Below are 288,358 nucleotides of genomic sequence, written 5' to 3'. Positions count from 1 at the left end.
TCAAAATGGGAAAAACCAATTTTTATCCCATAGAACCCCCCATAACCCCTGATCCAATAGGTAGTCCGATCATGCTGGTTTGCGGACTCATTCAAGTTTTAGTTTATCCTTTACCTACACCTTCAACCCCAATTTCATGAAAATCGGACCAAAATTACTAAAGTTATCATGTTTACGGACACATATACTCATGACAATTTGAACAAACAGTGTTTTTCACAGTGTGTGCCTCTGGGGGCATAAAAATGAAAAAGTAAATCGGTCCCGGTCCTAGGTCCTCCCCTGCCACCTAATTAATAGCTACTTCCTTATAAGGAAGTTCGCTAAAATTATTATAAACAGGAACCACAGTAAATAATAAACTTAGATCACTTGACAGAAGAGTCCACACAAAACTCCCCTTAGAGGCCCGAGCTTTCTGTCCGAACTACAGTAAAAAAACAAAAAGAGCGACCAATCTTATAAAACAAATAAGGTTTCAGCTACAATGAACAAGAGACAAATGTACAGTTTTTGAATAAATTGAATTGAATTGATCAGAGTTCCTAATCATGGAAACAAGAGCAAGTTTATTTTACCAAAGCGATATATTCTTGGATAATAAGCACATCTCCGAGTTAAACAACATTATATTTCTAAAATAAAGTCTTTTCCTCCGACTCCTGACTCAAGGTTCTCCGGTCTTGATCACTTTTATCAATGCGCTGATGTTGTTGTTGGACATTGCTGATCTGCAGTGGGTGATTACATCGTTCTTGTGCTTTCCAACTGTAAAGATTCACTAGTTAAAAAACACCAAAATAGCTTAAAACTAATCTAAAAAAAGTTAAAAACACTTTATGAGAGAAAGCTTGGTTCTGAGATCTTAATTACATTTACGTGTAGACATTTACGTAAACATACTATTATTTTTGTCAAATGTCACCTCTAAGCCTGGCAGCCTGTTGAATGATGACGTTGATGCTACGCAGCGTCTCCAGTAGCAGTTCATGGTTGGCAACCCTGACAGCGTAAGTGTGGACCAGCTCTTCATTGATTTGTTGTAAGTCATTGTAGCAGTCTCTCATGTCTTTCCTGAACACAATTATGATTGGTACTTTCACTTTGTAACATTGTAAAGTAGCCTACAGAAAGAGCTGTTTGAGCCATGGATTTTGTTTTGTTTTATCTTATTTAATGAATAAAATAATCCAATATTCAGGCCCGCAGAGAGAAATCTCGGGCCCCTGGGCAATCGTTGCCGCGGGCCCACTCCACTCCCCCATCCCCCAAACGCAACGGCGCCGGCGCGGCGGTTGATGGTCTTAAACTTATTAATAGCACTTATCACACAATCTCAGAGTTTAAATACATTTTTAAGGCCATAAAGGACTTTTCTTTTATTTCGAAAGAGATCTGTTATTTAAAGATCTCTAGCTTTTTAAATAAGAAGCTAGTTAGAGATATCTATATTTTCATACTTAAATACTGTTTATTGCTGTTAACACGTTCACTGTGGGTTACCGGACGCCCGGTAGTTCAAGCCCAAGCCAATGCCAAGCTTAGTCGAAGAAACCCACTAAGAGTTACTAGGTTATAATTTGATGGTAAAAAAAATAAATATCTGAATACAAAGGTTCAAGGCATGATTAAGGCACAATTTAAAAATTAAAACTAGTTACTAGTTTATTAATAGTTGGTCTCGAGTAAACAATTACATATATTCCCTTTAATGCATACATTAAGCAATTTTAGGTGAAAAAGGTTACACGTTCAATAATCTGTATATGGATAAACAATTATTACTCATTCTCTACATAAAGTACAGTAAGGAGAATTGCATAACTTTATGAGTTACCTACTAAATTGCCTACTAAAATGAGTTAGCAGTTTGCGTAACTTTCATTTTCCTAAAAGTTTATTTTTCTCGCTTTCTTGTTTGCAAACTCTACAATAATTTCACTAAAGTCAATTTGCCGTGCTAGATCACTTTCCATAGCAAGTGTTGTAAGGCCACACAGTCTTTCTTGTCCCATTGTAGAACGATTAAAGTTTTTGATCCGTTTCAAACTACTGAAAACTCTTTCAGCCCCAGCAACTGTCACAGGTAATGTCAAAAAAATTCTTAACGCCACACAAACATTGGGGAAAAGACAATCAAGCTTCATTTCCTTTAATTTGTTTAGAAGGTCAAATGGTTTCAGTGCCGTGCTTCCTAAATTTGTTCGATGGATTGTTTTCAGATGGATTATTTCTTCTTTAATATCCTTTGATATATCTTCTGGAAAAGTAACTGAAAGTCGGTTGGAATCCTCAACTATTGTCTCTTCTGTAGATGAGAGGTATTGCCACAATATTTTAAAAATATCATTTAGCTCTCTTGCGGTTTTAAATCTATGGGTCAATCCAGCTATCACTGCGTCAATAATTGTATAAAAAACATTAATTCTAAAATCTCTTTCTTGCTTGGTTTCGTCCTCGTTTCCATCATCAGTTTTTTCTTCTTCACATTCTTCATCAAAGAAAATTTTCCTTTTTTTACGTCTTTGTTCATTCAGTGTCGTTTCTGTGTTTTTGTCTATAGCAGACATAGCTTGAGTAACAAGTTTAGTCTCCGTCAAAATTTTGTCAAATTTTTCTCTTAAATCCTTCAACTCTTGTAATAGGCTTTCAATGTTAGAAATCTCTACATCAAGGGTTGCATCTCTTTTCTGCAGTATTTTGTTAAAGTGATCGATTGGCAATAATATTTTGTACCGAACGGAACACATTAAAGTACAATTGAAAGATTGGAGGTATTTCTCAATTCCGTTAAGTTCTGATTTTGCGTCAGCGCTCAGATTTAGCTCTGTGCATCTGGAAACAGCTCGTTTGACTCCAGGAAGATTTTGGGCTAGTGGTTTCACTGCGTCAACCCTAGCTGACCACCGTGTTTCAGACAGGTTATGGAGAGAACAATTAATTTCTTCTTCCAGAATTTTCCACCTGGTAGGAGATTTCGAAAAAAAATTGTACAAACGCTGCAGTATTCCAAAAAATGTCACTGCTTCTGTGCAGCATTCAGCAGCATTGGCACCACACAAATTAAGGCTGTGAGCGGCACAGTTTGAAAACAGAGCATATGGATTCTTTTGAAGTATCAGTGCCTGTACTCCTTTGTAAATGCCAGCCATGTTTGCGCCATTGTCAAAACCTTGACCTCGACAATCGTTTAAGGGAATCCCATGGTTGGCTAGTTCCTTTAATATCGCATCTGCAATGTCTTGGCCTGTTTTTTCACACAAACTGACATAACTAAGAAATCTTTCTGAAATTTTGAAACCGTCTTCATTTTCAAAAATGTATCTTAACACAAATGTAATCTGCTCTTCGTGAGAAACATCAGGGGTTGCATCAACTAAAATTGAGTAGTATTTGGCTTTTTCCCTTTCAGCCAAAATAACATTTACTACTTTATTGGCACATGTTTCTATAAACTCATTTTGGATTTGCCATGATAGATAATGTGCTTGAATTCTTTTTCCATCTTTTTGACACTCCCTCACTTTTGTTACGTGTTCATGCAGAACCGGGTCATACACGGAAAGTAGTTCAATGATCCCTAAAAAGTTTCCATTTTGCGGGTCACTGATTTTTGACGATGATCCTCTCAAGGGCAAACCTCGTTCAGCCAAAAACAAAATAACTGCTAAAATACGTTCTAACAGTTTATTCCAATATTTTGTTCTTTCTTTCAATTCTTTGTCTAATTGAGAACCAATGTCTGAACCTTCTTTTAGTCGCCTCTCTAGTTTTCTCCACTCTAAATAGCAAGTTTTATGGTGTTCACTCACTTCATGGTTAGGTAGCTTGTCATATAACTTTCTCCAAGTATTTAATATTAGTTCATACAAGTTTTTATGTGGGTGGATGCCGGACGGACACACACAGTAAGGATAGATAAGATGCAAAATTCATATTCTTTTTTTTTTTTGCTTGTATTTTGGTTAAAATATGGACACATGTTGAAATAAACAATGATAAAACACACAATTTTCGTGCATTAATGAGTTGATGAATAAGAATTTTTAACCCATCCACTACAAAAAAACTAAACATGCAATCAAAATATGAGACATTAACTTACAAATCAGTGGGAGGAAATCTGACTATTAAACAAATATCACTAATATAGTTTTAATATAGCTTGTACACATTGTAACATAATTTTTAGTGTTATTTTTCAACCTTGTCTACTTCACACCATTTGCAAACAACAAAAGAAACACTGTCTAAAGCAAATTATTCAAGACTGACATTTGCTGCAACAGTCTGAGGTCCTCCGCCTGAACGATGAGGCTGCGGATTATACTCGAAGAGTCAGCCACGCCGGCAGCCATCTTGGTAGCATTTTGCTGTATGTCCGCAACTCGATTGAGGCATTCGGCAATTTGAGAGAATACTGCAGGAAACTCTGCAATTGTCTGAAAAAGATTTTTGAGTAATTATAAATGTGAATTGATTGGTGGATTCTATACTCACAACACAGTGTGATACAGATCTTATGGGTGTCAAGCTATCAACAATTACTGAAAACATAATACTAATATTCTGTAATTTCAATTTGTGTTGCATAAACCATCCTTGTGAAGCCATTTGACTTATTTCTATGATAAAAAGTGTTTTACTGTTCCTGATATTTTTAGGATGGCAAGCTGAGTCTGTCGCTGACCAAGTCATTTGAAATACGTAGCTAATAGACACTGAGTACCACTCTGTGAGCGTGGAGTGTAATATTCTAGTCTATTTTGGTAAGGATTTTGTTTTATGCACACAGGAATATTATTATTTTTTAATGTTAAGAATGAAATGTTAAAGATGCAAGATGAAGTATACAGAAGAAAAATGTCCATAATTAAGCTACAAATGGACAGGTACTGAAATTCAATAAAATTTTTGAGTAAATAAACTACTTATCTTTGGGCTGGATTACATTTGATTAGGGATTTTCTTGGGGTGGGACTTTTTTCAACTATTTTGTCTCGAAAGCGAGTAAAAATGATTAAGTCCCCACAATCTTGGATGTTCACAAATTCTTCACAAATGTGGGAGATGATCACGACATCGCCACTAAGATACCATGCGATAAAGGGATGCAGTAAGGATGGTTAAGCAATGACGCATTACAGCTATGACGACAGAAAATACAAATTGATGTTAATAGTTGTTTGCAAGCGATTATATTCAAGATTTTAAATAAAAATGTTTTTCCTAATTGCACAGAAAAAAAATTCCCGATCCAATCCTGTCCGAAAATTAGGAAGAACAATGAAATCTTAAAATCACAACTAAAATTACATTCCTCGCCATCCCTAATTAATGTCAAAATTGTTTCAACTTTACAATTTATCTATAGATCCAACCGTCATGAAGAATATCAACATTAAAATTATTTCCTCTCCCAATTCTGGCAAGCTGTGTAAAATAGCTTGCTACTCAGTGATTCTCATCTTTACCTTGAGACTGTCCAGATTAAGGTAGGTGGCCAGTGATTGTACAATGTCTACAGCTACACCCATATGTTCAGTAGCAACAACTACAGTGCCTTTCTTGATGCTCAGCTGTAACACAGAGTTGTCTCGGAGACATCGCATCGTCACAATCCATTCGCTCTCACCTCCGTTACTACTGATCTCCTCGGGTAGGAGAAAGTTCTGGTTTAACCACATCTCCACCTATAATAGTGATCGTATTTAAATCTTGTTTGAGCTTTAGAAAAGTCAAAAATAATTAATAAATGGTGCTGGGTAAAGTACCAGCTGTTCTTATTCAGTAGCAAAGTTGTCAATCAAGGACAGCTGCGTCCAGTTTTGAACAATCAAAAAGCTACTGACTTTTCTCAGAATCAACCCAGCAACGATGTGATTATTAGGTGATTATCATAGTGATTGTGTAACTGCATCAAAATAATACTACTTATGTAGTACCTCTGTACATATCAACCCAATAATAAACATACACACACACAGGTATCAAAGAAATCTCATTACGGTTTTTTAAGCCTTAAAACAAATTCCAATCACATGAAATTTGAGGTTGTGGCGTGAAAATAAAAACAAAATGTTTCAAATTCAATCCACAACAGCAACATTGTATAGTACGTACCCGCTGTATTCTCTCATTGAGTTTGAAAGTGACGTAGCTAGAGGGGGGTGCGGGCGTAGGGGACGCTTTCACAATCGTGTACATAGAGAAACACGGCAACTGCCGTGTCAGCTCAAACACATGGAACTGTTCACTGGAATGTGACTGTCCTACAAATACCTGTAAACACCACCGATGAGTATTAATTTTTGTAGTTTGTGGTTTTAAAGCTGTGAATTATAACCTTTTGAAAAAACCTACAGAGTTCCCGTTCATCCAAATCTTGATAATCTGAAAGTTTAGCTAATGCGAACCACCTGTTGAGGAAAGGGTTATTTAATAAAAAACAAATCTATGTGTTCTGAAATATTAACCAGGGTGTCCAGCCAACTGGTAAATTGTACATGAATTTTTATGACTGGGAATATGTCTGTGATGAATAATTAACTGTACTTGAATATTGAATGTAACCAGTAAATTAGGAATAATCACCAATATAACCTATTGTCGAGTATTCATTAATTAATGGTGTTTTGTTGGTTCTCTTTGAAGTTCTTGTTTAGTAAGAAGAAAGTATTTGCTGGATATGACTACAGTTGTTACAATTGGGAAATAAACATATTTGTCCTGCTTGTAGGAAATTATCACAATGTCGCCCTGATTGCATGAAATTATCACAATGTTGCCCTGATTCTGCAAAACTATCACAAAGTTAAGTGATCATGGTGTTGTGATTGCAGGAGCCATTGACAGTCATTCAAACACATTGTTTTTTTTTATTGTGCAATTTTATTGCATTTATGGCTAATCCCAACAGGATCTGGTCCCACTTGGTACAGATAAGCGGGTATATGTGTAATTGAACTGGTGGAGGGACATTATCACACTCAATATGTAGCTTAACAATTGAGTGATTAATTAGTTATTATTTGTTTATCATAAATAATTCTAAATAAGAGTTTGATTCAAACAAAGATGTGTTTAACATTTTAACGACTTACCCGTATATGTATGTCAAGGGCAGTATCTTTAGGCGGAACCAGAGGCACACAGACCGTTGACTTGACCTGATCACTGCGAGGGTGTATTACCAACGTTTCCCCCTCGAATATCCCTTCCGCAAACACCGTCACAGCTCGTATCACAGTCTCGTTGTTGGTAGATAGCAGCACTTGTATGTGACCCATCTGGAAGTACAAACTACAAAGTTGACAAAACTCTGGTGTACAATGAGATAATTACATGTTGTTTAAGTATTTAGATCAGCTGCAATGTACCGGTAACTCTTTCTGGAAGTCTATAGCCAATTAATCTAACTCTTTCTAATCGTGGGAAAAAGGGGAAGAAATGCCATACGTATCAAAAATTACGAAGCACAGAAATGCCCCTGCCATGGATGACCAACCGAAGTGGTGTGATTTGGGAAAAAGGGGAAGAAATGCCCTGCGTATCGAAAATGTCGAAGCACAGAAATACCCCTGTCAAGGGATGAGAAATGAGGGATTAGGGGTTTAAGGATGGTATACTTTGAATAAACAATCAGTAGATTTATTACATGAGATAAGTACCAAGTGTTATGTAAAGTATAAAATTTTGTACAGAGTAAAAAATAACTTAGGAGGATTGAAAGTTTAAAAAGGAAAAGTATAAATAATCAGTACATATAGTCTTACAACCTACCAATACTTTAGAGGAAACATTAAGAATATAGATTAAAGGTCAATTCACACACATCAGTCCAGTCACAGACGTCACAGTTCAGTCTTAGTTACAGTTGAGTCAGTCTTCCGTTACTTTATTACAGTGACGTCAAGGTCAAGATTTATTTTATCAAACCACAATATTCGGTTTTATTCAGCATTGCCTCCATAATTGATTTATGAAAAATTAAATTTTTTTATGTACCATATGTGTCAATCCTATTATTGTCTCGGGAGACTAGTTTTAAAACATCAGTTACATTTTCAAGCCAAAGATCAATATAAAAAATTAATTGTTCCTAATTTATTTGTCCTAAGGTCACCTGACAAAGTGCGCTTTCTTGCACTGATTGTAGGATGCAAATTAGCCAATTCTTGCATATACTTACATTGCCACACCCATTTTACTTTGCCACACTCCAGTATTCCAAACCAAACAACACAAAATAGTGTGCTTGTATTAGGCACAAAATGTGGGTACGCTTGAAAATAAGTTGGTAACACTTAAAGATACTACGACTGCGATCAGCTGATGAAGTGTTTCCCAGCCTTTGACAATTGGTACTAAGATGTAACCTGTTGTTTCGTGTTGTCATTCAATGCTTGGATTTATTTTAATAATCATTTAGTATAGGCTACAAATTAATGCTGAAATTCATCTACAACACTACCTAAAATAAACATAAAACCTCATGCTTGTAGGAATATGAATATGTTACTTATTTGTAACCACCCTACCTACTTATTTTTAATAAAAATTAACTTACTGGAGTCTCTTTTGTTCCAGTGCTAACTGCGATCTCTGTCAGAAGCTGTGTGTTAGCCTGTAGAACAATAGAGGATTTATTTATTAAAAATATCAAGTTCAAAAGTAACATTAAAATATCCCTGCCACAGCAAAACTGCAGACCAAGCGAATTTCCATTTACCTAGCTGGATTTTTACTAAAATGTTCCCTACTATTCTAATATTTGTACACATTATTGATACCAAAGTACCCTTTTCTAATCAATTTGATTTCACGTCTAGTTTCAACATTTATTCCATAGTCATGTTGTTTCTATCATAACAAATGCAATAAACAATTTTACTAAATAAATAAATACAAAAAATCTGACTTCATTATAAGTATGAATCTAAATTTCTTCTCTTTTAAATGGTTTGTACGATAATTTTCTTTTTCAATATAACTGTAGGATTCTTTTATAATGTTCATTGTGTTTAGTAAATTAAATTTTCTGGGTGTCGTAATATATACAGAGAGAGGCAAATGATCTGACGGTTTTCTTTGCCGCCTTGTTGAGTGAGTGAGTGGTGGGAATAGGGGCGTTCTAGAGCCTACGTATGGACATTTTTAGTAGCCATGGATCTGTGGACGGCTGAGCACCATGCGTTTGTTGTAGAAGTGGGTTGTTGTAGAGGTGGTTTTCTTATAGTGGCAATTATACTGTGTAGCTGTTCATCAGCGGCAGTTCCGTAGACTTTTCAATGTTGGTCCAAAGAGGAAAAGTCCCAACTCGAAACAAAATTTTTCTGTGTTCAGAGCTACTAGTTCAGCATTGAAACAAAAAAATAACACAGGTCGTCCAAGGTCAGCCTGAACGCCAGAGAACTTTATGCAAAGCGCAACTCAACTTCAGAACTAGTGATCGATTTGCTTACGGATGATATAATTGTCATTATGAGCGACGAAACAAACTTTCAATCACACAACACAGTCTTCCCTACTCTCTTGACGTTCTCTGCCGTTCGAGCTGACACTGGACGGCCTCTTGATTTTTGTTTCAATGCTAAGCTAGTTGCTCTAAAGTTACCCACCCACAGCAAAATGATGTTTTGATTTGGGACTTTTCCTCTTTGACACACATTGAAATGTCTACGGAACTGCTGCTGATGAACAGCTACACACTAATTGCCACTATAAAAACAACTTCCACAACAAACACATGGTGCTCAGCCGTTCACAGCTCCATGGCTACTAACATGTCCATATGTAGGCTCTGAAATGTCCCTACTCCTGCCACCCTCCACCACTCACTAGCATGACAGTGTGGTTAAGAAAACCGTCAGATCAATTTGCCGCTCCCTGTATGTACAGTATATGAATTTGAAAGGATGGTGTTTTTGGTCTCTGGGGAAATCAAAAGGAAAAAGTATTGGTCCTGGGTCCAGGTCTTACCATGAGACCTACGGTAATAGCTTATTCCCTATATGGGAAATTTGCTAAAAGCAAATGAGTTTAGTATCCCAGCCAGCATATTGTCAATTATCAAACAAGAGAGTTTAGTTTGTCAACAGATTTCCGTTTTCAAATACAGTCCATAACTCCCAATGTTTCAACTATCAACAGTAAAATAAACAAAAATAGGATTTGAATCTGGTCCTAGTCAGGTTAGTTGAGCAGCTCATGAGGAGGAGTTCGCCAGTCATTGGCAGAGCTTGTTGGAAACACATCTAAACAGCGGACGACTGAAGTAGAAATTGAAAAAAGGTTGATTCTTTGAAGATATTTTTGGTCCCTAACATGAGGTTTTTTTGTTAAAAAGATAGTAATTTTCAGTGTTGTTTTTAGTCAGAGAATTAAAGTTTTTTACGTCAAAGGTGAGATACACTCACGGGAATGCCATTTTGTCCACCCTCTCCAGAGTAATTCTTCAGCTCCAACAACAACGTCTGCTTCCTGGAGAATAACTCTCTAACAGCATCAGACTGCACTGAGCCTTCCTTGTTGATGCTTGTATGATCGTATCCTCGCACTGCGAAAATGATTGAAAACATCAGAAATTTACTTAATTATATCCACTCGTTTAAAGGTCATGGATAATAGAGAATATTCTTCATTGGGATATACATTGGCTGGTTACACAGTGGTGACACAATGTCTACTTCTTCATTGATACGTGATCCTGGATAAAGAACCTACTGCAGTCCATATAAAAGGCATCATCTCATTAATTCAACACTTATTCTTCACTTGTCTTCACCTATAGATAAATACACTTGTGAGTTGGCTTCGTACAAATCTAATATGATCTATAGCTAGTGTTAAATATGGTATTAAGAGGTAAAATTGTGAGAAATACCTTTAGATCCTAAAACTGAAGATCCATTAGGGTTTTGGTAGAACAGGAACAAGATGAGCAGAGAAGCGATGGCTCTGGCCAGAGTGACGAGAATCGAAGGACCACAGATGAAAGATGATGTTGAGAAATGACTATTGTTGTGTAGTATGTAATTCTTCACTGATTTAAATTAAAACTCTTCTTCATTAATAAAAAGAAAGCAATTCACTTCTCATGAATATTCTGGACTGTACACGAAAATTTACAACACATTTACTTTAAATAAAAATATCTTCTTGGATCCTAGCTTGACACTTGGTACTATAAATTTGGAATCCATATTTAAATGAGAAATGATGAAATAATGCACTTGGAGCGGTAAGAGAGAAAGAGAGATTAAAATATTTAATATGAACTAAACCAAAAGGTAAGCACTGTGTACTGTGAGAGAGGTGAGTCTAAACTGAACTGACTAGTACGAAGTGCTGTAGTGAACTTTGGACAGTGATGTCATCATATCAGCTGTTGTATCCTTTCAATAACTGAACTAAAAACTTGACTTGAATGTTAATACTACTTGATTAATTGTTTATATTTGACTGTATATAGTTCATATGTTATTAAATAAATATTTTATTAAATGTCCTTAGTTGAATTACTAAATATTTAACATACCGGCCCCCCCTGAACCCCTGGGTTCTGAAAACAACACAAAAAATGAGAAAATCAATAAAAAAGGGGGGTGGTAACTCCTCTTCACTATTCCATAGGAAGGACAGACACCTTTGTCACAGGACGAGAGAGGTGTCCACTTGCGGTCTTCAGGTGCACGACCCGTACTATTCCATCAGTACCAGGTGAAACGGAGAGAACTCGTCCAAGCTTCCAGGAGAGTGGAGGCAAGTTGTCTTCATGAATGACAACCAAGTCATTGACTTCAATATTCTTCTTGGGGTTGACCCATTTATTTCTCTCTTGAAGAGTGTACAGATACTCTTTCTGCCAGCGAGCCCAGATATGTTGACTGAACTGTTGGACTAACTGCCAGCGTTTTAATCGGTTGATAGGAATGCTACGCAAGTCAGGTTCAAGAGGTGTCATAAGAGGACCACCTACTAAAAAATGACCTGGCGTCAAAGCTTCTAGGTCCGAGGGATCAGAAGAAAGAGGAGTTATAGGCCTAGAGTTCATCATTCCTTCAATACGGGTGATTAAAGTCGAAAACTCTTCCAGTGACAGGGTCTGTTGTCCAATGACTCTTATTAGGTGAAATTTCACACTTTTGACGGCCCTCTCCCAAAGGCCTCCCTGATGAGGTGCATGTGGAGGTAAGAAGTGAAATTTAATATTGAAATTCTCAGCGTAGCATTGTACTGTGGAATCCTTGATTAAATTTTCAAAGTTGCGTCTGAGTTTTTCGGATGCACCTGTGAAATTTGTAGCATTGTCACAGTGAATATCTGAAACGATTCCTCGTCTGGAGACAAATCTGGTAAGAGCGGCTAAATAGGCATCCGCTGTTAGGTCGGTTACTACTTCTATGTGTACCGCCTTAGTAGAGAAGCAAATAAATATACAAATATAAACCTTGATAGGTTGAACTCGTCTTAGTAGATGTTGCTTCACAAAGAAGTGTCCTGCATAATCTACACCAGATATGGAAAATGGCCTTGAAGGTGTAACTCGATTCATAGGTAATTCCCCCATGAGTGGAGAAGAATGAGGAGGTTTACATCTGAAACATTTTATGCATTTAAAGATCCTAGATCTTATTAAGCTTCTAGCACTGAGAATCCAGTACTTGTTTGCCAGCATAGCCTGAGTTAGAGTTGGACCAGAGTGCAAATATAAGACATGATGGTGGTCAATCAAAATATCAACTAACCTATGACCTTTAGGTAGCAAGACGGGGTGTTTGTGATCTTCAGAGATATCAGCCTTGTTTATTCTTCCCCCTACTCGAATGAGGCCATCTTTATCCAGATAAGGAGCTAGGCGTCTAATGCGTACAGAGCAAGGTTTATTGGATTTCAAACATGAGATTTCTTCAGAAAAATATTCTCGTTGAACCAATTTACAAATCAGGTTATGAGCCTCTTTTATCTCCTGAGAAGTTAAATTCCCAATTTGTTTAACTTTATTTCTGGTGTTATGAATGAAGCGCAGCAGGTATGCGGAAACATGAAGTAGTGTTGTCCAAGATGAGAAGCGAGTGAGGAGAGAAAATGGTTCATCCGGAACAGCAGAGAGAGTGTTAACTGTGAGAATCTTAGTTTCAGGGATAGACTCTTCAGGTAAAGATTTACAGACAGACTTTGGCCAATTTTCTTCAGAGTTACACAACCAGACAGGTCCATTCCACCAAAGTGTGTGGTTAATCAAATCTTGTGGGGCGGTACCCCTTGACCCAACATCCGCTGGATTTTCTAGTGATGAAATATGTTGCCAAAATGAAGGTGGGATGTTTTCCTGTATTTCTGCAACTCGATTTGACACATAAACCTTGAGTCGATAAGAGGGCATGCCAATCCATGAAAGCACGATTGTGGAATCGCACCAAGCTGTGTATGAACTAATCTTGCAGTGAGGTGAGAGAAGTTGTATACAGTAATTTAGGAGCTTAGACATCAGGTGTGCTCCGCAGAGCTCCAAGCGAGGTATGGAAATACGCTTCAGAGGTGCGACTCTTGACTTCGCTATCAGAAGATAAGTGGATATAATTCCTTGTGAATTTACAACTCTCAGGTAAACACAACTACAATATCCTGCTTCACTTGCATCAGAAAAAGCATGTAGCTGAATATCTTTAGCTGAAGAAAGTCCCACGTAGCGAGGTATCTTGAGCATTTCAATATATGGAAGTTCATTGGCGAACTTGTTCCAAACTGATATAACGCTGTCGTCTAGGGGTTCATCCCAATCGAGACCAAGTGTCCATAAGTATTGCATGAAGGATTTGGACCAGAAGGTTACAGGAGTTAACCATCCTGACGGGTCATAGATCTGTGATATCACACTTAAAACAATTCTTTTTGTAGGAGTTTCCTTAATATTTTGAGTTCCTACAGAATAAGAAAAAACATCTTCATTAGGAATCCATTTAAGTCCTAAAACACTATGAACTGGTTGTTCGGGAGCTCGAAAACCAATAGGTTTTTCTTTGTGATCTTCAGGGATCGACTGTAAGAGTAATGGATTATTCGAAGACCATTTTCTTAACTCGAAACCTCCTTTTTTGAGTAACTGAACCACATCATTTTTCAACAAAAGAGCGTTTTCTACGCAATTACTACCCAATAGGGCGTCATCGACATAAATCTGATCCTTTAGAGCAGTTGCGGCTAGAGGATGATTTTTTCCTTCATCAATAATGAGTTGTTGAATGACACGATTTGCCAAGTAGGGCGATGATGTGAGCCCATAAGTGACAGTCGCTAGCTGATAGATTTGAAGAGGCATTTTATCATTCTCTCTCCAGAAAATAAGTTGAAATATCTGATCAGATTCCTTTACAAGGACTTGTCGAAACATCTGCTTGATGTCGCATGAAAAAACAACCGCATGTCGGCGAAAGTTGAGAATGATGTCACATATGTTGTTGTGGAGTTTTGGTCCTTGATGAAGAATACTGTTGAGAGACAGAGATGTTGATGTAGGTGCTGATGCGTTGAATACTACCCTTAATTTTCCATCTTTAAAAATTCCATGATGTGGAAGGTAGTAATGAGGATTATTTTTAAGACGTGGTGACTGACAGAGTGTCATATGTCCCGAAGACAAGTAATCTCTCATAAAATCAACATAAGTTTCCTTGAAATCAGGATTAGAACGAAATTTATTCTCCAGAGACCAGAATAGGGATTTTGCCATTTTGCTCGAGTTGCCTAATGTTGACGGATCGTCTGAGAAAGGCAAAGAGACAATATATCTTCCTTCAGGAGTGCGAGAGTGCGTAGATACAAAATGTTTTTCACATTTTTCTTCGGCTAAGGATTGCTTGCTTGTAAGAGGGGGTTCCTCTACAGCCCAAAACTGTTGGATAGAGGTGTGAAGATCCAAACTATTGGTGGTTAAGAGTGTGACTAATCCATGAAATGAATTTTTGCAAGTTGAGGCAACAGGGGTCGATCCTAAGAGCGCATATCCAAAAATGGTGTCAATTGCTACAGGCATATTCTCACCAAGTGACAAAAACTGGCCTTTCACAGAGGAGGCAAAAAGGTCAGCTCCAATTAGAACATCAATAGGAGCGGGTTTATCAAAAGTAGGATCGGCTAACATTAAATGTTGCATCTGTGAGCGAACTTCAGGAGTGATCTTAGCTCGAGGTAAATCTGGAGTGATATTATCCAAAATGAAGACAGGGTGAGAGCTTGCCAATACATATCCACTAAGGGACTGGAGAGTGACATGAGTTAACCCTTTTGTTTTCACCTGAGCAGACGAGATGCCATTAATAAGCGTTTTATTAGCATGAGAGCGCTTAATCCCTAAAGACTGAGCACATCTTTGAGTAATGAAGGTAGACTGAGCAGCAGAATCTAAAACTCCCCTACAAACTAGGGTCTTACCTTCGCTTGATTTTACCACAATTAAAGCAGTGGCAAGAAGAACTGTGTTCTCTGTATTTGTCAAACCAACAAAACCAGATTCATTTTTATTTGAGTCAGAACTTGGAGCTCGTTTGTCTGTGTTACCTTTAGACACATTAGGAGAGGGATTATTTTCAGAATCCATAAAATGCAAAAGAGAGTGATGTTTTCTTTTACACGTAGAACATGTACGCCATGAATTGCATTCCTTTACCTTATGCTTATCGCCAAGACAGTTGGTGCACAAATTTTTGCCTTTAACAAAATTATACATTTCTTGTGAAGTCAATTTAAGAAAACCTTTGCATTGATAGATTTTGTGATCTGCACCTGCGCAAAATGTACAAACAGTGCGAGGAGTTGCAATAAGCGCCGATTTATTTGAGCGCTGAGGGGGTTTTACTTGAGTGTGGTGGCCTAAGGTACCCTTAAGAGATGATCCCACATTAGTAAGATTAGCTGCTTCAAGATTTACACAGTGAGACTCAATGTACTTGGTTAACTCATCTAACTTAGGAGTTACAGAGTTATCACTTCGACTCTGTTCAAAATGATGGCGAAAATCAGAATCAAATTTTCTTAACAAGTGAGAGGTCAAAATTAAATTTTCCTGAGAAATTTCTTCATCTAGAGCTTTAAGTGCTTCAATGTTTTCATTTAAAACAGACAAAAACCTTCTAAGTTGCTTCACTGAGGGATTGTGAAGAACTGGTAAGTCTAACACATTGTTGACATGAAGAGAGATTAGTAATCTTGTATTCTGATACCTTTTAAGTAGAGATTCCCATGCAATAAAATAATTAGCATTAGTCATAGGGATGTTTTTAACAACTGAAAGTGCCTCTCCCTCAAGACAGCTTAACAAATAACTCATTTTTTCAACACCAGAAATACAATCATTTTTATGAATAGTATTTTCAAACAAATTTTTGAACGCCATCCACTTTTCATGTTGACCTGAGAAGGTACCAAGTTGAAGTTTAGGAAGCTGTACACTAACCTTAGTTGTAGCTACTTGGCTGATAGCTGCATTGGAATCATCCAGGTTTGGCTGGCTCGACTGGTTAGAGCTTGGGGAAGGTATCAAGTTCACACACAAAGAGTGAATAGACACATAGAGATCACTTATTTCATCTTGTAATGTTGAAATTGTAGTGATATTTTCACTTTCATCTAATTCCTCAGGTAAAGGCACAGTGCCGAACAACTTATTCACTAATTTGTCAAAATCATTATTTTTGGCTGTAGCGGTGGAATCCAAAAGAGTAAGCTTTGTTATAAGTTGAGGAGTGATAGGTTCCTTTTCGATAGCAAGCACTTTTGCTTCAATTGACTTAAGCCTGGCTAGCACAAGCTCAGATTGCTTCACAAAAGTTGAGAACCTCATTTTGAATAAGTCTTAAATTCAATAAAATTCCAAAATAAAAATAAATGCAGATTAAAATAAGTTTATAATGAGCAAAACTTATTTAAAGACAGCCAGGATTCATTGTATTAAATATTAATATTAGTCAACTTGAAATCAGAGAGAAATATTCAGCCATAGTATAGGCCTATAAAAAGTTTAAGTCCCAGAAAATATCTACCTGCAATTATTTCCAGATAATAAATTTGAAATTCAATAAAACATGTTATTTCAAACACAAACTGTAATTAAATGTTCAATCCGTATTAATAAACATTCTTCTGTCACTTTAATTTAAAAGTGTAAGCAAACAATTGAGGTTATGAAAACATAAACAAAGTCTTGCATAATGACATTTAAGTTTTCATTTCTATCCATCAGCAGCGCTAGTGTTGATCAGCTGTGAAGTTGGTATGACTTCCATGATTTTCTGAATATTCAGCAACAAGAGAGAAACTTGTTTCACATTACAGGGGGGAGAGAGGGGGGCAGACAGGATGCAGCCCGATAATGCACAATAGAGAATAGACAAACTATGCATGAAAATACAGGAGTTGTAGACAGTACAGTCTGAGAACAAAATTTTCTGTCTGGGACAACAAAACTTTATGTGTTATTTCACAAATTACTGCAACAATTTAATAAATTGATAATAATGTGATCAAAAATATTTAATCCTCTTGTTAATGATACTTAATGTTGATGACAGATTTATTCAATTAATTTATTCAGTTCAAATAAATACAAAACTTAATAGTCACAGTAGATTATTTTCCATAGGCTGGGAAACTTCCGGCTCGAAGGACCATGTTAAATATGGTATTAAGAGGTAAAATTGTGAGAAATACCTTTAGATCCTAAAACTGAAGATCCATTAGGGTTTTGGTAGAACAGGAACAAGATGAGCAGAGAAGCGATGGCTCTGGCCAGAGTGACGAGAATCGAAGGACCACAGATGAAAGATGATGTTGAGAAATGACTATTGTTGTGTAGTATGTAATTCTTCACTGATTTAAATTAAAACTCTTCTTCATTAATAAAAAGAAAGCAATTCACTACTCATGAATATTCTGGACTGTACACGAAAATTTACAACACATTTACTTTAAATAAAAATATCTTCTTGGATCCTAGCTTGACACTTGGTACTATAAATTTGGAATCCATATTTAAATGAGAAATGATGAAATAATGCACTTGGAGCGGTAAGAGAGAAAGAGAGATTAAAATATTTAATATGAACTAAACCAAAAGGTAAGCACTGTGTACTGTGAGAGAGGTGAGTCTAAACTGAACTGACTAGTACGAAGTGCTGTAGTGAACTTTGGACAGTGATGTCATCATATCAGCTGTTGTATCCTTTCAATAACTGAACTAAAAACTTGACTTGAATGTTAATACTACTTGATTAATTGTTTATATTTGACTGTATATAGTTCATATGTTATTAAATAAATATTTTATTAAATGTCCTTAGTTGAATTACTAAATATTTAACAGCTAGATAGTAAGATCTAACCTTCTCCGCCTGTGGAGCAGGCTAGTATCTGAGGATGCCCACTCTGCGTGTAGTCGCCTCGTAGTAGTCCTGCGATCGGTTGGTTGAGTACGTCACGAAACACGACCTCTCCAGTCCGACTGTTGCGAGCGTCCACCTTCCCATTGGACCATCCCGTAATCAGCTCCTCCACTCCGTCACCATCAATGTCGTAAGACGCGAGACTCTCCGCATTGCTCTTGGACTGCACAGATAAATAACAAATTCTTTATTTTACCGGCTGTTAGACCAAAGGTTCTCTTTTACCCCAGGAGAGGACTGCAAATTTAAATATACAAACAATAGTTACATAGATAGAAAAAGGTTAGCAAAAATTATTTTACTGAAGAGTAAAAGACTTTAAAATAAAACCACATGTTCACACCTTTATCCCTAAAGTATTTAAATACTGTGAAAATGTTTGTAAATTATTCTTTAACTTAGTTTGGAGCTCAGAGCAATAGGATGAAGATTAAATTACGGAGTAAGGAGTGGATGTACACAGAGAAATAAGTTCCAGCAGGAAGTTGATATCGCACCATCTAATTGTCTACTAATTGTGAACTTTTTAATTGCCACATACTGCCTGAAAATGTTTGTTGGGTATGCTATTTGTGTACCAATTTATTCTCCTTTGCTGAATAGTATACTGCATTGCATAGCATGGTTTTTTTGTATAGACAGTAATTCCTTTCTAAAGATTAATTAATTGTTGTAGTGTTTAATTGAGAGGATTAGTTATGTTAGTTAGTTAGTTTCCATTCTCTCACATTGTAACAAAGGATTTGGTTTTTTTTTTACAATGTTCAATCCTCACCATCAATAACTAGACTTAAATACAGGTACAGTACATACCCATTAAGACTATCCAAAAGTTAAGACAGATTTAATTAATTTTCACTCATTAACCTTGTGCAAACAAACATATTGTCAAAATTTTTTATTAAAAGTTCATGATTTCATTTTTTTCACATGATGGTTAAAAACAATAGCTACTCACAATACAAGTTAGCACATTACTATCAAATTGGTGGTCTCCACAAAAAAAAAAAAAATAAAAATGAAATGAAATGAAGAACAACACAAACTTTACCTAGTGTAAAAGTTAGGATATTATTAGGATTACAGGAACAAAGCACAGATGGTGTGTTAGTAAACCTAACATGCTTGCATCAATATGAACAATACAAGCAATGTGTATAGCAATAAATAATGTAACATACTATTTCGTTCTTACCAAAAAGGTGAAGAAGTAAAAGCTAATGAGTTCAACTATGTCCAATACACAGCATTTGACTCACTTTTACTCTCCAAGCTCTTTGAAGTTTCTCGTAAACCCCAACTGTACCGTTAGCCAAAGCATAGCCGAACTTGTGGTTTTGAAAACCAACGAGCGCAGTGATAGCTTCAGTCTCTGTCAGCTCTGAAACGATGGCGTCTTCTTTGAAAATGCGAAGCTCAAAGTCATCTGACCCAACAACCAGCTGTAAAGATAAATTAAAACTCAATTTTAAACTTTAAAAAAATTGAATTAGATACACAGTAAAACGTACATGTCAGCTACAGAGATGCAAATGACGCGATTATTTTTGTTCACAAATTATGATAGTAAACTGTGAGATGCCTCGTTTTGCCATACACACAAACTACCTATGAACCTATACGCACAACCGGCCCTTCTTAAAAAACTCCCTTTTATAAACATGCCAAATAAAATTATCTAAGTATCAAACGCTAAGAGGGAAAATATAATTTAGACAGTAGACCTTTCTGTGAGGACTTATTAAAAAACAACATCTGTCTATAATATTGATTAGTTACAGCTTTGACTGTTAATACAACAACTTCTGTATCCAATAGTCAATGGTTACAGCTATGGTCTGTGTAAATGTTCCTGGTGTCCAAAGTGAATGTTTAAGAACAAGTGTTAAGTAAAAAAAAATTACAAAAACAACAAAACAGACATCTGGTCTCCTTATCAGGACACTACTAGACACCATTTTGGTGTAGTTAACACTAGAAATATCCTCCGTTTACCTTCAGCAAATTTCTTCATTTTTCTTTCATCTGGCTTACACAAAATCTTAAGGCACCACTAACAATTTGTATTTAATTCATTTGACAGTAGCCTCGGATTGTTAAATTAAGCTCATCATTAATGAATGCTACCCCACATTAACCCAATTTCGAGAGGCATACCTCATTTTGGCCGTCATGATCAAAGTCGACCAACGCAAGGGATCGCACATTGTCTCCAGTGACTGTCCAAAATGGATCGTTCCCTTGCCAATCGAATCCCTGGATGGAGCAGTTGCCTCCCACTAGGGCCAATGGGATTCCAAGGGAGCCCAAGTGACCTATTGTGATTGTGTTGACTCCGTCAGCAACCTGTACACATTGCAATTCAGAAGACATCAATCTTCCCTAACAGAATTTCACAGTTTGTTGTAGGAATAAATAAACTCCCTAAACATATTTAGGGAACATATTTACCTTATTATAAGGTAGCCTCTACTTAAAAATGTGCATGAAAACCAAATACACTTGTAACAAAGAAAGACTTGTAGTTTTGGGTAAAGAAACCATGGTGTATTTATGTTAAACTAAAAAGAAATTCCTGCAATTAGGATTCCCTTGATTTTTTTTGTAAATGATTTAAATAGAAATTGAAGTGCTGCAACCTACTACTCCAAAGAAGAACAACCATATGTACTGTTTTTGTTTTTTATTTGAATTTTACCATATTACTGTACAAATATAAATGTTCATACACAATATAAACAATGCAATTTAAAACAAAACACCAAAAAAGCTTCAGAGTTCCTGTTTTGGAAGTAAAGATAAAGAATCAGGTGGAAAGAATGTTTTTTCAATATTTATGCAAGTCAAATTATTTAATGGTGAGTTTGTGGCTCAGTCGGTAGCGCGATGGACTGTGGATCCAGTGATGTGGTGAATGTTTAGAGTCCTTGTGTTGGTCACTAAATATTATCAGTACAGTTCACCTTTACTGTTTTGGCACACCCCTAGCTTTGTTGGATCTCTACTACACACAGGCCTGAAACCTATGTGGACACAAAAATTAAATGTTAAAAGAGGCTAAATACCTTATTTAAATTAAACTAATAAAATTTATAATCAGAGTAAAAGAGCCAGTAAAACCATACTAGATGGTTTAAGTAGAAATCCAAAACACTGACTCCAAAAAAACATTCATAAACTTAAATGACAAGCTAAAATTCAAAGCTGTTGGCCTCTTCAGTGTTAAGAGGTCCGTGAAGTTGGCGTACCCATATTAGCGTATCCACTTTTGTTCATACCAATCGTTAGTTCATTGTTAGTTCTCGATAGTTCCCAATTTTTTTCGTTAGTTCTCAAAAAATAAAAAAGTTATAGCCGATAATAAGTGGGTACGCTAACTTCACACTTCCGGTTTCTAGCTGACGCCGTTTTCTAAAGAGAAATGTTTACATCTATATATCAATCGTTAGTTCTTCGTTAGTCCTCGATAGTTCTCCGATATTTTCGTTAGTTCTCAAAATATAAAAAAGTTACGAGGCATACAAAGTGGGTACCCTAACTTCACAATTATAGAATTTCCAGCAGGCACCGTTTTCTGATGAAAAATGCGTATATCTATATACCAATCGTTAGTTCTTCGTTAGTTCTCAATAGTTCTCTAATATTTACGTTAGTTCTCGAAAAATAAAAAAGTTACGAGGCATACAAAGTGGGTATGCTAACTTCACAATTATAGAATTTCCAGCGGGCACAGTTTTTTTTAAATAAAAATGTGATATACCAATCGTAAGTTCTTTGTTAGTTCTCGATAGTTCTCCAATATTTACGTTAGTTCTCGAAAAAAAAGTTACGAGGCATACAAAGTGGGTACGCTAACTTCACAGTTACAGAATTTCCAGCGGGCACAGTTTTTTTTAAAATAAAAATGCTTATATCTATATACCAATCTACCAAAAACTTTTTTATTACCCACTTTGTGGTACACTATTTCTTTAAATACTTTTCTAATAAGGTGTACCCTTATACCCTTATACTTAACACATTTGTATCCTAAACCCTAAAATATGATGAATTGTAGACTTACATCTTTATAAAATATGTCACAGTTGTTTTCAACATGGTATGCTAATATATTACTTGCAGTTCCGATCAACAAAATGTCTTTGTCGTCCTCTTCATTCAGTCGGCCAGCACAAATTGCATTGACAGCTTGGTTCACATTTAATAACGAGATTTGATTGCCTTTCTTACGAGGGTTATGAATGATTACCTAAAACATTGTTATTCAATTAACTCAATACCAAAATTTAGATTAAACTAGTTGTTTCCAGTTAATAATATTAACTACAGTTCAATGTAATTTTAATAGTTATTTAAATACCATTTTACCTTGTTACTATATCAAAAGTCAATACTAATACTGTTTTAATAAAGTTTTTAACAGAGTTCATAAAAATCCCCGAGAAAACACAGTTAACATTTACATCTTACTTTTGAAATGTTAAAGGGAAAATCTTTCCATACGATCTCTTTGCGCAAACACTCTAATAAGGTCTTTAACCAGATGACCTTGGTTTCATTGTTCTTTAACCATTATTTTAAGTTAATCAAAAGCACAGTACGTACAATGTCCCATGCTGAAAGCATGGCAGATAGGACTAGCTTTTTTAGGTGTGTGTCCCTGAATTTTTGTGATGGTCTAGGCAAAAGCAATTCGGCATTGGAACTGCCGACATTTGAATTTCAGAAGAAAATTTCTTTCTGACAATTCTGAACTTAATTGGAATAATAAAACTTGTTTTCCAGCCAAACTTCCAGTAATCATTTCCAGATTTAAGACTTTGTCATTAATCTCTTTCGCCATTCATCTGGTTCCATTAACCAGTCCTATTTATGGGTTTAAATATCTTATTAAAATTGCAAATTACACCTTTTTAAAAGCATAACTTGTGAGACATAAGCACTTGGTGCTAAAGTGTGGATGTAACTGTTCTCCTTCTTGAATCAAAGTATCCACTGAGTAGTAAACTCATCTGTCATTATTTAGTCGTTTTAACTATTTTATTATTTGTTGCTCACATTTTCATTCTTTAGTGAAATTATTGCATGATTTTGTCTTTTTTTAAGCATCTTCAGAGAATCCTTCACTGAAGATTTTGTCAATGATATTTTTATATTCACAATACATTGTGGAGGAAGACTTATCAATGTCTCACAAAGACCATTATGGCTCTCTTGGCCATTCCCTTTTCGTAAAAGATACTCAGCAAATTGATTCACTTGGAATTGCTCTCATGTCTTTAGGAAGTGAAATATTTTTAAACATTTGGCTCATTGCCGGAAATTACCTCCAAAAACCTTTCCACCAAAAGGCTTGTCTTGGCCTTCTCTTCTGGCAATATCTTGCAGTAATAATTCTACAGAAGATAAAGCATACTTATTGGACATAAAAGCTTCATCCCATTATATTATTTTAGAAATATTTAGCTTCCTTACTATTTAGATTTTATTCCGGAGACTGAGACATTCCATTGTATTGGCAATTTAAATCTGTTTTGTACTGCACGCAAAGATCTCTTAAGTCAAAATAATCTGTCCGTGCAATATTTAAAAATATCACGTGGTCACATAACATTTCTTTGAATTTCAAAAACTAGCATTGGTAACTTTTCAAGCTTTATTATCATATACGATCTCTGTTATTAATACTTCGCCGAATCGCAAACATGGGATTGCTTCTTCTATGCGGCATTTTATGATAATCAAAATTAAAAATTGGAAAACACAACACATAAAAATATCTATGAAAACGTTAAACACACCATATCTGAAAATAAAATATAATCACATAATGAAATAGATTGATTTTTACTCCCTATGAATGAAACTGCATAGATAAACTATCCCATCTTGTAAGTTATGATTGTAGGCCTATTTGAAAGTAAACTACCTATAGGTTGGCCGGTTAGAAAACGACCTCCTTGTAGCATTGGTGCGAGAGAGAGATACCGAGCTGTGGGAGTGAGACGTTTAGACTATGTCCCCACCCCACCACCACCCTTCCCAAACACCTTAAATATTAACAGCAATTAAATTATACAGCTGATCAAAATGTAAACAATTACGTTCTTCATAACTTGAGAAAAATAGGTCCTGCAAAAAATATTGTATGGCCAAATCGCATCAATTGAGCATCATGAAATGTTATTATCATTGTGTAAGCATTTCCATTTCGTAACACAGGATTCCAACTCCCACGACACCAGGGCGGCGCCGTGTTGGTGTCGTGCTGGTGTTGAGTCGTGCAGTGTGAAAACGGCCATTGGCGGAGAGGGGGACATACCCTCCCTCACCGTTACCTCCCCTACATGCGCTAAAAATTTCCCGCAGGTCGTTTTCTAACCGGCCGACCTAGGAAGTAAACAGAAAAAGTAAATATTAAAATGACAGAAGGGAAGCAGGCTATTTTTATGAAGACAGGTGTTTTCTTTTAAGAAATGAATCACATGTTAGGTAATCTTGACAAAATTTTGACTTAATATAGGTATTTAAAATACAAGAAAACTTTAAAGTCCAATGGAGCAAAGTAGGTACATTGATAAATAAATAAAAGGTTAAAATACCTGCTTGTCGCCTTGTGGTCCTAGTATTGTCCTAGTGGATTATGTACATTTCGGCGCGAGTGCCATCGTTGGATCCGTATAAGAACTGTTTACACTAAACTTCCCTGAAGAGGTGCGTAAGATGTCCACAACACAAAACACACATAAAAACCGGTCGACCGTTAATTAACATTTTTAACTTTTGCTACGCGTGCACGGGCAGGATATGGAGGCGCACCAGACAATTTTAACCTTTTATTTATTTGTCAATCAATTGGTCCGGAAACACCACAACAAATATGAAAAAAAAGAGAAAAAAAGTACATTGAACTGAGGGTGACAAAAGTTATTCCATGACTTCTACCTACAGAGAATTCCTTTTAATTTAACACCTAAATCATCAAAATTGGTTCATAATAAAAGAGTTTTGCTGTACACAATATGGAAGAAAATCATAAACGAATTTCTTTATAACAGTTTTTGTGATGTTAAGTTAATTTAAAACCACAGTTAGTTTGTAAACAATAGCCGATACAGTTTGTCAAAATAAATTACAGGCTATTTTGATGTCACATGATTGTACACATTATGTAGGCCTACATGATTCTTACCTGATAGGGGTAAGTAAATCACTTTACTCTGTAGCCCGCTAATCAAAATCAATTATTTTATTTCTAAGCCAACCAACCTTATCACTAGTAGTTGCTGCTGTTAGGCAAAAGTCTGACCCATTATAATTTCCAATGCTGACTCTACCAGGTAATATGTGGTGATTCAGATGCAATGTGAATATGGGGATGGCCATCAAGTCTTCAGTAATATTTATCCTTGCTCTAACCCAATATTTTTATGATCACACTAAACCTAAATAAACTAAACTATTCTCTAGTCTACCCAGTAGTGGAGATGCATAGTCATGTCTTCAATCTTTATGCCTTCAGTTAACTGTGTTGAGTTTACAGTTAACTATAAACTGGGCCTATTCTTATAAACCTAAACTAAAAATAAAAACTTGAACAACATAAACTGTAAACTCAAACAAAACATTGTTACCATGGCAATGGCAATAGAATATACTTTTTCAGGCATAGAGTACCGAACATCAAAATACATGGAGTATGGAGGTGCGAAAGACAGAATAAATCAACTCATGTAGTGCCTCCGCTTCCATTATCATTATCGCATTGATTAATTATATTCTTTACCACCATTTGCGCGTTCTTTTATGTTCTGTTATTTTAGTTTGAGCTACCGATACTTAAGTATTTTTTTTTTAATAGTTGTTTAATTAAACTCTGCCTCACGCTGTTCTCATGTTCTGTTGAAAATGACCTTTTGTTCGCTCTTTTTGATTTTCTATGGGTGATGGGGTTATCAAGATCGTTATGGTAACGCACTTAAAATCTATTCTTCCAAAGTGCCAAAATAATAAAGTTATTTCATAAACAGTCATTTAGGTAAAAATATTCATAAGTTAACATAATTTGTATTGTTTATTTGGTCTGGAACTGATGTTCTAATAGTTCCAAAACATCTTACCAGCTCCAAGCTCTGAAAGAAGACATCAAAAATGGATTCGGTCATCCTAGGTTTAATACGATAAAAAATAAGATAAATCTGAATTTTATACTTAATTTACCTTTATGTAAATTTATTGTTCAAAAGTGCTACTGTACAGTAAAAAAAACACACAAGAAATGTTAAATAAGGTAAAAAATTTATGCGTTTAAATACCTTGATTAAATCAACTTTAAAGTTTGTTCTTAAAGTGATGGTTTTTATTAATAACATTACTTCAAAACCAATTTTAAAAACCTGTTTTGACTTTAGGAGAAAATTTAACCTAGATTTCACACCCCACATGGGTTTAGGCTTCCTTATGCAGTCACGATGGAGGAGAGTGGTTTCAAATGGCGAAAATTGCGTTACGTAATATGTGCACTTATAGTACATTTCAATGGAATGTCAACTGTATAACAGCCTATATTCAATCATTCATTATATAAGGTACATCTCCCCATTACACATCTTCCCATTAGAGGGATGTTAATGTATAATCAACATTATTTAATCCAAACAATTATATATTTCATTTCAACAATAAAATAGTTGGAGTAGGTAATATAGCCTATGTATTTTCAAGTATTATGCAGGCAAATCGTATACTATATAGCACCTATGACACCTATAGGTGTTTGAGCGGAGCAAGCATATCCAATACTTTTAATATGTAACCACGAATTGATCGTTCAAAATGGGGTCCGGTTCACAAAAATGGAATGTCTATACTTTCATCATACAAAGTCAGTGCTATATCCTTTTCACGTAAATGGGATGTATACTTATAGTATACAAAGTAAACATGGAACAACTTGTTCACGTAAATGGGATGTCTAGCCCACAGTAATTGATGCAGATTTCAAAGTCAATGGTACATCTGGTTCACGTAAATGGGGTGTCTATTTGCAGGAAAGTCACTTGTGCATAGTCATAGTCTCTCATTGGCTATTCATTGTGTTGTATATTATAACGGCCAAATAACTCCAGGCCGCACCACGGCCTGGTAGAATTAATTGACAAAGTCGCAAGTGTAGTGATGTTTAGAGCCCGACGTCTCATAAGCTAATTGAAATGGCAAAGAGGTGACCACTCATTTTATTGCAACATTTCAATTTCAATTTAAAAAATTTCATTCTAAAAAACAGGAGCGTAGTCACGGCCGCCTGTGTAGTAGTACAGAAAACATACTAACCTTATTACCACTATAAACTAGGTTATAGTATAGTAGTATGTTTTCTATGGTAGTAGTAAGAGCAAGAGCTTCGCTCGCTCCACTCAATAATAATGTATCATAACGAATAGTTGAGCTATTTTTGATTTTTTTCTGATACCGTGGTCCTAGATACCAGAAAAGCTTGTTGCTGCTTGTGGACATTACCATTGTCTTGCGCGATGGAGGTCGATCACCCCTCGCCGTGTAGAAATCATTATGTTAGGTACCTATTTCAGGTTTGACCATAAGAATTAAAAATAACTCCAAAAGACACAGTTGGTGTCTAAATCCAAATCAAAAGAATAAACTTGGTAATACAAATTTATTGTAGATTTGCACTCACGAGTGTACAAAATACTTGTATAGTATATAATCAGTGGTCATACATAATGATATCTTTTATGTTTAATTTTACTCTATGCAAGGAGCGACGGAAAGGCGGGAAATGTAATGTTTCTCACAACACAACAGCTGATAAACACAGATAAAGACAAGAGAGGTTAGGACTTACACTTTTAGGAGTCAGTCAGGTATAGGTTTAGAATTATACAGGAAATAACTTACTTAGACCAATTATTCACTTCACACGCTCTGCTCTGCTTGCTTTCTGCTATCTGCTGTGCTGTTCTGCTCGGGATTCGCGAAGAAAGCGGACCTTTTCTATATTCATAAATAATTAAATTTATTTCTATTAACTGTATACCCGGGAAAACGGTGAGTGAAGAGTGATTGTTTATAAATTTTGACATCACGGGCCCGGGCCTATTATTACTAAAATCAGGCGTCACAGCCTGTGTGGTGTGAGATAAGTTAACTTAAAAGAAGTTGTAACTTCTAGTGTTTTTTAGATTTGTTCTACACGTAGCCTATGAAGTGATTATAAGTTCATTAATTGAATCACATCTTAGATATTCCTCACTACTCTGAAGAGAGAAGGGAAAGGCATTTATGATTAACCTTAAACTTGTACAATTCACAGCATTGTTTATATATTTTTAGTTAATCAGTCTATCATTAGTGTTATAAAACATTGGCAAGACTTTTAGTGTTGTTAAGTTTTGGTCTTAGATTTATCTAGGCCCAAGGCCTAGCCAAAATATTTTATAGGCCTGAGTACCCGACCCTCATCCTATTATCGATCGCTACGATTGATTGGTTACCTTTTTTGTTGCCGCCATTGATACTGTAGGTGTATGGCTCTGGGTAGTGGGAATTTTTAGCAGGGATTTTTCCCTATACCGGAGCAATAGCCATCCCGCTATCTGCCCCCCCCTTTTTGAGTTATAAGGGGGTAAGTTAGTGTAACTTATATATGTATTAGGCAAGGCTCTGGGGAGTTGGTATGTTCTTATGCTACAGGAGGGCTCAAAATATCTTCTATAGGCCTAATTACCTAAGGGGGGCTCCTCCTTAACTAGAGGATACAGGTTGCGTAGTTCAACAACAGTCTGTTCTGAATTTCCATCTCAAGTAAAAAAGTTGTACTGAAGTAAACAATTTGGCATTTTTGAGGTATTACTTCAGAGGTCATAAGTTACCGGTAAACTTTAACTTAGGGTGGTTGGGGAGGGGAGTAAGGTATGCTGTCATGTAGAGGTGAGAGTGGTGACTCACGGCCGCAGGCAGAGACTAGGAGTGATCGTCACAAAATTTGAGCTAAAGATTGATTTTCAGTGTAGGCCTAGTGGATTTTGACAGTTAGTTAGGCCAGGACTAGGCCTACATATTAAAAAACTACAATGTCTACCATTATGCATGGAATTGAAAAGTTATATGTTGTCTTTCATTCATACTTCCTGTCAAAACTAATTGTATTTTTGGATTCAATGTGAAAAATACTGTAAGTAGACACATTCATAGGCCTAACAATATAATTTATAATTGACAAAGTTATGTTCAACCTTTGCCCAGTAACAAAATGCTATTATATAGTGAAAAACTTCCTTTTTCATGACATCAATGCTTGATGTATGAATTGCCCCTTTTGATGTAGGCTATGACTCTATGGATAAAGGCTAGCGTGACCCTTTGATCTATGCAGTTTTAAGGCCTTCCTGGTAAAATTGGGATCATACAATACTATGGGCCTACTATGGTTAGTAACAATAGGTTATTGTCAGCCAAAGAGTTAATTAATTTTACTGTGATGTTTTAGAGACCTCAAGATTCAACTGTACCATTGAACATTTGGTGCTGTCAAGAGTTATCGAGTAAAAAAATGAGCTGTGGTGGGATTAAAGATAATGAAATCAGTAAATGTTTGGACGATGAAGAAGGTTCAGAAGATGAGGATGCCTCAGACTGGGAACCTGAAAGCAGTAAACCTTCAACTAAAATGAGCTCGAAAAAGAAAAAGAAAGTTGGTCGGCCTTTAAAAAGTACATTCAAAAACCACAAAAATGAGCACCGGTAAGTTTTTGTATGTTGTTTTTACACTATTTAACGTTAAGTTTGTGACTTTATGTTAAATAGGCCTAACTTATTGCTGGTACGTATCATCAAAGACATAATAGAATTAAATATAGACCGACAACAGTACTGCGGTTAGCATAATTTCTGGCGTCCACCGTAGTTACAAAGCACACGTTACGTAACAAGTTAACTACACCACAGTACTAGCGTGGACGTCAGAACTTATGCTAACAGCAGCACTACTGTTGGTCTATATTTAATTCTATTTGTCTACGGTATCATACTATGGTCTACAATATATGATACAGCAATATCAATGGATATTTTAAAATTAACTTGGATAGCCTACATACAAAATTGAGAACACCAACTTAAGTTAGCCTAGTTAATTCTTCTCAAAGCTATTTTCCTTTTGGCATTTCTACTAAAAACTTTTTTATAGGCCTAAAAGTCTTTTTTGTTAAAAGTTTGAAAACAATTACATCCTTTCACTAATTCTCCTGTGCTGTGGATTCTTAACAAGCTCTGTTTCATTCTTGTACCACGCAAAATCTTTTTTCCTCTAACATTATCATCATAAGATGGGGACTCCACCTAGGTGCGTTTATAATAGTAAAATAACTTGTTCTCTTTGTAGGTAAATTTATCGGTTGACGTGCTAGGATCCCGAGTCCGACCCTCCTCCATACAATATAAGTAAATTCTTTTGATTAACATCCCTTTTACACCATGTGGGTTTTTCTGTCCAGCTATAAATCGTAAAGTTTTACACTTTAGACGTTTCTTTCACAATGGTTCCTGACTGTACAGAGAGAGGAATGTATTTGGCAAACAGCTGTTTTCTGGACTAAATCTTTGTAAGGGAAGTTTGTTAAAACAGTGTAGTGTGGGGAAAAGATATTTATTATTTCCGGCTTTGGATATCAGTCTGCTTTATTTTATCATAAGTTATAGTTATAGATATAGTTACCATAATATGATACCTTTTATATATTATATAAAAATCCCCTTTGCTGACTGTAATGTGACTGTGATATCAGCATGGGAGATGGAGGAGAGGAACAAGTTGGCAGTGCAAATTGGGGAAATAATGGAGGGTGATGCGGTTTCCGTGATTCAACCACCTCGTTGGTGGTTAGAACTCAGTATTGCCAATTGAAAACACTTGTGCTGTAGAGCGCTAGAAACATAACGTGTTTATTTACAAGGGGTCTCATCGTCTATGATCCCATAATGTCTATGATTTTTTTGCACGGTAGGTAAATATAGTTTTTGTGTCTTAGTGCCTAATAGTTACGCACTAAGAGACGATTTTAAATTAGGCATCATTAAACAACTATAGTTTTCTAAGGCTGAGTGTAGTAGTGCATGTTCATTTCTGCATGGAAATTGTTGCACGAGATGACTTAAGTTTGTTAAAGCAGCAGTCTAGTTAAAGAAGAAAACGGTTTGAGTTAATGTAACATTCTTTCTCCATTCAACTACAGTACACTCTCGATTATCCAAGCCCTGGGCAATTATCCGAGCCCTCGGATTGTCAGAAATCGTTTCAGGCTTGAATTTATATTTTATGTTTTTGGCGAAAAAACAATAATTAGGCCCTACCGATAGGCCTAGTTTATTAACGTAGTAAATTAATGTGTTAATTAGGACTTGATAGTATTTCTAGAAAGTGTTCAACCTTGTTAAGTGTTTTTTATACTGCAGTGTGTTGGTTTTGCACAATTTTAAGAATAAGTAGGCCTACATCATTTAAAGGTTATATAGACAATTTGAGAAGTGTTGGCTGTTGAGTATGTTTGTGCTATTGTTTTCAACACCTCCATATTAAAAAAAGGTTTGTATTAAAAATTCCATTTGATTGTTTTAAATTCTTTACGTAATCTTAAAACATATACAGGATTTTTAAAAATATTTCACTTCCTAATGTGTTACCGTAACCCCTAACCACAAAATCTAAGCGACCTCAGTGCTATCTAAAATTCTCGGTTATCGAGGTATCTCAGTCTTAACTACCTCGTTTGATCGGGAGTGTACTGTATTACCATCATGTTAGGGGGTAGAGTCGATGAATTAGGTACATACTTTTAACACTTGCTCATTCTGTAAATGTTTGTAGCATTTTGTATCATTTTTTGAAGAATCCCTATTGAAATAACCTATTACCATCACTTCGTTAGCCATAGTAAAATGCCAAAGTGAGTTAAAAAAATTTAATCCTTTACTTGTAGTACTGTAGCTGAGTAAAACTTTACTTTCATTACAGAACGTAGACACAGAGTTCTTATTTTTTACCTTTCTTCTTTGATGACAAATACTCTCAGAAAGCAGAATTCCCTCAGAAGTCGTTCAGAAAGCATTATGTAATTTATATTTAATTTACATCCAAGAATGTAGAACATTAGTGGAGCATTGAGCGATAAACAAGCAATAAGCCTATGTGTTATAATAAAAATTGCACTCCTCACGAGTCCACTGCATTACAACAACTAAGACTTAGAGGAATAAAAACCGCTCTTGGTCAATTGCACTTCAATACTTCATCATAATCTAACCTTTCTACAAAGACAGTTGGTACAACTGCAGAGGCCTCCCAATAGCTGCACATTCTGCTGCTACGCTCCACCCATCTCTACTTCCATTTTCCCATGTGGACAAGGTCGTATTACAGTCGACTCTTTTCGGCAAAGGAGATTCTCGTATTAATTAATTTAATATTACAAAATGACAAACATAACTGAAGTAGCCTAATTTGTTGACAAAGTAGAAGATTTTTGTATTCATATATTTCATTTACAAAGGCAGCTCATGTGGCCCGACCGCCAAGTTATTTGACGACCAACTGGTGCCACCCCCCCCCCCCCCCTAACCTTGTTACGTTTTAGATATTGTCTCTTATAAAAACGGACTCTGGTTAGTAAAATATTCCAAAATCACAAAACTGAATATTATTTTTCTCTTTTAGGGAAATAGAAGGCAAGAAAATGAAAGGTTCTTCCACAGAACAATATGAAAATATGAAAAGAAGAATATCTCGTGGACTTGGAAGTCAAAATTTAAGTACAAATTCTGATGAGACAAAATATGACCTCGGGATGAAAGCTGCCTCTAAAAAGAAAAAAGTTAGAGGAAAGACATCATCAGAAGAAAGTCGGTCATCCACAATGTGGAAAACAGTTAAAGTACCTATGAAGTTTGGAGAGAGAAATCATAAAATCCTACTCAGAAGAAATAACCAATTAGATGTTAATCATCGTTCCACTTCATCTGATTCAGATAGTGATTGTGAGTCAAAAGCTTCAGAGAGGAAAAACGGGTATGTCAATAGCTTAAGTAGGAAAATTCTTAAGGGCAGTAATAGAAATTCTAATTATCGTTCAAGAAGGGTTTTCAACTCACTACCACTTTTAAATTCTTCACGAGAGAAAAGTGACAATAAGCAAAACCTTTCCAGTTTGTCACACGAGAAAAGTGCATCAAAACCAAAATTCGTAAGAAGAACTGATATTAAACACAAAAAATTTAAAAACCGTAGCATTTCTGAAAATATGCCTGGAAATTGCTTTCTGTCCAGTTCATCAGATGAGAAGAGTGCCAAAAAACTAAAATATGTTAGAAGAATTGATTTGGCCAAAAACAAAAAAATAAAACATCATAGCAATATTAAAAACTACTCTGGAAAATATGCCCACTCAAGTTGTTTATCAGACACAGAAAGTGAAGAGACAAAATATTCAAGAAATACAAACTGCTACAGCAGTATTACAATTCAAGAAAGAAAAAATGACAACAATTCTGACTATCCATCATCGATTAGTTCCTTCATCAGCTCGTCATCAGATGAAGAAATTGAATGCACATCAAACTCTTCAGATAGTGAAAATTGTGCACAAACTAAGACTAAAAATAAACCTGGTTGTTATAGTACTTTATCACAATTGGAAGTTTTTACATGTAGCTCTACCAATGAATGTGAAATGTTCACTCCGTCTTATTTCTTGCAAAACCAAACAAATAACAAACATGATCAAACATTGTCAACAAATTGTTACAACTCTTTTGAAAATATAGCAGAAAATAAAGTTCTGGAGATAGATTCCTATGATGAGAGCTACAGTTATGGTTTAAAAAGTTTGAACTCTAAATCTGATGATCAGTGTTCATGTTTTAGTGATGTTTCAAACACTCATACAAAATGTGATAGATACTACGGTTCTTCCCCTGATGTAACAGAAGATAGCATGGATTTACCCAGCGGGAATTTCAAATTAAATTTAGAATCTTTGAACTCATTCTCTTCAAACTGTTCATATTTCAATGTCCTTGAAATAACAAAAGCCAACGATCTATCTTTAAAGATACTTAATTTAACTAATCGTTCTGAAAAGGATTGTACATATTCTTTAACCGAGGGAAACCCAAAAGAAACGTCAGATTTATTAGAAGCTAATGAGGCACCTACAAATAACTGCAACGTAAGAAATAAACATAATTTTATTTCCACTGCAATGCAGGAAGATAATTGCCTTTTACACTCTCCCAATGACCGTAAAATATTCTGTGTCTCTGGCTCATTAGGTAATGTAACAAAATATAACTCAAACATTTTACTAAAGTGGCCAACATCTTTGGGAAACGTAACAGAGAATATAAGTCAGAAAGTAGTTTTTCATATTAAAAACGGTGACATCAATAGTTCTAAAAATATAAATCAGGTTTTTGATGATTGTAATACTGATGGTATTGATGTTTCAATCACTGACACAGAAAGAGATAAGTATTATTGTTCTTCACCAGAATTTTCAGATGACAATATAAATTTTGCTAGCGAAAACTTCAAAATACAACTTGAACCTTTAAATACGCAACCCTCAAAGAATTCATCAAGTTCTAAAGAAAATGCTGTGGAAAATGGAAGTCAGATGATGGAAAAAGGTGGTGCATTTAGAGGTACCCATGATTCCAAATACATGAAATTTACACTTGACAATGGCAGTTTGTTTGGTAAAGATATTCCAGATACAAATATTACAAACATTGAATATTTTTCTTCAACAGATTATTCACAAAATAGTAAATGTTTCAGTGATAATGATGTTTCAATCACTGACAGTAAAACAGATAAAATTTATCGTTCTTCACCCGGTTTATCAGATGACAATTTCATTAGCAAAAACTCCAAAATACAACTTGAATCTCAATGTACAATCAGTAAGAGTAAGAGAATCTCAACTAAAACATTGCAATCTTCAGTTTTTAATGAAACTCCTGCAATTATCCTCAATGATAAAAATAAATGTGTCATCACTACCAAAACAAGAGAAGATAGAACTGGTGTGTTTATTTCTGACGAGTGTGAAAATTTATTTTCTTCTGTATCTTTAGACAGTGGCATTGTAACACCATTGATGTCAGAAAACACAGATTCAAATAAACCTGTTGTAATAATAACAGAAAATCAAACTTCTACAACCATCCACAATGAAGAAAATAAACGTGTGATCACTACCAAAACAAGAGAAGATAGAAATGGTGTGTTTATTTCTGACGAGTGTGAAACTTTATTTTATTCTGGATCTTTAGACAGTGGCATTGTAACACCATTGATGTCAGAAAACACAGATTCAAATAAACCTGGTGAAATAATGACAGAAAATAAAACTTCTTCAACCATCCGCAATGAAGAAATTGGATGTAAAATCACTACCACAACAAGAAAAGATAAAAATTGTGTGTTTCTTTCTGATGGGTGTGAAACTTTATTTTTTCCGGAATCATTAGAGAACGATATTGTAACACCATTGATGTCAGAAAACTCGGATTCAAATAAACATAGTGAAATAATAACAGAAAATAAAACTTCTACAATCATCCAAAATGAAGAAGATAAATGTAACTTACTTACCACAACAAAAGAAGATAGAAATGAATGTGACTTAACTACCACACCAAGAGAAGATAAAACTGAATGTGACTTAACTGCCACAACAAGAGAAGATAGAACTGAATGTGACTTAACTACCACAACAAGAGAAGATGGAACAGAATGTGACTTAACTGCCACAACAAGAGAAGATAGAACTGAATGTGACTTAACTGCCACAACAAGAGAAGATAAAACTAAATATGACTTAACTGCCACAACAAGAGAAGATAAAACTAAATATGACTTAACTGTCACAACAAGAGAAGATAGAACTGAATGTGACTTAACCGCCACAACAAGAGAAGATAAAACTAAATATGACTTAACTGCCACAACAAGAGAAGATAAAACTAAATATGACTTAACTGCCACAACAAGAGAAGATAAAACTAAATATGACTTAACTGCTACAACAAGAGAAGATAGAACTGAATGTGACTTAACTACCACAACAAGAGAAGATAAAACTGAATGTGACTTAACTGCCACAACAAGAGAAGATAGAACTGAATGTGACTTAACTACCACGGCAAGAGAAGATAGAACTGAGTGTAACTTAACTCCCACAACAAGAGAAGATAGAAATGAATGTGACTTAACTAACACAACAAGAGAAGATAGAACTGAGTGTAACTTAACTCCCACAACAAGAGAAGATAGAATTAAATATGACTTAACTGCCACAACAAGAGAAGATAGAACTGAATGTGACTTAACTACCACATCAAGAGAAGATAACACTGTTTTGTTCATTTCTAATGATAGTGAAACTTTATTTTCTCCTGAACCTTTAGACAAAAACACTGTAACACCATTGGTGTCAGAAACCTCAGATTCAACCGAACCGTATAAATTAATAACAGAAAATAAAAGCGAGAAAATGGATTTCATTGCAGATTTTAGTAATTTTCATGGTTCCTCCTGGCCAAATAGTAATCGTTTTTGCTGTACTCATCGTGTATATGGTTGCGATATTTCAAACACCAACACAAAAAGAGCTTGTTGTACTTTGCCAGATGACAATTTGAACTTCAAAACAAAATTTAAACCTTTAAGTACACAACTCTCAAAGAATTTGTCAAATTTAAATGAAAATTTTGCAGGAAATAAAGATCAGATTATGTCAGTTCATAGTACTATTAGTAATATCCATGATTCAGATGATACAAAATCAGCATTGGTTCGTAATATTTTATCTCTTAAAGATTATACCAATAATACTGGAATCAAAAATATAAAAGATTGCTTTTCAACTGATGGTTTACAGAATCAAATGGATTCAAGTAAGGAATTATTTAGTTCAAAAGAAGTATGTGAAATGAGTAAAAATATGGGCAAAACTAGAGAAATACCACAGTTTATGGCCGATAACAATGACTCTTTTACAAATATCAGTAAAAAGAGAAATCAAGATTATTCCATCACCTCTGAAGGAAGAGAATCTTCCATATTTAATGACAGCTCACTTAATGACAGTCTAACTTTCTTTTCTTCTGACGATGAATTATTTAAAATTGACATAGATAATATTATAGAAAAACTGTCAACAAGTTCAAACTCTAGTACTAATTCCTTTGAAAATATAGAAGAAAATAAAAATCTGAAATCGGAAGTTCATGACGAATTGAGAAATACCACTGACGCTGCCTGCGACCGTGACAGTTTGGATGATATTGAAGTTATAAATTCTGAAGTTGAAATTGTAGGGTTTTGTTCAAGTGAATGTTTAGCAAATGGCTTAGCCTTTAGTGGTGATAAAGTTGAAATCAATTGCCTCCTTTCAAGTACTCAATCTACAAATAGTGGTTTATTTGGGTAAGCTGTAATTTATTATTGTTAGTGTTGATTTATTTTATAATAATTAATGATTAGCCTATTGTCTTATTCTTGAGAATTATTTATCCTTGGATGACAAGGGTAAAGCATTCTCTTGGTCTTAACAGACATAGAACTTAGTATTTATGTAGTATTGTTTAGATTATACTTTAAAGTAAAGCCAAATGGCTGATAAGGATTGTTTTTGAAAAAGGAAAGCGTGTTGTTGTGTTTTTACTTGATAAAATTGGGGTCCAGGTAATAGATTCACAAACATTCACAAAACACTAATATTTTTTCTTCAAAAAGTATATTAAATAAAAATACTAGCCTATATCTTCAAATTTAATTCTATCGAACAAGAGCTTTCAATAATAAGATACACCAGTTTAATAGGTATAGGTGTTCTTTTGTGTGTCACAATAAAACCAACTATAATTTTTTCAGTTAAATGGTGCAAGTTCTTCTCATCACTAAGTACCTAGCTAACATGTTATAGCCTATAATTTATTAACTGACAACTTATAAATTGTCATAGAAATTTTAAAACTTTATGTTTATGTGTGTTTTAGGAGATCGGAAAGAAAGCGTAAAGCACTTACAGAAGACTCTGAAGCTACAACTTCAAAAGTCCGCCATGTTTCCACCCATGAAAACGTTGATGTATGTTAATCCTATTTTTTCCTTGGCCCTTTTGATTCCAGCAATACCTTTTGAGTCATATTCTATTGTACCTAATAGTTCTTTCAACTAAAGTACATTAAAGTTGGTCTATGATTATAAATGTTTTGAACTCCTGTTATACTATACACTGTTAGATAAGCTCATCTTTTTAAAACCATATTTTATGATTGAATCATTTTGTTTGCTGGAAAAACGTTTTAGTTATTGTGCTAACGAAATAGACTTGGTGGGTGGTGTAACTAAAAAAGGATAAATTAATATTGTATTGTGCAAAATATAATTTGCTAAATTATTTTCAGTAAAACTGATTGTTCTGTATTCTAATATTAACTCCTTGAAAAGTGTTGAAAAAAAAGATTACAATGCAATGTAATGAAAAGAAAATAATGTAGGTAAACATATGCTTAATTTTGTCTCCTGAAGGTGAATTTAATGAATCCTTTTTAATTAATTTCTTTATAATCTTAGTTCAGAATTCATTTTAACAGCTTAATATTTTTACAGGAAGAGAGGAAGTTTCATGTTTCAAAAAATTTGGCAGAAACCAAAAGTACCAGTTCAAATGATGCATACTTTCAGAGAAATTTACGTTCCCCGCCAAAAAGTCCTGCTGTGAAGAATTTGTTCCCAGAAAAAAATTCGAACAAACTAAACAACTGTAGAACTCCGACCAAGCTGACCGAGGAAGATCTGAGCAATAAAGAAAATAAGAGTTTATGTTCAGAGCAGTCCAAAGGAGATTCGACTCCACGGAAAATCGGGACTAGACAATCTCTTTTTGAAGAAGGTTACAACTCTGAGAGTCAAGTTAGAGAGAAATCAACCCCTCTAAAGCAGGCTCAAACTCCAACAAAAGAAAATAAAAATTCAAGCAGGAAACAGGAACAAAATACAACTCCTAGAAAAAATGAAGGAGACTTAAGAGATTTAAAAGAAAGTCAGATATTAAATGAGTTATCACCAACAAAATCTAGATGTGAGAATCTTTCGCCTTACAAAAGACCTACAAAAAGTGTGTCTAAGACTTTAAATGAGGAATCAAATGAAACTGTCACAGACACAGGAACTCCGACAAAAACACAAACTGCAGAATTGAAGCGCTTGAATATAGATTGTAACCCTTCTATGATCAATGCTGCTTCACCAGTACGTCAAAGTAGATCCAGTTACAATACAAGAACACCTTTGAAAAATAGCATTGGTGGTGAAAATGAAGTGAAGAGTCCTAAAAAAATTTCATTAAAGCTAAAAAGATTTGTTAGTGACAATGATTCAGAAGATAATTCTATTACTAAAATAAAAGAAAGGACCGAAACTCCTTCATCCAGCAAGAAATTAAACAGAGCTTCCAAGTTGAGCTCAAATGAGATTGAAGATATAAACTCAACCTCTAGAACTCCAGAAAAATCCAAAATTGTTCGAGAGATGAAGCGTTTAGCTATAGACTGTGAACCGGCAATGTTTGCTGCTTCACCAGTTCGCCAAAGAAGGGCTAGTGGGTCAAGAACAGCAACGCCACAAAAATCTAAAATTTCTGACAGTTTAAAAACTCCTAAAAAATGTTCAGAAGACTTAAGTGACGATGCTGAATGTGTCACGCCACGGGGAAAAGATAAAGTTGCCACCATGACACCTCGATCGAAAGCCTTGAAATTTGAATATCGTAACCAAAGTACTATGTCACCATTTCCTAGGCAAAGTGTCACTGTTACTACACCAGTTTCCAAGAAGGTAAGTCAATTTTTTTGCTTGGATTTATATAGTAGCCTATAGTACTTTGAACATTTGAATTTATTGTATGTCAGTATGTCTTCAAATGTAATTTTATAATTACACTCTTTGGTTTATCACCACTAGTTTAGTTTCAAAGTCAAAGTCAAAACATTCTTTATTCATTGTTTTGTAGCGTAAGTACATTGAACATGCGTCACTTCTTAAAACTAATCCTTCTTATATTACAATTTCTGTCAATACATACAATGATGTTAAAAACACCATCATTTCTGTTGGCAAATATTAAATTTAAGGCCGTTAGTTATTTAAAAACTCATCTAGTGAGTATAATGCTCTCTCAACTAGGTGTTCTTTTAATTTTCTCTTAAATTTTGAAAACTCTTGATTTTTGTCTATTATGGTAGAAATTTTGTTTAAAAATTTAGATCCTATATAATTTGGCTTTTTCTCAAACATTTTTAATCGGTGACTTTGCAACCTTATTTTTTTATTGTTTCTTGTATTATATTTCCAGTTTCCACTAACTTCAGCATCATCATCCTGTATCACTTTTACATTTAAATTTTATCTTAACATAACATGTTTTCAGTTGAAATATTTTGAATTGATTCCCTTTTTTTCAACTTGTTTTGATGATATTAGCATGTGTCTTTTATTCACAGAAAAACCTTTTTTTCAGAAATCAGGAAGAGGATTTTTAACTCCCTCAATGGCAAAGAAGGAACATGTTAGAAAAGAAATAAAAGATGATGATTTGGACACTACAAGAAAACAACTTCACATATCAACGGTGCCAAAGTCTTTACCCTGCAGGGATGCTGAATTTGATCAGATCAAGTCATTTCTAATCAGAAAAATTGAACATTCTTCTGGAGGGTAAATAATATCTGTATAAAAAATAAAAGTGTCAATTCACTCCTAAAAATACGGCATTAACATCACCAAATATGTACTAGCCATTAGGGTGATCCAAATACAGTGAAACCATTATACAGTCTAGCCTTGATATAACGAACCTCGATACAACGAATTCCTTGATATAACGATTTTTTTTAAATCCCCTAGAACTCTCCATAAGACACAACGTATATTTTACCTCTACATAACGAACAAACCATAACAACGACCTTGATTTAACGAATTTTTCGTGATTTCGGCTAAAATAAGACACCTCCATATATCGAATTTATCATTGTCAGAACCTCTACATTGCGAATTTAACCTCTGCATAACGAATTGTCTACGTCTTTCCCTCGATATAACAAATCCCCAACCCCATTATTGTTTTTGAAAAATCTGTTTCTTTATCAAATGAAATGGAAAGTTGACGTCATCGCTTGCGCTAACATTCGTCTGCTCCGTTTTACACATCTCTATCTGCTGTCGCTGCGCGCGCTATGTTGCAACTGAGGACTGATTTCATTCACTGAAGACTGATGACGACGTAATGTTTAGTAAGCTGTGATTGGGCTATAAGTAACTATGGTGAATTGTACAATTTTTGGATAAAGAGAAACCTGAGAAAGAATATAAAAACAAAACCAAAGAGAAAGAATAGCAACATCGTTATTTTAACATTCCTTTTTCGAGTGTTTTTATTATCTTTAAGTTGGCTATGATTATAAACTTTTATAATGACTTATCTAATAATTTATTGTTTTCAATACGATTTGTTTCAACTAGCAAGACCAATGCTATAGTTAATGATTATTATTGACATTCCTCTGTTGTGATAAATCAGTACTGTACTGTAAGTAGCCTACCGGCCTATCACGAGCAGTAGCTTACAAAACTTTCTACTACTGTTTTGTTTTGTTCTTTACGTGGTTTATGACTACGCAGGGTACGCAGTACAGTGTTTGGCTAGGTTTTAGGAGGGTTAGAACAAGCTGTGATTTTAAACTTACAGCTTTTAACCTGTACCAAGGTCAATGCCATTTTCATGATTGCGCAATATTCAAGATCCCTCCCCTTTTTATGCCGGATAATTTAGGTTCTATTGTACAATGTAAACACTGTAATGTAAAGTATTGTAGCCTATGCTACTTAAATTGTGCTTTAATGATGTCTAATCCCTACCTATATTGACCGACGCTGGTTCTGAACCTCAACTTAGCGAAATTCCTGCAAACATAACCTCTATATAACGAACCTCGTTTTAACGTAATCCTTGATATAACGAATATTCAGTTCGGTCCCTTCAGATTCGTTATTCTGAGGTTGGACTGTATTTCAAGTCACATAAGTAAGACAGTAGTAATTGCAGGGATACGATCAAACAATGTTTGGTAGCTAAGTTGTTCATCTTTCATCCTACAATAGTCCGGCAGAATTGACCCGAACCTGGTTTTGTCCTATTAAGTTTTTTTTATTGTTGATATGTGATATCTAGGGTAAGTAGACCCTAAAACCACCGGGTACTTTTTTGGTACCCTTGGGCAACAGCCGCCATCTTGGAAAATGGCGGGAAAAGTAAATTACAGTGTAAGCTTTTACTTAAAGCAATGTAATAAAAAAACTATTTAAAATGGAACAATGCATGTTGTTTTAAAATGTTTATGGTTAAATTCCCTACTCAGAAATACCATATATTAAATATATATAATTTGTTTTATGGTCAGTATTACTTTTCAAAGTTTATAATTTATAAAAAAATAATGTCATATTTATTTTTATTTCAATTTTGCGCCTTAATTACTCAAAATATGACTATAATATATATTATAAAGTTTGTAGAGCTTTAAATTTAGCATCGAATACATCTATGGGATGTTTTTTTGGATCTGTGAATTTTTAGTCTGTGCTGGGCTTTTTAATAAAACAATACATTTTCCAAATATCTTATTTATTGAAAACACTTTTTTAATGTTACAATTTACACAGCAAAACAACTACTCAACCTCTCATTACCACCATTTTACTTCTCTTTTTCTATAGGCCTACAACTCAAAGACCTTCTTGATATAAAAAAAACTTTCTTTTTTTTCTAAACTCAAAGGCAACAAAAGAGTTGATAATACAAACAAAATATATATATATAATAATTTTAAATGAATAATGTTAAAATTATTTATCTCAACACCCCCTCTTAATTTTAACATTTATGTAACCAAACATTATAGGGCCTATCCAAAATGTTCTTCACAAACTAGTTCAATATTAATGACCTATAAACAACAATATTGGGGATTTCATTGTGAAATCAAAAATATATATACATATCAGCCTATTAGGGCATATTTGTCCAGAATCAAAACAAATAGACATGATAACAGAGAAAAAAAAGTTAGGCCTCTTTATAGTTCTAGGCTACATTTCATTTTCCAATTTGTACAATTCTTTCTTTGAACAAATTAAACTTTACTTTGCATAAAGGTTTAGTTAAGAGATCTGCAATTTGCTTATCTGTAGGACAATACATAACATTAATCTCACCCGTTACAATTTTCTCATGAATGAAGTGGTACCGTACATCAATATGCTTGCTTCTTTTGTTCATTACACCGGTCTTCATCAACGAGATTGCACTCTGATTGTCCACATATAATTTCACTTGCAAAGGGCTGTTTGTTATTTCTTGAATTAACGATTTTAAATAAAGTAGTTCCTTACAGCAATCCGCAGCTGCTATATACTCCGCCTCGGTCGATGAGAGCGCTACGATGGGTTGTCGCCTTGAACACCAGGCAATAGGTCCTCCAGCATATAGAATCACATATCCACTTGTACTTCTTCTGGTATCTTCATCTCCGGCGTAGTCTGCGTCACAGTAGGATTCTAATAAGTTCATGTCCGAGTCTTTGAGATAACTTATTCCTTGATTTGTAGTACCAACTAGATACTTCATTATCCTCTTCACACTTATGATGTCTTCTTCTACAGGGTTTTCCAAGTGTCTGCTACAAAAGTTTACTGGATAAGCAATATCTGGTCTTGATCTTGTAGAAAGATATAATAGGCTCCCAACCGCTTCTCTAAATGGAAAACTATTGACTAACTTCCCAGATCTTGATGTGTTTATCTCACTTGGGGTTGCAACAAACTTGGAATTTTCCATGTTGAACTTCTGTAATAGATTTGTTGTGTACTTTTGTTGAGTCAATTGTATCTTATCTTCTGTTCTCTGAATTTCGATTCCCAAAAAACTGACTGGCTTCAGATCTTCTTTAACTTCAAATTCTCTTTTCAGTTCCTTCAATACTTTTTCCAGTTCCTCTTTATTTCTTCCAATTAAAATCCCATCATCCACATATAAAGCAAGGATAACAGATCCATCTTCATTTTTAAATATACACTTTTCATTCATTATTGGTTCAAGTCCTTTCTGTTTCAATACCTGTGTAAACTTCCTGTTCCAAGTAACTGGTGCTTGTTTCAAACCATACAATGCTTTGTTCAATTTACAAACTTTATTAGGCTCTTCAAATCCTTCTGGTACTTCCATAAAAATTTCTTCTTGTATTTCACCATACAAAAATGCTGTTTTGATGTCAAATTTTAAAATATGATATTCCTTCAACACAGCAATTGCAAACATAATTCTAAGTGAATTACTACTTACTACTGGACTGAAAATTTCTTCATAGTTAAAATCACTTTTCTGCTCACATCCTCTTACAACCAAGCGAGCTTTAAAACGACCATCTTCTTTTTTAGAAAAAACCCATTTGTTTGTTAAAACTCTTTTTCCTTTAGCTTCTTCTTCATTTTTATAAGTCCAAGTGTTATTTTTCTCAAGTGATTTCTTCTCTTCTTCGATTGCTTTTAACCACTCCTTCTTCTCTGGACTACTTATAGCTTCTTTAAACGTCAACATTGCAAAATCTTGAAACTTACTGGGTATTCGCCTTTCTCTTCTAGGTCTTATTTCTTCTTCTGTTTCTTCGGTTTGATTTACTGGATTCATTTCATTTTCCTCTTCATGATTTTCTTCATAAAATTCTGCATTTGAACTATTACCATCGACTAAGTCATTTTCTAGACTAAAATCAATTTTTCCTCCAACATCTGATTTAGGCCTATTTCCTTTTTCGTCAAAAATGACATCTCTAGCTGTAATGATCCTCTGTTTGTCATAACTCCACATTCGATAACCATTTTCTGCATAGCCTATAAATTTCATGACTTCACTTCTCGGATCAAGTTTCTTGATTGGTCTCACAATTTTTACATGTCCCTCACATCCAAATTTCCGTAGTCGAGACACATTAGGTTTTTTCCCAAACCATTTTTCTGCTGGTGTTACGTCCACCGCTTCTGTAGGACTTCTATTCAACAAATAAATTGCCCACATTACAACCAAAGCTAGCTCCCTGCTTGGTTTCATATTCAGATCAACAAGGAATTTCAACTCACCCTTCACCTTGATCACGCTCTACAAGTCCCTGGTACGCCCGCTGCTGGAGTATGGGTCAATCATCTGGTCTCCCTTCCAGAAGAACCACGTCAGCCAACTGGAGAGCATACAAACCCGCTTCATACGGATGCTTGGACCGAGACTTGGTTTTACCTACCGCACTACCCCGGTTGACGATGTGGAGAAGTCCTTCGGTCTTCTGCCTTTGTCACTCCGACGTCATCATGCCGACATATTCATGCTCTACAAGCTGGTTAACGGGTTTGTCGATTGCCCCAACATCCTGAGTGGTATCGACATTACCACGCCCAGAGGCACCCGCTCCAGGACTATATTCAGCAGACGCTTTCTCCCAGCCTACTACTCTTACAACAGCGGAATTAGCCGTCTACTCAAGGCTGGTAGCACGGCGGCTGCTCAACTGGATTTCTTCGGTGAGAAGCCCCTCCGGTTCAAAAAGAAGGTCTCCCTGATCACTTGAGCAACCACACTCCAGCACATCTGCACATTTGTCTTCTCATCGTTAAAACTTGCTGTTCATATTCTTTGTTGATACTCTTTTTAGTTTATTCTTCTGTTATTAATATTTGTTATTACTTTGTTATTACTATTGTTATCACTATTTGTTATTACTATTGTTATCACTATTTGTTATTACTTGCTATTACTATTTATTATCACTTTGTTATTACCATTGTTATTACTTTTCTAGTCAGTAATATTGCAAATGCCATCTAAATTGTATACACATATTTTGTAAAAAGGTGCAATCCGTTGGGAAATAAATAAATAAATAAGCTGATGTTCTCACTGCTTCTCCCCAAAACTTCTTGTCAGTCTCTGTGTCATACAACAATGCTCTGGCCTTTTCAATCAGTGTTCGATTTAATCTCTCCGCCTTCCCATTGTGTTCTGGCGTATACGCTTCTGTATAGCTTAACTGAATCCCTCGATTTTTACACCAATCTTGCATTTCTTTGCTTCTATATTCTCCACCGTTGTCACATCTTAATTTTGAAACCCGAAGATTTTGCTGAGCTTCGGCTTCTAATACATATTCTTTTATAAACTTAAATACTTCATGTTTGTTCGACAACAACTTGACCACTACAAAATGAGTATAGTCATCCATCAAGGTCAAAGCATATTTTTTTCCATCCCATGTACTCGGATCAATGGGACCACATAAATCTGTGTGTATGATTTGGAGCGGTCTTTCTGCACGTTTTCTTTCTTCACTGAATGGGAAACGGGTTTGTTTCGATTTTAAACATACATCGCAATTTTTTTCAATTTCTTCACAATCTTTTTCTGTTAGTTCCATACCGTCAACTAAATTTTCCTTTACCATTTTCTTCATGTAGTTTACATTTAGGTGTCCCAAACGAGAATGCCAATCCAACGCATTAGGCCTATCCTTATACCCCGTTAACATAGTTTTACTTGATTGTTCAATTAGGCTACTCTCAGGTTCTAAATTAATTGTATACAGACCACTAGCCTGCTTCACACCTTCACTAACTGTCTTTCCATTTTTCGATATTACTACCCTGTCCTTGGTAAATGTCACTTCTCCTTCATTATCAGTGACCGCCTTTACAGAAAATAAGTTGGTGCTTAAATCAGGAACAAACAAAACTTTATTCAAATCAAACTCTCTCCCTTCAACTTTACCTTCTCCTATTGCTGTCATTGTTTCATTATTTTTAGCAACATGTACATCTGACTGCTTAAATTCTAGTGAAGAAAACAATGTTTTGTCATTTGTCATATGAGTTGTACATCCTGAGTCATCTACAAACTGAGTTACATGTTTCGACTTATTAAAATCTGAGTAGGTTAAGAACGACAATTTACTTTTGTCATTTGAAAATTTATTAGTTGATCTAAAATAACAGTCTTTGTCCTCATGGTTTGTTTTCTTGCATATTTTACAAAATAATCTTCTACCAGTACTCTGATTCTTACTTTTGTTAGGACATGAGTTTGCAAAGTGTCCTACTTTCTCACAAATAAAGCATTTGCGATTACCTATATTAAGACTATTTACATTTCCAGTGTTTGATCGCTGATTGAAATTTAAGTTTGCTCCAGGTCGGTAACTTGACTTAGGTTGCTGGTAGCTACTAGGCCTACTGGTACTAGGCCTATCATTATTACCACCTCTATTTAACCTTGGAAATTTTTCTGTTCCAGTTTTAAAAGCCAATGACATATCATGACCACTATCAGTTTTAAACCATGATTCTTCAGCTAATAACCTAGTTGTTAGGTTAGTTAGGGATTTTTCATCTTTTGAAGTGGAGTCCCAAGCAGTTAAGAAATGCTTAAACTGCTCTGGTAATGATGAAAAGGATCTTTGATATTAGCATATCATCATCAATATTTTGATTCAAGGATTTTAATTTAAAAGCCATGTTCTGTAGGTTAGACAAAAAATGGGTCATACTTTGGCCAACATCATATTTGTAATTAAAAAATTCTTGCAATAGAGAACATTTTTGTTGTTCGGTCTCTCTGTCAAACAAGCTACATAATTTACTGTACATTCCATGAGATGTTGTTTCATTTAAAATATGAACTAAATAGTGTTTGTCTACTGAGGTGACTATTATTTTCTGAGCTAGGGCATCTTTTCTTAACCATTCTTTTCTTTCCTTTTCGTCTGTAATTGTGTCATATTCATATTTACCTTCAACAATATCATAATTACCTTGGGCTTTGAATAGTACTGTTGTCTGAAATTTCCAATATTTGTACGACTCAGAGTCACTCAACTTTTCCACATTGTCGTAATTTCCACTTGCCATGTTTCTGATTTTACCGGTATGTTTTTACTTTTCTGCTTCTGCAGGCGTACCTGGGCCCATGACCTGTGAATTTTTAGTCTGTGCTGGGCTTTTTAATAACACAATACATTTTCCAAATATCTTATTTATTGAAAACACTTTTTTAATGTTACAATTTACACAGCAAAACAACTACTCAACCTCTCATTACCACGGCCATTTTACTTCTCTTTTTCTATAGGCCTACAACTCAAAGACCTTCTTGATATAAAAAAAACTTTCTTTTTTTTCTAAACTCAAAGGCAACAAAAGAGTTGATAATACAAACAAAATATATATATATAATAATTTTAAATGAATAATGTTAAAATTATTTATCTCAACAGGATCAAGAGTAACGCCAGAACAAAGCGTTAGAAAATAATTTTTTTATTGATTTTCAATTAAAAATAAGGATACTTTATATGTTCAATAAAATTGTAACATCTTTCCTGAGACCATCCGCCACTTCTCTCTGGCTGTTTTTGGTATTAAAATGTTTGTAAAATTACCAAATTTAATTTGAACTATTAACTGTTTATATTTAAGGACTTTAAGGCCGATCTATTCATCTACACTCCAAAGAAACAATATTTTTTCAAAAAGAAAAGTTTAAATTTTGACCAACCCATTGAGTTATTATTATTAGATGTTGTATGTATTGCAATAAAACACTCAGTAAACAATTGGCATCCATTTGACATGTAGATCACTAAAATCGACCGAGTCGGAGGTGAATTACAAGACTTCAACCAACAAAAAATTTTAAATATATAAAGATTTTAATGATTGTATAATTTTCTTTGAAAAAAAGATTGGTACCTCGAGTACTGATTATGCGATGTTATGTTTTTTTTATATAATAAAATACTCAGCAAACTACTGGCTTTCATTTGAGGCATTGGTCATTCAAATCTATCGGGTTTGAGGGGATTTATAGAACTTTAACCAAATAACATTTTAGTTTTTCCAAGATTTGTCTTTAATTAAAGACATTATCTCAGGTTATAATTACGTTATATGAAATGTTATATACTATTAATACTCAGTGAGTTAAGTTACTGGCTTTAATCCAAGCCATTGACTATTAAAATCGGCTGAGTTGAACATGAGTTGTGAACCCCAAACAATAAAAATTTGATTTTTTTTTACAATTTATCTTTAGTTAATGATTGTGTCTCAAGTTATATTTACGTGATATTGTATGTTGTGGTATGGGAATACTCACTGATTTAATGCGGTTCTTTTCAGCTATTATTTATTGCAATCTGGCGTGTTTGGAGCGAGTTATAAGCTTAAACGTAGAATAAAAGTTGTTTTTTCTTAACTTTCTTCTGTATTTAAAGACATATTTCTCAGCTGCTATGTGTACTATGTTATTCGTTCTGGTATAAAACACTAGGCCAACTTAGAACTTTCATTTGAGACAATTTTCATTTAAATATTTAGAGCTTAAGGTGAGTTGTAGACCTCTAACTAACATTAAGTTTTCAATTTTTAAGGACTGTCTTTTATTAAAGATCTATATCTCAAGATCTAAATGAGCTGTGTTATTCATTTTGGTGAAGAAAACCTCAGTAAGCTATGTGTAAACTCAGATATGAACCTAACCTGGTTTATTCCTATCAAGTTTTTTTTGTTGCGTTTGATAGACACCAGTGAACAGAATTGAAAAATGTGTAGTTGCGTGAGCTCAGGCTTACCTTGCACAGTATTTTGTCATTATTTATATAATACCTGTTCAAATAGAAAAATACAAACTCAAGACGTCAGTGAAGACTACGACAATGTAGAATAATGAGTTAATACCCCCGCTGCAGCAAACCTGACGAATAAGCAAATTTCCATTTGCCTGGATTGATTTTCAATTAATCTATTAAATCCACATTTATGTTTACAGAGTACCTAGGTTTGCTGCTAAAGGGAAACTAATAAAGTGTATTTTTTATTAAAATATTAATAGCTTAGTATAGAATAAATAAATCTGCCAAGTTTGATAAATATATATCAAAAAACAAACCAACTAAAACGTTTTACAATATTCTCCATAAGAATAACATGGGAGTTTAAATGAACTATTTTTTAAATTATATATATAGATATATATAAATTTGAGCGAAAGAGTGTTTTTGGCCTCTGGGGACATCAAAATGATGTAAATGGGTCCCGGGCCTAGGTCTTACCACGAAACCTACAGTAATAGCTACTTCCCTATAGAGAAATCGCTAATAGTCACTAAGGTTACTGAAACGTTATTTACAAGTTATTTCTACATGTAGGCCTATTATGTAAGTTAAAATTTTACATGAATAAAATATTTATGTTACAATACAAAATAATAAAACTCAACTATGTTGAAATTGCTTTTATTAATTTTGTTAACTTATTGTATTTTTTCAATGTAATGCAAATACTAACAAGCATAGCCACAAGTGCTACGGGAATTCAGTTAACTTCAAAATCGAGTGTTATTATTACATGTCATAATAATGATGTAAAGAATGTGTCATGCTAGTAACTTATAGAAGCTCAGGTTTAAATTGGCAAAACTTATATTTTGTTCGCTTATAGGTAACACTAAAACAAGTTCGTATAACAAGTTTTTTTAATTGGGCAAAAAAATCAATTCTTAAGATAAAAACCACGTTTTCTACTGCCAGTTTAAAACAGCTTTGATATGGCTAATATCTGGTAAATTTATGAGTAACATTATAACGAGGTTTCATACTAAATTTCATGATATTCGAACTAAAAACGGATAGTTTATAGCTTAATTACCATGTTTTAATTTAATCAATTTATTTATTAATATTGACAATTATTATCTCAAATTCTAGAAGTTGCCCAAAGGAACTTTGTAAGTACCCGCTATTTTCTGCATCTAAATACTAATATAAAATGTCATCAGTAAAAAAACATAGTAGAACAAAAGAGGGTTCAAGGAAAATTCCCTGTTTGGTTGCTGGACTATTCCCAATTTACAAATCAACAAATTACAAGAAAAAAATTGATTTATAGATTGATGATCTATACCTAAAATTTTTTGAAACCCAATAATTAATATTTTCCCTGAAAGCCAGTATGTTACCGACTGTTTGCTTATAAATACATAAAACATCACATAATCACTAAAGATATAGGTAGGGCTTTGATGTGACTTTTTTTATAATTAAAATTACTCTTTTTTGGGGGGTCCATAACAAGCTACATCCTATGATTTGAATTATAATTAGCGTGAATGAAAACCATTGGTTTATTGAGCATTTTGATACCAAAAACAGTAGAAAAGAACTACAGAATATTCTTAGGAAGAATTATATAAATTATTTTAATTTATTAGATACCCCTCTTTGTCATAGAAAAAATAAATAAAAGTTATTTTGTACACATTGTTGTGACGTTATCATTGATCCAACAAAGATCCCTATAGGTGCATTGGACGCACAATTTTAAGATCTACAACTTTTGTAACATGTATCATGGCCTTTTTTCAGAGATTTTAGCACAAAGTTGAAACAAGTAGGGATAGAACAAATTTTGTATCTAAATGATTAACTTTAAAAAGAAATACTGGCTTTAAACACACAATATATAGTTAAAATATGATATTTTCCTGCATAGAATTTCACTGTGAGTATTTTAAAAGTGTTTGCAATGCTGTAGGTAGCATGGTATTTTTATAACATAGTTTTAAGTAAAAGCTTACACTGTAAATTACGTTTTCCGCCATTTTCCAAGATGGCGGCCATTGCCCAAGGGTACCAAAAAAGTACCCGGTGGTTTTATGGTCTACATACCCTATATAACTCAAAACAACAATAAAAAAAACTTAATAGAACAAAACCAGGTTAGGGACAAAATCCTCATTTGGCTGCCGGACTAACAAGAATCTTAAATCAGAATAAGTCTTCAAATAACAAGACCTTTATATGTTCAGGAAGAAACATATAAATACATATCAATTTATTTCAGTTATTTATATCAGTTCGTTAGTTAAATAATAGATTGGTCTTAAATAAGATAGTCTTTAAATTATAAAAAGTGTTGCTGGGATAGCGGAATTACCAGAATGTGGATATTTATACGCATGTGCTGTGGATGCGATACTCCCTGGTGTGGATTAACGTCCGCACGGGTGAGTACTATCCTGATAATTAGACCAATTCGTAATTACCAAGGCAAAAATGTGGTTCGGATTCCACTATAAACTGTAGGTCCCTTAGTTGCCATTAGCTGTATGGGCTATTAATTAACAGCTGTGTCTAAGGAATGTCGGCCTTAGTCACTAACAAGACCACAAGACTCATCCTATACTCATCTCCATTCATACTTGGCTTAAAATACCTACTTTGTATGGTCGCCATTTCATAGAACAGTAGAACAGTATTAATGAGGAAGAGTCCATCATGGCACGAGAAACAAAAATACACTATACTGTACACAATAGTTAGTCATTGACACCAAGGATGGTTTGAGGTAGGGAAGAGTTAGCGTGTGTTATTAGTGTAGTTCTTAGTGTCTCAGACTTAAATGCAAGATGGGATGAATATCTAAACATATTTGAGAGGTTTTTGGACCACTTTTCCTCAAAAACGTTATTATCTTAGTTGCTTTTCTTTAGACTCCAGTGGCAGGACCCCTTTTCGAACCAGATAAGCCAGATATCCATTAAAATCTCCTTTAAACCTACGGCTTCTCACATTTTTTACACCAAATTGTTTTGTGGACTGAACCTTGAAATTGATAAGCTATTTGGCTAAACATTATTGAAAATAACACACTGATAGTATTACTTGTAAAGAAAAAATAGTGTAATTTAAAATTCATGCTTTTTGTTTTCTTATTAATATGTAACAGAGATTTTTATTAAGGATTTCTACATTACAAATTTTTGTTCTAGAACTCTTACCTTACTATTTACTACCTTTAGCACACAAGTAAACCACATTACTGTTGCAGGTGCATGTATATCAGTGGGGTCCCTGGTACAGGTAAGACTGCCACTGTCCACGCTGTCGTTCGTAATCTACAACAAGAGGCAGATTGTGGAAATCTTCCTGACTTTGATGTGAGTTTGATTGATTTTGTAACACTATTTTATGATTGTCGCTTTTACCCCTTCGCGAATAGAAATACTGGCTACCATTATGTATCAAGGGTTAAGTTTATGTGGCAAAATCTCTTGAATTTATTACCTATGAATTGGTTGATTTACATACCTAACCTATGTAAACAATTGTGCATGTGTCTTGTTAAGATTTTGCCATTTATTTTGAAAAATACAAATATCTCATCCTTTAGTAATACCACCTCTACTATTGAGCAAATTTCAATTCCTCCTGAACTTCTTTGGATGTTGAATAATTAATTGCTTGGTTACATTTTTCTTTGTAAAAAGTGTATCCGTCTGTTATTATTACCGCTTATACAAAGAACTAAAAATGGAAGTAGATTTAGTTTTAGAACTAGACTACCACCAGCTAGCTCTTCTTTTTATTTAATTTCCTATTGCCCTTCAGATTTTCCTTTGCCTTTCTCTACTCTGATGTTCCTGAGAGATTCGGCCCAGATTCTCTTTTCATGTCATCCTGTACTTTCCATGTCATACTTTCCATGGAGAGTATGACCTACCCATCTTTTTACATGAGAATCAAAGTTTTCTTCTGTTACTTATCTCTGCTGTTTGTTGGCACAGTTTGTGGAAGTGAACGGCCTGAGGTTGACCGAGCCTAAACAGGCGTATGTCCGTATCCTGCAGGCGCTCACGGACAGGAAGCTGAGTCCTGACCAGGCGCAGCAGGTGCTCAATAGGAGATTCTCCAATAACTGCAAGAAGTCCACTATAATACTCGTAGACGAGGTGAGAAATAGTTGCTTTATAACATAAATAAGATTGTAAATAAATCATTGCTGCGTGATAGCATGATACATAGAACAATACAATATACGATACAATACAAGAATTACTGTGTTGCAACCTAATCTAATTTACAATATTTTATGCAAGATGGTGAAAATACTCTGATTAAATGGGTAGCTGAGTAGAGATTATTGATAAGAACGAGAATTCTTCATTGCAAGATCACAATAATGATAGTGTCACAACTCACAATATATTTTATCTGGTTGACAAGAATTTACGGAAAGTAAATAAGATACGTCTTATAACACTTTTGCGAATTTCGCGAACATTCCCCTATTGGGTCTGATGATGATTGGAGTGTCCAATCGAAATCGATAACCACTTAACATCTTTTGTATATTTACCGTCTTGTGAGTAACAGTATAAGCGTAAATATATGTTTTAAGTGTTATAAGACGTATCTTATTTACTTTCCGTAAATTTAATAACACGTACAATGCTGATCAAGAAGTTATTTTGACAAGAATCTTTAAAACCTTGACTAGCGATGCGTGTTATTTTACGGTATAGAATAAATAATACTATTGTCTGAAGTTCCACTTATTTTCTTGGTACCGTAATAGATTATCGAGAATACCCTATTTTTTGTAATAACTTCAGAACTGTTTGAAGGAGCCACGAAAAAAAAGTCACGCCTATCATGTCTTCCTATACTGTTGATAAAGCAAGTTAAATAACCCTGATCATTTTCCTTTAACAGTGATCGGCTGAAATGTACCGGACAGGGAAGTAATAGGGTTAAAAAATAATATTATTATTTTTACTTATTACCGAAAAGATAAGGAACTTGAATTATTGCAAAGTATTGATAATCCCATCTCTAAGTTCGACAGTTTGAAAACATATGCTAATTAGCTCTGGGTATCCAAGTCAAAAGGATCATAAAAAAATGCAGTTGCCTAGTTTTTTGTTGTACCAAAACATAATCTGGCTAATTGTCTGTTTTTCTAAGTCTGTAAGCGTTGCTTATTTGTTTATCACATTTTTATCCGTTCCTAGCTGGATTACCTGTGTAACCGCAGACAAGACGTGGTGTACAACATATTGGACTGGCCGACCAAGCGGGGCTCTGCGCTTGTCGTACTCACCATCTCCAACACCATGGATCTGCCCGAGCGGACACTCAAGGGGCGCGTGACGTCACGCATGGGACTCACCAGAGTCACGTTCCAACCGTACAGTCACCACCAGCTGCGAACGATCGTGCAGGACAGGCTCAGCGGAACGGACACTTTCCACCCGGACGCTGTCCAACTAGTGGCCAGGTAACTAGAGCCCAAGTGAGCAGGCGTATCTGAATGGGAAAGAGTTCAAACTGGCACAAGAAACACAAAACATTAGAATATGTAACTGTCATTGAAATGAATTAAATAAAATGAAATCAAAGAAAATGTTTATGCACCTATAATGTCTACAAAAACTGTAATTTCTGACTGTCACAATCACTGACAGGACTTACAACTGTGGAAGGTATGAGTTCAATATTCAATCACTATTCAAGAGAGGGTGAAGTTTTCTTTTTGCTAGTGCCTAAACCAGTATCATTGTTAAAGAAAGTATGACAAACACTTTATGTAGTCCAAACCCTTTGTAATCACACAGGGATCTAGCCCGACTCTCTCACCAAGCACTCTAACCAGAAGCACTGAAATATGCCTATATTAAAGCTACAAAACTAGAAAAGTGTCAAAATCTTTGTCTTTTCATTGCTGTTAAGGTTGTGTCAATGTTATCTCTATCAAGAGCAGTTTCTGAAACGTTTTAACTAAAAGTAAATTTTAGTTAGAGTCAAGTTCTTTTTTGTTTGAAACTCCAAGGCGCTGACTACTAATCTAGCAACACACCTTTAACATGTTTCTATCATAGGATTAGGTTTGTACTTGCTTAACCTTTGATCAGGTACTGATTTCAAAACAACTCAAATCATGAATGTTGCTGCTCGTTTCTCATACTTACTTTATTATTGTGTGTTACCAACAGACTTGTTCAAAATGAAATAAATATTAATGTTCAAGATGAGAAGAAAAGGTGATAAAATATGCGTTGTTAAAATCACTAAATAATCAATTTTCAACAGTTCAAATAGCATTATCTCACTATCATTTACATTAGACCTTAAACAAATAACATTTGAATCATTTGATAGAGTTAATGGTTTCACTATTGTCTGCAGGAAAGTTGCCGCTGTGTCGGGAGATGCTCGGCGTGCTCTCGACATCTGTCGGAGAACTACAGAGCTGGTGGATAGTGGAGAACAGGTAAATCAATATGTTTTAGACAAATAAATGTATGCTATCTACCATATTTTGAGACAACATAATGGTACAGTAAACTCTCACAATCTTAGCACCCAATAACCTTGTAGCCCAGATTTATTGACAAGTCTGGTTTGTACACTACTTCCTTGAAATTCTACACTGGTAATGATTAGCATCGTGCAAGCTACTCTGGTGAGTTTTACTGAACTCAGTAGCTTAATAATTACACAATATGTTGTCTTTGCAATTTTGATTATGTGGAACTTACGAAAATTGAAACTGGAACATTTGAATCATGCATACTTGAAGACCAGAGTTCATCAGTCTATCAGATGGCTCCATTATCTTTTACTATTGTCTTTTATCTCCTGAACTCCTTCTGAGCTCATGACATGACTGACTGAAAGACCTAGAGCTCAAGAAATTCCACAGAAAAACCATAATGGCCTTTTCTAAAGCTGAGGCTGCATTTTCCGACTTGTCAACCATATCCCTTCTATCCTCACCAGATCTGTTCACTGGATTATCCAAGACTTACTAAGCATCTCGTTTCCCAGGTGACTGTGTCGCATGTAGAACGCGCCCTCACCCAGATCTTCTCAGGCCCGAGAGTCGCAGTTATTCAGAGTCTCTGTCGCGAGGGACAGCTGGTGTTGCGAGCGATACGCGACGTCAATCAACGGACGGGCGTTGATGAAGCCAGTGCTTCGCAGGTTTACCAACATCTGCTTGAGATCTGTATTGTGGATGGTAAGTGTATAGTACTATATCGTCTACCACTTCAAGATAATACTTTTTCAACCCAAGTATATTATGAAACCAAAAGTGTACTATTACTCCAGAACGATAATCACTATTAATGTTTCAGGGTGTCCTCGTCCTACAGTAGGATCAATGCTGCAAATGTGTGTAGCCCTAGTCGCTCTCGGACTCATCGTAGCGGAGAAGGGAAGGATGGACATCATGCGGAAAATGTCACTCAATGTGAGCTCGGACGATATCCACTACGCTCTTGACAAAGTCACTGTTTGAGTCTGATCGGTAATTTATTTTTTAAAGAATTTTTAATTGTAGGCCTAGAAGGTATATTGTGGAGAGTTCAATCGCCGCTTGAATTATGGTCAGGTAAAATCAAAGGTTTAATAATGGGTTTTCCATCACTAAATTAGTTGTTGTGAAAATTAAATTGACGCGATAATCCATAGATGGGATACAATCGAGTATTAGGTAATAGTTATGTGCCTTTGCTTTTCTCAGTTGTGATATTGTTGGCTATTAACAGATCAAGTTTGAAATTTGTCACCATTTGCAAACCCTTTTGTGCCATTTATAAAAAAAAGTCAAATGGAAAATATCTGTTTTGCTGTTCATTTGATTGTTTGTTAGAATCTTTCAAACGGGTTTTCTGAGAGAAAATATTTTTCTATTTCCTAAGCATTTGTGCTGCAAACGATTTTCAGATTATCATTTTTACGAATAACATAGTAATTTTGTGAACACTAAAAAACGGATAATAATCTTAAAAGAGTTCTCATACGAATACTTTTAGTTTATTCTAAGATTAAAATCGGCTGGCCTTTAAGACCATTTGGAGAAAATGCTAAATATATCTGTATGATTCCTGTGTAAAGTTGCAACTAAGTTTCTGATTCTGTGTTGCTTTCCAGTTTCCCACTGTAATTTTAAAAACAAAGCCAATTTCACAGATAAAGTGAGCTTTTAACTATGAAACTGTTTCGTGGTAGTTTTTAACAAAGGGCTAAAAGTAAATGTCCCTATAGTCTGCAACAATTTGTTAGGATGAAGGTTATACAGTAGAGTCCCGCAAACTTGGCGTAATGTGGACTGGAAGGGTGCCGAGTTTGTGAAATGCCGGGTTATCAGGAACTAGGGTTCATAATAAGAACAATAAAATCTTTAAGCTTTTTAACAGCCTTTTTTATTTATATTTATACTAGCTGTTGTACCCGTGCTTCGCAACGGAGAGTACACTGAAGCGAAAAAATTGATCTTGAATTCTGTTCTATAAAATAGTTACACATTCCCCTTTGGTTTCAGGAACATAACTCAATTGAAACTCTTAGTTTGAAAAATATCTTTCTTTAAGGCTAGTCTAACTTATATTACAAGTAAGTATTAAGTCATCAGATATAGCACAACAAATCCTTGGTATGAGTTGCTAATGATTTGACTTGAGCTGGCTTGAGTCCATTTTTAACTCGGACTCAAAAAATCACAAATTTTCTGAGCCAGGTGATGGCCGAGTTATCCAGACTGCCGGATTATCGAGTACCGAGTTTGCGGGACTCTACTGTAATGGAGTTTGAATTTACTATTTTGTAACTTTATTTCCAAAACTAGAAGCACATACATGCAAATTTCTGGCTGTATTTACACTTGACAATTCTCCTCAATATGATTTGTTTGTGGGAGGCTAAAGATTTCAACGCCACATTTTAAAAACTTAGTTGCAACTTATTCCTGATATCGATGAGCTTCAAGCTTGTTCACCTCACAACTTAATGTTTACTGTTATTCTATTTTTATAGTGAATTTTTTGTCAATTTTTCATGTATTTTTATATTTAATATATTTTCTCAAACTATACTTAGATGTTTGAAAAGATTTGAGTATTATTTGTTACCTTTCCTGTATCCCTTTATTTTAACAAAAACCCCCTAGTTGGTTGAAACTTTCAGGCATGATTGAGCATTATTATGTGATGATTTGTGTGAAGTTTGGTGCAGATCCGTCAAAAGGGCTCCGCCCCAGAGGGTTTGAGGGGTCCAATGTCAGACATTTGAAACTACAATGTTTACAAATAAATATAACTAGCAAGTTACCCAGCTCGCGTTACTGTGCTAACAATTTTTATTTTAAATGGTAATTTGTTCGTAATGATAAATAATAAAAATGTATACCAAAAACTTATATAACTTTATATTTTAACTACAGTTACTATTAATTTTTGGTATTTCAAACACGTTTTTAGGTTAGGTTAAATCCAAACATTGAACAAAATTGGAAAAATTAAGTAAAAGCAGCAATTCTTTCTGTACTACAATCAGTGCAAGGAAGCCCACTTTGTCGGGTGACTGTAAAAAAAAATACTTTGTTACACAGTATCGTTGTAAATATCTCTTGGATCATAAAACTGAAGCAATCGACGATACTACAAGTTTATCTTCAAGTTGCATCAGTTCTCATACCCATCATTTCCATATTAATTCTAAAATATGAAATTTCAATAAAAAACTTTATATCAGGATAGCCGAATTCCAACTGCAATCTACCGGTATACAGCTAAGAACTTAATCATATTTTCTTATAATTTGTTGACAATAAAACACTCAATAACATTTCTAGACACATCTTTAATTGTTTCACAATTTACATTTTGCATAGTATAATGGTAATGCATCACAAAATAAATATGGTAATATAACACAAAAGTAAAAAAATATTTTCTGTAACACAAGATCACAATAACTAAACAAAACAATTCAACTGAGAGATAGATTTCAAAAACGTGATAGAAAACTGACACATAATAACATTGAGACAACTGCATGCAATCATTGTATTGTCTTTTGTCTTAAGACACATTTTACATATTTATTACACATTAAAGGGAAAATATTGTCAGCTAAATGATATTCGACTGTTTGATAGTATTTTTTATCAATGAATTTCATAGTTTGTTGTAATCTAATGATACTTATTTCATATCTAAAATTACTTGGTTTAAACTACGTATCAAAAGTAATTTAACTGTATGAGTAGGAAAATTACGTATTACAGTTGCTTAAGATTTAAGCGTTGTTGTTTAAATATTCTAACAGTTTTATTTGTCGTTTAGAGAGCACTGATACCTATTTAACTATTACTGATTATTTCACAATTACTTGAACCAATCGATGTAAAATTACAAATCACCGCCCACTCCCTGCATCAATTATGTAAATTTTTTTACACATACTAAACTCTAAATTCAAGTTAACATTTTTAACCACAGCAATAGTTAAATCAATTTACTTTCGTGGGAAAGTAGAAATTGATTAGTTTAGCCCCCCTATACATAGTAAAGGGAGCTATACATAGTAAGTATGTATATGGAGTTTTTTTTTCTGTCAAAATGTTTGAGTTTTGGGCGGAAATAATTATCAACATTATCCAATTTGGATCCCCCTGAACCGAAAAAATGGTTTTCGAAGTAATGTCTGTGTGTGTATAGCTGCAGACCATATCTGTGATCAGATTTTGATAAAATTTGGTATGTAACATGGGTACTATTCCATTGTATCTCCAGGTGAAATTAAAACCTTTAATGGTGATTTTCTAATAAAAACCCATGTAATAAATGAAAAATCTGATAAAAAAACCCAAACAAAATTGGTCCAGCCCCTTTTGCTGTAAAAACAACGGTTCAAAAGTTATTGCAGCTTGTGTGGCTTTCCATAAAATCCCAACAAAAAAATGGGTTTTCAACAATGTAACTTTTTTTTTAAAGAGGTTGGGGGCCTTTTTTAACCTTGCATTTGCCCGTCCACATAGACTACAGATCTGTGCGTGGAATGTACCAAATTTGATTAAAATTATCTATGTTATAATACTTTTACTCATAAAAAAACAACCACTGTAAAAATTACAGTTCCAAAGATATTGCAACTCTTGTGATTTCCCCCAAAATATTATAGTCACTCCCATCCATGATGTTGACAAGCTAATGGGAAAAAGTATGTGTCAGATTGCTCATACCGCTTATTTATGACTTAAGAGATGTTTATGAGCAAATTTTAAGCTGAATTTAAGCTCCATTTTTACTCTTTGAACCCCTTCCCATGGTCTGATCACAGTGGTTTTCGAACTCGTTGCAATAAATGTTTGTACCAAATTTTATCAAAACAACATAATTTTTACTTGAGTTATTGTGCGAATAAATGAATTTGATATGAATATGAACAGAAGGCCTCTGGGGACCTCAAAACAAAAAACAATAATCCGTCACAGGTCTTATCATGAGACCTACGGTAATAGCTTCTTCCCTACATAGGAAATTTGCTAAAACTACTGACTTTTATCAGGATCAAACCGTCGGCCTCTTGATTTTTAGATGAGTACTGTACTCTAATAATTCAGCTAAGCAGTAGCTAAGGGAGAGTAGAATAGCCTTAGCCTTTTGACTTTCTAGCTATATCATATTGCATACTTAATTTATTCATGGAAATAGTTGTTAAAGGTTAGCAAAATATAAAGAAACATTTTGAATTTTAAAAGACCAAAGGGAGTGGTAAAGTTTATAACAAATTTAGTCTAAAACTTGTTTGATAAAACCCTACATTTTCCAACAAACATAATACACAATTAATTAACCTTTGATATGTGGAATAATTGAACATTTTCATGGTGATACATCGAAATGAAAACAATGTTTTATTATGGCGGTCTAATAAAAAAAAAAAAAAATAAAAAAAAAAAAAACTATGTTGTCCACTAATTTTCCAACATTAAAAATATCTTTAGTTTATACTTCAGCTTCTTAAATATCTTTAAACTGTCTTTTAAATGTGTTTAGGTTTAGGCCAGTTATTGTTAGGTTAAGGCAATTGGCACGCTTAAAAGCACCTACGTTAGCACACTAGTTGAAAAAGGACATTCAAACAAAATTACTAATAACTACTGGAATTGTAATAGAGTAAACTACCTAAGCGTCTAAGCAAATCAAACACACTTGTTGAGACTCAAACAAAATGGTATCCTATAAAACAAAATATGTTCTATGATTGAAACATAAATTCCCAACTTCCAATTTCTTTAAACTACCAAACAGAATAATAGTTTAACTTACATTGTAAGAACAAGTAATCAAAACCGATCCGATTTAATTGATTGGGCATAAATTAACCAGATTATTAACTCAGAAAAGCTTTTGAATGCAGGTAAAAATAGCTTGCTTATAGATATAAAATGAAGTCTCATTTGCTTTATTGATAGAGTTAGTTTGATGGTTGGAAAAATTAAAAATTCAAGATAGAAAATAGGTAAATTGTAATTTCTAAAGAGACATTTAAGACAATTGTATTCACTAACTTACAGGACGACATAAAAAAAAAAAAAATATGCCAATAATCAATAGTGCTTTAAATAGAATATGAACTATTATACTTTTTCGTATGAGTAGGTTTAACAACTTAATTTTCTCCTATAGTGTATAGGTTTATATTTATTTTTTAATATTTAATGTAATATCTTTTACTAAATTGACGAATATTGCTTATTATTACTGAAGGACGTCATAATTTTGAGTATGCTAATTCAAGCGCACTTGTAACTTAAATATTTTATTACATTTACATTTACCCTCAAAAGATGAACTTATTTACAAGACACAAAAAAATAAAATGGGGAAAATATCGTCATTTGAAGATAAAGTTATAGTGACTAACACACAGAAAACTAGTTAAAAATAGTTACAGATAAGAAAAGAAAAAAAAATGCTTAACAGTAAAATAAAATAAGTGAAAACAGAAACAAGAAAGGAATGATAGAAAGTAGTAAGCATTACAACACAGCTAATCTAAAGGTAAAACACAATAAATTAAAATACATTACCCGAATCTAAACCCAATTCCCGTTGGGAAGCGTGCAACACATTTAAGCATGGAAGTGTACTTATAAAGTACAAAGTTGCTTCTCGCTGTCTTAAATACAACCATAGACTAACCCACACAAGTAGACTTCTCATCCCATTGTAAATTTTGAAGCTCGTTTTTCTTGTCTATTTCATGTACGCCACACTGGGCGCTAGTGTCGACGAAATTTTGTTTTTATTATTTTAGGGTTAATTTCTTGATTTGTGCTTTACTGTTTGGTTAAATAACTAGGGGACAATTTATTGTTTATGATTAGATCGTATTATTTGGTTAGACGAAGTTTTAAATGACTGTAATAACAGGAAACAAATTATAAACAAAACACGACCTCTACATAAACCGTACATGAACTAACAATAATATTGTCTTCAGCTGTTCCATTAGGATGAGAAATCTACTAAGGGAGTATGTTTTATCTATGATACAACTATGTAAGCCAACTAGAAATACTCAACAACGCAACCTGTCTCACTTCGAATCTAGTCCGACTCGGAAGTTCCTACTAAAACATAACAACAGAAAAATAATTTATATATACATACTACTTAAACTAGTTGTGCAATCGCATTAATTGCAACTAATGACAATCTAATATCATTGACTCTATATCGAGGGCATGTTAGAAGACTGCAAAATCAGATGAAAAATTGATGGATTTCTCCTAACTCTTTGATTTGTAAGCAAAAGATGCCACATATAATAACAACAGGTAAACGGATAACGTTTCAATATCTTTGTCCCATATTGCTAAACATTCCAACAATAAATAAGAAATACTGACATTTTCACAGACAGTGAAGTACACGTAAAATGTACACATAACATAAACGTTTAAAAAAAGTTAAAAAACCATAGTGAGTTCATACTCCAAAACCAGTGAAAACTTATAAGTAAATTTTTCAACTTAAATAAGTTTTCCCTCATAAGAATGGAAGAATGAATACTAGGTTGAAAAACACTGTGTGGCGATCTATTCTATGTGCATCTTGTTTTGAAAATAGCTTCTTCCAAAACCAACATTCTAGGAAGTAGCTGAATAATATAAAATATACATTGGAGATTATTTTCAGCATTCCAAGATCCATTGGAGACACATAAACTCACATGGCCTACTAAAAAGTGTGCAAAACAAACAAAAATAATAAAAATGCCTTCAAAAATAAGCTTCTAAAAATGCTAAATGGAATATTATGAGTACATCTACGGAACGGTAACCTGATACAGTTTCACGCCAAAATATCTAACCATAGTTTAGCAGACGACATTTAACAACCTGATTCAGGGCAGTTGGGAAGAGCCAGCCGTTTACAAAAGGCCGTCAAAGGCGTAGGAAGGGAGTACATAGAGTTATTGTCATTTATGTTGATACATTTACTAAGTTTCGATGGGTGTTTATTTCTGGTAGCCCAGCAGCTTCTCGGCCACCCCCAAGTAGTATACTGTCTGGGCAATACCGAACAGAGGGGCAATCACAATCATTCGGCAAGCTCCGCCCTTAAAGAACGCCAGCGGTCCTTCGTTCTTTAAGGTTTTCCTGTAAGAATATTACTGAAGATTAGTACAGGTAATAAATAATATTTGTCAATAATTGCACTTTCACAACATTCTTCTACTTAGTTAAGATTGAGTAGACTAAAATCAAAAATTTTCATGAAAGAGCATTAAAATCGGGAGTCAAAAAGATGCATTAAATTCAAATAAGACAGAATGTAAGTTATAGTAGGCGCGCCGCGGGTCAGGGATAGAATTTGGTTAATATGCTTCAACTTCACTACTACCCAGCTGATGATGACACTAATGTGTTGAAACATGTCCTGATTACACCATTCAGAATTTTGAGCTGAATTGACGTAAGTAATATATTCTTACAATATTTATGTTCAGTCCACTATTAATATCTTTCTTGCAAAATGAAAACAAATTACAACAAATCAGAATGATCTATTTCTATACTATTTGTATATATTTCTATGGCATTTTAATGTAAGTATGAAGCTCACTCTGAAATTGACTTTAAAATATATTAGCATCTTTGTTCACAGACGTTAACAAACTACTAACGACCTAATTGTCTATGCTGCTTAGTATGTAGACCTGCAGATGGTATTGTTGTATTCATTTTTAATTTACATAATAGCCTATAGCTATCCTACTTCCTACTAATATTATAAATGAGAAAGTTTGGATGTATGGATGTATGGATGTATGTTTGTGACAAGTGAACGCGAAAAATACTGGTCGGATTGGGCTGAAATTTGGCATGATGATAGCTCACATTCCCGATTAACATATAGGCATATTCTTATTTCAAAAATCCTTTCGTGCTCCGCCCCAGTGGCTCTGGAGTTTCCGATGTTAACCTTATGAGAAATGGAATTATTGAAGCTTAACAGCTGTTTCAATTAAACAAGTTGGTTCTGTTCTATGATGTTCAATAGCATTAAAGTTACAAGGATTACCAACAGGGTGCAGCACTATTATTTCTTTTAAATTTATGACAACAGCTCATTTGCAACCAAAAGGTGAGTGAGCGTAGCGAACGAACTTCAACCTGGAGGCGAGTTAGCGTAGCGAACGAGCTAACCTGAAGGCAAGTGAGCGCAGCAAATGAGCTCCAACCTAAAGGTGAGTGAGCGTAGCGAACGAGCTCCAATCTAAAGGTGAGTGAGCGTAGCGAAAAAACTTCAACCAGGACGTGATTGAGCCATGCGAACGAGATAATCTTGAAAATTAAGAAGTTAAACGGGGCAAAGCCCGCGGGTTACAGCTAGTAGCCTATAATTTTGCACATAGAACATGTTACATGACTAATTCATTCTTTTACACTAAGGTTGGACTTTTATTGGTAAATTTTGTTTTATTCAGTTTTGTTTTTGTACTGATATATCTGAATGATGGAAAATACAGTAGGTCTACTCATAACTATATTTCGTTCACAAAGTTTAAGCGCCTCTTATAGGAGAAAAAATCTATCCCCTCCATTTAAACCTACCTTTAAAATAATAATAATATAGCTCAAATAGCTGAGGTTTTCCAAAACAAACCAGCTACCCGCCATATAAATTAAGCAAAAAAGTAGTTGTGGACTTCCTCTCATACTACCTAAATTTTGTGAACGGAGTATAGTTTAGATGAATAAGTGAAAACAAAGGTATAACTTTAGAGTCGGCACTCACACAAAAGCATCCATGATTCCGTTGTATCGGGGTCCAACTTCCACCTTGCTGATGGCTTGAAGTCGCGTCTTCACCACGTCAAAGGGGTTGACACACAGAGCTGCGAGAGAGCCAGCCGTACAACCAGAGAGAAAACTGCACCAGAACACTGCTTCTCCTGCATTGAGGAAAAACTTGTATAAACAAAAACTGATGGCATAGCAGGCTTACCTAAACTGGGATAGACTCCATGATGAACCAGAAAAACCTTTCACTACAGTGAATAATTGGAATTCCTTTGCTACTGATGGTGTATCCAATCAACTTGGGTTTGAGTTAGCACAGAGAAGTAGGATACAGAGTTCACATTCAATCGTACACTTAAGTGGTAGCACTAGTCGCTGGTGTCTAGAAGACCAAAGCCCAACCCCAACACCATCTCCCTCGCCATGATTACTACAACTCTCACAGTGGAGGAAGATCATGTGCCCTGTGCAATAAGAATTTCCGCCCAGTGCTCGCCGCTCAGGCTCTTCCTTGCTCACTGGCTCGTCACAAGTATATTCCTGACACAACGTTCGTTTCTTCTGTACCTTACTTCTCTGTGGAGCCAGGTAGAAAGATGTATTCAGATCCAAAGGTGGCCAGGAAATTGTTCAGTGTTGCTAATAAGTATCCAACATCATTGTGTTTAAAAGGCAAACCCATATTATCTGCTTTTCAATCGAAGTATTTAGTAATCATAAAATAGAATAAATTTTGGAGATTGTTGGACAGATATTTTTTAAATGTAGAAATCTAACATCCAACAAACCAAAACTACTAACCATTTGCACAAAGAGTATAAATACATTGTCTTGATCAGTATAAACTATTCCGGCCTCCAGAAAAAAGCACACTCTTACCCAGCTGCATCCATCATCTTCATTACGACAAAAAACAAATATAACAATCTTTTTAACCAAATAAAAATATTAAAACTCAAGAAAATATGGTTACCTGAGCCATCGTTCTTGCGAGGTCCGAGGGAGTTGAGCCTGGCAAACAGTGGGAAGTAGACGATGGAGAAAGAAACGTCTCTCAGCATCGTAGCTCCGATACCTCGGTACAGTCCAAAGATACCTTTAGTCCTCAGCAGTTCCAGGGCTAGCGAGGTGGCGGATACCTTCGGAACTGTCTTACCCTCTGCAAACAAATAAAAATTGGAATACAATATTGGTAATTTGAAAAATGTTCGAATGTTTATAGAAGTTTAATTGAGAGATAAACAAACACAATAATAAAATTAAAGGTTATAAATTGATTCTTTAAATGATTTAACAAATCAACTCACCCAGCTTAGCCGCAGCTGCAACTCTGCCGGCGTCCTGCATCTGAATCTTCAGCAGCTCCATAGGAGTTGTGATGATGATCTGACACAGTCCTGCACTACCTCCAGCTAACATCTCTCGTCCAAGGGGCAACTTCCTGTCAGCCAAATAAATATTACTTTCATCCTCTACACATAGGATGAAGAAGGTATTGTTTTCGTCAGTTTCAATTTTAGGTGATAATAATATTGTTTTTGGTCCCGTATGGTTTTTGATGTCTGTGTGGATGAGTACAGAGCTATTTACTACGACTGTGGTCCGATTTTGATTTGGCATGTAGGTCTACTACTATTATTTTAATATTTGAAATTTTAAGATTTAATGCCAATTTCCCCATAAAACTAATAAAATAACGGATAAATGCCTCCCTTCAGAGACCTATATTTTTTTAAGTAGGTGGCTTTGAACCATGGGTAAGCGGATTGGCCTTAGTAGCATAAACCTATTAGTAATTTACTTGAACCTATAGTTTCAAAACAGAAGTTCCGTGCTCTAACTTTTGACCAGCCACATAAATGAAGAGCTGAAAAATTACTTCTTACTTCTTACTAAAATAAATAAAACTACAATTTTTCGCTCTTTTATTCCTACATTATTTTATGCAAAAGGTATTATTTAGAAAAATTATAGAAATTGGATGTCTGAGTTAGTTTTGTTGTAGTTTTGGTAATCAAAATGTTTTATGTAGTTTTCACATATTTTACTATTTAGCCTTAATTTAATAATACCCCCGCCGCAGCAAACCTGCCGTCTAAGCGAATTTCCATTTGGCTGAATTGATTTTCAATTGATCTATTTAAATAACATTAGGTTTAACGAGTACCTAGGTTTGCTGCTACAAGGAAACTAATAAAGTGTGTGTTTTAAGTAAAATAATTATTGCTTAGTATAAAATGAATATATTTGCCAAGTTTGATCAAAAGATATCCATCAACAAGCAAACTACAACATTTTACAATATTCTCCATAAGAATAACATGGGAATTTTAAATTTAATTTTTTTTAGTTTTCTCCGTAACCAATAACCGTACAAAAACACTTTGATATACTGAATTGTTTGTTTTTTTAAGCTCTTTAAGAAGGTTTAGAGAAAAATTGGAAAATTTTGTGTTTTGAGGGTCTAAAGTGAGAAAAACCTATTTTTACCCCATAAAACCCCCCATAAAATCCTGTTCCCATGGTCCGATCATGCTGGATCGCGAACTCATTCAAGTTTACCCCGCCTTACACCTTCAAACCAAATTTCATCAAAATCGGATAAAAATTACTCAAGTTATCGTGTTCACGGACACATATATATATAAATCTATATATATATATATATATATAAAAATTTGAACAAATGGTATTTTTGGCCTCTGGGGACATCAAAATGAAAAAGTAAATCGGTCCCGGGCCTAAGTCTTACCATGAGACCTACGGTAATAGCTACTTCCCTATAGGGAAATTCGCTAAAAATAGGCCTACCAGTTTTTATTGATTTTGAAAAACTAATATTTCAACTATCAGCTATTTCAACAGTAGAGATGCATTCTTAAAACCACCAATGCATTTTGATTGAAAAAAAAACTACCCCTAACATTGAAAATTTAAAACGGAAGACAATGGTATGCTGAGCAAAACATTGCTTAGTTACTTCAAACACCTTTGCCAACGGCAGCAACGGGATAACCTGTTGAAAAACTAAATTTATGGCGAGAAGAAAATGAACATGCACCGGTGTCACGCAGTCATTCAGAACCAGGCTATTCTGAGAGTAAGTCTATTTCTGAAGTTTTACGGGACCAGAGGTTTAAGTTCCGTGTCACCGTACTTTCACCAATCACTAATCTGAACTGTCATTGTCAGTTGAGAAAATAGTTTATAGCCTACTGGTTTCTTAGCACCTAACTTGCTAACTCTACGTTTCATTTAACTACAACTCTGATTTTCTCATAAAAATAAGATAATCATTACTAAAAATTTGTTGTACTTTTTGGAATAGTTAAGCCTAGTTTTATTCATGTTTGGAAATATTCGTATTCTTAAAAGCCTAGTTGGCATAAATTCAGTTTCAACATAAGAGATAAACTTTTAGCTTGATTGTTAAAAAGTTTATTAAACCAATTGTTCTGTACACATAAAAACTGTTTATTATAGTTTATTGGTTCTATCCTCATTAGGACACATAGTATTGTCGCCTTGAACAATTCCAACGTTCCATGATATAATAGGATTTTCATTTGGCTACAATTAACGACGCTATCTCACAACTGGCAAAAGATTGACGTTAGAAGAACAAAATTATGGCGTGGAAGATTCCTTTAAAAAAAATATAGTATAGATTAACATAAACACAAATTTACTGTCAACATTTTTACGATTATGAGAGATGAAATACATACCCATGGCCCGTTGAGAGGTGGTGTCGGAAAAAGTCGTTAGCCGCAAGCTTGATGGCTTTCTCTGGTGTGATGAGCAGAATGTTGACGGCAGATCCCCGGTACATACCAAAGTAGCCTTCCGCTCGGTAGGTCTTCTTGAAACAGTCCAACCTGAAGAGAATTTTTATCATAGTAAATTTGTTTGTCCAATTACAAGCTGGTGAAAAAATGGTGTAGAAACATAAAAATGAATAAGAATTAGACTGGGGTTCCAATTTGTCCCTGTTGAATGGAATAACATTCATGTGTAGTAGGGCAGAGCCATTCCACAACTGTTAGGGTACCGTATACAGGGTGTGTAGTAAGTAGGCTAAAGAGCCAAATTCCGGGAGATGGTTTTTGGGTAAAAGTAAAGAGAATGTGAAGTAAGACAATTTTCCAAAACAGCTTCGTTATCCACACATCTGCTATTTTGTATTTTTTACCCCCTAAGGGGGTAAAATATTGTTCTATTACCACACATATTGTTGAGATAAAAGCGGGCTGCGCGACCTAAATACCTAATGCCTAATGTTTTTTTTATATTTTCTCCGTAGCCAATAACCGTACAAAAACACTTTGATATCCTAAATTATATTTGTTTTTTAATCTCTTTAAAAATGTCTGGAGAAAAATTTATAAATTTTGTGTTTTAAGGGTAAAAAGTTAGAAAAACCCATTTTTACCCCATAAAACCCCGTTTAACCCTGTTCTCATGGTTTGCGATCTCATTCAAGTTTATCCCGCCTTACACCTTCAAACAAAATTTCATCAAAATTGGACAAAAATTACTCAAGTTACTAAAAGCTTCAATAATTATTATTATTTATGAATAAAAAAAAACAACATTCTAATTGTGTGCTCAAATATATTTAAAAAGTTTTGTATGGGGTTTAAAACACTTAAACTCTAAACATCCAGAAAATTTTTGCATGGTAGGTACAGTGTGACATAGCATGGAAGGAGTGGAATATTGTAAATAGAAGCACATAACACATGCAAATGTATTCACTCCAGCTCAATTTATGCGGCCAAGTCTGGTTTAAAAGTCTCATAACTGTAGTAGATGTGAACTTAGTTTGTGTGTTTTAAAAAGAAAAGAAATTGATGAGCCCCTGGCATATTGTGTTATTATTTCTTAGTTTTTGATCGTTTGAAAAAAATTAATGGTGCAGTTAGCAAAAACTTTATGTTTAGTTTTTCTTTGCTAAACAGCTGTCACATTTTGCAGAAATCAATAATACAGCAGCACATTCGTAGTTGGCTCAATTCAACTACATTTATTTTTGTTGAATTTTCGTCTTAAGAAGATGTTAGATGTTGAGCCAACGAAAAATACTTGCTGACATTTCATATGTGATGCAGTCATTCATATTCAGGTCTAGCAACAGATTAGTTGGTCAGCCAGTATTTTCTCCAGTTCAACAATACAGTCCAAGGAGAAAGATTCGACCACCTACTTTGTTGATGAAAACAAAATCTTTCTCTTTGCGTTTAAGTTTTACAAAGATTTGCTGAAGCTTTTAAAACATGGGATTTGGATTAACTACTTGTATAAGGATTGTAGTCAAGTCAAAATACTGAATTAGGAAACTTACATTGACGTGTACATCCGTTCTCCATTTGGGCCGACAGTCTGGTTTTGCAGACGAGTTTTGACTAGATCCAGTGGAAAGACACATGACACTCCGATTATTCCTGCAATCCCACCGTTGACAATTTTTGGAACAAGTCTAGAAAGAGAATTATAGAAATTATTGTAACAAGTTAAAAATGAAAAAAAAAAACAACAGGTTAGCAAATGTGGGATGTATACAACGTTCTTAAATTAATCTCTAAAGTTAAATAACATTCAAATAGCCAATATAATATTTATTATGTTGCAAAAGTATACACATTATTAATATCCACTTACTGTTCATCGTCGGTTATTCCTACTGATAATTTGCGGAAGAAAATTGTATATGCCTACCTTTATGACGTATAATTTACAAGTTATAGATTATGAAAACAAAGAAGGTAATCAAACGTGGCATAGGTACAAGGAAAGTTCTTAATTCTTATCTGTTTTCTAAACAAAATGTTTCAACCAAGTATAATGTTTGAAAAATGTGCTACTAAATGAAAGAGGTAATCATTATGCTACTTATTTTCGGCATCATGGTGGAAATTTTAAACAGTTTTTTTTTTCATACCTACAACAATTAAAATAGTTAGTCTGTGAAGTTTAAAAACATAAAAGCCAAACCATCAAAATACCTACATCCTACAAAAGTGTGAAGTTGTTATCTTAAGTTGACTATTTGTTGACAATCATGACATCTAAAACTGCTGTCTAGAATGATAATACTATAGCAGACACAAACAACATATACTGGAGACGACTAACCATTTTCTTCATCAACTAATCTTGAGCCATAGATTAAAAACACTCCCATAGATGCATCTTATGGATTTGCTGAGACAAATTAAAAGTATGCTATTCTGTCAAGTATTTGTACAGTGTGTTGTAATACTTTCTATTAAATTTTTGATTATTGCAATGAAATAGAACAAGGTCACAACTTTTTTTCTCTGGTATTACTAACAAAGATTATAAAATGCACTTTTAAGTTTGCCTACACTATAGAATATTTATTTGACATCAATACATTCTTAACTGGATTGACATATCGAATGAGGCTCCAGATTTTACATTGTGATGAGATATCTACCTGGAGTTATCAAAGTTAGTTATTAAGCTAATGGATCCTGTCAGTAACTTAACTTTATTCAAGCAAGTTAAATGCATAATGCATATAAAACCAGACGGGAATGGAACAGTGTGAGACTTAAAACTATTAAAACTCTTAGATCAGACTCGAAGCCTTATCAGATGACCCAAACCCTGGGCAGTGTTATTTGTCTTCTAACAGAGCACAGAACTTACTTGGAGTAAAGTTAAAAATGAATATACAGAGTGAAAAAAGTCCCAGGGCGGTTAAATTTTTCTAATAATACATAATAAAGATGGAGCTACAAAATTTGGTACACAGTTACTGAGTATTAAAATCATTCAACACATTATTCGGTGATACCCCTTCAAAGGAACGGCCTTTTAGGAGGCGAATGAAATCTTAAAGTAAGCATAGGTTGATATACACATCAAATTCAAGGTTTTTACTATATAGTAGAATACAATACTGCAAATTTGTACTCGAACGGAAAACCGAGTAAAAAATGGCAGCCCAACAAAGATTTCTTAAATCTTCTGAATTTTAATAAATAAACCTGTATCTTTGCATACAATCAGATAAATTAATTCTTTGAGACAGCGATGCACACTTGTATGAATATTATAAGCTGAATATGAACGCAATGTGTAGGTAGATTGTAGAATGGAGTGAGAAGATCTGTGTAGCTAAATTGTTACTAACAAGATCAGCTGTTTCATTGGTCAAGAGCTATAGGCCTCGCCACCCTAAACTTGAGGCAGCCCAAACTGACCTGCAGGACAATTACCGGCTGGTCCCGCATGATCCTTTTACAATCCTATTAGCGACGCTTCCATGAACGCCGTAGTTCAATATTAACTTTAATAAAATTATAATCTGATATATTAATTTACTCGTTTACATTAAGTACCTGGGGACCGAGCCATGGCTCGGCGTAGTTTATTTTGATTGTAAAAACAATATAAAGGAAACTCAAGTTTTATTTACAACTAATTTTGGCTTTTATTATTTAAGTTTTAGTGGATTTAAATTTATTATGATGGAAATTTTTACCTGGCTTGAGGATTTCCAGGTAAAAATTTAATTTATTTTACAGTCGATAAAAGGTTGCTCGTTTATAATAGCATAAACATTGTTTTGCCATTTTGTTTAAATTAAAACAGCTGATTACTTTGGGGATTAAGTTTTGGTAAGAGAGAGTCAAGTTAAATAATCAGTATTTGATCGGAACTTGGAACAATTTTCACCTATATCGAGTTATCTTCAGTGTAATCTTTGCTCAATAGTAACAACTGATATTTTCCTTTTGTACTGTATTTTCTAATTTGCTAGTATACTGTGGGTAGATGGCTTGAACACATGTTACAGCTTACAAGGCTTTTGTTTACATTTTCCTTGTTATTTTGTTCAACCAACATGGTTACTTAGCAACCCATAAGGCCAATGTTAAAAAGTTTTGACTTTAAATTTCATTTTTTACGTAATTAGATTTTTGTTGAAATTTTTAATTGCATTAAACACGTTTTTAGGCCAGAAATGAATTATTTACAACATTTAAAGGAAATCGTCAAAGCCGTTTCTAGATCTTTGTGCATATGTGCAAGCAAGCATACAAGCATATATACTGTACAAGCAAACATTGCTCATATAAGAGTATAAGATAGGATAACATAAATTTAACAAACATTTCTGTTTTTGTCCCATCTAAAACGGCAATATTTACGGTTCATACCGAAGTTACTGGGTATTTTGTTTAAAAACCAAAAAACCAAATCAAAAACCATAAAAATTGTCCGTTTTAGATGGGACAAAAACAGAAATAATTGTTAAATTTATGTTATTCATGTAAACAAGTAAATTAATAAATCAGATTATAATTTTATTAATGTTAATATTGAACGATGGCATTCAGGGAAGCGTGGCTAATAGGATTCTAAAAGGGCCGTGCGGGACAAGTCGGTAATTGCCCTAAACAAACAATTAAGTCAGCTGAAAGCTATTAACATTAATACACCTGTTTTAAGACAGTACAGTTGGGCTACCTCAAGTTAGGGTGGCGAGGCCTATAGGATGGAGACAATTTTGTTTAAAGATGAAGCACTTTCCACAATTTCTTTTGACTAAGAGGAATTAAGTAAAAAGTTATATAACACATGTGCCATTTGCTAAGTGAAATTAAACTTGTCTTTTAATTAAAATATTTATTCATTGCCTATTATTTTTCCCACATCAAACAGAATCACTGGATGAAAACTTAAAAAAAAACTCATGAACCACTTGGGTGAAATCATTCTTTTTGCAATCATTGAAGTAAGTTTTTTAGGTTGAACAGCCTTCAACATTACATAACTTCAAAGACAGGCAGGCATGTGAGCAATTTGCAAGAGATAAAGTGTAATCTAGTGAAATAATGATTCTTGGTGCTCATTGAGCGACCTATCTGCTACTTAGAGTAATCTCCATACAGATAATCAATGAAAAGAACTATTCATTTAAGAAGCCCTTTAAGTTCTTTTAATAGTAGGAAATTTTCTTACAAGTACCGGTACGTTCTTAAAAAAAGTTATCATTAATATGCACAAAGAGGTTAAATTTACTCAAACTAAAATTCCTAAGGACTATGAATTTATTTGTGAGATATGCTTACAAAAAGAAAAACATAATAACAACTATGTTGTCGATGCGACGTTTCTGTGTAAATTGTTGTACAGTTCATTAACTAAAATCTTCACAATTATACAAAAAATATATAACGTAAAAACCCTTTCATTTATGTTACTAATTTAGTAAAATCATTATTTAACCATCCCAAGTAGCCTAAATTGACAAGAATAATTTACTTGTGAAGTGGGCAAATGTATTTGGAGTTTAATAGTACTTAAATTTAAGAGCAAGAGAAAAACAGTTGATTGTTTTCCCTCAATCTAATAGCTTGAGGAATATCAGTTTTGATTGAAAAAATCTATTTTTTAAAGGAAAGATGAATATTAGATTGTTAGTTCTGAAATGGTAACTCAACAAAACATTGTTTTGGTACAGAACAGTGTTAAAAAGATTGCTGTAGCCTTGAAGCAATTTCAAGACAATTGTATGCATCCAATTTGACACTGCTTCAGGATCAATAAGTAACAAATTATGATTGTTGCGAATCAACTGGTTACTGTTGAAGCTAAACTTCAACCGTTATGAGTTCTCAGTTAGCCCAATAAAAAAATTGTATGACAAGAGTTGAATATGGAATAATTAGCTGTGACGTAACGAGTCTAATTGAACATGGTGATGAATATTCATCGTATGTTTCAATTATACTACACAATCTAATGTACAGTACTATCTAAAATAATTTACCACCTTTTCCTTAAACCCAATTGAACAATAAAATATTGTATTGGTGTAGCTTTCCTACTAAATTAGTTTACATGGGTACCTTGAAAACCTTTGAGAATCTTAAGTTTTACTAAGATATCTGGCTGAATTTTGTATATGCTTTTTGGCGTAGCTTATTTTAACAATCTCTTAGGAGGATCTGTTCTCCCAATAAAACTGTTTATGTTCTTATAGTCCTTCCACAAGCAATTCACCGTGTTAGTGATTTTTCATATTTATTATACCTATAGACATTTGGTTTGCTATGTGATGGAGAAATCAAGTCAGTTAAATGCTGAAAGCAAAATTTGAAATCAAATCTTTTAATATTTTGCAATTATTTTTTAATGGTGAACCAATACAAGAAAATCTAAGGATTAATATTACTAATCTCTTATATTAATACGTGAGGGCTGTTTTTTGTGAACAAAACTCCTCCGTTATTTCAAGACCGATTTTAACGTTTGAGGTGTCAAATGATTCGTCTCAATTCGTAGTTTTGCATTAAGGTTTTAGAATTTTAAAACTCTTTCCCTTAATGGCGTGAGACGCCCTCAAAGGTCGCATTTTCCCCATAAGAATTACATTGAACAAATTTAAAAACAAAAACAGCTGTACATAAAAAGAAACTCACCAGCTTTTTGGGAGTAAATATATTGATGTTTTTTTATGAGGTTATAGACAAATCTAAACAGTTAATCAGTTTTGTTGGAAAAACAGAAAATTTCTTGAGTTTAAAGGGGAAATATTGAAAACAGGAGGAGGAGACAATTAATAGAAAATCTTATACAAATGAGAAGAGTAGAGGAGAGGCCTGGTATCACATTAAGGAATCCAGATACACAATCACTTGGAGAGATGAATCATTTATGCTAAGCAACTTATTTTGGAAGTAAAAAAAGTCATGAAGAATATACACATCATGTTGTCACAGTGGTAAAGTAAACCCTACCTAAAGTCAGATAAAATAAATACATGCAAGAAATGTTTACTGGCAACAGGTTTAAGTCGGGAAACATTTGTAGAAAACAATAAAAAATACCCCCGCCGCAGCAAACCTGCCCTCTAAGCGAATTTCCATTTGGCCGAATTGATTTTCAAATTGATCTATTTAAATAACATTAGGTTTAACGAGTACCTAGGTTTGCTGCTACAAGGAAACTAATAAAGTAGTGTGTTTTTAGTAAAATATTGATAGCTTACTATAAAATAAATAAATTTGCCAAGTTTGATCAAAATATATCCATAAACAAGCAAACTACAACATTTTACAATATTCTCCATAAGAATAACATGGGAATTTTAAATTTATCATTTTTTTAGTTTTCTCCGTAACCAATAACCGTACAAAAACACTTTGATATACTGAATTGTTTGTTTTTTTAAGCTCTTTAAGAAGGTTTAGAGAAAAATTGGGAAATTTTGTGTTTTGAGGGTAAGAAGTGAGAAAAACCAATTTTTACCCCATAAAACCCCCCATTAAACCCTGTTCCCATGGTCCGATCATGCTGGATCGCGAACTCATTCAAGTTTATCCCGCCTTACACCTTCAAACCAAATTTCATCAAAATCGGATAAAAATTACTCAAGTTATCGTGTTCACGGACACATATATATATATATAAATCTATATATATATATACCTATATATATATATATATATATCTAATATATAAAATTCTCGTGTCACAGTGTTTGTCTGCAAACTCCTCCGGAACGACTTCACCGATCGTTATGAAATTTGGTGTGTAAATTCTGTAGGTATGCGAATCGGACGTAAACTATTTCCCGTTTCGAAATTCTTAAAATGTCTCCGCCCCAGTGGCTCTGGAGTTTCCCATGTTAACCTTATGAGAAATGGAATTAATGAATCTTAACAGCTGTTTCAATTAAACAAGTTGGTTCTGTTCTATGATGTTCAATAGCATTAAAGTTACAAGGATTACCAACAGGGTGCAGCACTATTATTTCGTTTACATTTATGACAACAGCTAATTTGCAACCAAAAGGTGAGTGAGCGTAGCGAACGAACTTCAACCTGGAGGCGAGTGAGCGTAGCGAACGAGCTAACCTGGAGGCGAGTTAGCGTAGCGAACAAGCTCCAACCTAAAGGCAAGTGAGCGCAGCGAACGAGCTCCAACCCAAAGGTGAGTGAGCGTAGCGAACGAACTTCAACCAGGACGTGATTGAGCGATGCGAACGAGATCATCTTGAAAATTAAACGTAACGGTACTTTCTTTCCATCGGTCTGTCTTAGGGGAAACCTATAACTTAGGCGATACGAAGTTCGCCGGGTCAGCTAGTATACATATATAAAAATTTGAACGAATGGTGTTTTTGGCCTCTGGGGACATTAAAATGAAAAAGTAAATCGGTCCCGGGCCTAAGTCTTATCATGAGACCTACGGTAATAGCTACTTCCCTATAGGGAAATTCGCTAATAAGGCCGGGTCCAAAAAAATGATAAAATATTTTTACAAGAAGCGTTTATTAGTTCAAAGTGCTATTAAATAGCGTGAGTATTTCAATGAATTACATAAGCATTTAGTCGGGTCTTTTAATGTGAGAATATTCGGAATATCGACATCAATAAAAAATGCAATAGGCCTATTGAAGAATCTATTACATTCCAAAAAGGGTATTGTTCCGCAAAGCCGTTTCTCATTTTGGGAAAATATCCCAGTGATCTCATATAAATCTGATAATTAATACAGACAATATTTGCTTTTGAGGTTTTTTTAGTGCAATGAAAAACCATGACGATTACCGGTATTAATTACATTTGTTTCATTTTTAAGCCGGTCATCAATTTGTTAATAAGTTGATTTGATTTATGACTGTTTATTACTTCTAAGCTTTATAATAAGTGTTTTTAAGAGGGAACTTTCCTTGTTAAAAAGATTCCTTGTATTTGACACTCTTTGCCATGTGTACTTATTTCTTCTAGGTCTATGTTGAAATTTTCATGTAAATTTTAATTTAACATATGTTCAATTCATTGTTTTTATGTTGATATGGTTGTGGTTTCACAGTCCAAGTTATCTAACACCTTGATTATAATAATTTCTTGCAAAAATACATAGTTTCAAACTAACTAAATTGGGAATTTCTCTCCAATAAGGTAAATAGTTTAAAAATTAAGTAGAATAAAATAATTAAAACTAAAGTAAATTACCAACAACATGAAAGAAGTAAAAATTTACACGAGATAATTTTTGCTATTTATTTTTAATTTTTTGCTATACTACACAGCTTTTTAAAAAAGCTTAATATAAACTAACTTATGGTCAAAAATTAGGTCACTGATAACGCTATCAATACTATAACAACAAAATGCGGTCAAGAATGTAAACAAACACTAGGTGCTGTTCATAACCACTAAAATGGATATCTAAAGATAGCGTTGGCTGCCTTGGACAATATCCATAAAGTCGGACATTCAGGGGACACAATGTTGTATTGATGCATTCACAGTTAACATTTCATAAATACTTACGAAAACTTTTGCGGAGGGATTGCAGAGATGGTAACGGTTTCATTCTTTGGTGCTTGTGACCTGAAACCAGGAATTGAATTACTTCTAGATAAAATCCTTGTGTTAATAAACAACATTTAATGACATATTTGAAATGTTTGAAATAGGTATTTCTAATGGTTGTAGAATACCGAACGTGCTACGGAGTAGCTACAATAGATTGAATTCTAGAGACTCAAACCCAAAAGAATTTTCTGTAGAGAATTGTTGGGTCGCCGATTAAACTCCTGGTGCATGCCAACTATCATCAATTCAGCTTTTTGTCTTGATAAGTTGCCAGTAAACAAAAAGATTTGTTCAGAACGTAGAAGAGAAGCTCCTCTCAAAATTATCAGGGAACACTTTGATTGTTTGGCATTTTTAAGTGTGTTGTGACCACAATAAAGAAATTAAATAATATTTTTCTGCAATACATAAAAATAAAGATGTTTATTATATTTATTAACCATCAAATGAATCTCATTTCTCCCACTTGGATGATATCTGCACTGCCAGAAATCTATTCAGATAAATTTCAGTTACTAAATAGAAGAAAATAATTAAGGCAAATAGCAGAAATAGGTATTAATTCCTATGACAAAAAGAAGTTGAGTGCAACATCAAGGTTACTGCAATGCTTGTAATATTTAGTTACATATTTAGGAGTTAAAATAGCCAAATTAGTAATTACCTATAAGGGAAGTATAACCCATGAAAAAATTGTTTTAGCATTGAATTTGCAAAAAAATTTACAGTTAGTATAAATATAGACTTTGCATAAATTGTTTCTCAGCAATGAGTTTGCTAACACGATTTGGATTTTAAGCTACATTGGTCGTTTAAAGCTGGTAGTATGAATAAATTTTAACACAAAAATCAGGTTATCTTCACAGAAGAAAATCAGGTGATCTTCACAGAAGAAAAGTAATTTGGCATGTCAACTAGCAAAATGTCTAACTTGCATAAATCTTTTCATCTCAACTTGGACAATAGCTCTAGGCTGAGAGCGTGCTTTACAAAGCAGTCACAATCAACCTCGTTATAAAGTGTTATTGTGCCAGGGTGTGTTGGTAGAATACAGTGTCTTTCTAATTTTGTTACACCATGCTTGAATAAAAAAAATAGCCTAATAGCTCTATGTATTTTTTTAGTTTTCATATTTGATTATATCGGAAGGTAGGAAGGGTGGGTCCAAAAAATTCTGGAAAACACTATTGTTGTGTTAAACAGGAATCTTGATACGTCGTCAGGCTTGATTAAGGAATGACTGTAGGTAAAGGAATAACTTTTGAAAAACATGTGGAGAAATACACAAAAAAAAAATAGGAGTCTCCATGCAATTATGTTATTGGCGGATGGTATCAGGACATGCCAGACAAAAATAGAGGCATGACTTAAGCATTTGATGACACTGTATAGAGGGTGTTGAGTTAGCAATGCTTTACGGATGCGAGTTCTAGGGTAAGGATGCTAGAAAGAAAAGATTTAAAAGGAAACTTTTGAGTACGGGTACCTATGCAAAGAAGAGTTTTGTTGAAAGTAGGGAAACAACACAGTATCGCATGAGTGGCAAATGCGTGGGGAGCAGATGAAAAAGAAAGCAGAACGTTCGGATATATGGCAAACAGCTTCAGAAGAACCAAGGATACATACAGGCTTTTTAATTGAAAAAAAAGAAACAAACAAAATAAAGAAAAAAAGGAATGAAAAATTTTCTTATGAAGGGAGAGGAAAGACTAGTTTTTTATTTATAACTATGAAAAATCTACCAGAATTTTGGGTAGGCCCGGGCCTACCTGCCTTCTGGAGCGGCCCCTGGGAATCAGCCTGGCAAATAAGTCCCAGACTTCAAAGGTGGTGGTGGGAACAAAGGGGTTTGGTTGATCATTTAGGTTATCATCAATTAATCAAAAGAAAATCTTTTACTGACTTAAGTAAAAAAAGGAAAAATAAAAAACTGCATAAACTGCACTGGGTAAACTGCAAACTCAATTACGGTAGGTCTTTTACCACCACCAACTTTAACAACAAAACCAAGAAACCAGAAAACGCCAAATAAAAAAATCGATAGGCTACTAATCCTTCTTCTCTTATGTCTAAATTGCACACAATTACGTGTGTCAGGTTCGATAGTTCCCAATTAAATTATGTTATAATATTAACTGTCTATAATTATATAATCAGGGAAATTAACCACTACAGCTCAACTCTGCTATTTCACCAACATCAGTATCAGGTGATAGAATTTTTACAAAAAAATTATTCTAGGATCTCACATGCCATAAGGAGAAAAATAATGACAATTAATAGATGGTACTTAAGTTATGTAACTTATGAAGGATAACAAATTGGTTGAAAATAACAACATTTACGGTACCGTTACCTACGGTAGGCTATTTCACCTGTTGACAGGTAAAAAACTACTAGTCTTTAATGAACACTGTACTATTACTTACAGTATGTAACTATAAGCTACTTGCAACAAAGTTTGAATGGCATCCAAGTTTCATTGAGTGTTTTACCGGTACCGAAATTGTTTTGCCAAGGTGATTACTGTATTTTAATTGCATTAGACTACAAAAGAAATACTTGTGTCTCACATTAGTGGACCTCCTTACCTACCTAATGGTTATTACTAGTCGGGTGCCAAACAATGAGCAAGGTTCAATTGATATTGCCGTTTGTTTGTAAACAAAAACTTAACAATATTCAGTTTCTAGTGAAAATTATGAGTTATGCCTAGTTTAATCTTAAAAAAAACTTTAGGCTATACACTATTGGAATCTGAATTTATTTTTTAAATACCGTACTTACAGAAATAAAGTAGGCCTACCTAGCTTGAATTTTTTTGCATGATTTAGCTAGGCCAATTATTTCTTTTGGCAAATATTATGCCTAGCTTTTAAGAAATATTAGTTTTTAACTGCCCCATATCAATGACTGGCACTTAATTGAAAGTATTGAAGTAAGTACATAAATACTGTTGTAAATTTTTGAATTTTTTGTCTAATAAATCAAATGATAAATAACTTTAGTTACGCGAACAAACTATATAATGGGGTTTTAATCAAAGAATTTAAATGAACAAAATTATAACTTGATTTTGAATTTAGTAAAAATTTAAAAAACCCTATGCAGTTTTGTGACATCATTAGACCATGCAACTGTCGTATGTAGACCTTGACAAACAAATTCTAACGTGCCTAACTCTAAGGATGTTGCCTCTAAAGAAAAAAATAGACCTGGAGAGAGTGGTCTGTAGATGAAAATTATTGAGATAAATCGTAGCTAGAGATATTCTTCCAGACGATAACTTTTTAACTTGATTAGAGCCAGAGCAGTCTAGTAGAGTACAACCAAAGTAATATTTTATCGTTCAAGCATTTATAGTGAACCATAAGGCAATGGCTAAAAAAATGGTGGTATTACAGTAGACTCCCTCTTATCCGGGCACCATTTAACTGGACTTCGGTTATCCGGACTACACTCGGCGGAAATGACATCTCTTTAACCGGACAATTTTTATTATCAGCTCATTGGTTTAACCGTACTAGATTGGCAGGAAGTGGGCAGTACTGAAACGACTGTTCTCGTAGGAAATATTTAAGACCAGTGATCACGTGTCTAAATACAATGCTCTCCTAAATTTAAGTCGAGTATCACAGTAAACAGTCAGTTTTAACGAGTTTTTGGGGACGTCGGTTTAACCGGAAAACCCGTTATCCGGACTGGCCTCGGTCCCGAGGAGTCCGGATAAGAGGGAGTCTACTGTAATCGATTTAGACCTATAGTGCCAACCTTCATAACAGAGAAAGTACACTGTATTACCCAGAACAGAATTTAATTCCAAATAACTTTGCACAACTTAATTACAACCTATCAACAGTTATGAAACTAAAAAGATCCCAAACTAAAGAAAATTAGAATTAAAAATATACTTATTTTCTAAAAAAAAGATTCCCAAGCCTAAATAGTTTATAAACGTTGCCTGTTAAACCATGTAAGTTATCTTATTGTAAATTTTGCAATTTTAACTAACATAACAGTTTGGGTGCATAACTTAAAACACAATCAGTCTAGAAGTGTAAACTAAGGCTTTAACTAACACAAAAGTGTAGTAAAAGGGACAACACTCAAATTTATAAAGTAAGCCCACAGCAAATTAACTTAACCTACAGATTTTAACAGATATCAGAGGACCTGAAAATTCTGTTCTTAAAATTAAATATATACCTACATTTAAACTCCAAAAATGTTTACAGGCGTTTGAATCAATAGGAAACTGTCTTGACAGATTGAATATCTAAAAATACACGATCGACTGCACTATCTAGATAGATTTCTATGCAAACCAGCAAGCAGCAGCGCTCTAGCAGACCGCTGACACAGGGAAAAAACAACGAACAAATCAACAAAAGTGACGAGCGAGGAGCGAACAGAACAGACAATCCATTAGCCAGCTGTTAGGCAAGAGTGCCAACATAGAAACCAAAATTCAGAACAATGTTCTTTATTTGTAAGCATTGACATGTATTATGTATTTTACTGTTATTAAGTAAGCCGGTTACAAATTAATTGTCACTCTAAAAGTTAAGGGGGAAATACATTCAGTGACGACTGACGACGGTTTGTTTCGTGGAGCGTGCTACCATAGACAAAATAAATAAATATTTCATTATTTTGTCTATGGTACAAATTTAACATGGATACTAAATTAAAATTAATTCATTGTACTCTTTTACCTGATGATATTTATTGAGCGGAGCGAGCGAAGCGAGCGTAGCTCTTTGGGATCAACTCCAAACAACAAATAGAGAAACATCACTCAATAACGGCTGAACGAATTTCAGCCAAACTTAACAAAATTAAGGTAAATGCACCAGTAGCTGACAGTGCTCCAGAAGCTGACAGTTTGAGTTTCTTAACATTATAATGTGGTCTCTTAAAAATATTTACACATGATTGCATTGTTAGAAGAACATATGTTTATTCTTGATTTGTTTACAAAAAAATCAGTTAAATTTAGCCCATACTTGCGGAATGGCGGTGGTTTGAAAGCGACCCTGTCCGTACACATCACATTTAGTCGATTCCCTTAATGAAATTGTTAAGAAAGTAAGTTTGGTTTTTTGTCATTTTGCTAAATTTCTTAAATAGTATTAATGATTAGGCTCATTATTTTGATCAATTATACCTTTGTTGACAATTTCATGAAAAAATTGGGGCGTTAGGGGTTTTGGATTTAAAATTATATCAATGTCAGGCATTGGTACACAAAATCCATACAAGTTCCAATAGCTGACAGGGGATATTTGCTACTTGCACAATATTAAATTGGTTTTACCCATCGAAATTTGCATGCTATTTATAATTTATGTGATCTCACATTTTTATAAAATGATTTTAATTTTTTAATTTATAAGCCAAATTATCTTAAAAAATGTATATTTTTTTAAAATATATATAAAATATATACAGGGTGACAAACAAGTCTGGAAACGGTTTAATATCTTTTTAAATAAATCCGTTAGAAAATTCAAACCTTTCACATCAACTTACATGTATGAAAACTACTTTTTCCAAGCATTATCATTTTTTTACCTCTACCAGGGGACGGCCCACGAGGAGTAGGTACATAATCTTTAATGTAAGCATATGTTGATATGCACATCATTTTAAAGGTCTGGTCAAGTGGAGTTCATTGCCAGAAACTGCGTCAAAAAAGGTTCATCCGTTACAAAATGGCGGCTGTCCAAAGTTCTTGTGGAATATACCCGCACAGGCCTTAGTATTGGTAAATACTCGTATTAAACATTAGCTTGAGAGCTGAAACTGTATTTTTAAGTCAACTAGCTCATAGATTAATATTATAAAATCTTCAAAACAAATTTTACCGAGTTTCAGATTTCCCGGCTAATGTTGAATAATATGAGTATTTACCAATACTAAGGCCTCTGTAGGTATATTCCGCAAGAACTTTGGACAGCCGCCATTTTGTAACGGATGAACCTTTTTTGACACGGTTTCCGGCAATGAACTCCACTGGACCAGACCTTTAAAATGATGTGCATATCAACCTATGCTTACATCAAAGATTATGTACCTACTCCTCATGGGTCGTCCCCTGGTAGAGGTCAAAAAATGGTAATGCTTGCAAAAAGTAGTTATCATACATATAAGTTGATGTGAAAAGTTTGAATTTTCAAACGAATTTAGTTAAAAAGATATCAAGCCGTTTCCAGACTTTTTTGTCACCCTGTATATATATTTTAATGTAAATATTATTTATTTTAAAATATGTAAAATAAATTTTCTTAATAACGTTTTATGTGATTTTATAATTTAATTATTAAGTTAGATTTTATTCGTCTTATAAATTATAAAACCTTTAGGTTTAGCAGCTAATACATTTAAGTTCCAGTGTCAGCTACTGGGACAACTGACTGTCAGCTACTGCTACAAGCACTTTTTCCACTGTCAGCCACTGGAACACGTACAAAGGTTGAATTAAGTTTAAAAATGTTATAAAATATATTTAAAAAACCCTTTTTGTATGACAAATTTGAAAATTACACTAAATTTAGAATCACATAAAATCCGTAATATCTCTTTAGTTCCTATTTATTCAAAACCACGGATTATTAAGTGCGTATAGTTTCTTATACTGTCAGCTACTGGTGCGTTTACCTTACTTAGACTAATAGTGAGATGGTTTTTAAACAAGCAAATTTCAATTGAGCGGAGCGAGCGAAGCTCTTATACGTCGACTCTTATGCATTTCGTAATACGCAAACTCCTCCTAGACGGCTGAATCAATCGTTTTCAAATTTTGCATGGTGATAAAGACCATATCGGTGAGTGCCAACATCTATATGGCGTTAAAAAAGCCTCTCAGGAATCCGCCCCACTGGGTCTCAAAGTTTCAATGTAATCCTTATGGAAGCAGTATTTGACACATAAACAAAGACATATTATCAGCTGTTGACTTTTGAAAGCAGTGGATAAAGAAATAGCTGATAGCATTATTACACAGATATTAGAACAGAAACGGTATGGATCATAAATATAATCGAATGACGACACTAGCTTGAGGTCCGTGACGTATGAAGTGGTGAAGGAAGTAGTAAAGGTGATCAGCAGTCTGGGGTGTGGAAACTGTTTATGACGATTAGATTAAGGTATCTGCATTCATAAAATTCTATGGAAAGGGAGGAAAACAGGTCCAAGACGTAGGAAGTGGTGAAGGAAGTAGTATAGGCGAGCAGTCTGGAGTGTGGAGAATGTTTATGACGATTAGATTAAGGTATCTGCATTCCTAAAATTCTATGGGAAGGGAGGAAAACAGGTCCGCGACGTAGGAAGTGGTGAAGGAAGTAGTAAAGGCAAGCAGTATGGAGTGTGGAAACTGTTTATGACAATTAGATTAAGGTATCTGCATTCCTAAAATTCTATGGGAAGGGAGGAAAAAAGGTCCGCCACGTAGGAGGTGGTGAAGGAAGTAGTCAAGGAGAGAAGTCTGGAGTGTGGGAACTGTTTATGACGATTAGATTAAGGTATCTGCATTCCTAAAATTCTATGGGAAGGGAGGAAACAGGTCCGCGACGTAGGAAGTGGTGGAGGAAGTAGTCAAGGCTAGCAGTCTGGAGTGTGGAAACTGTTTATGACAATTAGATTAAGGTATCTGCATTCCTAAAATTCTATGGGAAAGGAGGAAAACAGGTCCGCGACGTAGGAAGTGGTGAAGGAAGTAGTCAAGGAGAGAAGTCTGGAGTGTGGGAACTGTTTATGACGATTAGATTAAGGTATCTGCATTCCTGAAATTCTATGGGAAGGGAGGAAAACAGGTCTGCGACGTAGGAAGTGGTGAAGAAAGTAGTCAAGGCGAGCAGCCTGGAGTGTGGAAACTGTTTATGAAGATTATATTAAGGTATCTGCATTCCTAAAATTCTATGGGAAGGGAGGAAAACAGGTCCGCGACATAGGAAGTGGTGAAGGAAGGAGTCAAGGCGAGCAGTCTGGAGTGTGGAAACTGTTTATGATGATTAGATTAAGGTATCTGCATTTCTAAAATTCTATGGGAAGGGAGGTAAACAGGTCCGCGACGTAGGAAGTGGTGAAGGAAGGAGTCAAGGCGAGCTGTATGGAGTGTGGAAACTGTTTATGACGATTAGATTTAAGGTATCTGCATTCCTACAATTCTATGGGAAGGGAGGAGAACCGGTCCGCGACGTAGGAAGTGCTGAAGGAAGGAGTCAAGGCTAGCAGTCTGGAGTGTGGAAACTGTTTATGACAATTAGATTAAGGTATATGCATTCCTAAAATTCTATGGGAAGGGAGGAAAACAGGTCCGCGACGTAGGAAGTGGTGAAGGAAGTAGTCAAGGAGAGAAGTCTGGAGTGTGGGAACTGTTTATGACGATTAGATTAAGGTATGTGCATTCCTGAAATTCTATGGGAAGGGAGGAAAACAGGTCTGCGACGTAGGAAGTGGTGAAGAAAGTAGTCAAGGCGAGCAGTCTGGAGTGTGGAAACTGTTTATGAAGATTAGATTAAGGTATCTGCATTTCTAAAATTCTATGGGAAGGGAGTAAAACAGGTCCGCGACGTAGGAAGTGGTGAAGGAAGGAGTCAAGGCGAGCTGTATGGAGTGTGGAAACTGTTTATGACGATTAGATTTAAGGTATCTGCATTCCTAAAATTCTATGGGAAGGGAGGAGAACAGGTCCGCGACGTAGGAAGTGCTGAAGGGAGGAGTCAAGGCGAGCAGTATGGATTGTGGAAACTGTTTATGACGATTAGATTTAAGGTATCTGCATTCCTAAAATTCTATGGGAAGGGAGGAAAACAGGTCCGCGACGTAGGAAGTGGTGAAGGAAGTAGTCAAGGCGAGCTGTCCGGAGCATGGGAACTGTTTATGACGATTAGATTAAGGTATCTGCAATCCGAAAATGCAATGGGAAGGGAGGAAAACAGGTCCGCGACGTAGGAAGTGGTGAAGGAAGTAGTAAAGGCAAGCAGTCCGGACTGTGGGAACTGTTTGTAACGATTAGATTAAGGTATCTGCAATCCTAAAATGCTACGGAAAGGGAGGGAAACAGGTCTGAGATGTAGGAAGTGGTGAAGGAAGTAGTAAAGACGATTTGTTCGGAGGGTGGGATCTGTTTATGACGATTAGATTTAGATATCTACAATCTTAAAATACTATGGGAAGAGAGGAAAACAGATCTGTGACATAGGAAGAGGTGAAAGAAGTAGTAAGGTGAGCAGTGTGGAGTGTGGGAACTGGAAACCGTTTGTAGCAGTTTTAATGTATCTGCAATGCTGAAATGAACGGATGGAAGCATGCCCACGACATAGGAAATGGTGAAAGAAGTAGTAAAGGCTAGCAGTACGGAGTGTGGGAATGTTTGTGGCAATTAGATTAACGTATCTAAAATACTAAAATGCTATGGAAAGTGATGAATACAGGTACACGACGTAGGTAGTGGCTTAGGAAGTAGTAAAGTATGAACATCAGCATAGTGTGAGATCCGTCTGTGGCAGTTAGATTAATATATCTACAATACTGAAATGCTATGAGAAGGGAAGGAAACAGGCCCCACGACGTAGGAAGTGGTGAAGGAAGTAGTAAAGGCTGGCAGTGCAGAGTGGGGAACCGTTTGGGCAGTTAGATAAATGAATCTGTAATACTTAAATGCTATGAGAAAGGAAGGAAACAGGTCCATGACGTAGTAAATGGTGAAGGAAGTAGTAAGGCTAGCAGTGCAGAGTGTGGGAACTGTCTTTGGCAATTACATTAATGTATCTGCAATCCTTAAATACTATGGAAAGAGAGGGGAACAGATCTACGACGTAGGGTGTGGTGAAGGAAGTAGTAAAGGTGAGCAGTGTTGAGTTAGGGAATGGATTAATGTATCTGCAACGCTAAAATGCTACGGGAAGAGACTGTAGACTGTATGTTAAAATGATTACGAAGCACGAATCGATACATATTTTCAATACATGCAATCGTTTACAATCGAAATTTACAACTGAGTTGACAACAGCTGATTTTTACTCCATAGAGGCAAAACGAATTTTACTACCTAAATATTAAAAATGCTACTTTAGACCCGAAACGCATGCATTAAAAACTACTGTTTTTACTGCAGTATGACAAAAAAATATAATATGAACCCTTGATGACTCCGCTCAATTGTGTGGATGCCTCTGCGAACGCCACCTAGTTAATAAAACGCAGATTGAACACTGATCTAATTTCGGCATGTGGGGAAGGTAGGTCGGGGTTTATGAGTATTCGTGGTTTATGAGTATTAATGTTTTGAAGTAAGGTTAGATTAGGAAGGTAAAGTGTAGGTTATAGGTAGGTGATCGGGTTGTTTATTTGTGTTGCACCATATAATTTTTATATTTTGGAATAGTTGGTTAAACGGGGAAACGATTACAAAAATGCTTGCATTATGGTATTAACAAGCAACTACGGTATTCTAGCATTGTCTTTATATAAGGTCAATGATTCTAGAAAATTACTACAGTACATAAAAACCAAATGAAAAGAACATTTGGATTTGGACCTTTGACCATAGCAAAACTAACATGTAATTTATTAAATATGAAAAGTTGTATATCATTAAATACTATTCTGTAATATTAATAATTGTTCGGCAAATCCTCATTTTAATGGCTCGGCTGAAAATGGAATCTGCATTTTGTGAAACAGTAATTTGGTAACAATTCAGTAATTTCAAGTGTTGATAACAGTAGCATATCCTGTATAAATACTGGTATTTGATTGCCAAGCCACGGGCTATACATACGTCCAGTTACAACCATAATAATAAGTAAATAAATTAATTAGCTAAGCTTATAGAAGTCCACTTTTAACCACGGTATTGATAATTGTCAAGGCTTGTCCAGAAGTAGGCTACTAATTTCTAATTATATTATCTACATTGTATATTTAAGGCATGTCTTCCCTTATTATTATTATTCTGTTTTCACTTAAATCAGCTGAATGCGATGTTTACTTATTACTTATGTTTAGGCCTACATTTCAGCCATTTTATGTTGCACGGTTGAATTTAAATGTCAAATTTCCCCTCCTGTTGTTATACTTTAATACTCGTTTTTTTATAGTTACTGTTTTTTTTATACTTAAATACTTTAACCGATTGTAAGGGTGAAAATGTAGCCCAATGTTTTTTTGTTGTAGGCTACAGTTGCATTTGAATGTTAAATTACCTTTCTCTTTTTTATACTTTACTTTTTGGATGTTATCAGATTCCAACTACTGTAATATTTTCATGGTCAAAACTATTATAATGCACTTCTGGAAGTGGTATCTGAATAACAAGATGTAGTAAAAACAAATTTGAATTATTATAATTTTAATCAATAAAACCAGCATTAGTACATCTATTGACCTTTTTACATTTAATTACTTATACAAATATCAAATCACGTTTGTTCCGCTCAACTGGCTTTCACCTCTCTGAAAGCAACCCTAGTATAAAACCAATAGTGGCATGTAGCTTTCAAAGAGGCGTGGCAGTATTTGGCGATATATTCCATGCGTTTCACCTTGGCTTTTGCGTTTAGGTTTTTCGTCTGACACGTTGCAATGATGGTACAAAAAATTATGTTGGCAAGGAAGTTTAAAAATTATACAACTCCCCTTGGCGTTTTTCAAAGAAATGAATTATCTTAGGGGCATATTTCACAAGTCAAAATAAAGGAGAAATCATACAATTAATTTTCTAAGTGTATTTCTTTTGGCAAATTTCCCATATGAGGAATAAACGAATTAGCTATTACGGTATCATGGTGGTCTCATGGTGAAACCTGGACCTAGGACAGATTTATTTTTTTTCGTTTTGAGGTCCCCAAAGGTAAAAAATGTCATTCGTTAAAATTCATATATAACCCTTAGTCTGAAAACAGGTTTGAAGCATTTGCATATATTAGTCTGTTAGCGCAATACTGTTTAGCAAATACTCATATGCTACTTTAGCAAAAATGATCAAATTTTGATGAAATTTGGTATAAACGTGTAAACCCACAGTACATTTATTCGAACGAGTTCGCAAACCAGCTTGATGGGAGTGTGGTAATGGTGTTTAATGGGGAGGGGCGAAATTGGGCGTATAAATACAATTTAGGAATTTCTTTTCAAAGTATTTTTTAGAGTTTAAAAGTAAACTGATTTAGTTTGCTTGTTTATGAAAATGTATATCAAATTTTGGAAAGTATATTTGTTTCATATGTATACCAGGGTGAGGCAGTAAGAGCACCCCAATTTTCTTTCATTGTCACACAATAAGTAAAACAGCAACCAGCAATGAATGAACAGCTGTGCTTATAACATCAATTTCACTATGCCATTTTAGTAAATATTATGCCTGAGGCTATTAACACTGAGATTTTGATGTGAAAACCTATTTTAAAACGTTTTTTTTAATACTGATTATTGTGCAAAAACCCAGAGATTGTTTGGACCACATTCCATCCTTGGTCAACATGGCGCTGTTCCAGATTGGAAAACAATGGTGAACTGGGTAAAATTATTAATGATAAACGCTTGACCCTTAAAATAATCGGTGGGTGTCCCAAAACTCTTTGTACACCAGGAAATGTTGAAAGAGTGCGAGTTTTCAGTAAGTCAAAGTCCAAAGAGATTTGCCAGGAAGCTTTTGTTATTGAAATCTTTACGTTGGCTCCTTTTTTTAGGGGGGGGGGGGGTTATTCTGATGATACTTGAAGTTCGAGGTTTTTCAAAGTCACCCCACAGATTTGCCTGAACTAAAGCTAAGAATTGTCCTAAAACTAAAGTGATTCCTGAAGAAATGCTGGAGGAGTGTTTGATGGAGTTTTCAAGTGACTAAAAAGGAATGTCAAGTAGAGCAAGGACGTCAGTTGCAGGATTTTGTTTTCAAGAAATGGAAAAATGACTTTGTTAAGTTGAAATGGCAAAAGATAAGCTGTGTTTTGATGTGCTATTTATATCCATAAGGTGAATATTATTAAGTTTGTACTACTTATAAATTGGGATGTTTTCATTTTCCCACCCTGTATTAAAATTTCACAAAAAAAAACTACAAAACTGGCTAACAATAATTTTTACATGTAATTTTGATTACTTAGTCCATTTGTATCTTGGTTTTCAATAATTAAACATATATAATTAGTTTTTAACTTATTTAAAAAGTTTATAATCTGATACAAGTACGAAGATTTTCTATTGTAAACACTCTTTTTACAATATTATATATGTATATATGTGATTTTAGGTGACGCAGTGTGAGCCTAATAAGGGTCAATGGTCAATATCAAACGACGAATGAATATCGTGACTCCACACGAGATTTCGAGTTTATACATATGAAAAGTTAATTCTAAGTGTTTGGGAATCGTAAGTACTTTAATACATATATAGTCTTTAATAAATACCGATGGTCGCATAAAATAATTCCAATTGTACATATTTGGGAGAGTTAGATATTTTTTTCTTATCAGACATTGACAATGTGAATGTGACACCTAATTTCGATTCAGGGTCGTTGAATTTATATTTGGCAATACCCTGAGAACATTTTTGAACGTCCAACGTCGATGATGCTCTCTACCATAGGTGGCTGTGTCTCTACTCATGTCTGAGCAATGTCTATATCTACTCGACGTCAACTACGTCTATAGCAGGCAACGAACTACGTCGTGTTCTAAAGCTACAACTTTAAATCTCCAAAACCTTATCTCAACCCTAGTGAAAAAATCCAGTTACTGGCCAGGTTCTGGTTCTGGCCCAGGTTCCTGCCAATTCTGTTGGTCTGGTACTGCCAACCTGGCCAGTACTGGTCCAGAACCACCTGGCCAGTACTGTTCCAGAACCACCTGGCCAGTACTATTCCAGAACCTGACCAGTACTGTTCCAGAACCTGACCAGTACTGGTCCAGAACCTGGCCAGTACTGGTCCAGAACCTGGCCAGTACTGGTCCAGAACCTGACCAGTACTGGTCCAGAACCTGGCCAGTACTGGTCCAGAACCTGGCCAGTACTGGTCCAGAACCTGGCCAGTACTGGTTCAGAACCTGGCCAGTACTGTCCCAGAACCTGGCCAGTACTGGTCCAGAACCTGGCCAGTACTGTCCCAGAACCTGGCCAGTACTGGTCCAGAACCTGACCAGTACTGGTTTAGAATCTGGCCAGTACTGTTCCAGAACCTGACCAGTACTGGTCCAGAACCTGGCCAGTACTGGTCTAGAACCTGGCCAGTACTGGTTCAGAACCTGGCCAGTACTGTTCCAGAACCTGGCCAGTACTGGTTCAGAACCTGGCCAGTACTGTTCCAGAACCTGACCAGTATTGGTCCAGAACCTGGCCAGTACTGGTTCAGAACCTGGCCAGTACTGTTCCAGAATGTATTGGTTGTTTGAGCTTGCGAAGACGACCCACTTTTACATGAGAATGCTGTGAAAAATTATAATTGTGTTAGTATTTTATCACGTCTTTCACATTTTCTCAAATTAAAATACAGTAACGTTTTTGTATCCATAGTTTTTTGTATTTTATGTGAATAACTCGTTTTAAACAGATTTAACTTTTTACATGAGGGAAAGGAATTTATCGATGGGTTTTCCAAAAAATAAAATTTGTATGCTGATATTTTTACATTATTGGTACATGACGATTGTTTGTTATTTCCATTTATATAACTCTTTTGTAGAAAATGATTGTAAAGGGCCACTCTTGACTTACACTTTCCAATCAGACAAATACTGCCATTATCTTATCACAATTTCCACTCTTTTCTACTTACTGAAATCAATGGTAAGACTCATTAATTTTATATAGGCCTAAACCGTGGTTATTGATGAGCATGATTACTTCTACTGAAATGGTTGAGGACCCTATAAGTCTGCAGTTTATGTAAGATTAGGTACTCAATTACAATAGACACTGTTATAATAAAAAAAAACTTATTTGTTATTTCCGTGCTATTCAAACCGTCAAACAAAATGAAAATAACCAAATACATATTAGTCTAATATAAACACGAATCTCAATCATACCTATTATCAGACAATTTTACGGATTGTTACACAATTTGTAATTGAGGTTAATTAACTTTTTAAAATATAACAATATTGATTGTTAAATTAACTAATTTCTATTGAAACTGTTTGTAAAGATGGTTTTAGGCCAGCATTTTAAGGATTTTTATGTAGGCCTATAAATCTTAGGCCTACCTTAGTGACAAAATCAAAAGACAATGCACGATTTAACACAGGATTATTAGGTCTACTAGATCCTTTGTTGGTAAAAGAATCATTATTTGTGAATTTTCTTCTATTTTAGTCAGCAAGGTAATACTGCTGTAAAATTGATCATCCATTACAAAATATTTAATTTTGTTAATGTTTATCTATAGGTATAGGTATAACACTTGTGGTCTGTAGCTCCTGTACAGATCCGCACATTATGTACAAATTAATCGTTATCAGTAATCTCCAATTTACCAGAGTGAATAACTTGTAAAAATCAACAAACACGTATAATTGTGTCTGAATTCTGGACCAGAGGCCATTATCAGCCAAGAACACTGCCAGTATCATCCAGTACCAGCCAAAACCTGGCCAGTATCAGAATCAGAGTATAGTTTTATCGCCATAATAATACAAAAATGTACTGGGCAAAAGTCACTAAAACTTTTAAGTAAAACCAGACCCATTAAAATAAAGACACAAACTTCAATATCAGCCCAGTACTCGCCAGAACCTGGCCAGTATCAGCTCAGTACTCGCCAGAACCTGGCCAGTATCAGCTCAGTACTCGCCAGAACCTGGCCAGTATCAGCCCAGTATCCTCCAGAACCTGGCCAGTATCGCCCAGAACCTGGCCAGTATCATTCCAGAACCTGGCCAGTATCAGCCCAGTACCCTCCAGAACCTGGCCAGTATCGCCCAGAACCTGGCCAGTATCATTCCATAACCTGGCCAGTATCAGCCCAGTACCCTCCAGAACCTGGCCAGTATCAGCCCAGTACCCTCCAGAACCTGGCCAGTATCAGCCCAGTACCCTCCAGAACCTGGCCAGTATCGCCCAGAACCTGGCCAATACTTGTCAGTACTGTGGCAGAACTGGTCAGTTCTGTGACAGTACTGGCCAGAACCTGGACCAGAAAACTTTTTTCACTAGGGAAATCTCGAATCTAATATCAAATGTTATAAAACGTAGGCCTACTGTGAAACCGGTTCTCACTTTATTCCGTTGATTTCAAATAAGTTTTACATTTATAGCCATCTGTCAAAACCGTTCAAAACACTGTTAACAGTTAACACCAAAATAGAGGAAACTTCATGAAAATCTTAAATGATCGCTGCAACATCCATGACGATCTCTCGCGATCAGTGCAACATCCATGATGATTTCTCGCGACCACTGTAACATCCATGATGATTTCTCTTGACCGCTGAAACATCCATGATAGGTTTGGCTTCTCATCGCGATCGCGGCAACATTTCTGATGATTTCTCACGATCGCTGCATCCGTGATGATCCCTTGCGATCGCTGCAACATCCAAGATGATTTTACGCAATCGCGGCAACATCCATGATGATAGGGCCTATCTCGCGATCGCTGCAACATCCATGCACGATGACTTCTTGCTTTGAAAGAAACATAAATTTAAACATAAATTGTTATTATATTCATTACCGATTACCTTATCCGAAAAGCTAATATTTCCCTAATGTAATTAATATACAGACAAGTGTTCACGTGAAATCTGTCCATAACTGTTGTGTACCAAAGTAAGGCTTTTGGCACTTTGTTCGTTCTCATTTCTTCCTAATTTGGCAATGCCAAATCCAATAAAATCATTTTAAATTTTGAAAGATGTCCCAAAATTGACCAATTTAAAGGGGGGGGGGGGGGGTAGAGGTGCTTTTTGAGAAATATTCAAATGTAAACATAGGTTGTGTGATATCTCAATTTAAAGGTCTAATCACCCCGATCAGTTTTGTGCTAAAACAGTTTATTATCTTTAACTGTTTTTAAACAATGGGAGAAAACGTTTTAAAGAAGGGCTTTGAAGTTAAGTGCCGTCTTACCATAACTAGTAAACGGAACAACACTAACTATTTTTCCAAGCTTATAGTTGAGCTACTCTTTAAGATAACTTGTAGTAAGGAAACCTTTCGTGTTATTTTCCAATAAAAAAAATCTGAAACTTTAAGTTTTTTTTCTATCTCTTACCGTTTAAAAATGGTAGTAGAAAAGCGTAATTTTGTATGGTTTTCGTAAACTAATTTTCTAAGAAAACACGTTGCACTTTGCGAAATGATGCGACATGACTGTCTAATCCTAGCATGACCTTACCCAACCTACATTTAATTTTATCCCTCCCTCAAAATATTTGTTTTTCAACTAGATGCTGAATTGAATTAAATTTGGATGAACAATACTGATTCACAACTTTACCTATTCTTTAGAAAATCTCATTGCCAAACAAACGTAAGAAAAATTCCCTTAGGTAAAAATACCCGTTCTTAAAACTGATCTAGCTAAAGAACTCAATGGAAACATACCATATTTGAGGCACGTTATAGGTACTTTCGAGTGCACTCATGATTAGAGAGTGTTTCCGAATCGAAGGTCGGAAGTTTCAAGAAGACACTCCACACTCGGGGATCACGAACCGACTGCGAGCGCAGGTCTCGTCGTCTCGTGTATTTGCTCTTAGATAAGTCTAACAATTCCACTTAACACGTTTAAACCTATGGTGATAACAAGAGAACTTGGACCTTCTTATCACGCCTGCATTGTAATTTTCAAACTGCCTTTAATTACGCAGCTTTTGATGTCCACGTGCAGTCGTCCTGTAAAGTTGCAGGGATTGACTCTCGTTAATACGACTTTAAGGTGTCGGATTACTAAATACCCCCACCACAGCAAACCTGCAGACTAAGCAAATGTTCATCCACCTGAGTGAAATTCCACAAAATTATTCACTTAAAATTGTCAGATTTATTTCCTCTTTAAATATAATTTATATTAATGAGTACTTAGGTTTGCTGCTACAGGGGAAAATAGGGGGTTTTTATTGAAATATCTTAGTATGAAGTAAACAAAATTTCTAAATTTCATTAAAATATGTCCATAGACAAGCAAGCTACAACAGGTTTTCAGGGTGAAAAATGAGAGTATCTCATTTTTACCCCATCACCCTTGTTCCCATAGTCTGATCATGCTGGTTCTCGAACTCGTTCGAATAAATGTAGGTTTACACGTTTATACAAAATTTAATCAAAATCGGATCATTTTTGCTCAAGTTATCGTGCTAATAGACACACATATATGAATTTGAACGGATGATGTTTTTCGCCTCTGGGGACCTCAAAACGAACAAAGGAATTCGGTCCCGGGTCCAGGTTTTATCATGAGACCTACGGTAGTAGTAGCTTATTCCCTAGGCAATTTGCTAAAATGATAATTAAGTCAAAGTTTATTCAATTGAAGAAGAAAAAAAATACTTAATTGAAAACAGTTATTCGAACTACCGACATTGGCAGTTGCAATGTAAACAAGGTTGATTAGGCATAGTTATTTGTTTGTAAAGGTTCACCGAATACAGACGTGAATCGGTCTAGTTTTCGTCATTCATCATGTTTTTGCAAATGTTTGTGTGTCTTTTTGTTTATAGAATTAAACACAAATATTTTTGACTTTTATAAGACTGCAAACGCATGTGAATCCCATAGGGAAATAAAGGTGAAATAATTAACATCGATTCTCTTGAAATAGATTTCTCATGTTATTGTAGCTGAACCATGTTTTGGTGTGAGTTTCGTGTTGGTTTGTCTGCGTATCGTTTGTTGTGGAGTGCTCTGTTTTCGACTATAAATGTTTCTATTATTTATAGGGTATATTTTACGACTTGTGTTTTACTCTTTGGCAATACTGGTGAACAAGCAATCGATTACAAATAGATTTATCTCTTAAGTTAAAGTTATTATCAAATAGTAAACAACGCCCTTCATAGACCTGTCAGAACTTACCGTATCTTGTCAAGAATCAAGAATCAAGAATCAAGAATTTATTCACCATTAAATATGCAGTATACAATAGGTGTCGTCAAAATATATAAAATCAATAGATAATGTCTTGAGGGTCACAGCTCAGGTACTCTTCAGTGGTATAAAATGCCTTAACTTTAAGCCACTTGCTAATAACATTGATAAATTTCTTAGGTGGTAACATTTTAACATTGGTTGGCAGTTTATTATAAATTAAAATTTGATGGTAACTATGGCTCTTATAATACTTATCAAGTCTAATACTAGGTCTAACAATGTCCTCTTTTTGTCTGGTGTTGTGAGAATGAATAGTAGAGGTTTTTTGAAAGATATGGGTGTTGTTTTTAACAAATATAAGATTATAGTAAATAAACAGACTAGGTTGAGTAAATATGCTAAGTTCTTTAGTTGATCCATAAATCTAAAAGGTAGTGTATCTTTGGTAACATTTTCTTCTGATTCTATAGTTTCTTTGTCTATCAGTTAATTGACGAACAGTTGTAAGACTTCTTAAATAATTATGCAGATTGAAAAATTTACCGCGTTAAAACTAAACAACAATGTTTTAATGATGTGAGATTTTCAATAAATACAAATTTCTTCTTTCCCGATGGGCATGTTTTTGTTGTTTTTAACAACAGGTGTTCGTACCTACAGCCTGATTAGTTTTGCTGTATCGAGAAACGCACGTAATCTTTTGTCAATTTCAAAGTCTGCTGTGTTTACAAGTTAGCCAAAAGTGTTGATGGTGTATCCATAAACAGGCAATCTACAGCAGTTTTATTAACCCTCCAAAAGAACGACGAGAGCACTGAGTTTATCATTTTGAATATATTGAAAAATTAAGATATCATCTGATAATGTGTTAAACCCAACACATGCAAATAGTAATATTGCAAATAAAAGTGCTCAATTTAGTTTTTATGGCGAATTCGTCCAAATAACAAAATTTTCTTTTGTTAATCTGTGATACAATTCAAACTTATATCAACTTAGCTATCTACTTACATCATTGTAGATGGAAAATTGCACACCCCAAAATCTTAAAAAAAAACACCATGCGAAGTCGTCAATGAGTCCAGATAGTATCACAGATGAAGGAGTGTCTACTCCTTTAATATATAACAATATGGGATAATATGGGAAAATAACACTTTATGAAGTTAAATTTGCAAATAATGATCCTCAAAACTAAATGACCCAGCACACATGCACACGACAACTTTCTAAGTTTGAATAGATACCTCCGATCACAATGAGAATTGCCAGCTTTTTTGTGAGATTTGCACAAGGTTATCAGCTGATTTCTCTTATCATTATCACCAGTATAAGTTTATGGTGGTAAACTTGACAACAGCTGTTTTATCATTGAAGTAGTTAAGCTATTTATAAAACTAGCGTCTAGACTGCCAGTGCAAGTCCGAGGATCGGAGGATCGTGGATCAGATCAGTAGATCACCCCCCACCACCGCACCATGTCGTACGCTTCCGAATCATACCGGCGCATCAGCATAGCTTATCTAACTGTTCGCGGAAAATTGTTATCTGTATCACTGTCGCTGTCAAAACGTATAATTTGTAGATTAAATTTGAATTAAATATAATTAAACTATCATAACCTAACCAAACTAACCAAACTTGCTGATAATGATAAACTCGAATGAAGGTTTACTAATCGAAAAATAGCTCTGTTTTAAAAATAAAATTATAAATGTCTCAAATTCAATTTTACAATCTTTTAATTGAGCGGAGCGAGCGGAGCGAGCGAAGCTCTTTGGGATCAACTTCAATGCAAACAATATAACACCATCACTCAATAACGGCTGAACACATTTCAGCCAAACTTAACAAGACTACTTAGACTAATAATGAGATGGTTTGTAAACAAACAAATTTCAATTAGATAATGCTAATGCAATTTAAAACGAACTTAAAATTTCAAATTTTTAACATTAGGCTTATGGGACTAAAGTAGCTATGACAGTTTTTTTGTTTACATGAAAAATGTAAACAAGAGAATCATAAGGTATTTCTGAACTTTCTATACTTTTCTTTTAAACGTTTTTAAACCATTTCTATAATTTTAATAAACAAGAAAATGCCGTTAAAACATTTTTTAAGGCGCGGAATTCACTGAAAATCGAGAAATTATACGGAACTACTTTCTCAATGCGCAGAGCATAAACAAGGAGCGGAGGGATACGGACCAGTGACTACTTTCTTGGGAACCTATTTGTGTTGCCAGCTGATTAGAAACAGCCAATGTTAGAAATCAGGATTTAATAAGCGATATATCGAACCGCATCGAAATCGGTATTTAATCCGATAATACCTCATAGGTTATATTAAGTTGAATTACATCGACGGTACAGTAAGTTATTACACTTATTGATAAAACGCAGATTGAACACTGATCTAATTTAGGCAGGTGGGGAGGTAGGTCGGGGTTTATGAGTATTCGTGACTACATTAAGTGTTTTGAAGTAAGGTTAGATTAGGAAGGTAAAGTGTAGGTTATAGGTAGGTGATCGGGTTGTTTATTTGTGTTGCACCATATAATTTTTATCTTTTGGAATGGAATAGCTGGTTAAGGTTAAACGGGGAAACGATTTCAAAAATGCTTGCATATGGTCTTAACTTAACAAACCATCTACAGTATTCTAGCTTTGACTTTATATAAAGTCAATGATTCTAGCAAATTATTACATACTGACCAAAAGAAAAGAGAACATTTGGTTTTGGATCTTTGACCATAGCAAAACTAACATATAATTTATGGAATGTGAAAAGTTGTATATCATTATATACTATTCTGTAATATTAATAATTGTTCGGCAAATCCTCATTTTAATGGCTCGGCTGAAAATGGAATCTGCATTTTGTGAAACAGTTATTTGGTAACAATTCAGTCATTTCATATGTTGATAAAATTTCCTTTCTCTTTTTTATACTTTAATGCCCTTTTTGGATGTTAATATCAGATTCCAACTACTGTAATATTTTCCTGGTCAAAACTACCTTACACTTCTCGAAGAGGTAAATTTGAATTATTATAATTTTAATCTTTAAAACCAGCATTAGTAAATAAATCTATTGACCTTTTTGCATTTAGTTACTTATACAAATATCAAATCACGTTTGTTCCGCTCAACTGGCTTTCACCTCTCTGAAAGCAACCCTAGTTATAAAATTAAACTGTCATAACCTAACCAAACCAACCAAACTTGCTGATATGAAAAAAAATTGTTGACATTAAATTAGTGCTCCCGGTGGGATTCGAACCCGGCACCTTCAGGTTATCAGCCCGACACGCTATCTACTACACCACAAAGGCTCATGATTCAGTTCCGTATCGTTGCAGTAATGGTTGACGTCACGCCACCGGCACTGAGCGGTGGTGGGGGGTTTTTCGATCTGATCCACGATCCTACCGATCCTAGGAGTTGCACTGGCAGTCTAGATGCTTATATTTATAAACCAAGCCAATGACATTTTAAATACTGAAGTAGACTACTTTAGTAGATATTCTATGAATATACAGCTGTAGCCTATTGTTTACTACAAAAGAACACAAATCACCCACAGAATGTGCTTTAGTCTAAAATTATGTATTGTCAATTTTCGTTACAGTACTGAGATGGTTGAATAAAATATGCATAAAATATGCTTAAGTCGTCTTACCAGTGTGACTTTGTTGACATAATTGTGATGGACAGAATTTACATTAGTGCATTATGTCGGTAGCTCAACTCGATTACGAACACTTTTACAGTATTTGAAACTAATTGTCTATTTTAACTTGGGGATGGAATGTCTTGCTCCATCAAAACTTTGTTCCTTTGAGGAAAACACTAATGTAAACTCTTCTAACTTTTACGTGTTGTTTTTTGAAAGTGCCATCTATTGGCGCAAACATTCTATATTAAAATTCGTAGTGTTTACCACGAATATCAAAACAGAAACGGCAAAGATCATAAACATAAACAATTTACGTCACTGGCCAGAAAGTAAATAAATAAATATTTAAATGAAACCAGGTGTTGCGGCTATCAGTATAGGCATTCGGACCATTGACGTAATTTGTTTATTTTGATGATCCATGCCATTCCTGTTCTAAATCTTCGTGGTCTTTACATAAGTTTGAACACGTACATCTGTTAATATTAATCAACTTTCGTAAATAAATTGTCGATGGGATTTCGTCACAGTGCTCACCTAGGAAAAAGAAGGTTGGAAAACATCAATAGCTTTTCAATCGCTTGAAACTGAACCCTGGCGGACATAAGTCAAGAAAGCTATCTCATTCATTCATTCTCATTCACATTGGTTTATGCGTTTTACTAGTCTCAGGATTTTTTACTCTTATCATAAAGTGATTCGCTTACATATGAGTATACTGTTTCTTCTAGGATCTCGAAATCTCCAAGTATAAGTCTAAATACTCTAATCCCGCATATGTAACTCACTGGGGGATACAAATTCTAGACCACTTCTAGATGAGCTAGAGACTTGAAATTTTCGGTGTTTTGTAGGTCTAGTGCCCAAACCCCCGGGAAAATTCCAAAAAGTGACATTTTTAAATTTTAACCCCCCCGAAATTAAGGGTTTCCCCCCCATGTTATTCTTATGGGGAATAACATTAAAAATGGCCGACTTTCGTGTGCCCATCTGAACCACTTAGAAACGTGCCAGAGACTTCAAATTTGCGTAGTATTGTAGTATGAGGTCTTACATTACCGGTGAAATTTGCAAAAGTCCCATTTTCAAATTTTAACCCCGCCGAAAATCCAAAATGGCGGACTTCTGAAAACGACAAAACACGTTATTTTCAAAGGGCTATAGCTCGAAAACGGTAAGAGATAGAAAAGATTTGAAAGTATATCCAGGAACAGGAATTAAATGTTCTACAAAACCCTCTTAGGCGTTTTCCGAAAATTGCACTCCTTAATCTTCAAAAAACGCCCTACTTTCAAAATTTGGTAAATTTTTTTCAAACTTTTATCGGTTTTCGCTACGTTTTCGTACCTAAATAATTATTTTTTTGCAAATATTATTAATGTTTCCTATTTTCCTTAGTTTACTTTACATTTCACCCTTTACATTTTTTTCCGTAACTCTACTCCTTGACCCCAAAAACTTAATTTTAATGTCGAAATTTGAAAGTTTTTTCGAGCCCCATGTTATTCTTACGGAGGATAACATTGAAATTTAATGACTTTCTTATGGTCATCTGAATCGAAACTTGGTAGTATTGTAGTATGAAATCTTACATTACTGGTAGTATTTGCAAAAGTCCCATTTTCAAATTTTAACCCCCCCAAAAATCCAAAATGGCGGACCTCTGAAAACGACAAAACACGTTTTTTTTCTAAGGGCTATAGCTCGAAAACGGTGAGAGCTAGATAAGATTTTAAAGAATTTTCATGAACGGGAATTAAATTTTCTACAAAACCCTTATTGGCGTTTTCCTAAAATCACACTCCTTCAGCTTCAAAATTTGGTAAATGTTTTCAAAATTTTTAATGGTTTTCGCCATTTTTTCTTGTCTAAATAATTTTTTTTACAAATATTGTTAATGTTTTGTATTCTCCTTACTTTGCTTTAAATTTTACACACTACATGTTTTTTCGTAACTTCACTTTTTGACCCCCAAAACTTATTTTTAATGCCTAAATTTGAAAGTTTTTACGAGCCCCATGTTATTCTTATAGAGGATAACATTAAAATTTAATGACTTTGTTATGGTCATCTGGATCGTTTAGAAACGTGCTAGAGACTTGTACTTTGGTAGTATTGTAGTATGGGATCTTAAGTTAAGGGTGAAATTTACTAAGTCCCATTTTCAAATTTTAACCTCCCCAAAAACCTAAAATGGCGGACATCTAAATACCCCCGCCGCAGCAAACCTGCAGACTAAGCGAATTTCCATTTGACTGATTGGATTTACACTGAAATGTCTACTTAAAAATATAACATTTATTCCCTATTTAAATAGAATTAGTTTAACAAGTACTTAGGTTTGCTGCATCAGGGAGGGTAAAACTGTTCTTTTTTTGTAAAATGTTAATAGTTAGTAAGAAATAAAAATATTTTTCAAATTTGATCAAAATATGTTCATAAACAAGCAAACTACAACAGTTTACTTATTCTCCATAAGAATAACATTGGAATTTTAAATTTACAATTTTTTGGAATTTTCTCCGTAACCATTAGGTGCATAATAACGCTTCAATATACTAAATTATTTGTTTTTTTAAGCTCTACAAAATGGTTTGAAAATAAATTGCTAAATTTTATGTTTTTTGGGTAAAAAATAGGAAAAACCTATTTTTACCCCATAAAACCCCCCGTAAACCCCCGTTCCCATGGTCCGATCATGCTGGATTGCGAACTCGTTCGAATAAACGTAGGTTTACACGTTTGTACCAAATTTCATCAAAATCAGATCATTTTTGCTCGAGTTATCGTGCTAACGGACACACATATATATATATATAAATATATAAATATATAAATATATAAATATATAAATATATAAATATATAAATATATAAATATATAAATATATAAATATATAAATATATATATATATATATATGAATTTGAACGGATGGTGTTTTTGGCCTCTAGGGACCTCAAAACGAAAAAAAAAATCGGTCCCGCGTCCAGGTCTTACCATGAGTACTACGGTAATAGCTTATTCCCTATATGGGAAATTCGCTAAAACGACAAAACACGTTTTTTTCAAAGGGCTATAGCTCGGAAACGGTAAGAGCTAGACGATTTGAAAGAATTTTCATGGTCAGAAATTAAATTTTCTTCAAAACCTATTAGAGCGTTTTCCGAAAATCGCACTCCTTCAGCTTCGAAAAACGCTCTACTTTCAAAATTTGGTAAATTTCCTTAAAATTTATACCGGTTCTCACTATTTTTCATACTTAATTAATTCCTTTTTGAAAATATTATTATTGCTTTGTATTCTCCTTACTTTACTTTAAATGTTACTCTCCACATGTTTTTTCATAACTTTACTCCTTGACCCCCAAAACTTAATTTTAATGTCAAAATTTGAAAGTTTTTACGAGCCCCATGTTATTCTTAACGGTAAGAGCTAGAAACGATTTGAAAGAATCTTAGCGAAAGGAAATTAAATTTTCTACAAAACCCTCTAGGCGTTTTCCAAAAATCGCACTCCTTCAGCTTCAAAAAACGCCCTACTTTCACAATTTAGTAAATTTCGTTCAAATATTTTACGGTTTTCGCTATTTTTTTATATTTAGATAATTCCTTTTCGCAAATATTATTATTGCTTTGTATTCTCCTTACTTTACTTTAAATTTTACTCACTTCATGTTTTTTTCGTAACTTTACTCCTTGACCTCCAAAACTTAATTTTAATCTGAAAATTTGAAGATTTTTTGCCACTTTTACGAGCCCCATGTTATTCTTATGGAGAATGAGATTGAAATATAATGACTTTAGTATGGTCATATGAATCGTTTAGAAACGTGCTAGAGACTTGGAATTTGGTACTATTGTAGTAAGGGATCATAAGTTTATGGTGAATTTTGCAAAAGTCCCATTTTCAAATTTTAACCACCCTAAAAATCCAAATTGGCGGACCTTTAAAAACTACAAAACACATTTTTTTCAATCGCCTATAGCTCGCAAACGGTAAGATATAGAAAAGATTTGAACGGATTTTCATGAACGGGAATCAAATTTTCTACAAACCTTTATAACGCGTTTTTCGAAAATCGCACTCCTTAACCTTCAAAAAACGCCCTACTTTCAAAATTTGGTAAATTTCTTTAAATTTTTACTGGTTTTTGCCATTTTTTTATACTTAAATAATTTGTTTTTGAAAAAATTAATATTGCTTTGTATTCCACTTACTTTACTTTAAATTTTACACATCACGTGTTTTTCGTAACTTTACTCCTTGACCCCCAAAACTTAGGTTTAATGTCAAATTTGAAAGTTTTTACGAGCCCCATGTTATTCTTATGGAGAATAACATTTACCCCATAAAAACCACCATAAATCCCCGTTCCCATGGTCCGTTCATGCTATAGATTTACTCTGGTTTACTTAAGGTTTCATCCCCCTATCGTATTTACAACCCCCCCCCTAATGTTATTCTTCCAGGTGCATAAGTCTAAATCACGTTTACCCATTTCTAGATTAACTGGATATCTGAAATTCAGCATGATTGTAGATCTTGCGCCCTTTCCGAAAAGTGAAATTTTACAAATATAACTCCCCCCCCCACGAAAATTAGAATCCCCCCCAATGTTATTCCTACAGGTGCATCGGTCTAAATCAATTTTACCCACTTATAGATTAGCTAAAGATCTGAAATTTGGCTCAATTGCAGGTCTTGCGCCATGGCCCATTTCTATTTACCCCCAACCAAAAAAGGGGGCCTGGGGCGAGCCAAAGGCGAGTTCTGCTATACAATAGACTTGAAGTTTTAACTTACTCACGTCACTCTAGGCTTCACTTTCTCAAATATATTATAACAGTCGTCATCAAGGTCAATAAGAGAGAGAAGTCAATCCTCTTAATAGAAAATGCAAACACAAACCTTGCCAACGTCCTTGAAAGGTAAGCTGGCTTATTAGATGGTAAGACATGCAGAAAGTAACGATGTACTCTATAGTCTCGTCGTTGAGTAACCTTTAATTGACTTGTAAATATTTCAATCAAGGATAGTTGCGTAGAACCAATTATAGTATCATTAGTATTAAGTCAATTGAATATCACGATTTTAGTACTATCTAGAAGATGTTCGTAGATATATCTACAGGAAAGTTTAGATATTGAATACAATTTAGATGTGAATGTGCTTAGTTTTGTGTTTTACATTTTTTTGAATCAAGTAAAATTGAGCTAACTCGAAGTAGCCAGCATAAAGTAATAATGTTTTTTGATTTGTAAGAATAGCTTTTTATCATCTTAATTTTTTATCACGAATTCCTCCTCGAGTCCAGGGGTCTTTTCGATAGGAGATACGCCACTATTTCTACCTCTATAGTGTATATAATATATATCCAAAGAAAATGCTTACAATATATCGCCGTCTTAATCCTCTTACCGAAAACACGTTCTTTCCACATTCCACTTTCTCCTCTATATCCGTTTTAGTGATTTGCCGTTGATCAAAATATCTGGTATAATATGTTAAACATATGCAACTAATACACTGTTGGTGCTTTCTTGGAAACAGATTAATTTAAGGATTACAATTTACAAGCACGAGTCATTCAACCAGGAATCATACCCAAAAAATATCGTTAGAGTGCTGTGTTCACATTGTAGAGAATACCTTAACTTTTTGATTGTGTAAAAAAAATTTTACAATATTTATATGAAGTGCAAATAATAATCGTATCTTTAGGTCATGGTCTACGGGTCTTTTAATAATCTAAAATTCCGTATCATTTATCTTTTTGTAAAGAACATGCAAAACAAGACAACTGAACTACCAAAAATATTTAAATGGCTTATAAATATAAAAATAAACTAGTCGATTGAAATAGAACTTAAAATCATTTACGATTACAATCCGGCAGAAAAATAAATAATCATCACAATAGAAATAAACGGTATCAGCAGAATTACTCTTACTTTCTGCCATTAGCTTGGCAACAACCTTTATCATGGAGCAGTGAGAGTAACTACGATATTTAAAGCGAAAAATCACAAATGTTGCAATAACTCTTGAACCGTAATTCGTACAACAATGGGGGTTGTACCATTTTGTTTAGGATTAAAAGAACTAGAAGATACTAAATAAAAAATGTTTAAGCATTTTTTCAAATCCGATTTTTTTATTGTAAAATCAACATTAACATAAATACCCCCGCCGCAGCAAACCTGCCGATTAAGCGAATTTTCATTTGTCTGAATTGATTTTCAGTTAAATATATTTTAATAACATTAGGTTTAACGAGTACCTAGGTTTGCTGCTACAAGGAAACTAATAAAGTGTGTTTTTGAGTAAAATATTGATAGCTTAGTACAAAATAAATAAATTTGCCAAGTTTGATCAAAATATATCCATAACCAAGCAAACTACAACATTTGACAATATTCTCCATAAGAATAACATGGGAATTTTAAATTTACAATTTGTTTAATTTTCTCCGTTACTAATAATCGAACAAAAATACTTTTATATACTAAATTATTTGTTTTTTTAAGCTCTTTAAAAAGGTCTAAAGAGAAATCGGGACATTTTGTGTTTTGAGGGCCAAAAGTGAGAAAAACAATTTTTACCCCATAAAACCCCCCGTAAAGCCCCGTTCCCATGGTCCGATCGTGCTGGTTCGCGAACTCATTCAAGTTTATCCCGCTTTACACCTTTAAACCAAATTTCATCAAAATCGGACAAAAATTACTCAAGTTATCGCGTTCACGGACGTATATATATATATATATATATATATATATATATATATATACATATATAAAAATTTGAACGAATGGTGTTTTTGGCCTCTGGGGACATCAAAATGAAAAAGTAAATCGGTCCCGGGTCTAGGTCTTACCGTGCCACCTACGGTAATATCTACTTCCCTAAAGGGAAATTCGCTAAAAACCAAATAATAGAAAAACCACGATATACCATATATACCCACATACCCACATGCCGATTAACATAAAAATCGGACCACAGGTGTGTTTTGTAGCTCAGTCTCTGTACACGTCCAGACACAGACATCACTTCGAACACCACTTTTGGGGATCAGGGGGGCCCAAAATGGATACACCCAAAACTTAAACTTGAAAATATTAACAAAATTTTAAAAAATTGTGGGAGGAAATTAAAAAAAGTCAAAAAATAAATTAATATAATGAAACAAAACGTTTTACAGAAGAATCACTACGTAGTGTATGTGATGAATGAGTGACGCAGGACGCAGACCAGGTGAGAAGCAGGTGACGGCGGACCCGTTATCTTCGGCCCGTGGTCGTGGTCGTGGTCGGCGACCATCAGTAGACCTACAGCAGTGGTCGCGGTCGTGTCTTGTGTAGTGCTCGCGAGTGTAGTGACCAACATGCGTTGGCAACTCGTCCTGCCTCTCCTACTGGGTAAGCAATGCTAGTGATATGTTGGGGTCCCCCAAGGGAAGGTACTGGGTCCGATTTTTTTTACCATGGCGTGTCTCCAAAAACAATTAATGACAGTCATAAAACCAAGTAAATCCACTGGCAAACTCAGTCATGGACACTAGCAACTCTTTAGAGTAAGTTTTTATGATACAAACAAATAGGTAGTTGAAAAAATGTCACATTGTAAAATCTTGCGTCTTTTCTATTGAACTCCGTGTTCCATATGATCGTAGTAAATTCTCTGGGTACTCCTAGATCTGTTTACACTAGGGACACGTTTTACCGTTTGTAGATTATTAATTCTTTATTGTCAATCTGTACTTGCGTGAAATTTTAAAGTGCAGTTTATGTTTTCAAGTGTTTGTTTTTAAACGTTTATTTTAAATGATAATATGTTTTGTGATATTTAAAACCAACTGTGGGAAAAACGAGAAATTATCGTAGAAAATGTATTTGATCAAAAGATGTTAGCCCGTTATAGTTTATCAATTAGGCACGGCCCAATTTTATAAATGTTTGCGTGTCTACAAAATATAATATAATTTATTTTATAAACTTAGCAAAAACTAATAACACATAATACAGCATTCTACTTATACTGTGAAGCATTGCCATTAGCTAAATCAAACAATTCTATATTATGGTTATACTACTATAGCTAATGATAAAGCTTCTTAATCGTCGTACTTTACCATTCGTTAGTATCCAAAAGTTTGAACCATGAGCCTTAATGTGTTGCTAAAAAGTAAAGTTGATTGTTTAAAGTTTTAGTAAATTTCCATTTACAGATCTATATCACATACTATTTATTTTTACGTTAACAATGTTCATCCGAGGCCCTTAAATGAAAAATTGTATTTCAAGATGCAAATGTAGTTTTACGTACGGTAGTAAATATTTTTGTAGAAAAAGTTATAACCAAAACACTTTTTGTGTTCGAAATAGTTTTCAGCGTAACACATATTTTGGATTTATTTATTTGTTAAACAACATATCGAGAATACTTGCAAGGATAATTTTATTTTTCATGTTAAATGTTGAGTTTTGACATTTACTTCAAAATGTTACCATCGATTTATGAATTGCAATATAAAAATGACTCAAATGTAAGTAAACAATTGGAAAAGCACTTAATTTAAATTGCGTAAACAAGACTTTCTTGCTGGGTTTTAAACGGTTGTTAAAGTTTCCAAGAAGTATTGTAGCCACATCCTTGGTGAGTTAAGTAAGTACCTTGGAATGAAATAGAAAAAATAAAATATGTTTAATCAAAATTTATTGCAATAAAATCATATTGTGACACTCTTTGAATGATTCACACGTGCCACAAAGTTTACTGTAGATTAGGAAATGAATAACATACTGTATAAGGACTCTAATTGATAAATGAGACAAAACATGACAAAAACTCCGTAATTACATTATGAACACAAAATACAACATCGCCCCCAACTGCGTGAAATATGGGATTGTTGGTGTGGAATCAGCTTGAATCTTCAGACTTAGTACATGGTTGATAGTTGAATGAAACTAACTTATTGCAAATCCTGTATTTAGTTAGTTAAACGTTTGAGTTGAATTTATGATTTTTGCTTTGAAGTAAAAGAACTTGTAGATTTCCAATGTAGTTCAATTAAATTACAACAATGTTAAATTAAATGCAAATGCAAATTCACCCTAGAGTTAGGGCCACGTGATATTTTGTACACTTAACCATTACGACACAAATATTAAATATAAACTTTAATTTTGGCAGTAAGAAAAAAATTGAATTAACATTAAATTATATTGATTAGTCCTGAAGGTTAAGTCAACAAGTTGATATATAATAACTCTAAAAGCTATTGCATATTAAAAGGATTTTAAATTACCACACAGCATTGTTATTTATAGGGTTTCAATTTTATTGTATTATTTATTCACTACCATAGTTATACGTACTGTATTTGTAAAAGTATCAATAATGAAGTGAAATTAATTAATAAAATAAAATAAACATTTACTTTAAATTAAATAAACAGAAAACCATACTATTATCATGTGTAAAATAAAAACAAACAAAATCCCTTCAACTATGGATAGTAAAAAGTTCAAATTTGAAATATAGGCGAAACATTGTTTATATTAAACGTTTTAGTCACGAACTATCTTTATTTTTCTAAATCTTGCATCCGTCACCTGTCCAAAGGTTAATGTTAAATTTGAAGTGCGGCCAGTGCGGGTTGATCATAACGCGTCTGTGTGTAATACTGTAATACTGTAATACTGTAATGTAATGATGTTTCGTGTAATGGTAATGTCATTACAAGACAAGATGTCCCTCGATTGTCACGCCTCTCACGCAACGTGCAATATTGCTCAACCTGTCACAACATGTCACACCTTGGCCGCCATCTTGGGTCGTGCTGTAGCTACTGTGTTTACATGTAATAAATAGAAACATATTGAAAGCAGTTGATTAATTTGATCTGAGATATTAAAACATGCTTTGCAATTAGAGCGTAGGTTTTTTTTATAATTTTAAAAGGTTTTTTTAGATCCAAATATAAATTATTTTCTTACAAAATTTCAGTACTTGATTTTTGTATACAGCATTAAATTTTAGTTTGGCACGAGCGAAATATTAGCATAACTTCTATTTGAATGAGTTTCCATTTATTGAATAGCTGAGATTCTTGCTGTTAAGTTCTAGCAGTAGTAAACGTCGTAAACCCACTCAAAACTTTGTCCAAGTTATGTTCAAAATATTTCAATTGAATTGTTTAAGTGTGTAGTATAACACTTAATTTCGACACGTATTTCAAGATATTGTTAACAACGAAATACAGAATAAGTGAACATATACAGATTATTTGAATATACCCTATGAAAAATAGTGACTGCATAACACGTTTTAAAACGCAACAAAAAATTAAATAATATAAAACTACAGTTAAAGTTTATTGTGATAGAAAATCGAAGTATCCTAGTCAATTGACTGTCAGTTTACATAATTTAATTGTTAGTACATATGTTTTCTAACCAAATGTAAAAGACGCTTTTTCGTTACATTGTTGTCAAACGTAGAATGTTATTTCGTACTGCAAGTCCAATACTCCTAGAGCCTAAATTCCCAGGACGTTTCTGAAAGGTTAACCAATCTTCTGACTACTTTCCAACTGCATTCTCTGAAAACAAGTGTCGTTGCAGAGGCAACCGTGACGTATATGTGTGGCCAATTAACAAAATTGCAATAGTAAAAAATTTTAATATTTTATATTGATAGAAAATTTACTTTACATACAAGACATTTTGGATAGTCACGTGAAATACTGAAATGCTGATATAAACCTTGTCTTAAAAACGTATAGCTGTTTGTGCCACATACATAATTAATTTAAAAAAAGATTCATACCTTGAAACGCATCCAACTCCCAACGCAAAGGTCACTCATTAATCATATTGATTAGAGATAGGCAGTTTCAGTCAAGTCCACGTAGAGGAATCTAGGCCGAGATCTTGTGGTTACGGACAAAAAGTTAACAAACGTTTTTACGTCGGAAATTTCACACGTTTACATTGATTACGTAATTGAGTGACCATGAAGGACGAATAAAAGCACTGCTAGTGGTGATGTTTTAATTACCAACCAGTAATTATTAGTAATTAGCTGTAAATCAGAGTGCAGTTAGTTGGGTTATGTCTGGATGTAATATCGATTGAGTAAGTTACGAAGATAATAACAGGTGTAGATACAGAAGGCTTACACGTAGCAAGTGTACGGTTTTTATATTTAAAAAATTACTAATTACTACATGGTCGTTATAAGTTACGAAATAACCCAGTTTTTAATGTTCATTATTTTCATATATTAAACGGTTTATGCATACCGTAGTTTCCATAACTTTGTAGTCATGAGTAATCTCCAGAAAAAATGTTGATGAAAAAATTATCATTTAAGATAGGTAAAAGAACCAAACACAATACAAATTGTTAAGAGCCCGGATTCAAAATGAAAATTGATTTGTTCGTAACAAATAGTATGTTAAATAACAACAATTGTTTATCATAACATTTCATGATATTCTTTTGGGACACGGGACATGTATTTATAATTGGCAATTACTGTAGCTGTTTCAACTGTAATACTATAGTAGAATGGCAATATACAAAAAGTGTGTTCATAAAAACTGGAGTGTAAAGAAGAAAACAGTATTTTACAGAAGCACATTAAATCGGTACTAAATACAAGTTTTTAATTCTAAAGATGAATACAAGTTAAACAATGAAATTTCCTCTGTAGTGTACTGTCAAGGGTATTACTGAATTAAATCGCCAGTCATTTAGAAACAAATGAACTGTCGTCGTCCTATATGACCAAATTATTTCTGATAAGAACTCTTTCAGAAAACGGGTGCGAAAGAAAGACAATTTGATTTATAACAATCTCTCTTAACACCTGAGAGCACACAGTCCAAAATAGTGTCGTTTCTTCGTTATATCATATTTTGTAACAAATGTATTATTTTGACAAAAATGATTTTCTTCTGAACCAAAGCAGGAGTGGAGTAGCTAGACTCATGCAGTCGAGGACGACAGGGTCAGAAGATTAAATCTTGAAACTTAAGTAACCTGTAGTTCCCCTTGAATTCTACCTAGGATATCTTCAGTTAAATAGAGTGAAATCTAGTCCCACCTAATTGATTAGTCTAGTCAGTAACTAGGCTTTGAATGGCTGAGTATATGAAATAATTAATTTATTCGCTTTAGACCACTTAAAACTTTTCAATATCTATCTAATATCTATCTTCAATATAGATCTATTAAGATATTTCTTAGACGTGACGTATAGCAAAATAGTAAAGCCTCGATATAAAGCCTATCATGAAGATTATCAAATATAACTGTTCCAATGATCCAACGCCTTGACAACAATATCAAGGTAGACACCTCTTATCAAGGTTTGCAATAACTTTTGATTAAGGGTACAAATTTAGGTCATTTAAAACCGACACTTGTTATAGAGGGTGACTTGTTATTAAGGCCCCTTTGTTGTTGGTAGCAATACGATTAAGACGGCCATCAACGGACTCACTCCCAACACACTTCTATCCTTAACTTCTTCATCGTCAAAAGTAATGATTTTAACGAATCCAATTCAATTAACAACAACAAAATATCACAACCATCCCTCCATGAAATTAAACCACATTCTCCAACAAATAATTTAATTAACTTCCAAAATATAACGATCCCTAATTAGACACGAATCAAACCCGACTTTTTCAATAGCTACGTGATAATCAAGCGGCGAACCAGAGCAGAAAGACAAGATATCTTCACTCTCTCTGTAATTGAACAAGTCGTTGTGGAAATTTATATCATGATATGACTCGGTGGTCTTTGCTTTCAAATCTCGTTGTAAAATAATAGTTTTTACGGAAAAGCGAACACGGTAACAGTTTGTGTAAAATATAAGGTTCGTGACCACAGGAATTGCACGCCATGAGTTCAATTTTGTATTTTCATCGTGCGGATTATAAGTAAGGATGTAGCTAATAATGTCTTCCAACCCGTTTCAATATATTTACACTTTTACTATAGACTTTTGCAAGCCGATTTTGCAAAATTGTATTGAGATGACGCTAATGACGACCGGTGCTAAGAATGGGCCAGACGATGACTGGTGGGACTGGTCTATGATCTATTGCCATTGTAATTCCATCCAAACTGATCCAAAAAGTACAAGGGGAAAATAAATGAATGAACAACAGGGGACAAGGGAAGGAGGGTAATAAATAAGTAAATAAAAATAAATAACGGATAAAATGAATCTCTCTATAGTCTATCAGTAAAGATTACTGAGTTAGTTAATAGTTCTAAAAAACAAGACTATTTGAGTCAATATTTGATTAATTTTATACATCAATCATAGCTCCTGAGTAGGTATCAAACCGTTACACCCTCGATATTCATTCAGAAATATCAGAAACGTCATGTGTTATGAATTGTCAATCGGATACATGTCACAAAACGATTTGAGGATCCCTTAGAGTCCAAAGTTTTATATACATATTAAAAAAATGTTAATGCTTATTGCGGTCTCAAGATGTAATCGAGCGTTAAATTAAGTAATACAATTTGCAATAAAACGTGCTCGACGCTTGAGCAGAATGTTTGTGGCAATAATGACGAAATTCTCTTATTGGTCGTGTCATAATATTTATTTTTACGTGTGGAAGAAACTCTTTCTACAGGAATTCCTAGAAAGTTTAGTTGAAATTTAAACTCCAGGGATTTTATTGGTAAAAGGTTTTTTGAGAATGTACACTTTGAAAGATGAAAATTAGGCAGTACAATTTGTTAGGAGATACAAGTATATGGATTGAAAAACGAACTCAATGTTATGTTGTAGTCAACATTTAGAAATGCCTTTTTATGGTCGACTTATAAAAAACAATATGCAAGTTTATTTCACTGCCTATTTTTTAAAGATAAACTAAAACATTGTTCAAACTATGAATAGTTGTAGATTTTACAAACAAAAAACGTCTCCCCTAGGCAGAAACGAATGTAGAGGAGTTTGTAGTTTATTTAATGTAATAAATATTGAGATCCTAGAGCTAAAGTCGAACATATACCAAAACATGTAAATATAAATAAGTAATTATTGTTAACAAACCCTGAATATAGATCTTGGAATAATTACTGATGACCACTATACTCAAAGGAGTGTATCGCTTCTTTCCCGCAGTTCCGGGTTCAAATCCCATAGATTACCAACGTTTTTCAGGCGAAATTAAATATGACTGTATTTGAAATACCCCTTCATGATCTATAGTAATTTATAATTACTCAAAATCAAATTTCATCGTCTCCACCTGTCCTGGAACACATATGATGAATTCCATCATCATTAACTGTTCGACCTTAACTATAAATCCACCATTAACCCCAACTATCAGTTCGTGTCAGCGACAAAAGTAGGTTGTTCGGTTTGTTTTTGCCACATTCTGAGGAAGGTGAACCACTTCGCGAGGTTGCCGCTTTGCCGTTCTCTTTTCGGCGGTTTGTCCGACTGACTAATCTACATATTCTACAATTACAGTTCCGTCACGGTTTTTATTACCGTATCATCGTTTCAAATTAATTTTGTCCGCTGAGGCAATTAGTGAAGACGTTTGTTCGTGCATGTAGAACAGTAGGAAGTGTGTCGGTGGATGAATTGTTAGCATTTTCTAGAGAAAAGATCTTTTGTAAATATGTGTTTCAACATGTATTCTCGTACTAAAGGTTTCTTAGATGATAAACAGTTTATTTTGGTGTAGGATATATAGGTTTGCAATTTTCACACAGAATTTATAAGCTTTGAATCCAAAATACGTTTAGTATTCCCCCAAAAAATTAACCTCAAAAAATATTTTGCAGGACCTAAATGTTATGAATCATCTAAATATATAAAAGGCAAAGCCCTCACTGACTCACTGACTGACTCACTCACTCACTCATCACTAATTCTCCCACTTCCCATTTACCTAGGAGGCTGAAATTCGGTACACTGATTCTTTGGACATTAAATAGGAAAACTAAGTAGTTTTTATTCTGATCGGACTCTCGGGCTCCGCCCCAGTGGCTCTGGAGTTTCCCATGTTAACCTTATGATTTTTCATATTTAAAAGGAATTAATGAATCTTAACAGCTGTTTCAATTAAACAAGTTGGTTCTGTCCTATGATGTTCAATAGCATTAAAGTTACAAGGATTACCAACAGGGTGCAGCACTAAATTTTTTTTTAATTTATGACAACAGCTAATTTGAAACCAAAACTGACCTGAGGCAAGTGAGCGCAGCGAACGAGCTCCGACCTAAAGGTGAGTGAGCGTAGCGAACGAACTTCAACAAGGACGTGATTGAGGCATGCGAACACTTATGAAGTTAAACGGGGCGAAGCCCGCGGGTACAGCTAGTTGTAAATAAAAGACTATGGGTAAATGTGTGAGGTCACTTTTAAGCTGTGACAATTATTTCTAATTTTCCAGAACTCTCGAAATTTTGGGTTTCCTCAAGATCGAACAAGAATAGTTACATTTTTTTTTTAGTTACATTTATTCTTCAAATAGTTACATTTGGAGAAATTTGGATTAGTTAACCAACCGTTACGTTTGGCGATACAGTGTTTACAAACCTTTGTTAAATGATATAAAACAACACAATCAGAATAAATTCTGAACTATCAGAATATCTCCAGTAACGAAAGATCTCGTTGGGGAGAGTTCTCCTTGCCCTATACTTTATGAGATTCTCGATACCTCACCCTACATTTTAAGATATGTTCAGCGCGACACCGGATCAAAGTATTGTGTAGTCAAATCCATTGGTCATCCCTACACCCAACCTAGACTCAACCTGGACCTCCAGTAGCCTACATAAGTCCTACTATCTGATCACCATACCAACTCCGCTCCCAGTTTAACATTGTTAAAAACATTCCCTAATCTCCAAAACTCTAATTTTGAAGTACAATTAAAGACCCCAACACAAAAACGAGCCATACAATAGTCACGTCGCTTGAACACAGATGAGAAAGTTAAATAATTTAAAATTGCCACACAGTTTATGACTGGCGAGAATGGTCAGATAAAACTAAAGGATACTTCTGGCACCATGACAAGAAGCCATTTGTCATGTCAATTAGTGGGCTTCGTTGCCCAGCCACTTTCCCCAACCGTCTGTTGTATTTTGCATCTTTTTGCCTCTTAGTTCATGTTTGTATTCTGTTTCTTAGCCAATTTTTGCCCTTTGACAGTATAAGCATTGACTATACACAGAATAGACTTCTCATGTAATTTAAAAATTTACGCCAAAAAAGCGTGGTGCAATCTGTTGAGATGGTCACAAACTAATGACAATATACTGTGTTAAGTGATAAATCAATCAGCTGTTTGCTATGATACTGCATTGGTTTAAAATTAGTCAATGGTATAAGTCACCTGTTGTAATTCAGAGTTGCCCAATGATTTTATAGTTTGTATTTGACCGTTTTTGTTTAGTGTGGTTTGACGCTATGTAGTAAATTGAGTTAAATCTCAATTGGTTGTCAGGTTATAATTGTTGACCAAAGCTTGTTTTCTATATTGCTTTTATTCACTTGGGTAGTTTCTGTGGTTTCTTTGAAGTTGTTATTTTATTTTCCATCCTTTTTGTTGTGACAGTACATAATATTATGATAGTATCAAAACTGTATATTAGTTTTATTTCTGTCTTGGTTAGTTAATGTTATTACTTAACAAGTTCATTTTCTAGTGAAAAAGGTCATTATTTTTTTCCAGCCTTTGTTTGTTTCAATGTTATTTGTCTGAGTAGTTGTTCTTAGGTTTTGTTCTTAAAACCAATTGGTCTGTTGTTCTTTTGAAGTTTGTTATATGCATTTTTGTTGTATGCTATGTGAACATTGTTCTCTGGATAGTTTTAATAATGTCGATTGTTCAATGTGTTCTCAAAAAGCAAAAGTTTATCATCCGACGATATATTTTTTTCTTTCACAGCTGCATGTAATTATTTTAGATTGTAGGAGTTTTTTATGAAATATTTTCGGTTAGATTTAACGATTTATATTTTAGTTAAAATTATATTTACATTTGTTTGGAAACAAATACTAAATAACCAAATGCCTTTTGAATAAACCGAATAAATATCAAAAGAAAATGTTAAATTTTACTCTTCAGTTGTATGTCCAAAAACACAAAAGGCATTCTTACTAATTTTTTGTTATCATCAGACCCAATGTTAAAGGAAAAGAGATTGGGTCTGATGATGATTGGAGTGTCCAGTCGAAATCGATCACCACTTACCATCTTTTGTATATTTACCGTCTTGTGAGTAACAGTATAAGCGTAATGTTTTAAGTGTTATAAGACGTATCTTTATTTACTTTCCCTATATTTCTTATTATGTTTAGCTTTTAATCAATTAATTCTCTAATCAACGTTATCTATTGGCTATTCGGTGTATCCGTTACTTAAGTATGCTGCTTGTGATTGGTTAGCCAACAAATTTCTCCCAACATCAAAATCAACAAACAAATTGAGATGTCAACGAGACATCAACATCAACACGACAACCAGGTCAATGGCCAGGAAGTCATTAGCGGTATGAGTAAACACAGTGAGTGAGCTTATCTTGGGATTGATGACATTACAAACGTGTTTTAAACATTGTCAAACAAATGACATGAAAAGAAAACTACCATGCAGACGACTTTCCAAGTATATATATTATACGTAAGCCGATTCTTTGCGTCAAAATTGTGGGGACTGGGATGACCCAGAACGACGGGAGAAGGCTCAAATTAAAGGTTCTCTATCCCGGGGAAAATAGTGGAATTCCCAAAATGTTAACCGAAATTTAGATATAACGTAAAATGTTCTCCATTAGAATAGCATTATAAGTCATTTACTGCTGATTTTTGTTTATAGTTGATCGCACTATATTTCCAAGCCAGTACTCAATACATGTTTGGTTTATTCTTAGCAGGTTAACTCTGCGATGCACTGTATACTATATTAAAACAACGGATAACGTTATCTATAATTGATACTTTTTGAAAACCAAACCAAAGATTTTCATGTTAACTTTCAATATTGGCTTTGACAAATGGGAAGTGGAACCCTAAAACCATAAAATGTTACTCAATGTGGCTAATAAAACTGTTCATTTTGTATAGTACTTATTTACTTCCCTAAAGTTTAATCATGATAGCACTCTATTTTACATTCTCTACTGGAATCATGTTTTTTAATTAATTTTTTTTAAATATAAGTGTTACGTTAAAAAGGGGGTAATTGATTAAGGGTAATTTATATGGTCCATGTAGGTGAGTAATTTTTGGCAGCAAAGTAGACAATCCAATAGCTTTTAGTTCGATAACGAGAAAAGTCAGATTTTTATTGTTATCAGCTATGACCAGCTTTCCTTGATTAAACTTATGGTCCTAGAAAGATTTTTTATTCTAAATGAACAGCTGATCTTGGTCAGTAACAAAGCTACAGACCACCTCTGTCACACTACACCCTTACATTTCAGTAGTGGCATTAGCAGAAGTTATGGACTTGTTATTTCTATGGGTTACTAACTTGTAAAAAATTATGGGCACCACCAAACCGATGGTAATATATTACGGTTAAAGCAAATGTAAACACGTTTTGTGGGCCATAACCTCTCTTAGCCTCCAAACCTAAACAGCTTATCTAGGTCAATAGTCAAGACGCATCTAGGCGAATTTGCATACAATACATATAGGTGAATCAATTCAAGGTTCATGGGACTTTTACGATCATCCATTATAGTTCAAGAGCCATAAACATTTACAAGCACTTAGAATATTGTGTAAACAAACCTCTCAGTATCATGTCACTTCGTAACATTTTAAATTTACACTATATAAATCTAGTTCTTCATCAGAGCCATCATTGGCTAACTGGTTTTTCCAGACGTAAAACCGACTTGAGAAATGGGAAACTTTTACAGCTACAGTTGGATTTGAGTGCATTACAAGGAAAAACTATATGTATTACAACTCCCCCACTTAAAGTCATAAACAAAGTGTTATTATTAGCACATACAAATATGAAACGGACTCTAAATACGATTCAGAATTACGAAAGGCTGAGATAAGTATTTGTAGTATTCAAATTAAATGTTTCACATAACTTCTGAGAATGTTTTTGTGTTTGTGTTTTCTACAACAATGGATTTTTAACGGATTTTTTGTGAAGTTTCAGTCCAAACCTGAACCTTCTTTCTCAATGTTTACGTTTTAATAGAACCAATAACTGGTAGAATAAGTGAAATGGCATATTGGTCCAGAAGATCTCTATTGGTTCAAAGGTTGCTTCTGGTTAGAAAGTGATCTACATAATTACTCTGCTACCTAGACAGCAGAGTTATTATGGGCTTTGCCGCTTTGCTTTGAGAGAAGAGTAAGAACATTATATACCTGATTCATAAATCTACGAATGTCCTTCTAAATCATAGGAACTTTTTTCTAATTGGGCGGAGCTCTGAAATGTTTTTATTGAAAGTAGGCCAACTCGATTTCGACACAACTAACAAGTTACTTAAGCTACACTACATTAACAAACACGCACATTCCTTCTTACTCTTACTAACCTTAAAAATCAATTTCCGCAGTCAATTGCACATCTCGCATATCCATGGTGCGTTTCGAAGCTTAATTGGGTCAACCTATTAGCATTAACACGAACAATCAAGTGAGTGTCTTGTCCACAGAGGAAGTCACTACATATCCTACTACAAAGATAATCAATTTGACCGCTTCGTTTGTCACCGAATTCAATTATAAATTTGTTAAATTTGTTATCGTGAGAACTTTGGGGGTTTAGAAGCTATAAATTAAGTTAGGCTAACAAATGACACAATAATAGTATAATATATGGATTGAATACATCAAAATACAGAGGGAACCTTTTACTGGCTATTTATAGCATCTTCGTAGTGAATTTAAGGAAAAATCAAAAAAGAATTCCAAATGAATTTTTCCTTACAATATTTAGTTTTTCGTGAAACATGTAGTTTAGTTTAGAGGTTCATTCTACCATGTCCATTTTTAGCAAAAACTGGTACCTGGTTCAAATTGATTGACTATTTCAGTATAAAAAGCCAAAGAGGTAAATTAAAAAATGTCATTAAATATAGAAACTAAGTTATATTCTAGAATTGTGACTCAATGACTTTTTTACAAAGTAGTTTCCTATATTTAGATCCACATCGTTGCAAATCACAGGCTAAGCTACTAGTAAACTAATAAATCCCAATCTGTTTTAACCTCTCTCAAATGATGTAGAACAGGTCGCAGCTTTCACGAAGACTCCGTTACATTTATAACCAGCCTTCTCTTTCACAATCGGCAAACCAGCTGTATGATTCCCACTGGTCTGTCCAGTCAATGATTGCTAACTTTTACTTGTGTACATTAGTAATCATTGGAAATTGCATACGAGTTAATTATGTTGGATTTATCGTGTGCGTTGCTCTAAGCAATTTTTTGAGTATTGAGTAGTGGTGGTTTTGAAGTGAACTGTCCCTACGGATATTAAAGGTTTGTAGAAGTGTTTGGATTTTATTTTTAAATCGTCACAACAGTATGAGGGTTTCGTCGTATGACCTTTAGGAGATTGACTAGAGGGGCAGGCATAAATTGCGCCAACTAACCTGGGTCAGATAGTCCCTGAATTGTGTCACATTGCGCCAACTATTCCAGAGAGCCACCCGATACGTCCATTAACTGCGCCAAGTGGCGGCCCTCTTTGACTGCATATTGTAAATTGAATAGGTTAGGTTAGGATCACACGTAAACCAGGACATTCCTTCTGCTAGCAATTCACACCTACCTGGTTTGGGCTTTGCGCAACTAAGGAATATTTTTTGGGACCTTTTGAGGGCTTGGTGCAATTAAATAACTCTTTGGTGCAGTTAATGCACGACCTCCTAGAGCTATCGAAACATTATCATCACTAAAACACTCAGAAGAATCTCTTCCGTAAATACCACTTACTCTAACTCGTCAACATTATTGTGTCAGTGTTACACAAAGGCAAGTTATTTGTATCGATGACAATACAAGTGTAACATGTTGTTATGCATGTAAGCTTGCGGTCAGTTTTACACAGATTGGCCAACAGACCTTCAGGTCTTCGGGCGGCCGTGAAGACAACGGAAGTTATAATAACTGAGGGGCGATCCGGCGGAAAACATGTTGGTAATACCCCAAACTTGGCCATGATAGGCCCAAAGTTTGCGCAATGGTGTTACTACAACATGGACTCTGGCAATGACCAAAATAAAGTCTGTTGAACAAAATAATTCCAATAAGGTGGGAGTTATGCATCAGTAGCTTTTTATGGTTCGAAACTGGACCCAGCTGTTCATGGATTGGGCTAGATGTATCAATATTTTATTTATCAAAATTCCAGTTTGAATAAACCGACATAACTGTGATTCGTTACATTTTTTTTTAATACATCTTTTTACTAAGAAAACTCAGAGGACATCTTATTTCAAATCGAAAAAAAATAGGGTAAAATAACATCCGCTGGGCCTTTATGGGTAGGTGGTCATTTCATGCTATTATTCAAAGTTAATGGTAGGTAGATTCGAGTGCGATGCCTTATGTAGTTTACTGACTAAAATCTGTCTCCTTAGGACCTTCTATTAACAGCCCAATTATCAATGGTGGCTGGTTCTCGGTCCAAAATGTATAAAGCTTTGACTTTCCCAGGATCCATTCGGCAACCTTCTGATAACCAGGTGACCACCTAGGAGGATTACCGATTAATGTTTAATCCTCCTAGGTGACCACCTACCCCCCAACCACTTCACCACTTAGCTACCTACATTGAATATATAACCTACCCATCAGCTATTGAAAACTGTAATTCCAGAAACTATAGATATATCGATTATAATAGACCTCCGCAGCCTTGCTTTAGGTAATCGTCGTTGCCTCATTGAGGTGTGTTGTGGTAGGGTTACTAGGGTTAAGGGTTTTGTTGCGAGGAAGGGTCCAATGCCCAGCATATGTGCAACAAATCGAGGGGTTTTGACGGCTTTTTCTTAAAACTGTTCACAATTATTCTTTCATTCAAACACCCACTGGCGAAGAAAAAAAGGTAACAAAAAATTCAATTTTCGAGTTCTTGTCACTAATAAAATAACTAAAAAATATAGAATTACATTTTACGGAATACTCGGACTACGGTGGAATACGAAACCTATGTGTTATTTTCACCACGGACTCCTTATTGCGCAGTGCGCTGCACAAAGTAGAACTAGGAAACCCATCAAGGCACAAAAACTAGCGAGTTATTGCAAGAATTTCCCGAACCCTCTCGCTTTCCACTCAAGCTATCCGTGATTTGGGCCAAGGTTAGAAGAGAATAAGCTTTCACTGAGGGTGATGGCTGAAGAGGTGTTCGAAGGGCAGGAACTGTCAATTAGACGGTAATGGCTGAATTAGACCTCGATCAAGTGGTAATGTATGAACACTTGACAGTCGACCAGCCTCACTACCTGCTTATTGGATCTCCTTATTGGTTAAAGCGTTAGTAAAAGACTTAATAGATGTGTTATTTATGACCGTTTCACTTGACAGATGTCAGACATATGATTGATGTGTGTTGGAACTATATTGACAATTGCGAGTTGAATTGCTAGGGAAGATTGATAAAGTCGTTAAACATTGAGTTTGCAATTTAATTTTATTATGAGAATATTTTTAAATAATCTATTAGTTTCTGGTGACGGAATAGTTTTCTGTAAGCTGGGGTTCCCGATGTATTTTTGTACTATTTTCATTTGATCCCTCCACAGGCCATTTTACCCGCACGACTTTTTGAATATAGTCATAGACTAAGAATTCAGACCATTGTAATTTACAGATCAATCTTTAGTATAGGAAACCTGAAGAAGTTTGCAAGACGAAAATGTTATTACGACGGACTACAGATTTGGTTTATTAATGTACTCTTCGTGTATATATTGTTGGGTGTATGGATAATTTTAAAATACAGGTCTGTAAATACTAAATCAGTGACGTTAAGCTTATTTGCCCGATTTTTGTAATAGTAACTTTTGTATTAAAACTTTGAAAGAGGATTGTAACAAAAGATTCATAAGAATATCAAAACTGCCCTCCGTTTTGTATGACGAAGTTAATATGATTAAAAAATATAAAGAAAAACATTACGTGTCTCTTTTTTTCAAAGGAAGAACTCTTCGAATAAGCGAATAACGATTTCCCTGTAAATGGTTTTTATTTTATTTAAGCCGATTGAATAAAATTAATTGTGTAAAAAAAAACTACCCTATCCATCTACATAACCGTGCCACAGCATTATAAATTTAAACTATTAGTGAAATTTAACTTTTGCAGACATTAGTTAAGTCACACCTTCTTCTTCTTGACAGATGTGCCGCGATCTAACTACTACGTAGACGAGCCGCGCCTCTGTCAAGCTAACGGTGCAACATATGAAGTCCGGTGACTCACTTGTCCCATGTAGCCGCGAAGTGACTAATACTTTCACTGATTTATCTCAAGCGTTGGTCACGATTCTGCCATTACCTATAGTCTAGGGTCATGCGAACCATACCTTAACCTTTGGGGACGTCCTGCTTCTTGTTTTGGAACTGTCCGCTAGCCGCTGCGTGTTTTCCACAGTAGCATGCGATTTAATAACGGTTCTCTTAGCTGTTAATATCTCAATGTCTTAATAAGACGCTGACATCTCGTTATTCTAGGTAATTATGGTATTTCTTACTATAATTTCCCATATGAAAGGCGAAAGGTTGTGTTTTAAATGCTCTATATCTTACTCTTCCCACATAAGTAATATGTTGGAAAATGAACCGTAACAACATAATTGTCAGGTGTTTTACCTAGTAAAATAAACTGGCGTTAAAGAGATTATCATGTTGTTGAACTGGCTAAAATACTGATCGACATTTCTGACCGATTGCTAAAATATCTTAAACGTTTCCCAGTATTTCACCAATAATTAAAAGACGCGGCATCCCCCGAAGACTTTTTTTAAATGTCCCATTTTCATATCATAGGACTCTAGGTTCTAGCCCGGAACAGTTTTTCACATTACTTTAAGTTAGTCCTAGAGGGTTGCGGTATCATCACATGGATAAAATCCATTTATTATTGGTGGAATTTGAACCCGGGACCTCAGGCACCAAAGCCCCGCGCTCTACCACTAGACCAGCTCCCCCCGAATTAAGTTGCGCGAATTCACTTATCTATAAAAACTAGAATTGAGTTTTTAGGTCAAGGAGCGCACGACCATAGCCTACGATAACATCCATACGATAATAGTGACAACTTAACAAAATGACCACTTTTTACAAGACAACTGTCCAATGAACGTCCAGCAGTCTGTAACTACGATCACGTTTGGGAAAGCTATCAGACGTGTCCTTACCCACGAATCACTCGTTTAATTCCTCCACAGCGGTCACGGACATTGTGTTGCCTTCGACCACTTGTCCTAGTGATCTCTGTTATAGGAGACCAGCTTCCAGTAAACCGCAAGGATAACTGCTATAATCGATGTAACGATTTATCTGAAGTGTTGAGTTTCGTTTTGACAGACATTTAAACGATTTTTATAACCGGATTCGTTGATCACTGAAATTATTTGGTGCTTTTTTATAAGTGTTTTTGTGTGGGAAAATAGTTTTTGTATTTTTAAAGCAACACAAAATAACATTAAGAACTTAGAAACAGAACTACACTAAGAATTTGTAACGAAACAAGAATTGCACAATCTACATTTGCTATTATATGAAAATTACCAGTTGTTGTCAGCGTCTTTTTGATTGTTGACTTTTCAGTCAATACTCTAATAAACTAGGCATATCCTTAAATAATTACTCTTTACAAACTTCATTGTATGAACACCTAGAAGAGAAACGACTGTAGAACTTGGCCCACTTAGGCCTATTAGAGACCCGCTGAACTATGTTCTCCTTGAATGAATATTTTACAACAGCAAGTCCATATAGATATATAGATGTATATCTACTTCAACAACCATAATATTAATCTCACTGTTTAAGTATGATTGCCAAAATCTTGTACCATAAAATACTGTATTTCTTTAGTCGCTTGGTAAGCGTTCCAAAACTGAATATTTACTCAATATATTGCCAAATCTCCATACCATGTTAGCTCCCGGGAATACTCATATAAATGTTTAAAAGTGTCCAGTATTTAAAAATACATTTAGTGAGGCTCTTAGTAAGGAAAAGCACTTTCTTAAATACAGAGAAAGTTCTTCTTACCCGTAAGAGGTATTATTTTCTGCTTTCTTGATAAAATAACATGAAACGTTGGCTCTGAACCTTTGAGTCATAGAGTTATCTTATCGCTATAAGTCAATAGTCATTGACGGGATTTGAGCCCTGAACTCCAGGGAAGAAGTCCCGTCCTATCCGTCAGCCGCGGTATCCAGTGTTGTACCTTGGTGAAAGTGGTCCGCGGGGGCGGGGCAAGAGCGTATCACAATCTGTACAATATTGTACAACGTATGTAACCAGTTACCTTATCACAGTTTCATCAGCGAAACAGCTCCGGCAATAACTGTTATTTATCGTTACTTTGTAACGGAACATGTATGATGGGTATTTTGTTTCGAAATGACCAATACAGTACATTTATTACTTGTCCTGAATGTTTAAGATAAAGTTGTAAATTAAAGTTTTCTAAACAGTATTTTGACACAGCCGTGTATAGTAGGATGAAACTCTACATTCAATATAATATCTTACAATAAATGTTAATTTTACGTCAATACAACAAAATAAAGGGAAAGGGACTGGTTCAATTTATTTTCCCTAATACTAAATACACAAATTACGCCCATTACGTACTCCAAAATAAAGTAACTAAAAATGTTAACTGTCATAAAATGTAGCTGTTTCGGTAGTCAATTTCAACTAAGAATATGAGAACTAAAACGAATATTTCTTATTAGCGGCCTGCTGACGAATCATAGAGTAATATGAATTGTGTATCTTGTAAAACTAAACCAATTAAAGTTTATTGATTAACTATATAATGATTTTGATTTCCTGATATTATTTTGTACACCTACAGCATTTAAGATCCACAAAATTGTGTCTAGCTCTAAATAATCATGATCGACTTAGATATTAACGTAATCTTCACATATTTATAAAACAATTTTTGTGTAACAGTTTTTTAACGTTAGTTTTTTTAAATTTTACTTAAATCTAGTACTGAACAATGAAAGGACCATACCAAAAATAGACTTAATACTTTATAAGCACATGTTAGAGATTATTCACATTTATCCCTTAGTAAAACCCCTGACTAATATCTGGTCGATTTTTAATACGTAATGTACACTTCAATATGAAAAGGCAATGGTAGTACCTTCCTCCTAGAAAATTATAAACAATAATTTCAGGAACTTATAAAATACCTGCAAATCAGATGGCAATGTAGTTCTTGTTCTCCGATAGAAAGTAAATCTGAGTTGTTTTTCACAAGATGAAAGAAAGGGGTTGCGAAATTCTCTGACAAACAACAGGTTCGAATAAACAAGACGTATTTTAGTTACGAACTTATTCCAGCTAATAGGATTTACTTTGGGAATGACGACTTGTCAGCAAATTTAATTATCGCTTAGTGAATAAATTTAAAGCTATTTCAAGCTCAAAAACTGATTAGGTTGCCAAATGGCAATGTAAATTAATTGTTTTGCCTCAAGTGAGTTCAGATGATGAATCATGATTAGAAGGATATTTACTTTTATTTAGCAAAGAATATTAATTATGTATTTTAAATAATATTTCCGTTTCAAATCTAATTAAAATTATCTAGCTTTGATAGTTGTCAGTGAGTATTGGTGGACTAAATAATTTTATTGTCTTTATAGCAACCTTACAAAAAATGTAAATGGAGATTTAATTTTGTTTTATCTAACTTTAATAAGTTTGCAGATTTGATTCCAAATCAATCTTTTACGGGTCAAATCACTTTCAACAGAACGTTCTTCATCAATATCAATTTCATTTTTATCAAATTGAATGTACTTTCTTAAAAACAATTTTAAAATAACAAAAATAAAATGTGGCCACTTAAATAATTCCGGTTCATAAGCGTAAATCATTCTAAATTCACGTGCACCTTTGATACAAGCCGCCGAATTAGAAACGGTCGTAAACAATTCCAAAATGAAAGTCACAAAAAGTAGTTTATCATTTACAGACACACACATTGCCTTAAACAAACAAACTAGTAACAGTAACATAGCAGCCAAGGCACAAGTGCCATGCTATACAGGGCAAGGCGATCTGCTATGACAGGCAACGGTAAATGACATGTAGCTGTGAAATGTGAACCAGACAACGCATCATCTTATTTAATACGCTGTGTTTTCGTGAGAGCAATATTATCACTGTGTATTAAAAAAGTGCAGAGTTTAAATGGAAAGCCTAGTTTCGTAATTTACAGATGATGAGGACAATTTAGAGACTTTTAGCTTTACCAACTTTGCAATGCAATATAAACTTAAAAAATCCTTAAAGCGGCTATAAAGTAGCTAGTATGATGCTCTATAATGCTCTATGATGGTTGTCTATCTCTATACCATCGAGATATCTCGATCAAATAGCTCGTATTTTCGGGAAAACTTTATTGTATTCGAATCCAATACCAGATGAGGTACTGATACGAAATTGATCACCTGAGACTATTGTAAAACTAAAAACGTTAGGTCTCGTACCGGTAACTTAATTGTTATTAAAAAAATAAATCCTAGAGGAAATTGTGTAAACTATATTATGATCTATGAGACGGTCATCCATATTTTTTTTTTCACCTTGCATTTGCCCGTCCACATAGACTACAGATCTGTGCGTGGAACGTATCCAGCAAAGCAAGGGGGTGAGCCGGTACAGTACGAAGGTGAACTGTATTGGTAAATTTTAGTGGTTTTATGTCCCTCCTTCAAATTCTAGCCCTAGACCACTTTGCAGATTACTTCAGGCTAGGCATAAAGGGTTTCGGCATTATCTTTGATAAAATCCATTGGTTATTGACGAGATTTTAACCCAGACCTTAGGGACTGAACCCTGTGTTTTACCAATAGACCAGCTAACTCTCCACGTCCAGTCAAAGTAGGAACGAATGCAGAGAAATTACAACCCAAAAATGTCAACCACAGAAATATTTCTCCGAACTCTTTTCTATGACCTTTCTAAGTCCCAAAACCTCACTTTATAACCCGTCTGACCCCAGACTGGTCTGACTCCCTCGTCCAGGACCCGTTTGACTCCTCGGACGCCCCAGACCGGTAGTCCAGGAGTGGCTGTCCCATGACCGGACATAGAGGAATGCGAGAGGAAGTCGCGCCATAGAGAAAGCTGTTATGTTTGAGCGGTAAAAGCTGCCGGGCGCGACCAAGGTCGTCCAAGGAGGTCAGTAGGGCTCAAGAAGGAAGTGGTCGAATTGTAATAATTAAGATCCGGACCATCCGAGGATTGGACTTTTGAAGATGAGACTTGGATGTTCCCGGTGACGTGGAAGGTTATAGAATTTGTTATTTGACAGAGATTTATTTAAGTCTAATACATAATGCAGTCATGGTTTTGGCTTTAAAAACTTAACTTACAACGTTGAAATCAATAGTACATATCGGATATCAACCAAAAAGGGACCTTTCTTTGTATTATAAATTACAATGTTTAACATTTCATCAAACATACTATATTTTCCAATAATTCCATCTTTACTACACTTATATAGTATTCTCATGTAAAAAATGTATGTAGAGCCTCAATAACAATACTCTCCTGGGGATTATAAAAAATCTTGATATCGAGGTTGACTTTGATATTAGGGTTTGTGATAAGAATCCCCTAATCAATAACATGTGATTAGTTATAAAATGTTGAAAATTACACTTGATATAAAGGATTAATAGCTACCTAGGGTACCTATTGTTAACGAGGTTCCACAGTATACACACATTTTATATTGTCTTTGAATGAAATAAAAGGTAATGCTAGAGAAGACCTTTTAAGAGGCGTGTGAGTAAAAATAATGATTAAATTGGTGGAACTATAGAGTATTGGTGTTTAGGAAAAACAATAATGTTCAACTTCAATTAAGTTTTTCGTACGTTCAACTAATAATTACACCATTCACACAGCTACTTAATGTAACGTAAACCCAGCCAAGTAAATATTAGCATTTAACAATCCGATTATGCCAATACAACAAAAATAGGTATCTCAGGTATAAGAACTTTCTCGACGCTTGAGAACTCTCTCCACCAAATACGACAGTTATATTTAAATATGTCAGTACAAAGGTCAGCGAAGACAATGGTCTGTTTAGCGGCGTTTTAAATAGCACTTAAACGAGAAATCGTATACGCGTACAACAATGAGTGATTTGGATCATGACCAAGTTGTAGGTCAAAGCGTTTATCTCCATGTTGGATATGCCTTTGTTGATTTGTAATTCACATTTACTCCCATTGACTTTGGATACTGAATTATACATCCGAGCATAACCTATTCGTTCAATTTAGTAACCATTGGTATATTTCACTAAATTTTAATTAGAATATTTTATTGATTATTTATTAGTCAACTAATCTATTTTTATTTATTAGTCTTTCTATTTTATCTCATTGAATGTCATAGAGTATCTATAGTTGAAGTTACTTCTACTACAAATTTTATTTTATTTTAGTTGTTCAACAACAAACACATGCAACAAAAGTGATAATAATCTGGGTTAAAGGAGAACTGTTAATATCAGTAAAACTTCTATTTTTCTTATACATGTTGTTTTACATTTGACTTTATCGAAATAAGATAATAGATCTTTTTAATTTTAATAACTTTCATAAATAATTAAACATAAATTTATAAAATATTCTGAGGGGTTTGCACTGTAACACTTTGTATATAAAAACTTACAGGAAATCAGTTTCTGGCTGGTTGGAATTATTTCATACCTTGTATATTAAAACTGTGTATATTAATGTGCTAAAACGTTGTAAATGTGTGTAAATATAAACATTACATATTATCTCATTTCCGTTTTATACATACTACAGTGCATCTAATAATCGCACTATTGAGTAAACATAAAAATTTATAATTTTGGTTTTACATAAAATTTGATGAATCATTAAAAGATTGTTAAGTTTTTTTTTTTTTAACTTTTTAGCACATTAATTTTTGATGTTATGTTATTTCAGGGTTACTGTGTTTTTCTTCTATACTCTGTATTTCCTATTTTCACTGACTTTACTTTAAGATTACTTTTTTATCTTACTTTCTTCACTGTCTCTTTACCTTTCTATACCTAACTTTTCGGGGTATTAACATATTGACTAACCAACAACGCACTTTCAGATTGGTTAGTAAATTGCCTTACTGACTTTATCGGTATTTTTTACAGACATCGAATAAATATGTGACGACATCTTATGCATACAGTTTAGGGAAGGGATGGATTTTTCTTAAGATTTTTCATTTTGAAAAAAAAAAAAACTATATTATACTTTTGATTTTACGTTTATAAAACTCTCGATTAGCATACGTGTTAAATATATTTACATCAGTTTGAATATCATTCTCTTTAAAATTATTTATTCAATAACAGTTAAATCATTTTTATCAAAGTCGTGAAATTTAATCAAACTCAAATCAAACAAAGTCGTAAAATTACAAATTATTTTGTTTACCTGTACCATAATCAAGACCATTATCGCAAGGATTGGTAAAGTTTAATCAGCTGCAAATTCTTTTTAAAATGTTTGATATTTCCAAATTCAGCCTTTAAATATTATAAAAACAACATAAATTTTATGTAACAGTGGTTTCCATCAAAAAAGTTATATTTTAAACTAACGAAACAGTTGTGTATACAAAAATAAAAGGTTAGCAAACGTGTTTTCAGTTTAAATATATACCGTAATTATTCAACAAAAGTCCAAAGAAATGTTTTATTTTACACTTTTTTAATTAATAGTAATTTTACTCGTTTTGACGTTTACCAAAACTATCCAACTTGACTACACCTCTGCACATTTACTCTTTTACTAAAAACAAAAAAATATAATTACCTTAAGTACTAAACCTAAACTGACACAAATACCAAAAACATCACACACTGACTTTACCAAGACAAACTTGACCGGGCCCTCACTCTCGAAAACTTGTAAAACTTGCAGCTAACTGAAATGTTCTTTTTCAGGGCTGACGTGTCGAGTTTGTCAAAGCACCTGTGTTTTCGAATCAGACTTTGGTTTCACGTTAAACTGTGCTTTTAAAAAATCTGGGCTTTTCCGAGTGAGGAACCTTGGTGGGGTCAAAGGATACGTCGGACTCGGTAAGGTTCTGCGTCTTTACGCCTCAAACTTGAGGTAATTAGACATTACTCTGTGTCTGGTTGGCTAACTTACTCTATGGTGATAGCTTGTAGCAAAGTGTAACCTTTAACTTGAGGTGATTTGATATTAATCTGTGTCTGGTTAGCTTACTCTATGGAGGTGGCTTGTAGCAAAGGTTAACCTTAAACTTGAGGTGATTAGACATTACTCTGTGTCTGGTTAACTTACTCTATGGTGGTGGCTTGTAGCAAAGGCTAACCTCAACCTTGAGGTGATTAGACATTACTCTGTGTATGGTTAACTTACTCTATGGTGGTTGCTTGTAATTGGGTTTAACCTCAAAATTGTAGGTAATACATATTACTTTGTGACTGGTTAGCTTACTCTATGGTTGTGGCTTTTAGCAAAGTTTAGCCTTAAACTTGAGGTGATTAGAGATTACTCTGTGTCTGGTTAACATACTCTATGGTGGTTGCTTGTGATTAGGTTTAACCTCAAACTAGAGGTGATTAATCATTACTTTGTGTTTGGTTAACTTACTCTATGGTGGTTGCACGTGGTTAGGTTTAACCTAAAAATCTAATGTAGGTAATAGATATTACTTTGTGTCTGCTTAGCTTACTCCATGGTGGTGGCTTGTAACAAAGTTTAACCCCAAAGTTGATGTGTAACAAACGCCAGCGTCTTAAGCCTCAAACTTGAGATACTGTTGTACCTGTTACCAAAGGCCTATATTTTTAAATTTCCAGAATAAACAATAATCCACTGTATTTGGAGCAGATACAAAAACATGTAAATATTATATTATTATTAATTTTGCGATCAATATATCTAAATTTAAATATTATGTTAAATAACAATAACATTTTATTAATTTCTGACTAGTAAAGAAATTTACAAAATGTAACACTAAACCTCAAAATAATTGGAGGAGCTACACTTTTATAATTTGTTCGTCCTACAAAGGAATTGACATCTTTCAATGAACCAATCTCAATATAATGCTTTGGAAATATGTGTAAATTCATCTTATTAAAGCTATGTTTTAAATACATAGCATTAACATAGCAAAATTCATTGTTGTTGTGTAAATTTAAGGACATTTCATGAGGTATCCTGTCATATAGCAATCACCTTTACCCTTTAACCTATTAAATAATCAGATTATACCCACATTGGTCATTAAAAATAGACGGCCACTCTCATTAGAAGTGTATTTACATTTCCTTAAAGATTTCCTCATCATTTAGAAAGTTAGCCTCGTGCAATCATCACAACCGCCAAATAAGAAGAGCTAATAGCTCCCCCTGCAATAAGGATAAGGCGGTAAAAATTCTCTGGGTTAATAAATGTTGGGAAAGAATGTGGAAGAAGTGTGCTTCTGGCCATCTTAATGTTTCCTTTTTTGTTTAGAACATGAGATGCAAGTCCCTATTTATTCGGACCCCATTAAAACAGTCTACTTCATCTGAACATCCATTTGACAATAATTTCTTAAAATTTAATTCAGCTACAAAGAATGCAGCACTCTAAATTATGAAGTTTAGTCCCACGATTATTTTTAGTATGCAGTACCGTGCCCAACTATAGTGATCAGAATGTTACTAGATCCTGAGAAAAATTTTAGCTTTTAAAGTTTAAATTTCCCAGTTATATTTGATAATTGGGCAAAATATAGTCATAAAAAGTGGTCCTGGCTTAGAAAAAAAATTAGAAATAGATGGTCTAAGTGAGTAGGAAAATTAAGGTAACTCACCATGGTCAACATCCATTCATGATTGAGTTATTTTGCATTTGGGTTTAAATATGCCCCATATCAATTGTATGATCATGGTTTTCAAAGCTTCTGTAACTAACTTCTTAACAGTTAATATTTTCCTTTAAAATGTAGAATACACTATTTGATTTTTTCTGTTAAAGGCGTTTACAGAAGGGGTACCGAAAGGGCACCCGAATTTTGCCGCATTTAGAGAAAAGTCAGTAGCCTTTTTAATGGTTAGAAACTTTTTATGGACATGAATAACCAATCCCCGATACCAGTGCGATTCACTGACTGGAGCTTAACCGTCCGATTAGTACGGATTAACGAGGGATTGCTACAATAAGATGAATAATACTACAGATGGTTGGAAAACCACACTTGCAAAAGTGTGTCATATACCGTATCTGTCTGGTGTAAGGGCAAACAGCTGATTCACAGCTGATACTAGTAGATTTTCTCATCAGCTGGGATTTCCAAGGTGTCTGGATTACCAGATTTCGCAACTAAACACCAAGCCTAGTGGAGACCAGTAGAACAACCTCACGTTTATAATGTCAAGCTATCTTAGAGAGAATTCAGTCTTCCCACTCATTCAAGTCTCCAAAGTTTGCGATGATATTTTAAACATTACAATATTTTACCTATGTCTATACATCGATTGACATTTATTTACATTGGCTATATACATGCTGGATGTCTACAGTCAAATGGCGTTTTTAATCCAGTAAAATTAAATTAGACTTACAATTTTAAATAATTTATATATTTTCAGAGCCGACAAAACAAGTAAATAAATAGGCTACTATTGGTTTTTAAATTTCAGTATCTTGGCTGTCAGTGAACGGGTTGTTTTTTTCAATCCAAATTATTGAATGTGTAGGTCTATATATTTAAGCAGAGAGTTCATTGTATAGTAAAGTAATAATTCGATATGTAACTGAAATACAACATGGATGGTGTCATAAAAACATACACCCTAAAATATTTTTGTGAATTCCGTAATAACCTTATCTACAGTTAAATTGTATAATCCTTTAACAGGTTCAACAAACATAGAAAGCTATGCTACATAGTACAACTATAGTACATAAATAGCAATTTCTATATATAATTCTAAATACAACGTTACTTTTTAATATACAAGAACGTGTTCACAAATTATATTCTTCATAATCATTCATATCATACTGGGACCATCTTTTGAACCAATAGGAAGACTTAATTTAACAAATCCGTCGGTCTGCACACCTGGCAAGAAACAAAATTTTGATATTGCAATTATAGAACTAATAAAGTTTTCAAGATCTGAAAAGACCTTAAACCGTGTTATCTTGACCTAGGTCAAGGAGACAGTTGAGTGTATGACGTAGTTGTGACCTAGAGGACGTGCTAGGTGTACCGTGCAGTGCGTCACGTCCGGACGTGTTGGAACATGCACGTAATAAATTCTCACGTGGCTCCTACCGTCCTAGCTGATGGCCACGAATTTGTAAGGTCCACCGAGGCATCCTGTTAGCCATTAGTGGGGTATTGAGAGGAATTCATCTGGTGTCCTGATAGCCACGATGGCGGGCCAGGTAGACGTTGTCAGGATGGCAGCTTACAGGGAAAACGGGAAATTTAAGCTCCCATTTCTCCCTGTTGCGACTTAAAGTAGTGTCAAATTGTTACAAAAACCTTGTACATATACAAACATACAAAAGGGGTAATTTCTAGACCCTCTAAAAATACATTCCGTTTGGTCTAACATACAAATTAAAAATTAACCATATGTTTGTCGAATGAAATTGAAGGTCAAGTTTATGTGATGTATAAGGTATAGTGTTGTCCATCAGAGAAGCCGTTGTACTGTGGCTTAAATCAACATTTTTCCTACAAACTAAAAATACCCATACCTATGTCAGCTATGTTCATATGTGAGGGAAAATCGAATTCCCGTTTCTCCCAGATTCATCCCAGCTACCGTGCCCCGGCGTCGTGGGATCATGAAACAGAAATGACCCCCTGACCTAAAGCCCATTACTGTGACTATCAAGATACATTGTAGGGCCATAGAAATCGTGGCTATCGGTAAGCGCCCCCCTCACACAACTATCCCACCCCCTTGATTCACAATTTTAATTGAGGACATGACAAATGTTTACAAGTAACTCCTTCGTAGCTTATATTACTTTATTCTCAAATTCACTTATGATCCAGTAATATAAGTACATTCACACAACCATTGCATAATGTCTTGACTTATTCTCCATTATTATTGAATTTTGGATAAATTACTGGGAATATCAATGCTTCTGAATTCAAATAAATTTATGCAACGCCGAACTCAAAACTTCACAAGTTTGATGACATCACTGAGTTTTCTAATCTCGGATAGTTAAATACAAGGTTAACATCCAGTTTAGTAAAACCACGTCTTTGCCATAACATTTTGCATGTAGTTGGGTAGTTTGATAATGTAATTACCTTTTTATATAACAGGTTTATGTGCCGTAAGACTTAAACAGGTTGCTCAAAATTACAAGGGTGCAGAAGTCTACTAATTACGATCAATCAATAAATATCCATTTTGTACACATTTTAATTGAATAAATTCTTAATCAGCATCGTACGTGTTATTAAATTACCTAAAAACACAACAATACGTCAAATTACACTTATAATAATAGATGTACTCACAAGACGGTAAATACATATAAAAGGTGGTAAGTGGTGATCGGTTTTGATTGGAAGTCATCATCAGGCCCAATAGGCGAATAATAGGCTACCCATTCGTCTATTTTGATAATGATTGGAGTGTACAATCGAAATCGATCCCCACTAATCGTACACTCACAAGACGGTAAATACATATAAAAGGTGGTAAGTGGTGATCGATTTCGATTCTACACTCCAATCATTATCAAAATAGGCGAATGGGTAGCCTATTATTCGACTATTGGGTCTGATGATGATTGGAGTGTCCAATCGAAATCGATCACCACTTACCAACTTTTATATGTATTTACCGTCTTGTGAGTAAACAGTATAAGTGTAAATATATAATCATAAGTGTTATTTGACGTATTCTTGTGCTTTTAGGACCCTTTAATTAGCTTCATAACAACTCAAATGAGGCAATCTAGTAAATTGGTTAAAACAGATAAATCTTCTACTATCACACGTCAGAGAAAATCCCTTTTAACTTTATAGACAGTTGTAGCATACAACTGAAGGTTATGTAAAAAATTACAAGTTGGAATTTTTACTATGACTTGTATTTCCTAAAAGTAAAAAGAAACTAAAAAATATATTATGTGTGTTTTAGAAAATGTTTTAACACATTAACTAAACTTGTATAATAACCGTAGTATAGTGAACAAATGCTTTATAATCTGTACAAAACAGAATAACTAATTTTAAAAATTGCCTACCACAAAAACTGTCTCCACAATTAAGAAACAACCAGATTAACTGCAGTAGTTTACAAAGTAATGACTCCCACGGCTATTACTTAATTACTGTAGTTTGTTGCTAATTATTAGCCTTGGTAATGGGCAAACATTGAGATAAGCATGCAACTGGTTTGCGGGAGTAATAAACAAACAATCCATAATAGGAGCAGGTTCATTGAGCTTACAGATTGTTACTTGCACTAATTTTATACTAGGTAAAATGTTGACGCTTTGTAATGGTTTTGCAGAGACATCTTGGATTAGTACAAATTAACTATAGGAATTAAAATATGCTGTGTTATCGAATAAGCTTTGGATTTAGTTTTTACTTAAATTGTATACATTAGAATAAATTTATTCTTAAGTAGACTGCATCTATCTTTGTGTATTTTTTTTAAGTTTCCATTTTTTCTTAATTAAACTCGTTTACAGTTTATTGTTGTTACTGCTTGGCTTTCTATAAAAAATTTAATTCAATTGAACATTTTGTTCACGAATACAGTATTAGACTTACTTGTAATATTTTTTCAACGACAACTGGTGTGTATTTTGCCTAAGCCGAGAACAAAACTTTAAGGGGGATTTTAGCGGCCCATAATGGCCCCCATAGCATAATGTTATGATCTCAATAGTGATATTATACACCAAAGTAATCTGAAATATCACAAGAATATTTGCGTACATTTTTTGAAGTAATGCCAATTCATGCAAACTATAGACAGTGACAAATCCTGATTTTAATTAGACTCACTAAGTCTATTTTTCATACAATTATAGAGGACCGTGCTTTTAGTAGTCACTATTTCCGCTGCAACGCTTGTCAAGTGTAATTACTAACTAAGAACAAATTGTACTTAAAGTAAGTCAGTCTACAAAAGGAAATCCTGAATTTGAGTTGAAAAAAACTCTCCATTTATCTATGAATTTTTGTAGAATATTCTTCATTTGCTTTTTGTACAAGTTTTTCCAGTTTTTAACCAGAATACATTTTCAGGGCTCAGTATTGGAGATGAACTCGGGTTCAAACAATCGCTTTCTACCTTGGAGAGCAGTAGAAGAAGGTCTACAGATGGGCAAACTGCTCCCAACAGTGTGGACAACCAGGAGGTCAGTGGCTCTACTTAAGTTCTTAACTACTTAAGTAGTACTTAAGTTTAGGGGGGGGGTCGATGAATGGTAGTTTAAGTATTCTAAGATCGATGTTGAAGTGGGAAGAGAACGAAACTGGATCCAAAGTAGTAGACATTTTGGTACATATTTAAATTAGTACATAGGTCAGTAGCTGTATCTAAAGTAACGTTAGAATATTATTTCTCTGGAACGCATATGCCTATGGGGTCTGTGGTAATGCTTATGTAAAATACCATGGCTCGTTAGGGAATATAAAGTAACAGTTTATGGTACGGTTGCGGAATCGAAAGTAGAAGTCGTTGATTGAAAGAAGTTGTTGAAATTGACGATTCCGTAGATTTGCATGGATAAACATACTCGCTTAGTAGATTTGACATCCTTATGGAAAAGCTGATGACAATGTAATTGTTAGTTGTGTCCGGTGCCACTAGGATCGTTTACAATTTTGTTTCTTGTTATTTAAGCTATTTAAAGCCTCGTTTACCCAAATAAAACGATCTAATTGTAAACAATAATTCGTCCCCTAGTTTTATAACCAGTAAAGCACAAATCATGAAACTACCCCCAAAAATATAGTATATTATTTTCGACACTAGCACCCAGTGTCACCAACATGAACTATACGAAAAAACAGGCTTCAAATTTTACAATGGGATGAGAAGTCTACTAGTGTTTCTTAGTCGATGATATTGTGAAGTAATTACAATAAAACTGTTGCCCAGTTGTTGGATTTTAAGGAAAAGTTGTCAAGTTTATAGATAAACATAATTAAAATAGCTCAAGTCGTTACCGTAAGGCAGAAGTCGAGAAGTCGGTGGATGAATCTAAATTAATAGTAAATCTAAATAGTAGTTGAGTCTCCATAATCAAATTGAGCTTGTCACTTAACAATTAAACATGTCTAAAAATGTCTTTCGTTTTTAACATTTTTTACAATTCTCTATATTGTAAAAAAATGCTTAAAAACTTCACGGAAAACTTTGTCTAACAATGAAACAGATTGTTTTCAAATGTATATAATTATTTTATTTATTTACTAACCTATTTTAAAATGCATAATACTAAATGATTCATTATTCAAATGAAGCAAAAAATATGTTCCCTAATGTATCTACATAAACAAAATACATTCCTGCCAAACAATAAGATTCCATACAAATAATCACTGGACTTACGATTACATAATCATTTAAAAAATGTAGTTTATGTAATTCAATGTCATTAAATGAAACTTGCTAACCTTCATCACATTATAGCTATCTAGGTCACTACATGGTGTGGTCAGTCATTAACTATGTCGCCACTGGCGGGCGATTGACAAGTTATGTACCGCATATTGTACTAATAAAATGTTAAACTTACTCAATTATTAAGCGTTCTAAATTAATTTACTCTTTAATAAGACTCTATATTGATGCTATCTTGAATTTTAGTTCGAATAGAATTTAATGATTACATACAGTAATTAGATTCTATTTAAACTAAAATTCAAGATAGCATCAATATAGAGTCAACTTTATTGACGTATTTCGTGAATGTTGGTACCATTATTTGAACGTTTTTTCCACTCCAAAATTGTCGTATGAAATGAATGCAATAGGGGTTTGTAGTCACCTCAACCAACAATCAGTATATTTGTATGAATAAAATGTTTAATTGTGTACTGCACGAACCAAAATTAAATCAAATTGTCAATGGACTTAATCATAAGAATGGCCGAAAGAATGACTTAAATATTGTATAATCATTCTATTTTTGTATAACACTAAAAAATCACAGTATATTCGAACACAATTTCGATAAACTAAATGCAAAACGAATATTAATCATTAAAAATGTTTAGCATCTTTGGTTTTTGTTACTCTTGTTGTAAGAGAGTGATACACAGTACTAGAAAATAGCAACATTAAAAAATAACAACAGGAGTGTTTTAGGAGGTAAACTGGCTTTTTTAATTGATAATAATTACAGTAATAATAAGTTTTTTCCTTACTGGTTACTGAACTATTAAAGTTTATACACCACTAGTAGTTAGTCTCCCTAATGCGTCCTAATAGGGTTACAATATTTATTTTAAATAAATAAAAAATAGAGCTACATTTTAATCAAATCCAAACTTAAGGCTCTTTTCATATTAAATGACCCAACTACATTAAAAATAGTTTCTTGAACGTAATTTTCAACTACTGTAATTATTTCAAAGTACTGTATGCTACGAGTGCTTCTTACGTTGCATTGGAATGTTTACAATTTGTAATTGCTTTAAACATGTGATCGATTATATCCTTACAAGGTTTCCTGCCTGGTTTTACAGTCCGGCCAGCCTGGCCTGTAGCCTACTACAGACATGTGACATCACATTAGTATGTGGGAGGTTGTTTACCCAACCAAGGCCTTAGAATGGGAACACAATGTCCAAGTTTATAGGTTAAAGTCTAGAACATCAAGAGAAAAAGATTACTTTGAAAATGTTATAACATTGTTGTCGTCGATATGTACATAAGGTATAATTACATACGGTTGTCGTACAATTTGAAGATATTTCTTAACTCTCCACTCATTAATACGTTGATCTACTAAACTCTCTGTTTATTTCTGTTAATAATTTGAATAATTGTTTTTTGTTTAACCAGTAGGAAAATATTTTCTTTATTACGCAGGAAACCCGTAGTTATTGATACATGCGTAGCAGGGCTGAAGTAATCATTTTGTTACCAGCGCAAAAAAGCTGTTGAAGTTGAAAACAATAGCCGTTTTCGTGGCTGTACATTTTCCCTTCACAATCTTCATAGCTGATTTTTAATAATTGTGTTTATTATGTATTACAGTACACGGCATTTGTACATCATACACTCATTAGTTGAAATTTAAAAATATTTTAGTATTTTTAAATTAAACGCGTCAGTGGACAAATATGTGATTTATTTACTTCAAATTATGAAACCAGCGCTAATTATGTCCAATCCTTATTCATAAAGAGTTAATTTTGTATACTGAATATCGTGTTTTAGTTTTTTTTTTTCTCAAATAAGAGGTAAAATAATTTTCCTATCGTGTAGGATTACCAACAATGTAGACCTAACTTAATGGCAAAAAGATGTTCGAATACTCAATTTTTGCCCCAATATTCAAATGTGAATATTTCCACCTGAAAAGAAAGCCGAAAAACACACAACGCAAATTGTACGGTATTAGACCCTACTTAGTTTATGCGCCGAATCTGAGGTCGTGAACTTTGAATGGAAAATTACACGTTTTGAATCGAAGATCACGAGCATTTCCGTCGTGAGTCACTGGTTCTACAACACATAGCTCACGAGCACGAGACGAGCATGGCACGAGCAGTCAGCATTGAGCATGAGCATGAGTGATGTGTGGGAAGCTATTACGACCTCCCAAGGTACATGAGTGATCATACTCATCATAAATAATCATAGACAGGAGCCTGAGAATCATATGGCGGTGTCATTGTCGGGGGAAATAGAAGATACAATGTTGCACGAGAGAAATCATAGTACAGTGTAACTATGATGGGTGTTATTTATTTGGAAACAATGTACTCAAATTGCTTTGATTAGCGTGTGCGTGGATCGGCTTTGATTGGTTCATAACTATGTAAAGTCAGTAGGATCAAGTATAAGGTCACTATGTGAGGTCAGTAGTTGTTGTAGGGTAAGTATGATTATTGGGGATTTTTTTACCTCATCAACTATAATCACTTAAGCAATATACAATATGGGTTACTATTTTAAGGTGAATATTGATGCAGAGTAAGTGTAATTACTTAATTTACCTTAAGCTCGTGATTTTATCCGGCTCGAAGGACCAAAATGAACAATTCCAGTGTGTCCAACATTGTTTTTGTATAAAAATGCATTAAATCACATAAAAAATGAAACTTTATATAACTTGAAAATAAAGCATGACTTGCTTGTAAGAACTGTACACATTTAATGACTTAATGTTTTTGTTTTTGTTTGACAAATAAACATTCAATCATATGTTAATTTAAAAACAGTCTGTTAGGAGATTGAACAGGAAGTATAAATGTAAAGGAATTCTTTTGGTTTGCTGATTGGTTATAGTGCTTATTTAACCAGTATATTGCCTATTTAACCCTTATAAAAGTCAGTAGCTTTTAGATGGTTTTAAACTGAAGTCAAATTTTCTTTGTTTAATATTTATCACACGGATTTAATATAATGGTTTTGGATATTGGAACAGTTTCTTTAAGTCAATAACAAAGATACATAAACATCTCACACTATTATACATTCATCCTCCGGTAAAAAAAATACGAAGCATGTCTCAATGTGATTATTTTATGGTAAGCAAATTAACTTTATTCCTATTATCGTGGTGATTCTGCATTTTTTTATTATTCACAACTACAGTACCATTAAAATCATGTTCAAGTATTGGAAGGACGCATTCCCATATAAGTGGTTAAAACAGATTTTTTTGTCTACTAACTGGCTAACCACACTAGCGACATTTCTTAGTTTTCATTGTTATTACACAAAGAGGCCGTTTTTCAAAACCTGCAGTAAAATGCCAACTTTAATAAGACAATTTCTCTACTGGTTTAACACCAATATTGCACTGGGAGATATGGACTTGTGGTTTCTCCATCGTGGAAAATGACATCAATTTGGAGCAAGAGAATCAACCTTTCCTAGAATTGGACTCAACCACCAAGACTTGGCTGGTTCGTGTTAGTTTCTTCATTTTACTCGGTTGTCTATTTCATTTCTACGCAAAAGAGAAAATTTCTTCAACCTATCATAGGATATTCCTGAAAGATTACCTGAATATATACGGAAACGTATGTTCTATATGTGTTAATTCCGACTAAACCAATAACACTTTTAACATTTAAAAAAATAGAATATATGATTACGAACAGTTCATTGGAGCAAAACTAATAAAAGTACATCTGAAATTCATAACAGTGAATAGTTCATTTCAGTAGTCAAATTCATTGCAACAAGCTCTTTAATTCAGCAGTCAAACTCATGCTCGAAAACTAGAGGCGTAGATAATTGATTAGACTACTATTAACAGCAAAGATAAGTTTGGAAAATCCTTAAGAAACTCAATGAAGATGTTAAATAAACACAGGACTAATTATAATCTCTAAGTGATAAATAGCAAAACGCCTTTTGGCGTTGATTTCTGATATTAATCGACAAGTACGGAATACGCCGATAGGCAAAATAAACTATACGAATTAAGGTTTTAAGTTTGAGCAATTGTGTTGTGGGACATACTGTACACCGTCATTAAATACAGGTAGGCCCTATATACATTTTAAGTTTTGTTTTTGCATTGACTTTTGTAATAGCTCGCTTCTTGTTTACTGAATAAATGAATTCCTATTAGACTTATTCATTTTATATGAAACACAAATAAACACAAAACTATTCTTTCGATAAAATTAAATTAAATACAACAATGTGATTTCGTGTGTATAGAAAATTCCTCGTGAATTCAGGGTAGCCAACATAAAAATCTACAACATAAAAAGTGAAATGTTTTTGATGAAATTACTTGAAACGACCATGTCGTCAAGGTTGGCGACAATGCTAATTCTTGGTCGCAGCTTGTGGTATAGCCTACCTACGGCAATGACCTGGCTATCACTGTATATGTTACATGAACAATCGGAATGCCATACAGCCTTTCGCACGAGCTACTATCATCAATGACCTGTTTGCTCTTGACATAATCACTCTTATCACTTTGAACGACCTGACCTTTGAAGGTGCTGTGTATCGTCGGTGAATTCATCGAGGGTTTATAACCTCGATTCGTCTGTTTGGTGAGTCCTTTGATCAAATTGTGTATTTAAACTGTGAAATGAAGAAATTCACCTCTCTTTTGAGATATACGAAGGAGAAAAATACAATTGAGAACAATTGAAAGTGAACTTACTACTGTACTCTGAATCGATGTTTAAGAACTTCAGCTTCAAGGCATGAAGTTGAACTATATTCTCCCACCTGAAAGTTCTGTAAATAAGTATAAAATTTCATAATGCTACGCGAAAAACATGTTAAGGTTATTAAATATATTAAAACACACTTTAAAGAGGTTACACTAAACTAAAAAAGTCTAAAAATCATGGAAATATACTTCGTCAGGTCGATGACTAATTTTGTCTGTTATGAGTGATCCGAGAGTTTCGCCAACATTCCTTCAGTAAAAGGGGGCACTTACCACTTGTTTATAAATTCACTAATCCCAAAATATATGGAGAAGCCCATTCGACCCTACTTGGGTGGGCATTAATTGTGCCAACTGAGTCAGGTAGTCGGGTATTCCTGAATTGCGCCAACTACTCCAAAGAGCTACCCAATAAGCTCATTAGCGGGGTTGCAAGTGGCGGCCCTCTTTGACTGTTTGACTGAGTTGGTTAGGTTAGGTTAACTTACGTTAGGTTAGGTTGGGTTAAGTTAGGTTAAGTTAGGTAGGTTAGGTTAGGATGACATGAAAACAAGGTTATTCCTTTTATCGGCACTCACACCTACCTGGATTGGGTTTGGCGCAACTAAGAAACATTTTTGGGACTCCAAAGCTTGCGCAGTTAAGGAACTCTTTGGCACAATTAATTAATACACGACCATCAACTATGTTTAATGAGTTATTACTGACATCAGCTGGTCTGTAGATATGTTATCTCCACAAGTATCCAAAGATAATATTACACAAAGCAGAAAAGAATCGGATTATTCATTGTATGAAAACTCAAAGCAGAAAAAAGACTCCAACAGTAGCACAATAAATGAGAGGCAGTCAACCTGTCAACTGAGCTCTATTTGAGTAAAAGTAGCTTATTAAAGTAAGTCAAAGTAAGTAATGTGTGTAGCTCATTAACTATATCTACTTCAGTATCCAAAGTTGAACGCTGAAGTTGAAGTTGAAATTGAGTTGAAGTTCAGTATCCAAAGTCAACGAAACGCAGGAAATTTATTTGATCGTTCACAGCAGGATATTGAAGTTAAGTCGCTCGTGTTTAATGAACACGATTACCTCAATTATCAACAATTACCTAGCAAGACCATGTTTAAACCTCATGATTAAGTTTGCTATAATAGGGCGGTCGTTGTAGTAATATAGTTGATAATGAGTGTAATCAAGATCCGACTACAGTGAATGGAAGCTCGGATTTGTTTATGCTTAAAAGTTCAATTTCTGTTTTCAAATTCAAATATGCAAATCACAAATGATATTCATCAAAGCATAGATGCATTAACATAAAGTAAACCGTTGGGTCGGATACTCTCTTATGCCTTTTTATATGTCAAGTATTAAAATATACCTAAACATACAAGACGAGTTCTCAAAAGCGAAATAGTAGAACCAAAGCATTAAGACGAAAAAGTCAACTAGTTTAGCGTCAATTTATTTCGGCATCCTTCCAACAAAAGAAAATTTACAGCTACAGTATTTGCTTACCCATTTGAGTACAGTTCTAACAGTTTTTAAACTAAAAGAAATTTACTAGTAAAAAGGATTTACTCAAGGATAGAAAGTATAGACAGACTTTGCTACTCCTAATTTTGAACACAAATTATTACTAGTACTTTTACTTCTCTGTGAAACTGGCGTATTACCTATTAGACAGATGTGTAAACTGCAATTCTAACATCTTGAATAACTTTCTGTTCGATTTGGGATTGTCATTTTGATCTAATGCAACGTACGATACGTAAGCATTTTTAAAAAATTTCCTAAAAACGTCGTTTTAAAGATTGGCGGAATTAGGGCAATCTGAGTATGTGCAACATGTACAACCAAAAGTCGTGATTTTTCAGTTATTTATTATTTTTAAATTGCCTCCATTTAAACGAAATAGTTTTGTCGTATAGTTTTAATTGGTGTTTTGCTACTTTTACTCTTATACCAAGTTTCTTATTTTTCATCTTATTTTCACTTTGACTCATAAAACATATTTTTTTCTAAAGTTCTTGTATTTACTTCAGGGGCACCCTGTATAGTGTATATAAACGTCAACCTATCCGTAAGAATTAAATATATATATATATATATATATATATATATATATATATATATATATATATAAGTACTATGTTCAACAGTAACTTACCCCTTCCACCTACCAAAAGTTGACGTTGACCTCTACACACCCTTTTGGAGGCGCAGGCGGCCCAACGTAGGACTCGGTCAAGGCACGGGCTTCACGTAGAACACCGAAGGACTTCAAGGCCCTATGTTCCGTCGTGTGACGCAATAGAAGTTCTAACTGGGTCGAAACCATTCTAATAGAACCCTTTAATTACCGACGACCATGACGTTGCAATCAAAGGTAACGCTGAATGTGAAATGCTGTGTGTTGGAGCAAATACGTCTGGTGTTATTTGTGTTTTGTGTAATGCTACTTGGGAATTGTGTTCGCGCGTTGAGTGGTTGAGAAATTATGTGTCAGAGAAGATTGGTTGAGTTAAACAAACGTGAGAAGGCTTAGAGGAATGTTCAACCTAAATTCATCTTGGTGAAGAACACAATGTTTACACTTTCTAAATGCACATGTGCTTTGTTTTTTAACTTTATTTTTCCACACAGTTGATGGAAGTAAACCTTTGTTAGTTTTATCAAACTTAAGTATGAAATTATTTATGGATTTTGAATATCCACATAATCTTCTGCGTTCTCTCCTCGTTGTGAGGCTTGTACAGCAACTAATTTGCCACTAAAAAGTAGGAAACATATCCTTCTTTAAATCACTTATGAAGTTCATACAAGAAACACAACACAACAAAAGAGGCTTAAGATTTTACATCAGGATGAATAGTGTAATTCCAGAATCACAAGTCAAAGCTAGAAGGAAGACTGTAAACTTTTTTCTACAGCTTTTGTCGTTTTATAGACCATAAACAGTAAAGAAAGAATAAAATGAACACAATCATTTTATCTGATCAATAAATTGTTGTGTAAAACTTAAAATGTATAAAAAAAAATTATTTAAATTATTTCCTTTTATAATTATAAAAAGTTAACTTCGTGAGGGAAAAGGAAACAGTAAAAACGGTATCGTCTATATCAATTACGTTTAAATTAACACGCCCCTACGACATTTTAACACAACCGTTCAATAAAACTAAACAAAATCAATTCTTGCAAAATCTCTTTCATATATAAAAAAAAGAGTTTTAGTGGAACGAAGTTGGCAGCAATGAGTGGCAATTGCAACAATGGTACAGAACAGCTGTTGATGTTTAGTTCCAGCCGCTAATGGCTCACGTGCAACGATCCAACGCTCTACTTGTTTTTGTTGCACTCACACTTTCATTGGCGCACGCCAACGACACGCGCCATACTTTCTAATCAGCTAACAATTTAGTTGAGAGTGTTAAATGGAAATTTCACACGGATAAATATTTTTCAAATGACATTTCTGTGTTTTTCTATGCCGTTGGAAATTTTAGCTAGTAACTAACATTTTAGTAACTTATCAATTTTAATAGCAATTTTCTCTAGATTGTGTTAGTGGAATACCCACATAAGAGACCATACCCTTATAAAATAGATATACGCTTATTACACATTTCAATTTATTTCTTTACGTCGTATGTATTTTAATTATATTACCTGAATTATAACACATGTACCTAGTGAATTTGTACAACATAATTCTTACATTATAATACAGTGAATTCGTGACAATTCAAATTCGACAGGAGAAGCAAAAACTATTAGTCACAAAAGTTTGTTTATTTATGTGTCGGTTGGTTTATTAGAAAGAAAATAATAATAATTTAAATTAATGAAGATTTATTTCTTATGGTTTTATTCATGTTGTGAGATTTGAATTTCATAACGATTTTATGTCCAGTTTTTCCACCCCTCTTCCTGAGAGTGTCTCTATGTCTTCTCGATTTCATCATTTTTGTACCCACCAAGCACTAATTTTCTTAGGCAAACAGTTGGTTTGCCTATTACCAGCTAAATTATTACGCAAACTGCTCGGATTTCGTACGAACATTATTCAAAATAAGATATTTTACATCTTAGTTGTGGATGTAGATTGTTTGGATTAAGTGGTGCCGGATTTCGTTTCCCACATGGCTGAATTTCAATACAATTTGACTTTCTCTTATCTAAAATCCATAATTAGGCGATAAATTATGATAACAATAGGTCAAACCTTATTGTTAAGAAGTTGGTCAGAAGAATGATGCGATGATAACCTTTTAAATTATGTGACCTTTTCACTGACCCTTCACAACTCCCAAAGATAGTGCTGAGAACTATATTTCCTTCTTCTTGAGCACACGGCAAAAATACCTGAAATACTAGTTTTAGTATATGTTTTAGTAACTACTGCTACTGACCTACTATCATGTTAGAATGTAATTTTAGAACTATTATGTAAATTTAGTTGATCGTAAATTCCTGCGTAGGTAAAGTTGCGTTTTTGGCGTATATCGGCAATTAAATTTTCGTATCCATTTATAAATCCCAAAGTACCCATTAACTTTGAGAAAACTGCATGTCGCACCTCCAATAACCAAATACTTAAAATGTTCGTCATGACGAGAAACCTTGCGCAAAAGTTCATGGGTACTTTGGAATAAATGGATGATCCTGACTAATGAAACAGCTTATCTAAGTCAGTAAAGCTACACAGATCCTCACACTTAATTCTACACTCATCCTTCACTCATATTTGGGTTAAAATACGCACTTATGTGACGTCCCTAATTTAATGATTGATAATATTAAACTAAATATTACCATTGACTATTGAATAAGATATTACATTATTTATTATTTTTCAAGCAATCATTTGAGACCCTATTTAACTTAATTGGCCATATCAGTTGGAGACCATTTTATCATATGTGTGTGTGTGTGTGTGGTGTAGAACGTGTTTAGGGGTGCTTAGGGGTGTTTAGGGGTGCACACAAGTGTGTTTTGGTATTTAACCATCGTATAACAAGATTAATTAACTGCTAAGATTGATTCCCAAACGCCCGTTCCTCGGTATACTAAGGAGTAAAGAGGGTAGATGTACATTTTTTAACCTTGAATGAGGGGAGCAACAATTTAGTCGCAATCTTTGCATGTTCGGACACGGCACAGGCTTTAGATGTTTCATTGGGATAAGAAGTATAGTTGCAATATTGTGCTTAAACTTGTCTTTTGAAATTGTTTGCTATCACGTCAAGCTGGTTAAATGTCCTAAGGACGTGAATAAAATAAAATACCCCCGCCGCAGCAAACCTGCCGTCTAAGCGAATTTCCATTTGGCTGAATTGATTTTCGATTGATCTATTTAAATAACATTAGGTTTAACGAGTACCTCGGTTTGCTGCCACAAGGAAACTAATAAAGTGTCTGTTTTAAGTAAAATAATTATTGCTTAGTATAAAATGAATATATTTGCCAAGTTTGATCAAAAGATATCCATAAACAAGCAAACTACAACATTTTACAATATTCTCTATAAGAATAACATGGGAATTTTAAATTTACCATTTTTTTAGTTTTCTCCGTAACCAATAACCGTACAAAAACACTTTGATATACTGAATTGTTTGTTTTTTAAGAAGGTTTAGAGAAAAATTGGGAAATTTTGTGTTTTGAGGGTCAAAAGTGAGACAAACTAATTTTTACCCCATAAAACCCTGTTCCCATGGTCCGATCATGCTGGATCGCGAACTCATGCAAGTTTATCCCGCCTTACACCTTTAAACCAAATTTCATCAAAATCGGATGAAAATTACTCAAGTTATCGTGTTCACGGACACATATATTCTAATATATAAAATTCTCGTGTCACAGTGTTTGTCTGCAAACTCCTCCGGAACGACTTCACCGATCGTTATGAAATTTGGTGTGTAAATTCTGTAGGTATGCGAATCGGACGTAAACTATTTCCCGTTTCGAAATTCTTAAAAGGGCTCCGCCCCAGTGGCTCTGGAGTTTCCCATGTTAACCTTATGAGAAATGGAATAAATGAATCTTAACAGCTGTTTCAATTAAACAAGTTGGTTCTGTTCTATGATGTTCAATAGCATTAAAGTTACAAGGATTACCAACAGGGTGCAGCACTATTATTTCTTTTACATTTATGACAACAGCTAATTTGCAACCAAAAGGTGAGTGAGCGTAGCGAACGAACTTCAACCTGGAGGCGAGTGAGCGTAGCGAACGAGCTAACCTGAAGGCAAGTGAGCGCAGCGAACGAGCTCCAACCTAAAGGTGAGTGAGCGTAGCGAACGAGCTCCAACCCAAAGGTGAGTGAGCGTAGCGAACGAACTTCAACCAGGACGTGATTGAGCGATGCGAACTAGATCATCTTGAAAATTAAACGTAACGGTACTTTCTTTCCATCGGTCTGTCTTAGGGGAAACCTATAACTTAGGCGATACGAAGTTCGCCGGGTCAGCTAGTACATATATAAAAATTTGAACGAATGGTGTTTTTGGCCTCTGGGGACACCAAAATGAAAAAGTAAATCGGTCCCGGGCCTAAGTCTTACCATGAGACCTACACGGTAATAGCTACTTCTCTATAGGGAAATTCGCTAAAACTACGTAGGATAGGATGGAGAAAATAAATTTTACACTTTCTTTTCAAATTATAGTATGACTTGTAGTAAAAGTAGTTCTCTAATAAAGTAAAGATTCCTCACATTTGAGAGACTTAACTTTATTAAAATCTTTACATTTGTAAAACTAAAATCTGTATTTACAGGTGAGTTCTGAATACCAACACTTAGCCTAATCTTATAGCTAAAACCATTGAGGTTTATCTGGGATTGAACCCGGACCTTCAAATCATATGGCTTGCGCTTTGACCGCCACACCAGTCGCAGTCTTAAAGTGTCTACAAACAGGATCGAAATTATATATAGTCAGTACAACCATAACATAATCCAAGACACAATTTCCAACTTCAACAATCATTAAACCATAAACCACTCCACAAGACTAGATTATTAGACGTGTAGGTTGGTAAATAGACCTACATTAGCAGCTCATTTTGCAAGTTTGCTTGTTGTAAAAGACCTACCACGGCGCTTGCGTAAATTGTACTTGAACTGGAGGAACTGTCAATCCTTACTTGGCAACTTCTTCTTCTTCACAAACGGTAAAATTGAATAATAGTTTTATCTTGACAACCCAGGGGAGCTATTAGAGGGCGATAGCTGTCTTGCCATGAAATATTGAAATGTATTTATTAGGGATTGCCGTGATGTCTTACTGAAAGGCTTGTTGCATTTTACGTTCAATTTACAGTTGATTTTACTTTTTTTATTGATAATAGTTGGTAAGTAACTGAAATAATAAAGTTTATAATTGTATCCATTCAATTTATGAACAACGGAAGTGTATTTGACAATATTAGGATTAAAGTGTAAATTGATCTTTCTCTATAATTTAGCTTCAACAGGCTAGATCCAAGATCCAGTGTACAGTATACGAATAGTTCATGTGAAACATTTGCACTAACAGAACTACTATTGAATTCATTTGATGGTTTGTTTACACAGTATCAGGTCGCTGGTTCAATCCTGAGAAGAGTCAACAGCTTTTTGGTGGTTAAAACCAGACCCAGCTGTTCCTGATTTTTAGGCTTTAAATAAATGATCCTGATTGATGAACCAGCTGATCTTAGTCAGTAACAAAGCTACACATGTCATCTCACACCATTCTACACTAATATTAGGGTAAAAATGCGCACCTAGGTTGCGTTCTCAAGATAAAATTTCACAGATTCATACCAAATTGAACGTTGACTTTCCGATTAAGTATTTCTATAATTTTTTTAAGAAAACTACCTAATGGATAAGTAAAGTTTATTGCTGTATGGATACGTTCGCCCAAACAGTTAAATGAGTTCTTAATTTAACTACCGGTAATTAGTTCATTATTTGCAAATCAATACACAAAAAATATTTATAAATAACAACTGGGCTTATCGGTATATTATGATAATACTAACGAAACAGTAAATGAAAGAGGATAACAGTGATTTTCGATTTGACGCTCCGACATCTTCCCCCAGTAGGCAAATTAGTACTTTACTGGTGAATCTGCATGCCCAACAATCATGAAGTTGCAATTGTAACTGTTACTTTTGCAACAAGTGATTAACAAATCAGTGCAACCGCTGCAACGTTGTAACGGTACGACCTTCGCTGCAACCGTTCCTTGCTATTTCTCGTGTCGCGCTAATAAGGCAATGCTGGCTTTAGTTTTTCTGTGATGTATAAAACTATAGACGAATACGTGGATGTAACTTGTAAAGGACGATAGCTTTTTACTCGCTCAATAGGACAAGAACACTTCTTACCCCATTGCAAAGTCATTAGACCTGTTTCGGTTTTGTTTCACATTGGTAACGTCTGGGTGCGCTGATGTCACCTTATAGTTTCCCACTTACTTTAGGGAAGATTTTAAGATTTATGTTTTTATTCCAGTCTACAGATAGATGTTTATAAAACCTGTTAAGTTTGTAGATTTAAGGGGATCAACAAACGCCACTTGTCCGTAGATATTTTAAACTAAAAGTTTTTCACAATTTGTACCACCTGCTCAGTAATTTGTAGCCTAATGATGATTGGTATCAGCATGACGTACGAACGGTGCACCAGAGGTGTAGAAACTCAGCAACGCAATAATGACAGCCATCCGCACAATTATTCTGTCCTGAATACCAGACTGCTTCCTCCGGAGTGTTCGCTCTGATTTTTTGCAGCTTTAAGTTTCCGACAGTAAGCATTTCGTTGTGAAAAAATGATAACTTAATGATAGTAATATAGTCTTGGAGCTACTGATTAATTTTTAAAATGCTCCTTGGTTAAGGTTATAAAGGTTCTTGTGGTAGCACTCTCGTAAACCAGACAAGGTTTATTTTTATGACCTGAATTTAGTGGATATCGTGGGGTAGCGGATTTCTACCCCCGGATATTTACCCCCATGAAAAAACGCCTACAGCCCGCGACTGGAAATCTACCCCCGGACATCTACCCCCAGACATCTACCCCCGGGCATCTACCCCTGGAAATCTACCCACGTGGTCAGCTACGCTACGTATCGGCCAAGTTGTAATTGATTTTATTAATTGGTTTATGTAAATCAACGGCTCTTCGGTTATTCATTAGCTTCTAATATCCAGTATAAAGCATGCGATATGTCGTTGTCATGTTTAACATTATCTATCTTCCTAATTCAAAAAGCTGTAACAGTCCTTTTTCATCCGACCTACTTCGTCGATATTTACGATTGAGTTGTCGCCGGAATTCTACCCCCGGATATTTACCCCCATGAAAAAACGCCTACGTAATTTTGACGTCACGAGGGGTCTCTTGCTTAAAGCCGTTAAGTAGAGGGAGTCGGTCAAATAAGTCAAGTATTTATAGACCCAAGAAACAAGATCTAAGTAACAAGATTACTAGTCTAAGTAATTGCCCCTTCACGCCTTCAAACCACAAACCTGGATCCTAATTTCACAAAGGTCATCACAATCATGTGGTATTCTACAATTCTCCTCAAACATGACCAATATTGTATAGCTTGTTAACTATGATCATTGCCCTCACCTTAGTTCTTATAACACCTATATCAACTAATTTTCAGCTGGGTAACTCCAATTACGATTCAATTAAAGGAGATCAACCAAGGTCAACTTCCTTTCGCTTACCACGTTCAGAATTTCAGATCTAATAGCGTGAATTGGTCCCACAAAAAATTTCCATTCCAAGTTGGTGTACGTATTATTTTCCACGTGGAGATTACAAAATAAAGCTGTTATTACGAGTAATTTTCGAAAGTAATATATCGTCTTGGCTACAAACATAATTTTTGGACTTTGATCCATATTGAAGCAATATACTAATTTTGGAATTAGGTTCAAAGCGAAGTTTGAATTAAAGCTTTTGTGAACCTAATGTCAATTGATTTTAGAAATCCTTAAGGAATAATGCTGTTTCCATACCATCATTATCTCCCAAATATCAAGGTAGCAGTTATATGACTTATATCTGAGCACATTTACCACATCCATCCCATTTTATATAAAATCAAAATTATACTGTATATACATTCGATTATGCCATAAGGTCTACTAAATGCAATCCTGATTGAAATATCGACGTTCCTTTAAGATTAAACTGAAACAAGCAGTTCAATTATCGAACAAAAACTATCTTTGTGTACAATCTATAATAAATGTAGTTTCAAACAGTATTTAATATAGTATACCTTTGCATCGGTGATCAACGCGTGAATTATAAAGCGGTAAATTTTCCTCCGATGTTGGCAACGCCGGTTCCGTTACGGCGGGCCAATCGCCGTTTAATGACAGTTATTTGGCCAGCATGATTGCAACTTGGCGATGTTCACTTGATAATACACCATAAACGTTGTTGGGACAGGAAACACGGCTTGTGCCACTTCTAACCGCATTCACGCTTCATTTCCCGAAGAATTTATGTCTTAGTTTTGGTCCGCAGATCGTGGCACGCATGGAATAGAAACTTGTGTCGTGATTCGTCAAGTAATTGCATGTGACGAAAGTTCACCGCAAAAGTGACAGTGAGGTTTTTATAAGAGAATATGAAGAATGTGAAATATAAGGTTTTGATTGAGTGCATTGTCTTTGTTTGACCTTTATTTTTCAATTTAAAAATTAAAAGAATTGAAGCTAATTCAATTACGCCGGTAATCAGGCATGATAAATATTTAGGGATTTAGACACTCTACACTTCAAGACACTTCTCATATTTTAAACCCTGAAGCCTATTTCGATATGTGTTCAATTACGCATGTGTGTACAGACATCGGTTATAGGTTAATCCCATATTTGAGGGTGGATTTTACACTCTTCCTTTTTACTCTGGCCAAGCAATACCGTAGCTTACAAAAAGTTTTAAAGTTGTTGAAATACCAGTACATAACTAGTGAATATAAACACACACTCTACAAACTCGACAGAAAAAAATACCGTAAAAATATCTTAAGCTGGTTCATAAAGATGAAAAATCTCCATGGGAATATGTTGATACTGTGGTTTTACTGGCTGCGTCAAATTTGTAGGCATAATCTTAGTTTTTATTAGAAGTGACCAACCACTCATTTATAACATGTGGTCTTATGAACAAATAAATTTCCATAAAACCAATCTTATTGGATATTATCGTGTGTACTTTAGGGTCACATGGCGTAATTTTTCACAGAGAAAAGCTAATAGATTTGAACAATTAATTTGAACTTTTTATGATCCTTATCTTATCTTAGAAACTGTTCAGTCATGAGGTTATGTTTTCTTCGTAGCTTAAATAAATTTTCAGTGTTGTCTAGTAATTACTAAATTCTTAAACGTTGGTAGAATCGACAATAGCACCTAACCCAGACAATGAAGGACTCTTCCTTTCACAACAAAAGGAAGGCCGAATGCCGAATAAATTTTGTGTGGTGATTTTGTAACAAAACAATAATCGTCGTCTTTAACATTTGTCATGGATGACTCGCTGTTGACTTAACGACTATATCTTCATTTCCCGCAAATGCCAAGTCAATCACAAATCCACAGTGGCTTTCTCCTAGGTCGTTCCTTATGTACTAAAGTACAAGTTTATATCCACGTCACGACTCTTTATAGAAACTTTTGGAAACTTATTCTGTTATGTAAATATGTTTACGTGATTGGAAAACAAACCTGAAATTCTGATTCAATTATCATACACTATAGCACGCATATAATTATCAGTTGCAAAATTATATAGGTGAAACAGAGAACTGAGCAGTTCTGAATATTAATCTGTGTCTACATAAATTACTGTATAATTATCAACTCAGCATTCAAATATATAATAACCGTGGCTCATCCATAAAGAAAAATATAAGAATAGCTGTAGGTTACTTTGTTGTTGGGTTTAAACCATAGGGCTGCCAATGACATACTGCAGGATGACCAAAGGTCCTGAGGTCACCAGGTGGGAGGGCACAGGTCAAGAGAGAGGAGGTACAGAGTGTGACAAAGTTACATGGCTAAGCATCGCAGGTACATTATGAATGTCCTGATTGCCTGGAGGATCCTGAGGTGTAAACACATTTGTAAGATCCTTTACATTTTGTAACTATGTACTACTATCTACTATGTACTTTTATAACTATTAGCCTTACCACGTAGTGTTTACGTTTTTACTGGGTGTTCTAAATTAAGATGAGTGTAAAAAGAAAATGCAATGTTGTACGTTTGATGTGGTAATATTGTTATTTTTACCACGAGTGTAGAATCGACAAGTTTATATTTATCATTACTAGAGGTCGTCCAGTGGTCGAAAACTCGACCAAAAATATGTAATGTAAAGACTTCCCTATTTTCACGCCAAGCTGTAAATAAAACATGTGATTGGAATTTCTTCCATTTATTTTGATTTTCTGTTTATATTTTGTTGTTATTTCGTCACCAGCATGGCAACCCATTTGGCCCATATAATTTTTTTTTATTTTAAACTCATTTTTTTGTCCTTATTTTTTATCCTATTTTAATATATAATGGTATCTGCACATCTACAGGCAAATATCTTTCTAACATTATGCACAAAATTTCCCTGCGATGCACACGAGCTTTAACATCCCGCAACAACACAAAACAAACAACTTAAAAAAAAAATACAAAATACTGCACGAAATAAATAAAAACTAAAACAAAACAAAAGTCGATATAGAACAATAAAACTTAACACAATCAAAACTAATAACACAAAATTCGAAGAAAAAAATCTTCTCAACGATATATAAAATTACACAAATTAAACAAACGTTAAATCTAATGAAAATTAAAACAAACTAACATCTCAAAAACATAAAAAAGTATAACAAATGACGTAACACAAACGCAAGCTCAAGATTACCTGTAGACTCATTTACATTTTCAATATATATTCAAAAATTCTGTCCAGCAGTCTAGGGGGGTTTCAGTCACAAGATGCCACATTTAATCTAAAACGTTTCCACTATAAGACGTGTGAAAGCTGGCAATTACAGTTACAGTTGAGATTTCCGGTCAACCTCCTCACTCACTTCTCACGCACCGAAGACAGTAGGTAGACTATGATTGTTTGGCATTGTTGTAAAACACATTTGGAGCAGAATATTTTGGAGTGTCGCCGCAGTAGTGCCTAGACGTGGACAGTCTTTCAAAGCAGTGTCTAAGCATCGCATCCTTAAGGACAGCGACTTTCTGAGTTGTGCCTTTCGGTCGAAGCAAGAAAGAGGAATAGAGAGAAAATCAACCATGAATTAAATGGTCTTCGAGCAACCATTCGGGTTTTCGTGTTAGCCTCTTCTAATTTCTCTTTCATATGCAATTTTCGTATCAGGTTACACTGATGACTTCACTTTTGTATTGTGTGTTTTGCTGTGTCATCGCCAACTGGCGTGATTGGTAAGTTCTCTTGAATGTTTTGAGCTGAAATTTCACTTTATGGGTTTTATAATTTGGCGCAGATTTTGGTATTAATTTTTCTAAATTCCGTAAAGCAAACGGGTTTTGTGTGGAAAGAAATATGTGGTACTTTAAAATATACTGTCGAAAACAGCTACACACCCATAATTTAGGTTGTTACTGATTTCAATACCTGAAAAAATGAAATGGTATGTTTGTATAACAAGGTGTCTTGGGTTTATCGATTAATTTATTAATTTTCTCAGAGCTGAATTAGTCCATCTCTATTTTTTTGTTTTATTTTAGCCATTTTCTGTCGTATAGTTTTATCGCTCTGTCAGTTTCATTTAATTTTATGTTGTTCATACTGTAAATTTATATTGCATAATTATTTTTTGCGATAGTGTTCTACAACAATAGGACTTGAAATTATAAGATCTAAAAACTTCTCACAGAAGCTCCTATGTCGAATTCTATACTCAAAACAAGCACAATTGTTTCTCTAGCATACGGTAGACTACGTGTTCCGCTCAAAACCAACGACCGGTTGATTATAGTGTAATCTAGTTCGTGCAGCTACAGTCCCGCCAATCTAACTGCATTCGTCCATTCATATAGACGGAACAATCACATGCAGTTTTCTTAGGATTACATTCGTAGACATGAAAAAGATTAATAAGCCATATTTGTATTCCTAAAAGTCCTTAATATGTTTCTTTCATCGCCGTTATACTCGAAAAATTTGTATGGGCGCGGGGATAAGTTGTTCTACAGCACGGGAATTTAGTTTTTAAGGTAGAGGTTAAGATCCTGAAATTTTTAGCTTTAAGCTTTTCGAATTGTCATCAATAACTTTTGTTTTATTAAAAGTGAAAAATGTGGTATTTAATTAAAAAAAAAAAAACTGCAAATGTAGAAAACTTAGCAGTTACGCAGTTCAACCAGTTATAATGTATGATAATAAGTTCAATGATAAAATATAACAGTGGATCTATAGTGATAAGGTCAAGAGAGAAAACCATTGACATACAACTCGTCGTGCCTATGTTTCAGGCGTTCAGGCTTGCATATTATCTATAGTCACTCTTCCACGCTTTCTCTCAAATTAACGTTTGCCTTTGGAGGCACTGACCGATAAAACTTTACAATATTTGTATGGTAATGAACCAATGACGTGTGGCTTTAAATTCACCACCGAGGTCGAAACCGTGTTTGTGTTTTTGATAAAGAATCTTGGAGGATGTTGTGTTTAATTTGTCATCCGGTTATTTGACATGTTGTTTTCTTCCTTCCGTTTTGGAATTTGCTTAAAATAATTATTCTAAAATGATTTTTTTTTTTCACAAAAAGATTGACGAGGGTGCAAAGTTGAATGATTATGTTTTTCTTAAATATAGTTTGCTAACATTAACGACACCCATTTACCATTTTATTATTTTATATCCTGTCCACACTACCCTAGATTAAAGGAGTAGAATCCTGTAATCTATGATACCATGCATTATTATTCGTCAATTGGCAATATAGATTTTTTTAAATTTTATTTCTTCCTGTATTTTCGGGTTAACAATGTATTTTGATAAAGTTAGTACGTAGCAAATTTGTACGGTTACACAAACATTTAGGCCAGCCAGGGACACAGTGCAGCAGGTTATGAGTGAAAAATGACTGCAGAATGTTATGAAATATATTCTCTAGCTTTGGTACTGACTAAGGTGATTGTTTAGCCAGAATAATGCATTGCAAACCCAATGACCAAAGACTTTTGGGTTTAGTTCAAACTTCCGAGCCATTAAAAAGCTGCTTTTCCTCAGGATTGACAGGAGTGTTTCACCTGCCGGCTGGTTACCACGTAAATATGGCCTTACAAAAAAGAAAATCGTGGCATTATTCAAGCATTTATCGAGTTGAAATAAACTGTAAAATATTCACAAAGATAAAAAACTATGCACTGGATGAACACAAACTTCGTAGTTGTTTCATTAAGTAATTACTAAAAACACACGTCTTAACTAACTAATTACAAATGATAGAAATTACAAATGTAAAATGTGCAAATGTAAATGTTTGTAATTACAAATGATTTAGAAAATTAGTCTTTTTACATGTGATTTTAACTTTTAAATAATAGTTAAAGATTTTTCCCCCATCCATTGCAAGCTCTGTTATGTTAAAAGCATAACAAGAACATAATCATTGGAAGCAAATTAGTTTTAGAATGTTGAGAGCTTTTACAATAGAGACATGTTCAATCCCGAACTATATTTCAATCCATATAATCCACCATCTTGAATTGGAATTCAGGCTGCCAGAGACCACTTAAGTTCTTCAACTGCATGTCAAATCACTACACTCAAACCATGAGTGTAAGGCAGATCAGGGAAGCTGTATTAATTTCTAAGATCAGCTGTTTCTTCAGCAAGGAACAATGATTATTGACAGGCCAATCATCAACTTTTCAACTTTTTTTTAACTTTTCTCAGGCTCGAACAAACTACCTACTGAGTAATAATCGAGGACTATTCGGATCCCAATGATGTATATGCACACACGCAATTGCCTCCGTGTCATTTGTCAAACTGTGAATCAACATAGTTCATATAAGTATCTCAAATAATTAAAAGTTGAGAGTTAAGAGTGAGTATTTAGGTTCTCTTTGTTGCGATATTGCGCTCGCATTGTTCTTCTGACCATTCAATAATTACTTCTCCAATGACAGTAATGGTGAGTGCGTCTAATGGCTTGTCTTCTATGTGTGACTACTTAACGGATGACAGGCACTTCTGCAGAAGAGAAATCTAGAGGCTGCGCTCACCCATTATTGCGAAGTTTTAAGTTCGCTGGCTTAAGTAGTGTTGGAGATTTAACTGTAAAAATATAGGTCAGCTATAATAATATGAATAATATGATGATAAACTCGACACTATTTGATTGGCTAGATGAATAGTTTACTATCGTCATATCAAATGATTAAGCCACTGTTGTTTTTTCTTAAACCTCCAACATATTTTATTTGCATTCAAATAATGTTGTACTTTTGAAAATCTTTAACTTTCATAGGCTTTGTACAAGACGAATTTCACGTTGCATATTACGTTTGACATAGCATCCTAGAGAGTTTTAGGGTTTTGATAACCTTGATACATGACCTAATGTCAGGGGTATGTGGAATAAATCTTTCAGCCATAGGTGATTGGTGGTACCCGGGACCTTGAACCCAGGATCTCAGGAACCCAAGACCTCAGGAACCCAGGAGCTCAGGAACCCAAACCGTGCGCTCTACCTCTAGACAACCTAGCTCCTCAAACAGTGGACATTACCACTGAGAAGATACAACTATCGTAAACTGGCATATTTTAGGCACTGTCATAGGTATAATGGGAATTTTCAACTTCAACTGCCTGTATAGGCTACATAGACTACTGATGTGTGCGGTGAAATTAAACACAGTAAGTTACCGTTAGGATACAAGTATACATGGACAAGCTAGTGGTGACTCGTAAAAAATACTTTATTCCCCCGATCTCGAACCATCTATGCTCGCGGTTTACCAAAGACGATAATTCAGTCAATGACCATCAGTAGCAGTAGTGGGTGATGAGTTTCAAGCTGTAAATCAAACAAACAATGAATTACCCTTTGATGACTCTTCCTGATGGATAGTCCTATCTTCAAAATATGATTCAAGCGGATCTTCAAAGGCTTAGTACCTTCGATAAGAATTTGTAACAATGGTGTATTTTTTACCTTATTGTAAGACAAATCATCGCAAGCCTGTATAGACAAGATTTTTTAAGACTGTAATAATTATTTCTAACGGCTAGTTCAAGAAGCGATTTTCTAAAAAAAGTTGCAATACAAACCTTTGTTTATCACTCGTCCAAGGCTTGTTCACGCACTTCTAACCACTTCCCACGTCTAAAATGAAAGTGGGGGTCAAAGATCGAGAGCTGTGACGAATCGTAGGATGTCACACATTCGGACACTCCTGGGTAGAAGCTGGCGAAACTGTTGAAATGCCAGTTTTAGGACATTCGCAGTTTGGAAATGCTGCAAGAAAGAGCTATAAACTCCTGCAAATGGTGAAATAATTGATTGGGGACGCATAAGGGTAGATAATAATAATGTTGGGGGATGGCATTGCATTTTTCACACTTGGTAGTTTGATTGACAGTGTTTTTTCTTGACAATAATTCTGTATTATTTTCTGTATTATTATTCCATCAGTAGCCATCATCGGAATGTTTTCCTTTGTACTGTGTTTAGGTCGTGGCTTGATTTTAACATATGCTAAATGATTCTTTGTTTTGTTTACATTTACGTCGTTAATTTGTAACCTTCATGGCAACCCATAAGACCAATGAGTTACTTTTGAATGAATTATGTAGGCGTTATCAAAAATTTGAATTGGTTTCGCCCACGATTACTAGAAAAATACCGGTATGGATCATAAACATAAACAAATGACGTTTTTGGCCCAAAAATAGACATTATTAAAATTGTTTAAATGTAACTGCCAAAACATATGTCCAATGCTGTTAGTACAGGATTCGTGCCAACAACGTCATTTGTTTATGTTTATGATCCATACCGGTATTTTTCTAGTATTCGTGGTTTCGTCTAAACCTTCCAAAAATTTGACAAAACAACCTTGGTAAGTTTGGCTAAAATATGTTCAGCCGTTTTTGAGTTAATGTATTAGAAAGTTTGCATTGAAGTCGATCCCAAAGAGCTTCGCTTCGCTCCGCTCAATTATAAGAGCAATGTTTCCATAAATTAAATCAATCAACGTCAAAATGTTTTCAACAAAAGGATAGTTCTTTGGATGTTTTAAACTTGAGTTTAAACAGTGTGTGAATTCTGATGTAGACGTAGCGTGATATTGTAGATTTTCTGACTAAGAAGTTATTTGTAAATTTTCTCGGCGTTGTGTGAGGGGCAGACTCAACTGGTCCCGTAAGCCAGGTACCCTACTTCTACTGGTCCCAGTCTCAAGTAAGGTCTCTTAATCCGCACTTCCACTGGTCCCATCGGCAGCCCCTTTGTAATTTGTCTAACAGGATTATGGCTAGTGTTTGTATAGCTATCAATGCCCATTCATCGAGGTGTTTCGTTGTCTCTAAAAACACATGTTTGGAGAGTGTTTGATAGATTTAGATAGTGTTACCAGTAACATTAAAAAGTACAGCATTAATGTTTATATACTTTTAAGTGTTTAAATGGCGATTCAGCGAATGAGTATCAGTAATATGGCATGTTATAGAATTCATTGGGTTTTAATTCCTAGGGATACTAATACACAGTGTAAATGAAAATAGAGATTCTTTGTGTATAAACGTTTTCTTGAGTTTTGATAACCGGGAAAAAGAACTTGAATCAGTGTTTTATATGACTGTGAAACTTACATTTTTTACATTAGCGTTACCAATAGCTTACATAAAAAGTTTCAACTCATTGACGGCACTTCAATGGTGGTTGTGTAAAGTGTAAAGTGACAATTGCAGTGGGTGATTGTAACAGAGGTTTACGGATTATGCTCAAATCGCTTTTCCAATGTGTCTTCTCAACGCTATGTGCTGCTCGCTGGACCATACAGCCAATAGACCAATTGCCTATCTCTTGGGTTCGTAGGCCTAAACAATTATTCATAAGTTGGTAGCGCATATTATATTACTCAGTGTTCCGTACGGACAGGACAAGAACACCTTTGATAGTGAAATTTCCAACCTAAATGTTTAATAGCGAGGTTGAGGTATAGTATTTTAACTAAATATCGTTTGGTTAGTTAGGTAAGGTTAACCTAACCTAACTAACCAAACGATATATCGAATTAAAGAATCGAATAATCAATATTACTCATTTTGTTGTTTGTGCCAACAGATATGGAAGTGTACCCCTTATAGTTCTATTACGCATTTTTTTTCTTTACTTGAAACTGGTGGATACTGTATTTGTTTATATATAATAGTTTGGCCAGCATATTTGAAAATATGCAAACCAACTGATGTTCTTTATATAGGAAGGTTTCAACTAACCACTATAAGATCCCCGTGCGTAGAACGGGCACACAGCTAAAAGATGAATATTTACGATTAAATAATTACTAAGTACATTTAAAAACATATTTCACAAAAATTGACATAAACATTGATCAAAACCCAGATCAAATACAATGATATATGAAATTAAATTTCGGAAAAGATATATTTACAATAATTGATAAAAAAAACAAAAAACTCATAAAATATTTGAAAAAACGAAAAATACGACAAACTGAATGCTTACAAAGATTTTACAAACAAACTACCATATTACAAATGACTAAAAACTATATTTACAGACTCTATTCCCCTCGACTAAACCTCTCTGGGTAAGGAAACGTTTCATACACATTTTAAAATACCCCCGCCGCAGCAAACCTGCAGACTAAGCGAATTTCCATTTGCCTAAAATGTGGTTTTACACTAAAATGTATCCTTAAAAATGTCACATTTATTCCCTATTTAAATAACATTAGCTTAACGAGTATGCCTACTGAGGTTTGCTGCAACAGGGAGGGAAACAATGTGTTTTTTTTTTTGTAAAATGTTAATAGTTTAGTATGAAATTAATTAATGCATTTTCCAAATTTAAACAAAATATGTTCATAAACAAGCAAACTACAACAGTTAACTTTTTCTCCAAAAGAATAACATGGGAATTTTAAAATAACAGATTTTTGGAATTTTTCCCGTAACAATTAGGCGCATAATAACGCTTTAATATACTAAATAATTTGTTTTTAAGCTCTACAAAATGGTTTGAAAAGAAATTGCTAAATTTTAAGTTTTTAGGGTCAAAAATTGGAAAACCCCCCATAAACCCCTGTTCCCATAGTCCGATCATGCTGGTTCGCGAACTCATTCGAATAAACATAAGTTTACACGTTTGGACCAAATTTCATCAAAATCGGAACATTTTTGCTCGAGTTATCGCGCTAACGGACGGTGTGGTGTTATATATGAATTTGAACGGATGGTGTTTTTTGCCTCTAGGGACCTCAAAACGAAAAAATAAATCTGTCCCGGGTCCAGGTCTTACCATGAGTACTACGGTAATAGCTTATTCCCTATAGGGGAAATTCGCAAAAAGTGACCAGGTCGATCTCCCCTGTTGAAAGAGATTCTAGCTTTTTGTCGATGAAGTATTTCATTGCTACAGTCTTCTTTTTCCTCCACGTTCCTTCTCTCCCCTTAACATTTGATTTTAAACATAAATATCCCTACTAACTTTGCTTATTACAGTACTACCTCTTGTACTACATTTTGTTTACTTCTCTCATAGATGTTTAAAGGTATATTTATCGACTTCCCCTTATGGTAGGTGAGTGCTTCAAAACCCCAAATTCGCAACATTCTTTGATGCCGAGAGCGCTGCAAGTATTTGCTGTTGTTGACGTGTAGAGTGAAGTGATGCATTGTTTAGAGCTTCGCGATGGGATGATGACCTGGCGAGGGAATTCCAAAATTCGCACCATTCATTGCCGAGGACAGGACTGCAAGTATTTATTGTTTGTTTAGATCACGCTTCATGCCTCATTGCCCCGCTGGATTAGCCGCCCCAAAACTACCTGGACCTCTCGGGACCAGTGGAGTCGTTTTATTGCCCCAACCTTTTTCTACCCTCGGATTACGGGACCAGCTAACCATTACCCTTGTGTGATGCGCCAATCTAAAGACAGCTTTTTGTCAAGTCAATTATTTTGCCCATTATTTTGTACTTTAACTTTAGGGTCAGTTTATAGCTTTCCTAAAAACGCCCTTCCCCAATATTTTAGTGTCAAAATCCAGTATTAGACATTAGTAACGTTAACGTTAATTTTTTGAACTTATCAGATGAATTCCACCCATAAATCACACGAGGCAAAGCTTGCCTTAACCTGGTTTCTAGAACTGATTACACATTATACGAGGACATTTCACCTCGAATGTGTAACTGAAACTAAGTTGGAATTTGTAGACAGATTACTTCACATTTGGCATGGATAGTTTATTTGGTAACACTGACTTTTATAAATGTGGCAGGCTTTGGCTAATTAGCTCATTATTAAGGGAATTCCCTATCGATGGTTTGGTTATTGAGGTCTGGTTGTAAATTCTATGAACAACAAAATCAGTGTGTTATTTGAAGCAAATAACACACAAGGCTTTGGCTTTTTATATCCTAACCCGTTATTACTGCACCATATGATAGCCTTTCGAATGTCAATATACCAAATATGTCAATATGTCAATATTTCCAATGTTATATACTTTTCGTTATCAGCAAAACAATCAAAATTTTCACAGCTTAATACTCTTATATATTTTGCAATTGCATATTTTCTAGCTAATTTACTCCAAATGATCTTTTGTTCTTAAAATCACCAGACTGCAGTGTAGTGTAATGTAACCAATACAGGTTTGCAGTAAAAAGTAATGAGCAATATCTGGGGATTGCCATGCTCTATCCTTCTTCAGATGATTGTACTGCATTCCTTCTAACGACACATAACCTCAAAAAACACATCTCTTGTACTAAAGATTATAACCAGTTCCATCGTTCCATCTACTGCAGGAATTGGTTAGTTTTCTTTTTCTGAACGTTACACAACCTGAATGAAAGTCATCTCCAGTTTAATGTGTTGCCAGTTAGCAGCAGTTTCAGTTTTCATAATTTATTGTTTACTCTACACACCTAGAATATCCAATCGTATGTCGGCGTTTTGGCCCACAAAAAATGTGTTGTTGGTGACCAACACTGATGTTATGCAACTTGTTAAACTCCACTGGAAGGATGATAAAAAAATGTAATTACTATGCTGTGCTATGGTAATTAGTTTCCTTTTCCATGTCTTGTAATTCAAAGACTATTCGATTATTGATGAAATCGCACGAATTTATCTATGTAATTTATAATATGATGAAGCAGTATTGTTTTACTAGGTTCACAAATGTTTCTGTGTTGAGGAGGAATCATATAGTTGAACAATATGATTTTACAACCTTTCATTCTTTAGTGATTATAGTTCAAATCCATGGTATCCTCCTACAGTATCTTTACAAATGTTACCTTATTGTTAAATGTTTTATTGTTTAGTAAAATTCTTCTGTATCAGAATGATTAATTGAATTACAGATTGTGTATGATAAATGTAACAAGGCTACTATATCATTCCTACCCCTCACCGACCTTATCCCTTTCAAACAAACTTGAACTGCCACTGCATCCCAAACTACCCAATTATGATCACTAATGTAAAAAAAATGGGTAATATACAGGAAAGTTATTTGGAACTACAATATAGCTGTTTTGTTGTATTACAAATTTATTTTCACACTTTTATGTTCATGCATCTTGCAAAGCAGCTCAAGCACATGTAAATGTATTGGCAAATACAGCTGGAAAGTTCAGATGTTCTAGAGAACCCCTGGTAATCAGAAGGTCGATTATTCAATCCTGAGAATTATCCAAATCTTTTCAATAGTTTGAAACTTGATCCAGATATGGTCCTTGGATCGTTTTGCTAAATAAACGGTCTTGGCTAAAAAAAAAAACAGCTGATCCTAGTCAGTAACAAAGTTGAGGTGTAATTTTCAACACTGATACTTCACTCATATTTGCCTTAAAATTAACACACTACTGTGTCAGCATCTTTCAAATCTAGGTAATCTGATCTAAAATTTAAGGGTATGATTACATAACATTCCAAACTCAACAATTTTGTTTTTTTTTCAGGTGGGTAAACGTGCGGATGGTGTGGAGGGCCGTGCTCATCGGGGGCGCATCAAGATGATCAATAGAGGGGTACCGCCCTTCAGGCCACTACCTCCTCCGGCACCCAACACTTTAAGGAAGTCTGCAGCCATTCACCACATGCCTGCCCCCGCTCTGGCCGCAGTGCCTACCTCCGCCCCCTCACTAGGCAACGTCGTCGTGGTGCCTGCCTTCCAGGTAAATGTATGGTGCTGGATATTTAGTATGATGGAACAATAGTAGAGTAAGAAATTATGTTGATTCTGTGATCTGCACGGAGCTAAAGTCACTATGGTACATTTTTAATTACTAAGCAATATAGTGTTAAGCCAACAGTTTAACAGTTGAACATGTGGATTTATAGAGAAAGAGTTAACACATATTATGTACTTTAATACTTTAATACTTTTCGATGAAATGGCGAAAATACAACGTAGGTATTTTAAGCCAAGTATGAATGGAGATGAGTGTAGGATGAGTGGCGCGATCTTGTAGTCTTGTTAGTGACTAAGGCCGACATATTCCTTAGACTCTCTCTTACTCTTACTTACTCTCAGGGCCATGCATATCTAAGAAGATATTTGGCCGCACCAACAAAGCCTCTCCATCTTGCTCTATCCTCTGCATCCTCCTCAGTTGCTCCTAGTTGCTCCATGTCTTTCTTTACTTGGCTCCACCATTTCTGTTTTGGCCTTCCTCTCGGTCGTCTTCCTTCGGGATTTCTTAGTAAAACTAATTTTAACTTATTTTGCGCCTCTCTTCGTAAAACATGTCCAGCCCATCTAACTCTTCTACACTTAAATTCACACACCACATCTGGATCTCTGTAGAGTTCTCTCAGTTCTCTGTTGTGTCTCTTCCTCCATTCACCACCTTCATAAATTGGTCCATAGATTTTTCTTAAAATCCTATTTTCGAATGTGATTAACTTCTTTTCTTCTTTTTTATTTGGTTTCCATGTTTCAGCTCCGTATAATAATACTGGGCTGATTATTGTCTTATAAATTCTAACTTTGGTGTTTTTTGACAGTAACTTAGAGGACATCAGTCTGTTGCAAGCGTAGAAACATCTGTTTGCCTTAGACATATTCCTTAGACACAGCTGTTAATTAATAGCCCATACAGCTAATGACAACTAAGGGACCTACAGTTTATAGTGGAATCCGAACCACATTTTTGCCTTGGTATATACGAATTGGTATAATTATCAGGATAGTACTGCAGATAGTCGTAGATAAAATATCCACAATTCGTGACCTCCTAGTAGCTGGATTACAGGACGACGCCACCCGTCCGCCGTCCCAGTCTATATCTACTATTACAGTACGTACAACGGATCATATAACTCAGGGCAATTGACTCATCAAAACTTCGCTTTTAAACACCCCACTTGTATTCATCTTCTACTCTCCTTCCAGTCTTTTTAGCTTTCTTTCTAGCTGGTGCAGCAGTTTTTGTTCAGTCTTCCTGACGCTCTTCTGCCTTTTGGGCTGGTCATTAAAATGTTCTACTAGTAAAGAATTTGAATTTTCTCTTATCTGATGTACGTCAAACTTGTCCATCTGGTCTATAACTCGGCTTACGAGGGGTAAATAATATTCTCTAGTAAGTAGAAATATACAATGTTTCTAGTCATACCCTGCTCAAATTTATCTAATTTCCCATTTGAAAACTGTGTCAAACTTGGAACCTCTAAATTATAAAAGCGTCAACAATCCAACCGCTTCATTATACAAATCATAGCTAATCATCTCTAATTTATTTACTACGGTAATTCACCAAGAATAGACTACCCTAGCTAGTATTTCAATTTTAAGCTGTGCCATTAGCTGAAAAAATACTAAGTTGCAAGGGGAGCTTTTTACACTGGATAGCCAATATTGTAACCTTTTTTTTATATACACTCAGTTGCAAAAAGGTGGGATCAAAGAGGAATATGAATGTAAGAAGCTAAAAGTTCCTGAGCTAGAATAGAAGGCTGTGGAGTTTTTAACAATTGCATGGATTCTTTTGTTGAGTACCTATTTTTTCCATTGATTAAAATAAACTATAATATGGGGAAATGTTTGAGGGTTATTCGATTATGTTTATACTATTTACATTATATCGCATTATATAGCCTAATATCTTACTATATTTTACCCATTTTGTAGAATAATTAATTGCTGTAGACTGCATATTTATCTTCATCAACTGTATCAATTTTCAATGTTTCAATGGTTTAAAAGTTAATGGCACATTTTTCTGTTTCCTGTAAGTAAAATGTAAACGAGCAAATGCAATTTTATACTGTAGTAAGTATGAATTTCTTTTTGATGTAAACCTGTGTTTGAATTCAACTCATTAAACATCTGGAAACCCTTTTAACCTACAAGTTTGCTGTGTTGTGGGGGTTTGCTTTCAATTTATCCTCCAAATTCTCCTTTTCCCAGGCACTTCCGGCTTCAATAGTGCGGGCGGCCAATGCTAAGGTCTCTGCTCGTCCACCAGCTCCAGTCGCCTTCCAGAACGCCCTTCAGATGGCTAACAGACGCTTCCAGGTGAGTCCATTGTTGTTACTATGTGTGAACAAATTCTAATTGTACCAGTTGTGAAGCGAACAACTAGGGAGTATTGCTAGCCTCTGATTGGTTGGCAGTTCTATTTACAAGAAGGAAAGTTTGATCGTTGGCGTATCTAACAAAACTTTTGAGGTTTGGTCATTGCTCTAAGTTTGTGATTCTTCAATGCAAAGTGCCACTGCTTAGTAGACTTGGAAAAAACATACAGAGACCACCTACAGCCATGGAGTAAACATACAGAACTCCTTTTACAAATTTCCCATCCATATGAATCTGCTAAAGACAGTGTCATGAAAGGTTCGGTAAATATAGACTACTAGCTGTACCCGCGGGCTTTGCCCCGTTTAACTTCATATGTGAGCTCGTTCGCATGGCTCAATCACGTCCTGGTTCGTTCGCTACGCTAACTCACCTTTAGGTTGGAGCTCGTTCGCTGCGCTCACACGACCTGGTTGAAGTTCGTTCGCTACGCTCACTCACCTTTAGGTTGGAGCTCGTTCGCTGCGCTCACACGTCCTGGTTGAAGTTCGTTCGCTACGCTCACTCACCTTTACGGTTGGAGCTCGTTCGCTGCGCTCACTTGCCTTCAGGTTAGCTCGTTCGCTACGCTAACTCGCCTCCGGGTTGAAGTTCGTTCGCTACGCTCACTCACTTTTGGTTTAAAATTAGCTGTTGTAAAATATTAAAAAAATAATAGTGCTGCACTCTGTTGGTAATCCTTGTAACTTTAATGCTATTTAACATCATAGAACAGAACCAACTTGTTTAATTGAAACAGCTGTTAAGATTCATTAATTCTATTTAAATATGAGTACTCATTAGGTTAACATGGGAAACTCTAGAACCACTGGGGCGGAGCCCGAGAGTCCGATCAGAATAAAAACCACTTAGTTGTCCTATTTAATGCCTAAAGAATCAGTGTACCAAATTTCAGCCTCCTAGGTAAGTGGGAAGTGGGAGAATTAGTGATGAGTGAGTGAGTCAGTCAGTCAGTGAGGGCTTTGCCTTTTTATATACTAGCTGTACCCGCGGGCTTTGCCCCGTTAAACTTCATATGTGAGCTCGTTCGCATGGCTCAATCACGTCCTGGTTGAAGTTCGTTCGCTACGCTCACTCACCTTTAGGTTGGAGCACGTTCGGTGCGCTCACACGTCCTGGTTGAAGTTCGTTCGCTTTGCTCACTCAGCTTTTGTTTTAAAATTAGCTGTTGTCAAATATTTAAAAAAATAATAGTGCTGCACTCTGTTGGTAATCCTTGTAACTTTAATGCTATTGAACATCATAGAACAGAATCAACTTGTTTAATTGAAACAGCTGTTAAGATTCATTTATTCCATTTAAAAATGAGTACTCATTAGGTTAACATGGGAAACTCCAGAGCCACTGGGGCGGAGCCCGAGAGTCCGATCAGAATAAAAACCACTTAGTTTTCCTATTTAATGCCTAAAGAATCAGTGTACCAAATTTCAGCCTCCTAGGTAAATGGGAAGTGGGAGAATTAGTGATGAGTGAGTGAGTCAGTCAGTCAGTCAGTCAGTGAGGGCTTTGCCTTTTATATATATAGATAGATATGCATTGATGTTTCCAATTTATTTATAGTTATTTTACGAACTCTAAAACTAATACAGTCAAATAAAACAATCTCTTAGTGAATGGTTACTTATTGGTTTCTGTTATTATAAAAGAAGAATGAAGCATATGCCTATGTGTTGGAATTGGAAACCTTTTCTCCAAATAAGAGATAATATTCTTTGCCCTCTATGCTAACTGGACATTGAACGCACTTTTCTCAACAACAATTTTCTCTATATGAATTTTATGCTCACCTGTCAGAAATACCCATCCCTCCTCAATTTCAGGCGTGCAATTACTAATATTTTGACTATCCTCTACAGTTGCGAAAACATCACCGTATCCCGCGATCACGGTGAAATTGACTGCGAATACATTTTACGTTGGGATAAACTAATGTCAGTTATGAGTAGCCAAAACTGTGTTCTAAGTGTTCATAGAGTGTATGAGTAAAAATCATTTATGGCTACCTATACGGAAATTCGCTAATATCACAACATTTCAGCCTGGGAAACGCCCAGATCCGGGCGCTAATGTAAAAGAGCCAGCCTTCCTGGTCATTTCAGATCGATGATCTGACACAACCCACACCTCACTGGTGTGAACGATAGCTAAAAATGTATAAATTATCAGTGGCAATATGTAATATGTAAACAAATTCTACCCCAAAAATCCCAGTGGCGCAAGTATGCTGTGCTGCCATCTGAGCACTCCTGAGTAAAGATGCAAAATAATAAGGTGAATAGCATTGAAATCCCACAAAAATCAAACCTAACCCTCAGTTGAAGAAGCTCTAGATATTATAGAATATATTTTAATTATAGAACAACTTTAAGTCTCTTTTGAGCTCCTAAAATCAATGCTACTTATCAACCACATATTTCAGGTGGTTGTCCCAGAAATGCCATCAGTCAATTCGGTGTCCAACCACATAGCTCCCAGCAAAGCTATTCCGGATAACACTTTGACAGTACGAGGAGGTACGGCTGCTCCTGCTCCGTTCCAGCCGAGATCTACTACCCCAGCCCCTGCACCAGCTGTCGTCTACACCCCCAGGGCTCCCGCAGACATGGACATCCACGCACCCAACCCTATGTTGATGGGTCACTCCATCTCCTCTCTGGCACAGGCATCGAACATCAGCGTGGAAACATTGGCCGCTGCCATCAGGTTTAAGGTTGGACAATACATAATTTTAACTTACAATTAATTGTTGTTTTGTGTAAACAATGGTTAGAAATTTTGTAAATTTGCTTATTTCAAATAGTAATTGGAAAATGGAAAGTGAGTTAAATTATATTATGACTTGTAAAGGATTGAGCCGAGTGTGTCTTTGGTTTTAGTGCATTACTATCAGTGTTTGCTAGTATTTTTAGTATCCAAAAGAAAATCTATCTTTTTTTGATAATCTTATTTAATACGCAAGCAGATTTTTTGTGACAATTACTCAATAACTTCTTGATCAGCATTGTACGTGTTATTAAATTTACGGAAAGTAAATAAAGATATGTCTTATAACACTTAAAACATATATTTACGCTTATACTGTTACTCACAAGACGGTAAATATACAAAAGATGGCAAGTGGTGATCGATTTCGATTGGACACTCCAATCATCATCAGACCCAATAGGCGAATGAATGCGCGAATGTGCAGGAAACTTTGTTTTTAGGGAAATAATCAGAGAGTGAGGCCTGGGGGCCCTTAGAAATTTCGTATTTCTCCATAAGATTAACATGAGAAACAAACATTGTTATGAAACCCCAGCTGTTGTCAGAAATGCTGTTCTGCTATTTAATTTCATTTGTTTACAAGGAGAATTGTTTCTTGGTGCCATGTGGTCAATGAGTTATACTTTTGCATATATTTAAAATGATATACACTATATAAAATGATGGTACTGTAATACATTAAGAGATATTCATTTAAATAATCAATAGGTACGGTTGAGCCTTTGCCTATATGTTTCCTGGTAAGTGTGTCTAACTGTTCCTTATAGTATATTATAGTATCTTAAAGTAAAACAAAATTATTCTTTTCTGCATCCTCAGTCCTCACCCCGTAGCAAAGCACGGGCAGAGCAACTACAGTAGTTCTATTATAAACTGTTAACTATTTGAGTATCCATCAAAATACTCCTAGGGATCAGACATGCAAATTATGAAGGTTGTCAAACCCTTGGTTGTGCCACATTGCTGTTTGAAAAATGATGTTAGAAATGTGTGATCAATGTATCCTAAAGCTGTCAATGGAAAATTTAGGCTACAAACACACCTCTTGAAACAGTTCTAAAATGGACATGACTGATATATTTTCATAGGTACTGGTACTTTATTTCTAAATAGTGAACAGCAAACACGATGCGTTTAGTGAAACTGTCGTGGACTGTACAATCACACATCTTTTCACTATATGGCTTGTCCGTGCCACAACAGTAATTCGATGTATTTAGTTCAATGCAGAAACATGATAACAGGCAGTTAGGGTAATATATAACTAGGATTACTATGATTATATTTTGAGCTAAGTAAAAAATTAGTACAGCACCGAATAATTTTGTTATAGGAGGATCAAATGAAGTTGTCCACCACCACGACAACTACCACAACAACTACAACAACAACCACAACCACTCCTCCTCCACCAACTAAGCCGTCCACGGTTAAACCAAGGTTTGTAAAATACAAAACGTAGGCCTCACAGCTTTCATACTTTTGCTTTCAAAAACATCTTAAGACATGAAAAATATTGATCTCAAGGAAGTTACAAATAATTTGATAAGACCCCCTGTGATCAGGGCTGTCTCAGCTTTGCTATAAAAAATATAACCTAGGTAGCTGTGCAAAACATAAATATTTTAATTCGGGAATGTAAAAATATGAACTAGAACTAATTTTTAGGGGTTCAAGTTCTGCGTGGCGCTACTATAGCTTTGACAGACTGATTGCAATTTAACAGGCATTTTACATTTGCGTGTTTCTATAGGGAGGCTTACTGTATCGACATTATCCACTTTTGTTTTGTTCTTTCACGAACACACATTACATATAAAACAGTTGTAGACTAATTGCTTGTTCTCCCTTGACCACTTAACCTATACATCTGTTTACACATATTTCTTGCTCTTCCTTTTCAGTACCTACATTCTAATATATAAAATTCTCGTGTCACAGTGTTTGTCTGCAAACTCCTCCGGAACGACTTCACCGATCGTTATGAAATTTGGTGTGTAAATTCTGTAGGTATGCGAATCGGACGTAAACTATTTCCCGTTTCGAAATTCTTAAAAGGGCTCCGCCCCAGTGGCCCTGGAGTTTCCCATGTTAACCTTATGAGAAATGGAATTAATGAATCTTAACAGCTGTTTCAATTAAACAAGTTGGTTCTGTTCTATGATGTTCAATAGCATTAAAGTTACAAGGATTACCAACAGGGTGCAGCACTATTATTTCTTTTACATTTATGACAACAGCTAATTTGCAACCAAAAGGTGAGTGAGCGTAGCGAACGAACTTCAACCTGGAGGCGAGCTAGCGTAGCGAACGAGCTAACCTGAAGGCAAGTGAGCGCAGCGAACGAGCTCCAACCTAAAGGTGAGTGAGCGTAGCGAACGAGCTCCAACCCAAAGGTGAGTGAGCGTAGCGAACGAACTTCAACCAGGCCGTGATTGAGCGATGCGAACGAGATCATCTTGAAAATTAAACGTAACGGTACTTTCTTTCCATCGGTCTGTCTTAGTGGGAACCTATAACTTAGGCGATACGAAGTTCGCCGGGTCAGCTAGTCTTCTATAGAATTTTTATACTTGATTTTTGTCGATTAAAAGACAATGTTTGTCCATGGTGGAAGGAAAACTTCCACCATAATATTTGTCTATATACTGTAATTTTAAGAACACTTAAGTTGTTTACTTTACAACTTATTTAAGAAAACAAATGACAAATTTTGAGTGTTTTACAGGTACTCCCTAGCAGGTCACAGCAAAGTGATGAATGCACCCAAAGAGTACTACCCAGTCGCTTATGACAAGAACTACGATGACAACTTCACCTCCAAAGTAGAACTTCCAGACACGTCGTTCAGCTGTGGAGATCAAAAACACTTCCCTGGCCTCTACGCAGACGAGGACCTTGGTTGCATGGTAAAAATGATTGTATTTGACAATGATGAACATGAAAGAGATGGGATCAAAAGAGGGAAATGCTTTGAAGGAAAACTTTTATAAATCTACTACAATCTTAATGCTTTTCAACATGATACTAGCATTATAAATTTACTAGTGGGCCTGTTGCTGGAAATCGAGCAATTACAAAGTATTACAGGCGTTATATTTAAAAACAAAAACAGTCACAATTTCTGATTACTTAAAAGAGTAAACTCAAAGAAAATGTAATCAATCATTCCACTCCAGTTATCGAAACTGAAAACGAAGTCACTCTGAAAACAAGCTCTTGTTTGTATCATGTGTGTTTACTATAAACAACAGTAATTAATACAAATTATTCATCTGTTTAAGTAAACAAAATATTTTCTTCTTAAGGAAAACATTGGGATTTTGATAGCCTTTGGGGCAAAGCCCGAGGACTTTTATTGCAGGAATTGGTGAAAGGGGGCATATACACAAAAAATACTTAATTTTGACACGTTGTTTGTAAAAATCCGTCCATTATTAACGGAGGAGTAGGGTTTCGTAGAAATTACCTTAACGTATTATATACAAGGATTTTGAAGCAGCTACAATAATCATCTGGGATCGTCATTGTTTATGTAGTGTTTGCATGTATTCTATAGCCAATCAAACGAAAAAGAATGTACCGGTATAAACATTCCAAATGGTTTTACAAAAAAGGTTCAAAATAATCCTTTTCGTCACTGCAGGTTTCTGAAGAGTTGTCACAAACACAGACGCGTCAAATTTTAACATAAGTTTAACTTAACACTGATAAGGACGCTTAAGTGTTGTCAGCAGACTACCACTTATTCATTACAAAATCTCCGTGACTCTAGTTCAATAGTTATTATTTGGGATGTAGACTAACCTTTAGGTTTGAAACCATTAGTCACCCAACCAAAAAATAGGAATATTTGACAGATATTTCTACCTTATGTTAGTGTACAAGGGATCAGAGACTAAAAATTCTGTAAAGAACAAAGAAACAAATATATTCAGTGTTTTAGACTTTTAGGCATAGCATTAAATTTTAGATTATCACTTTCACAACCACATAACCAGTTAAATTTCACTACACCTTCTTTTTTTAAATCATCACACCAAAACTATGATTTTTACTGACTATTTCTCTGATTTTCCAGGTATTCCACGTGTGCGCGTTTACCGACGACGGTCTAGTCATGAAGAGTTTCCTCTGTCCTGAATCAACGTTGTTTGATCAAACCATTCTTAAGTGCAACTGGTGGTTTTACGTGGACTGCAAGTCCTCCCGGAAACTCTACGATAGCAACATTCCCATATCCAAAAGCTATCAGCTGATGAAAGCTCTTGCCTTCTTCTCTTCCTACAAAAACCAAACCAGTAGTGCCAACTCTACGTGAAGTTGAAGTAGCAGTGATGCCAAAATATTACTCAAGAAGACTTTGCTCAACCTTACAGTGAGCTACTTTGTGATAAAAAGCTTACGTCATGGAATGAAAAGGAATTTCGTGGAATTTTTCTTGAAGTTTGTGAAATGTTTAATTGTCTGCCAAATCTAAATGAATTGGCCTTTTTGTGAAAATGTATAGTTACTCATTATATCAATAACAAAATAAGATGATTGACATAAACAACTGAGACAGGGATTTTGAAAGTCTTCACTCAATTAATTAAAAGGAAATTTTCTTAAAGGTTTCTCAATGTATGGTATTATCATGTTTTACAAAAATGTGTCATAACTACTATTACTGATATTTAGTATTTTTGACATGCTCATAGTGAAATACCCTTCATAAAAAACAGTTTTAGTTTAGAAAAAGAAGCAGTTATGTTGAGAACTACATTAAAATAAGATTTTTGTGAAATTTATAGAGATCAGATTGCTTACTTGATTAAAGTCCAGGTCACTTGACATTAAGCAGTTTTTTTTTTTTAGTGTGGTACTTTTCAGCGAAAATTGAAGAGAAATATAGTGTGAAGAGAATATATATTGTAGAGATAAATTTCAGAGAGTTGCATCACCTTTTTTGTGTATCTGTAAGTACCTGGGCTCAAATTTTCTTAGGTAAACTATCTGAGTTCTAATCCCACAGAAAATACCTCCTCAATCAACCTCCTGGACTTTTCATAAAATCACTAACTACAGTTTGTATTTGGTACTACAAATTTTTACTAAATGTAATTACCAAACTTCAAAATAAGACTTTAACTTCTCATTTCCCAACAGCCTTTTACATTTTGTACATATTTTAGAATGGTAAGCATCCTTAGTTATTTGTTACTACAATCTAAAGTTTAGGGTTTACTTGTATGCCAAAACTGTACTGTTTGAAATGTAATGAGAACTGAATTCTTGTTTGTTAGTTGTGTTTAATACTTGTATAGTAGTTATAGTAATTCTTTTCTTGTAACAACTTTTGTCAACTAGTTTTTTTATTATATAATATCATTTTATGATATTTTATCAGTATATGTATAACAAAAAGTTTTTTTTGGGTCGGTGGCTCAGTAGGTAGCTGATTCTGCTAAATGCTACCATGGTACTTTTTATCAGTAAAGTTCACCCTTGTCCCGTACCGCTTACCCCTTGCTCTGCTGGATACTTCCCATGCACAGGCCTTAGTGACCCATGTGGAGACGCAAATGCAAGGTAAAAGATGCCGCCAACCTCTTAAAAAAATAAACTTTAAACAAAGTCAATTATTTTCAACTTAAAATACAAAGTCAATCATTTCCATGTCTTCATCCCAATTAAAAGTTTAGTTTTTAGTAAAATTTCTTGCCCCTTTATATAAATAACTTACTTCCTACCTAATCATAGGCTCTGTGTAGTTCAATTTATAAACATAGCTGGATCGCTGAGTGGTCATAGTGCACGCCTGACGACCAAACCGACAGTTCGATCCTGAGAAAAGTCATTAGCTTTTTGATGGTTTTGAACTAGACCCAGCTGTCCTTGATCATTGGGCTAAAATAAATGGTCCTGGCTAACGAATCAGCTGATAATAGTCGGCTACAAAGCTTCACATACTCTGTGTTTATTTTGGCTCTAAACACACACCTAGCTGACTCTATTGTCTTTGAAGTAATAATAATGAAAATAAGAATATAGATACATGTTTTTGAAAGGAAAATACAACAGGTTTCCAACCAAAAATAGTTTATCGCAAAGCTGTAAAATATCACTTTAAGTTAAAATTTTGATTTGTACATAGTATAGTATTCAACAAACGCTATTAACTTTGAAAACCGATAAAAATATTTTACTTTATACGACAGCTATCATGTATATATTTTATGTAATTTTGACCTATCCATAACACCTTCAGTATTGAAACAAATGCTCATGCAAAGGTTGTCAATGTTTAATACTCGTATTAGATAGATTGTAAATAGTGTAAATAAATAAGTTATTGTATTTTCATTAGTATTTTAGAGTTAGGTGACCTGATTCGTAAATAACTCTTGACAAATTTATACTGTTAATACAATAAAACTGTTTGTATAGTCAACATTGAATGGTTTACGTTTCTGTCCTGTTTTTTTCATCCCGAATATTTTGTATTATTGTCTTATTTTGTCTTATTTTGTATTATTTTAAAGGGTAATTGACTTAAAAATATATTAGTGTGGTAGCTGAAAAAAACTTCACATCTGGCAACCAATGCGCCCCTTTGGATTCAGATAGTACATGAGTAGGCGAGTCTAAAAAGTCCGGGACACAATTTTTTCTGGCACTCTATGGGTGTTTATGACGTAATCAATATGGCCACCAAAGTTGTGTGACGCGCTTATACCTAGTTGTTCATTGCATTTTAATTTTTAAGAACTTATGATATAGTTCTGTTAATATTTTTGTAGTTGTTTAAACCGTTTCATATTATGGACACTGAGGTTTTAAATGTTAATGGCGAGTTCGTTCCACCCAATCGCTCACATCAGAGGAGATGGTGTGTGTTTATTTACTTCACTCTTATTCATAATTCACCTTACACACACTAACTGTGCGCAAAGCAATTGTTGAGCATGTTGTGAGGAACTGGGACTACTTCTCAATCTTATCCCACAACAGTGACGGATTTACAAAAGACTCAGATTTACACAATCCCTGTATAGCGGGCACTTCGGCGTTCTAGAGCCACAAAAAGAGACCGTTTCTCCCAATTGTTAGCCAAATTAAATCTCTTCACAAAGATGTAATTGAGGCCATAGTGATTACAGGATGCAGGACTATGCTTAAGAGAGGACTGTTATTATCATGGACAATTTTACGTTGCATATTCATGTATAAATGTTGTATACAAAGAAATTCTGTAAATTATCAAAAATATTATGGATAACGAACAAACTTTTAACTGTAGTTTTAATCTAAAAGGAAATATAAAAATTAAAATAATTTATTGTTTATTTAATGTGATTGAGTTTATGATAATCTGGCAACTAAACACTAATTAATTGATTAAAAATGTCAACCAATTTTTAAAGTTTCCGTAGCGAAGCACGGGTATTCCGCTAGTAGATAAATCACATTCTTTACTTGAAGCATTTATTAGTATTTTATACTATCTTACATGGTGTCAGAACTACAAGAGCATTGAGCCGACATAGTAAACCTTGTTATAAATAAACATATTTTTCTAGATTTTTTTACTTTTCATTGATAATACATCAACAATCTTCAGTGATAATTGATTTATGTACCTTTCTTCATGGATTCCAACTTTTCTTATTGATCTAACGAGAAGCTGATACCTTTCAAATAAGAAAGTAGGAGCATCAATGTGTAGGTAAACTGAAACACCGAGCATCCAAAAAAATGTTGGAATTTCTTTTTATGGCTCAAACACAAAAATCAGGCAATCAGTAAAGATCACAAGTAGTTATGAGTAGAGGTGTAAATAAACACTGAATAAATTCAAAATTCAAATTCAAATTCAAATATATTTATTAAGGATGTTACAAGCATGGCCTCGCCAAGTTTACAAAACTTGTCGGCGAGGACCAATAGATTCAAAAAAATGACAAAGTTTACAGATATTTTTTTTTTACTTTTGTTTTGTTTTCTGAGTACGGTACAATGAATTAATTATGAAAAACTAGTTCTAAGGCGGTTCGTGGCAGGCACTTATTAAAAAAAATCGTTAGCGAATTTTAATAACTTCACTTTCATCTAAGATCTGTGGTTTATAACAGGTCAATTCAAAATTGCCACGTTTGTGTCGGTATTGACACCACCGGGACAGTTGTTGAATGCAGTTGCGATGAGTTGGGAGAGAGTGTCCTTTACATAGGTTTCGAACTTTCCTTGACTGTGGTTTGTCGAGTCACCCGACGCTACCTTCCAGGTATTAACTTTACTTTCCTGTAAAGTGATAAGTAATCATCCAGTCTTGTAAATAAATCAGTAAGATATGGCAAGCATAATGAGAAAGCTAAGGTAATACTATGATCGATTAAAAAAGTAAATTCTCCCAACACAGCAAACCTACAGACTAAGCGAATTTCCATTTGCCTGAATGAATTTACGTTAAAATGTTTCCATAAAAATATCACATTTATTCCCTATTTAAATAGCTTTAGTTTAACGAGTACTTAGATTGCTGCAACAGGGGTTTATTTACGCTTCTACAGACTATACGCTTCTAACTGTTCATTTATTGTGTTTATATGTTACTTGTATCGTGTTTTATATGTTTTTGTTACCAGACACCTACGTTTGAATCCCTCTGACAACTACTGTACAGACTATACGCTTCTAACTGTTCATTTATTGTGTTTATATGTTACTTGTATCGTGTTTTATTATGTTTTCGTTACCATACACCTACTTTTTATTCCCTCAGACAATTATAATGATTAAAAGCCAATCTACATCCGGTATTTCAGCTTTAAGCGTTGAGAACCTCACCATTTACCATAAATAATTTATTTCATGATGGAATGGCCTCTAGATCGTCTGAATAAACTAATATAGGTTTAAATTACCTGTTTTCTGTCAAAACGATCAGTTTAGTAGTATGATGACTACAGCTGTTTCATGCTTTTCAAAAATATCACATCTTCAGGTCCAGAATGTCTTGCAACTTACCTTCCACCGGCGCCGTGTCTCGTGAATCAGCGTCTGGTCGACCAGTTTATTAATAGCTATTTACATTACAAGTGTAGTAAGAGCGTTTTTACATCACGCAGGTGAATGTTGTGCAACGAGCGAATGCGAGTTGCATAATTCACCGAAGTGATGTAAACACGCTCATGCGTAACGTGTAACGTACAAGATTTTACCTGACCCGACAATATTCAGGAGGTTACGAGCAATATACTTCATTATCAATTTCACTCATCTTCTAACAGTAACGTTCATTTACAAACAAAAGCTAGGTTAGGAAAATTATTCTTCAAAGCATAACAATAAAATTCAAACACACAGCTGATTTCTAGCGTTGAACGTCGTTGGCTCCATAGAGGTATATTTTTTAAGTTATACACTCAATGTTATTTAAATGGGGTTCATTACATCACCGAGTGAGTTTTTTTCAACTTTACATCACTCGAGAAGTAAGGAAGTTGTATACATCACGCTTGGGATAGGGAAGTTTAACATGGCGGGTTAGGTAAATGTATTTTCGTGTGTGTCATATCTGTATGTGTGTCCCGTTTATTTTTTTGTTTATATTTTTGACGAACTCTACATGAGGGATTAGCAAGACATTCTGGACCTGAAGATGTGCTATTTTTGAAAAGCATGAAACAGCTGTAGTCATCATACTACTAAACTGATCGTTTTGACAGAAAACAGGTAACCTACTAGTGTACATGTTGCTCGAATTCGAGCAATTGTAAAGTATTACAGGATTTGCAAACCAATAACAATCATACTTAGTTATCAACATTTCAACAAAAACACACCTACCTTCCCTGTAGCAGCAAACCTAAGTACTCATATTAAAATTGACTTAATATTATTTAGATAGGAAAAAAATGACCATTTTAAGGGAATAATTAATCTTTGTATTAATTAAGCCAGGTAAATGGAAATTCGCTTAGTCTGAAGGTTTGCTGCGAATACACAATTTTAATAACAGCAAAGATTGAAGAATCTGAATTATTACTTATACCATGAATTTATCTAACAATTATTTCCTGTAAAATATTATTACAGCAGTTCAAAAATATTGAAACTAACTCGATCAACAAATGATGTTGAAAGAATTCCATACTAATGAAATTAACATATAGTTTGACAGTTCCATTTAATCAATGTTAAATGTTAACATTCGGGCATAGACAAAAATGATTCGGGCGAGTGACATATTTGATTAATGTTTATGATCCCTACCGTTCCTGTTCTAATAATCATGCAGTATTTAATATGTTTGAACCAGCTGTGTGGAATTGTGAAATCAAAATTAATTTGACAGTTAGTTCTGCTTGTTTACATTTTTAAATTTTGTGGGTTTATTCTTTGTTACCATGGATACCATCAATAAATATTTCACTCTTAATTTCTGACAACAGCTGGAGTTCCATAACAAATTTTGTTTTCCATGTTAAACTTATGGATAAATACGAAACTTTAAAGGGCCCCAGGGCCTCACTCTCTAATTATTTCCTTAAAAAGAAAGTTTCCTGCACAACTTCACGTTACCACCTGGACTTTTCTCCATGTCCAATGAAGTCTTTAACTTTTAGAAAGGGCTGAAGAGTTTCTACGCTTAGCTGCTGTTGAGATCATTATACTGTTACTTGCTTTTTTTGTTTCTTTATCATTGTAGTTGTTGTTTATGTGATTTATTTTACTGTTACTTGCTATTGATTCTTTATCTTTGTTAGCTAATTACCAAATTTGTTGTTCCCATGTTGATTGTAAATTATTGTTGTTATTTATTGTTATATATTGATATATTTTTGATACATTCTTATTTATTAGGGTTTTTAGTCAGGTCATCTTCATGTTATGTATGACATGTATTATGTAAGTCTGAATGTAACGTCATGCCATCATTGTATGTATATGAAAATGGAGTTTTCCGTCTGTAAATAAATGAATCGCGCATTAATTACTGGACGGATTGGGCTGAAATTTGGCATGATGATAGCTAACATTCTCGATTAACATATAGACATATTCTTATCTCAAATAATCCTTTCGGGCTCCACCCAGTGGCTCTGGATTTTCTCATGTTAACCTTATGAGTACTCATATTCTAATGGAATTAAAGAATTTAGTCAGCTGTTGCAACTAAAAAGGTTGGTTCTATGATATTTATTACCTACTCATGTACTATCTGAATCCAAAGGGGTGCATTGGTTGCCAGATGTGAAATATTTTGGTATAATCTTTAGCTAACCCACCCCACTACATTTACTTCTATTGATTTGATCTCTGTTAAAAAGTAAAGTAAACATTGAGTACAAAAATTATACCCCCGCCACAGCAAACCTGCAGACTAAGTGAGTTTCCATTTGCCTGAATGGATTTACACTAAAATGCCTCCTTAAAAATATCACATTTATTTCCTACTAGCAGAGCACCAGTCCATCGTACGGGGTTGGCATGTAAGTAAAAAATGCTTATTGCAGTTATACTCAAGCTTTGCGTTTCCAATGGGAGAGGACACAGTTTGATAAAATTAGGTTCTTTAAATTTACGGTTTCATATAGTATAACATATCTACCATAGCCATAATGTTCTAACACTGCACCTAAACAATATAAAAAATAAATTATAAAACAGTCACACAATAAATGTAACATAAGTTCTTTCAGAATATCTCTTTCTGATATTCTACCACTGCGGGGGTATTTTATAAAGTTCCACCAAAGTTTAATTCGTCTCTAACTGTGTTTTCTAGAATTGTTTACTTTTTATATTTATAATGTATATTCATAACATATTGATTTATGTAATGTCTTTCGTTATAAATCCCAACTATTGTTAGGATTATTAAACTAATGAGAAACTCAAATCTTTCAAATAAGATAGTACGAGCATTATTGTGAAACTAAACTGTAATGTTTCAATTCAACTCATTCATTTTTTGTTAATAGGCTATGTTATGCCTAGGCTAGGTTAGGTTTAGGCAGAGTTTGATAGATTAATTGTAATAAAAGTAGGCCTATTTCACACTTTCAAAATTTATATATTGCTTAATGTTCATTAAATTATTGATGTAATAATGTTTCTAATAGTTTATTTTGTAAATAGTGGTATCTAAAAATATGTCTACCCACTTACCGTATGTATCTAGGTTAGCTTACCCACTTCCCGTAGGCCTATCTAGGCTAGGTTAGGTTATCCATTGTACATATTTCAGCAACACGATATAAATTTACATTACTATTTTGTTTCACAAACAAAGGAATAAACATGTAAATATAACACAACAAACTAAATAATTAAAACATATTTATTTACTAGCTGTTGGAATCTTGTAGTAAGTTGAAACCTTATATTCAGAACAGGAGTTGGTTTGCATATTTAGTGTGCATTTTTCCAGATATGCTGGCAAAACTATTACTGTATAGGAATACATAATAAACCTTCGCAAACACAATATCTGACAGTTTCAAAGCCAAAACGAATGCTTCGCAATTAAGTGTCAACCGATCGTGTTAGTCCATATTTTATATCTAATGATAAAAGGAACTGCTTTATAGATCTATGAGTCATAGCCCTTACGGAGGCCTGTAATTGAAAGTTACTTTTCACACTGGTTAAAAGTAGTAAAAATACTACCTCAACTTCACTACTGCGCACTTTATTCGGGTTGAAATTTGCATTAACAAAGGTGCTCTTTTTTCACGAAACACTGAGAAATAAGGACATTAATGCGTTACCAACAGGCTTACACACACAAATACAGAAATGAATTAGGGGATTTACTACGCTTTAACCAAAGCAAATTACAATTATTTGAAAGTTTTGATAGTGTCATCAAATTTTATAATAATCGTTTTTTAGGCCAATCAAACTGTAAAATTGGTGTAAATCCGTTGTCAAATGTAAAAGTAATTAAATAAATACACAGCCCACAAAACATTTATACGTTAACAACGCCAAGCTTTAAAAATTCATGATGGTTTGCTAAATAAATCGTTAACTAATGTATTATCATTTTCATAGCATAAAGTAACATTTTGGAGTCCAGACAGAAAATGCAATAAAGTTATACAGTAAGACATCAATTAAATTTAATAAGAAATAAGGTACAGCACTAACGATAACTATAAATAGTTGTAAATAGTGATGTGTTTGTACGTAAAAATGATTCTTGCTGCTACCACCAGTTCTAAGGAAAAGTAGCAGTACCAAAAACCAACTTTTACATTTAAGAAAAGAACTATAGTACTTACGATTACGACCAATTCAAACTGTCCTTCTAATCAAACTGTATTATAGGTGTTAATCCGTTGGAAAATATATAAATAAATAAATACACAGGCCACAAAACATGTAACGTTAACAACGTAAAGCTTTAAAAACTCACTATGGTTTCCTCAAAAAAACTTTCACTTGATTTGGTGCAGTACTGAAGCTATTAATCTCCCTTGGTTTTAATTTTTTTAAGTTTTCGAAAATTATAGTTATTTCCCATTTATTTATAAGCATTTTTTAATGTTAACATATTAATGACAGTTTGAAGAAACCACCTTTATCCAAACAAAGGTTTCTTTTTTAAAAGATTACGTAATCTCTAAACTATAATCGGTACACATATCTAGCAAACATTCGGAGGAAATGTGACAAAAAACGCACAAATCTGGGGTTTTAAACGTTTGTAGTTTTACTTCCTAAGTAGAAAAAGTACCGATGTCGTTGTCGAAATGTAAGTAAGTAGAAACCGAAAGTGACACATTGGAAAAAGCGAGTTGCGATTTTAGTTACATCTGTAAGTTAAACATATGTTACGATCACAGTGAAATTAGAAAGATCTTCCAAGATCACAGCAACATCCACGATCACCCACTGCAGTTGATTTTTTACTTTGCACTTTACACAACTGTCTTTGAAGCGCCGTCAATGAGTGGAAACCTTTTTTGTAAACTATTGGTGACGATGATTAAAAAAATGTAAGTTTCCCAGCACTGATTCACAACACTGATTCTCAGTATTTTCCCCGGTTATAAAAACTCAAGAACAATCGTTGCACTTGCGATTAATTAAACCGGTTAAGTAAGGCACAACGGTTTTAATCTAACTTGGTTTGGATGAGCTAACAAAACTTGATCGGAAATGGTTGCGGTATTTGTAAACAGTATTTAATGTAAACATATCAGTGACAGCTAGAAATGAGAACTAATCCAAACAGCTGATCGTTATTTCATAAAATGTAATAGTAGGCCTAAACATTGGGAGAAAATTTGACAAAAATCGAACAAAATTGGGTTTTTGATGGTTTGTTATATTTTTTTAAAAGTAGTTAGGCCATATTTTAATAGCCAAAGACACTCTCGCCAATCCAGTGAATACAGAAAAATAATTGGAATCTTGATCTGTACTCTAGTTTTCAAGGAGTAGGCCGCGTAAAATGACATTTTGGCGTTACAGACGAAGTCACAGAATGGACAGACAAACAGATATACAGACAGAAATTGAGATAAGACTCGTTTCGGCTTTCTTAGGCTATAAAACGTAAAAATAACCAAAAACTGCATGGTTCAATTATCAATTATCAATTATTTAAGATGGGGACGCCACTATGTGCGTATTTTAACCCAAATATGAGTGAAGGATGAGTGTAGGATGAGTGGCGCGATCTTGTAGTCTTGTTAGTGACTAAGGCCGACATGTTCCTTAGACACAGCTGTTAATTAATAGCCCATACAGCTAATGGCAACTAAGGGACCTACAGTTTATTGTGGAATCCGAACCACATTTTTTCCTCGTAATTAACGAATTGGTCTAATTATTTAGGATAGTACTGCGGATAGTCGTAGTACTCACTAGTGCGGACGTTAATCCACACCAGGTAGCATCGCATCCACAGTGCATCCCTATAATTATCCACAATTCGTGACCTCCTAGTAGCTGGATTACAGGACGACGCCACCCGTCCCAGTCTATACATTGGTTCTAAGCAATGTACAGACAAAACTGTAATTTTATTTATATAGATTACATTTGTTCGAATGTTTGTTTATTAGTCTACAATAGCATCTCTGACAGCTCGAGCTCCAGCAGACTGCAGCTGATGCATCAACGACGATCAAGCGGGCAGCTATGACGTCAGGCTAAGGAAAAGGAAGTTAATATTGGTGGAAACATCTGGGTTCGAAGCTCTAGAACATTAACATTCCATGGTCTCCATAGCAACCAAATCGGGTATAAATAAAGCAGTCTACGGACCAGTCTTCAGATGACAGTCAGTTAGTCACTCAGATAGCCGCTGTGGGTTTATACCATTTATCGGGCGCAAAAAACAATAATTAATTGTAATTCAATTTGTATTTGTGAAAGGAAAATAAAAGGAAAAAGGTCAGTCCCAATTAAGTACTCATTTGAAATATTAATAAGGTAATTAGATAAGTAAGTAGGATAGAAATTATAAATATTATAATAGCCTACACACAAAGCATTTGTCAGGCCCCGGCAGACCGCTGGTGCTGTGGTTTAACACAAAACACTCACGCACATTTGGTAGTTGTCTGGCACCTTTTTGAGTGCTGCGACAAAATAACACTTACACATAGTGGCTCTACTTAACTTAACATTATATCTCACACATTACACCGTTAGGATAAAATCAGTCACGTGACAAAGAACCCATCCCTGAGAAATATTATGAAAATAAATAAAATAAAAATAAAAATAGTTTGAATGAAATTCAGATTTTAGTTGTTAAAACATTACAAAACTTAAAACACGAGCATCCAAACGAATGTTGAAATTTTCTTTTGATGGTTTAAATTTGTTTCAACAAAAAATCAGGCAATCAGTAATGATAATAAAAAGTTGTTATGAGTAGAGGTGTAAATAAGCTCTAAATAAATCATTCACGAAGTTTAATAACTTCACTTTGTTATTTATAACAGGTCATTAGTTTTGAAATTCTGTGTCGGTTCTGACACCATCGGGCTGGCAGTTATTGAACGAAGTTCTGATAAGGCTTTCTAGCTTTTCCATCAAGAGATTCTGGAACTTTCCTCCACTCTCAGTTCTAGTGGCTGATGAAGATCCACTCAATGTCCTGTAAGTACCAATATCACTTTCCTGTAAAGCAATAAGAAATTGTACAATAAGTTGAGAAATAACACAGTAACTAGACTAGGCCTAATGAGAAGACTGAGAAAATACTACAGGTTACAAAAGTAAAAATGTGTTATCTCTAAAAGGATAAAAGTCCGATGTAACTTGATGTCGAGTTAGTAGGTGGTGGCTATAACACTAATATGATAAGACTACGTGAAACCCGTCGAAATCGACGGTTACTTTCAAGGCTTACGTTAATTCGTCTAACTGCGATAAATTGGGTGAAATACATATACAGGGTGTTTGTGAACTCTCTCGAAAAAATTCACAGGATTATTCCTTGGGTTAATACATGAATATTTTACATTATAAACATGGGTCGCCGGAGCCTCGATTTCTGTCTGTCTGTCTGTCTGTATGTGTTTTTTATAAATAACTTTATAACTCGAGTTTGAATCTAGGTACAAACTTTAAATTTGACACACTTGTGTATTTTAACGTGTTACACAAACATGCAAAATTTCATTTCGTTGACTATAGCCGTTTCAAAATGGCGGCCATCTAAAATCTTTGATCTCAAATTACATGAAAACCACTAGAGTTAAAAAAAAAACCACAAGAATAACAAAATTTAGGAAATTTTATGCCAAATCAAATGACACCTAGATCTTAAAGATCGGACAACAAACAGCTGAGTTATAAACTTTTTAAATAATTAATAATTTCTTTACTGGCTTTTAATTGTTATTGTTTATTCTTTAAAATCATCTGATCCTTTCTAAATTGTCACAACAATGTAAGACAGCTGGTTTGCCCTAACAACAACATTTAGTTTTTTTACTAGATGGTAAATGTATTAAGTGTCCTATTTTTACCTTAACTATTGAGATCTGTTTAAGGTTACGTAATGTACTCTGTATCAGATGATTTTAAAGAATAAACAATAACAATTAAAAGCCAGTAAAGAAATTATTAATTATTTAAAAAGTTTATAACTCAGCTGTTTTTTGTCCGATCTTTAAGATCTAGGTGTCATTTGATTTGGCATAAAATTTCCTAAATTTTGTTATTCTTGTGTTTTTTTTGTAACTTTAGTGGTGTTCATGTAATTTGAGGTCAAAGTTTTTAGATGGCCGCCATTTTGAAACGGCTATAGTCAACGAAATGAAATTTTGCATGTTTGTGTAACACGTTAAAATACACAAGTGTGTCAAATTTAAAGGCCCAATTTGATGAAGTGTTAAACCACGTCAAACCCAAATAACATGCATTTGATATAGGAAAATTAGTTTTTTTTGTTATTTACGCAAAAACTAAAAGAGATACGAAGTAAGTGTAAATTACAAAGTGTTTAGGAATTAAAAAACCTATAAAATGATGTGCCACTTGACATATGTTGCTATTTGAAATTTTTGAAAAATGAGCATTTGCAAATTTTCAAAAATAATTTTTTTTTTAATTTTTATAATTTCAAAAAACCGTTACTTGTAGCATATCAAAGTAAAGCTAATTTCATAACGAGTAAGAAAATTTAACCGGAGAAGGGATAAATGCATTGGTCTAGGAAACACAGAGTATTAAAAAAATATAGATTTTTTCCAAAAAAACTGCCGCCATTTTGAAACGGAAAAAGATAACTAATTTCTGTTTTCGCTCAAATTTTTGTCTATTAAATACCTTTAAAATGATGTATAACATGACATATGTTTACATTTGAAAATTCCGAGATTCGAACTAGTGACCCTCAGTTTTTGGCACACCCTGTATTGGGAAAAAGTTAAAAATATTTTTACGTTATTCCTTGGGGTCGATTTAGTGGGAAATAATTTTATTTCATCCTTGTACGTTAAGCCATTTTTCCGTAATCAATTTGAGACACCTCTCGTGAGACACCCTGTATACAGGGTGAATCTTCTAAGCTGTCCTAAACAGATTACAGACGAACGGCTTGACATACAGAGATGAAACAAAACTTTTCCCTCTAATTCATACCCAAGGAACAACGTAAAAATATTTTTACCATTTTTAAAATACAGGGTGTTCAAGAAACTGGGGGTCATGGGTTCGAATCTCAGAGTTTTCAAATGTAAACATATGTCATGTTATGCATCATTTTAAAGCTCTAAACTAGACAAACAATTTAGTGAAAACAGAACTCATTTATCTTTGTCCGTTTCAAAATGGCGGCCATTTTTATAGAAAATATTGATACTTACAGAATACCCTGTATCTTGACAACCAGTAAACTTATTTTCGTTCTGTTTGAAAATTCTTAATCCTCGTAGGTTCAGCTTTAATTTGATATACGACAAGTCAACATTTTAAAAACTAAAAATTTTTTCTATGATTTTAATTTTTTTTTAAGTTGGTAGCCTTGTAAATGAAAATTTTAAAATGGCAACATATGTAAAATTGTGTATCATTTTTAAGGTCTTGTAAAAACAAACAACTTTTAAATTTAAACCTACCGCCTATCTTTGGTCGTTTTCTAGAAATTAACCAAAAACTCCAATTGCCCATATAAAACCCATGTTAAACGTGCAGTACTGAAGATTAGTGGATGCAGATACACTATTCCCATGATACTGTGCGTTTAACATGGGTTTTATATGGGGAATTGGAGTTTTGGGTTAATTTCTAGAAAACGACTAGGTTAACTCTAAACATATTAAATGCCCCGCCCGTAGCTCTTATGCTGTAGAGGCTTACCTTTTTCGCTAAAATCTCTGAAACCATGCGTTCTAACCTAATGACTGCTCTATTTTAAATGAAAGCTCATTAACAGATATCTTGAAATAATATCTTTTATAGTTTTTGCGTTATCTGCTAGTGAAAAATACGATTTTGTTTCACAAATTTTGCTCTTTTTAAAACGTTTTTATTAGCTCGCTTTCTTGTCCGGTACAAATTTTGCAATTTATTTTATACTAACTTCCCGATGATCTAGAGACTTAAAACTTGAAATATTGCTCACAATTGGAAGACAATGCAATATTATATAATTTAATTTTCATATTTCCCTTGGGCTACGTCCCATGGGCTTGTTTTCATTAGCTCGCTTGCCTACAAATTTTGATATCAATTTTAAACGAAGTTCCCGATGAGCTAGAGATTTGAAATTTGGAACATAGCTCACAAATGGATGACAATGTAATATTATATACTGTAATTTAATTTTCACATTTCCCTTGGGCTACGCCCCATGGGCTTCCAAATTTTCCATGTTTACATTTTGAAAGAATGTAAATACATCAGTTAATTTAAGTCAGCTGTAAATACTTAAATTTGACAGTTCGAAGAGCAGAGGTTAAGAGGTACAGGCTATGCTCCCAAGATAATCGCATTGTTAATGCTGACGCTCCCTCTTACGCCAACCAAGAATGGGGAACAATATCTCGAAACCATGCTGTTCAGAAACACAATAAATATGACAAAGCAGCCGAAGACATCAGAGGAAGCTTCACACCATTAATATGTTCCACGGAAGGAGTCCCCCACAAAGAATATGAAGCGTTTCAGAGGAGAACAAGCGAAGCCCTGGCTTTAAAATGGAGAAAACCATACTCCCAAATTATCGGATGGTTGAGGATCCAAAGCCAGCTTTCCATCATTCGAGCGGTTTCGCTTAGGCTACGGGGAACTAGACGAAAAATTCGTAGTATTCAATTTGAAGATGGTGCCGCAATTCCCCCATTGCTCTATTGAGCTTTCATTTTATTTTTTAAACATTTACATTTGATTGAAAATCATAGTCATATGTTGAATTGTTTGAAATGTATAAATAAAATTAATGTATTATAATCAATTGCATGCACCCCACGTTTTTCGTTTTAAATCTTACAAGTACTGTATTTATACTCTCCACATATTCATAAATTATTTTCTACTTTTTAATGCGTTTAAAAACCTTTTGTTTTAATAAAGTTTTTTATTTATAAATTATTTAACAGATAATCTGTAACATATCCTTTACATCCGTTTAGACTGATGTATAATTGTAAAGCTTATGAACTAGCGGAGGGACAAATGGTAACTAAAAGGGTAATTTCCTTTAGAGCTTACGTCCTTCTAGCCTTTAATATATTTCAATTTCAAAGATTCAGTGGCGCTGACCAACTTTTTATAACTACATTAACTAACTGTTTCAATGTGAATTTTATTTTAACATCTGATTACCGTCAGTATAATTTGTCACCACACCGCGATGTTTTTAGTTGTTTTGCGGTTATCGGAGGCCGAAAGCTACGTATTGCTGTCCATGCCAGCTGTCATCGTCATCGGCCGAGCAGGTTTTTGCAGCCCTAGGGCCGAAAATCAGCTTTCCCTTATTTACTTAAAACATGAATCCATACATTAAGAGGCAAGCATGTTTCTAGAATTGGTTATCGTTTATTTTTTGTGCTTATTTTTGAATCTAGTTTAATTTATAAAGGTATTCTGCACATCTACAGGCAAATCTATATATTAATACGCAAGCAGTTTTCTTTTCAGAGTCATAACTTAATAGCTAATGCTTGATAACTAATGGCTTGATGGATTTTAAAGTTTAAGGTGTCAAATCAAAGACATCTTCACGTAGATGTGCAAATACGTCTCAGAATATTAAGAAAGGGCACCACCTAAGTACATTTAAGGGCTAAAGTTTGGAATGTGGCGCTATCTGTTGACATTAGATCAAATTCATTTCCTTTTGTTTACAAATAACATATGAACGTAGTTTGAAATAGTTTTTAAGGTTAACCACAGACTGCAGGACTTAAAACTTCCAGAGCAAAGCTAGAATTTATATTTTGTTTCAATCTGTTAACTAAGTCTGGCTCATAATTAAGAGTTTCCTAGCAATACTAGACAACAAAGTGTTTGTAATAGTTAAATCATAGGAAATAGTTATTTGTGTAACTAGTGGTGAAAGTGGCACTTTGCTGCACACGAGAGCAATGTTTACGCACGAGCCGCAGGCGAGTGCGGAATGATCTCGAGTGCAGCAAAGGCCTTTTTCACTCGTGTTACACATTATATTTTTCCTACAGTCACTATAAAGTATATAAATAATTAGTCTTTCAAACACTATACAACACGTTTTTAGGTTTAGCTCGCAACACAAATAGGTGCCCTAGAGAAAGTAGTACGCGCGGTCCGTATCACTCCGCTATTTTTCTTCGGCAAGAAATGTGCTCCGCGTTTTAAGAATATAATATAGTTCCGTATGTTTTTGTAATTTGGAGTGGTTTCCACGCCTAAAAAAAACGCTTTAAATGTATTTTCTTGTTTATTAAGATCGTAGGAATGTTTTAAAAACGTTTAAAAAGTCCAGAAAGTTCAGAAACACCGAAACTATAAACACGAAATGACAGGTTAAATCGTAGTTATAATAGTGAATCAGCTGCTCATAGTATTATTATCTTTAAGTGTTGCCAACCTATTTCCAAGCGTACACGGATTACGTGCATAATAGAACCACGCTGTTTTGTGTTGTTTCGTTGGAATCCTGATGTGCGGCAAAGTATAAACCGTACGGCAAAGTATAAATATGCAGCAATTAGCAGCTTTCTGTACTATAAACAGTACAAGGAAGCCAACTTTGTCGGGTGACTGTAGGAAAAAACAATTAATATTTAATAAATATTTCATTCTTTTTTACTATAGTTAAATTGATTTACCTTATATCGTTCTTTACTGATTATCATGTAGTTAGGTACAGTTCGATGCGATGAAGTGAATGTTTAAAAGTGATTATTTACAAGGCAGTTATCCGTTACATTACCATATTATCATGTAATTTACAATGTGTATCAAAATCCCAATTCCTTTATAGTGTTTTCTGTTGTTTGGTTAACGTTCTTATTTCATTTCAATTTAAAATCAAATGCCGCCAGTACGACGAAGAACTGTGAACGCGGACATGACCGCTTGCATCAACCAACCTCTAAATTGAACATTTAACGGGTACATAGTGGTAGTACCACCGTGGTGATACATCCAATCTCGTACAAATGAACGTTAAATGTTTACATTGTAGTGGCTTACATTTTAAGCAAGAAAAGACTGGCCGAGACAGTTAAATTTTTTGCTCTTTGTTGACACAAATGAAAGGTTCGTTTACCTCATTTGTGCAATTCACCATACTTACCTTCAGGATCTTATTGGAAACTTCCAATCTGAAAAAATGACTGCGAGACTTATATCCAAAATTTATTTGGATAAAATTTGTCAATTCAACTCTGCCTTTACCATGGTCAGCTCCGATGCTCATTAAGATGAGAAAATTCCACGAGGGATCGACAATTTCAAGATTCATGACACGTTTTACCACCGAGTAGGTCCTCTAATTCCTTAAGAAGGTGATGATCCTGAATACGCATAGATATATAAGTAAGTACAACAATGTCACTAGAACCCAAAGGAGAATTAAGCAGAATTCAAACGAAAAATGCAATGAAAAAATATGCGGGAAATAGGGTCACAATGCCCATTTGCAAATCTTTGAAGACATTGGCAGACATTCTTTAGGGACGAGAGCTCCGAGGAGTCAAGCGAGAATCGAGATTCTTATGTACATAATACATGTAATAATACATGTTTCTTATGTACATAAAACAGAAGAAGTGTCTTCATTCGCTACAATGGTGCTACCTGTGTAGATGTCACAGCAATTTTTAAAGCTGAAAACAAAGCACCACCTGGCCAAATAAATCGTATAGTTTGTTTTTTTTAAATAGGGTACTAATAATGTTAAACACGTATCCATTCTAGATCCGTCGTTAGATCCATTTGCTTACCCTCCTATGTTCTTAACCAGAGACTTGGGTTGGGGCCCCTAATTTAAACACGCCTAAAACAGAACATATCGCAGAAATAATTTAACAATGCTAGAATAAGAGTAGCAATGGTTGGCGTCAAGAGAGGAATTGAGCTACATTAGGTCAAAAGCTCACTTTACAGTGTGTGGTTGACATCTACGTGCTCATAGAGTGCACCCGCCTACTACACATAAGAGATAACCAAAGCAGTATGAGAATGAATGTAAATTTAAATATTGTAGATTACTTTTATATTTTTTACATCATAATAAAAACGTTTTATATTCTATGATCAGTCATATAACCTATTTTAGAGTGACTCTTTGATTAAGGCCTTCCTGATTATGCTTTTTGTTTATTCTTTTAATACAAGTTTCAGTTTTGCTCGGTTTCGAGCAACGAGTTATCTAGTATAGTTCTAGCAGTATGCGTAGATTTTCTCTGCGATGCACACGGGCTGAGTGAAAAGGTTTTAAAGAAACATGCTTGCCTATCCATAGAACTTACAAGAGGTCGTCCAGTGGTCGAAAACTCGACCAAAAATATGTAATATACAGACTTCACTATTTTCCCTTCACACTGTAAATAAAACATGTGATTGGAATTTCTTCCATTTGTTTTAATTTTCTGTTTTTAGCGAATTTTCCATATAGGGAATAAGGTATTAGCATAGGTCACATGGTAAGACCTGGACGTGGGGCCGATTTTCTTTTTCGTTTTGAGGTCCCCAGAGGCCATAAAAACACCATCCGGTGTCCGTTAGCACGATAACTCGAGCAAAAATTAACCGTCTTTGATGAAATTTGGTACAAACGTGTTAACTTACATTTATTCGAACGAGTTCGCGAACCAGCATGATCGGACTATGGGAACAGGGGTTTATGGGGGGGGTTAAAACGGGGTTTTCCCATTTTCACCCTGTGAATATAGAATTTTGCAATTTCTTTCCAAGCCAATTTGTAGAGCTCAAAAAACAAATAATTTAGCAAATAACAACAACAAACGGAAATAGTTATTTGTGCAACTAGTGAGAAAAGTGAGCAATTGACTCACTCGAGAGATATCCTTACTCACGAGCCGTAGGCGAGTGAGGAATGGTTTCTCGAGTGAGGCAATTGTACTTTGAACTCGAGTTGCACATTATACTTTTCCTACAGTTACCATAAAACAAATAAATTGGTGAAGAAACATAACCTATTTTTACACAGAAGTGAACTTGTAATATAACATTTAATGTGAAGTGACAAATACAACAGTACAACAGCTGACCAGCTGATTTACAGCCAGTGCTGCCAACGTATTTCGCGCGCATACGACGATGCCTGCATGTTACGCGCTCACTATTTCGTGCCTTCACGTTGCAAATCTGGAGTGAGACAAAGTAATTAGAGTGAGACAATGTTAACATTGTCTCACTGATGAGCGAATTGGCCACTTTGCTTTCTCAAATCAGTGAGAGAACATGTACATTGTTAGGTAACTGTAGGAAAATATATTTTTTTTGAAATAATTTTGATCATGTTAGTGCTCTATTGTGTGAGCTGTTCACACTCCACCTTTTATAGACTATAGTGTTTTGTGATTGGTTAAATTATTATTTGCTTGTTGTATCATGACTTGACTGTTATATAGTGCATATTTTTTGACGGCTACCTTCTGTAGTGTCTTCCCACTTAGGTTGGGCGTTTGTGTATTGTTAGTTGTAATGTGTTAGTTAAGTTTTTTCACCTGAGGACGGGATCAGATTCCAGATCCGGAATCGTTGTGTATTGTTTTTTAAAATCGTGATGGAAAATGTCCGCAATAAACCTTTGAACAAATAATTTAGTCCATTAAAGCATTTTTGTATGTCTAACGGTTACGGAAAAAATCCCAAAAGACAATTTTAAGGGAATTATTTTAATGGAATTCCAGCCAGGTAGATGGAAATTCGCTTAGTCTGCAGGTTTGATGCGGCGGGGGTATTATTTCGTTATTTCGTTGTCATTTCGTCACCAACCAGCATAGTAACCCATAAACTCCATGTTATTTTTTTTATTTTAAATTCATATTATTTTGTGCTTATTTTTGAGCCTATCCATACTAAAGGGTGTCCCAATAAGAACGCCGGATTTGAAATGTTAACAAACCATATATTTTCTCACTAAATTTACAATATGAAACATGAATCTTAAAGCATAGTATCTCCGATTAGTAATTGAGTATTATGTCTTGTAAGTGCCAACCTGCTAAATACTGACAAGCTCGACATCTCTTGACAAAGTTTTCCATCACTTTTTCACACACTTCCTGTTGAATTCCATTAATGGCACGAATCATTTCCTCCTTCAAGTCTTGGATTGTTTGAGGATTATTGGCGAAAACAAGCGACTTTAAATATCCCCAAAATATAAATGAGCCAATTTATTCGAACTTATAAATCAATCTTCGGACAGATGGATCATTTGGTGCATTGTCCCGGCCGTAAATAGTGCGCAGCTTCCGTGATTGTAGTGCACTTTAACTATGACCGCGCATTGTTCCGTCGTGTAGCGATTCATGACTACAAATGGGACCTAATACTGATAACATCGCTGATAATTTGGGAATTTCTATTGAAATACAGATAAGGATAAGACGCTCCTCAAATCCGGCGTTCTTACTGGGACACCCTTTATTATATAAACATTGTAATTATAATAAAAGGGATTCTGCATATATACAGGAAAATATCTTTCTAACCGTATGCCTACGCATCTACATATTCCCTGCAATGTACAAGAGCTGAGAAAAAAAGGTTTTGAAGAAACATGCTTGCCTTATAGATAAAAGTCAAATACCACTGACTCACTGATCACTGTATCTCAAAAACTACTAACCCTAAGAACTCTGAAATTGGTTTGGAGATTCTAAGTAGGCTTTAGGTAATCAATAAGAAGCGTTTTTAAGAAATTCCGTCAGGGCTCTGCTCCAGTGGCCTCTCAAGTGCCCATGTTATCCTTATGGAGAATTTTTTTTTATATTTGAACAGATGAATATTTTTTTTTTAATTTTATACTATTAACTAGCTGGCCCGACAGACGTCGTCCTGTCCTAATGTGGTTTTATGTCAAATGCTCGTTCATTTTCAAGAAGAGCTCGTTCGTATGGCTCAATCACGTCCTGGTTGAAGTTCGTTCGCTACGCTCACTCACCTTTAGGTTGGAGCTCGTTCGCTGCGCTCACTTGCCTTCAGATTAGCTCGTTCGCTACGCTAACTCGCCTCCAGGTTGAAGTTCGTTCGCTACGCTCACTCACCTTTTGGTTGCAACTTAGCTGTTGTCATAAATTTAAAAAAATAATAGTGCTGCACCCTGTTGGTAAACCTAGTATTTTAGCGAATTTCCCATATAGGGAATAAGCTATTACCGTAGTACTCATGGTAAGACCAGGACGCGGGACCGATTTTTTTTTCGTTTTGAGGTCCCTAGAGACCAAAAACACCATCCGTTCAAATTCATATATATATATACATATATATATATATATATATATATATATATATATATATGTGTGTGTGTGTGTGTGTGTCCGTTAGCACGATAACTCAAACAAAAATGATCCGATTTTGATGAAATTTGGTACAAACATGTAAACCTACATTTATTCGAACGAGTTCGCGATCCAGCATAATCGGACCATGGGAACAGGGGTTTATGGGGGGTTTTATGGGGTTTTCCCATTTTTGACCCTAAAAACATAAAATTTTAGAATTTCTTTCCCAACCATTTTGTAGAGCTTAAAAAATAAATAATTTAGTATATTGAAGCATTGTTGTATGCCAAACGGTCACGGAGAAAATTCAAAAAAATGCAAATTTAAAATTCCCATGTTAATCTTATGGAAAAAATGAAAACTGTTGTAGTTTACTTGTTTATGGATATATGTTGATCAAATTTGGCATACTTATTTATTTCATCCTATAATATTGTTGTTTGGTTAAAAACACTGTTTAGGTACCTTCCCCGCAGCAGCAAACCTAAGCACTCGTTATATCTAATGTTATTTAAATTGGGAATAAATATGTCTTATTTATGGAAGTATTTTAGTAAATATGTAATCAGACAAGTTGAAATTCGCTTAGTCTGCAGGTTTGCTGTGGCGGGGGTATTTTAATTATATCACAGAATCAAATTGTTTAGTTGAGCCAGCTGTTAAGATTCTTTAATTCCATTTAAATCTGAGTACTCATACCCTTAACATGGGAAACTCCAGAACACTGGGGCGGAGCCCTTTTGACGGATCTGCATGAAACTTCACACAAACCATCCTTGAATAATGCCTGAAAGTTTCATTACAATCTGTCGAGCGGTTTCGGAGTCCATAAAGGACAAACAAACAAACAAACATACATACATTGTATTTTATATACAGGTTGATTGGTACTCAGTGTAAGAAAAATTTTTTGGTGTAAGCCCAAAGTAAATGCAGTATGATGATGCATATAATATGTTCCAAGTCTGAAAATTAGCTTCCCACAGAATTATTTTATGTTTTTCAAAAATAACTATGTTTCAAACTTAATACAGCTATGTCTCAATTACCTGTAAATGGATTTGAGTAGATAATGTCATTTTCGTGTTCTACATTAAATTTTGAATAAGAATAATACAAAATGACAGAGCATCAGTTGTAAAAACTCCATTGTAAATAGATTTAAAGATAAAAATTACGATGTTTGATAAATATAAAAAAAAAAACAATGGTCTATTTCATTTTTCACACCCTGTATACAAGAAAGTATAGGAATATGTTAAAAACTGCGCCATTTTATAAGTTTTCCAACCATATGCTACACTATATATGTAATGTAACATAATGTACCGATACCAGTCCGACTGTCATCACAATATGCAATATGAAGTAAGCCCTTTAAAAGTTTTCTTTTTCATTATTAAAAATAAGGCACAGGGACAGACGCTAACGAAGGAAGGATTGTGCGTGCCAGGCCCTGTTTTTAAACGTTCAGTTTAATGTAACGATTTCATGGGGCGTCTGTGTCTGTAAAACAAAACCACCATAAATAATATCACTGGTAGCCATCGCCTCAAACACATTGTTCAAAGATATCCTTTGATTAATTACCTATGTAAATACCTCAACCTTATGTTTCAAAAAACAAATAATGTAAAATATTAACCCATATCCATTCCGTAGTTCGACCAACACCAACTACATTACATGGTATCACCATGGTATCATTACATGGATTTGGTTAGTCAAATCCGGTACAGTACTTCAATTAAGTGAGATTTGCAGAGGATAGGCTACAGTGTGAATGTTCTACACGGGTCGGCTAGTGCTAGATTATAAAGTCAATGACTATACCTATTATTTTGAAGCGAACTACAACCAGAATTTCAGATTTTAGCGTCTAGGGATTCGACTATCACCAGTTAACTCATGACTTAAACTATGATTACGTTTGACATTAAATAAATCACCCCAATTGCCAAATTGTCCAGTAATCCTCGGATGATATCGTCACATGTGTCCCAGTGGCTGGCCTCCATATACTCCCTCCTGACACAGTTGTGCACCAATTGTTTTACCAGGTTTTGGTTGTTATTCCAGAAGTCCTGTGTTACACTGCCAATCTTGGCTTTGTCTTCCACATCGTTTCCAATGTTTGAGCCTAGATGGACCTCCAGTCCATGTCTTAGACTCTGGATTTTCTCATTCTAAAATTTCGTATTATTGATTAATAATAAGACAACTATTTTTGTTATAAATATATATTATTATCATGGCAATATATAATGTATAATAGTAATAAAAAAATTATTAAATGAAAATACTGTTTTATCGAGGTGAACATTAGGGCCACGTGGCCCTTTCTTACAGTTAACCTCTTATGTAAATATATAAACTAATTAATATCTTTTTAACTCGTTTTAAAAATAAACAAAATCTATAAATAAAGCCAAAAGTACCCGTGAACTTTTGAGAAAACTACAAGTCACACCCCCATAAACCATATACTACGTCATGACGAGAAACCTTGCGCAAAACTATCCATTACTTCATAAATTACCCTATAAGGTCGTAATTGCTTTCCAAAGGGAACTTTCCATTTACCTAATGTTAAAAATACCTCAGCTGTTATTGTTTGTTTTCCTACAGTCACCCGACACAGTTGGCTTCCTTGTACTGTTTATAGAAGAGAAAGCTGCTAATTGCTGCATATTTATACTTTGCCGTACGGTTTATACTTTGTCGTACGGTTTATACTTTGCCGCACATCAGGATTCCAACGAAACAACACAAAAAAGCGTGGTTCTATTATGCACGTAATCCGTGTACGCTTTGAAATAGGTTGGCAACACTTAAAAATAATAATACTATGAGCAGCTGATTGACTACTATAACTACGATTTAACCTGTCATTTCGTGTTTATAGTTTCGGTATTTCTGAACTTTCTGGACTTTTCTTTTAAACGTTTTTTAAACATTCCTACGATCTTAATAAACAAGAAAATACCTTTAAAGCATTTTTTAGGCGCGGAAACCACTTCAAATTACAAAAACATACGGAACAATATTCTCAAAACGCGGAGCACATTTCTTGTCTAGGAAAAATAGCGGAGTGATACGGACCGCGGGTACTACTTTCTCTAGGGCACCATTTATGTTGCCAGCTGAACCTAAAAACGTGTTGTATAGTGTTTGAAAGACTAATTATTTATATGCTTTATAGTGACTGTAGGAAAAATATAATGTGTAACACGAGTGAAAAAGGCCTTTGCTGCACACGACGCGGAATGATCTCGAGTGCAGCAAAGTGCCACTTTCACCACTAGTTACACAAATAACTATTTGTTTTACCATTACTGTATTCTGTTTTGTTTATTTGAGCTTAACTTAACCAATCAATAGTTTTAGCGAATTTCCCATATAGGGAATAAGCTATTACCGTAGTACTCATGGTAAGACCTGGACGCGGGACCGATTTTTTTTCGTTTTGAGGTCCCTAGAGGCCAAAAACACCACCCGTTCAAAAATCATATATATATATTCATAAATATATATATATATATATATTTATGTGTATTATTTTCTTGCATTTTTAGGGCTACTAATATAATAAAATTAAAACATATATAACAAAGGAAATTTGGTACAAACGTGTAAACCTACATTTATTCGAACGAGTTCGCGATCCAGCATGATCGGACCATGGGAACGGGGGTTTACGGGAGGTTTTATGGGGTAAAAACAGGGTTTTCCCATTTTTGACCCATAAAACATAAAATTTAGCAATTTCTTTCCAAACCATTTTGTAGAGCTTAAAAAATAAATAATTTAGTATATTGAAGCGTTATTATGCGCCTAATGGTTACGGAGAAAATTCCAAAAAATTTTAAATTTAAAATTTCCATGTTATTCTTATGAAGAATAAGTAAACTGTTGTAGTTTGCTTGTTTATGAACATATTTTGATCAAATTTGGAAAATGTTTTATTTCTTACTAACTATTAACATTTTACAAAAAAAAAACAGTTTTACCCTCCCTGTTGCAGCAAACCTAAGTACTTGTTAAACTAATTCTATTTAAATCGGGAATAAATGTTATATTTTAAAGTAGACATTTCAGTGTAAATCCAATCAGTCAAATGGAAATTCGCTTAGTCTGCAGGTTTGCTGCGGCGAGGGTATTATACTTATGTAGTAAAACGGGGTGGAGCCCGTGGGTAACAGCGTGGTAACAGCTAATTATAACTAAGAACTAAAGTAACAACATTATTGTCCTTAACATACGCATCCACACACACCTTCACATTCTCTGCTTGTTGTTTGAAAACAAGCTGGAAGTAATTTTTAGAGGTTATCTTTACAAGAAAAGTATTTTGGTTTTCTAGCTTAATTTGCTAATAATTATTAATTTTATTAATGATGAAATAATTATGACGACAAATTTAGCTCATCACAAGGGCAAAAAGTTTTTAATTTATGCTTTAAATGGTTTATTAAATAGATTTATAGAGCAATACTCGGTCTTCTGGTGCTACATTTTAATATAGTATATATTTACCATCAATCGGATATTGGTCGGTTGAGAAAATGCATCCCACCATTTGCCTGCAGCTGCAGACTCAGGAATATTTTGCCCAGCAAATACCAGAACGAACAATAATGCGGGGATCATCTTCATATTCTTGTAAACTGTAAAAATATTTTTAAATAATTTCATCCTGCAATCAGTAGCAAGTTGACAATAAATACCAAAGTACCCCATCAACAGAAAACTTGCAGACTAAGCGAATTTCTAATTATTGCCGGAATGGATTTTCACTAAAATATCTCCTTGATTTCATATTTATTTCCTAGCTGCTGAACCCGTGCTTTGCGACGGCGAGGACACTGAGGAAAAACATTGATGTTTAAATCTGTTGTCTAAAATAGTTACACATCCGCCTTTGGTTTCAGGAACAAAATTTAATTGGACCTCTTAGTTTGAAGAAATATCTTTCTTTAAAGCTAGGCTAACCTATAAGGCCACCTAGTAAGAATTGTATGAGGCGCTAATATATGTATGACAATACTATAGCATAGGATTTCATTTTCAAATTATACGCTTACTTAAAAGTTTACTTAGTTGCAAAACTTACATATTCAGTTAATAGGTTAAAAAAGAATCACACAACATAGGGTACTGTAGTAAAGCAAAAAACTATTTATATTGATTTCACATAAAATATATATGTTTTACCCTAACTACTGAACTTTTTTCAGGAATCTTTAATAATTCCAAGCAAAAAAAGTGCACACAGTATAAACTAGTATGCATATTAAGTACCGGTATTTAGTATGGGTCTATAATAAAACGAGCATTAATACATGTCAGTAAGACCTGGAGGTATTTTCAGTTTCTTTACGTTTTTTATATAAACAAAAATATATGTGTATCAATGTTGATGAAAAGGATGGAACCCTAACCATTTAATGATTTAGAAGTCAATGGATAATAGTTTTTTTTGTGTTTTTTTAACCTTAAATAGATATAAAAAACGTAAAAATGTGTAAAAAAGTACACAACATGATATGGTATCAATTGAATGAGAAATGTATACTCTTAACAATTAAATACTTGAGAATGTGGATGGAGAAGCAAATGAATACTCCCGTGTGGTTCAAAACCCGCTGAACATTTAAATATGCATATTCTGATAGAAAATGGAAATTCAATCACATCATGTGCAATAACACCAAATAAAAATATACTAAAAGTAGTTTTTATTTTGGTGTAGATCAGAAACATAAATTTAAAGTTAGGTTTGGTCAAAGGGGTGCCTTTGTACACTAATTTGTTGGGCCTTACAAAATGAATATAAAATTAGAAATGATAACTGGGTCATGGTGCTAACGTGGTGGTTACAGTATTACCAATAACCAAGCTTAAATTTCAACAGACTATTATATCCTTTTCTAATTTTACAAAGACAATTTCAATTCTAATCAGGGAAGCATTTGTTCTCATCATTACCTCAAGACCAAAGCTACTTTAGTAAACCAGTATTTATTTACAAACAATTAAAAGTTTTTTGCCTTTAGCAATTATAACATTTGGAAGAGTTTTTTTTTTCAAAATGGTGGCCATATTATTTATTTTTTAAATCGAATAACAACAAAAATTTCTAATGTTATGAAAAAATGTTAAAAACACTAAGTTAAGTATTCAGCATTTAAAATTTCCAATCAAACGACACCAAGTTCAAAAAGATCGAATAATATGTTAGATATCACGAGTTTAAGTATTAAAATGAGGTAGATAAGGCTAAGCTGGTCAGATATGCCTAATTTTAGAACAACAAATAGTGATATCGGCTATTTCTTATTGTGGGTTTTTACTTAGCGCTAGATAAAAATATGTCGATGTCTGCGTTGTACTTCGTCAGGACTCAACTTAAATTATAAAATAACTAGCAACAGAGCCCGTTGAGGTTAAATACAACGGTCTCTAGTAAAATAATGGTTGTGAAATCCATACACCACATTACTCACAATTATTAATGGTACAGATTAAGCACAGAATAACATTAGAATTGCATACTTAACGTAAGGAACTCACTTTAAACAAAGATGCAAATTGTTAACAACAACATTTAATCAAAGAAAAATCAATTAAATAACAATAACTAGTGTCCCTGTTGCTCGAAATCGAGCAATTGCTAAGTATTACAGGAGTTATTTTAAAACGAATAACAGTCATATTTTTTTATGACTATAAAAGATTCGACTCAAAAGATTATGGAATACTCAAGATTTACATAACAGATCGATATAATCAACATTTCTTGTAAATATCTTATCATTTTTCAATAGCTGATTTTGTTTTTTAGCGTTTATAACACACATTATTTATATTTCTTCCCCTTGGTGGTGTTCTATGACTTTCCTATGTTTCCATAGTTTGCAAATCGTCTCTTTCAATGATTACTAAGAAATGCAGCACAGTGTTAATTCAGTTTTCTTTTTAGTATATCAATCTATCCAGGCTCTCTCGTTTTTTCCCATTGTAATAATTACGCCAACCCAAATTCAAAAAGTAACTATTTCATTTCAACCGAGTAAGTAAATGTTTGTGGCAAACTGTTAAATTAGCAAACTTATTGACTGTTTACAATTAACATATGTTCTTCTTCTCACTTTTAATGTCTGACAACAGCTGGAGTTTCATAACAATATTTGTTTCCCATGTTAATCTTATGGAGAAATACGAAACTTTAAAGGGCCCCAGGGCCTCACCCTCTATTTATTTCCCTAAAAAGAAAAATTCCTGCACAACTTCACGTTACGCTCTTTCCAATGACACCAAGAACATGTAAATCGGTTCAGTAGTTTCGGAGGAGTAATTCTCACAAAAAACCTGCTTGCGTATTAAATAAGTATAGATAGATACTATAAGCTGTTGAACACATGTTTCGTATGTTTAGAGGGTCGCCGGAATTGTACCCCCCTGGAATTGTATCCCCCGGCGATCGTTGACGTCATTTTGACGTCACGCCTAGGGGGGCTACAATTCCACCCCGTACACATTGATTTAAACGAAATCTAATCTATTTAATGTGGGCAAGTGATCAGTGAACAGGATAATTATATTAGATATTAAAAAGAGCAGGAGATGTACGGCCCGGAATTGTACCCCCTGGAATTGTATCCCCCGGAATTGTACCCCCTGCCAACATCAAAATATTTACGTACGGGGTGGAATTGTACCCCCCATCAGAAAGCCAAATGTGTACGGGGTGGAATTGTACTCCCCGGAATTGTACCCCCCACCCACTCGATAAACTTAATTGGTATTATGAAAATGAAGTACTGTAGTAGAGAATGCCTTCTACAGTGACATATGTTGGATTTTCAAACCTGTACAGAATATAGTGATTGTACTAAGGAACTATAATATTGAAGAGATAATCCAAAAATCTGGCTTCGCCACTTTACTTCGCCTCGGGCTATATGCATATTTTATTAATTTTCTTTTAACCATGAACAACCTGATTACCCAAGCTGATTGATTTTTTTTTAAAACGATACAAGCAGTGCAGATCCTAACAAACTTTGTTTTCAAGAGGAGTCGCAAGCACCGAATTTCGGCTTAGTTCTATAAATTTGAAATACTTACCTTTTGATTACTGCACTTAGGCCTAATAACTAAGCTATACTAGTTTGTATACAATAACTACGCTATAAGAATGGAATGGTTATTTGTCCACGTCAAATACCTGTTATGAAATTTAGTTGTAGGTATCTGGTACAAAGTATTTCACAGTTTGTCAAAGTTTTAACCTTTGTGAATTTAAGCTAACCCATGAACAGTTAGTACTTGGGAAGGTTAAGAAAATAGAATAACGTACAAAGAAGTCTGTTAGGCCTCTCGCACGTTACTCGGAATGTCCTTAATTTGCAGTTTCTTAGAATATCCTTTCACAACAAGCAATTCATTAGATGTCGGGTAACTGGGTTCAGTTCACTTTCGTGTGATTCCCCTATAATATCCAACATAACTATTGTTTTGATTTTAGTTGGTAATCATAATAGACAAGCTCCTGAGTGAAATGGAGGGGTACAATTCCAGGTGGTACAATTCCGGGCCGTACATCTTCTTCTGTGGTGACCAGGGGGTACAATTCCAGGGGGTACAATTCCGGTCCTGTAAGAAGGGCTAGACTGACGGGGGGTACAATTCCAGGGGGATACAATTCCACCCCGTACACTAGCCAAATAAAAGTGAGTTATAACTGAGGGGGGTACAATTCCAGGGGGGTACAATTCTGGTCCGTACAGTTTTTTTAGATGCCAGTAGATTTAATCAAACCACTCGTGCATAACAATATCAAAGTTTTATGAGGGGGGTACAATTCCAGCCCGTACACGCTGTTTTGGTCGAGAAAATGAGACGTCATCGTGACGTCACTAACCTGCAGGGGGTACAATTCCAGGGGGGTACAATTCCGCCACCCCTGTTTAGATTATGCATACTAGTAAACCAATTATTGCCATCTATAAAAAGAATTGGTTTTTCTTTTCCGAGTCGGATTAGCTCTTCTACCCGACCGATTTTCATAATTTTGGTCTTAAAAAAAAAGCTATGCAAGCATATATTTGTCATCAAGCATCATCATTCATTCATCTAATGTATTACTCGACGAAAAATATAGATTAAATTTTTTCGAATTTTTACTTAAATTAAAGATATACTAGTGTACCTGTTGCTCGAATTCGAGCAATTGCGAAGCATTACAGGCGTTATTTTAAAACGAATTACGGTCATAATATCCGATGACTTTATAAAAGTCGACTCAAAGATTATGGAAATACTCACGATGTACACAACCCCAGATAGATATAATCAAAATTGTTTGTAAATATCTTATCTATTTTCAAAAGCTGGTCTTGTTTTTTAGAGTTTTTTACCAAATGTTACCCACTCATAGCCGTATTAGGTTCTCTATAATAACGATTATAAATGAAGAAAAAAACATGATTTCTATTTCTTCTACTTGGTTGTGTTCTATGACTTTCTTATGTTTCCATTGTTTGCAAATCGGCTCTTTCAATGATTGCTCAAGAAATGTAGCACATTGTTAATTCAGGTTATTTTTAGTAGGCCTATATCAAATTGTACAGGATTTCTCGCTTTTTCCAATGAAATAGTTGCACCAACCCAAGTATCGTCTACAGATGCAATACGCCAAAGAATATCATCTACGTGTAACACGCCTACGTACAATCTCCAAGAAGTGGTAAAAAAAAGTCAGAAACCAACCCATAATAGACATAAGTTAACTCCATAAGAAATAATTTTAAGAGTTACTGTGATATTAGGATTTTCCACTGATTTGGTAATAGAACATTATATTGCAAAACATGACACGATGCAGAAGAAAATCGATTTTAAAATCAGAAAAAACCCATTGCAAATACTTTATTTTGACAAATTCAGTAAATCACAATTTAAATATTAACAGCTGTTTCATTAAACTGTATTGTAAAATTATACATATGGTCATAATGTAAACAAATCTGCTGAGGGGACTTTAAAAGCCCCTGGGGCAGAGCCCCAAGGGAATTTACCTCGTTTCTCTTTTGATGGCTCATCTACAGGACCAAGACCTTTCTTTTGAGACCCCTACCAAGTTTTTCCGCCCAGCCGTTCTCTGAAATTACCTGTGACAAAAAACCCGTTTTACCCCATAAGAATAACATGGGATGGGAATTTAAAGGCCACTGGGGCAGAGCCCCAAGGGAATTTACCACGTTTCTCTTTTGATGGCTCACCTACAGACCAAGCCCTTTCTTTAGACACCTCTACCGAGTTTCTACGCCCAGCCGTTCTCTCAAATTAGCTGTCACAAAGAAAAACAGTTTCATAATAATATATAGACTAGTGTACCTGTTGCTCGAATTCGAGCAATTGATTTCTCGCTTTTTTCTATTGTTATAATTACACCAACCCAAGTATCGTCTACGGATGCAATACGCCAAAGAATATCATCTACGTGCAACACGCCTACGTACAATCTCCAAGAAGTGGTAAAAAAAGGCAGAAACCAACCCATACAATAGACATTAGTTAACTCTAAAAGAAATAATTTTAAGAGTTACAGTGTAGGATTTTCCACTGATTTGGCAATAGAACATTATATTGCAAAACATGACACGATGCAGAAGAAAATCGATTTAAAATCAGAAAAAACCATTGCAAATACTTCATTTTGACAAATTCAGTGAATCACAATTTAAATATTAACAGCTGGTTCATTAAAAGTAGTGTAAAATTATCCATATGGTCGTAATGTAAACAAAACTGCTGAGTGAACTTTAAAGGCCTCTGGGCAGAACCCCGAGGAAATTTACCTCGTTTCTCTTTTGAGGGCTCACCTACAGACCAATACCTTTCTTTAGACTCATCTACCAAGTTTCTACACCCAGCCGTTCTCTCAAATTAGCTGTGACAAAAACATCGTTTTCCTCCATAAGAATGACATGGGATGGGAATTTAAAGGCCACTGGGGCAGAGCCCCAAGGGAATTCAACATGTTTCTCTTTTGATGGCTCATCTACAGACCAACACCTTTTTTTAGACACCCCTACCAAGTTTCTACGCCCAGCCGTTCTCTCAAATTAGCTGTCACAAAGAAAAACAGTTTCAAATTAATATATAGATTCCAGCAGTTCTAATTACATTACCCTATATTTTGTGGTCTAAAAACCTTAAAGTGAAATACCAGCTTTCATTTGAGCTATTGGTTATTTAGATCGGACTACCTAAAACACACTGCTGAATCACGAATCAACAATAATTATAATCGTTTTAGAACTTATCTGCAATAAACGATAGGTAACTCTATTTTTATTTAACTTATTTTATATAACTTGGTCTTAAAATACTTCTAGAAATAAAGGCTTTCATTTGAGATATTGATAGTTTTAATCATTTAAAATCAAGATACTATATCGCTCAATCAGAAAACACACATTTATTTATATTTTGGATATGGAATTTAGTTTTAGATATATTTACTCAATTCTAATTACAGTACGTTATCCTATTTGTTTTGACCTAAGAACCTTCAGTGAAATACCCGCTTCCATTTGAATGATTGATTATTAAGATCGGACGTACCTAAAGCGTGCTGCTAAATCATGAACAACCCAAATTGTTAAAAAAATTTAGTAATTTATCATCGATTTATAGTCAATCGATATTGCTTGCAACCTCAACAGTAACTGTCGACTTTGACGGGTTTAGCCTAGTAAATCTTAAAAAATCAAACCTTCATAATTATTTACAAATCTACATGAATTAGGCTTTACAATAATCTATTGATTAATCAAACCGGTTAAGTAGAACTGTAGATTTAATTGTACAAAGTTTAAAAACAACTTCATTAATTCAGTATTTTCTCACCACTATAATTTGGGAGGATGCTTAACGTTTTTGCAAATAACTTTTAAATGGTGAGGAAATCGACCAAAGTGAGGGTGATATTCTGAAAGAGAATAAAATTTCCTACAAATTGATACCATGCACTTCTTGGAAATGTTAAGAAAGACAGCACAAAAAGATACTAAAAAGTCGCACACAAATAAAAAGTGTGAAAAACATCATTTTTAATGTATTTCTTATGTCATGTTTTTTTACCATAAATCATGACAAAAACAAACTTTCGTAATTTTTTGCAAATCTACACGCATTAAGCTTTCCAACGACCCATTAATTAATAAAATCGGTCCAGTAGAACTCTAGATTTAGTTGTACAAAGATTTTTAAAACTGAATTATATAGAATAGATAGGTAATAATATAAATTAAACTGCATTGAAAATAAACTAACATAAACTACCTTTTTTCATACAAAGAGCAGTTTTGGTAAAAAATATTGGTTTAATCTGAATACCTAAACCTAATAAATAAACAGTAATAATAGTAATAGAGTAATAAACATCTGTTTAAAAAAAAAACCCAAATTATTAATGAAATAAAAATCTTTATTTTACGTTTGGCATATACATGCATCGACCATAGTCAATACAATAAACAATATAATACAGGTATATATTTTACAGAAATCAGAAAGTACACAGCAAACAAAACCAAAAGCAAGCCCATGCACAAAAACTTCTGGCAAAAATTAAAAAAGGCATATCTATCAAACATACATTTATATTATACATTTTTTGTTTAACATTTTAAAACAACAAGCAACATAAACTGGATTAGTTTAAGTGCGATTAAAGGGTTTTATTTACTGATACATTTACCTTTAGTCAGAAAGAGTCTGGTAGGTGGAATGGATTGTGCTTTACTAGCCGTTGGCTTAAATTTTATCAATTTATATAGTAATTCTGCACAATTAAAGTAACAACTGTAATAGTGATGGATATCATAATTATACACTTAAGCGTGTATTTATCACTAGCAAAAATAGTTTTCACATATTAGCTTATTACAGCCATCTGCCATGTCATAATTTATGACCAAGTGTTCAGAATTATAAAAAATATGGTTCCAAGGTCCGTGGGGCTGTTGACTAAGTTTGGTGGTTTGGCGTTAATTTCAGAAGGTTGTACTTCTGAGACCTATCAATTTAATTCATCGTAGATTAAAAGAACAAACATTATGCTATAATTGTAAAAATATTATACCTTATTATATATAAATTTATGTAGAGTATTTTATAACTAAATTTGGAGACCCGTGTGCAAATTGCACATTTTAATATGAGTTCATAACCTATTTCTGAGGCAAAACAAATAATGTAATAGCCTTTTCATTTTTAAAGATTGTTTGCTTAATGCAGTTATTAGGTCAATAGAACTACTAATTTACTGTACAATAAATTAAATTGGTTAATTTTACATCTACACCATTAAGTGTGATACCAGCCTCAGTCAACGATAAAAATGGGTTGTACCGTTGCTCCAATGGAGGTTAATATACAAAATTTTCATTAAAATAGGTTTAGCTGTAGTTTTATCAGATTTTTCGTTGTTGCAATAACTTTTAAAACGTATGCTAATTTTCACATCAATGGGGGTTATACCGTTCTAAGAGTTAAAAGGGTCGTGTCACACAACATTTTAATCAAATTCAATTTTGCTGTTTTTGTAAAATCCAATTTTCCGTTATTTTACGATTTTTATGGGAAAACCACCATTAAAATCAATATGTCAAAACACCTGGAGATACCATGGATATCTAACCCACATACTAGCACCATAGATAAAACATACTTGTGTTGGTTAGTCTTTGGTCTATGCCAGGACCCACATACCAAATTTCATCAAAATCGGACGACAGGTAGGTGTGCAGAGAATAAAACTGTTATCCACACTTACAGACGGACACACACATATATCAATTAAAAAAACCACTTTTTTGGGTTCAGGGGACCCGAAACGGATATTTCCACTCAAAACTCAAACTCGAATTTTTTTACGAAAACAATAGGTAGGCTAAACTTTCTCCGTTGTATATTAGGCGGAGAATGTAAAGTTGCATATTTTTATTTACATTTTTTTTTAGCTGTGTTTAAACATCCAACAGAACGACCAGCTCATAAATTTCATCGGTACCTTACCTGCGTATACTCAATATTCTTGCATAACATTTTAGTTTAATGTCTAGGGAGTTTAAATAACCTGGGTGTTTACCTCCTACCCCCCACGTGTTCCGGCTATGACGTCATCAATATGGCATTCATATTATAAACTAGCAGAGTACCCGTCCTTCGTACGGGGTTGTCGTATTAATTATAAAAATGCTTATTGCAGTTATACTCGTGCTTTGCATTTGCAATGGGAGAGGACACGGTTTGAGAAAATTCACATCCATAGTGTTCTACCACTACACATAAAAAACCCCCCCGCAGCAAACCTGCAGACTAAGCAAATTTCCATTTGCCTGGTTGGATTTACATTAAAATGTCCCTTTAAAATATCACATTTATTCCCTATAGCTGCTGTACCCGTGCTTTGCATGGAAAGAGAAATTGGAGATGAGAAACTTTACCTATTAATAACAAAAAATCTTATCAGTTAAATCTATCTTATAAAATAATGTAAGCATATAAAAAATTTAATTGATTTAAATTTAATATCATATTTAATAAAATAAGAGACATTTAACAATCGAAAAACTATATAAAAAATAGTGCTAGTCATCTGATTATCTTACCCATATTTTTTACTTTATGACAATGAATAATGCAATCAAACCCATAACAAAATAGCATACATATTGGTGCTCGATTAAAACTTTATCTTGTAGTATCTCGTCAGTGGAAAATGTCGATTGAAATTTGATTATGTTGAATGATGACTTTCCAGAGTGATTTTAAAACATTCAATACAAAAAATTGATTAATTGAACACAACAAAGAAGAGAAATAAAATACATTTTAAACCATAAACCAGTACCCCAAGAGGTATAGTAATTATAAGTGCATCACATAGGCCTACTAAATGAATGAAGTTGACCAAGCCATAAAAAAAAACAAAAAAAAACAGGAAGACAAAGAAAGATTTACATCTGGCAATTTTTGAATGGTGGGTAATAGAACAAATGATAAATACCTAATGACAAATAATAACAAATAATAAATAACAGTGGGAAATGACATATAAAAATAAACACTGGAACAGTTATGATCTGACCCTTGTTAACGAAGGGCTTCTTCGTAAACAACGTTGGCCGTTCGACCATTTGGAGCATGGAGGAATAAATTTCTCGATGATCGCACTCTAGAACATGCAACATATAGCTGTCCATGAGAAAAACATCCTGATTTATTTAATTCAACGCCAGCTGTCGACAGTGTCTGACCCTGAGCTTTGTTGATGGTCATAGCAAAGCATGACGGGAAACTGTAGGCGCTTAAATTCGAATGGGTAGTTGCTGGGGATTAATGGTATTCGGGGGATAAATACCACCTCCCCAGCTCCACATCCTGTCAGGATGTCTGCCTCGATGACATATCTGTGTAGCCGACGAACACGAAGCCGAGTCCCATTACACAGCTTCGGTGGATATAAATTACGCAATAGCATTATTGGGGCTCCAACTTTAAGTGTTAGCTCGTGAGCCGGCAATCCAGGGGCTGTGACAGAGTCTATGAACTCAGTAGGGTAGTGGACGGCGTCGTCCTGGCTGAGAACCGTGTTAACAGATGTATACGTCTGTTCTTCGCTGGTGAAAAGAGACATCACCTTGATGTTCAATTCGTTGGCCTGTTCGTTTGTTGGCGCCAAGATTGCTTTGTTACAGAGCCAGCCACTGTCCATATTTAATATACCTTCAATTCCTGGATAGACACTGTCAATGTGGTTTTGTTGAGATGTGACTATGGTGCCCAGAGACGGAGGAATGACAATGACTCCACTTTCATTTATCAGTGACCCATTCCCAACATGTAAAAGAACACTGGCGAATTCCTCCAAATCTGGTTCATTCCCTAAATTAACTCTCATATTCGTAGTTAATGAAAGACGATTTAGTCGGCCACAGCTTGGATCTCTTCAGAGAAGCATTTACTTCGTCAGCACGTGTTCCCCGCACGACAACAGGCAGAGTTTGTCTGAAATCTCCGGAGAACAAAACTGTTACTCCCCCCATTGTGTTATTACTCTCTCTTATATCTCTCAATGTCCTATCCAAAGCTTCGACTGACAATTTATTGGCCATCGTGCATTCATCCCAGACTATGAGTGAACATTCTCTCAGTAATTGGGCCATAGAGGAGTTTCTTGAAATTGCACATATCGGGAATTCCATATGGTCAACATTAATGGGAATTTTGAACATAGAATGGGCCGTTCTTCCACCAGGTAGAAGGGTAGCTGCAATACCTGAGGACGCCGTAGCCAAGGCAATTTTGCTAACACTTCTAACCTTAGCTAAAATTATATTTATTAAGAATGTTTCCCTGTTCCTCCAGGTGCATCAAGGAAAAACATATTGTTGTCCGTTGGATTCTCTGTACTGTAGATGACACGATCATAAACAATTCGTTGATCCTCTGTGAGTTGTGGTAAGTTCTGTGTGACAAATTCGTTCAGTTCAACTCGATCATAACAGGTCTCCTTTAGATAATCAAAGTTAAAATGGTTGTTTGCCGTGGCCGGAACAGGAAGTCCATAGCTATCTAGCTGAAGTCCTCCGATGGATGTGATAATTTCCTGTATCTTTGACAGGCACAGATCATAAAGGTTAGGACTGTTTTGAAATGTTATATTTTCATCCACCTGTTGAGCAGTCCTTAAGAAATCCTCCGACATAGAGTCTTTGAACAACGTCCATAGTTCGAGGGGATGACTCAAGTTACAAAAAACTACCAGCACACTGAAAAGGTCTCTCAGCTTGGAGGGACTGTCTGCGACGGCTGCCTCTCTCATTGTTGCTTCCCAACATACATCGTCCTCTAAAAGACCGAGAGCTCTGCAGGCAGACTGAAATGTTTCTTGCAATTCACCATCAACGGTCTTAAGGTCATCAAAAGATGTGGGACCTCGAACGGTGTGCAGAAGCAGTCGAAGATAGTATCGCTCGCTGCTGTTAGGATGGACAGTATACACTCTTCCTATGCAAGAGTCCTGTCTTACATCAGGATGTCCTGGCACTGGTGTTCCTCTTCGTCTCCTACTCCAACCTCTTTGTTTCGTGTACGTATAGTAGGAGGGAACTTCGTTGTAGAGTAAAGTCCTGGCAAAAGCATCAGTCTGACAAAGGTTGAAGAATGCCATGAGAGTAGTATCTTGTTCCATTCTGTCTCTCACATTATTTGGTTGAAAATAAACGTTTTGTTCATCGGGTAGGTGAACTTCCAAGTGCATTACAGAAGGGTATCTCTCATGAATAGGGAAGGACAACAACCTCCATACTGCCTCAGACGAACAAATGTACCTACCACTCTGGTATGTTTGAATTTCATCTGTGTCAACCATGGAAAATGTAGCTTGATCAGTGCCCTTATTGATGTATTTGCAGATGTATTTGATTGACTTTACACTGCTACAATATTCAACGTTGATGTGCGTTTCAAACATTCGAGACAATACAAGAGAGTACAGTACAAACCAACTATTATCCATTGCAATGTCTTCGTTCCCAACTTTAATAAGAACTTGTTGACCCCCATCCTCTGGAGCGCGTCTTCTGTATGTGGGATATCCATTGTCTGCCATAGTTGTTTCCTTAACAAACGTCCTAGGGTACCTTTTGCTGCAGTGGCCTTCTTTCATACAGGGAAGTCTCCGTTGCCTTACGTTAAAAGCTCCGCACGGGCCATGTAGCATGTGAGTCTTAACTATATCAGAAAGTATAGGATCATCCTCAGGGTTTGGCAACTCTGCGGAAATAACTTGATCAACTCTGTTAGGAGGAATAGGCTCTTCTAACCAAATCAGAATATGTGCATGAGGAAGGCCACGCTTCTGCCATTCCACCGAGTACATGTAGCATCGTACTGAGCCATATAACTGACCTCTAGTTAGAACCGTCATGAGGCTTTGCAGTTTGAGGTGGAAAACCCGGGAAACAATATCATATCGGTCCTGAGCAGTTTGCATTTCTGTAATCACATTGGTTATTTCTAGCCACTTTGGGTTGGTTGTCATTGTAATAAATAAGTCAGGACGCCCAAACTTTCGAACATAACAGAAAGCATCTTGAGTTCTTGAATGCATATACCTTGGTCCTCCAGTGAATGTAGATGGTAAAATTACTTTTCGTCCCATTTGCTCTACGTTGTCATCTCGTCTAAGAGCATCTTGGAGGTGTATGTAATTTTCTGCTCTTAACTCTTTTTGATGGGTTCGGACATATAGTAGCCTTTCACTCTCCACCTTTGCATACATGTCTACTAAGTACTGGTTTAAAAGCTGTTTAAAGTGGTGAATATGATTCGCGTCGTTTTCCCTTACCATTATGCGATACGCATAAAACTCCCGGGAGCTTGTTTTCTTGTTGGTTGGCTCTCTAGTATTTGGATCTACATGTTTCAAGTCGAAACTATAACCATCCTCACCTCTGCAAAACATAAGTGGGTACTGTAGGGCATCATATGAACGGTGAGTTTCGTAGATTCGCTTCAAACCATCTTCTCTTGAGTTCAAGATGATATCACGATTATCACTGGGGTCCCCGACCATCAACACAGCAACCTCACTGACCGTTGGCTCGTTATATCTGCCTGGGTGTTCTCCTGCAGGACATCTGTCAGCCCTAATAACAATTTTCAAATCAGGTAAGTCTAGAGGCAATGTTTCTAGCGCAGATTTAAAACTTAGTAAGTATGAGTTATTGTTTTTCAGCATTGTCTGCAATTCAGCTAATACATCAGGTTCAAGGTCTTGAAACAAATTTCGCCTTCTTTCAAGTTGATCCTGGTCATTTCCTACAAAATATATTTGTAAGAAAGATGGTGGCTGGCCAGGTGGTGGTAAAAGAGACCCAATCAGGTGATAAATTTGTCCCTGTATCTTGAATGTTGGCATATAGGCTCCTTCCCGGATCTCATTGCCTCCGAAGGATGTCATCTGGAAGGCACTGTTGTAAGCTCTGATATTTCTAAGAAAGTTTCTTGATTGAGGGGAATTTTCTGATATAAGAGACCGGAGAGGCTCGGGTGCCTCTAAAATAGGCGCAAGGGACACTTTACCTGAAGCACAGCATATTCCAGGTGGTTCTTTTTCCCATGTCAACGCATTACAAAATCTGCAAGCTTTATTGAATTCTCCAATATTTGCAGCTTGACTATAGTTTATATGCGGGTCATACAGGAATCCACTGTTGTGTTGGTTTTGCCAGCATATAAGGTTTCTGTTTGCGTGTCGTGTCCTCTCTTGTTCAAGCCTGTGACTTCTCTCTCGGGCAGTCTCAAGTTGCCGTGTTATACGATGTCTTTCAGCGTCTGCAGCCATTCGGGTATTTATTTCATCCTGGTGTTGATTGGTCCTGTGAAAATGAATACGATCGGATGAACTATTTAACATCAAATTGCGTTCATGTACACGCATTCGGTATCTCTCGTTATCAGATAAATGGCGATCTTCCTGCTGCTCCGCAGTTTCAACCTGTCGTCTCTTGTCTTGCCGCGCTCTGTCGTCTTGTCTCTTCGCCTGAAATAAAATAAATAAAAGTTAAATCTATGATTATATAAAATGTAAAAACTGTCATTGAAGGGTAAGTTTTTCAAAATTAAATGTGTAAAAACAGATTAAGGAACGCGGCAGCGTTCCGCCCCGCCAAGTCCCCCAGCGGTACACAGCTGCTGCAGTGTATATATACATGACGTGACAAAGTGGCTTTTTTACTCGTCTATAGCTCTGAAGAAACAAAAGCTATCAAAATAGTTATTCGTCTAATGGATAGGGGCACTCATTCTCAACAAAATAAAAAAAAATTTAAAAAACGGTTGTGTTTGAGCCAAGAAAAACTAGTTTGAAAATTCACAAATTTTCCGTGTTCTCCTTCTTCTCCTTAAATGTTGACGGACCTACAGCCCAAACCACTGGCTCAATTTTAAAGTTTTTTATGTTGTTTGAAAGCCCTTAACGTGTAGATGTGCCTTTTGAGGGTCTCAAGTCGGTGCGTTGACCCATAAACCCTTGGCAAGCCATCAAAGTACGATTTTTGCCCATTTAAATAACATGGGATTAAAATCAAAACAAAAGAAGGACCAGCTGCGATTAAATTTCAATTAATTTAAATGTTGGAGAAATTCATAGGAACAGCTGAAAAATTATTTTAAAACATTTATAAAGTATTTTTTCAGGTATACCGAATGATTTGAACTACTTACTATATAAAATTACTTAGAGCAGTGATATTCCCCGATACTTTCCATTGAAAAATGCAGTGTACAGCAGCTCGTCATTTTTAACAGTTTAATACTACTTATCAAAACATATGAAACCTAGGAACTTGAAACTTAGTACTAGTACTAAGGTTTGTTTTATGTTTGATACACTAAAACAAAATAAAACAATCGGGAAAATCACTTTACGTATGTTAAACAAGCAATTAAAAAGTGTTATGTAAATTTAGGATAAATGAGTTTTTCAATCTTTGTTTTGCCTTATGCTATTTCTAACACACCTAATCTGTTTGATTAAATTTTTACTTCTCTAATAAGGGCTCAATTTACACTAGTCTTTAGATATACGGGTTTAATTATCAGAACACTTATGTAACACCAACGCATTTTATGTTGTTCAAGATGACCATTAATGATATTTGAAACTGAGTTTAAGCCCAGGGGGTTTTAAATAGTAATTTTGGTACGTGTGTCAAAAAGTTTTTAATCGGTTTAAAGCAGATAAGACCAAAAATTTAGAATTTAGTTCTACACAAACAATATTATTGAAATTAAATGAGATGTAGTTGTGCCGTGGTCTATAGGCCTATATCAGAGAAAAGAGGATTTTTATTTTAACTGTTAATTTTCTACAAAAATAAATAAAATCTAACAAAAAACCACTAAGTGGTAACACTTTCCCCGCCAAGTCAGCAATCCAAAAAAGATAATAAATCATTACTTTTCCGCCAAGAAAACAATGTAATGTATGTAAGTTTGGCAACTTGGCGGCAGACTTTTGCTCGATCACTTTAAAAATACCATAAAACTAGTTTCATTGAGCAAGTATCTCTCCCATTAGTACATTGCTAGGTGAGAGCTTATTTTACAAAACTTGACCTTATTTGTGCCACATTTCATAAAATCATAATAGTGATGGTTTTATATTTACTGATTACCTCGAAATTATTATACTTAGTTGGACTAATTAATTAGAGAAGTTGATTTGTGAAATTATCCACAAACGTAACTTAAATGAAAAAAAAAAACCAAGCAAAAGTCTGCCGCCAAGTTGCCAAACTTACATACATTACATTGTTTTTCTTGGCGGAAAAGTAATGATTTATTATCTTTTTTGGATTGCTGACTTGGCGGGGAAAGTGTTACCACTTAGTGGTTTTTTGTTAGATATTTCTATATTGTAAAGCGTTCTAAAGTTTGAACATTTCTAGTAATGTAAAACTGATTTGATTTAATAAATAGTCTTAAACTTTTGTCATTTTGTGTAACCGTATAATACTTTTGACCAGGTAATAAGTGACCCCCTCAGCCCAAGCCAGGCCAGGGTTAGTAAATAAGATGTTATATAATGACTCACCTCACGCTCCTCTTCAGTCTCGTTTTCTCTATTCAATCTTTGTCGCACTCTGCCATCTTCTCTTCTAGCCTAAAAAATAAATAGGCCTACATAAATATGATCTATATCTGTAACGCATAAGAATTTGTGAAAATTACCCTTGGAAAAGCGTTCTTTTAACGTGTTGAAAGAAATTGTAGTATGACTGAAACTGAAAAACACTGAAAAATATTAGTTTTTTTGTAGCATTTAGTCATAACATATCCAATATTTATAATTTTTTTTTAACTTTAAACTATGTAAAATAGTTCACATATAAATTTATAGCCTACATATTTTGATGTTATATTTAGAGTTAAAATCTCTATCGTAAAATAGTTTGAACTGTCCAGGCGTAAGGTCAACTTAAGGTCTATGCTAGTGTCAGGATAAATAAATTGTCCAATTGTCTCACCTCACGCTCCTCTTCAGTCTCGTTTTCTCTATTTAATCTTTGTCGCACTCTGTCCCCTTCTCTTCTAGCCTGAATAAACAAATAAAGGTTACTATGTCTGTAACATAAAATACACCCGTACAAATAATTTTCTGTTAAATTAAAACCATTAGGTAAAAAAGATATTTAAAATTTAATGATTAGTAATAAAGTTCCCAAAATTGGTTATTTCTTGAAACTATGTAAGATACTTTACAATTAAATGTCTCACCTCACGCTCCTCTTCAGTCTCGTTTTCTCTATTCAATGTTTGTCGCACTCTGTCCTCTTCACGTCTAGCCTAAATAAACAAATGAATAAATATTATCTATGTCTGTAACATAAAACAATCCGTATAAATTACCCTTGGAAAAGTGTTCTTTTTGAAGCGTTGAAAGAGTTGGTAGTAGGCCTAAAACTAAAACACATTGAAAAAAATTACCTTTTTTATGTAATATGATTCTGAGCAATGTAAAGACAAAACTCTAATTTTATATTTATTTATATAGATTTATCTCATAGAATCTCAAAAATGTGTTATCTTGTGAAACTATGTAAAATAGTTGAACCGATTTTGGCGTGAGAGTGGTTTTTAGGTCCAAGCAGGGGTTCAGTAGGTATATATTATAAATTGTGGAATCGCCTCACCTCACGCTCCTCTTCAGTTTCATTCGCTCTATTGAGTTTTTTTCGCACTCTGTCAACTCCTCTTCTTGCCTAAATAAATAAATAAATATAAGTTATGTTTGTGGAATGTATTGTAAAGATTAAATTATCCTTGAAAACACATCCTTTTTAGCATACAGAGAGTAATCTAATATATAAAATTCTCGTGTCACAGTGTTTGTCTGCAAACTCCTCCGGAACGACTTCACCGATCGTTATGAAATTTGGTGTGTAAATTCTGTAGGTATGCGAATAGGAAGTAAACTATTTCCCGTTTCGAAATTCTTAAAAGGGCTCCGCCCCAGTGGCTCTGGAGTTTCCCATGTTAACCTTATGAGAAATGGAATTAATGAATCTTAACAGCTGTTTCAATTAAATAGCATTAAAGTTACAAGGATTACCAACAGGGTGCAGCACTATTATTTCTTTTACATTTATGACAACAGCTAATTTGCAACCAAAAGGTGAGTGAGCGTAGCGAACGAACTTCAACCTGGAGGCGAGTGAGCGTAGCGAACGAGCTAACCTGAAGGCAAGTGAGCGCAGCGAACGAGCTCCAACCTAAAGGTGAGTGAGCGTAGCGAACGAGCTCCAACCCAAAGGTGAGTGAGCGTAGCAGACGAACTTCAACCAGGACGTGATTGAGCGATGCGAACGAGATCATCTTGAAAATTAAACGTAACGGTACTTTCTTTCCATCGGTCTGTCTTAGGGGAAACCTATAACTTAGGCGATACGAAGTTCGCTGGGTCAGCTAGTGTTAGTATAACGGAGGGTCTAATCTATAATAAATATACTATAATTATATCGAAGTAAGAAGTATTTGTTTTATATTGATGAAATAGTTAGTCTTTAAATCTTCAAAATTTTTCATTTGTGCAGGCTAACAAAACTGCATTAATATAAAACTGTTAACCCTGTTCTGGTCTAGGAGCGGACTTAAGGCCCAATTCGGCAGATCAGAATAGAAAATAAACTCTCAAATTGCCTTACCTCAATCTCTTCTTCAGTCTTATTTTCTTTATTTAAGTTGTGCCACAATCTGTCTTTTTCTTTCCTTGCTTCCCGAACATAGGTGATCTCCATCCGCCTTTTTTTCTTTTGAAGATTTCGTTTTTTCTCTAGTCGGTTCTTTCTGTTTTGAGTAGGCCTAGTTTCATTTTGTTTTGCTCGGTAATTATATAAATTGTCTGTTCTCCGACGGATATCCCTCTCCTCTTGGGATTGAGTTGTTCGAGAGAGTTTGTGACTCTCTCTATCTCGAGCCAACCGCTGTTCTCGATCTGCATCAGTTTGTTTTGCTCTGAAGCGAGCCACCCGCTGTTGACTTGTGGAAGGTGTAAAGTTTTCGGAAAATGTCTCATCTCGGGATGTGATGGAAGGTTGAAAACTGGCGGAAGGTTGAGAGCTGGTGGAAGGTTGAGAGCTGGTGGAAGGTTGAGAGCTGGTTGAAGGTTGAGAGCTGGTGGAAGGTTGAGAGCTGGTTGAAGGTTGAAAGCTAGTGGAAGGTTGAAAACTGGCGAAAGGTTGAAAGCTGGTGGAAGGTTGATTAACTTCTAAACTCTGAGACTTTCTTCTCCTTTTTGAATCCTGAGAGAGTCTTCCTACATTTGCACAAACAAAATAAATTTATGTAAAAAGACTAAATCATTATGTTGTGAAATGAAAACAATCACGTAAAAAATTTGAATATTGAAAAAACTTAATTGAAACAATTCAATCAAGTCATTCGAATGTGGAATGTAAACAAATCTTGTCACTACAATATAAATAATAAAAAAACATCTGTTCTAGAAAAAACATATGTGATCCACGAATATTAAAACAGAAACGGTATGCATCATTAAAAAACAAATGACGCAACTGGAATCAAATCATGCTGACGTGAAATGTAAACAAATCTTGACACTACAATATAAATATAAAAAAAACATCTGTTGTAAAAAACAAATGTTATCCACGAATATTAGATCAGAAACGGTATGGATCATAAACGTAAGCAAAATTATGTTACTGGCCCGAATAATATGATAATAATATTAAAATATTGTTCAAAGTATTCATTTTAAGTAATGTTTAAAAATATAGTGTGTTTTGGTTATGATACATACCGTTTCTGCTTCAATATTAGTGTATATATATTACCCTAGGCTGTTTTTTGCAGCAACGATACAAAATGAACCCATCGGTGGTCGTAACCATGTCGTGGTGTAATGGATAGCGTATTCGACTGTTTTTCAAGAGGTGTCCAGATCGAATCCCACCGATGACACTAACTTTTTGTCAAAGATTTTGCTTAGAATGCGATTAACTTACTTCTTAACTGTACTGTACATGTTCTCTTAGAGTTTGAGGCATTTATAGTCCATAATTCGATTATTATCTAATATCTTTTTTATATTATCAGCAAGTTTGGTTGGTATGGTTATGACAGTTTGATTTTATATTAAAGGATTGGGTAGACCTACGCACCAATAGAAGATGGCTCATAGGTCTATTGATGGAATGGTCTAATGAAGGCAGCGCAATAGCGGTGATAAGTGACATATTGGAAAAGTGAGATTAGCTGGAAAAAACACTGTAACGTTGACAACGAAATCGTAAAGGTCTTCCGGGGTCGCAGCAACACCCTCGATCACCCACTGTAGTAATTATTTACTTGATAGAACAGCGATCGAAACGCCTTTAATGAGTGGAAATCTCGATTGTAGGCTATTAGTGGCGAATATTTAAAAATTTGTTTCCCAGTCTTATACAACACTGATTTGCTGTATTCAAAACTTAAGTTGAATTTTATAGACATAGAATCTGCAGGTTCTTGACCTGGATGTGGATGATGATTAATTTAATTTACAGTTAACATTATAGTACTTGCGATCGATTAAATCCGTTATGCAAGTCAAAAGGTCAATTAACGTACTTGGTTCCTCAATGAATGGTTTTCGATTTGCGTACAAAATGTGATTAGAAATGTTGCAGTATTTGTAAACAAAATGTAATGTAAACAATTAAACATATCAGTGACAGCTAGAAGTGAGAATTGATCCAAACAGCTGTTCGTTATTTCATAAAATGTAATAGTAAACTTTAGAAGAAAACTTGACAAAAATCGAACAAAATTGGGTTTTTGATGGTTTGTTATTTTGTTTTCAAAGAAGCGAGGCCATGTTTTTATAGCCTAAGACACTCTCACTAATTCAGTAAATGCAGAAAAATGATTAGAACCTTGATCGGTACTCTAGTTTTCTAGGAGTAGGCCGCGTAAAATGACATATTGGCGTTACAGACCGAGTCACAGAATGGACAGACAGACATACAGACAGAAATTGAGATAAGACTCGTTTCGGCTTTCTTAGGCTATGAAACGTAAAAATAACCAAAAACTGCATGATTCTAAGCAATGTACAGACAAAACTGTAATTTTATTTATATAGATTACTAGCTGGCCCGACAGACGTCGTCCTGTCCTATGTGGTTTTATGTCAAATGCTCGTCCATTTTCAAGATGAGCTCGTTCGCATGGCTCAATCACGTCCTGGTTGAAGTTCGTTCACTACGCTCACTCACCTTTAGGTTGGAGCTCGTTCGCTGCGCACACTTGCCTTCAGGATAGCTCGTTCGCTACGCTAACTCGCCTCCAGGTTGAAGTTCGTTCGCTACGCTCACTCACCTTTTGGTTGCAAATTAGCTGTTGTCATAAATGTAAAACAAATAATAGTGCTGCACTCTGTTGGTAATCCTTCTAACTTTAATGCTATTGAACATCATAGAACAGAACCAACTTGTTTAATTGAAACAGCTGTTAAGATTCATTAATTCCATTTAAATATGAGTACTCATAAGGTTAACATGGGAAACTCCAGAGCCACTGGGGCGGAGCCCTTTTGACGGATCTGCACCAAACTTCACACAAACCATCCTTGAATAATGCTTAATAATGCCTGAAAGTTTCATTACAATTCGTTGAGCGGTTTCGGAGTCCATAAAGGACAAACAAACAAACATACATTAGATATTATATATATGATGACTGACGAGCTGGCTCGACAGGTGTCGTCCTGGCCTAATGTGGTTTTATGTCAAATTCTCGTTCATTTTCAAGATGAGCACGTTCGCATGGCTCAATCACGTCTTGGTTGAAGTTCGTTCGCTGCGCTCACTCACCTTTAGGTTGGAGCTCGTTCGCTGCGCTCACTTGCCTTCAGGTTAGCTCGTTCGCTACGCTAAATCGCCTCCAGGTTGAAGTTCGTTCGCTACGCTCACTCACCTTTTGGTTGCAAATTAGCTGTTGTCATAAATTGAAAAAAATAATGGTGCTGAACCCTGTTAGTAAACCTATTAACTTTTTAATGCTATTAAACATCATAGAATTAAATTCTTTAGTTGAACCAGCTGTTAAGAATTTTTAATTCCATTTAAATATGAGTAGGTACTCATAAGGTTAACATAAGAAACTCCAGAGCCACTGGGGCGGAGCCCTTTTGCCGGATCTGAACCAAACTTCACACAAACCATCCTTGAATAATGCTTAACTAGTGAACGTGTTGCTCGAATTCGAGCAATTGCATTACAGGCGACTCAAAGATTATGGAAATACTCATACAATCTACACAACAGTTAGATACAATCAAAATCTTTTGTAAATATCTTATCTTTTTTCAAAAAGCTGATCTTGTTTTTTTTTTAGTGTTTTCTACCAATTTTTCCCTCTCATAGCCGCATTAAAAAAAACAACATTATTTATATTTCTTCTACTTGGTTGTGTTCTATGACTTTTTCTATGTTTCCATTGTTTGCAAATCGGTTATTTCAATGATTGCTCAAGAAATGTAGAACAGTGTTAATTCAGTTTTATTTTTAGCCTATATCAAATTGTCCAGGATTTCTCACTCTTTTCCATTCTAATAATCACACCAACCCAAGTTTCGTCTACAGATGCAATATGCCAACGAATATCACCTAGGTACAATCTCCAAGAAGTTGTAAAAAAGGCAGAAACCAACCCATACAACAGATATAAGTTAACTCCATAAGAAATAATTTTAAAAGTTACTGTGATATTAGGATTTTCCACTGATTTGGTAATAGAACATTGTATTGCAAAACATGACACGATGCAGAAGAAAATCAATTTTTAAATCAGAAAAATCCATTGCAAATACTGTACTTCATTTTGACAAATTCAATAAATCACAATTTAAATATTAACAGCTGTTGCATTAAAGAGTAGTGTAGAATTATGCATATGGCCGTAATGTAAACAAATCTGAAGAGGCAACTCTAAAGGTTTCTGGGGCAGAGCCCTAAGGGAATTTACCTCTTTCCTCTTTTGGTGGCTCATCTACAGACCAAGACCTTTCTTTAGAGACCCCTACCAAGTTTCTAAGCCCAGCCGTTCTCTCAAATTGGCTGTGACAAAAACCCCGTTTTCCTCCATAAGAAAAACATGGGATGGGAATTTAAAGGCCACGGGGGCAGAGACCCAAGGGAATTCACCATAATTCTCTTTTGATGGCTCATCTACAGACTAAGACCTTTCTTTAGACACCTCTACCGAGTTTCTACGCCCAGCCGTTCTCTCAAAATAGCTGTGACAAAGAAACAGTTTCAAATTAATATATAGATACCTGAAAGTTTCATTACAATCTGTCGAGCGGTTTCGGAGTCCATAAAGGACAAACAAACATACATACATACAAACATACATACAAACAAACATACATTGGATTTTATATATATATATAAGCCAGGTAATTGGAATATATTACAATCGGACTATGGGAACGGGGGTTTATGGGGGGTTTTATGGGGTAAAATAGTTTTTTCCCATTTTTGACCCTAAAAACACAAAATTTAACAAATTATTTCCAAACCATTTTGTAGAGCTTAAAAAAAATAATTTAGTGTATTGAAGCGTTACCATGTGCCTAATGGTTACGGAGAAAATTCCAAAAAATTGTAAATTTAAAATTCCCATGTTATTCTTATGAAGACTTTTTCAACTGTTGTAGTTTGCTTGTTTGATCAAATTTGGAAAACACATTTATTTCTATTTTTAAGGAGGCATTTTAGTGTAAAAGTAAATCCAATCAGACTAATGGAAATTCGCTTAGTTTGCAGGTTTGCTGTGGCAGGGTATTTTAAAAGTATATATTTCGTAAACTATTTGTCGGATCGGGATGAACTTTTTTTGTTGAAAGATAGGTTTCATGCTATCTTTCTTACATTTACACATTTGTTGTATGTTTATACATTTTTCGTAATTTTGCAAAACACCGTATTTTTTAAATATGTGTTATTTTTGTTTGTAACGTTTTATTGATACAATATATCAAAAACAAACCATACAAAAGGTTATATTAACGTTTAAAGAGATTTACAAATATACCCTATTTGATATGCTTTACTCAAAAGATTACGTCAAGAAACTATATATATCTCACAAAAACACCTAATTTGGCGCAAACGCCTATTAGTCCAACATCTAGGGCTGTGTGCAAGTCATATATAGAAGGCTTTACCATTTAATGTCGATGTAGGTGTCCAAAGAAGTGTTTTTAACTCGGGTTTCACGTCTGAACCCACTGCATTTTCCGTTTATAACTTATGGCGTCGTTAAAATTTCTTAAAATTCAAACATGTTTTAAAAACTACTCTAACCCAGGCTTGACTGTATAAACATGAAGAGTACTTTGGTTTAGAGTTTTAGATATTTTAGTTGCCAGAGCCATATTGATTGTTTTGTTTTTCTTTTGACGATTGTCATGAACTTTGTACATAGTTTTAACGACAATAAATCATTTCATTTCATTGGTCTAAAGGAATGTTCCCACTATATATATATATATATATACCCCCGCCGCAGCAAACCTGCAGATTAAGCGAATTTCCATTTGCCTGACTGAATTTCTACTAAAATATTCCCTTAAAAATGTCAGATTTATTTCTTATTTAAATGACAATAATTGTAATGAGTACTTAGGTTTGCTGGTTCAGGAAGTGTATTGAGGTGTGTGTTTTTTTTTTATTGAAAAGGTGATAGCTTAGTATGAAATAAATAAAATGGCACAATTTGATTAAAATATATCCATAAACAAGCAATATACAACAGTCTATTTATTCTCCATAAGAATAAAATGGGAATTTTAAATGTATACTATATTTTTTAATTATCTCCGTAACCGTTAGCCATATATAACAACGCTCAAAAATACAATTTTGTTTCTTTTTTAAGCTCTACAAAATGGTTTGAAAGGAAATTGTGAAATTTTGTGTTTTAGGGTAAAAAATAGGAAAACACAATTTTTACCCCATAAAATCTCCAATATACCCCTGTTCCCATAGTCCGATCAAGCTGGTTCGTGAACTCGTTCGAATAAACGTAGGTTTACACGTTTGTACCAAATTGTCAAAATTTCATCAAAATCGGATCATTTTTGCTCGAGTTATCGTAGTAACGGACACACATATAAAGATATAGTACCTGGGGACCGAGCTTTGCTCGGGGAAAATCATTAGTTCACTCTGAAAGCACCTTAGTATTGGAGATGCATAAATCCATTCCCAAACTCCACACGGCTCGCCTTCACCACCATTTCCTACGTCATGGACCTGTTTCCCTCCATTCCCATAACATTTAAAGATTGCAAATACCTTAATCTAATCGTCATAAATAGTTCCCACACTCCGGACTCCTCGCCTTGACTACTTCCTTCACCACTTCCTACGTCGCGGACCTGTTTCCCTCCCTTTCCATAGCATTTTAGGATTGCAAATACTTTAATCTAATCATCATAAACAATTCCCACACTCCGGACTACTCGCCTTGACTACTTCCTTCACCACTTCCTACGTCGCGGACCTGTTTCCCTCCCTTCCCATTGCATTTTAGGATTGCCCATACCCTTATCTAATCGCCATAAACAGTTCTCACACTCCGGACAGCTCGCCTTGACTACTTCCTTCACCACTTCCTACGTCGCGGACCTGTTTCCCTCCCTTCCCATAACATTTTAGGATTGCCCATACCCTTATCTAATCGTCATAAACAGTTCCCACACCCACGACAGCTCGCCTTGACTACTTCCTTCACCACTTCCTATGTCACGGACCTGTTTTCCTTCCTTTCCATAACATTTTAGGATTGCCCATACCCTTATCTAATCGTCATAAACAGTTCCCACACCCAGGACAGCTCGCCTTGACTACTTCCTTCACCACTTCCTATGTCGCGGACCTGTTTTCCTTCCTTTCCATAGCATTTTAAGATTGCGGACACCTTAATCTAATCGTCATAAAAAGTTCCCACACTACGGACTACTCGCCTTGACTACTTCCTTCACCACTTCCTACGTCGCGGACCTGTTTTCCTTCCTTCCCATAGCATTTTAGGATTGCAGATACCCTAATCTTATCGTCATAAACATTCCCCACACTCCGGACTGATCGCCTTCACTACTTCCTTCATCACTTCCTACGTCACGGACCTGTTTCCCTCTATTCCCATAGCATTTTATGATTGCCTTTATTACTTCCTTCACCACTTCCTATGTCGCGGATCTGTTTCCTTCCCTTCCCATAGCATTTTAGGATTGCCCATACCCTTATCTAATCGTCATAAACAGTTCCCACACTCCGGACAGCTCGCCTTGACTACTTCCTTCACCACTTCCTACGTCGCGGACCTGTTTCCCTCCCTTCCCATAGCATTTTAGGATTGCAGATACCCTAATCTTATCGTCATAAACATTCCCCACACTCCGGACTGATCGCCTTCACTACTTCCTTCTGTTTCTGGTACCTGGGGACCGAGCTTTGCTCGGGGAAAATCATTAGCTGAAAGCACCTTAGTATTGGAGATGCATAAATCCATTCCCAAACTCCACACGGCTCGCCTTCACCAGCATTTCCTACGTCATGGACCTGTTTCCCTCCATTCCCATTGCATTTAAAGATTGCAAATACCTTAATCTAATCGTCATAAACAGTTCCCACACTCCGGACTACTCGCCTTGACTACTTCCTTCACCACTTCCTACGTCATGGACCTGTTTCCCTCCATTCCCATTGCATTTAAAGATTGCAAATACCTTAATCTAATCGTCATAAACAGTTCCCACACTTCGGACTACTCGCCTTGACTACTTCCTTCACCACTTCCTACGTCGCGGACCTGTTTCCCTCCCTTTCCATAGCATTTTAGGATTGCAAATACTTTAATCTAATCATCATAAACAATTCCCACACTCCGGACTACTCGCCTTGACTACTTCCTTCACCACTTCCTACGTCGCGGACCTGTTTCCCTCCCTTCCCATTGCATTTTAGGATTGCAAATACCTTAATCTAATCGCCATAAACAGTTCTCACACTCCGGACAGCTCGCCTTGACTACTTCCTTCACCACTTCCTACGTCGCGGACCTGTTTCCCTCCCTTCCCATAACATTTTAGGATTGCCCATACCCTTATCTAATCGTCATAAACAGTTCCCACACCCAGGACAGCTCGCCTTGACTACTTCCTTCACCACTTCCTATGTCGCGGACCTGTTTTCCTTCCTTTCCATAGCATTTTAAGATTGCGGACACCTTAATCTAATTGTCATAAAAAGTTCCCACACTACGGACTACTCGCCTTGACTACTTCCTTCACCACTTCCTACGTCGCGGACCTGTTTTCCTTCCTTCCCATAGCATTTTAGGATTGCAGATACCCTAATCTTATCGTCATAAACATTCCCCACACTCCGGACTGATCGCCTTCACTACTTCCTTCATCACTTCCTACGTCACGGACCTGTTTCCCTCTATTCCCATAGCATTTTATGATTGCCTTTGTTACTTCCTTCACCACTTCCTACGTCGCGGATCTGTTTCCCTCCCTTCCCATAGCATTTTAGGATTGCCCATACCCTTATCTAATCGTCATAAACAGTTCCCACACTCCGGACAGCTCGCCTTGACTACTTCCTTCACCACTTCCTACGTCACGGACCTGTTTCCCTCTATTCCCATAGCATTTAATGATTGCCTTTATTACTTCCTTCACCACTTCCTATGTCGCGGACCTGTTTCCTTCCCTTCCCATAGCATTTTAGGATTGCAGATACCTTAATCTAATCTAATCGTCATAAACAGATCCCAGACTTCGCACTGCTGCCCTTGACCTTGACTACAATCATAGATAAAACCATAGACTATAAAACATACTCCCTACAATGTATCGAGTAATCTTCAGTATAATCTTTGCTAAATATTATGCTAATTATTAAGTGATGTTTTCCTTTTGCACTGTATTTGTAATTTTACTTTCTCCCCCTATACCATAGTATATGGAGAAAGTATTGTTTTCGTCAAAATTTTCGAGTTTGAGTTTTGAGTGGATATATTCGTTTTGGGTCCCCCTGGACCCAAAAAAGTGGTTTTCGAAGTGATGTCTGTGTGTGTGTGTGTGTGTGTGTGTGTGTGTGTGTGTCTGTGTGTCTGGATGTGTACAGAGCTAGAGACTACACCTGTGGTCCGATTTCGATGAAATTTGGTATGTAGGTTCTAATCCATGGTATCTCCAGGCGTTATTTTCATTTTTTAGAAATTTTGATTTTTAATGGGGATTTTCCCATAAAAACCCATAAAAACCGGAAAAATCGGATTTTCTCAAAAACGGCCCGAACGATTTTGATTAAAATTTAGTATGTTGTAGCCCTTTAAATTTTGAACAAAATGGTACAAATCCCATTTCTGTAAAAATTACGGTTCAAAAGTTATGGTAAATTATGTTATTTTCCCATAAAAACCACATAAAATAACGAAAAATAGGATTTTAGACAAAAATCCAGTTTTGATTTAACATAGTAGGTTATGGTCCTTACAATTTTGATAGTTTTTTTCCATTTTTTAGAAATTTTGATTTTAGATGGGGATTTTCCCATAAAACCCCATAAAATAACGGAAAAATTTGATTTTCCCAAAAATGGCCCGAACGATTTTGATAAAAATTTAGTATGTTATAGTCCTTTATATTCTAAACAAATAGGTACAAATCCCTTTTCTGTAAAAATTACGGTTCAAAAGTTATTGTAAATTATGTTATTTCCCCATAAAACCCCATAAAATAACGGAAAATCGGATTTCCCAAAATTGGCTCGAACAATTTTGATAAAAATTTAGTATGTTATAGTCCTTTAAATTCTGAACAAAATTGTACAAATCCCATTTCCGTATATTTATTCTCACCGTTTACACATGATAAAGGTTGTTGACAAACTTATGGGAGAAAGTATGTGTCAGAATGCTGATACCGTTTATTCTAGTATACGAGTGTTGTATATCGTTGACTGTGGGTAGTTGGCTTACTATGAACACATGCTACAACTTCAAGTCTTTTTGTTTACTTTATCCTTGTTATTTAATTCATCCAACATGGTTACCTAGCAACCCATAAGACTAATGTTAAAAAAATGTGATTTTCAGTTTCATTTTTCTACGTAATTAGATTTTTGTTGGCAGTTCTAACTGCATGAAACTCGTTTTTAGGCCAAAAATAAACTATTTACAAGATTTGAAGAAAATCGTCGGAGCCGTTTTCGAGATCTTTCTGCAAGCAAGCAAGCAAGCAAGCATACAAGCAAACATTGCTCGTATTAGAGTATAGGATATATATGAATTTGAACGGAGGGTGTTTTTGGCCTCTGGGGACCTCAAAACGAAAAAGTAAATCGGTCCCGGGTCTAGGTCTTACCATGAGACCTACGGTAATATCTTATCTTACTAATATTATAAATGTGAAAGTTTGTGTGTTTGTTTGTCCCTATATCGGAAATTTGCTAAAAAGTTAAGTTATCATTGTGTATCAAACAGCTTTTTGTTGATAGTTGGTTCAAATTAGCTGTTGTCATAAATGCAAACAACAAAAATAAACCAACACGCAAACTTTCACATTTTTTTTTTTTTTCAACGCCAGTGGCATTTTACGAGAGTTAAATGTTTTTGTGGATGTGCCGGGGATTGAACCCGTCCCTCCCGCACCGAAGTCCGAGACGCTAACCACTAGGCTAGCAACACAAACAAAATATATCATTACATTTACATTTATAGGCCTAATATTGGTAAGATTATTAATAGATGAACAGTATTCAAAACTATTGTTCATTCTTATAAAATATCATGGTGGAAGGAAAATACATTGGATTTAGATTACAAATATTTTTATATTAATTTATATGCATGTACCAGATGTAGTTACCGGTAATGTATTTTAGTTCTCAACAGCCCACGTGTTGGCAGTCCTGAGTGCGTTGAACCCTCCGGAGTCCGGATTACGGTTGCGGAATAAAAATTTACGTGAGTGAAATGGTGTTTGATAATAATTTATTTTGACATGTAATATACTTAATCATAAATAAGTAGAGTGATAGCATGTAAATATGTAATTTCCAAACCAAATTCGAGAAACAATAGTCAAGTTTGATACGAACATGAGCCACAGGCGCATTACCCCCTACGGTCCTTTTCACACGAGTGACGCTAGGATAGTTTAAAACAGGATTTTTGGAACAGTATGAAGGAGATGGTAGGTGGATGCTGTGTTTGTTCAGACGATAGAGGATGGGCAGAGAATCCCCTAGTATATTGTGATGGTCAAGGGTGCACAGTTGCAGTCCATCAAGGTAAGAAGCTGGGTTCCAAATTGTAGGTTATTTCAGTGTTTACCCTCACACCACCTTAGTTCTAAGCTTCATGTTTATTGTATTTATCTAGGCTTACTCATTTTTGTGTTTAAAATTTTGCACTAGAAACTTTTACAGTAGGCCTTTCTATTTATAATTGTATTGTATTCATTGTCAACTACAGGTTGGAACTTGCATTTACAGTAAGATGTTCTGTAGGCCTACCTAGGCCTTGGACCTGATCTGTGGCAATGGCATTTTTGTTTACGCAGAAGATACGCGTCCGGTAACCGGACGTGGATTAGGCGTCCGGCTGTTACTGTCATAACTTAACCTAACCAACCAAACTTAGTGATAAATTAAAAAAATTTAATAAAGGTTAACTTAAATTCTGCTTTTTAAAAACAAATTATTAATGCAAAAAATTCTAACAAAAGACGTGCAGTTAAGAAGAATTGTCATTCAAAGCAAAATCTTTGACAAAATGTTTATGGGATTCAAACCAGAGACCTCTTGCATATCAGTCGTGCACTGTATCCACTACTGTATCCACCCCGAACACTGATGGCTGTACATCGTATTAATGTGGTAATGGCGTTCCGGGCCCCCACAACCCAGTGACGTCACTGCCCGATGCCTAATCCACGTCCGGTAACCGGACACGTAAGTTATCCTCTGTGTTTTTTTTTTTTTTTTTTTTTAAGATTCACAGTAACTAGGCCTAAGGCTTACTTAAGTTACTTACAGTTTGATAAGTTATTGGACTGAAAGCAATAGTATGTGCATGTGAATCGGGCTTCTCCCTTAACTTAACACAATAGCCTAAGGTTAGCTTAGGTCCTGTTGTTGCTTCAATTCAGTGTACAGTAAGCTATATAGGCCTAACAATCAACTTAAAGTCGAACCATTTAGCCTAGGTACTGTATAAAGTGAACAAGTAACTTAAGATATAGCTTATTTGGGAGAAAGCTCACTGACTGAAAATGATAAACAAGAGCATAGGCTAAATATTCTGAAAAAATCGGTCTTTCTTTTGTAGGCTATAATAACTTAGTTAAAACGTATTGTGCAAGGCAGAGCTGAAATAAGTTAACTAGTTCTAGGAGGTCAAGGAGCCAAGATATGATACACTTAGCACATTAATACTAGGCTAACTTAAATACAGCATAGGCTACAAAAGAAAAGGCCATTCAGATGTACCTACCATTAAGCCATGACTCTAGTGAGTTTTTTTAAGAGAGAGGTACGCCTGTAATTAGATGATGTGCCACTGGAAGCGTAGGCCTACAACAATGAAGAACACATTCCTTGCCTATGCTTGATTTTGCTGAGGACTATCATGGAACTGGTTTCCTCCTATCTTTTGCTAAAAACCCATATGACACAGCTGCATCACTAAGAACTGTGTGTTTGCTGCTCATACGAACATATATTGGTCCTCGTTCTATCGAGAAGTCCTTGTACATCATGCCAACCAGTGCTCGGAGAAACTCTGTGGGCCAATCATAATTGTGGAAATTGGCGATGCCAAGTTTGGACAAAGGAAGTACATCCATGGTCGTAGGGTAGAGGGCCAGTGGGTCCTCGGCAGCGTGGAACATGAATCCAGGAAGTTGTCATTCTTCTTGTCATTGTTAGTTTTTTTTAGTTAAAAACCACACTTAATTGTACCTTCTCAGTAGCAGAAAATGTAAGTAGGTAAGTTAGGTAGGCCTAATCAAACTTTTTTTCGGGGGAAATAACTTAGCCTAAATGTGTTAATTTTAACAATATTTTAATGGAAATAAATAAATATAGGCCTATAGGCCTAAGGTCTTTATTCATGAGCGAATTTCAGTTACAAAACTGTTTTACAAATTGACTCAAGTCAGGACTTAAACTAAAGAAAACATCTTAACTTATAACTACGAAACAAAATAAGATTAGTTACAAACTCTTTAGGCGATTCTTAAAATTGTTGTAAGACAGTGCTTTTAGCGTGCAAGAAGTGCATTGTACTGAGCCGGCCCGAAGTAAGAAAAACCCCTTCTACCAGCATCAAAAACAACCCTTACCACAGTTCTTAGTGATGCAGCTGTGTCATATGGGTTTTTAGCAAAAGATAGGAGGATTTACTAAGCTATTCATATTTCACTATAAACATACTTTATTACCCTCCCAGTAGCTCAAACCTAAGTAGTTGTTAAACCTAATCTTATTGAACCAATAGATTTAGGCCTAATTTAAAATCCTACACTAGAAAATGGAAATTCGCTTAGTCTGCAGGTTTGCTGCGGCGGGGGTAGCCTATTTAAAATGTAAAACAATATTTATTATTATTATTGTATCACAAATTGAGATGGGGACTCCATCTAGGTGTGTACTTTAACCCAAATAGGATTGTAGGATTAAGTAAAATGTTCTTTTTCTTATTTACGCCATTGGGATTTTTTTGTAGAGGGAGTTGAAAGAGTGAGTGTTCTTCAAACGATTTTTGGGAAAGCGGTCCAAACACAAATGTTTTTGGCGTCCTTCTCGCACCAAAGTCCTAGACTAACCACTAGGCTAGCAACACATGATGCGTTTAAGAAAGATGAAAACATCAGAGAACTTATACACAGCCCAACAGTAATCTCTCAGATTAAGTTTACGCAAAATGGGTTGGTAGAAAGATAACTGCTTAATCTTTGTATCACATTCACTAAGTTAACTAAGAAAATTCATGGTTACCGAAGTAGTGTAAATCCAATCATTGACTGAACACCAAATGTACTCCATACATTCTTGGAAAGTGATATGATACGGCCAGCAATGACGAATTTCTAGTGGATAAGTAATGAGTTACCGCAGTGGTGAAAAATAATTAAGTTTTTAAACCAATAGAAAATTTTATGAAGTAGTACTGATAGTGAACGAACAAAAAAAGTTAGTTACCGGTAGCGGTACAAAATTAACCTTCCAGCTGTAGTTGAGAAATAGAGCATTCTCAGACATGTGTTTAGGCCTACCTATCTGATCTGTAATGTTAGGCTAAACTAATGAGATCCTTTTATTTTCAGCGTGTTATGGTATAGTGACTGTACCCTCTGGAAATTGGTATTGCCGTAAATGTGAATCGCCAGATAGAGCTAAAAGTGTAAGTACATTTTGTTCCTTACACTCTAGTATCACGAGTGAACAAGAGTTAATCAAGTAGACTGTAGTACGTAAATATATAAATAAACGGTGGGGTACTTATTCAAAATTCCTTTTACTTACTCCTCTAGTGCTTACACCAACAGTTGCCCCTCTCCGGTTACCCATTATAAATTGTTTAAAAGAGTAGTAGGATGTCCAATTTTACTGTCACTGCTATTAGGAGAAAGGATGTGTCATTATGCTGGTACCGACTATTTTTATTATTATTATTTTTATTTTATTTTAATTAAGTGTCCTTTAAGATGGTGTCCTGTTACTAACACCTTAGGAAGATTAGCAGTCAACTCAAGAAAAACAACTAAACAATTATGTTCTCCTACAGTTACTTGACAAAGTGGGCTTCCTTGCACTGATTATAGTACGACAAGTAGCTAATTGATGCATTTACTTACTTTTGCCGCACTCCAGTATTCCAACCAAACAACACAAAACAGTGTGCTTTTATTAGGCCTGTAATATGTGTACACTTGAAAATAAGTTGGCAACCATTAAAACGTGTAGGCTAGTATAGGTAGTGTTTGAAAGACTAATTATTTATATTCATTATAGTAACTGTAGAAAATATAATGTGGAATGGTAGTGCAAATGTACCTTTGCTACACTCGAGAAACTTTCCCCACTTGCCTGCGGCTCGTGCCTAAACATTTCTCTCATGTGCAGCAAACAGCCATTTCGCACACTAGTAGTACAAATAACTATTGGACCTTTGCATTCTATTCCATGAAATAAACCCCAATTATCATCTTGGAAATCCATTCTTAGCAGTTGAAATATCAAGGTGTATTATATAATATTATTATATAAATAACAAGAATGTTTTAAATTGGACCTTTCACTACCTTATGTTCAAGTAACAAGTTTGTGGAGAATTTATTTACTTATTCTTCCAACGGTAACACAATTTTTACATTCAAAAATACATTAAATAGGTTGAATCACTTTAAGTATGACATGCATTTTAAGCATCAATTGTTAGAGTTGTAAGTTCCATCACACATTGTTTACTTTTATTTTACTAATAAACTTTTTTTAAACCTAGAGTTAATAGAGTTCAGCAATGGTTTAAACAGTAAAATGTGCTTTTCTTGTTCAGGGTCCCAATAAACCGTACTGCGAGTTGTGTCCAAGCAAAGACGGAGCGATAAAGAAGACAGATAACAATGGATGGGCCCACGTGGTGTGTGCACTCTACATTCCCGAAGTTAGGTTCGTGAATGTGACTACTATGGAACCTATTGTCTTGGCACAAATTCCGCCTGAAAGATTTAACAAGGTAAAGATTCAATAGGTTTACATTGAATCAATGACCACATTATTGTATGTAGCAAACTTCATCAAAGATGCCATCAAACATGAATTCTTTGTAGAACTGAACCCTTTGATGTATAAAGGATTAAATAACCTAAATGCCCCATTGACATTCTAAGAGTATTATCATTGACTATACACATATTATTCAACAACAAAATTAATCTATGACTAGCAGCTATACCCGTGCCTTGCAACGGGGTCAGTATGCAAACGAGACAATTTTGGTTCTATGAAAATGTCTTAAAAATGGTTTCACTCCTACCATTTAATTAGAAACAAAATTGAACTGTATTACTTATCTTGATAGTAGTATGTTTTCGTTAACTCAGACTGTGAACACTTATTTAGGCCACATAGGATACAAAATCAATGATAGATTTTAAGGTAAAATAAAATAACATGTTAATTGTTAACGGAAAGCTATTACAATAGTTCCAAACCTTTCTGTAGTGTTTAATTAATTTTTTAACCTATTTTAGTGAAATTATTATCAGGCAAATGGAAATTCGTATAGGCTGCAGGTTTGCTGCGACAGGGGTTTTATATTACTGTTTACACAAAAATATATCTAAAAAAAAATTCTCATAAAACTCAGGATAAGAGCGTAGGTTGTTACATGATTATAGAATCTTCCTTCTTATTTCCTTTATCCATGAATAATTTCTTTTACAATGAATTATTCCCTGTAAAATATTATTACAGCATTTCACAAATATTAGAACGGACCCAGTATAGATCATAAACATTAACAAATAAAGTAGGCCTAACTGAAGAATCCTATACTAATAAAATTACATTAACATGTGGGTTAACAGTTCCATTTAAATAACGTTAAATAATGTTTACATTTGTGGCGAGTGACATCATTATTATATATGATATATAACATTTTGTTCTAATATTCGTGCAGTATCTAATCTATCTATCTATATATTAATAGGCAAGCATGTTTCTTTAAAACCTTTTTTCTCAGCTCGTGTGCATCGCAGGGAAACTCTACGCATACTGTTGGAAAGATATTTTCCTGTAGATGTGCAGAATGCCTTTAAAATTTAAAATAGGCTAACAAATAAGCACAAAAAATGAATTTGAAAACTTCAAAAAATTAACATGGACCAAATGGGTTGCCATGATGGTGACGAAATAACAACAAAATGTAAACAAAAAATCAAAACAAAGGGAAGAAATTCCAATCACATGTTTTATTTACAGTGTGGGGAGAAAATAGAGAAGTCTGTACATTAATTATTTTTGGTCGAGTTTCGACCACAGGACGACCACTAGTATAATTAAAACGGCTCTGTGGAAATGTGAAATCAAAATTCATTTGACAGTTAGTTCTGCTTGTTTACATTTGTGGGTTTGTTCTTTGTTACCATGGTGACCAATCAGTATTTACATGTAAAACTCTCACCTCAGAACTTTGAAAGCCCGCGGGGCAGAGACCTAAGCAATATCGAAGCGGGAATAGCTCTATATGTATCCTCGGAGGTGTAGCTTTATTTTTGTCTAATTCAAGCCCAATCGATTCAGTAGTTTTTGAGATTAGCTCATACAAACACACAGACAGACAGACACCACCTCTTCTTTATTATAGTAATAGATAGATTACATATTATATAGGCCTACATTTTAAGGCATTTTGATTTGAAACAAACCTATATTATTAAAGGCTAATAAAAAATAATGAACAAATTCATGTTTTTTTATTTTTATTATTATAATGGCGATCTATGAACGTCATTTGACGTATAACAGTTGTGTTGTGTAGAGGGATAATAAGAATATAAGAGAGGGAAAATCAAGAGTTTTGTTACAAGGTTTATTTACATATGGTCTTGTGATGGGAATTAGAGATAGACTGTTAAAAACATAGACATTTAAATTAATAGGTACTAAAAAATTAAACACAGAGTTTTATAACACCAGACCATGAATTTGGTGCTACGATGTTCATTCATCACTAATCCATTGTTGTATGTTAATTGCTATTGTGTTAGCAGTCATTGGAAGTGGTATATCTTGGTTTTTACTATATTTGTCTCTAGGGTTGGCATGATAAGTAAACATGTACTAGTACTTTTTTTGGAAACTGTTCGCTTTTCTACAAATATTGTATAAGCAAGATTTTTCTTTTAACATTTGCAATGAAAGCCTCACTGATATTACCCTTAAAACATTTAACAGTAAGTTACTTTGCTGCTCCAGAGTTATTATTTAGTCATAATTTTCTTTATCCAGTCATTTAATAGCCTACTCTGTTTCAATGCCCATCATGTTGATTGCAGGTGTGCTATATCTGTGAAGAAAGTGGAAAGGGGTCTAGATCAACTGTGGGTGCGTGTATGAACTGTAATAAAAGTGGTTGCAAACAGTGGTTTCACGTAACGTGTGCTCAAGCTTTTGGTCTGCTTTGTGAAGAAGCCGGCAACTATCTAGATAACGTTAAGTACTGCGGATATTGCCAGCATCACTATTCTAAACTGGTGAGTGTGTGCTGGGTGTATAGGCTTAAGATAACCAGGCAGGGCAAACGTTATTTTAGGCCATTCAGACATGGTAGAAGTTAGGTTAGTCCTTTTAGTGGCAAAAGAGTTAGTCTACTAGTCTATATGTTGTATTAATGTTATCAGTGTTTCAACAACAGTATAGGTTAGCTAAAGACTGTCAACCAGGGTACAGGTTAGGTTATGCCCATCAGGAAGGGTACAGTTTAGGTTAGGCCCAACAGAAAGGGTACAGGTTAGTTTAGGTCCATCAGGAAGCGAACAAGTTAGGTTAGGCTCATCAGGAAGCGTACAGGTTAGGTTGGGCCCATCGGGAAGAGTACAGGTTAGGTTGGGCTCATCAGGAAGCGTTCAGGTTAGGTTAGGCTCATCAGGAAGAGTACAGGTTAGGTTAGGCCCATCAGGAAGCGTACAGGTTAGGTTGGGCTCATCAGGAAGCGTACAGGTTAGGTTGGGCTCATCAGGAAGCGTACAGGTTAGGTTGGGCACATCAGGAAGCGTACAGGTTAGGTTAGGCTCATCAGAAAGCGTACAGGTTAGGTTAGGCCCATCAGGAAGGGTACAGGTTAGGTTAGGCTCATCAGGAAGCGTACAGGTTAGGTTAGGCCCATCAGGAAGGGTACAGGTTAGGTTAGGACCATTAACCTTTAAACATTACCAATTTAATTTTAAACAGTATGATTTAAATTGGCATTCTGTTAATTACAGTTTTTTTAACCCACTCCTATGACAGTGTGTATCTAGATCCGGATCTTCCGATCTGGATCCGAATTTTTCCGGTTCCGGTACCGACATTTTCTTGGATCCGCCCATCACTAATTTTATAATTTAAAAGATTGTTTAAACACCTAACTTAAAACATGTAAAAACTGTATTTAACTAATCTAATGTATAGTGTGTAAATAATCTGGAATTGCAGTTAATATTCTTGTATATGTTACTTTTATTTTATCACTAGACTCAAAAATGTAAAATAACAATGACACATTCATGTATGCTGTTGTATGTGTCGAATAAAGGTTTATTTTATTTGATTTGATACTACTTATGCATCATATAATGTGCTGCCGTTTATGGAACCTTTATAAATTTTGGTACTCTGGTATTATACGGAGGCCACTTATTTGGCTGCGGGAAAATTACGGTAACATATTAGATTTCCTAACCTACCTATTAGTCTTTCATGTTTGCTTCCTGCACGGTATCCTATTTTTCAGATTAACAAAACTCTTTATCAATTGAGGCATCGGCATCACTCCTTAAGAGTCCTTGGAGACTAGCGGCCATCTTGGATAATTTCAAACAGCTGCTGAAGAGTTATTTATCGGCCAAAAATATTTGTTCAAACACCAAAAAGATAATAATTTAAATATCCAGTATACTGTGAGATTAGAAATGTTATTTGTAGATTTGAATTGTTTGAAGGAGTCCATGGAAGCTAACGGCCATCTTGGATTTTCCCGCCATGAGAGCAATGTTGATTTCATTCCTTCAAACAGCCGCTGTAAAGTTATTTACCACCACAAAATATTTTTTCAAACACCAGAGTGATTGTTATTTAAAAAATAAAAATCTAATAAACTGAGATTAGAATTGTCGTAGTAGTTCTTTAATTGTTTTAGGAGTTAGAACGTCTAGGCTCCAAGGACTTAAGCGGTTGAGTGCACTCTAATTTTCAAATTCACTAATAACTAATCACTCACTAATAATGTCTTAAAAAGTACAAAGTACAATTATTATAGCTTATATCAGAATCAGAAATCAGAAAGATTATAATCCTGATAAAGTTATTGAAAGCCATCATGTACATGAATTCAGTTTTTAAATTAAATAATTCTTGTCTATTTAGAAAACTTCAGAATAAAAATCATCCATTTTATAACAAGCCTTTTCAATTAAAAGACGTGTAGTTTTTTAAGAGTATTTTTATTGGATTGTTGGTGATTCTTCTTGAAATTTATTTAAAATGTTGATAGCCATGTATTTTGTATACATTAAAAAAGGCTTAGTCTATGTGTTGGGAATTCATATAAATTTTTCTGACTTGTGGAATAGTTATAATTTAAACTTCAAAACTTGTCTAGATTGCTATTTAGTTGTTTAAATAAATATAGGATGGAGAGGACACAGCTAACTCACCTGATGAAAGGTTGCAGATGAGTCAAAGAACACATAAAATCACACACATAATTTACTTAATATTTCGCCTCTTTCAGAGGCTTCTTCAGAAGTAGGCCTAGATGGTAGTTACAAAACAACAGTTTAAATAGGATGACCAACATTTATTTATTTATTTAATCCAAGCTAAATGCTTTTTCCTAAAAACATAACCTATTTAGTTGTTTAATCATTTCAAAGATGTACAGTCCCATGGCGGTTAAAGTAAGCTTTTAAGGAATTCATATGTAACAGCCAGGGTGTCTAGTAGTCGGGAAAATCGGGAAAGTCGGGAATTAGTATTGAATTTCAAAATGGTCTTGAAAAGTCGGGATTTAGTCTTAAATTTGATTTCAAAGTCGGGAATTTTCGTGATTTTGCCGCGATCGTCGTCTTGCGTTTACGTAACCGCGAAAACCAATGATGATGATACCTGCTCGGCCGCGGGAAATGTTCATGATTTTGCCGCGATCGCGGACGACGACGATGACGTTTCCGTGACCGCGGGAGATGACGATGACGTTTCCGTGACCGCGGGAGACGACGATGACGTTTCCGTGACCGCGGGAGACGACGATGACATCTGCTCAGCCGTGGGAAATGTTCATGATTTTGTCACGATCGCGGACGACGACGATGACGTTTCCGTGACCGCGGGAGATGACGATGACGTTTCCGTGACCGCGGGAGACGACGATGATATCTGCTCGGCCGCGGAAACGTCCATGATTTTGTCGCGATCGTGGGAGATGACGATGACGTTTCCGTGACCGCGGCAGACGACGATGACGTTTCCGTGACCGCGCGAGACGACGATGACGTTTCCGTGACCGCGCGAGACGACGATGACATCTGCTCGACCGCGGGAAATGTTAATGATTTGGTCGCGAATGCGGACGACGACGATGACGTTTCCGTGACCGCGGTAGATGACGATGACATTTCCGTGACCGCGGGAGACGACGATGATGTCTACGCGGCCGCGGGAAATGTTCATGATTTTGTCGCGATCGTGGGAGATGACGATGACGTTTCCGTGACCGCGGGAGACGACGATGATATCTGCTCGGACGTGGGAAATTTTCATGATTTTGCCGCGATCGCGGACGACGACAATGACGTTTCCGTGACCGCGGGAGATGACGATGACGTTTCCGTGACCGCGGGAGACGACGATGATATCTGCTCGGCCGCGGAAATGATCATGATTTTGTCGCGATCGTGGGAGATGACGATGACGTTTCCGTGACCGCGGGAGACGACGATGATATCTGCTCGGCCCCGGGAAATGTTCATGATTTTGTCGCGATCGTGGGAGATGACGATGACGTTTCCGTGACCGCGGGAGACGACGATGACGTTTCCGTGACCGCGGGAGACGACGATGACGTTTCCGTGATCGCGGGAGACGACGATGTCATCTGCTCGGCCGTGGGAAATGTTCATGATTTTGTCGCGATCGTGGACGACGACGATGACGTTTCCGTGACCGCGGGTGACGATGGTGACGTTTTCGTGACCGCGGGAGACGACGGTGACGTTTCCGTGACCGCGGGAGACGACGATGACATCTGCTCGACCGCGGGAAATGTTTATGATTTTGTCGCGATCGCGGAAGATGACGATGACGTTTCCTTGACCGCGGGAGCCGACGATGACGTTTCCGTGACCGCGGGAGATGACGGCGACGTTTCCGTGGCCGCGGGAGATGACGGCGATGTCAAAACCGCCGCGGGAAATGTTCATGTCTTTTCCGCGATCGCGGACGACGACGATGACGTTTCCGTGACCGCGGGAGACGACGATGACGTTTCCGTGACCGCGGGAGACGACGATGACATCTGCTCGACCGCGGGAAATGTTCATGATTTGGTCGCGAATGCGGACGACGACGATGACGTTTCCTCGACCGCGGTAGATGACGATGACGTTTCCGTGACCGCAGGAGACGACGATTATGTCTACACGGCCGCGGGAAATGTTCATGATTTTGCCGTGATCGCGGACGTCGACGATAACGTTTCCGTGACCGCGGGATATGACGGTGATGTCTAAACAGCCGCGGGAATTGTTCATGATTTTGCCGCGATCGCGGACAATGACGATGACGTTTCTGAGACCGTGGGAGACGACGATGATGTCATTGATGTCTACAAGGCCGCGGGAAATGTTCATGATTTTTTCGTGATCGCGGACGACGATGATCACATTTCTGTAACTGCTGCAGTTAATGATGATGTCTAAACGTACGGTACGCGGAAGATTTCATGATAAAAAAAAACAAATTTGCTAGTTAGAACTTTTATTGCTGCATTATTTCTTTACTTGAAAACACGACATTATCATAATACAGTACTACTTTATAACAAAGACAGGGGTTGGTGTAGTATTATTTAGAAAATTTGGTTAAGCTATAAAAATTGGTATCGGTACCAAGAATCGAGAATCGATACATTTTGGTATCAACACCCACTAATTGTTGAAAAAACTAGTCTTGAAAAATCAGGAATTAGTCTTGAAAAGTCTGGAATTAGTCTTGAATTTTGTAATGGAAATAAACTAGACACCCTGAACAGCATAAAAAGTCTGGGTTAGTCCTTCATAAACACCTGGGAGTTTAGATCTAATTTCTATGCGATTCATTTTCACTCTGTATAACTAGAATGTATTGTAGCTCGCAATTCAAATTATTTTAAACAATGGACATTCAAATCTTCTGTTTTTTGTTATTTATATTTAAAAAATAATTGCCCGATGATTTCACTAAAAATGAGATTCGGTGAAATAAGTTTTAAGGTCTACTAAACCTCAATTGTCCAAATTATATTTATTATGCCTATGTGTAATAATCGTATGATTTAGACTTCTCTATAGGCTGACTAACATTTATGTCCTCTTCAAAATAAATTTTATTTTGTTTATGCCGTCATACATTCTCAACAAACACTTGTAATAATATTTATTTCTTCGTACTAATTATAATTTACATTTTAATGTTTAAAATATCAATTTACGAGCAATTAAACGCCATCATACATAGACCATACAATGCATTAAACGAGAGTTCAGTTTAATACAACTCTAATGACAACTCTTTCCTTTTAGTCAAAGCCACTGTTTGTTTAACACTGTTTGCATATTCTTGTTCAGTGCAATGGCCTGCTTTTATAAAATGGCTTAGTTCATTTGTGTTTTCTGCGTGTGACTCATATTTTTCAGTTGGTTTTGTTTTGATTATTGATTTTGTGAAACAGGTGTTTCAGTAATTAACTGAATGTGGCATACCATACAGTTCAGTTGTAAAACAGTAAAGTTGTGGAGTCAGTAGAAAATTTCAAAAAAACTATTTTGATTGTTGAACTGTGTAAGTTTTGAAATTATTATAAATTTATTAATGCTTCTTCAGTTTTACAGTTTTTTCTTTTATATTCTTAGTGAATTTGGGCAACACTGTAAAAACCCCTTGTGATAACAAAATGCTATATGAGTTTTTGCTTGTACAGTGTACCCATTTATTTTACTTGTTCTGTGTTTTTTTGTCCTTTAGTCCCACAAAAAGTAGAATAATCAACTTTAATACAGTACCTAATGTATTTATGCTTATGCTAGATGGAAATTCAAATCTTATTAAAACATCCAAAACATTTGGCCTTCCTATATTAAAATAATGTTATGGATTATACATTTTCATCAATCTTACTTTAATTGCATTTACTGTACTTTTATTTCTTATCACACTGAATAGTTATACCAATTTTATTCAAGTATGTTTTCAAAACATGTTTTTCTATAAATACAAAGTTTTCCCTTTCTCTTGTAATTTGTTCATGCTGTTATGTGTAATAATTTTGTCATATGGTTATAATTTTCATATTGTTAGTTATTGTTTTTCTTGTAATTTTCATCAATTGGATTTGGATAGTATGAGGATTTTAACTTATTTATAGTTAATTTATAGTCGTTTATAGTAGTTTATAGTACATTCACTTTGGTCATAAATTTTTGTGTTTGCGTACTCTCCCTCCTCCTACCTTAAGCTTATCTGATTTTTACGTTTTTCTTAGGTAGGTTATTTTCTTACCCTACCACAAGAAGAGAGTTTAGCTATGTTTGAACAGTATATTTTCTAAAATGTTCAGATCAATTGTTTAGTTTATTGGACTCATGACCAAGTGTAAAATCGTGTAAAATATTAACTGTTGGAATCTATTTACAGAAAAAGGGTGCAAACGTAAAGGCAGTGCCTGCGTATCGTCCTTTGTCCGCTGATTCGCCCCCTAGTCCGGACAAGGAATCAAGTGACAACTGGTCAAAACCAGGAAAACGTAAACTAAGCACCTCGGCTAAAAGCTCTTCCTCTAACTTCTCATCAAGTAAGTGGTTTGTTATTTAGTCTGTGTAGTGAACCTACACACGTTTAACACAATTTATATGTTATATATATATATATGTTTTTTTTTATTATTATCACTAGGAAATGGTTTAAATATTACTTAACTATATTTGCTATAGGTATTTAAAACATAGTCTTAGGACTTAGGATAATAAATTATGTCTTCATGGTGAGAATGCAGTTTTTGTCAGTCATGGTTTTTTTCTTTCCCTTTTGTTAATAACAAATTCAAACAGAAAATTCTAACCAACATTTTGTTGTGTATTTACTGTTTCCTCTATGCATGTTTTGGGAGTGCTTTGTGTGAGATTGTCTGATTTCTACCTATAAACATGACAAAGGGGCATTTGTAAATATTAGTTTTTCAATGAATTTCTGTGTCTTACTAACATCACTTCTCAGTAAATGTTGTAAGCTAAGACAATTATTTAAAGCGGTAATTAACATATGTTTCTGCTTTGTTTGGAAATAATTGGAGTTTTTTTCCCACGTGTGACCATAGTTTAAACAATAGGCTAATCCTATGTAGATTCGTCATCCCTATGTACCAACTAAAGACAATTTTAAAGTATGGTTTTTGTGGAGTGCATTTTAAGCATGTTTGCTACCTATTCCTCCTTATTTTACCAAAAACATAACAAAAAATAAAGTTGATGTCCTCTGGCATTATTACCGAATAATAAAACGCTCACTTGTGTTTACCTCATAGTTTGAGAGGAACATTTTGTTGACATTAGCTCTTTAGCTTTAGGCCTACTGGATATCAAGTTCACATTATAGGCTTCAGATACGATGGGAAGTCTTCTGGCTTCTTGCAGTATCCAAAATCAATTATGTAACTATCCATTCACACCTTAAAGTCATTCAGGTAGCATTTATACATTTTTTGTGTGCCGCAGTAGTTAACTGACACCCATTAGAAGGAATGCCCTTGAGCAATATTAAACATTGACATGAAAAAGTAAGCAATATTTGCAAATTATATTGCAGATTTAAGTACAACCAATAATGGTTTGTTAAAAAACTGCACCTTCTCACTTATATCTGAATTTGTGATAATCTTTATGACTGCATCATTTGCTGAATCTAATTTTTAGGCCTACATAACCTCGGTTTGCTACAGTTTGATCATCTTAATTCTATTAAACCATTGTTTGATGTAATTGCTGATTGAAGTTTATTTCCTAATTAAAATGAATGTTGGCTAATTAAAATGATTGTAGGCCTTGCCAGCAACAAATTTCTATTAACTAAGTCTTGCATCTCTCAGTCACCTCCTGATCCCATTATTTAATGGATTTTATGGGTTCTTCCAAAGACGTCAAGGACTTGGAAAACTGCTTTTGTCAACGCTTTTCAACTGTCATCTTTCCTTGCAACAAGCTCACTTGAATATTCTAATTTTGATCTATGATACTACTTTGGTTGTTACCTAGTTTACGTACTCATCCTAGTCATCGTTCATAAATTAAACAGAGCCTAAACTTTAATGATCTCTAAATTACCATCCTCTGATGAGAATATCAATGAATACAATCTGTCTTAGAAGCAATGTTAACAGAGTTCCCCTACATGGTCTATCATAATGGATAAACAGTGCAGCAAAATATTTATGCTTCTTCTGACTTCACTCTCCTTTGTTCCATAAAGATTTGATGGCAAGAAACTGATGGGCTCAGCCTACTCAGTCTTGCTCTTGCTTAATTTAGTGGACAGTGCACTTTAAATGGATAATTTTCTTACTTTTGGATTGTATTTTGTGTTAAAGTGTTTTTTGTTCATGTGATATAAAGTCCCAATGAAAAGTATTAAAAGTATTAAAAAGTATTAAAGTACGAATTCAAGATAAAAAGTGATGAAAATTCTAAAATTAGGTACCTCAAAAGTGTTTTAAATCAATTTTGTAAGTTATTTTATAAACATATATCCTTGCTCATATACTCAATTTTCTATTATGAAGGATTTAAAACCAATTTAACACTGAACATCAGTGAAAGTAATTATGTTTAATATTTTCAAATATATTTTTGCTAAACAAGTGCATACCACTGAATTGGGTAAGTTAATTTTAGTAGAGCTTAAATAAGTATAAAATTATGACTTTGTACATAGGTCTAGTTGTTGTCGGCCTATATATTTACTCAAAGACTAGAGAAGACCTCATTTTGTAAGTGTGGTAAGACTGAGCCATCAGTGTTGTTGTGTATCCGAATGGTTTGATATTAAATACTAACAACTGATGCATTCATTGCATATGACGTAACTATTAAATGATATGGTTGGATTTGAAATTATTAACCGTTTTATTAATTATATAATAAAGAAAATTAAAAAAAAGTTATAAATAGGCTACTAGGGGTTTCATCACATTCTCACCGTCTTTTAAAATTGAAACAAAATAACAAGACTTTCATAAATTAACAAAATGTGTAAAGTAATTTTTGAAAATATAGGCTAATTGTTTAGTTTAAGTTTAAATTTTTTTTTCAAATAATTATTGATATAGATATCACCTTTTAAGTTGTTTTAAGTTTAAGTTTTAAGTGTGTTCCAAAAAAGGTAACAATATGTTTGGTAATAAATACTTTGGCAATAAAGACTTTTTGAAAATATGTGTAATCAAATAAAAGAGAACATGTTTTTTTTTGCTCCACATGTACAAGACACAAAATTTCTTAAATCCACACTATGTTTATTTGTAAATTATTTGTTATTAGTTCTTAAAAATAAAACTGTCTATAAATGATCTATTCATTAGGGATCTGATGTGTGACTGGGTTTTTCAAATTTTATTATTATGCAATGTAGTTGGTGACGGTCACATAATATTTGCGTTATCCCTATAATAATCATTATTCAAGGTGGGAAACCCTCCATTGGTGGCAAATCCAGTGGTACTACAAGTCCTGCTCCGACTTCAGCTGGTGAGTCGACTGCTACACCGACAGTTGAGGATCCGTCCCCTACACCCCCGCCTTCTGTCGTCCCCCCCGCCACCACAGACAGTCCAACCACCTCTGTTGACTCGGCTGTCAACGGGAAATTCACCACTTCCAACTTTGTCGAGAGTGTAGTAACTCCTAGTGGAAGTGTATTTGGAGACGGGAAACCAGGGAAGAAAAGGAAGAGCCAGGTGAAAGACGAGAGTCCCTCGGCGACAGCACCCTCTGTTAATCCTTTGAGTGGAAATTCAGGACCTCTAGCGGAGGATAAAAGACCGAAGATTGACTCCTCTGCCATTCCCGGGAAGTTGGAGACTCCTACGCCGTCAGTTGTGGTGAAAGTTCCGACTACTGCTCCGTCTACTTCCCCCTCTGCCGCGCCCCCTGTTCCTCGCCAGCCTGTCACAAGTAAGATGTCTTTTTTTAAAGGGGTGGTCAAGTTTTTGCAAATTCAAATTAGCTTATAAAATAACAAAGATTATTTCAGCCAATAACAGGATGAAATTCAATTTCTTTCTTCTAATATATTGTAAATTTATTAAGGTATTGTAAAATAGGTAGGTAATATTGTCAACATTTGGAAGAAAATGAACAACCTAATAGATTTGCCTCTAAAAAAATTCTAGTTAATTAATTTTAAAGTTATTCCATCAAATTTTAATTTTATGATGAATTAGAGAGTAACAACTGAATTACGTTTTTTAATAATGTTAAATGACATTATTGACTTTTTGAAATCTCTTTTCACTTTGCCAATGTTATTGCAGATAACAATCGGACCTTTGTTTAGTTTTTGGCTGAAATGTCGTAGAGCCTTCAGAATTATTCTCTAACAACTTCAATTTAAGAGTTAATTAAAATTCAGTCCTTGCCCAATGCCCATACCTGATAGTGAGATGCTGTTTTATTTTGTTGCAAAACAAAAATAATAACATTTTCGGTCATAAAATGACATTATTAGCTTTTTTCAATACCTTCTTAACATATTTAACAATGTTAGAAGATAAAAATTTAATTTCATCTAACTGCTCAAATTTTATCAAGCCCTAAGCATTAGTGATAAAAAACTAGTACTTGCCCAGCCCATATCATATCACGTTCAAAGAAGGGTATTTTTAGACTACCATGTTCCGGTAATCTAGTTTCATGATACCCACTGTTTTTATTTTTTCACTTCCTCGTGTTTGAGTTAATTTAGTAGTTATCACTCCAAAAAATCAAATGTTTCCCCTAAGAATTTTTTAAATTTCTATAATATACATTCGATTTAAACAAAGGTTTCCCATGTATAAAACAATGTTTTACTTATTCCAAAAAATGCATTATTATTTTTCAAAACTAGGTTTTACCAGTTTTGGTTATTTTTCAATTTATTTCACACTGATTGAATATTAGGGATTCATTTCACAATTTTAAACTCCTGTACTACTTCATACCAACAGAGAAGGTTGATGTAAACGTAAAGTTTCCTGTTGAGTGTACAAAGGTCAAAACCTCACTTATTGAATTTCAAGCAGACATTTAGTAGTTGTTTGTTCCTGAGTTCTGTTCCAATCACTTCCTCCATGTGTTCTGTTCTGATCAGCTAAATTAGTTATATTTTTTTACTAACATCAGTTCCGTATTCACAAATCTTATCTTTTTTTTTGCTATACAAAATCTCATTGAAATTCAAAATTGTATTCTTGAATACTTTAGTTTTCTGTATCAAAAAAGCTGTTAGTAAGTATTGTTTTAATTTTACTAGCTAAAAATTGTGTGTTAACATAAATTATTGACTGTGTTATGAATTTTCTTGATTTAATTATTTTACTAATTATATTCATTACAAAGGACCCTTCTTTCCTATCTATTAGTTAAAACATGCAGACTTAAACCAAATAAATAAACTTATTCCTATTCCTATTTTGTTTTTTCACCAGTCTAATGCATAGCTAAAAAATATTAATATTCTATCAATTTTTATAATTGGTTTTAACTGACAATTTTGTGATTACTGATTAAAGAAAGTTCTTTCAATTAACCTAAAATAAAACTCATGAAATGGAAGTAGTGTAATGTCTAGAAATCAAATAGGATGTAAAAAGCAACATTTGTAGTAAACAATTAAATTACAAAACGTAATACTCGTTTAACTATTTTCTATTAGAGCCACCCTTTTTTATCTAAACAAATTTGAATCACTTTATTGGAGCTTTTTCTGGTAGGAAGATTTATAGCATGAAAGGCCACAATGTTAGTTTTTAACTCTTTGGCCTGTATATCTTTTTGAAAAACATTCTATGATTTGATACATATGTAACCAAAAACACTTAACTGTCTCGTAAATGATCTACTAACCATCATATGGGTTTCTTACATCTCCTCCCTAATCATTTCTAGTCTAAGTTTTCTTGGTTGGTTTCAAATTATTAGGCCTTATTTCTTTGTTTATACAAATTTGACTAACAATAACTTTTTAACCAATAATAGTTTTCTAGTTTAACCATTTACCAACATTGGGAACCTTTTTTATACACTTTAATCATTTTGACTCGCAACTTTTCTCTGGCTAAAATTGTTTCGTCTGCATGTTGTCTGTAGTTTGAACTGTGTTTGTTTGCTGGTTACGGTGAACTGGAGTTTATTTATGGTTTAGCCTCACCAATTGCTGCTACTAGTTCTATAGTCGTGTCTGTGCCACTAGCCGTTGCGTCGCTGCCGACTCCGCCAGCCACAACTGTACCTGCGGCGCCGACCCCCGTCACAGACGACGCCCCCGGCAAGCGAGGAAGGTACGAAGTGTAGATTAGTAAATTGTAAGTTTAGTTATGGGAAAGAGAAATTGGATTGGAAATATATTGGAAGGAGGGGTGGATTAGCTTACCTAAAAAAAGTTTCAGGTGGTAGACTGCTCACAACCAGTTTACTAATTTGATTTTTTGTCCCTACAACAGGGCTTTTCCAGAAGAGAGTAGTTACCAAACAGTTTGAGGTGTTTTGCAACTGCATATGTACCACTTCTTCTGAATAAGCAAAATATAAAATGAATAGTGAAAAGTAGGGCGACATGACCCAATTAATGTTTATTTTTATTTTTACATAGTTGTTATTTGAAGTTAAGAATTTCTAACAACAAATACTCATACCTTAGTCTTTGCTATACTTCTATAATAAAGATTGAATTATTTTCTTTACCCATTACACTACAAAATAGTATATTTCATCAATAGGGCCTAAAGTGACTCTTTTTGTCCCAAGGTCAAGTTTTACGATCGAGGCGAACTGAGGTCGGAAAATGAGCGAGGGTTAAAAAGACACCTTTTGCCCGTGTGGTGAACTATATTTTTTGTCATATTGCATAATTAATTAACAAACAAAGCTAGAAAACAAAATCATTTTTATGTAAAGATAACCTCTTAAAACAACTTCCAGCTTGTTTTCAATTCTGCTAATGCAAATAAGCAGCTGTTAAGCCGTGTTTTCCTAGCGACGCACTTTCTACGTCGCGTACAACGTATAACGCTGACGTATAACGTACATATAATATGCGGCATACAAGTGTTCTCCTAGAAATGTTCAGTACAGCTGCGTCATTTAGCAGGATAGCTTCAAGATGAGCTCACGGAAGAGAAAACAAATATGTGCTTTGTTATTAAAGGAGTGTTTAGACGAGATTGATAAAGAAGTTAATGTTATAATGAAAAAGTATTGTTCAGTTAGAAGCAAAACCAGTGACGTGTACAATTTTAGAGAAGACGAGGGTGTCTTTCAGTTGTTAATACATAAGCACCTTTTAGATGATGAAATCAAATTCAAAGCTTATTTTAGATTTACTAGGAACCAATTTTATTACTTACTCGAGAGAGTTGAAGAATTATTGACCTGTGAACCTTGTAACAGAGTAACACGACCAATTTCACCAGCTGAGATTTGCTCTCAACTTAAGGTATGTGCAATTAAGCTAGTAAGTCAGGACTGTGAGAATAGTTTGAAAAATGAATTGAATCCTGTAATATATGTTTATATTAATTGTACAAGAAGCAGCATTTGATTTTATAATGTTGGTTGCATTCCAGATGTTAAAGACTTTTGTTTTGTTCTGATTGTTAATTTTGTAAATAACAATAATAATTGAGTTGTGATTGAAATGGAGAATAAATTGAATACACTAGATTTTATCTTGTTCTTATAAAATATTACAAATCCGAATCTTTTTAGAGATTCGATTTTGATTTGAGAACGAATCTAAGTGACTTTTTAACCCTCGCTCATTTTCTGACCTCGACTTCGCCTCGATCGTAAAACTTTACCTATCAAAAGAGTCAGTTTAGGCCCTAGTGATGAAATTTAGGCCCCCTGAAAATTTTCCAAAAAAGGCAAATGTTTTGTTGCTTGTGGACACTATATTAATGCGAGGTGCTGATGTACATACAACTCAATCCAACAATTTTTTAGATCTCAATCGGCTGACAAGTCGGACAAAAGTAAGAAGCAGAAGCGAGGAGGCAGTGCTACAGGCAGCAAGAGAGGTGGTCGTAGCAGTCAAGCCACGCCTCCGCCCTCTAGCAACCAACTTCCTCAACCCCAGCCTTCACCTACCCCTCCTGTCATAGCTACCCCCACCATTGCCACGCCAGCTGCTACACCCACCCCAGTGTGAGTACTGCCAAGTGAGACCGGGGGGTCATAGCTACACCTCAAATAAAAAAAAACATATTATTCAGAGATTACCTTAAGCCGGGTTTTCCTAGGCGCGGAAACGGAGAGCGGAGAGCAGACTCCACTTGTCTTAGGCAGTTTCCCTAGAAGCGGAGCGGAACACCATGTTAATCTCTTTACCGCTCTCCGCGTTCCTCTCTCCGCTCTCCGCTTCCGCTCCTAGGAAAACCCAGCTTTAGTTTATTGTAATAGTTACCTGAGACGCCTCTTCTTCCTGGCCTTGCATCACGATTAAAACTGTGGGGTTACTCCTACACAACGAAGACTTCTTTTATATAACCTCCCCTCATCACACCAACTGCCCTTGAGGCCTATGTCTACCGCATTTCTCGTTGAGCACTCTTGAATTGTTGTCGTAATCCACTTGCCTGACTCGCCCGTGCTCCTCGTTTGTGTCTAACACAATCGCAGTGTTGCCATGTCACCATCAATTAAAACATCCCATTTTACTGAATAGTCAAGACCAGTAGTGATATGGGGCCCCTCGTCACAAAATTTTTTTTAAGTTTTCACTTGAAGTAATATACCTAAATGGTAATGTGTCAGTGAACATTTTCTGGTGCCATGTCTGTCTGCCATCAAAAAATACTGATGCTAAAATGTTAACCCTGCACATAGTGTTTTAAGTAGGAGTCTCAAAAGAGCTTAGGTCCCTGTAACTTCCTGGGCGGCCATGCCAACAGTTGGCTATATTGTTCGATTTGGACCAGAAATAATTTTCAATCTGAGCAATGTAATGGCAATAGCTGAAAGTGTCTGCAAAGATTGTGCGATTAAAAATTCACAATTTTTGCATAAGTTGTGAGAATGGCAATGTCTTTGCGACATCGAATGCAGGGGATGTTGAGAATAGAATATTTTCCAAACCAGTCTGATTTTTGATCAAGACGTTTAAGTCAACACTTTCTATCCAAACGAGAAGTCTGGCCCGCATACACGTACTATTAAGGATATGTAAGTGACATATAATATATATTAAATAATTTTTTTTAAAGACATTTCAGATATAGTTTAATAATATTTTGTCTGTTTGCAGCGTGATGCCTGTCAGTCAAGCCATCAAGGAGTCCCCACCAAGCAGTCCGGACAACAAACAAAAGCACAAGAGGCAATCTCAGTCTCGAGATGACAAAGACAAATTGTGAGTTTAGTTTTGGATCCACTTCTGTTGGAATTAAGACCAGACATGATCATACTTTTTCTGGGGTGTTACAAATCTCTTTTGATTCTTATCCTTGCAGATCAGTACTCAATAGTTATTGACTTAAACTCTTCTGTTTTTGGTCTCGCCGCCAGTTTGAATTTTGGTCTTTTACAAGCGTAATCTTCTTTTATTAATTTAAGATATAACGTTTCTAGGGGTAGAGTCTAGTTAATTTTCTATTTTACATATGGTGGGATATCTACCCTAGTATTCCAAAGTCTGTGATAATATCCAAAGTGATTTTTTTTTACTATTAGTTAAGTTGAGAAATTTGCTCCATAGAGCTTTGTTGTAAGCAGGAAAATCAAAACACATAATTATCTCAATGTGTTGTGTTTAAGTATATGTGATTTCTTTGAAAGTCAAATACCTCAACGTCTTATGATTTGTTCAGGTTCCAGAACGGTGTGAATGCGCCACACATGCTCGGCAATCAGTTGAACCCGGCGTCCACGATGGCGCAGAAGATGTCAGATACTCTGAACCAAGAGTTGGAAGCTCACAGTATCTTCACCTCAGAACCTAACTTGAGCAGCCAGCCTGGCCAACTTGTGGGTCCCCAACTACACAGCAGAGTCATAGCTAGTGTAAGTACAGCTACATACACACCTGCTAGGCCTAAAGGGTTGGGGTACGATCACTTAGATCAAATCCATTGGTGATTGGCGGGATTTGAACCTCCCGCCCACCGCCACTAGACCAGCTCGCTCCCCTTTCAAAGTTTATTAATGAAACATTAAACACAAGTGCCTAGGTTTCAAGGATGTTTGTAAAATATTGTTTGACAACATGAAAGTGTGTCGGTTTTGCAGGTGAGAGGCAGTGGAGCAGGCACTCCCCAGACCAGCAGCACACCTCCAGCCAATGCCTGGGCACCTAACAGTACAGCCTCAACCCCCCAGACCCTGGACCAGCTGTTGGAGAGGCAGTGGGAGCAGGGCAGTCAGTTCCTCATGGAACAAGCGCAGCACTTTGACAGTAAGGGTGCGATTCAGTATTGCACTTGAATGGTTAACCAACAAAGGAACAGTAGGATTTAAACTTGATATTGTAAGGTCTTACCTTAGCAATATTGTCGATGCGATATCAATTTCCACCCCAAGGTTAATCTTCAGTCGGGATCTAGGTCGACCAAAGTTCCTGAGGTGGTATCCACCCTGAGAGTTTTGTAGAAGATAAAATAACATTTATCACATTATTAATTACAGTTGATATGGAAATAGCACAAAAATAATGGATAAAACCATGGTTTTGAAATGTGGGTTAACATCACTTTAGTTCGGGAACACGTTGCCGACAACTGTCAAATTTCTATGCTATTTTCGTGTCAACTGTAATTTAAATTTGTAATGTGATAAATGTTATTTTATCTTCAAATTCAATATCAAATACTTTTTATTTACTTAATATACATTGTACTTGTAAACAATTGAATAGTGTCAATGTTTAGTGACTAAGTCTCATGATGGTTACAATTTTTTCTACATAAAAATTGTTACCATTACATTTTATTTAAATATATACGAGCACATACAGGTATGGATATTTACTATACAACATATTTCTACGAAACCCTTTGGTTAGATACTGCTTTAGAGATTTGGTCAATCTAGATCACGACTATGGATGAACCTTTTGCTTCGAAATTAATATCGGATCAACAATATTAGGATTGCTAAGGTAAGACCTTACAATTTCAATTATATAAGCAATCCAGTGGCTATAATGATTGAGGATTTAAAAAAACCATACAAAATTCTAATCAGATACGTTTGGTAATTAAAAGTTAATCGAACAAATTTTTGTCTGTCTTGCATGTTTTACACTTGTTTTCTGTCATCAGTTGCGTCACTGCTGACTTGTCTACATCAGCTGAGGGCAGAGAACCTGCGACTAGAGGAGAACGTCAACTCACTGTTGCAGCGGAGAGACCACTTGTTGGCTGTCAATGCTAGACTGGCCATCCCGTTGGTGCCTCCCAGCATACCTCCACCCACAGGTGAGCCAACATTCAGTGAAAACGATTCTGCGTAAGATGTTTTATTATAATAATCAACTATATGAAATACAAAAATGTTAAGAATAAAATGTAAAATAAGTAGGCCTAAATTAATCTGATTGTCATCCTTTTTGCAAGGTGTCAAAAGCTTTTGGATATCCTTGATCTCCCAGAAAGGATATCTCACTTTTACGTCTCAATTGGTTACCAGATGTCTCCAAAGAAAAAAAAAACAGAATACCAAAATGTATCTCCAACTATTTAAAATTATTTGATTTTTCAAAAAAGGAGGAGTACAACTACAAGATATATTCAACAAAACAAGTAGTGGAAGGCTTATGCTGATCTGCAAAACTTTTTTTAGAGTTTGGACATGAAAAGTGAGGTTAGAGTTAGCTTGGCTTTGTGCTCTAAACTAATTTAATTTTAGTGTGTACTGTAGGATGAATGTTGCCGGATTCTGTGGACACTTTTTTGGCCAGCGTCAGAATCCATAATTTTTTCAGTGTTAGATCAAATTCACTGCTTGCAGTTTACACCCTTGCCGTCTACCAGAGGCTTGAATGCCTCATTTTAGAGTTTCTCTATTATTTAGTGAAAGGCCAACTGGTCTAGTGGTTAGAACAGGTGACTTTAGGTATAGAGGCCCAGGTTACAAATCAAAATCTTGCCATTTACCAATTCGTTTTAGCCATGGTGTGCTGTGATCAGTTAGCTCGAAACTCACTTCAAGCTATTTGTCAACCTGTTTAGAAAAAAAATAGTATTTTATCTTTTATACAAGGAAGACTATCTCTGTATCGGAGAACTCCACTCACTAAATGCCGTACGATAACTATTAGCCTATTACATGTTCCAATGAGTATCCTCTGAAATAGTTTTTATTGTTTTAGTGAACAACATACATCCTGCAGCTGCCAACGTGCCGGTGTCAATGCCGATGGATGGGCGGCCAGTGAACGTACCACAGCCACCTAGAGTCAACAACACCTATCCCGGAGGTCCCGTGGAGAACGGACCAACGTCCCCCAGTCAGTCTTACCATCCTGGACAACCCAATCCGATCAGGTAATGATCAAATTAACCACTAGTAGTCTATAAGCACTAGTTCTGTTTTATTTATATTTTGTTATTAATTCAGTTTATACAAAAGATGTTAGACTTACGTTTATCTTAAAGCATATTAAATACTGTACGACATTTGTTTGTCCTATATTGCTTTAACAGTTACCCTTTGGTTTGTAGAAAAAGCTTGAACTTGAGTTATTTCGTTGAGCATTTAAATGTGAAGTTATTAAGGTCGTGATGTAACATCATTTTCGGAATTCAACAAATCAGTATCTTGAATTTTTGGTACAAATCCTTGATAACGTGATCCTTGATTACTCAAAATACTCAATATTTCAAAATGTTACACTTTCCCCTTCAGCTTCAAAGTATCGCAGCCCTTCTGTAGTCATTTATACTTGTATTTCAGATCGGGCTACTTTAGTAAATGGGCTCAGGGGCGCGATTGGTTTTATGTTTGCAAAGAAAAAATAATCCCAGACAATAAATGGGTACAGGGGGAGCGCAAATATCTCTTGGGCCCATAGCGTGTCACAAGCAAACCCATTTCACAAACCCAGATTTCAGTTCCCAAACATTTTAAAATATAGTAATTTTGTTAAGGCTGAAATTGCTGAAACTGAAATATACTATCAATTGTGGTAGTTTTAGTATCGACTTTAAAATAAAAACTAAAGTAATTACCATCCTTATGGACAAACATTAGATAAGTTTACTTAAGTCATTCCTATTGAGATTGTGCTTCTATTAGTGTAATGTTTAATTATGGATGGGTCAATTGTTAATGTTGTTTTTACCAGATTTTTATCAAATGAAAAAGTGAGTTTCAGTTTATCGGTTGTGCAATAATTTTGCTGCGCCGCAGTAGTTGGTTTGGAACACTTGTTCAACCAGATGTTTGTTTACTACTTTCATAATTATTGCTAGGTATGGTCGCAATTACAATCCCATATTTCATCATGCCAATATTAATCTTGGCAAGCACAAGTGACAATTTTTAACATGTAAACTACCTTAGCATAAGTAAAAAGAAAAATTATATTTTTAAATAAGAGATTTAAGGGGGAACCCCGAAAAACAAAAAACTGATAACCGACAACCTATTTAAAAAACTGAAACAAAACCAAATCGATGAAATCACAACCGACCCAACATTATAATTTATACTTAAATTATTCATATTTCTTACATTTGAAATGCGCAATGCATGAATCCAGGCAGGAGCATTATATTCCCTCTTTCAAAGCTTTGACAACTTATGTAACGTAAATTTTGCTCTAGCTTGCAGTAAGTTGTCCTTTAAGTTTGGTTTGGTTATAAATTGGCATGTTTAACATACCTCAGTAATTAACAATTCACTCTGTCAATGGGGCAATTCAACATCCATTTAATAAAACTGGTTATAGCAGTGACATGTGAATGGGATGACTAAAATAATCAATAGTCTTATATATTATACAATCTGAGTTGTATTCAGACCACTTATGTAAACTGCATTGATTATTCTCCGTGTACAGCAGACACCACAGTCCAGGCAGCACGGCGCAGACATACGTCTGCTCAGCGCCTGGGGTGGTCGTCCGCTCCACCAACATTACTTCCAACCCTGAGCCTAGAAGGTAATTATTTACAAACATAACTGACGTGGAGGAGAATGTGGATTCGAATGATGATGCACATTTTTTCCATTGTTGCATTAAATGAATTACGGATTTTTCAAGAGGAGTTTTGTTAAAATAAATCGTTTGATGCTGTAGCGGAGAGTTCAATAGTTCTATTTAATTTTTCAAACTTTGGAGTTCTTTGATAGAAGTGAATTAAAAAATGCTACATAATTTGTCATTTCAGGCTGGCATGTGAAACTAGTGTTTATGTAATAAAAGGATTACATTTTATTTCAATCTGTGTAGAATTTATGCAAATTTAACAAAACTGAAACCTTTATTTATTTAGGACTTTCTTCATAATTAGCTATATAACAATAAAAATAAATAAATTGATTAGTATACATTTGAAATGAAACCTTCACCAATATTTTAACAATTTTTAATTTTATAAAACTAAAAATTCTTAAAATATTGGTGAAGTTTTTGTTTCTAATTTATATTCATTCCAATATCACCAGTATTTCTTGAAGAAAATTGATTAGTGTTTTTCTCAGATAAATACAAATATTTTGTATTTATCTGATTGAGAACACAGTGCCATCGTTCAGATTCAATGTAGGCTATTGAACTATTTATCGTAATACGATGTGTAAACAACATCACTAGACTTTATTCGTAATCATGTTAAGCCCAATCAGAATTTAATGTCCTTCAGCATTACATACATGCTATAGACACTAGACAGTGTCGTTTTTAACATGTAAAATAAATCAAATGCATAACACAATTAATAATAGATTGGTTGATGGGTCTTTAATCGTAGTCTCATCCGATCGGGCTGCCAGTTATCAATTCGTGGCTTGCAAGGCAAAAGAGTGTAAGTACATAGGTTTATCATATGTACTTACGCCTTCGTTTTGCAAGTGTTGATGGCCACATGTGTGTGGTGTGGCTCTGCGTTCTCCAACGCACTGTAATGCCGCCATCATGTTTCATTCTGTACCCAGCTTTAGCTCCCTGACCCAAGTACTTGTTGCAGGTCCAGTAGTCAGTCTGGCAGTCATCCTCAGTCAGCTTACCCCATGTACTCAGTAGCAGCATCCCAGCAACAACAGGTGAGTCTTAAACATAGAGCCCACTCAGGCAACTAGAGATAACTGTGTAAAAGATATTTGCTTTCTGCAGGATTTTACATTAAAAGTAATAGAACAATGTTTTTACATTTGTACTGGTAACACTGTCTTGCCTTGATCTCTGGAGAAATTGAAGGCTTTGTTTCGTTTGGGACTTAAATAATTTATTTGTTGATCATTGTAACAGAGCAGGTATTCACTGCCTTTTGTATGGTTAATTGTACAGTAGACCCCCTCTTAACCGACCTTGTATTAACCGATAATCGGATTATCCGCCTTCGATCGTAAAATAAAACAGTTTGTTTTAAGCGACTTTGTTTTGAGAGCAGTTCAGTTTAACCGCCACTTTCTAGGAATCTCGGCATTTCCGCTCCCACGCTGGGCGATGAGAACTGAACCATACGCTTATCTCCACAGGATATGACTAAGAATAAGTTATTTTGTATTGATCCCAAAAAATATATATAGAGAGAGAGAGAGAAATTCTTTATTTACAACAAATTATTTTGCAGCATTACATGAATCAAATAAAAATATCACATGGGTCACAATGACCTGTGCATGATAGAGGCATAGCCTATTGTCAGTTTGTCATCATCGTTCGTAGCCTGAGCACATCTGATGAAATGAAATGAAATATGAAATATGCTTTATTGTCTTTTGAATTTGTACAAATCATCGACAATGTCAAGATACAGCTAAAATTATAGCATAGTCAGGTAATTAATTAATAAAATACTTATAGCTAACTTAACAAAGGGAGACATATTATAATACATATTCTAAATGAATAATTACAACTGAAGAATCTTATTCTTAAAAAAATCTTCCAAACTATAAAATGGGTTATTGGTCAGCCAACAATAAAATTTACTTTTGAAATCCTTTATATTGTGTAATTTAATTATGGATTCAAGAAAGTTGTACACTTTAACCCTAGCAGTGGCCAATGTTAGAAGTGGGGAATGGCCAACCCATTTTGGCGATTTTGCAGACCATTTTTTGAAAATTCGTAAAAATTCAACCGTACAAGTAAACCTAGCCAACCTCATATTCATTTTGTTCGGAAAGAACAGGAGAATCTAGAAATAGTAATATCATAATGATTTAGACAGTGTATTTTATCGGTAAAGTGAAAAAAATAAAAAAAACACGTTTTTTTTTTAATTTTTTTTGAATTTTTTTTGAAATTTCAAAAGCGGCCTCTGCATTTTTTTTCTACGGATTTTTTTATGGGAAATTCATTATATACATTTTGTAGACAATCTAATTCCCTACATAGAAATATATAACATGTTAGGAAAATATTTTTTTTTATAAGTTTTTGGGGCGAAATATAATGACAAACGGAGAACCGAAAAAATTGAAAACCGTACAGTGTTAGTTTATGTTGTAAAAAGTTCTATAATATATGTGTATACTAATAATGATATATACATGTTTGTAAAGCTAATGAAGTAAGGAATCAAAAAAAGTCATAAAGTTTATGGTAAAAATAATTTTTTACCTATAAACATACGTATATAAAATAATGTTTTTAGGCTATATTTTAGCGATTTCTCGAGAAAAAAATTCACAGTACTTAGTATACAACTTTTGTACCAAATTTGTTTACTTCAAACCAACATAATAATCTTGTAGTGTATTCAATTACCTACATAAAAATGTATAACATGTTAGAAATATTTTTTTTTTGTAGGTACGTAATAGGGACATAATAATACAATAACCGCAAAACCGCAAATAAGTGTAAACTATAGCCTACAGTGTTTGCTTGTGTTGTGAAACATTATGTAGGCTGATGATATGTAGCCTACATATTTGTAAAGCTAATGAAGTAAGGAATCCAAAAAAGTCATAAGTATGATAGTAAAAAGTTATTTTCACCTATGATTATGTATCAATTTGAGAACGTTTTGAATTTTTTGCGCATTTCCAGAAAATGGAGTGTACAGTATTTAGTAGCCTATATAATTTTTTTACCAAATTTTTTACACCCAAACCAATATAAACATGTTGTAGTGTATTCATTTACCTTTATAAAAATGTATAACACCTTGGGTAAATCATTATATAGCATATATAGCACCTCTGAATGTCAGAATCGTCATTTTTGAACATGATGCTAACAAAATACAGTAGTAGGCCTATTTAGTATTGGCTATAACTTTTTTACAAAATTTTTTACCCCCAAACAATTATAAACATGTTGTAGTGTATTCATTTACCTTTATAAAAATGTATAACACCTTGGGTATATCATTATATAGGTACAACAATCTCTGAATGTCAGAATCGTCATTTTAGGACATGATGCTAACAAAATACAACCTTTTATGAACACTATTTCACACAATTCAGTAATATTTATGCATGAAGATTACTGTTATACACACACACACAACACTTCACTAACACTAACACTACGAAACTAATAACATATTTAGTAATAAATCGCGGATAAAACTATTACGGCAACAACACAAACAAACAATGGCAATACAAGACAGCTGACAGACTGTAGCAGTAATGACTCACTTGTCGTCTACATGCGAGCATACAGAAATAACCCTGAGTGCAGGGCTGCCACTCTCTGAATCTAAATTTCTTCCTCTTCAAAATGATATACTATATGACTAGTAATAATAACTTTCACTGTATATAATTCGTATTTTCCATACTGTCACCAGACGACTGTTGGCCATTTGTTAGAAATTTCAAAAACAGCTGTTTTCATAAAATCGTACCGATTGTGCAATCAATATTTAGTTATAAATATCACTACCACAATGAAGATAAAATCAATGGCTATCCAGTGGTACCACCCGCAATATCCCAAGACGAAAATTACCCGAGCAGGGTAATGCCTAACAAGACGTGTTTTGCCAGTTCCCAAGTGTCGGCTGCAAAAGTCGTACCGCGCCAAAATTTCATTTGATTTCTAATCGTCGTGACATTGTTATATACCTGCTACAGGGTTTGTTTATGTAATCAAATGAAAGTTCAGAATGTGATCTTTCGAATGGTATATATATTATTCTCATCTGAGTTGATTGTAAGTGTTTTTTTTACCGTTAAAAAAATTTCGGCCCATACCGTCACCAGACGACATTGGCCATTCTAAGCATCAACGTCATACCGTCACCAGGCGACGGTTGGCCACTGCTAGGGTTAAGTGATAAAACTATGTGACTATTTAGAGTTTTACTGAAACGATGGAATTCTATTGAGGTATGGTTCTTATTTCTGGTATTATGATCATGAGTATGGTTTCTAAATTTTAAAAGATGTTGATTTTCCAAGATATAAACTATTAAGTCATAAATATAACGTTAATAATAGTAGGGATTTGAAGATTTCTAAAAAGTGGTTTGCTGTGGTCTCTTGAGCCTTTATTAGAGATAACTCTAACCGCTTTCTTTTGCCAAACAAGAATTTCCTCTACCCTAGCACAATTGCCCCAAAAAATTTGCCCATACCTGAAAATGGATTGAAAATATGAAAAATATGCTGTTCGGACATAATTTAATGGAATGCATTTTTTCAGACGACCTAGTAAAAATATTACACGAGAAAGTCTGGTATTTAAATAGTCTATATGAGAATCCCATGTTAGCTGACTATCTACATATATTCCCAAAAACTTTGCTGAAAAAAACTTTACTACCCTTATCACTGTTCTCAAACAACTCTCTTGAATTATAATTTAAGGAAAATGTCAATTTTTGTGATTTTTCTTTGTTAAGCAAAAGTCCATTACTATGAAACCAATTTTGTGCATTATTTAATGTTTCATCAGCCAATTTTTCAAGTTCTTTATAGTTTTTACTAGTAGATAAAAAGGTAGAGTCATCTGCGTACAGAATGGTTTTACAATTAACAGAAGAGGGTAGATCATTTATATAGATTAAGAAAAGAAGGGGACCAAGGACTGAACCCTGTGGCACTCCCCACTCGACTGACACTTCATCTGACCATCTTCCTTTTATACAAACTGCTTGTTTCCGATTTTGCAAGTAGCTTCTTAAAAAATATAATGGAGGGCCATCAAATCCATAGTACTGTAATTTAGAGATGAGAATATTACTGTCAACAGAGTCAAAAGCTTTACTGAGGTCACAGAAGGTGGCCTGAGCATAAGTTTTATTTTCGAAAGAGAGATGAACTTGCCTGACTAGATCGTCCAATGCATTGAGAGTGGATTTTCCCTTTCTAAAACCGTATTGGTTGTTGTTCAAGATGTTGTTTTTTTCAAAATAATTTCTGATTTGATCGTAAATAAGTATTTCTATTAGTTTTCCCAATACAGGTATAATTGAAACTGGTCTGTAGCTCTGAGGTTGGTCCTTAGGACCTTTTTTGTAAATAGGACAGACTCGAGAGACTTTGATCAAGTCAGGAAAAACCCCTTCTGATAAAAGGTTATTTATGCATATTGCCAAGGGGTTAGCCAAACAGTCAATAATTACTTTTAACAGATTGTTTGACATATTGTACACATCCACACTAGCTGATCTTTTCATCCTTTTAGTGGCACTAAGAATATCACTAGGTGTGATGGCTGACCAACAAAATTTATTACAACTATCAATTTCATATTTTTTCAAAAAATCATTACAAGAAGTGATTATACCTGGAATTTTAATAATTTGTTTGATCTTGTCTACACTGTCAACAAAAAACCTATTGAAAGTATTTTGCTCAATTTGCAAATCAGCTGTGTTTTTTATTTCACAGTTATTCTTTATTACCTCCCATGCGGCTTTACATCTGTTATTACTTTCTTCTCTGTATTTAGCATTGTTTTCTAGCTTTGCTTCATATAAAGAGTTTTTATATTGACATTTCAGTATTAAATATTTATACCTTAGTTCAGTATTGTTCACATTTCCAGTATCTTTAAGCAAACTATACAAACACAATAGCCTTTCTTTCATTTGACCCAACTCTTTAGTATACCATCCCTTGTTCAGTTTGTTCAAATACTTAGGTTTGAATAGTTTACCTTTATTTTTATTTGGGACCATAAAATAATTAATATTGTTGATTAGTATATTAAATAAACATTGGAACTGCATATTAGCACTACTACTCTCAGACTTGGACATTAAAGATAGCCAATCATAAGTAGACAATTTTAGAGACAGATGTACATGACTTTTAATAGGCAGATAAAACTGAATGGGATCTTTTGAGACTAAATGAGATGTATTATCTATAACTAATGGTTCATTCTGCATATTAACAATAATTCCATCATGGTCCGAAAAAGGAAATTTGAACAAACTTAAAAAAGAGAGCCTAGCAGATTTTTGGTTTACAAACACATTATCTAGACAGTTTGTGCCTCTAGTTGGTGAATTATTTAAATGATAAAAGTTGTACTGTTTAAATAGATTTAACAAGTTTTTTACATTTCTTTTGCTTTTAGTAACATCAAAATTGTGGTTGAAATCACCACCGATGACAATATTATAGTTGTTCCACTGAGTTATAAAAGGTAAAAAAACATCCAAAATCCTTAAAAACTCCAAAGGTCTACCATTAGGCGAATGATACAAAGAAACAAATATAGTTTTTAAAGAATCTATAAATACGGATGAAACCTCAAAATCCAATTCCTGACAGAATTGGCTTACTGTTCTTGATCTGATTTGTTATCTGTGCGGCAAATTTATAACATCATAAAGTGCGTTACGATTTTGAGATCTGATTTTCTTATCCCTGGAGTAAACAACAACGCAACTTGTAGGGAGGGCAGGGAAGGGGGGTTAACAACTCCAAGGTCAAGATAAACACCCGGTCTTGTAACAAAATGGTTGATTGTATCTTTAGTTTCGACAAAAGGTTCTGTACTGTATTACAATGGATTTGGAAAGTATCAATTAATACATTGAAGTACTAAAGTTATTAAAACATGAAATTTATTGGCTCTTGCCTAGTATTATAATATATTCCACTGAAAGTAGGCCTATTTGACTTAACCGTGTTTTGTTTTTAGGCTATTTGTGACTTTTCTATCAATACAAAAAATGAGATAAGAGTAGTTTAGTAGTTTATTTTATAAATAATGCAAGTATGACTTCAAAATAATGATTATATAATTCCAATTAAATGGCACTTCATTATGTTGTGATTTTAGGGGTTGCCCGTTTTAACCGACCTTTTGAGTTATCTGACTTAGTGCCGGCCCATTTGGGTCGGTTAAGGGGGTCTACTGTAACTATAATGTTTTTCCACTGCCTTAAAATTGTACTGATGCGGCTGTCCACTTCCTTATATTTAATTGTAATATTGAACGTTATGACAGATTATCTACAGCCTTTTATACAGGGTGATTGATATAAGTTTGCCAGCTGTTTCATTCAAAAGTTATAAGAGATACTAGCTGTACCCGCGGGCTTTGCCCCGTTTAACTTCATAAGTATTCGCATGGCTCATTCACGTCCTGGTTGAAGTTCGTTCGCTAAGCTCACTCACCTTTAGGTTGGAGGTCGTTCGCTGCGCTCACTTGCCTTCAGGTTAGCTCGTTCGCTACGCTAACTCGCCTCCAGGTTGAAGTTTGTTCGCTACGCTCACTCACCTTTTGGTTGGAAATTAGCTGTTGTCACAAATAAAAAAAAATAATAATAGCGCTGCACAATGTTGGTAATCCTTGTAACTGTTATGCTATTGGACATCATAGAACAAAACCAACTTGTTTAATTGAAACAGCTGTTAAGATTCATTAATTCCTTTTAAATATGAAAAACCATAAGGTTAACATGGGGAACTACAGAGCCACTGGGGCGGAGCCCGAAAGGATTTTTGGGATAATAATATGCTTTAATGTTAATCGGGAATGTGAGCTATCATCATGCCAAATTTCAGCCCAATCCGTCCAGTAGTTTATGCGTGATTGAGCAACACACACACACACACACAAACTCACAAACTTTCAGATTTATAATATTAGTAAGATAGTAAGATAAGATAAGATAAGATTAACAATGTTAAATGGTAACTGCCTTGGATTTTTATTTGAAAAATGTTTAGTCAAGTTTAACAAATAATTTTAACTGCCATTTTCCCAATTTGGCAGCCAACTTTGATCTTTCTTATTTATCTTAAATGACCAAAATTTTTTTAATAAAAATCCAAGGCAGTTACCATTTAACACTTTTTATATCTCTTATAACTTTTGAATTAAGCAGCTGGCAGACTTATATCAATCAACCTGTATAGCATAAATTTGGGGGCACTATAAAAACTTGAAACCCCACAGTTAACTTAACTTACTTGTTCACACCGCAATAGTAATACATTTTCATTCATATGGACCAGCGACGCACATATGCGACGGCCGGTTTCTACCCATAGACTGCCATCGCATTTACTGGTCACATTAAAATAGAGTGATGTCACATATTTGCGTTGGTGTCCTAATGTTATTAAAGAGCTTTTATCTTTGTAACGGTCTGTTTGAAGGCCCTAAATTCTCTGTAGGGATGTATGTCGTATATGTGCGTCGTCACTTGGTCTGGGGATATGATGATTAGTGACGTCATATGATTGTTGGCAATATGTGTAATATTAAAATGTATATCTCGGTCTGTGGCAATCAGTAGCGAATGTGTTTAAACAAACACATGACCAGAACCACTTGATTTCAACCAATCAGAACAAGTTGGTGGTACTTCTTAGTAAATGTGTGTTTTCTTTTCATTAAAGTAATTTTATTTGCAAAACCATTTCAAATTAACTCTTGAAATTTTTAAATATAACCGGTATTTAAGTAAATTAAATGACTTGGTAGTTTCTATTTTGTAGCATGTTTAATTCGTTCGGTTTATTAAATCAAAAATAGCGACCTCTTCCTGGGACACCCTGCAGTAAAATTGTAATGATGGAGACTATTGCCTTCTATTATATCCTCCTCAAATACAATGCCGCAGCAAAACATAAGTGGCAACGCCGCAGTTCACCATTCTGAAACTTATTCCTGTTATTACCATGGCAATAGCTATAGAAAAGGCTATTATTTTATACGAGAGGTCGTCCAGTGGTCGAAACTCGACCAAAAATATGTAATGTACTCACTTATCTATTTTCACCCCACACTGTAAATAAAACATGTGATTGGAGTTTCCTCCATTTGTTTTGATTTTCTGTTTATATTTCGTTGTTATTTCGTAACCAGCATAGCAACGCATAAGATCCATGTTAATTTTTTCAAATTTTTAAACTCATTTTTTGTGCTTATCTTTGAGCCTATTTAAATTTATAAAGGGATTCTGCACACCTACAGGAAAATAGCTTTCCAACGGTATGCGTAGATTTTCCCTACGATTCACACCACCTGAGAAAAAAGGTTTTAAAGAAACATGCTTGCCTATTAATATATAGATAGATAGTTGTAATTACCACTGCTTTTTAATATAGTTGTAATGATTAAAGACTGTCCTCTGCCCATTAGATCGTGATGAGAAGAGATCACTCCGACCACCATCATCCGTCATCCAAGCCGAGCTGAGCCCTCTCTCTGCTGCAATTCCTAGTGGATAGTTAGAAACTCTGTACAGTTTAGTACTCGTTTTAAACTTTGTCATAGTAATTTAGTTATGTGATAAAATCAAAAAGTTAGTAGTTACTGTTATCGAGATCGATGTCACTTTTATACCCGCTGGTTTATAATGTGCTGTGACTTTATTGTTCCCCGCTACTTTATTGACCAACTTTAAATGTCTTCGCTGTAAGATTAGGGTGGACAAAACACCAATGTATGTTAAATGTGAGACACTTTTTGTGAACGTTTTTTTTTTATTTTAATTTATTGATTTCAATAAAATTAATATTGAATTTGCTGTTTGAAAATGGCCTTTATTTTCTGTATTCTAATCATATGGTCAATTATACATGTTTCAATGTACATAATTGATGTAATACCATTGATTATTGGATACTGAAGATGTGTCAATAGTCAAAGGTAATACGTAACTTAAATTAAATTTGAAGTTAGGTACTGTTCTAGTAGCATTGGCTAGCATTAGTCGTATTTAATATCGTAGTTGATATTGTTAGATGAGAATAAAATGCAGGGAAAATAATTGTGCTTGGGAATTGAAAAAAAACCAAGAAGAAAACTTTTTTTTTGGGAGGTAGTAATTTTGTTGTTAAATGTTTGTGTAGGTCGGGTAAGCTATTTGTGTTTTAAGTGTTACCTTAAAGTGTTCATAGGATTGCCATAGTTAAATAATTGTTTACTTTTAATTTTGTATATTAATAATATGTACATTTATTATTTTGTATGATTTTTAACAAAACCATTTTTATTTGGGTTTTTTTTTCAAGATCATGATTTATTTCTATAATATTCAGTCTATTTTCTACGAACAATTTTGTTAATAATTAGGCTTGATGAAGAAAATTCTTTCAATATTTCTAAGTTGCTATTTTGTGTTGTAAAACATTTGAAAACCGTTACCAGCTATGTTACAACACAACATGCCATACATCATCTTCTACTAACAGTACTAACATTATAAACCATGTGCTATTTTCACTTTTCCCTTCAATACACTTTGAGGTATTGTTGTAAGGCTAACATAAGAAACTCCAGAGCCACCGGGGCGGAGCCCGAAAGCCTGATCAGGATAACAACTACTTAGTTTTCCTATTTAATGCTCAAAGAATCGGTGTACCGAATTTCAGCCTCCTAGGTAAATGGGAAGTGGGAGAATTAGTGACGAGTGAGTGAGTCAGTCAGTGAGTCAGTGAGGGCTTTGCCTTTTATAGATGACTAAATCTTTGTACTTCTTATTGTGTTAGTACTGGACAAGTTAGGAACTTAAACCCCTGTTAATCCCTAAATTATTATGTTAGATAATTAGATCATAATGTAAATCTCAGATACAAGGGAAAATTGGAAAATCTCTTTTCCTACAGTTACCTGACAAAGTGGGCTTTCTTGCACTGATTATAGTACTTTAGTAGGATACTGATTCTAGGTATTATTTTCATAATCAAGTCAAGTCACAAACATAAAATATTCACCACAATTTGATTGACGTTTAGTTCTACAGCATATCAAAATGAAAAATCATGAGTTCAAAGAATTTGTATTATCCTTGTTCAAATAATCGACACACTTTTTTATAAATGGTCAACACTATTACAATATAATTGTTTCTTTTAGACTGATTAGTGTATTATCACCTAAAACGAGTCTGATCCTAATTTTAAAAAATCTTCCTAGAAAATAAGTGTCTTGCTCATTTGATCTAGGACCAATATAAATAAGCATTGTAAATATTTGATGTAGTTTTTTGTACTTTGTAAGTAGTAAGATTAATGTACAAATATTTAGTTAAGCAATTATTAAAGGGATATTTACATAATATTCAGACTAATGGTTTTTACAGTGAACTGCGGAAGTTAGTTTAATTTTGATTTCTTGACTTAGCAATTTACTTATTTTATGTTCACTGAAAATGCTGCCTAATTTAAATTCTGGCTGCTAAGTAAAATTTTCTCATATATTTCTGGAAACTTGAAAAAGAAACATTCGTCTACAGTTGTCATGCAAAGTGGTATTTTGTTCACTTGAATTGGTTTGCAAAAATCAGCTGATTTCTCAACATTTTACCTTAATGACAACTAAACAGAACCAAAATTAAGGCCTACCTGTGTAGGAAAATTCATTATGACTACAGGAATGTCCTAATTGTTAGTGAACAAGTATGCCTGATATTTTTAGATAAAAGTGACTTTAAGATCAAACTTTTTGATTTTTGAACAACATTGTATCCAATTAATGTTTTAATAAATTTTAGTTGTCATAATACAACTGTAGACAAATAAAAATGTGCAGTTTGTGTGAAAGTGTCTTTTTAAAACGTAATAAAATTGATCAAATTTGACTCACCAAAAAGCAGCATTTTTCTCACTAGTTGCTTCATGTGAGTTTTATATCAATAGTTAACTTTTAAAACTATTTCCCACTAGTGTTTTGAAGTTAGCGCTGTGTTCGTGACGGTCTCTAAAGTTAAGGTGTTAATATAAATGTTGTGTATATAATCTTGATAAATATCCAAGATATGAGTTTTAATTGTAACCCTCAAATTTGGTAAGTTTTTCTCATATCAGCCTACACAAGATAATCAAAACCAAAATGGCGGTTTCCTCTACGTACCAGATTTACAAGCTGTTTATACAAAGGCCATAAATCTTGAATTTTGTTTCTATAAGCATGGCGAATGTGTAACAGTTTTATACAACAGATGTAAAGATCAAAATGTTTCGTGTCTTCTTCCCGTTGCAAAGCACAGTTACAACAGCTATAGTTCGGTCGCTTGGATAGCGACCTGCGCGCTAATGCTAATCGATGCTAGAGGAGGTCGCTATCTAAGCGGCCGAACTATAGTATTTTATTAATTCTTATTTTAAATTTGATTGCAACCAATGTTAACAGATCTATATGGAGATTGAGTTAACTAGGGCTAATTCCCTTATATGATTTTAATCTAACAAAAAAGTCTTATACTTGCTGCAAAAGAAAGAAACTCATTGACAAGAATATAAATTTATTTTCAACAATCACTAGAACAATAATTTTCATACTTAAACTAATTAACAATACATAAACAATGGAAAACTTAGTTCTTTACTGACAGTTCCTGTTAAAACATTTTTGTTAAGAAACTTGGCTTCTTGTTCTTATTTATTAATGAAAAGTTTAAAAATGGACTTTACAAATTTGAAAACTCATATAAATTTAATGAAACAAGGTACAGAGCTGGTTTTGGTGTTGTTTTAAAGGAAAACACTTCAAGATTTTATAGGTGGATTCTGTTTGGTTATCCTGCAGACATCCCATTGGTAGTAGATTTTTTCCCAGACCCGCACTAGCATTTGAGGTGTTAATTCACACTCAGCGGCAGCGTTAATTCTTGCTCTAACTTCAGGTAGAGTGGCCGTCAAAGGAGGTACATACACCTTGTCTTTCATGAAACCCAAGAAGATAAAAATCTAGCCGTGTCAGGTCAGGGGAACGGGGGGGGGGAGGGGCATGCAATTGGCGCATCATGGCCAATCCATTGATCTGGAAAGTGGTCATTGAGAAAATCCCGGACGTGTCAGATAGTGTGGTGGTGCGCCGTCTTGCATGAAGTAAACATTTTGTTCTCGGTCGTCATCATTGATCTTTGACATCAAAAATTGTTGCATCGTATCAAGGTACACTATCCCGCTGATGGTTCTCTCTTGGAAAAGAGGGGCGTACATTTCCCACTTGCTCAACGCACAAAAAACTTTCATTTCAGGGCTATCACAAACATGCTGCAATGTTTCATTTCGATTTTCACTGCCCCAAGGAGGATCTTTAACCTATTTGGTCAGAAAATTACGCTTAACTGTTGTCGTCAACTTCGATTCTTCAAACCAAAACACACAGCTAGCACACTCTGGTTCAGTTAACACATCCATTTTCAACGTAACTGCCGCTAGCGCTTGTGTGGCTTATGCGGCATTATTAGGCACTGGTGAATTACGGGGGTCAAAACTTGATGTGTTTCCCTCCCTTTAAAACAACACCAAAACCAGCTCTGTACCTTGTTTAATTTATTTTATATGAATTTTAAAAGTTGTAAAGTAATTTTTTAAACACCCTGTACTTAACAAAATTATTACTAATCGGTGTCTTTTTTGTATTGTTAACAAAAATTTTGTAATGTACCTTTGATGTTCAGCCACAAATTAAATTTATTTTAGATCCATGAACTTCTTACGAAGTTAATTGTTAAAACTAAAAGCCTTCCAAAAACTCTACGAATATTTTATCTTATCAGTCATCTTGAGGATAGAATACTTTTAACTGTCTTCTCACTTCATCTTCAAGTCTTGCTAGTGTAAGACTGTCTTCATGGGTTACCAATGGGCTCTCCTTTAGTCCTGAAATATACAAAAACAATTTTATTACAAGTACCGAAAGTGGCATTTGCCCATGCACTCAAAGTTTGAAAGAAAATGTATAACGCAAAATACACACAAACAAAATAGGTAAAAGGGTTTGGTCCAACTACAGTGCAGTATTATATTATGGAAAGTAAATAAAAGAAACGTCTTATAACACTTAAAACATATATTTACGCTCATACTGTTACTCACAAGACGGTAAATATACAAAAAAGATGGCAAGTGGTGATCGATTTAGATTGGACACTCCAATCATCATCAGACCCAACATTGATCACCACTTACCATCTATTTTTATATTTACCGTCTTGTGAGTATAAGCATAAATCTGTGTTTTAAGACGTTTCTTTTATTTACTTTCCGCAAATTTGATAACACATACAATGCTGATCAAGATGTTATTTAGTATTATATTTCCCAATTATTTTTTTTCTTAATATTTAAATAAAATAAAATTGGTTATAACAAACCTGCATAACAACGTAAAAATTATAGGTTTAGGGTTATGTTTATTGTGCAGCAGTAGAGTATACTCCCTCTTATCTGGACACCTTTTAACCAGACATTGGCTTAACCGGACTACACTCGGCGGATATATGACATCTTTTTAACCGGACAATTTTTATCAGCACATCGGTTTAACTGGACTAGATCGGCAGGAAGTGGGCGGTAATGAAACGACTGTTCTCGTGGGAAATATTTTAGACCGGTGATCACAAGTCTAACAACAATGCTCTCCTAAATTTAATTCAAATACTGTATACATATACAGTATGAATTTAAATGTTCAAACTTGTCAGTTTTAACAAGTTTTTGGGGACGTCGGTTTAACTGGCAAACCGTTATCCGGACTGGCCTCGGTCCCGAGGACTTATGGCTCGCGTGCGCGAGAGAAATAACTTTTTCATTCCCTGAGGAAGCAGGACATTATTTTGGTCCTGTGAAACGTCGGAGTATATAAGCACGATTTTTAGGTTCGTGTGTGTATGTATAACTGTGTCTTTGTGGTATGTACATTTTGACGGGTCCTGGATTAACACATTAAGGTGAGTGAAGCCAACAAGATTGATGAATATAATAACCTCGCCTAAAAACATCTAATTAAAAATAACACTGAATATATTGGAGGGTTTGAGAAAAACTAAGTTGAGACCATGATAGTTGATTGTTTCAGCAATCTCCAAATTTGGAAAATTTATTATAGTAATTTGGATGCTTTTAATTTCATCATTGTACATTTTGAAACCATACATTTTTTATAGTTACCTTCTCTGAGACATCTTCGCACCTCTGCTGCTTCGTAACTAAGACCAACGCTGTTGACAAAATTGAACGAGCCTTTACTTTCTGGCAGAGAAAATTCCTTTTCTTCTGTTTTCCCCTTCTGTGGAGAAAACATGATCTTGGTTGCCGACCAGAAGGGTGAGTGGATCTAGACATAAAATAGTATTGTTTACAATTATTTTGCACAGATTGTATTATATGAGAGTATTTTGTTGATAAACGTTAAAGAATTATGAGTGATAGTTTGTAGAAAGGATCTTCGTCGAAATGACAGATTGGTATTTGATAGATTGATACTCACGTGAACAAACTTGCAGGAGAAAATGTGTCCAATATTGTACAAAAACAGGTTTTTTAACTTTTTTTAGAATAGGTATAACTAAGGTCTACATAGCTAAGAGATTCTCAAAAATGTATTGAATACAGCCACAAGTTTTAATCTTGATTGGTGCCCTAATTTTTTTCTGGAGTAGATAAAATTGGCATCACCCACAGACAAACAGAAATTTCGATAAGATTAAACTATACATCATTATTAGTCTAGGCGAGAAACGTAAAGGTAACGACAGACTTCATAATTATACACAGTGTACAGACAAATCTGCAATTTTGTTTACATTGATCATAGTTTTGAGGAAAATGTTTCATTTGATCCTAATAGACTAAATGATTTCAAAAGCCACCAGCTGATAAGTTAACAGTTAACTTACAGTGATGGTTCCTTTGGTCCCCACAATGTGAGCAGTGTTAGGTAGTTGCACTTTGCTGTGGGTGGAGCAAACAGCTGTTCCTCCGGCGGGGTAAGTCAACACAGTGACAGAGTCTACATCCACCCCTTCCGTGTTGAGATGACCTGCCGCAACAACAGACGACGGCTGACCTCCAAACACTAGCATTGCCATCTGAAGTGTGTATATGCCTAGATCTAGCACTGTGCCTCCACCGAGCTCCTTCTTCCTGCCATAAATGATTAACAACTTTTGTCTCTTAGAAAAAAGGTATTGGTTTTGTCAGTTTCCTGCCACCCTAAGGGATTAGATTTTAGATTTAGATTTAGATTTGTTGTCATGAGAGCCGAAGCCCCCTGACTGCTTACCCGGTACCTATCCTTCAGGACATACCCGGGCCCCATGATGTAGGCCGAAGCTTACGCATCAACCTTTAGCACATCATGGGCGAATGACTTAAGGTCATCAGGCTCGCCGGCTGCCGAAGCAGACCCTTCGGAAAGAGGGTTGCCCCTCAATCCTAACCAGGGATTCCGGCTGCTTGTTTAAGCGTCACTCCACCTGGGTTCCACTAGGTCGGAACCTAGAGGTCCATAGTAGAGCGCCCCGACGCATTTAGTGCAAGCAACACTCGGGACCTATCTCATCCCTGACAGGCAGAACCCGCCATCAATAGCCAGGAGGAAGGGGACCATCAGCACGCTGACGGGGGGAACCCCAAACTCCCATTTACACCGCTGCCCGATCGAGGCCTGACCCATTGCTGGGAACCAGAGATATCCAGAGCGATAGATCCCCAGATACCCCTGGCGGGCTCGGACCCAGCACCCGATCTACTTCGTTTGCCCGTCAGACCCAACATCACTGCCAGGCCATCAGGGTTTCCCAAAAGGAGGCAGGTATAGAAGTGGGACCCACCCGGATGAACCTATCCACCAGAGGTGGCGACACCCTTGACTCAATTGAGGTTCCGGGAAGAACCCCCCACACTCAAGATAACCATACCGTCCGTGCTCAGAGACAGGGATAGGTTTGCATAAGTACCTACAAACCGTTGCCCTCACACTGCGGAAAGTTACGTTGCCCTTGAGTGTCCCCGTGAGCTGCGGGTACTTGCCCGTTTTCACCTCCAGGAAAGGTTACTTCCAAAGTCGAGGATCTGCCCACTGAATGCTGGTCGCACACAACAAGCAGGCCGAAGCCCAAAGAACCACAGACACAGGTAGGTTAGAGATTATGATGTACTTCCATCTCTCCTAGAGCTAAACACCCCTCCATCCTGGATAAAGGAATGTCACTGGGACCCGATGCCCAGTCGACCATGTCTGTGGCCAACTTGAAAATGCCGATACCAACACGGAGCATTTACCTCCCCTCTGGGGGCTAGGTATTTCACCTCCCAGGACGAGGCTACTTCCAAAGTCGAGGATATGCCTCACAAAATGTCAGTCGAACACAGCAGGTAGGACTCAGTCACAACCACAGTTACAGGTAGATGAGGAGAGGCGGAATTAACGGCATCACTGAGAGCTAAACACCCCCCCCACCCTGAATGGAGGGAATGTCACTGGAGGCTCCCCCTAAGGGGCTGGCGCTTACCAGTCGTCCATAACTGTGGTCTACCTGAAGTGCCGGGTCTGACACCGGGCAGTTACCTCCCCTCTGGGAGAGCTAGGGTCCGCGTGGTCGCCCAGGCCACGAACCCACGCAAGCGTGAGCCCCCTGCGGTTACCCTAAGGGATATTCAACTTTGTCTCTGTAACTTTCTAAATAAAGGAAAAGAGTGGATTCTTTCAACATTTCCTGCTATGCCATAGGATTTACATGGCCAGTCCCTGCCACATTCTAAATACCTACAGACCTTTTTACTAAAGTTTTCGAGAGAACAATTTGTCATGCTTTGTAAACTTGAAGATGTTTTAAAAGTTCTCTCGGGCTAGAGAATGTCTGTGGAAATGCAAAAATGGTATATTTTCTATTAAGTTTAATGTACGGTAAAACCCTAGTTATCTGAAATCGGGTTAATCAAACATAGTGTTCCATAAACAAACTGTTCCATGAATAATTAATAATGTTTTTTTTTTATTGAGTTCACCGAGAAATCCAGACTACTAGGTTTTTGGTTGCAGAGTTTCTAAATACATGCAAATCTAAATAATACAGTAAAAGTCAAATTCAGAGAAAATAGGAAACCATTCACAATCAACAAACCATATTCTGTCAACATCGATCTTGGCTCCAAATGAGACGTCCAGAAAGAGGGGATCCCCTATTGATTTGTCGAGAAGTAACTGTCTCAAATATCCATAAGCTGGCAAACATCTACTCCATACAGCCTCCATCAGAAACAGCTTTTTCTTCTTGGCTACCTAAATGATATAAGAGTAGAATTTGACATTTCATAATTTTAAGTGGGATAAAAAACATTCTTGACTTGCTATTGTTTTATCTTTAAGGTGCAAATAATTAATAGACCTAAATCATTTAACAGTGATTTCCTCTATCAAACAAAAAAATTATTTAAAAACTCAACAATTTAAGCCACACGCCTAATTTTTAAGACAATAATAGGTTTTTTACATACCTCCGTGAAATAGTACAACAATTAATATTGCTCATCAGCTTATAAGTTTTGTTGCGAAGACAACATTTAAAGCTTGCAACTTTGGACTATTTAACAGATGTATGTAGAAAAACTAATTATTGTCAATATTATTAATCCATGGGCCAGTAACATGAATTTTGATTAGTTTTTAATCTTTCATTGTTAAAATACTTTTTTGTTGTTATTCATTTTATGTCTTTTATAGGCCTAATAAAATATATTTAGTATAGCACAATGTGTCCCAAAATAAAGAAAAAAAAAAAACATCTATGTGCAATCCATTAAACTAAATAATGCGGTCAACAAGCCGAACACAGATGATTTAGGGGCCGTTTATGGTGGTGGGCCTCTCTCACCAGCTAAGCCACACATTATTGAGCTTAATACTGATTGTACATGTACGGGATTCAAAACCCGTACAATGCCTTAGCCAACTGAGCTACCATGCCACTGTTGTTCGCCGAACGTGACATGTGTCGCTATAAGCACACTAGCGCTCGCAAATGAGATTCAACAAACTAATGCTCCTCGGGAGCTATAGGCCCTACTTGGGCTTAGGTTTTTAAGTGTCCCATCCTATGTTATCTAGTGATGAGAAGCCTGAAGGGCCGATTCACTTAAAGTTCTTTTTTTTGGGCTGGACACAAAATAGATTGGATAGACCTCTTGCAATATAGAAAGGCATACGTGTATATAACATAAGGTGTACAATTATTTTTTAATTCACCAAATCAAATAAAATAAAATCATTAAATCAAATCATGTTTATTAGCACATGAACGTACAGAGATAAATGCACAGGTGCTTCGTCATTCTTCTTATAGCCTAATATTATACAGGGTGATTTTTAAATGAGTTCCCCTCTACTTTTATCTACATTTCTTAAGATATCAACTCCGGACCACGTCAGATCATTGTAGAGTAGTAAGTACTTCATTTTTACTGGGTATAAATTTTTGGCCGCCATCTTGGATCTGCCATATTGGATACAAAGTTTTTTTTTTCAAATGTAAAGGTAGGGTTGTGACCCATTATTCTAAACTAGAATTTTACGCTGATTACAATGCCGCAATTAGTTTTTAAAAATCTTGATCCGTTCTAAAGTTATAAGGACTTTTTATAACTTTATTTTTAGCCGGATTTTAACATTGTTCATTTACAAACTAAGACCATAATCTCAAAATAGTGCTAGATGAAGATAAGTATACACCACCATTCATTGTCGACCTATTTTCACTTGGTTATGACGGATGTATTTTTTCGGCCGCCATCTTGGATCCGCCATTTTGAAATGTGACAAATTAATTTAAATATGAAGGTGGTGTTGTGACCCATCATTTTGAACTAATTTTTTATGCTGAACTCAATGCCGCAATCGGTTTTTCATTTGCATGTTTGGTTTTTGAATTATTGAAATTTTAAATAAGATAATCATCAAGAAAGCTTGATAACCGAAAACGGATTGCGGCAATGAGTTCAGCATAAAAAAGTAGTTGAAAATGATGAACCTACCTTTATATTTGAAAAAAAAACTTTGTATCCAATATGGCGGATCCAAGATGGCGGCCAAAAATTTATACCAATTATCAATTATCAATCCCCAGTCAAAATGAAGTACTTACTACTCTACAATGATCTGACGTGGTCCGGAGTTGATATCTTAAGAAATGTAGAAAAAAGTAGGGGGGGAACTCATTTAAAACTCGCCCTGTATAATGTCCTTTCTTAAAATGTATTTAGTTATAAATAAAATAGTTGTTTCACATTTGAGGAACTCTTTGTATAGACTAGCCAAAAGGCTTAATAAAAAAGATTAACCACCAACCTCTACAAGTAGTTTGGTTTCTTTCAAGTTCATACAAAGCGGTTTTTCACACAAAACAGATTTGCCGTGTTCCAGACTCATTTTAGCTACTTCAAAATGATATGGATGCAAAACTCCAATGTACACAACCTCTGAAACAAAGTTTGTATTTAGTTTGACTCAAATAAAGTGTTATGGACTTCAGAATTTTATAACATTACGGAAAACTTTAAACGGTAAAAGAATGTTTTAACAACCACTAAGATCAGTTGTTGATATGGCTAGTTAAGGTGCTTGTTATTGCTTTTTAGATTATTGAGTCTCAATTTAAGATTGCAAGAATAATTTATAAGCTGGGCCTATTTAGGTTATATTTTAAATTTCGATCTTAGACAAATTTGAATAAATTGAATATGTTCATATTATAATAATAATATTTTCAAAAGCAAATCATAGATTTTAAATATTGAAATAGGTTACCTATGTCAGAATTATCAAGGAGTTCTTGGTAAGATCCAAAAGCGAGAGGTATTTTGTGCTGTTTTGCAAACTGTTCTGCTCTTCCTTTGTCACGGGCAGCAACACCAATAATAGTGTGATCTTCTGAAGGAAGACTCTTCATGGCGGTAACAAAATCACTGGCGATTTTACCAGCAGATATTATTCCCCAACGAGTAGCCATCTGAAAATATTTAAAATTTACTAAATGTCAAGCCTTAATTTAAAGTACACTAATTAAAGTATTATTTATAATTTTAAATTAAGATATGGCTGTAGTACGACAGCAAGTCTGATGTTAAAAGTTGATGTCCATAACTCACTGTGATAATTCAGGATGAGGGGGAGAGGATTGTCTTCCAGGGGCCTTTCTTTCTCTCTTCTTATTTAACATGTTTTAATTTTACTATACAATTGTTTTAATTTACAAAAGAATGACGTACTGTAACTGTATCAATAATTTACCGGTAAGCATGGATACCCCATTTAGTTTTGCATAGGCTAACTTGCATATGTGGCAGGTGAGAAGTAGAGAATGGTAAACAATGGATATATTGAGGGGGGGGGGGTTGCCCTTTAGCTCTCAGTAGGTTTTAATTCTGATACTACTTAGAATTTAGTTTTACAATTAAGTTACGTTAAGTTGAAAATATTTGTCCTAACATAAGTGGGTGTTAGGCGAGTCTTTAAACTTAGCGTCTCAGATTTTGTTGCGGGAGGAACAGGTTCAATTCCCTGCACATTCATAAGACATGGGTTTGGACTGCTTTCTCTTAAACCAATCAATCAAAATAACAGTTCATTCTCCATAAGAATAACTTAAATTAATTTACGATTTTTTTATTTAGGCCTAGAGTTTTCTTGAATTTTTTACATACGTAACCATTAGGAATACAAACAACAACCCTTAAATATACTAAATTAGGATACTGTACGGTACTGTATTTAGGCCATTCAGTTTTTTAACCCTTCCCGGACAAAAAATCGTGACATAGAACGGGAAAAAATTATAGGAAAATGATTTTCCTTATTTGTGTTTTATTATACATACAAGTATACATAAAATAAACACAATGGAACACTTCATACTGTCAAAATAATGTTTACTCGATTTTAATTATGCTGATATATCCACTACCTGTCTTTGAAGATATGACGATGACAACGTTAGGCAATAAATAAAGAACAATATGTAAACAATAAATAAAGACAACGTAGTGTTGAGCACGAAACGTCGAGGGGGGAGCGTCGGAGAGGTGGGTGGTGCATGGGAGAGGGTAGGCGCGGGAGAGAGGGGGAAGTGCGGGAGAGAGCGCAGCCATGGAGAGAGCAGGAAAATGGCGCCTTGGTGCCGCGAAACATCTGGTTACTTCTCAAGCACCTGCCAGTCTGTCTGAAGAGAAGGCGGATATATCCGCTTCCCAACCGGTACATCAAAAACCATGAGCGGATATATCTGCCACCCGTCCTTTATCGCCAAACACTTAGGCGGACATATTATCCGTCACCCTTCCGTGAAGGGTTAAATAACCAACAAAATAGTTTACAAAGTCACTGAAAAATTTTATATTAGGTTAAAGGGGTCAAAAATGGGAGAAAACTCCATAAAACCCTGTTTCAATAGAACAATTTCTTAACTGGGCTATGCTAATAACAATTGAAACTATTGATTTGATTAGTAAACCTTCATGCGATTTTTTCATTATCAGCAAGTTTGGTAAGTTAGGTTTGGTTATGACAGTTTCATTTTATAATGGTAATTAAAAATACCCAATAAGTTTATTAACTTAATCAATATTTTCAATTTGATAACTTAGTTTCAATCGATTATTTTTAAATCCATAAGTTCATTTTATAGCCTTGTGTGATTTGTAGGCCTATGGTGTTTTTTTTTAGCTTCTTGGAAAATCAAGAAACAAAAAGGTCAAACAGTCAAGGGTCGGTCTACCGTAAGTTAGGGCTTGATAACTTGATAGCTAATTAGGCCTAAGTTACAAGGGAAACTCGCCAAAAGAAATAATAGTTACTTAAATAAGTCAACCTACCATGACAGTATTCCCTTCTTTGAGCAGTGGGTTCTATAGTCTCACTGCAAGAAGACGAGACAATTTTAACTACTTAGGCTAAGTTACATCAAAAACTTCTACTAGCCTATTATACTTATAACTAATTAACTTAAGTTATTATACTATTAACTTTCAACTAATTATGAGTTAGTAGGCTAAAACTGTTAAGAAATATTTTAACCTTGCTCATTAAATTAAATAGGGCGTTTTCTCTGGTTTGGCTTATCATTATGTTAACTTTACGGGTACAGTTTCTTAACTGGGCTATGCTAATATCGATTGAAACTATCGAATTGGAAATATTGATTAATAATCGTTATTTTTAAATATAGGCCTATCTATTACAAAATTAGACTAACCTAATAAACTAGACTAACCTAGTAAACTATCATAACCTAACCTAGCCAACCAAACTTGCTGATGTTGAAAAAATCGCATGAAGGTTTACTAATCGAATCCATAGTTTAAATCGATATTAGCATAGCCCAGTTAAGAAACTGTACCCAATTTGACAACTGAACAAGCCAAAATACTTAGTACTTAGGCCTAATCTCTATTTAGATAACAAGATTGAGGTTAGTCAAGTGATAAGGATATAAACCAGAACAAGAAGCTAATTATTATAAGTAGGCAGTAATTTTTGTTGCATTGCTCTACAGCAAACAATTAACTTACTTCCAAGACGAAAGCTTAATAAGTGTAGAATAGGTGTCGAATTCGTAGAAAATTAAAATTTAATAACTTATTCTTGATTTATACCAACAGTACGGTACTCACAGCCAGCGCTTCGCTTGATCTTGATGAAAGAGATTAAATCGAATTAGAAATAATTATGAAAATTAAAAATTTAAACTTGATAGAAAAGTTCCGTACTTTTTTTGAGAAGTTTGAACCTCCAACTTCGTCCGTCGACTCAGTTCATTTCTTAAGTTTACATTGTTACTAACGAACACAGATTACAAATTATCACAATTATTTTTTTAACTAAATCATCCATGATTGATTTCTTACTTTTTCACAAAAAATCCAATTAGCTTAAATCATCTTCTAAGATATTAGAACATAATTACATATTTTCAAAACACTGCAGGAATAAAAAATAGTTATTTGTGCAACTAGTGAGAAAAGTGAGCAATTGACTCACTCGAGAGAAATCCTTACTCACGGAATGGTTTCTCGAGTGAGGCAATTGTACTTTGAACTTGAGTTGCAGTTGCACATTATACTTTTCCTACAGTTACGTAACAATGTACATGTTCTCTCACTGATTTGAGAAAGCAAAGTGGCAAATTCGCTAATCAGTGAGACAACATTGTCTCACTCTAATTACTTTGTCTCACTCCAGATTTTCAACGTGAATGCAATGCACGAAATAGTGAGCGCGTAACATGCAGGCAACTTCGTATGCGCG

The 288,358-nt window shown here is 34.9% G+C and overlaps 10 protein-coding genes across 15 annotated transcripts; 4 read left to right on the top strand and 6 right to left on the bottom strand.

Annotated features, from left to right (window-relative positions):
• Nucleotides 1–588: 588 nt before the first annotated feature.
• On the bottom strand, nucleotides 589–25,928 carry LOC128991997 (Bardet-Biedl syndrome 2 protein homolog). The gene is made up of 13 exons (XM_054415323.1): nucleotides 25,710–25,928; nucleotides 22,504–22,689; nucleotides 20,598–20,786; nucleotides 19,700–19,882; nucleotides 18,381–18,603; nucleotides 10,419–10,558; nucleotides 8,570–8,626; nucleotides 7,104–7,289; nucleotides 6,124–6,282; nucleotides 5,475–5,693; nucleotides 4,276–4,442; nucleotides 926–1,074; nucleotides 589–768 (listed from the first exon to the last, which is right to left on the bottom strand). Exons 1-13 carry the CDS (start codon nucleotides 25,824–25,826, stop codon nucleotides 668–670), a joined length of 2,076 nt encoding a protein of 691 aa, XP_054271298.1. The 5' UTR covers nucleotides 25,827–25,928; the 3' UTR covers nucleotides 589–667.
• A 4,084-nt stretch (nucleotides 25,929–30,012) lies between these two features.
• On the top strand, nucleotides 30,013–46,202 carry LOC128993022 (nucleolar and coiled-body phosphoprotein 1-like). Its single transcript, XM_054416775.1, has 6 exons — nucleotides 30,013–30,203; nucleotides 33,172–33,522; nucleotides 38,520–38,610; nucleotides 39,136–40,362; nucleotides 41,045–41,241; nucleotides 45,698–46,202. Exons 1-6 carry the CDS (start codon nucleotides 30,013–30,015, stop codon nucleotides 46,200–46,202), a joined length of 2,562 nt encoding a protein of 853 aa, XP_054272750.1.
• A 7,310-nt stretch (nucleotides 46,203–53,512) lies between these two features.
• Nucleotides 53,513–58,805, top strand: LOC128993446 (origin recognition complex subunit 1-like). Its single transcript, XM_054417348.1, has 6 exons — nucleotides 53,513–53,617; nucleotides 54,245–54,409; nucleotides 55,472–55,737; nucleotides 56,646–56,730; nucleotides 57,288–57,480; nucleotides 57,599–58,805. The coding sequence occupies exons 1-6, from the start codon at nucleotides 53,513–53,515 to the stop codon at nucleotides 57,760–57,762; spliced, it is 978 nt and encodes a 325-aa protein (XP_054273323.1). The 3' UTR covers nucleotides 57,763–58,805.
• A 3,400-nt stretch (nucleotides 58,806–62,205) lies between these two features.
• LOC128992395 (mitochondrial glutamate carrier 1-like) lies at nucleotides 62,206–84,272 on the bottom strand. Its single transcript, XM_054415953.1, has 8 exons — nucleotides 84,142–84,272; nucleotides 79,887–79,946; nucleotides 71,909–72,043; nucleotides 70,293–70,442; nucleotides 67,872–68,005; nucleotides 67,538–67,723; nucleotides 66,560–66,716; nucleotides 62,206–64,917 (listed from the first exon to the last, which is right to left on the bottom strand). Coding segments are annotated over exons 1-8 (966 nt in total). The 5' UTR covers nucleotides 84,144–84,272; the 3' UTR covers nucleotides 62,206–64,775.
• Nucleotides 84,273–109,993: 25,721 nt separating this feature from the next.
• Nucleotides 109,994–179,645, top strand: LOC128992495 (uncharacterized). 2 transcript variants are annotated; one of them, XM_054416087.1, is made up of 9 exons: nucleotides 109,994–110,072; nucleotides 133,897–134,031; nucleotides 140,223–140,335; nucleotides 169,541–169,756; nucleotides 171,991–172,098; nucleotides 174,578–174,868; nucleotides 176,258–176,364; nucleotides 177,653–177,833; nucleotides 179,006–179,645. In XM_054416087.1, exons 1-9 carry the CDS (start codon nucleotides 110,039–110,041, stop codon nucleotides 179,243–179,245), a joined length of 1,425 nt encoding a protein of 474 aa, XP_054272062.1. In that variant the 5' UTR covers nucleotides 109,994–110,038; the 3' UTR covers nucleotides 179,246–179,645. The 2 variants fall into 2 exon arrangements, with proteins under 2 accessions (XP_054272062.1, XP_054272063.1); XM_054416088.1 differs by lacking the exon at nucleotides 133,897–134,031 and having other exon boundaries at nucleotides 110,005–110,072.
• Nucleotides 179,646–190,760: 11,115 nt separating this feature from the next.
• On the bottom strand, nucleotides 190,761–214,153 carry LOC128993404 (uncharacterized). Its single transcript, XM_054417293.1, has 4 exons — nucleotides 214,120–214,153; nucleotides 205,884–206,014; nucleotides 203,297–203,533; nucleotides 190,761–191,055 (listed from the first exon to the last, which is right to left on the bottom strand). Exons 2-4 carry the CDS (start codon nucleotides 206,001–206,003, stop codon nucleotides 190,882–190,884), a joined length of 531 nt encoding a protein of 176 aa, XP_054273268.1. The 5' UTR covers nucleotides 206,004–206,014; nucleotides 214,120–214,153; the 3' UTR covers nucleotides 190,761–190,881.
• Nucleotides 214,154–216,654: 2,501 nt separating this feature from the next.
• On the bottom strand, nucleotides 216,655–217,326 carry LOC128993021 (uncharacterized). Its single transcript, XM_054416774.1, has one exon. The coding sequence runs from the start codon at nucleotides 217,324–217,326 to the stop codon at nucleotides 216,655–216,657; it is 672 nt and encodes a 223-aa protein (XP_054272749.1).
• A 441-nt stretch (nucleotides 217,327–217,767) lies between these two features.
• LOC128993020 (uncharacterized) lies at nucleotides 217,768–226,693 on the bottom strand. Its single transcript, XM_054416772.1, has 8 exons — nucleotides 226,615–226,693; nucleotides 225,417–225,750; nucleotides 225,140–225,281; nucleotides 224,129–224,197; nucleotides 223,713–223,781; nucleotides 223,463–223,531; nucleotides 223,030–223,098; nucleotides 217,768–220,974 (listed from the first exon to the last, which is right to left on the bottom strand). The coding sequence occupies exons 1-8, from the start codon at nucleotides 226,691–226,693 to the stop codon at nucleotides 217,768–217,770; spliced, it is 4,038 nt and encodes a 1,345-aa protein (XP_054272747.1).
• A 9,767-nt stretch (nucleotides 226,694–236,460) lies between these two features.
• LOC128992055 (protein AF-10-like) lies at nucleotides 236,461–273,864 on the top strand. Of its 3 annotated transcripts, none has more exons than XM_054415437.1 (16): nucleotides 236,461–236,812; nucleotides 239,851–239,927; nucleotides 241,083–241,262; nucleotides 243,589–243,786; nucleotides 250,181–250,337; nucleotides 253,219–253,707; nucleotides 255,986–256,073; nucleotides 257,737–257,937; nucleotides 259,037–259,141; nucleotides 259,599–259,791; nucleotides 260,017–260,188; nucleotides 261,048–261,203; nucleotides 262,097–262,271; nucleotides 263,789–263,890; nucleotides 264,918–264,993; nucleotides 273,467–273,864. In XM_054415437.1, the coding sequence occupies exons 1-16, from the start codon at nucleotides 236,704–236,706 to the stop codon at nucleotides 273,521–273,523; spliced, it is 2,535 nt and encodes an 844-aa protein (XP_054271412.1). In that variant the 5' UTR covers nucleotides 236,461–236,703; the 3' UTR covers nucleotides 273,524–273,864. The 3 variants fall into 3 exon arrangements, with proteins under 3 accessions (XP_054271412.1, XP_054271411.1, XP_054271410.1); XM_054415436.1 differs by having other exon boundaries at nucleotides 255,938–256,073; nucleotides 260,017–260,182; XM_054415435.1 differs by having other exon boundaries at nucleotides 255,938–256,073.
• A 2,691-nt stretch (nucleotides 273,865–276,555) lies between these two features.
• Nucleotides 276,556–287,853, bottom strand: LOC128993335 (trans-1,2-dihydrobenzene-1,2-diol dehydrogenase-like). 3 transcript variants are annotated; one of them, XM_054417167.1, is made up of 8 exons: nucleotides 287,623–287,853; nucleotides 286,927–286,970; nucleotides 284,864–285,065; nucleotides 284,405–284,535; nucleotides 282,186–282,343; nucleotides 279,957–280,203; nucleotides 279,229–279,394; nucleotides 276,556–277,938 (listed from the first exon to the last, which is right to left on the bottom strand). In XM_054417167.1, the coding sequence occupies exons 2-8, from the start codon at nucleotides 286,927–286,929 to the stop codon at nucleotides 277,832–277,834; spliced, it is 1,014 nt and encodes a 337-aa protein (XP_054273142.1). In that variant the 5' UTR covers nucleotides 286,930–286,970; nucleotides 287,623–287,853; the 3' UTR covers nucleotides 276,556–277,831. The 3 variants fall into 3 exon arrangements, with proteins under 3 accessions (XP_054273142.1, XP_054273143.1, XP_054273144.1); XM_054417168.1 differs by lacking the exon at nucleotides 286,927–286,970; XM_054417169.1 differs by lacking the exon at nucleotides 286,927–286,970 and having other exon boundaries at nucleotides 287,725–287,853.
• Nucleotides 287,854–288,358: the final 505 nt, after the last annotated feature.

Source organism: Macrosteles quadrilineatus, unplaced genomic scaffold, assembly GCF_028750875.1.
Source record: "Macrosteles quadrilineatus isolate MER2022 unplaced genomic scaffold, UCM_ALF_1.0 Scaffold_4__1_contigs__length_99947679, whole genome shotgun sequence".
Lineage (NCBI taxonomy): Eukaryota > Metazoa > Arthropoda > Insecta > Hemiptera > Cicadellidae > Macrosteles > Macrosteles quadrilineatus.
This window is presented reverse-complemented; position numbering and strand designations above follow the sequence as displayed.

Excerpts from the sequence above, each read along its gene's own strand:
- LOC128991997 (XM_054415323.1), bottom strand. The coding sequence starts at position 25,826 with ATGGCCATCCCCATATTCACATTGCATCTGAATCACCACATATTACCT. Across the intron at positions 5,694-6,123 it reads TCAATGAGAGAATACAGCGG|GTGGAGATGTGGTTAAACCA; the intron begins GTACGTACTATA and ends TCACTATTATAG. Across the intron at positions 1,075-4,275 it reads CTCAGACTGTTGCAGCAAAT|GAAAGACATGAGAGACTGCT; the intron begins GTCAGTCTTGAA and ends AATTGTGTTCAG.
- LOC128993022 (XM_054416775.1), top strand. The coding sequence starts at position 30,013 with ATGAGCTGTGGTGGGATTAAAGATAATGAAATCAGTAAATGTTTGGAC. Across the intron at positions 33,523-38,519 it reads GCTTCAGAGAGGAAAAACGG|GAGATCGGAAAGAAAGCGTA; the intron begins GTATGTCAATAG and ends TGTGTGTTTTAG. Across the intron at positions 38,611-39,135 it reads CCACCCATGAAAACGTTGAT|GAAGAGAGGAAGTTTCATGT; the intron begins GTATGTTAATCC and ends ATATTTTTACAG.
- LOC128993446 (XM_054417348.1), top strand. The coding sequence starts at position 53,513 with ATGTATATCAGTGGGGTCCCTGGTACAGGTAAGACTGCCACTGTCCAC. Across the intron at positions 54,410-55,471 it reads CTATAATACTCGTAGACGAG|CTGGATTACCTGTGTAACCG; the intron begins GTGAGAAATAGT and ends ATCCGTTCCTAG. Across the intron at positions 57,481-57,598 it reads TGAGATCTGTATTGTGGATG|GGTGTCCTCGTCCTACAGTA; the intron begins GTAAGTGTATAG and ends TTAATGTTTCAG.
- LOC128992395 (XM_054415953.1), bottom strand. Across the intron at positions 68,006-70,292 it reads CACCTCTCAACGGGCCATGG|GAAGTTGCCCCTTGGACGAG; the intron begins GTATGTATTTCA and ends TTTGGCTGACAG. Across the intron at positions 66,717-67,537 it reads TCGCAAGAACGATGGCTCAG|GAGAAGCAGTGTTCTGGTGC; the intron begins GTAACCATATTT and ends TCCTCAATGCAG.
- LOC128992495 (XM_054416087.1), top strand. The coding sequence starts at position 110,039 with ATGCGTTGGCAACTCGTCCTGCCTCTCCTACTGG. Across the intron at positions 140,336-169,540 it reads ACAGTGTGGACAACCAGGAG|GTGGGTAAACGTGCGGATGG; the intron begins GTCAGTGGCTCT and ends TTTTTTTTTCAG. Across the intron at positions 172,099-174,577 it reads TGGCTAACAGACGCTTCCAG|GTGGTTGTCCCAGAAATGCC; the intron begins GTGAGTCCATTG and ends CACATATTTCAG.
- LOC128993404 (XM_054417293.1), bottom strand. The coding sequence starts at position 206,003 with ATGAAGATGATCCCCGCATTATTGTTCGTTCTGGTATTTGCTGGGCAA. Across the intron at positions 203,534-205,883 it reads CGACCAATATCCGATTGATG|AATGAGAAAATCCAGAGTCT; the intron begins GTAAATATATAC and ends ACGAAATTTTAG. Across the intron at positions 191,056-203,296 it reads TGGACAATTTGGCAATTGGG|GAAAGTGATATTGGTACTTA; the intron begins GTGATTTATTTA and ends ATTGCTTTACAG.
- LOC128993021 (XM_054416774.1), bottom strand. The coding sequence starts at position 217,326 with ATGAGAGTTAATTTAGGGAATGAACCAGATTTGGAGGAATTCGCCAGT.
- LOC128993020 (XM_054416772.1), bottom strand. The coding sequence starts at position 226,693 with ATGTCACTTATCACCGCTATTGCGCTGCCTTCATTAGACCATTCCATC. Across the intron at positions 224,198-225,139 it reads AGACTGAAGAAGAGATTGAG|GCAAGAAGAGGAGTTGACAG; the intron begins GTAAGGCAATTT and ends TTATTTATTTAG. Across the intron at positions 220,975-223,029 it reads AGACTGAAGAGGAGCGTGAG|GCGAAGAGACAAGACGACAG; the intron begins GTGAGTCATTAT and ends ATTTTATTTCAG.
- LOC128992055 (XM_054415435.1), top strand. The coding sequence starts at position 236,704 with ATGAAGGAGATGGTAGGTGGATGCTGTGTTTGTTCAGACGATAGAGGA. Across the intron at positions 259,142-259,598 it reads CGAGATGACAAAGACAAATT|GTTCCAGAACGGTGTGAATG; the intron begins GTGAGTTTAGTT and ends TGATTTGTTCAG. Across the intron at positions 263,891-264,917 it reads TCCAACCCTGAGCCTAGAAG|GTCCAGTAGTCAGTCTGGCA; the intron begins GTAATTATTTAC and ends TACTTGTTGCAG.
- LOC128993335 (XM_054417167.1), bottom strand. Across the intron at positions 282,344-284,404 it reads AAACCAAACTACTTGTAGAG|GTAGCCAAGAAGAAAAAGCT; the intron begins GTTGGTGGTTAA and ends TATATCATTTAG. Across the intron at positions 277,939-279,228 it reads GCGAAGATGTCTCAGAGAAG|GACTAAAGGAGAGCCCATTG; the intron begins GTAACTATAAAA and ends TGTATATTTCAG.